Source organism: Arvicanthis niloticus, chromosome 3 (genome assembly GCF_011762505.2).
Source record: "Arvicanthis niloticus isolate mArvNil1 chromosome 3, mArvNil1.pat.X, whole genome shotgun sequence".
In the NCBI taxonomy this organism is placed as follows: domain Eukaryota; kingdom Metazoa; phylum Chordata; class Mammalia; order Rodentia; family Muridae; genus Arvicanthis; species Arvicanthis niloticus.
The window spans coordinates 99,897,512-100,185,869 of NC_047660.1; the positions used below are offsets into that span (position 1 = coordinate 99,897,512).

The 288,358-nt window shown below is 40.2% G+C and overlaps 1 non-coding gene across 1 annotated transcript; it reads right to left on the reverse strand.

The window, feature by feature from the left end:
• Window positions 1-49,546: 49,546 nt before the first annotated feature.
• LOC117706410 (small nucleolar RNA SNORA17) lies at window positions 49,547-49,678 on the reverse strand. Its single transcript, XR_004606518.1, has one exon. It is a non-coding gene; the product is annotated as a small nucleolar RNA SNORA17 (small nucleolar RNA).
• Window positions 49,679-288,358: the final 238,680 nt, after the last annotated feature.

Below are 288,358 nucleotides of genomic sequence, written 5' to 3' on the forward strand. Positions count from 1 at the left end.
TTTTCTTTTCTTTTTTTTTTTTTTTTTTTACAAGAAAAGACTTCAGTTTTAACAGAGGTCTTAGGTTTGAGTATGGGACTTGCCTTTGACTATAGGTTTGTATCCGTCTGTTCACAGACTGGCCAGTATGAAGAATTAGGCAGTCCATATTTGTTTACCACACTTAGGGTCTTGGAATGAGTCCTGTTTCCAATGTGAAAGCAGTAGCTTTCTCAACCAAGCCTCCCCATAAATTATCCACCTCTCCCCCGTGCACTGAATGTCCACATGTAATAACTTTTACTCAGTATGCTAATCATGACTAATTAAAGCCCAGACTTCCAGAAGTTCTTGGTTAACAGTTCACTGATTGATAAAGTAACCTTTTGTTTTAGAGCCACCTTTAATTAGACATCTACCATTTCCAAAGAAATGTCCTCGTGCTTACATCCACCCAGCCTTCTTCCCAGATCTACAGTTTCAGCACACAAGTTACCCTCTCCTCTTTTACGTTCTACAGATTTTAATTTTTGATTAAAGAACACTATAGTCCTTAGTCCTAGCTCACCCTTATCAGGCAAAAGAAAAAAGAAAAAACAAACCCCACATTTTATTCCTAAGACCGTTCTCTTACGTTACTGCTGTATTCATTATCCTAAGGGGAAATTTCCTTTTTTCCTACATTGCATTCTTTTTATTTTCACCAAAGATTTAATACCAGAATGTTTCAGTCACTTTTAAGTTTTCTTGGAGGAACATTTCTATTAGTCAGCTGTTAAAATAGAATCAGGAAAGTGAAATAGAATGGCAGTGTGTAAATGAGACATTCCAAAACAAACCCAGGGCCTTATCACTGATAAGGCCATGTATACTGTAATATCAGGATTCAACTGCTACTTTAATTAAAGTATCAGTACTGGACATTTATCTTAATAAAAAAAACTTTTCTAGAAAAATGTATTTTTAAAAAAATTAGAACTCTGGTCCTGGAGAGTTGGCTTGGGAATTAAGAGTGCTTGCTTGTTATTCTTGCAGAGGACCAGAGTCTGGTACCCAGCAACGACATCTGATAGCTCACAACAACCTGTAACTCCTGTGCCAAGGAATCATATTCCTTCTTCTTCTGGTCTCCACAGGGACTTGCATGAAAGTGAATGCTTAGTCACACACAGACATATCCACAAAAATGAAGTGAAAAACAACAAAACTGTAGGACTCTGAAATCCCTAATGTGTAAGAATCTCTCTCTTTTGTTGCATCAGAACAATGTTACTCATTTCATCCCTAATTCAGCTTTCTCAAAAGGTTTTCATTGCTGTTGTTCTACAAAACCCATTATCTATCTCAGGCCAAAAGAAAAAGTTTATGTTGTATACAAAGATGTAAAGTACAGAACAAGTTAGGATGTGAATTCCTAGCCTTCTAAGTCCCTGTGTGGAGAAAAATCAATGGGCAAGGCCCACAAGACTCCTGCTGGTGTCAGGCCACAGACTGTGGGGGTGGAGCATATAAGATTCTGATATATGCCAGTGAATGTGAATGCATTGGGGTGAAAAGGGGTCCAAACATCTGATGACAAATTAGAATCTGAGTTTGTGGGCTCTGGAAGTGATGCTTGATGTTAAATATGATGGCCCCCAAGGCAAGCTCCCTAAAAGTTGGCAACAGTTCATATTGAAGCCCACAATCTACCCCTTCATATACTTTGTATTTCTGTCAGTTCTGTGGCTGTGGGCCCTGGCTGTTCCTTGCTTTGTCAGATGGATGTCTTGGTTCCTTTGGAACTGCAGATATTGTTAACAGTCTGTGTTCTATGCTAAAGCCTGCTGGCTATCAGAAAACTCAGAAAATCCTCTAGGGCCCCAGGGACATCCAACATTAACTCACTCCATGTGTGCTGTGAGATGTGCTTGGCTCTTGTTGCAGGGGAAGATTAAAGACTAAAAATGTTCAGAAATTATTTGTTTTGCCCAGTGTCACCCACCATGTGGTTACCATGAACTTGGTGACTTCCCATGCTTGACTTTCAGAAATTAAAATGACAGCTGGCTCTATTTTCTGCCACACTCAATTTGTTCTTGCCAGATATCACACAAGTATCCAAACAGAATTGTATAACCTGATACAGGTGGGTAAATATTTGCTCACAACCAGCTGGACACAGCCAGATGAGTATGCTTGAGGTTGTTTAGAAGTGTCCAAACTATGAAAACATAGAATTCACTCTATTCTGTTGCATTCTAAATGTGTGTAACGCGCGCCCCCAAAATCCCTTTTCGCCCGCGAATAAGGACAGGAGGCGATACGGGTTTACTGCCACGAGGAACTTTTTACTACCGCACACGATAAAGCGGAAAGACCCAAGAAACCGGAAGAGGGTCCCTTAAATACACCCTAGAGTGACGTATTCACTTCTGAATGGCTGCTTGCTCACTACCCAGTATTACGCCTCGGGATAGGCCAGTGGTTTGGCGCTCTTTCTGCCTAGCAGCTGCGCAGAATGATTGTTTATTGCTGGGGAAACATGTGGCCAGCGCCATGTTGGAAAAACGCACGTGTGCAGCCACAGCGGCTCACTACATCTCTCCCTGTTTAAATTATTAATATGAAACAGCCTTTTGCCTATTAAATGTAGTACCAAATAAGATTCGAACTCAAACCCGATCAAGCAAACTCCATCTTGGGGGGGAGTAAGCGATCAAGAGCTTATAGCCCGAAGATTTTTTCCTTACCCTTCCAGGTGCCATGGAAACGAGTCCTCTGGGTGCATGGGCTAAGGAAATATAAAGAGAATTGACACCCATCCCTGTGCAATGGAGTATATATATAGCTCCCAGGAGTGCAAGGGCTGTCAACCTATTATCTGGTATCACAATTATTTAGGCAAGAGCTGACTGGACAAGACTTCTCATCTACCCAGTGCAAATGAGCCGAGCTCTTGGGGTGCATAGACTGAGAATGTCTCTGTCATAGGCTATTTCTAGCCTAGATCATCAAATTTCAGGGAGGATGCTTGCCCCAAGGCTGCGCGTGCTTAGGCTTAGAGCTACCTTGTCACGTTTTTGCTGGGCTTGAGCTTACAAACCATCCATCTATGAATACTAGTTCACATCCTAGAAGTGTATCACGCAGGCCTATTCCGGCTCTTTGGAAAGAAAGAAAGAAGGAAAGAAAAGGCAGAAGAAATTTATTTTTAAGAAGTAAAATCTCCACGGGCAGCAGGTTTCATCCGCTGGAAATCCGAGCTTGTAATCACGGCTGTATCTGGTCCAACTTCCCATTCCACTTTCCTTTTAAGTAAGCAGAAAGATTATGGCTTTAAATAAATGTATCATTCACAAATCTCAGAGGTGAAATACCTGGATATGGGGTCATTGAGACACAGCTCATTTGAGCCACATCTGCGAGCTGTATCAAATGTGCTTGGAGCGAATAAACTCTCTGATTGACCAACACATCCACTTTCTGTGGGAGGGTCAAAAGCCTCAGAGGTTTTTTCTGAAATTTGATTAGCAACAGTAGCTGCTGTGATTTGATTAACCATGTCTGAGTCAGCTGTTACAGCTGCAATTTGTAGGGATGGTAATAGCATCGATAAGGGCTGCAGTTATATTAGAATCTCCTTTCTTGTCAGGATAAAATCAAGGTCTCAGACGTCTGAACGGGGATAGGGATCAGAGTGGTAAACTGGCTATTAGACCTGCTTATAGAAAAGCAGACCAGCACTGTAATATAAAGCGAGTTACATTGGTACAAGTTAGCAGCAGCAACGCCTTTTAAGAAGGCAAGGGCATAGGTTTTTGAGAAGCAGATAGGTTAACCATCTAAATTTACTGTATATACTAGGAACCCGATTTTGGAGAGTCCAAATGGGAGCTGAGAGCGTCTGCAGATGAATCCTTCGGGGGGTCTTTTTCAGGAACCGCGAGTCGCCGCGTCAGTCGCTCTGGCAGCCAAAATGGATTGTCTTCCCCCTGTGGAAACACACAGACCGCTCCCCGGGATCTTATTAAAATAGGATCCGGGCCTTTCCATAGACCAGTCAAAACATCTTTCCATTTTACCATTTCTTTTGGCCTAGTTGGTTCCAGGCAATGTCGATCAGCCGCTGTATTGCCCTGACTGTCCAAATTCAGAAAGTTGAGGGTAAAAAGTGCCAGAGAAATAGTAGCTCGTGGCACCGTGGGCAGAGCTTCCTCAACTTCTCCCTTTTGTTTTATCAAATAAGTTTTAAGGGTGCGGTGAGCACGCTCAATGATGCCCTGTCCCTGGGGGTTATAAGGAAGACCCGTCAGGTGTGTCACTTCCATATGGCGACAAAATTGTTTAAATTTTTGAGAAGTGTAGGCTGGCCCATTGTCCGTTTTAAGGATTTTAGGCTTTCCCCAAGCACTCCAAGCTTCGAGGCAATGTTGAATAACATGGGCCGCCTTTTCTCCGGTCAAAGGAGAGGCAAATATAACTCCAGAACAAGTATCAATAGAAACATGCAAATATTGTAATTTACCAAAGGATGGGATGTGGGTAACATCCATTTGCCAGATTTGTAAGGGCCTGATTCCCCGAGGGTTAATTCCTGTATGGGGAACAGGTAGGAATAGACAGCAGTTTTGGCATTGAGTAACAATATCTCTGGCCTCCCTTCTAGAGATGTTAAATCGACATCTTAATGTCTCAGCTGTCACATGAAACCTTTTGTGAAAAGCTTTAGCCAAATCTAACTTTGGCGAAAGGGCAATTGCAATTAACCTTGTGGCTCGATCTGCCAGGTCATTGCCACGGGACATAGGTCCCGGTAAGCCTGAGTGAGCCCTAATATGAGTTATAAAGACCGGGGATCTACGCTTAGCCAGGGTAAGCTGAATCTTTTGAAAAACTTCCACAAGTCTGCTAGATGTCTTAATTAACCCAGCAACTTCCAATGCTTTTACTGCATTAACCACATAGAAGGAATCTGAAACAATATTTAAGGGACCTGGAAATATTTCCAGAACCTCTGACACCACTAAGCATTCCACCATTTGAGGTGAGGTTTCATGATATTGTTTGGATGTAACTTTATCATTAACCACATAGGCACCTATTCCTGTTTTTGACCCATCCGTATAAACTACCATTCCATCTGGGAGTGGCTCCTGAGCTGTAGAGCTCAGTCTGCATTGTCTTAATTCAAATGTAAATATTTTTAATCTCCCGCCTGTTCTCTGAGGCCTGAACTGCACATTTTTTTTTTTTTTAACTTTAAATTTAAACTTTAAATTTTAAAAGACACGTGTTGTATCTTTTTTCTATAAACATAGGCAAATCAAAAATTTTTAAACTCTCGGTTGAATTATCAACTGTAGCCAATGGAATATTGGCAGTTTAACTATGTTTTTAAGCCTCTTTTTTAATGTTAGAGTATAACCATATTTTTGAAAAACAAAACCAATCTTTAACGATGTAAGCAATTTATTTTCTTTAAAATCAACATCAAGTAAATTACCTTTATGCTATAAAGTTTTGCTGCCAGTTCTTATATGTAGATGCACGATAGTGCAGCTTTAAATATCTCACCAAAGAGACACTGTTCTTAAATCTTATCTTTACACACCTGGTTTTTGAATGACTCCAACCCTGAGTCACCAATCTTAAGCCAGCCTTTTTTATCAAGGTTGTAAACCTTTTTATCATATCCAATAACTTTAGGCCAATAATTTCTAAAAATCAGTTGGAAGCAAAAATGAAATGACAACACATCTTATATATTTAAACCAAACAAAATTTCTCGATTTCTCTAGCTGTAATTTTAAGATAAAAGCACCTTGTCACTTTGATTTTTCTAGGACAAACTCTTAACTTCCTTATTTAATCCAAAAACATGTTGGTCCCTAGAAAAGGCAGCCTTTCCAGCTGAGCTCAACTCTTTAGCCACTGCTCTGCATATTAAAACTGCCTTTGAAAACCAAGTTAGACTAGACCAAGTGTTGAATCAAGCAATTTTAACAATCTTTTAAACATTAAACATAGAACATGAAACATAGACGACCAATCATTCATACGAGACACGTGGACAGAAAATACAATGAGACACACGTGGACATTGGTGCACCAAGGACAGGACAATAAACAAAAAAAGCAGAACTAAGGATTTCTCTTAGTTTCTCTTATACTAAGGCATCTCCTGGAGTCATGGCGGCTGTAGCTAACCTCTCTACTTGGGCTACAGTAAAGTTAGCTCCAATTCCATATGCGCGCACTGCTTCCGCTAATTCTTTGACCTGTCTATAATCTACGGGAGCATAAACGCGGGCGCCTTCTGCCGCTTCAAAGACCGGAAATGCAAGCTGTAGCTGCCTCTGATCCGCCGGGCTGAGGAATGAGTTAGGGCCTCCGCCCGAATCGTAAGTTGGAGGCAAGAGTGGGGCTGAGGAATTCAAAGGCTTTCTTAGTCTTACTTTGGGACCTCCAGCCTTAGTAGAGGCCGCTGGTTCCTGCCCCAGGCCCTCTTCCTCTCCTTGTGTTAGATCTTCCTCGGAGCTGCTAAGGTGTATGGAAGCAGGCTCCTTAATTGGGTTCGGGGGTTCCCGCTTCTCTTCACCAGCCGGTGAAGGTTTCCTAGCTTTAACAGGCCCTGCAGTGGCCTGTATCCCTCCTGAACATTCTTTCCTATAACCAAACTCTCTGGCCAGTCTCTCTCCAGACTTCTTCGTCTGTTTCTCTTTTCCCAACCCTATGGCTGAGCACCTGTTGCCACATCCTGGTTCTGATAGCTTAGAGCAGACCTTTTTTGAAACCTCTCCACTCCTATTAGCTGTGCCTCGAGCTAGTTCCTCACAACAAAAATAGACTGCCAACGAAAACCACACAAGGCCAGCTACTACAGCAGCGGCAGTGAATGAAAATTCGGTCGCAACAAAGGTCTCCACGCCAAGCATACCTTCCAGGATGCACCTCGAGTTCCGCAGTTTGTAACCCGTCCCCAAGCTTGGGTGGTCTCCCGCAGCGCCTTAAAATTTCCCGGGTTAATCGGCACCAGATGTAACGCGCGCCCCCAAAATCCCTTTTCGCCCGCGAATAAGGACAGGAGGCGATACGGGTTTACTGCCACGAGGAACTTTTTACTACCGCACACGATAAAGCGGAAAGACCCAAGAAACCGGAAGAGGGTCCCTTAAATACACCCTAGAGTGACGTATTCACTTCTGAATGGCTGCTTGCTCACTACCCAGTATTACGCCTCGGGATAGGCCAGTGGTTTGGCGCTCTTTCTGCCTAGCAGCTGCGCAGAATGATTGTTTATTGCTGGGGAAACATGTGGCCAGCGCCATGTTGGAAAAACGCACGTGTGCAGCCACAGCGGCTCACTACAAATGTGTGCTGTTTTAAGACTATTGGAGTCATGCTGTCCTGAATGCATCCCTCAGTACACTAGGGCTGTCTATCTAAGTGCTGAGGATGGGGCAGACAGTGCTGAACTCCCTTCGCTCAACTCTAGATGACAGTATCAGTGACTTTTCTGTGGCTGTAATAAAACCATGAGGGACGCATCTCATAGAAGGGAGGACGTATTTGACTTACAGCTCCAGAGGGATGATGTCATGGTAGGAAAGCATGGCAGCAAACAGAGGACACAATGGCTGGAGAGGGAGAGGCATGCTGAGAACTCATGTCTACAAAGGCTACCAGAAAGCAGAGAAATGAACCTGAAATGGCTCACTAACCCAAGTGACAAGTATAGCAAATTTTTTAAATTAGGTGTGTTTCTGTTTCTGTTATAGCTTCAGATCTCAAAAACCACTCTTTTCACCTTTCTTCAACACATTTTTGTTCCCATTAGAGAAAGATAATGGGAAAAGGAAAACAAAACTCAGTAGAGATAGAAACATTCAAAAGTGGCATTTGGATTGCCTGGGGCGTTTTGAGAGTTTTATGTCCTTGGCCTCTGCATGAAAACAGAATTTGGTAATGCCAAGAAGTACACCTTGGTAAGTTGTTTGGTAGGCAGATTTTTAATGTCTGGTGTGGGCAACTACATTGGCTTCCAGAAGTGGTAATAGTCAGGCTCTTTAACCTGACTTTTCATTTAGCTATAACAACCAAAGAGAAAGCAAGCCACGTTGGTATCCTGCATTGTTTGAGGCAGAGCTGGTGCATTGCCCCATGACATGTACTGAGGTGTAGATTGCTGCTAGCAGACAACTCTTAGTTACATTCATACCTTCCCCTTACCGTGATGATTGACAGCTTCTCCAGCTGCTTCTCTCAGTTTTCTCTAGGCAGCTTTTCACACCCCCCTCTCCTTTCTTTTCTCTCTCTCTCTCTCTCTCTCTCTCTCTCTCTCTCTCTCTCTCTGTGTGTGTCTGTGTGTGTATTTACCTAAATTGTCTCACCAGTCTCTCATTAGTAATTTCTTAAATATCCATATATATATACATATATACACTCATATATATATATATATATATATATATATATATATATCTTATCTATAGCATTAATTTGTGATTCTTTCTTTTTTGTCTATTATATTTCTAACTAATGTTTGAACAGTGTTAGACATTTTCCATATACAAAACCATTTCAGGCTGATTTTTACACTTAAGGAATCAAGGAAGTTTGATTTATTTGTTTAATGCTTGAAGTCCTGCTTACAGGGTTACAGACACTTTCTACATTAAAATATGGAGGTTCTATCTTTTCTTAAACAGTCTCACCAGTGGCTCATTAGTGGTTTCTAAAATATCCCCTTAATAATCCACACATTGCTAAGAAGCCTTGGTCAGACACTTCCAATGAGTGTAACAACCTTCCTCACCTTGTTAAAGCATTTCTCAGAAAAAGAATTCTTTGTATAATTAAGAATGATTTTTAGTATTTCCAGATGAGATTTTCACTGGGAGAGAAAGCATTTGCAGACACACATAAGCTCTGGGTAGATGGACATGAGGCCAGAGAAAACTATTGAGCAAGAAACTAGACATGGGAAGAAGAGATAGAGGGCACAGGAGACAGATTTACTAGCTCATCAAGTGTCTGTGTGTTCTGAGTCACATGCATGATCTATTACAACATTCAATCTGTCTTTAGGGCAGAGTGATTAAGGTAAGAATTCTCATGTTAACTAGCATTTTGATAGACCTAGGTCAAGAAGGAACAAAGTGGTTCTGTGTTGTTTTTTAACAGTTGAGAAAAAGAACTATTGCTATAAAGGGGGAAACTCTTGGCTGCCAACAAAGATCGATGAGCCAACAAAGGAACAGAATGTTTTCCTCTAAACTTTCTAAGTTAGTGCTGTTCTCTAAGCCCGTCACAAAGTGCTGTCTAGACTAACAGTCTCTAGGCAGATGCTACAAAAGAAAATAAAACGATGAGATAGTCGTCTCCAAAGAGGTAGGTAAAGTCACTATGTCCGAGATAAAATGATCATGACGCTGGTGCCTAAGTGCTTTAAAATAATACAATTTGAATGTTAGCAAAAAAACCAACCAAACAAACAAACAAACAAAACCAAAACAAAACAAAAAACAAATATGAGCATATACTCTCCTCTTGCTTAGTGTGTAAATTTCTCCAATCTGAGCAATGTAGGGAGATGACAACCCACAGTGGCAGCCCACACAGTTTCCCACACTGGCAGGCCAAATGATGGTTGTGCTGTGCTCTTAAAATACCCAACAAACTGAATACAGCAAAAAAGGAACTATATCAAAATACAGTATCACCATGTACTAGGGTGTCTCTCATGCTGGATTCCACATTCTATTAATTTTACAAAGGCAACATTTGACATCTGTTACTGTTTAGATGATCTTTTTACAACAGAATAAAGTAGAACATTCAATAACATTTTATCAAGTTATGGTTTTTTTAAGGTGTGTGTGTGTGTGTGTGTGTGTGTGTGTGTGTGTGTGTGATGTAAGTTCATGTACCCAGGTGGGCATAAGAGGGCATCACATCTCTGAAGCAGGTGATACAGGCAGTCATGACCCACAAGATGATGCTGGCAATGAAATTTGAGGCCTCTGAAAGAGAAACAAGCACTCTTAACCATTAAGCACTCAACCTAAGTCTTCAAATGCTGGCCATAAGAAGTACTATACCTTTTATGGCATCAATCATACAGATTTGTAAATTTTCCAGGACTGAAACTAGAGGACAGTAGCTTTCTATCCAAAGAAGGAAGCCACGGAGTGGATAAGGAATCTGAGCTCACCTAGATCTGTAAGGAAAATACTGGCTCCTGCCAAGTATGAGCACCAGGGAGTTGCAAGGTCTCTTTGAGAATCAATTTCTTTTCATTTGACCAAAGGAAACCACTTTGCTTCTGTATGGAGCTGGTACAACTCCCAGTGAGGTAAAGCAGGTTAGCAGACATTGGAAAGTGTGAACTATTTGAAGGTAGAATCACGTGTAACACATTGCCTGCATAGGAATCATAGACAGCATTACTTCTAATGGAAGCTTCACTACATCAGCTTATACTACTCCTTTAGCAAAGCTGAAAATAGTCTCCTGCCTCAGAGTGCCCAACAGGTCTCAGCAGGACCTGGACACACTTCACAACAGCGCCTGCTCCATGTTTGGCTGTTGTCATTTTTTTTCCCTGACTACCATTTTGCTACCATTTTGAGAGAGTTGTCTTCCCAGATCACTGGTTCATACCATAGCAACTCCTTAGCTTTCAGAGCTAATATTTTACAATTCTAATTTACACAGATGGTGAAATTTTTCCAGCAATTGTTCCCTTTGCTACCTCTGGTCCACTGATTGTTAGAAAGCACTTTCCTAGCAGGCGTTCTAAAGCTCAGGTTAGTAGAGGGCAAAGTGTTCTTAATGGAATCAGTTCTCTTTTCTGTTCATTCTCTCTCTAGTAGATTTCCTTGTAAAGTCCTTGTCAGTGTCCCATGTCACCTTTACCCTCTTAGTCACACAGTGGTCTTCCACGTTTTTACAGGAGTGTGACCAAGTCTCAGATCCTGACTGGCTGTGCTCAGCTTTCTCTTAGGAAAAAAAAAAACTAAACAGTTTTCAGCCTGTAGGTGTAAAAGGATACACCTGGTTCTTAGCACTGAGTAGTGAAGCCAAGGTCATAAATGTGCTATGTAACGAAACACATAAGTGTAAAATGAAAGCTATATGTTCCTTAGGAAAATAAACCTATATGTGCCTTATACTTGGATACACACTGTGCTCCTATGTCCATATGTCTACTACAAACACACTAGTTCACATAAAAAAGAATAAAAGGAATAGTATCATAACTCAAAAAAAGTAGTTTTCAAGTTAAACACAAGGAGGCTTGTCTTTGTAGAAATTGATGGAGAGCGTTTTAAACCAGAATTTACACACTTGGACCAGAAAAGAGTCACATATGAAAGCATCTGACTGTCTCTTTATTCCTTCCAGAGACCTTCCATTTGGATTAGAAGTCAGGACAACATGGAGAAAGAGATGGGGATGACGGGGCTGGTGTCTACATTTTGCAAAAGTCAAGAACAAAAAGAATAATGGAGATGGAAAACTAAAACCTAAGGGAATAACAAAGTGTGGGGGTAGATAAGAAGAAAAGCTTAAATCCCACAGTAGATGGACATGTATACAAAGAGGCAGGATGTGTGTTGTTAGGAAAAAGAAAAAGAAAAACAGAAGGAAGTGGATTCACCTTCATACATTCAGTTCAGAACTCTGACAAACTGAGCCAAAATCACAGGGGGTAAAAGAGCTTGAAACTTCTCAAAGTGCTTCCCAGGAATGCAAACAAAGTGGCTTAAATAGAAATAATGAAGGTTCGTCTGAGCATGTGGTCTACACTGAAGGGACATTGTCTTCTGCTTTGACTGATGTTAGACTCGGGAATGCGAATCGATTCAGAGCAAGAAAAGGGGATGGAGGAAGCTGATCTAAATGTAGATACTAGAGGTGTGCAAACAGGGTAAACTTGACAACCTTGCAATCAGGTCATGAATAGAAAGAACTTACTATTCCTTATGCTTAAATGGATTATTGGCAAGGTTTCTAATAGATTACAAAGGGGTTAAGACAAAGACAGCTAGAGTCAGGATAAAGGGACTAAGATGCTCAGGTGCTCAATTTAGGGCCAGATGAGCACACTACCCAAGTAGTCAACTTCCTCCTCATCTGCTCCCTGAACCTGGTCAGATGCTGGCATGAGGCAGTAAAGAGTGTGATATTTATAAGAAGCTGAAAACCCAAAGGTCACTTCAACAGGAAACAGGCTGCATTGTCGGGGACAGAAACAATAACAGGAATGAAATGTGTCTATTGATCTGATATTAATATGTTAATAAGATTTACATATTAGGGCCAATCCTGCTTTGGAATTCAGGCAGCCAGACTACCTGACCTTTACTCTGCAGAAATCAGACTGAAAGAGCACACTGAGATAGGACCTGACACTTCACAAAGAAGAAAAAAGTCCAATTCCTTCTTGTCTAAAGCTCCATACATGGCCTAGAGAGGTTATCATTGCTCTAATGCAACTCAAGCATAGGCATAAAAACTCACTTCAGGGAAAGCTGCTGAGACATCTTCAGAAAGTCCCACCATCTCTTAGCGCCCCTGTTTTCTAGATGCAAATGATTTACCAAAGCTAAATCAAAATAAAGTAAATTAACTAAACAAACATATAACAACAACCAATGAGTTAGAAACAGTCATTTTTAAATCCCTCAACTACAAAAACACCAGGGACAGATGAACTCTATATGGAATTTTAGTAAGCCTTCAAGGAACTAACAGCAGTTATTCTGTAAAATAGAAAAAGAAAAAATACTTCTGGATTTTTTTTATGAGATCCAGATATTAAAACCAAATAAAAATCCAACAACAACAAAAACAAGAATCAACAAATCATATCTCAACAAAATAAAGGCAATATATAACAAGCCCACAGTCAACAACATTATAAAACCCTCAAAGCATTTCCACTAAACTCAGAGCAAACAAAGATATCCTCTCTCCTCATTCCTGATCAATATATAGCTTGAAGTCTTAGCTTGAAAATAAGAAAACTGAAGGAGACCATGTGATGTGTTTATAAAAAGATGAAGAGAGAAAGAATATGTTCTATGGAGGTGTCATGAGGTATGGAGAGAAAGCAGGTGCCAAGGCATCCCTTCCCCATGAGGACCAGCCACACAGGATAATATATTATAGAATAGAGTTTATTCAGGGCTTGGGGAGGAAAGTTAAGAGGGTAGTAGAAGCAGAGAAAGTGAGAGAGAGAGAGAGAGAGAGAGAGAGAGAGAGAGAGAGAGAGAGAGAGGTCATGGAGATAGAAGAACAGGGAATGGGGAGAGAGGGAAGGTAGGGAAGAGCAAGGGAGCAAGAGCCCAAGAGAGCAAGAGAGAAACAAGAGAGGGAGAAGAGAAGCAGCCCCTTTTATAGTAGGTCAGGCCTACCTGGCTGTTGCCAGGTAACTGTGGGGTGGAGTTTAGACAGACTGCTAACACCATGGGGATACAGATAGGTAATGAAAAAGTCCAAGTATTCTTACTTGAAGATAGCATGACTTTGTACATAAAATACACTAAAGACTTTACCAGAAAATTTCTACAACTGATAAACACATACAGTAAACTAGAATACACAATTAATACAAATAACTAGTATCTTCCCTATATGTTAACAGCAAACATACCAAGAATAAAATTAGGGGAAATCCCATTTACTATAGCCTCAAACAACATCTTGGAATAAATTTAACCAAAAAAAAATTGATATTTGTACAATGAAAACTTTAAATCATGGAAAGAAAAAAATTATAGAAAACACACAAAGATGAAAAGACCTCCCATGCTTGTGGATTGGGAAGATTAATATTTTATAAAATAGCAAACCTATTAAAAGCAATGCACATTTAGAAATACAAGACTCAGAATAGCGAACAGTTCTGAAGAGTGAAATGCTACTGGGTGCATCATCATCTCAGATATCAAGTTATACTACAAAGCTATAGTAATTAAAAAGTATGGCATTGACATAAAAACATACACGTTGACCAACGGAGCATAATTGAGAATAAATGTACAAGCCTATGCTCCTACAGCCACCTGATATTTTGAAGACAACAAATATGCACATTAGATAAAAGACAGAACCTTCAATAAATTGTTGTAGAGAAACTGGATAGCTGGTGTAGAAGAATGAAACTAGTTTCTTATTACTCACCATGCACAAAACTCAACTTGAAATGGATCAAGTAACTCAACAAAATTAACAATGGACAGAGTCTGATAGAAGACAATGTAGGAAATACACTGCAATGCATAAGTGCAAGAGATGAACTTATGGACAGGACTCTAGTAGCAAGTAAACACATTAAGGCTGACAATAATAATAATGAGAAGAATGAGACTAAAATGTTTCTATTTAAAAAAAAATGACACTGTAACCTAGGTGGCAGCTATAAAATGGGGAAGTTACCATCAGCTGAATATCTGACAAAGGGTTGGTATCTTGAAAAAAGAAAACTCAAAAGCAGGACTGGGTCTAAGCTTTGTATTCCTAAATGTGTTATACTGGTACAATGCCTATGAGAGTAACAATATTTGTCTCACTCTTATATCATTAAGAAGCTCATGCCAATGAAAACCTTAAAATTTGTAAACAAAGTAAATTGGTGCCATTTAAGAATTTATATCTTCATCTTGATATTAATTATACAGATTTCTACTAATAGGTTATGGCTATGCAATAAACCCTAGCTAATTCTCTCTATTCTGACAAAACCACTACTTTTCCCTAGAGAGACAGCCCAACATTTACCACCTTAGTCCCCTAGCCCAGGGAATAGGGGCGCTGACTCTTCATTAACTTCTTCAAGCTGATTATGGCCGTTGAGATATTAGAAGAGGAGTGGGGGGGAGAGCAAATTGACAATCCTCTGATGCTGTGTCTTCGCTGCCTCCAGATGGAATTCCCGGACCTCAGAGGTTTGAGCAGGTCTGCCCAGCTTGCTTGGTGAGTAGATACACTGATTTGAGATGGTCAGCCTGTGAGTTAAGGGACTATAGCAAATTCATGACTTGGAGTTTATTATAAGGGTATTCTCTATGTTTTATGTAGAAATAGCTGAGTGGAGTTAACAGGCAACAGTTCAGATTACCTTACATGGATAGCTGACTTTCAAAACATCAGAAATCCTTAGAATTGACATGACAAACATTTCAGTATTAATGTTCATTTTCATTAGAGACCTGTCTGCTCTGGACAGCTTCCTATGTTAAATTCTAAGAAGAAATTGAGCATCCTTGGAGTTACTCCAGTTGTGGTGAGACAGCCACTAGGCAAGAATTGCCACTTTCCTTCTACAGACAAATTACTGTCCAGAAAAGGACACACTTGCAGAATAGTCGACTGATTATATCTGCCTAGACAGAGTAATCAGCTCTTAATAATTCTGCAGCACTAAGGTCTGTCAGAAGATCCTGGACCAGAAGGCAGAAGAACAGATGTTCCAACGTTTTGAAGTAGAGCGAGTGTCCAGGTGGTCAGAGGTCTCTATAAATTGGCTAAGTTTTAGAAACTACGATTTGTGCTTCCCACAATTATAGTTAACTCAGTCATTCTGGATTTCTGATGGGGTTGAAAACATATAGCTATTGACCTTAAGCGAAAAGATTTGAGTGGATGGTCGTCAGCTGACATTCATCCTAAAGCCAGGTTCAGAACTAAATGTTCTAGTTAGAATAGATGACAGAGGAGCTGGTTAGTCAACAAAAGGATGGACTGGGTATTAGGACTATCCTGTACCTCACTGGTACAAATTGGCATAATTATGCTCTAATTGTATTTTGAGAGAAAAGTTTCATTTTAACAGGAAGGGTGGTGTGTAGGAGGAGATAAGGTAGGAGGAGTACTGAGAGGAAGAAAAGGAGTAAGAAGAGGAGAAGAAGAAGGAGAGGAGAAGCTAGGTGATGAAAGAGAGAAAGAGGGGGGAGACAGGGAGGCAGATATTCATGTATCTCCACCAGTCAAAGATAGTTGTTATATCTAAGTCGGTCAGTGGGTTACACCTCTGATTGAACAATTCCAAACTTATAAAGCCTATGATTAACATTCTTTTAAAAAAATGTATAAATGCAAAAAGGAAAAGGGGGCATGGGATATGGGTTTCCTAAGGGGGGTGGGGAGGGAATGAGGATAGGGGATGCCATCGGAAGTGTAAATAAAATATCTAATAAAAAAAGAGAAAAAAAAAGAAAACTCAAAAGCAAACAAACTAACTAACAAAGTAAATGCCAATAAACAGTCTCATTAAAAGTTGGTACAAGGAGTTAAGAAGTTCTCAAATGAAGAAATACAAGTGGCCAAGAAATACTAAAAACTATATTCAGCACAACTTTAGTCATCATGGAAATATAAATTAAAACTACTTTGAGATTTTATCCCACTGCAGTTTGAATGGTTAAGATGAAAAACTAACAAATAAATAAATGCATCACACACACACACACACACACACACACACACACAGAGAGAGAGAGAGAGAGAGAGAGAGAGAGAGGGGGAGAGGAAGAAAGAGAGAGAGACTAGAGATATAACTCATCAGTTAACAGTACTTACTGCTCTTGCAGATGGTCTAGATATTCAACAGCCAAATCAAAGCTCACAATTAAAAGTAATTCACAATTGCAGGGTATTAGACACCTTCCTCCAGTCCCTGGAGGAGACTCCAGCACACACATAATGTATATACATACACTGAAACACACACACACACACACACACAATATTTGAAAAATTTGAAAATGACAATAAATGACACTAGTTCCAAAGACACCACAGACTTAATAACAGGACATGGAGAAATTAAGCTGGTGCCTACTTGGAAGCTTCATCCTCCTATTGGCTTGCTTTATTGTGCTGGAAGGTCTATGCATTCTACCACAGGGAGAAAAAAAACCAAGCATGGATCTCACCTGCCTATGAACTCACATGGTACAGTAACCAGCCTTACAAGATATACCCACCAGTACAAGAGCAGAAATAATATTAGGAAGTAATTTATCACTTTCTTATTGGATTTAAATTCTACTCCACATGATTAACTCATGCTCGGTCCCATTAGCTGGGACCAAAGTCTGGGGTAAGTCATCATGGACCCTAGGTGAGAATGCAGCACTATTATTCTATTAAATGAACATAGTAATCAACTGCCCCTAAATTCTTATTTTTATGCCCATAGATTAGTATATCTCTCGAATCTTATCAGAGAATTTTTTTTTAGGAGACAGCAATTAGTACGAACCCACATTTGGACAATTTGCAAAGAATCAAAGACAACAGAGTGCCCAGCTTTAAATGGGACATTATGTCATAACCCCTAACCTGAAGTCTCAGAGATTATCACAGATGAGAGGGCAGAAAAATTGTAAGAGACAAAGGAAATACACACTTGAAGCAAAGTATTTGCATGGCATGACAATGCTATTAGACATATGAATTCATAGTTACTGGAATTGCAAGCCCAAGATCTGTATAAGAGAAAGCCAGTAAATCTCCCAGCATGGATGACAGAAGGGCTCAAGAAAGTCACAGACTTAGTGGACCAGTGACTGGTAATTTGATGGTGTCAGGGGTAGGAATAGTTTTCTTCAAGGATATAGGATCTGAAAGGATCCAGTAGACAGTCCCACATTCATACACATGTAGCTAACACTAAAATGGACTCAGTGAGTTTACACACACATAATGTTGGGTAGGAAACGTGGTGTGGGTAGGGGAAGAGTTGGAAAAGAGGAAATTAGAGTACATATGATCAAAATATTATATGTGCATATGTGAAATTCTCAAATAAGGAAACAAAGAGACCTGTTTTGATGGTGTATGCCCATGACCCCAGCAGTTGAGAGGCAAAGCCAGATTGCATATTTAGATACAATTTGTTCTCAGAGTTTACTCTGAAAAGATGGTCAAAATATGAGCATTGCTAGGTTTACCCAGAGCTGGGTGTATACTCAAACACATGTCTATTGCAAAGCAGCAAGTGTCTTAAGTTTCTACTAGTTTTTATATTACTTGTCTTTCCTTTTTCTCCCATGTAACTTGATAGAAAGAAATGATGACCAAGGATATGGGCACATATTAAACAGACACATGCATGAACATACAATAGTACATCAGGCATAAGAAACCAAAAAGTCTCTGCACCTGCACTCCAACACAGCTCAGAGCCTATGTGTCAGCACCTACCATGGGCCAGACACACTCAACACATAAGTCCTGTGAATGTGGGGTGTTCAAAGCATGTTGAAAATACATTATTTCCTCATGCTCTGTATTATAATGGCAAAGCTTTTAGTTATTGTGTACAATAATTAAAAGGACAATACTTAATCACCATTAGCTTATTTTCTTATATAACAGCCTAGAGGTACAATAAATTTCAAAACTTAATTTCTTTTTATACTTAACCTTTCTTTATCTTAAATATCACCAGTCTTTTGAATGTCTATTAGACTAATTTAAAAAATAAGATTTATTTATCTTTTAATTGATTATCCATGTATTTGTAAGTTTTAAGTACTAAGATTTCAGATCTTGTTTAGGAAGCATTAAAACACCTTAGACACTTGATGGAATGGGTTCCCTTAAACCTTTCAAACCACTCTTAGAGCTTAATACTTTCTGTTCTATCAAATGCCTGGTAGGAAAAACACCAGCAAGCAAAATTGAAGTACTTCAGGAAACCAAGATAAATCTAATATATCAGACGTATAAACACAAGAAGTAATTATCATCTGTATAAGAATCTGCATAAATCAAATGCAACAATCCTTAAAATCATAGGCAAAGTCATTGGAAACAGCACTTACAAAAGACGTTCTATTCTCTTTAGCATATTCTAAATCTCTGATAACATTGTTACAAATGTCACTAGAAAAGTTATGCAAGTATGAAGTGCTATCTTCCTACAGTCCCCTGGGGCAATCTAGCATCTGGCATGTTCTAGAAATTCATTTAAATTCAAGGCTCAGCGTAAAGAAAATGGCTTGGTGTTTAAAGTGCATTCTGTGCAAACATGAAGACCTGAGTTAAGATCTAAAACACCCACAGGGAGAAAAAAAATAGGTATGGTAGCATAGCTTTATAATTCCAGCAAGGAAGGGAAGGAGACAAGGGTAGATACAGGCAAATCTCAGGAGCTTTTTGGCCATGCTGTCTAGTCAAAGCAGCAAGGTCTCGATTCAGTGAGAGATCCTGTGTTAAAAATTATGTATAGGACAGTCAAAGAAGACTCCTGATATCAAACCAACCTCTGGCCTCCACATGCACATGTGCAAACCACCCCTCACATTCAACACTCACACACACACACACACACACACACACACACACACACACACACACACACACACACACACACGTTTGACCACAAATCTCTCCAGGGTGAAGTATTTATCAAATAAGAGAGTTTCATGCTTCCTTGGGGTGCTCCATCAGTAAATCTGAAGTTTATAGACAGAGATGGGCTGTCCCACCATCTGATTACTGCTTGCACAAGGCTTTTTTTTTTTTTTTTTTCAGTCCTCAGCTCATTACTAGAGCTGATTTCTAGAACAGCAGGCTTTTCACAGCCTGTTGCCCTTCTGTTTTGGTTGATTGGCAACAGAGTGAATTTTCTGTTGCTGCTTTTGTTAAAATCATAAACTTTTAAAAGAAATTGTTTGATGCCATTTTTACAAATTCTTCCTACCCAATTGAAATTGATAAAAATTTTGTGTGTGATTATGGATGTGTATGCAGGGACACACACACACACACACACACACACACACACACACACGTATAGATTGTAAGCTTTTTCCTTGCTCTGTGATGGGGACTTGTGCTTCCTAATACTTTACTGTCTTGTATTTCTCATTTGGCCATTTTATTAACCAGGGTATAAATAAATAAAATGTTAACTCTAAAGTAATGGGGTTGTGAAGAGGAGCCTATCATATCATGTAGATATGGCAACTGGGGAAGAAGAATGCTGGAAATCATCCTAAGCGGTCTACATAGCGCTATGAGTTTCCTATTGTCTTTATAACAAGTTCTCATATGCTCAGTGGTATAAAAAGACACGCAGTGTCACCTTACAGTTTTGAGGTCTAAAAATCAACATAGTATTATGGAATAAAAGTGAAGAGAAACTCAGTGTCTCTCTCTACAAGCTCAAGTAACTGCCCATAAAGTCTGAGCCTCACTCTCCAGTTCAAGAGGAATATCATGAGGCTGTCTGTGCCCAGCTACCTTGAAGGCTCAATGGAAAGTCATGGGGCCATGCACATTTGTCTGGTGGCCCTTACCACCATATTGAAAGGCAATAATGGTGGATGTTCACCTTTCTCTCAATGCCATCTCTTGTTACTTTGCTTCCTCTTTCTCTGTGTAGGGGCACAGTGGATCCAGGACAGAGCCTAAGGTGATATCTCTATCTGGAGGTCAGCTGATCTGTGTGTAGCACAGCACGGGCATATTCTCTGGGACTGGAAGTAATAAGAATGTCTTTAGGAGACCAGAACATAGGACAACAAAGTCTTATGAAAAGAGCTAATTACTACTGAACATAGAAAGGTAGCAGATGCAAAACTCAGAAAGCCAGGAAAGTGAAAGGCATGGCAAAGGTATGCTTCATCGCTTTTATGAAGTCATTTTCCTCAGCTAAGTCAAGCTGGAAGTTGAGAATGAATTTAGAATTTAAAATGGAAGTTTCAACGCCTCCATGCAACCAATGTCTAATGCCGTCTCAAGCATGGACTCAAGCTCTCCATATGAAGAAAGGCAATGTCCAGAAATGGCACATCTGAGGAACAGGAATTCTACAGAATAGCTCCTCCCCAAAAGTGAGCCCTTCACGTGACTTTTAGAAGTATGACCCAGTTAGTGCTGGAAAAGAACATGAATGGCTCATGAAAGATGCTTATATGTCTTGCAAAAGAGGTTGTTCTAGATGATAAAACCCACTATGCCAAGTAAGCTGCACTTACATCATACAAGGTTGAATTTTAGAAATTATTTCAGCCATTTTAAATATCAAGGCATGAGCTACTTGTTTGGATTTTAAAAGACCAGCAGAAAGCTTAAAATGAATTTGAAGAACTGTGTTTTTTTTTTTTTAAATCTACTACCAATAAACAATGAGTTAGCTGTTAAAACATGCACCCAACTCTTCCCATAATGAAGGACAATGATGCAGATAGGTAAGGACACAGACCCATGCTCCACCCTGGCATCCCTGGAATGGGCTAAGACAGAACCTTTTTCTTTCTGTATATATTCCTGGTGGTAGACACTTATCTTCCCAAGTATTATAATACCATTTTAATGTTATTATTTCTGAAACCAGATCTATGGTGAAGAGCATTTTTATGAAAGCAGCAACATGTAAAAAAAATCAAATATACTGTTAAGCACCATCATTTATCTAAATAAAGACTGAAGCTGTTAGGTAGAGATAGCGAGTAATGCTGAGACTCCAGAATAAAAGGCAGGAAAAGGTTTCAACAAACTCTGGATAGACTACAATTGCCATCTCCCAGTAAGACTCTCCTAAATTAAATGAAGCCTGTACCTATACAGGACAATGAAGACCTTTGAGAGACCTCTCTTAACATTTACTTTTTATGAATGTATGTGCATAGGCACTTGCAACTTTTTGTGTCCTAGCAAATTTGATTGCCCCTCTTCAAGACAATTTGCACTACTTATCTTTAGCTGATTATAGCACAAACACCTCTAAGGACCAAAAGCTGAGAGCTTGTGCTAGACTGTCAGAGAATCATTGCATTTCCTTCCAGAGTTTTGTTAATAAAGAAGGGAAAAAGTAAAGGAAGGGTATGTTGCTTTTCCAGGAAAGGGATGGGGTGTACATCCATGCATGTATGTGATTTCAGGTAGTTTGACTAACTCAAAGTTGGAGATAGAAAGGCCACCAGTTATATCTGTCCCCTGGGTTAGCACCTACCGCCATTTTCATCTTTGGAAAGTGTTGATCCTGATGTCACATGAAGGGGTTGGAAGGAGCTGGTCCCTGCTTAGATTCCTTTTGCCAGTTCCTCAAGGAATGCTTCACAGTGCAAAAGGAAACAAGCCAATCACCTGCCATCTTCCTATCCCTAAGATCTTATTTTGGACCCTTTCTGTAAGAGTCAAGGCCATTCAACTTACATGTGAAGAAGTTTCCTCTCTGGAAACCAGTGCCTTAATACATCTTGTTCTGTTTTCAAAAAAAGACTGTGAGGAAAAGTGTGTGGACAGCCGGAGCCTTTTTTTCTAACATGAGTAAAATGGAGCTGACGATGTCCTGAAATGTTAGTGCACAGTGCAAAAATAGATGCTACGCCTCTTCAGCAAGAGCTGGAAGACCAGTACAGGGAGAAAACTCAAGGGATGGTGTCATGCCTCTGCTCTCCCCTGGCAGCCAGCACCCCATTAAGTGATTTCTTAGATTTGATTCAAATTGCACTTTGCCTTCCTAGATGTACTAGTAGGCATATCTAAAAGCCTGAGAAAACAAACAAACAAACAAAACCAGGCTTTAATAATCCAAGTTATAAAGCATCAGAAACTCATTCTAGGATTTCAAATTCTTTACCTTTAAATCACTAATGTTTCTGAGTTTCAATTGGCTGCCAAGTCCCATTCCTTATTCAAATAACTAAGGACCTGTACACAAAGATGGAAATGCAATAGGTTGAGTTATCAATTTATAGGAACAGTTTTGTGTTCTAAAACATTTGTCAAGGGGAATAATCAAAACCCAAATCTTTTTTCTTCATAAAATTTAATGTGTAAATAATGGGTTTTCTTATACGAACACACACTTTTATAATTAAATAGAAATCAAAGTTGCTTTGATGGATGACAGTGCCATGACTTATGTATAACCCTATGCAAGGTAGGCACTCGATGAATAACAGCCTCCAGCCTTTGATTCCTTTAAAGCACTTTTGCACTTTGTTCTTGGTACATTCTAGAACAAGGATGCTTTTACTTGGAATATCATTGATTGAAAACAGTTACAAAAATATCTGCTACCTTAAAAATACATCAGCAGCCAGGATAAGTCTGCCCCTTGTGCAGGCCACACACATATCTGCCTTACTAAGAACTCAGGTTAAATGAAGGAATTAACCAATAGATTCTGTGCTTCTCTGCTTCCTTCTCAAACTCTTTACTGAGTGTGATGAGAAAGTTTACAACCTTTCCAGTGTGAGAAAGCAGTATTAATGATTCTGGGCTGGAAGCCCAGGCCACTTCTGGCTTTGTTTCCTTAGTGCCTGGGGTCCTTCCTCCTGCCTCCCTTTATCAAAGCTGAATTAGTAAAGATCTAAAAGCATGCTCCATATGTTTCAAGAATGACAGAGGATACAGAAACAGCTTCAAAGTGATCATTAAAAACACAGGAAGCAGAACATAAGGGGGAAAAAAAGAATAGCACATAGTGGGAAAAGACCAGAAAAACGAAAAAAACAAAACATACAACAAATGACTACCAGACTGTTTTTTAATTCAACATGTTCACTTTCTGTAGATTTCAAAGTGTGAGTCAGAGGTGATTCCAGCCATCTGCAGAAAGCACAGAGACAAGCAGGTGGTATGAATGCTTCTGCTGCAGGTAGAATGAGCCTCGCTTTTCTGACACGACAGGAATTGGTGACAGTGAAAACTCATCTTCAAAAGTCCCCAAGTTGGTGGTGGTCACTGCAATACAGAACATTCTGAAAAAATATATAACATATTTATCTAAAACTAGGAGGTGTGTTATCATATCACCTGAACCTCCACCTACCTATTGAAAAGTAGGTATGGATAGTACCTTATACAAAATTTCAGGAAAAAAAAAGAACTTGTTTTGCTTTGTTTGAAAATAAAACATACATTCAAGACAAGGACCACCAGCATCAACAGCCAGGGTCAGGGTCAGACACACAGACTCTGGGAAGAATTCCAGCTAATGAATCTGCTGGATCTGGCTACCTGTGTCTCAACCAGTCTGTAGCTTACTCTGTTACATGATGGAGTCTGAGAACCACTGATCTGTCTAAGCACTCAGTAATGGCCCTGCAATACAGAGCTGTTAGTGAGACACATACCTTCTTGTCAACCAACATTCTCTAAGAACCAAAGTCACATTATTCATTAGCAGGGATAAATCAGAAATGCACATACCTGCAGAGGTTGCCAGATGTGGCCAAGATCCTGTAGGGCAGAGATGAGGACTGACAGCCATAGTCCACGGAGGTCTGGAGGTCCGTGTGTTTGATGAGAGTTTGGGCTCAGCTACAGGTTCCACCAGGATTTGTCCTTTCCGTCTTGTTGCCACAAGAATACTGCAAACACGGTTTTAGTAGATTTTTCAATTTTCTTCTTTGTTAAAGATCAAATGTCCATAGTTGTGTGGGTTTAAAGTGGAGATTGAATGAGTATGTCTCTAAAGTTGAACAGCTAGTTTAATTTTTATACAAGAAATATCTGAGTAAAAAAGCACACAGCCTGGTCACGCCCTAAGTTAGATGATAGAGATACAGAGACTAGTGTGGGGAAGGAGAATAAAAATCATTATGCTTAAATTCTCCTCCAAATGTTTGTTTCCAAAATTACATTTCAACAGATATAGCAGCTGCCTCTGTGCTGTGATTTTCAATGCTGGGTCTACCATCTCCCAAGGAATGGCTGCACATCCATCTGCACAGGGGCTGGAATGCTGCCTCTTGGCATGAGTTCCAGTGGTTTTACTATTCATTCCACAAAGACTTTCTTCTCCTTCAGGCCATTGTTGATCAGTGGTCATAGGAACACAGCCTTTAGTGTCTTGTGACCTGGCTTTCAGTCATGGCTTTTCAGAACTGTACTTTCCTGAGTGTGTAACAGCGGTCTCTCTGAGCTCTAAGGGGTTTGGTTGTATTTCCAGGGTAAACAATAATACCTTCCCAGCAATAATCAATGAAAAATCTTCAACTAATTTTTTGATTCAACAGATAATATCTACTTTTTGTTCAGTCCTAGAAACAAAAGCCTCCCCATGAATGAATTCATTAGAATACATTCTTCTCCTCAGACAATAAAATGTATGAATGTTGAAAGAGAATATAACCTGTATTTGTCCATGTCCAGAATGCCCAGAAACTATGTCTGAAGGAGATCCGTTACAGGAGATGGCTTCCACTATGTATCATACTCTGAGCTGACCTTGACCCCAGCACCATTATAAGTGTAGAACTGCTAAAACATGTCAACAGTTCTCAGCCTACAGATTGGCATCAGAAATCCTTACTGAAGGATTTGTTTGGTCCACAACAGCCCTGAAAGGCAAAAGAAAACAGCAGCCACAAGCACAATTTCAGTAACCCTGGATAGTTTGAAAAGGTATGCTTGCCTGTGTCCAGGCGAATCTGCTCTAGCACTCTGCCATGCTTCTGTTAATAATTGAGAAGAGCAAAATCTGATGTGATAGGTTTCCAATTATGCTTCACATTCTTTTCATGGATTAATAATGAAGAACAAGAAGTTACCTGGCAGTGAAATATATTATATTATATGGCTCTATCCAGACATTTGTTTCTGAAAAATGGAATTTAGAGCCCTTTGGCTATTTCAAATGGAATATGGATAGGAAAATTGAAATGTCTAAATTTTCTTGATTTTTTACTCTGTCTTCTTGTTAGTTTGTTCTTAAGTTCAAAATGGTTCAATACGTAGAACATTTTTTTTTCTCTAAGTATGTGGCAAATTCTTACTTTAAAACTCTCTGATCACATTAGGAATTTATTAGTAGTACAGACATGATGATGGTCACGAGTCTCTGTGGCTTAGGTAAGAGTGCTAAGCACAAGGAGAAGAATGTCTCAGGGCATACCCAGCCATGTGTGGTAGCTTCTGAAATCTAAACTGGAGATCAACAAACATTCAGAAATGTCAGGCTGGGTCTCTACTATTTTCCTACACATGATAAACTTAGAGTCTTGATGGCTATACTTTCCTTCTCCTTCTCCTTCTCCTCCTCCTTCCTTCTTCTCCTTCTCCTTCTCCTTCTCCTTCTCCTTCTCCTTCTCCTTCTCCTTCTCCTTCTCCTTCTCCTTCTCCTTCTCCTTCTTCTCCTTCTCCTTCTTCTCCTTCTCCTTCTCATTTCTTCTTCTTCTTCTTCTTCTTCTTCTTCTTCTTCTTCTTCTTCTTCTTCTTCTTCTTCTTCTTCTTCTTCTCTTCTTCCCTTCTCCTTCTCTTCTCCTCCTTCTCCTTCTCCTTCTTCTCCTCCTCCTCCTCCTTCTTCTTCTCATCCTCCCCTCTTTCTTTTCCTCTTCCTCCTCTTTCTCATCTTCCTGCTCCTCCTCATCCTCCTCCTCTTCTTCCTTCTCCCTCTCATTCCCTTCATTCTTCTTTTAAATCATCATCTTTATCTTTTTGCTTAATCAAAATATATTTATTTTAGACACTATATTCACATCATTTTTTTCTTCCTTCCAAATCCTTCTGGGTTCCCCTCTCTTTTCACTTTAATTATTGTTACATGTAATTATATACTTATATATATTTAACACAACTGGCTGAGTTAATTTAGTGTTGCTCATGTGTGCATGAACAATAGGTATTTGATAACCAGATAGGGGCTCATACCTGAGGAAGTCTGACTCTCCCTTTCTCAGTAGTCAGTAATTTCCTATAGAGATCTTCATCTGGGCTGAGATCTCGTGAGGTTTCACCCAGGTGTGTTGGCATGTCCTGATGGTGATGTTTTTCAGATCTTGTTCAGGCAACCATATTATTGAGATTGCATTGGGTATCTCTTCCATTTCATATGCAAAAGTCTTGCAGCAGATATTTCAGATATCTGACTTCTCCAACCTTCCCTCCTCCTCTTCTAAGATGTTTCTTGAGCCTTAGATGTAGGATTTGTGTGGTAGGTGAACCGACTCGGACTGGGTACCAAACAGTCAGTTGTTCCCTGAAGTTGTCTCTTCCTAATAATCTCTATATACTTTAAAAAATGATTTTCTTCAATGGCGAATGAGAGTTACATTTACCAAACTAGAGCTGTGCATAGGCAGGGTGAGCTAAGTAAGCTAGGCCTGGGATTGGATGTGGTCCAGGTAGAATAGGGTCAGGCCAGAAAGAGCTGCAAAGAGGATGTTTGGATAGAGCCAAGCCTAGGAGATGACACAGTGCAGGAAGGATTAATTAGACTCTTGATGATTATAATGACTCTTGGAGGGGGGTTGCTTTGTTTTGCTGCAGAACAGCACTGGAGCTACTTTGAATGGGATTGAAAAAATGGGAGAAAAGAAACATTTGATAGACGTTAAAACAGAAACAGAAGGACAGGGATAGGTGGAAACAAGAAAGGTGGAATTTTCTTCTTTCTCCTTCTGTTCTGTCCCTTCCATGGGATGCAATAAACAACTAGATAATTTAGGAAAGTCAGTTTCATTATTGAGCTGTCTGTGCCCTTCTACAGGTTTTATAGAGAAGCTTGATGTAGGTAAGTTCGTATCTTTGTCAGGAAAGAGACTTAAAAATAAATAGATAAATAAATAAATAAATAAATACCCTCCCTGTAGAACATCCCAGTTTCAGTCCTGAATTAATATGTAATAATTTATTATAACTCATGTCTGCTACAACAAAGCTGGCCAAGAACTCCTGGCCAGCTGGATCAAATGGTAGTTTTATATTTAGTTTCTTGAGGAATTCACAGACTGACTTCCAGAGTGGCTGCCCAAGTTTCGACTCCATCCATAGTACATAAGGATTCCTCTTTCACACATCCTCAGCAGCGTGTGCCATTTATTTCCTTTTTAAAAATATTTGTTTATTATTTTTATTTTATGTACTTGGGTATTTTTCTTGTGTGTATACAAGTATATATATCACATGTGTGCCTGATGCCTACGAAGGGCAGAAGAGGACATCAGACCCACTAGGACTGGAGTTACAGCTATTATGAGCTGCCATGTGAGTGCTGGAAATTGAACCTAGGTCCTCTGGAAAAGCAATAGGTGCTCTTAACCCCTGAGCCACCTCTCTAGTCTATCTTCCATCTCTGTCATCACTGTGGCCACACATCTCATCTCGATCTCCAGCTTCTTCCCCAGCACATGATGAAGGTTGTAAAACTGTAGGTTATTGTAATGTACATTTTAAATAATGAGTACATGAGGTTAAGAGAGCCTGTCCCACCAATGCCAGGAAGAGACTGTGTTCATTGTTTCTGTTGCTCCTAGTGTGAGATAAACACACAGTGAGTGCTTTCAAAGGAGAAGGCAGAGTAGCAAGGGTGATGGCAGATGCAGTTCTTACTTCTTTTTGTAAGAAAATAGGTCTAACTTGATGACAGAAAATGGCAAACAAAGTATAAATCACAGTAGTAGTTTTTTGTTGCCATCTCCCTATCTCCCATCCCCACTCTAGTGTGGGGGAGAGGAAGAGGAGCTCTAGCAGGAATGCAAACGTATGCATATGCTCCTGGTGACCCATGAGCAGGAACACACTGGAGAATCTTTGCAGATCTGACTTCCATTTTGCCTCCAGCTGAGCTGTCATAGCACTAACTTAGCAACATGTACTTGAGATCCAGAAATGCTGACCTGAGACTTCTGAAAGTCTCCATTATAGCCTTCTGGCTAGAAAAGGATTTCTTTTCTAAAGCAAAATAAATCAGTAGCAATGTCTACAACAAACCCAGAAATCTGTATAGCTGCCAAGTACCTGTGCATCCCTAGGCCACAACACTTACATGGACTCTGAAATGTGCATCAGAGGCAACTCCCGGGCCTTCCCCCAGGCCTAGGGGTTTAGGAAATATTGAGTATCTGCTACAAAGAGCCTTAAGTTAAGCCAGTTTCCTTAACCCATGTTGGGAAAGGACTATGCTGGTTTGAATCTACTGCCTCCCAGCACCTTGTAGACAACTTCTCAGAAAAAGGCTGGAGAAGATTCCTCTGGTACAGTTGAGATGCATTGTTGCCTCAAAGGCAAATGGCTAAAAGTCTCTGATGGTCTACCATCAGACCTCTGTCACGTCCATCTGACTGCTCACTGGCGTGCCCCCAGCACACTGAGCTCTTGGCATGCAGACCTTGGTTACACATCCCCTGTGTATGGTTGTGACGAGGGTGTGCTCTGACAGGGCACAGTGAATCTGACAATCTGATGTTTGACACCTAATCCTTGTCACCTTACGATTTCATTGAGGGGATACACCAAGATGTGGATGCTTTTTAAAAGATTTAAAGGATGGAGCACTTGAATAAACTTTCATAAATGAACACAGCTATCAAACTTGTAATTTTCAATCTCCAGAGAGTATCCCACAGCACGGACTAGAATTGCAAATGGGCAAGTGTCTAGATGTCTGTGTTCAAGAACATCAAAGCTTGGCATCTTTGGCCTCAGAAATGGTAATATCTATCCAAGGGTGCACAGACAAGTTCTCTATTAGTAAGCAGTTGGCTTTTACACATTTCTCTCAGCCCTCATGAAGCTGTGAGTCGGGAACAAAAGTCAGGAAGCTGAATTTGTAAGTTCGTTTATGCCCAAGGTTGAGGCAAAAGTTGAAGTGTAGCAGGTCTTTCTCTACAATGAGATGGCTAAAACATCAAAGCAACAGGGTTTCTTTCAAAACCACCATGATGAGCCTGAGCTTACAGGATTGTGGACTCTAATACTATTCACACTTCTCTCCTCTCTCATAGTGAACTATGATTGATGAGTGAAATTGTGGACACGGGTTAGTTCTTCAAAGGGGAAAAGAACTTAAAATTCAGTGTGAGTTGGAAGGATAGCCCTGCCCTCGCTGCCTCCCTGTTTTCTCTTTATCATATACACATGTTTCTTCTTTCCTCCAAGCAGAGGATACTGAAGAGTAAATGAAGAGCATCCCGCACAGTGTCTCTGTGATGCATGGTCAGCATACCTCAGCTAGTTGCTCTTTTCTCCAGAAAGCCCTTAAAAAGCAAAGCTATTCTGAGCATAGACCAGTTGCTTTGCACAGTTCAATAAGGCAGGCTGGGCAGCTTGTTGAGAAGTGCAGGGGCTTGGGCTGTCTGTGCAGAATGTTTCTTCTAATTGGCACAATCTGCCAGCAACTTAGGTCTGCATGCCAGCCCATGACAGAAATCAAATAGTCCTTGCCCAAATCAATTGGACTGGCTCATCTTGACTGGGTATAGCTCCTAGTCGGCTCATGGAAATGATTTTTACCTCCTATGAGGTCCAAGAAATGTTTCGAGCAACAAGCCAATCATTTACAGAGGAAATCCATGTGTCAATAATGCCAAGGAATCCTTGAGCTTCCTCATGATAATGAACAGATTTAGTGCCCAAGCCAGTTATTTCCTATCTGCCTCCGAGTCCTATATTTAGCCAGCACAGGCTAGGGAGACAACAGACATCCTTGGAGCCCAGCTTATCTGAAGGAACAACATAACCTTTAGGTCTGATAAGCATGCCAAATATTGGATACTTAAAAGTAAATGTTATTCTAATTAACCACATTCACAAATGGCAACAGTTTCTCCTACAAATGCTGGCCTGAAGAATAACCCCAAACTCAAATCTGAATTAAAAAAAAAAGTGTATGAACTTAAAGCCAAACTTGAACAGCAAGCAGCCCATGACCTCCAAAAGTCAGCAGGCATTTGACCTAGTGCATTTTACAGACTTTTGCCAACAGGGAATGATACTTTGTCAAAGTCAACAACACCTCAAACTGATTAAGAGAAACTGGGAACAGGTCTGTGAGAAGGCAGAAGCAGAAAAATGACTGCCTGGGCTCTGCCAGGGAACACAGACTCCTGCTCTTCCTGAAGTGACTTTTGGAGACTTGGTGCTGTGGTTACTTCCTCATCAACGTTCTATTTCTTTTCTTTTATTAACACTCAGTCAAACGGATAATATAGTTTTTTTTTTTATTTTGTTGCAGAAAAACAGGAAAGCAACAATAAAAAAGATTGTTTAATTATATATACATACATAAAAATATTGATGCACTGAAAAACTGACTCTATATCACATACACACAGACACAGACTATATATATATATATATATATATATATATATATATATATATATATATATTTCCCTTGCATGCATGACAAATATAGTATGAATAATACATGAATTCTATACAGAATGATCTTCTGTAGTATTTTTAAAAACATTGTGTTTCTGTATAATTGAACACATGTCTACCTCATAACTTAATAAAGTGCTACAAAGATGAGGCATAAGTGCATGATTGTTTTAATGTCCCTTCTACTAAAGCCCCCTTTAGTTTGTCTTGTGGACACAGGTATAAAGGCTGCTAGCTCTTTCTATAACCCTCAAAGCTCATACTTCTGAAGAATTTCTGGACATCTCAGTGTAAGTTCTTAGAAAACTTTCTGCTTACTGAAGTTCTTATCGAAATGTTTGTCTTGGACAGTGTCCCCCTGTATCCACAGCCTGTGAATGGATGGATGTTCACACTTCTTAATGAGGTGTGCTGGCAGTCAGAGAAACTCCACAGCCTTCCAGGATATCTGAGTATTCCCCAAAGTTACCCAAATCTCACAGTTTTATAACACAGAAGTGGAGTTCTCAGAGTTTTTAATGTATTCTTTCATATCTGTGTGTCAGCTTTAAAATTTTTACCCAAAGCCACATACTTAATTGGCATTTTGTGTTTATACCAATGCATCACAAGTTTTCTGGAACATGGCTGTGAGTCTTGGGGCTGCATACCAACATCAGCAGCTGGGGACACAACTGGATTTGGAAGGAAACTTCAAGCCACAGCAAACCAACTGTGAGGGATCAGTGTCCATAGGGAGTTCAGTGAGGCAGCATTACCAATGCTGTGCAGTCTCACCCTGCTGTACTTTTTTCTCTTCTTATCTCAGCTGCTGACATGCCAGCTTGTGAAACACTGTCACCTCTGCTTCATGTGGAATGTTTCAGTGTCATTTGTCTTCCTGAGCTCTAAATTGGAAAAAAACAAAAACAAAAAGCGTTCCAAATTTTTAATTTAAGAGAACATGCCTCTTACTATCACACAGCTGTGAGCTCCCCTCCTATCTGACTGCATTTCACTGGCCCACACATCTCCCTGCAACAACCTGTAGACTACCTTCACCTGTCCATATCTTTCCCTAGCAATAGCCTATAGACATCCTCCTGTCTACAATGCTTCCTATCAACAACTCATATGCCACTTAACCTGTCCCCATATCTCCCCATCAACAAAGGGATCCTTCACCTGTTCACACCTCTCCCCACCAACAGTGTGACTACCTTCACCCATCCATACATCTCCCCACCAACAGTGTGACTGCCTTCATCTGTCCTCACCTCTTCCTATCAACAACGTGACCACTTCAACTGTCCACACTTTTCCCCACCAACAGTATATAGCCAGCTTTCACTTGTCCAGTGACTTAAGCCATACATTTGGAAGTAATTCTTTACATCCATGCTGTCCTCTCAGGGCATCTCTCTAAAGTAACCCTTCAATCTGGCTGTCTTTTTCTTCACAGGGCCTTAGATACTATCTTTTTACACGTCTCCTTTTCTTCACAAATAAAGGAACCCTAAGTCCTTTCTCAGAGGCAGCCTGCTCTCCAGCTCATCCTCCTTGTGATGCCAATGACTGCCATGAGAGTTGTCTCCCTGATTCTCACTCTTGTTTCCTAAAGAAGGAGTCACTTAGGATCCTTGGAAACACTGTGCTCTTTCTTTCAGAGCTTGCTTAGATGCTGGCGATGACTTATAGAAAAACATACCACAGCATCTAAGAAACATATTGCTGAAGATAAAGAAGATAGGGGATGCAAAGAAAAGTCTGAAGTGAGGGTGCATCCCACAGAAACTTGAACAATTGTTTGGGTTGGGGCCTAAGTGTCAACTGACTCGTACCATTGAAAACTAAGAAAGAAGCCTCCTTAGTACTTAACTTTACTAGTTTTGAGAGGTTAAAGCAAATTAAATATTAGTTCTGAGCTTGAGTGAAACGTGGTAGGTAGCCTAACATGGTGTTTGGGCCTCTGGATCAAAAATTCTACCTACCCATTAACACCCACGCCCTGTACAGAATCTTCGCTGATCCAACGTTTATGCTTTTCACCGAAGTCAGCAACTCAGTCTTCCTTCTACACACAGCCCCTTGTACTTGTCCCTCAGTTCCAGTAATTATGTTTTCTAAGTGCCAGGACCTGGGGTTCTCTGTCATCTAATTCAGGGAACACACACTTCTAAGCTCATTGTTGTACCCCATTAATAGCAGGACAAGTGAAAACATGTCTCCATGATATACAGTTGTCACCGAAATGTAAAAGAGTTGTATGTTAGCAACTCTTTTTGTTGTAAATAGGACAGAGACTGAGGCTGACTTTATGACCTAATCCTAATACTTTGATGTTTCCCAGCCAAGATGTGAGATGAATTGAATACAGCTCTCAATCATGTGCATCACAAAGCCAACCTAGTGCATTTGGGATTAATAGAAGAAGAGATAAATAGAGCTAGAAATACTTCTCCCAATACCCTGTTCCTGGTCCTCAGCACTCCACACATGCCAGGTTGCTTGCTGCTCTCAGGCTAAGAATGCTAGGAAAGCAGAACTTTCTCTGAATGAGCTCATTCTATGGCTGTAACTTACTTACATGGTAAACAAGTTTTGTCTATAAACAGAGCTCAGTCACAGCACTTTTCTTTCCTATTCATTTCTATTGGTTCCTCCACCCAAGACAGCGATCATGGAAAGTAACACATATCTTGCTGGTTTGTTTCCGTCCAAGTTCTTACCAAAAGCAATACAAATAAAGCAGATACTCCTCGCCAGTTTCTAGTGTTTTTCCTTCCCTGGATGAGCTCTCCTGCATCTTCCTTCATTCCAAGGATAGGCTATATAATTAGTTGCACATAATTCTTTGTACGTAATTCTTCCCCATTACAGTGGATATATGAATGAAAATTATAACCATGGAAAGATTAAAATGAAGAGGCTGCTTGAATAATCATTAAGATATGCAGAAGAGTTTGAAGGACATAGATAGACATCTGCTATATTAAAGCATGGACATTTTGTTTGTATTTATTTCTTTAGCATTACCTAACTTCTTCTGACTTATTGAGGGGACTTTGGACCACCATCACTGATTCAATCACTTTACTACTATACTTAGAAACATATGGAGTTATGCCTAAAGCTTTGCACATGCAATACAAACACTGTACTACTGAGCTACATCTAGCTACATCTCTAGCCCTTTATTGTGTGACACAGAATCTCACGATGTTTCCAAGGCTCATCTTGAACTCAAGATCCTCCTGCCTCTGTGTCTGGACTGCTGCATGTATATCACTGTGCTTGGCTTGCTGGCTTTTGACAGATGTAAAACTATCTTTTCAGCCAACATATACTATAGATAAAACCCTGCTTCATGATGAAAATCAATATTTTATCCACCAAGCCTTCAGCAAAGAAAAAAGCTAATTCTAATAATATATGAAATACTTTGGTGTTTCCCAGCCAACCTGTGAAGTTGAACTAAATTCGGCTTCATTTATCATCAAGGGCCATACATCACAGCTTGACTACACTTCCTAGTGGTTACATTTTGTTCTTGTCTCTACCTCCTTCCCTTTTCATAGACCATTTACTTAAAAGATTTATAAATTAATTCTGTTTCTCCTGTCTTATATATAAATCTTCTCTGCCCGATACAGGTTTCAAGCTCCAGAAGGGTCTCTCTCAAGGCCCTGGAGGTCATTTGATGAAATGCACTAAGTAAGGAAATTGGTTCTCCAGTACAAGTTTCAGTAAGAGGGAAGAGTCTTAACTGTAATCAACTAAACACCACTCAGCAGTCAGAAAGCTCGACTCCACTGACAACATGCCTCTATAGCTTCCCATAGGCTTCCAGTATATTAGGACTCTATTGAACTTACCTCATGCAGTGCAGACCATTCAATTTGCACTGTGAAGTTTTCTTTTCACAGCCCTCTAAAAGTTATATTGCCTTAGATGTTATAAAGGACTGAAAAAAAATTATCAGGTTTAGGCTGACAATCTAAGCTTAGGAGAAAGAAGGCTTGCTGGATAAATGCTTAATGCACAAGCTTGAGGATTGTTCTAGTTCTATTCCTGCCCCCAATCAAACACTCTGACCAAAGCAACCTGTAGAAAAAAAGGGTTTATTTGGTTTACACTTCAAGGTCTCAAGGTCATAATCAGTCACTGAGGGGTATCAGGCCAGGAACTGAAGGCAGGAGAAAAGATCCGTAGAGAGATGCTGTTTGTTGGTCCAAACAAATATTTGCTCCCAGGCTTGTACTTAACTGGCTTTCTTATAATTCAGGATCAAATACCTAGGGACCATGCCACCCAGAGTAGAATGGCTCTCCTGCCTCAATTATCAATCAAGTCAATGGGGAAGCCAATGTGATCTGGCCAATATCTCCAGAGTTACTCAGGTGAGTCTATGCTGTGGTAAGTTGAAAACTAAGGTAATTAGGGCAAAAGCTTAAGTCTAGATCCCCAGAACCTATACAAAATTCTATTTTGTCTGTGTGTAGTCTGCCTTAAAAAATAAGGTGGAGATTGATCAAGAAATTCACTTGTGTTGACCTCTGATATCCACAAGCATGTGTGTGTGTGTGTGTGAATGTATCTGCACACATGAATAACACACACATACACACACACAAAACCAATGAACCAATTTACCTTTTTATATTCTGTTGGCAGAATGGTCACAACAGTACAAAGGAGAAATCATAAAGAAAGTGAGTCTTCAGCCTAGTAACTTGCTGGAATGTCAACATTTTACACAGAATCACTTGGACAGTGAATGACTCAAAAATGAAAAGAAGGAGGGGGAAGACAAGAAGAAGAAGAGGAAGAAGAAGAAGAAGAAGAAGAAGAAGAAGAAGAAGAAGAAGAAGAGGAGGAGGAGGAGGAGGAGGAGGAGGAGGAGGAGGAGGAGGAGGAGGAGGAGGAGGAAGAGAAGGAGAGGGGGAGGGAAGAGAAGGAGAGGGGGAGGGGAAGGGGGAGAGGGAAAGGGGAGGGGAAGGGGGAGGGGGAGGGGGAAGGGGAGAGGGAGAGAGGGAGAGGGAAGAGAGGGAGAAGGAGAGGGAGAGGGAAGGGGGAGAGGGGGAGGTGGAGCAGGAAGGGGAGGGGAGGGGAGAGGGGGAGAGGGAGGGGGAAGAGGAGGGGAGAGGGAGAGGGAGAGGGAGAGGGAGAGGGAGAGGGAGAGGGAGAGGGAGAGGGAGAGGGAGAGGGAGAGGGAGAGGGAGAGGGAGAGGGAGAGGGAGAGGGAGAGGGAGAGGGAGAGGGAGAGGGAGAGGGAGAGGGAGAAGAGGAGGAGGAGGAGGAGGAGGAAGGTAAACACCTACCCATATGAAAATCAGCCTTGGTGTTTGCAGTAGAGACCAGAAGAGAGTAAAATTGTCATGAGTGTAGACAGCACAGGCATATAGTGACAGGTACCCACCAGCTTCCATTTGTGCATTTTCATTTTGCCTTTCACCATGACATTCTGTGTCCTATTAGGAATAAACACATCACAGGTCCTTGCTATTGGACCAATGTGGTACCCAGACACTCATGTATGTAAATGTTCTATCTGAAAATCCCAGCGGTCTCATTCAATACACTCAATATATGTCAGGTGCCATAGGACACGTGAAATGTGTCAAAAGGAACTGAGTGGCAGGATTCATGTTCAGTTTCCTTGTCATTCATTACTTCTCAAGGCCTGCTTCACACAAGTATGTACTCTTTCAACACTGTCTGCTGAGAGAAGTAGCCTGCCCATTATGATTTACTCATATTAATCTGAAAAGAAAAATAAAGAAGAAACCCCTCTTTTATGATGGCCCAAAAGTGACAGTCTCTTCAACAACTAAAGTAACTTACTTTTAACAAAGAGGCTCTTATGGCTGAGCACAACTTCAAGGCCTAGCATTGAGATTGCTTATAAAATTAATGCAAATATATAAGCATTCCCCACAGACTCTTTGAGAGTTCCAGTGTCTATACCCTGGAGTTAGAGAAGAGGATGCTGTTTGTAACACTTGCATTTGATTAATTCAACTTTCCTCAAAACTGCAGTTTCTCAGAACTAGCAAACCAGTAATTCTGTATTAGGGCTTCATGTAGTTCTGTGCATTCAGGTAAGGCAAACTAAGACTCACGATTCTGGAGTTGGAACAGTTAGCTTCCTATGACAGTTGCTAAAATATATGCAACATTTATCCTGTGACAGGCACAATTTTAGATATTGTTCATGTATTAGCTCATTTTTATCTCTTCCAAAATACTATATGGAACCCACTTTACAGATGGCTAGTTGAAGCCCAAAAGAAGTAGATTTCCTGAGAGTTCTTTGTTAGGAAAGGGGAGTATGATGTACCTCTCCTGAGCAATACTGTATCTCACACATAGCTCCACAGAGCCCTTTGTGTGAGAACTCACACATAAATCCCCATTTGGAGCACAGAAAACTGCTGTCCCAAAGAATGGATGTAGAAGTTGTTGAATGCAGTCTCACTCTTGAGTTTGTCTCTGGCCATGGTATCTCTTGTGACTAGATGAAAACAATTGCCCATAGCTTTTCATTATTTTCTCTTCCACCTGAAGCCAAGGTGGTACCCAGGTACTCAATGGATGTGTGAATATCGAGGCTGGGATGTGTTGATTAATATGACCCATCTTGAGTTCTGCCTCTTTCTTACAGTTTGTAAGTCTGTGATGGCATGGTGGTGGTGATGGGTGTTTCACAGAGGGTGACCACAGACAACCTGCTCCGAGATTTACCTCACCTTCTTTTCTACTCCCCCTGGTATACATGCCAAAGATCCATTCAGGTTGGCCCAATCCACAAAGGCAGTTTTCAAAATCCATAAAGTTGGGGAGCTGGAGGATCAGCCTATGCCTGGGGGGGGGGTAGGACTTGGAAGCTGAATATGGAATATTCAGACTACAAGAGAAAATCAAAACCCAGAGGCTACAGATGAGACATCAAAATCAGATCCCTTAGAAAATTCAATAGATAAAATGGGTTAATATTTTCCTATCAGAACTAAATATTTGCCGGGCGGTGGTGGCACACACCTTTAATCCCAGCACTTGGGAGGCAGAGGCAGGTGGTCTGAGTTCGCTTCTGAGTTCGAGGCTAGCCTGGTCTACAGAGTGAGTTCCAGGACAGCCAGAGCTACACAGAGAAACCCTGTCTATGAGCCAATATTATGCCATTCCATGTTACCACCGAAAACAAGTTATGTCACTTGAGTGTCCAAAATGTTGAAAAACTATACAATTGTATTACTGTAGTATTATACATACTTAAAATGCAATTTGTCTCTTGTTGATGTTACACAGAAGTAAAGATAGATAAGATAGATAGATAGATAGATAGATAGATAGATAGATAGATAGATAGATAGAGAGTGCTCTGGACTGGAGAATTTAAATACCTAGAGCAGGACACTTAAATGTGAACTGAATGTTCCTAACAAGCATACTAGTAGCTCCTGAAACACAGCCACATAAAGGAACTGTTAAAGTCATGCAGAAGTAGCTGGGAGAAACTGTTACTCTTCACATTTCAGTAATGAAGAAATTGAAGAGTAGAGTGGCTTCAGTATCTGGTCCAGGACTGTAGAGCCCACCGGCTGAGTACCAAGTCTGTAATTTTATCACACAGATACCCATGTCTGTAAAACCCTGTGTTGTTCATGCTTGGATAAATTCACCAACCTCTTCTTATCCCCACTTCCTCAGTTGCTAAGGATGTAAGTCAGTCCCAAACAATGAATGTAAAACACTTAGTTAATGTGTTAAGTCACAGAATGATGGGTGGAAGTCATTTATTTCTCTGTAAATGGTCCTGCAAAATGATTGATGTGTACTTGGCTGAGTACACATTGAGCAAAGACCTCACTTCCTTTCAATTGAGTGTTACATCAAACCTGAGTGCTCTTTCTCAGAGTTGAGGATGTGTCTATGAGTGCTCAAAATTTGTCCCATCAGTATGACTGCTAGAGAGACAGAGGGGATAAAAGCAATTGGTTTGACTAAGATAACCCAGAGAAGGTTATTTTAGTCATATGTAGGTATATATAGGAATAGATCTTCTGACTACAGTGCTGCTGCTTCTTTTGTGTCATGAATGCCTACTGTGCTTCCATTAACAGTACTATCTAGTCATTGTGAATAATGAGCACCCTGCAGTACATGGAATCCCACAGGTTTCTAGTTAGTCTACTATTTCACCCACATCTGTGAGATCTTTTGCTGCAACAGCAGTCTGTCTGCGAAATCTTTTTGTGTTAAGGGTAAGTACGTTGCTCATTCTCCAGTCCAGTCCAAGAGTTAGACATCATTTGGGCTGATGGTGCATTCCTGCTTCTCTGTCCCTTGCCCTAAAGACATGTTTTGGAGAGTTCCCACCCCTGGTCTGCACCCTAGAGTGTGAATCAAACCTGGATGCATGACTAAAAGAAACCACAGCAGAAGACCTGAAGCCATCAGGAAGAGAGCAAAGAATCCAAACACTTGCCGTGGAAAGACCACTGAGATGCTGGGGTTGCTTGCCATGGGCATCACTTATCTGAGATGCCTCAGTGCACCTTAAGATATAAAGCCACCCTCCATTACCTGACTGTCGTTTCTCCAGCTGCTAGCACTTTGGCTCTCCACTTGCTATCTCTTTATTTCTGCTACCCTTTTAGTCTGAAATGTCACCCATATTATCATCCAAGTAACTCTTCCTCTAGGGTGTCCTGGAGTCCTACATCAGCCCCTCCCAGGAAGTTCACTGTGACACTTTCTATAATAATTTGTTTTTCAAATATTCAATATTTATCAAATTACTGAACTATTTATGTCAGGGTTTAATATTAAATAATGATTACCCATCATAACAAACACTGGGGTGATTGTGATGAGGATAACAACATCATCCTTCTCCTGGTGGAGTTATGGTCCAACCAACAACTGCCAAACCCATGTGTTAGTCCCTGCCCCCTACTACACTCAGCAGCCAGCTTCTCAAGACACAGGTCATAGTTAGCACCTCCAAAAGACAGAATTGTCTTCTACAGAAGAAGTTCTCAATTTTACTTGTCAATTAATGAGGCAACAACTGAGTTCGTGCTCCTAAATTCTACCATAAATCAACCTTGACCTTTTGAGGAACATCAAAATATAACAACAGTACTTCCTTTCCTGGAATAAAAAATAGACACAGGTTACATAAATGCTGCTATTCACACATGTATTTTAGAGAAAGTCTTAGTGAGTCAGGTTTACCCCACAGCCGTTTTATCAGTGAGAAGGAACCAGGGAAAGCTTTCTTCTCTGCCTTCCTCAGGCCCCGGGGAGAGACAAATGCTGGCTTTACTGGGCCTTATCTCTGGTCTGATATTTCGACTCTGGTGACTGAGAAGAACTATCTTCTACCTTCAATGAAACCTTAAAGTTCACAGCCTGATCTATACACCCTTGCAGGGTTTTATGGTTTATTTATCACTGTCTGAAACAATTCATGGTTTCATTTCACTTTTTCTAGTTTCTCCATGGAATCTAAGGGGATAATTACTCCTGAACCCTCAGAGCCATAACAACCAACTGTGACTGGGCATGAGTCCAGATGTTTGTGCTATTTTGGTTAGTGAGTTGTTGTTTATGCCACTGGTCAATGAGCTGATGACGTTGACTAGAGATTTCTTAATTATTTGGGATTGTTTTTTCTTTAAAATAGTCCATAATGGTAAAACAATCTTATACTTACCATGTTGGTATAACCACTTCTTTCTTCCGACAGCTAGTTACTCTAGATAATTTATAGTTAAGATGTCTATGAGGAGTACGTAAATATAGTTGACAACCATCTAGTTCTCAGCAGAATATTCTTCCTTGTAAAAGCCTTCTGAGTTTAACCTAATAGCATTTGGATTTTGATGTAACCTAGCACTCACAACTATATGCCAACATGTGTGCACACATACCACACACATCCTTGCATACACATTCTTGAACATACCTCTACACACACCTATATACCTATATACACAGCTACACGCACCTATACTCACATCTATACACACACACACACACATATACACACCCTCACATATACCTGTACATAGCTGCACATGCACATCTACACATACATATACATATGCTTGCATACATCCACACACAGCTTTACTTTAGAGTGCTTGCTGAAGACAGCAGAGGCTAGAACTTTACCTTGTCACTTGGCAGATAAAATTTATCAAGATGAACTTGGCCTGTGGCAAGGAGTGATATATACATCACTAGAATATGCTCTGGAGTCTACACTATGCTCTTCTTTTTTTTTTTTTCCAGATATGGTATTCAACAGTAAAGCTCCAAGCTTCATTCACAATGATCAAAACATACAATTAGCTGATATGTCCATAGTTATTTACAAAAAATGGTTGTAACTGAAGATTGTCATAGTTAGCAATATAAGCCAGACCCAGAGAAAGAATTGTTATTTTTTTTAAGTGTGGGAATTTAGAAAAAGAAAAGGGACAGGAAGTAAAAGGGAGACTATCAGGGCTTTTGAAAAGGAAATGGCAAAGGGTGGGTAAGGAAGACCAATGAAGGATGTGAGGATGGAAATATCATAACAAACCCCCTCACTACTGTCTTCAAAAGAAACTAACATAGCTTGATCATAAGCCTGACTGGAAATCCCAAAATATTTAAATAGTATACGACTCAGCTAAGCAACATGGAGACAAAATGATATATACTGCTAATGCAGGAGGGGAAAGAAAGAGTTGGAGGATGTCTGCAATTCAGATAAGCTGGTCTGCCAACCCAGGTAGGTTGTGTTTGCCAACTCCTGAAGCAAGCAGATGAAACCGTGTAAAGGAACACTTGAGCTCTTCCACACACCCCTACAGGAATGATGTAGTTCTTCCATACATACCATAGAAAACCTTCTGGATTTTAAAGCTAAATTGCCAGTAAGAATTTAGTCTTGGAATAGTTTTAGCTCTTGGTGGGTGTAGCTACTTTTCTGATACCATGATAAAACACTATGGCCAAAAGCCATATAGGTAAGCAAAGGTTTGTTTTACTTTACAGTTTCAGAGGGGACATAGTCCATCATGGTAGAGCAGGCATGGCAGTAGGAGCCTGAAACTGGCCAATTATGTTTTGTCTGCACAGGAAGAAGAAAGAGAACAGGAAGTGATGTCAGGCTATAAACTCTCAAATCCTTCCAACCCTAGTAACAACTCCAGCAAAGCTCCTCTCCCCTGAGAGTTCATAATGTCCTTAAACAATGCAAGCAAGTAGAAACCAAGTATTCAGACACGTAAACATTTGAGAGAAATCTTGTATTCAAAAACCAATAGTGGGCTAGTTCAAGGAGAACTGGTGAAAATTTTCTTAAAATTTAAATCACAAAGTGGAAGATCTTGAAGGCCTTGTGTTGGATTTGGTTTTGTTCTTAGCTCCTTGTATGGCTTTATTGTGTTTGTTTGTTTGTTTTTTCTCCATAGACTAGATCTCTCCAGCAGTCTCAGTTCATATTCCTTAGAAACGTAAGGGCACTTTCACTGGAATTTTTCTGTGTTTACATTTAGAATGGGAAACACACATGAAGACAAAAGCCAAAGGGCTGTCAGTAGTTGTGAGCTATCATTCCCTAGCTAAAGTTCCAACACTTACAGAGAATGACAGATGAATGAAAACCTGAGGCCCATATCAATGCCCAGTCTGAAGACAAAAGGTTAGGGCAGAAAAAGGCTGACTTCAGTAAGGGAAACAATGCTGGGGAATCTCTGACAAGGCACAATTACTCACACCCAATATCATTCCCAGTCTAGAAATACGATGATTTTATTTTCTTTGTGGTAAATAGATGTTTAAAGACACTCAGAGAAGGTCAATCCAGCTGCACCAATTTTTGCATCTTCATTAGCTACATGTGGGGCCAAATCCTCCTGCTTCCTGAGTGCCTGCCTCCTTCCACCTCCACTTCAAGGAAACCTGAGACATGTAAACAAAGTACTATAAAAGTCTAGAGGGACTGGTTCTATGTGCAGATCAACTCCTGCCCGCCCAAAAGCAGAACTTAGTGCAATATGAAAATAGTCCCTCCCCAAAATGGTTTCTTGAAGAATCATCTGTGTTTGACTTTTTCTCTGTCCCTTCAATTGCCTAAATTTTATCACATCAACCTAGTCTCTCAGTCTTAATTTTGTTAAGCTTTTGGATTTGATTCGATTTTTACTGTGAAGTCATATCTTATAAAAGTGATTTAATCAGGAAAATGATAATTTTATGTAATTATGAATAGTATCAGAGTTTTCCTTTTCACATTATTTGTGTATTTGAGCACAAACAGCATGATTGTGAATATATTACATTTCTGAGCTTGTATATGTCCATGTTGTAGACATCACTTGATTCTTTTTAATGATCCAGTAACTTAAAAAAAATGTATTATGTTGTCAACAGGGGTGTGTTATTCTTTAAAAGGAAACCATAATAATCAGTATAAAATATTAGAACAGGATTCACAAGTCTACATTTACAGGAAAAAATGCAGGTAATAGAAAGGAAAAACATACTTGGCATCCAAGACATAGCACAGTGATGGGAACTGGCACAGGAACCTCTGGGAAGCTCCTCCTCTTCCTTAAGAACATGCAAACATCCTTACTGTCTTACCAAATGATATCTTATACCCATACCACCACCACCACCACCACCACCACCACCACCACCACCACCACCACTACCCCAAAGCTCAGTTACAGAAGAGGGGATGGGAAGATTGTTAGAGCCAAATTACAATGAAGAACTATGAAATACTATCTTGGGTGTGCTATAGCTTGTTTATGCTGCTGAGAGAAATTCTATGATTAAAAGGAATATTTGTGGAGGAAAGGGTTTATTTTGTCTTGTACTTTGAAATCCCAGTTCATCACTGAAGAATATCATGGCAGGAAATCATGGTAGGAATAGAAGCAGAAAACATCGAGGAACACTGTTTCCTGGCTTGCCCTTCAACTCACACTCAGCTAGCTTTCTTGTATAGCTTAGAATACCTGCCTAGGGATAGTGCCACATTGAACTGGGCTTTCTAGATCAATTAACAATCAGGAAAATGCCTCATAGATATATCTACAAACCAATCTGACCAAAACCATTCACCATTTGAGGTCTCTTCTTCTCAAGTGGGTCAGAATGACAATAAAATTAATCAGGATACGGATGTAGCATAGCCATGACATTCAAGAACTTATAGGTAATAGTTGCTTGCATAGAACCAACAAAATACTGCACCAGTAAATATTCAGCCATAGATGAGGAAACAATTCATAAGATTCCTTTCTTCTTCAGGGAGATAAAGACAGTGAAGGGCGGATGGAGGAGAAGAAATCACTGTCTTCAGTGATGTAGCTATTAGTCAGTTACTCATGGTCTAGTCACTACCTTCATTCCCATGGCTGTGTGGGTAGGCCTTGTCAATCCAGATAGGTCAGAAAGCAAACTCAGAAACAAAACAAAAGACATGAAAGTTTGAGACTTGTTAGGAGGAAGTAGAGTAGGGAGGAGAGAATAGTGTGACCAGAATGTCTTATACATGAATATTAAATTGCCCAAGACACGCTGGGCGGTGGTGGCACACGCCTTTAATATCCCAGCACTTGGGAGGCAGAGACAGGTGGATTTCTGAGTTCGAGGCCAGCCTGGTCTACAGAGTGAGTTCCAGGACAGCAGGACAGCCAGGGCTACACAGAGAAACCCTGTCTCGAAAAACCAAAAAAAAAAAAAAAAAAAAAAAAAAAAAATTGCCTAAGAACAAATTAGTAATAAAGAAATTGCCCAAGAACAAATTAGTAATGAAAACACTCCTGGGCCATAGATCAAACTGCTTTCTCTGGGCACTTGAGAGCTTCAGGAAGAGACACTCCTCACAGTAAGCAACAACTACCATCTAAAGCATGGGCCAGGCAGGAGGTCAGGACAACTGGGGTTTTTAGAAAGCATTCCAAGCCCTTTCAACATTTTGATGTTGAGGATACAAAGGTCAGTGATTCTACAGGGAAAGAGACAAACCCCAGGCATCCACATCAGCCACTGGTCTCTGAAACACTCACTCTCGAGGTGCGATGCATCCACATTTCTTCTTGTACTGCATGTATGGTGCTCTCAACATTACCATCCAAGTTTGTACAGAACAGCTCACCAAGCTATAAACAAGGATTCTCAAGTCTAAAGTTTCGAAGTCTTCTACAATTTTCCTCAAATCTCCAAACAGTAAGTTCTGTCAAAATAATACCCCACTCCTAGTACCAACTTGTCTTAGAATTTCTATTCCTGTGATGAAACACCAAAAACAAAAGCAAGTTAGGGAGGAAACAGCTCAGTTGGCTTCTATTTCCACATTATTGCCCATCACTGAAGGAAGACAGGATAAGAAACCAGGCATAGCAGGAACTTTGAGGCAAGAGCTGATGCAGAGGTCATGGAGGAGTTTTACTTATTGGGTTGTTCATCCTGGCTGCTTAAGCAGCTTTCATATAGAACCCAGGACCCTTAACCCCAGGGAAGGCACCACTCAAAATGGTCTGGGCCCTCCTCCATCAATTACTAATTAAGAAAATACCCTAAAGCCAGATTTTATGGATGCATTTTCGCAATCGAGATTTCTTCCTTTCAGATGACTTTAGCCTGTGACAATTTGACACAATAAAAATACCCAGGACAAACCCTGAAATTGGGTTGCTCACAGACAAGCTATTTTTTTTCCTCCCTTGTTGAGAGATGGCTCAGCGGATAAGAGCACTGACTGGTCTTCCAGAGGTCCTGAGTTCAATTCCAGCAACCACATGGTAGCTCACAACCATCTCTGTAATGGGATCTGATACATTCTTCTGGTGTGTGTCTAAAGACAGCTACAGTGTACTCACATAAATAAAAAATAATAATAAATCTTTAAAAAAAGTCAAGACAATTCTTCAAAGATAGGCCAACCTTATCTAGGTAATCTTTCATCCAGTCTCTTCTCTGAGAATATTCTAAGTTATGACAAATTTACATTTAAAAATAATCCCAACAGGTGGTGAGATGGAAGCCAATACAGACATGCATAACAATGCAACCTGACAACTTGTTCACTTCAAAGACTTCGAATTTTACTTATAAAGCACAGAATTCACAGGTCAGGAGCCACTGGAGTCCATGGGTAGTCAACTTCCCCTATTGCTGTTTGTCTGCAGGAGGAATGCAGAGTACAGGGCACATACCTGTAATACCAGCAACTGAGAGGTAGAGATGCGGGGGGTGGGGGGGGGATTATAAATTCAAGTACAGCCTGAACTATATAGCAAGACAGCAAAAGCTCCATCTCAAAATAAAAGTTTCAGGAACAATAGCAAATCCATGAGGGCCATTCATGTCAAAACGGGGCTCCTCCCACTTTTGTGCATGCTTTGACACGTGCAGGACAGATGTGTCTTTTCCTCCATGTTGGATTTCCTTCAGCAGATGCTTACACTAAAGATAGCAAAATATTAATATTCTTGCATTGGTATTGGGGAAAGCTCAGGGACACTGTATTATTTCCAGTATTTTCTGCAGCATTTGAAATATTTACTGTGTTCAGCATACCGTCCTTCTGCCAGGCAAGTCTGTTGTAGCTCTCCTGCCATGACAGCAGCCGTAAGTCTAGATGCTCCTGAAATTGAAATCATAGCTTCATTCTCTCTTCCCTAACCCTAAGTTCCTTGTGATTTGTGAACCAGTCCTAGCGGTATAAGGTTTATTGTAGGAGAAAAGTGGTAATATGTATTACTCAGCTACCATCTGGTTTAGTGCCCTTATATGGGAATCTCTTTGAATGAATAAGTTCAAGGTCTGGTTTGAAGAAGTAAGATTTCTCTATTCCTGTTAACTTTCTGGGAGGATGATGCAGTGCTGTGTAAGGAGAAGGATCTTGGCAGCATTGCTTATGCTGAGGATAATTAAGCTGTATAATTTTATGGTTTAATAAATGTTCAGTGAATTGAATTTTCAGTTGAAAGGATCATGGGACCTGTGCTCCTGGCCATGATGATTTAGTTTGCAATGGTAGATCACTCTCACAGAGAATAATAATATACATCTAAATATGGGAAGGGAAAGCTTGGAGGCATTTGGGAGCAAATAGGACTATCAGGACTCATGGAGCAAAGATGCTGAAGAAGAAAGCAGGGAAGGGGTCAGAAATGAGCCTTCCTTGAATGAATGCCTTCTACCTTGGCTCATGCTAGTTTTAGGCCCAGACTGAGCAATGGTGAACAGAAGCATGGCTAGAAGCATAGGATGTATCTAACAAGCACGGTAGTAGGGCCAGGATCTCTGAACCTGAGGACATGGTGAGGGATAAGGAGCAGTTTCTGTAGAGATAACATCCAAATGTCTTCAGATACTTATGGAGGACATTTTGCTATAACTTTTAAATTGTTTAAAATTCATATACCTAGCAAGTCTACCCTGAAAGAAAACGTAGATTCTTACAAATAAACCATAGAGACCTGTTAGCTTATTTCCAACAGCTATGACAAGCCTGAAAGACAATGGCCTTTTAAAATACTGCTGCAAAATCATCACTAGAAAATAATTTATGATATTAACTCTCACATGTTTAAATTTTTTCCTTTATAGGCTAATAAAGAACTATTTACATTTTCAGATGCCAAAAATTAAAATAATGTGTTGATTCTAAGATGGAGACCTGAACATACAAAACAGAAGAGTGAGGGAAAGTTACTGTGTAACACCAATTTTAGGTTTTTGTTTGTTTTGATTTGCTTTTTTGTTTGTTTATTTTTTGTTTTTAACTTTTTATTAGTTCATATTGGATTTCATACCATGTACTTCAATCTCAGTCATTTCTCTTTCCCCTCATACCCACCATCCACCCTTACAACCACCCAACCTGCCCCACAACAAAGAACAAAAAACCCTCATTGTGGAATCTGTAGTATGTCAGTGTCCCAGAGTGCCAGTACACCCTTTTGTCCATACTTCTTTACTTCCAAATGTTCATTGCGATGAGGTATTGTGCTCATTGCAATTGAGGCCTCTGCTTCTGCCACTCGATCAATACTGGAACCTCACTGGGACTCCTTTAGTATATCCAGTTGTCATTGTCCTGTGTTGTGGAGATCCTGTAGTTTGGGATCTGCAGAACAAGCACTTCAGCAGTTCATCCATGGTGTAGATGTTGGAGTGGGCCACCTCAAAGCCCTGAATCTGGGCCTGAGGGGTATCTGAGCTGGTTAGCCCACTGGCTCTTATGTTTTCAGGGCCTGCTCACCAGAAACTCCTGCAACTAGAAGCAGCTCTACCCTTCTGCCCAAGCATGGTGCAGGACCCACTTTCCTGAGTGTTTCAGCTGCTGAGGGATCAGAACATTTTTCCTGCTGTCATGACCCAGGGACCAGATCTCCTGCCTGCCATAGATGGCAAGTCATCAGTGAGAGGAGGAGGAGGGCATCTCTCCCTAGTCCATGCCACCACACAGCAGACAAGAGATGGGGCTCACCCTCCTGTGCTCACATTGTTAGGACAAGCTCATTTGCAATGCCCACATGCAGAGCCAGTTCTTCTGTGCTGTCCAGTTGAGGTTTATGGCCTGATCTCCCAAGTGCTGCAGATGAGGAACAGGGACATCTCTTCTGCTCTCCTGACCCCAGAACCAGGTCTCCCATCTGTGGAACATGGCAAGAAGGGAGGAGGGAGGAAGTTTTCTCTCCATCATTCATGGCACTGCACAGGAGATGAGTGGCAAGTCCAACTCTCCCATACTTATATTCTGGGGGACAGCTCACCCACAACTCTCGCAATGTTCAGGAACTGTCCTTCCAAATATTGTAGCTAGCTAGGGATGGCGTCAGCTCTTCTGCGTTCATGCTCCAGGGCCAGCTGTCCCATTATGCCCAAGTGAGGGGTGGGGCCAGTTCTGCTCAGCCCTCAGACATCAACATGTCGCTGGGCAGCAGCACAGACCAGAGATATCCACCTGGCCTTTAGAGATAATAGCACTGTTGCTGCAAGGCCACAGACCCACACATGGCTCAAGGTGGCAGCAAATGCCAGGAACCTACCATGACTCCAGCTGCCATTAGGCTGTTCCTCACTACCCTCAAGTTCTAGTTCCACCTCTCTTCTCTTCGTTATGCCAATGATCTTCTGTTTCTCTCTCTCTCTCTCTCTCTCTCTCTCTCATCATTTCCCCACCACTTACTCGCTTCTCTTAATTGTGCCCACAGTCTCTGGATGTCTGAAATGTCTGAGGTCATCTTAGAAGTGGCCTTAGGAGTGCAATGCCCTGCTAAGTGCATTTTGGCACCCAGGAGGGGTCATCTCAAACATGGTTTGTGGTCTGTACCCACCAGGCCTGTAAGGTGTCAGACCTGTGGTCATCTCAGGCTAGTTCCCTGTCTGATCCTCATGGCAATGGCATTGGTCAGGTGGTCATCTCAGGCTAATTCCCTGTCTGGTCCTCACGACACTGGCATTGATCTGGTGGTCTTCTCAGGCTCACTTTCTTCCAGGGAATGTTAGGCTACTCATCATTCAGATGTCCAAGTGTCAGAACACTAGTGGTACACATAGTGTCTCTTCTCTCTGTCACCTACTGATGTACATGTAACACAGCAGCCACATCTGCAATGCCTCTAGGAACAGTTGCTTTGTTTTGTTTTTAAAGTCATGATTTGCTTCATACCAAGAATAAATTGAAACCCTTGAGTCCATCTGACTGTATTATACAGCAGGTCTTCAAAAATAAGTCAATAATAAGTAGGAGCCAGATCAGTAACCCCTGCTCTGCACAAATGAAGGTGAAGCTGTTCTATGTGAGGAATCTACCTTCTCAAGCCTTTAGATTACACTTCTTCTTGTAAACTAACATTGATAACCACAGATGCATCTACCCATGCAACTTGAGGACAGCATATGCTACAAATATTCAAGAACATCCATGTGTTTTTGCAAACCCTGCAAAATAAATGAATCCAACTCAATGCCAAAAATATTAAAAAGAAAAAGCTAGATTATACAAACCCACGCTCATGATTAAAAGGATGATCTAAAGAATTTGGATGTCTCTAGATTGGCACATAGTTAAGTACAATCTCAGCTGATACCTGGTTGGATATTTCTTTTAACTTCTTAGAAATCTCATTCAAAGCTTACATATAAGAGTATAAATGTCAACATAACTAAAATGATCCTAGAGGGCAAAGAAAGCCAGAAGAGTCACACAAGGAGTTGTCAAGCCCTATTGAAACTATCTGAGAAGCTTCCTTCTCAAGGGGGAAAAAATCCCAAATACAGTGATGGAGCTCACACTTGTAAATTGCATATATAATTATAAATAACAAATCATGCATCATAACATTAACCACTATTCAAAAAGCACTACTAGACAGCTGGAAAGCCCACATGATGAGGATCAAGGGAGAGTGGACCTAGATGGGATTTCAAGACAATGGAGGAAGCAAAGCCATTTAATAAACCTGTGAAAATCTATAACTCAACAGAAACCATTATGAATTAAATATTAAAGCACAGAACTTCCTTTCATTAAAGATATCATTAAAAGTGTGAGAATCCAACCCTTTAAGGAAGGATAACATATTTAAAGTTAAATATCCAAGAGAGGGTTCATATAGAGAAGGGATATCTTTGAAATAAAAGAGAGAAAGTCTGGTTATTGATAAGAAAAGATTTGCAAAAAAAAAAAAAAAATGCTTAATAGTTCACCCCAGAAGATCCACAGCCCATAAACACACAAAGAGATGCTCAATCTCATTAACAATCATGAAGACAACCTTCCTGTTGCCTAAGTTGACTCATGATGTAAGTCATTAGCTCATGTGTACACATAAACACACACATAAAACTTAATTATATGTTCACAAATAAATGTGAACTTCTCAGATAGGAGCTCAATGAGGAAACAATTAGAGGACCACTGAATTTATTGGGCAAACTCACAGAAATATGGATGAGGGGTTATTTTCTGGAGCATGGGTGAATCCAAGGCAGCTGCATCACCAAAAAGCCCTCCCCAGCAAGGGGGAAAACTCAGGAAAGCTGGATCCCAAGTGTTGACTGTCTAGCTTTCAGGAAACTTGGCTGGTTGGAGATTCTCTTCTTCCTAGCAATTGTTACTGCTTATTTAACCTTGGAGAGAAGCCTTGTGAACCTTGTAAGTTTCAGGAGCCTCCTGAGATCTATGAGTTTCATTTATTTCTCCAGTATTAAGAAGATTTCTCTTTAGAAGATGATGTTCCAATTTGGAAGGCATAACTCTACCAGACACATGTACCAGAATATCCTAGTAGTGCTGTTTGTTGTGGCCACAAGAAATAATAATTTTAGAAAATCCAAAATGACTCAGGTGTTTAGCAAGAATAGGACGAATAAATTAATTGTATTTTTAATAAAATGTAACACATTCAGCAATGAAAATAACCCAATCAATGGAAACAAACGACATATAAAATTTTGAATAAGTTAAAACAGACAAAAGAGGGCACATTTTATAATTCAATTTATGTTTTTAAAAGTTGAAAGTGAATATGATCAGTGGTTGTAGAGGTGGAGACGGTGGTTACTGTCTGAGAGTCAGCAGTGCAAAGATTCAAGTGATTAGCACTGAGGGTCTTTGATTTGTTTTTCCTTACATATCAGAGGATTTCTTATTATTTGTTTTATGAAAATTCATCAAGCTATACACTTAGGAAATGAGCAATGTTAGAACCAACATTTTACTTCAGTGGAACTAAAAACAAATGAGTTTTGAGCCTGGCATAGTTCTGTGGGTAAGAGTGCTTGCCACCAAGACTGATGACCGGAGTTTAATCCCCAGATCCCACACCATGGAAGGAGAGAACCAGTTCTAATAGGTTGCCTTTTACGTCCACACATGAACTGTAGCACACATCCTTTCACACACTCATGTATGTGCACGCATGTGCACACACACACACACACACACACACACAAAGTACAATAAAGATATCCATGTTGAAGATGGAAGCTTCCTTTTTATCCATGGCAACTGAACACAATTAAGGGGAATATTTCTGTTGATAAAAGATTCTATGGACCATTAAAGGCAGGAAATAAATTAATAAAAAATGAGAGCAGGCAAATATGCTCCAATATTGAAGATTTATCTAAACTCTCCATACTCTGTAATCTCGGAATAGTCTACACTTTCATTATGACAAAATGCTGAAAGATGGCATGCACTTGGTTACAAATACTATTTAGCTTTGGTTCAACCTCAGCATTACCTTCTGTTAACTTCTATTTTGAGCCAAACAAAAACAAACAAACAAACAAATCTTCCTGGGACTCTCCCAGGTAGGAGAGGGATTGTGCTTGGAACTACAGAAGTCACAGCAGCCGATTCCAAAGTAAATTGGCCAGGATGCTATAAATATGGAAGCATGTTTAGATTTTGGGAAAGGGAATTCATGAACATTTTTATTATGGCTTCTAATTCAACTTGCATAGTGATTTCTACAAAGTGTTTCAATCACCAGGTAATTCAAGTCACTGAAGCTTGCCTATGTTGGTACATCCTCTGAACACAATGACATTTATCCAAATTCTTGCAGAAGAAGTAGGGGGAAGGTTTTCCAAATATATATTTCTGATACATAAATTAGACAGTTGCTTCTCCAAAGCAATCTAACATTTATAGGCACTTTGACACAGTATTGAATAGATAGGTTTGGATGGCTGGACAAGTATTCCTGCCAATGACAGGGCAGTGCAAAATGCTAAATTGTTCAGGAACAGCAGGCGTGCACACTTCCAATCGTGGCATCTGACCATCAAAAGGGTGAAAAGGTACACCACATGCCAAACAGGCTCCTGCTGCCCAAATGGCCTTTAGAAATCCCACTGCAGAATAAATTATTTAAGCATTCTCAAGCTGGCTGGCTGTTACAGTAATTACCAGGCACACACAGTATCTCGAATGCAACTTCAAAGTACTTTAGTTCATATTCTGTCATAGGGGGCTCTGTTATAGTGGCCTCCAGTGTTGACCAGAGAAGAATGACCTTTTGTGTTTTTCTACTGGGCAACTCTTTCCATAATGTTTATCACTTCAGTGGGATGAGTCAGACCTGGAGAAGGGGGTGACCATTTTTGATAGAACAAAAGGAAATGGAAGCGTAGCTCTTGGCTACTGAATGGTCACCTAATTGAAAAGACTTCCCGGTGATCGACAAATGTTTTACCCTCAAAATAACCTTCTAAAAGCATCATTAGAATACTAGTTGATAATTCCATATCAGATAATTTTTGTTGTTGTTTTAAGGTACTTATGAAGGTAACATTTTGAGCAAGGTTCACTTTTTCAGTAGATACCAGTTTCTGGAGAAACTTGTCTCATTGGTTTCTCTGTGCTGGAGCCATTTTCCTGAGTTGGCAACTAACAAGCATTTTATACAGTCCACTTGGTATGTTTAAATTACATTTACAACCTTGTTGTTTAATTCAAGTGAGTTGGGGATAGTTGAAGGAAGCCTACCATATGACACTGGAGAAAGACCTAAGCTTTGAAGAGTTCAGTAGTGTCCAATACCTGCCTCCAGCTGTGTATCCTTGGGAAGTCACTGTCTCAAGACCTAAAGGTTCAGCTGTGTGTATTGTCTATGCCTGGAATACTAGCACCTGAAAGAAAAATCCTTCAGAGTTCAAAAACATCCATAGATACACAGCATTTTCAACCTATGTTTATATCATTTTAACCTGGATTGTATAAGACGCTGTCTCAAAATAAATAAAAAATAACTAATTCATAAACTCTAAATGTCCATTTTTCCCTTTGCTAAATAAGAGGGCTGAACTCATTGCACAGGTTTGGAACTGCTTGTAATTATTTCGTGATCTAACCAGTGAGGGCTAAGGTGACCACACAGAGGATAATGTGAAGGAGTACAGCAATTCTCTTGGATCAGGGTAATGTGTGCAGATTGCTGAAACCTTCTCGTGAGTAGGGTCTTCTTTCCTTTCATCTTGTGCATGGCAATAAGTCACAGTGGCTGATCCTCTACGGTCTCTGACTGGGAATGCTCAGACAGGTCCTAGTCATTGACAGGACAGACAGAACAAGGCCATCTCTAAAACAATCAGAGGGGCATGTCCCTGCCTTAAGAAAAATGGTGGTCTTAGTTCAACCTCAGACTTGGGCATGTTATTCTCCTATATGGCCAAGCAAAAAAGACATCTTTTGGAAGAAATAGGACAGTTGAGTCAGCCTGGCTCAACACATGTGTGTCTTTGCTATTGGCCCACCATGGTATCACCTTTACCAAGCAGCCCTCTTTCCATCTTCACAGCACCCTCTGCTGTGAAATATCTTCTTTCCAGTTGCTTCTCAAGATCATTTTCCATATTGTGGCCAAATTTGGGACTATGAGGTTGGAGCACAATACAATTTGCTTCTTTTACCTGCCCAGATACAGTTGTGGGGGCCAAAGAGGAACTTGGAAAGATGCTGGACATCTTAGTGGGAATAATTCAGTTCCTGTTGAATTAAGCTCTCCTGTTTCCTGTTGATAGAGTTTTGTGCCAGATTACACAATAGAGGCTAGAAATAAGCCAAGTCAGATGAAAAAAAAAATAGAAGGGCTAGCAGAGATAAACCCAAATCATGGCAATTTGGTAATTAACTCACAAATCCCTTCTCTCAATTAACAGAATAAATCCAGAGTGTTTACAAGACATCTATTAGACTCCATGGATACAAATGTAAGCTATAACCTTTGCCATCAAGGACACGTTCATTTAAAAGAATGGCATGGTGTGTGAGTCTGTGTCTGTGTCTGTGTCTGTGTCTGTGTCTGTGTCTGTGTCTGTGTCTGTGTCTGTGTCTGTGTCTGTGTCTGTGTGTGCTCACATGTGCATGCACATGCATATGTATCATTCATTTTTTCTTCAACTGTTCAATGTAGAAGGCTAAACACCTGTACTTTCTTAGTTATCATACTGAGTATTTAGCAAAGATAAGCAGCTGTCCTCATAGTCTAACCAGCAGTAGCAAGATGAAGTATTTGGTTAGTAGATGGATGTCTAACACAGCTACAATGGTGAAAACTCTAAAACCATTAGCAACAGTGTGCTGGCCACTTGAAACATACTGGCAAACAAGACACACAAGAACAAAGCTTTCATGGAGTTCTCTCAGGGCTCAAATAAAGATGGAAAAATTATTATAGATGTTGGTAGTGCTGAAGTGAGCACCAATAAATATCATTAATGATGAGTGCCTAGCCTTGATGATTAGGTCATCACATGCCAAGCAGGGTGCTTTCTTGTTTTTTTGTTTGTTTGTTTTTTTTTTTTTTTTTGAATCTACAGAAACTAAGGAGCTTATTAATGTACCTGCTTTGTGAGAATAAAAAGATACAGAGATGGATGGATTCTCTCAAGAGTACACAACATGTGCTTGAACATCAGCAATCTGGACTTAGTACCTTGGCCCTCATCTCAGAGCTCCAACCACACACCATACAAAGTGCCATGCTTTCACAGACTGGCAGAAGAAGCATGGGTGTGAGGTTGGAGTGAGGATTGAAAACATTCTGTGTAGGATAGGTTTGGGGATCACTCTGGTAGGAGAGAAAACCTGGAATCTGTCTTAATGAGCAGCTGGAGGGGACTCACTTGGCAGAGCACAATTTCATGTTTGCCCATTGTCCATACTCAATAAGGAAGTGAGTAAGTTACATTTTCAGTGTTGATTTAGTCTATATTAAACTTGGAGTTTCTTGAACACTGCCACTGTCCTACTCCCAGGCCCAGTATAAAGAAAATAAAATGTAACCAGCTGGCTGTTTGACCAGTTTGTATCTAAATGAGAATAGAAGGTGGGAAGAATTTGTTCTGTGAAGTTGAACTGGAACCCAAGTTTCCCCCACCTTTTGAAATCCTACACGTACTGCACTCAGCTACTTTGAATAAAGTAGGAATCCCCACCAGCCAAGCTGTACATACACAGAGCACACAAGTCAGAAACATTCAGTAATGAAGGTCTTCTTCAGCACATTTGCTGAGTGTACACAGTAAAACAGACTCACGGGCTAGTGACCAGGAGGGAAACGGTGGAGAAACAAGGTCATGGAACTGTCTACCTCCTTGTTTGCTGAGTCTTCAGGAACTAAGAGAACTATAAAGATGGCTCCATCATGAAAGTGCAAGTGTAAGGACGTAAGTACAATACGCAGAACCCATGTGAAAAGGTCAGGCACTGGGCGGGCAACAGAGCTGAGCTGGTAAAAGTCCATGGCCACAAGCTTGCCAGCCTGAGCTTAATCCAGAAAGGCATGGTAGACAAAGAAAAACAACCGAAATTTGAGAAAGAGAGAGAGAGAGAGAGAGAGAGAGAGAGAGAGAGAGAGAGAGAGAGAGAGGAGAGATACAAATGTACAGGTTTTTAAATGCAGAATTGGCCCACCAGCCTAGCCTAGTTTGTGAGTTCTAACCAGTGAAAGACCCTGTCTAAGCCCTAAAAGAACACTACCAAAGAAGTGACATCACTGTTGTTCTCTGCCCTCCATACAAATGCAAGTACATGTGTACATATAACTATACACAAACATACATGAACTGTCACACATATGAACAAGCAGATGTACACATGTACACACACACACACACATGAAACAAGCAAGAGAAAGCTTGTTCAGGTCTTATTTGGGTAGCCATACTGTTGAGATATCATAGTTGAAGCTCCCCTGTCATTCATTTCTAGGAAACACAATCTCACTGCAGATTTTCGGTCCTCTGGATCTTACAATCCTTCTAATCCCTCTGCTGAGGTGTTCCCTGGTCCTTAGGTACAGGAGTTGTATGAAAGATGCATCCACTGGGCTGAGCATGCCATGGTTACTTATTCTCTACATTTTGACCTGTTATGGTTTTATGTAATAGCCTCTGATGGTAAGAGTGAGAAGTTTCTTTGCTGAGGGACAAGAGCTTAACTTGACAAGCACAGCACCAATAGAAATGTCATATGGAAGGGAGAAATATCAAAGCAACTGAAGAATGCCGAAAGAAAGAGACATAGGGAATACTCTTCACCAAGGATTAGCCCCCAATTAAATGCTCAGATATGAAATCATATGTATACAAGGGATGATAAAACTAATGATCAGGTTCTAGTTATATCTTCAAGAGCATATATGTATACATGTGTAACAATAACAACCAAAAAAAAAAAAAAAAAAAAAAAAAAGAGGCGGTAAATTCCAGAGGGAGCATGGGAAGAATACATGAGAGGGATTGGAGTGAGCAGAGATAGTAGATAAAAGATATGATATAATCATATCTTAATTTTTTAAAAAACATTTAAAAATTAAATGGTTACATATAATGTCTGAGCCGCACAAGGGTGACAAGCATACAATGTAAGATCAGGAGGTTGAGTATGTGTAGCCATCACTGTCAGTGTGATGAGATGAGATGAGATGAGATGAGATGAGATGAGATGAGATGAGATGAGATGAGATAGCAATTCACAGTACCAGAGGGGAGGCACTCCAGAACCGCGCCCCCAAACACTCCAGAAAACCCTCACCCAGAAGCACACCAGAAAATCTAACCCCAAGAAGCACTGGTGAATACTCAGTAGTCAGAGCACAGAGGTATTTTCTGGGGGTTTTGGCAAAGCAATGAAGTGTAAAAAGGTATCAACGCTTCAGATGATTTAGCTCAGTTGAGAGTAGGTTAAGAGAATGGAATTGGGGAAACAGCAAGCTGGAGGGGAGTTATGGGAAGATTTGGAAGCCATTAGCAGGAGTGATTTACAAGAAGCTGTATAAACATCTGGGTCATTGAAATGAAACAGAAGACTTACATCATTGATGCTTGGATATTCTCACATTCTTTCTACACATGACCTAAAGACTCCATTAGATCACATCAGAAATCTCTGGTAGAAACAGTTAAAATCAAAGTTGGAGCACAACTTTGAGAAAAATATTTGTTGTAGCCAGACATGGAGGTACAGTCTGTCAGATGGGCATGCGGGAGATTAAGGTAGTAGCAGAGGCGTGAGCTCAAATCTATCCTGAGCTATATGATGAGGTTGGAGCCAGCCTAGGCTACATGGTAACATTGGATCTGGAAAAAAAAAAAAAACAATAAAAAACAAAAGTACTTGTATTCACTGATCTAATCTTTACTCATTTTAATTTTAGATGGAACTTTGGCGAGCCAGACAGAAGGGTGAGGCAGAGGAAGGGAAGAATCCCAGCCCAGGAGCTTCCCAAACAAAGCACACACACTCTACAACTGAGCTGTATTCTTTATGGAAATACTGTTTGATAAAACTTGATTACATCCGTTTTATAAGAACATATTCAGCGAAAGCTAATGTCTGATTTAAACACTTTTCTAATCCAGCTAGATTAGGTCTCTGTAACAACACACCTCACAGTGTCTGCCAGCAGCACTTTGATGGGACAATTTTCTGTTTTCTCTATCTTCAAGTGTAAGTGCATACAGCAAGAACTGACTTTGGTGTGATTTTGTTTTTTTGACATGATGTCTTGACTGCCTTTCACTGCTTCTACTGTAGAGTGGATGGTTTTTCATGTGTGAATAGGATTCTGTGGTTGATCTATACGGCTACTGAAGGGACTCTAGCTAAACAGACCTTGCCCTTCTCCCCTATTCCCTCTCCCTTGCTAAGAAACATTAGGTCACATTTTTGAAGCTAGCTACCATGGTCTATTCCTTCATTTGGCTACTTCCTCCTTCTGGGGCAAATTTCCAAGGTGCGGCTATCAAAATATTGAAGTCCAGCAATCAAAAGCCCTCTTTGGTTCTCCTAATTAACATGCCCAATTAAAATGAAGCTAATACAGGGATTCCCATTTTACCTTTATAAACTGACATTTGCCTTTGGGCCACCTCCATCTCCTCTCTTTCCAGAGGCAGAACTATGTCCTCCAGTACAAATACCCCTCGCCCTTCTCCCTTGACCTTTTTTCCCCATCATCTTTGTTCCCTCCCTCTTCTTCTATTTCGTGCCTTTGTCTCTTATACCTGCCCTCTGTCCCTCTGAAGTGAATAACTTTTGTGCTGAGAACTTGTTCTTGGGGTGTCTTGAGTCAATTTGAGGTTACCTACAGTCTTTAAAAAAATGGGTTGATTCCAGCAGTGTACCAAATACACGCACTACTATAATTAACACCTTGCGCCTTGTCCTTGTGAGTATCTGGTGTCTCCAATGAAAGCTTCTAAGAAACATTATTACTGGATGAGAACTTATACCATCTGTAATTTTAGTTCACTTTTTTCTAGCTTCTTGTAAGTGGCAGACTGTTTGCAAGTATTCTGGCAGCACACAGGAGTCCTGTCCTGTGTGTAGGCTCTTTCTGATTCTTAAGGCTTAATCTAACACTGCTCCCTAGGACTCATCTGATAACTAATGAATCCTGCCTCGTGCTCTCCTTATTTTATATGATTTCATTTTCTCTCCCCAAATAGACTTCCAGCTCATCCTGAGCAGTAGCCTCATTCCCTTCGCGTTTGCATAGCCAAGTGCCTGCCTTACCGGAAATAGAAGCAACCCAGATGATATGGGATAAATCATGGAGGAAGAAATTAGTTTGACTTTCTGAGCCTTAGGAAGCATTACACAACTCAGAGTGCCTGTGGGCATCACAAAGCCTGGCCAGATATTGCTGCTTGCACATCTGAATGGACAAAAACTCATGGAAGTTCAATGGGAACAAATGAACCTTTGTCACTTCGCTAAGGGTTTTAGGTTATCACACTTGTTAATTTCAACTCCTCCCTCCTTGCTTCTTCCGATAAATACTGGAACAATATACCCAGGTTTTTAATGACTAGGCAAGTGTTAAGGCCCACACTGCCCCACACTCAGGGCTCTAAGTGCTCTGGTTGGAGGAGATCAGACAACAGGGTCTAGCAAGAGAGAGAGAGTGGGGATGGAGGGGCAAGAGACATGAATGGAGACAAGACAGAGGGTCTGATCAAGTCTCAAGTCTACAGTCTCATTTACTAAAAGGAAATCCTGGGTATTTATATGCTTTGCCACGTGCCTTGTAGGTGTGGATACTATGTGCGCCTTGCAGCTGGGGGCACTAAACAGATAAACAAAATATGTGGGGTAAACAAGATGTTTATCAGAGTGTGCTCAGCTGTTGTGGGCTGTTGAAAACAAGTCTCTTGTCAGGGTATATGGCTGGAGGTGGCTGCAAAGAAGATAGCCGCTTTCTGCCAGGAGTCGGCTCCCAACAGGCAAGTACACAATAATTAGCCTCATACAGTTGCCTGGTCTGTGGTCTGTAGTGATGGAACAACACCATTGGTTCACAAAGGGAAACAAGGTTTTCTTCTCTCCTAAATTTAAGTTCTCAAAACAGACTTCTGAGAATTGACCTGGAAGCTCACCCAGCTTCAAAACTATCTGGTAATCCCCTATGCTGTGAAGACTAGTCAATAACAGAGTAAGAACGTGGTAGCAACCTAAAAATTGCCTCACTTACAACCTTTTCCCAAGTCAGCAATCCCTCCTGTTAAAACACCAGACAACCAAGAAACAATATTAGCCATGTAAATCCAAAAACTCATCATGAGCACAGTTAATGGACCAGTTTAACTGCATTTCAAAGGGTCCACATGTAGTTGACTTTGTGGAGACTGACCCTCTTCTTCTCAAGCCCACTCTTGCTGAGTTGATTCAGGACCTGGCCTGGCCTGGTTGTTTTTTGGTTTTTGGTTTTTGGTTTTTGGGTTTTTTTTAATAATAGATCTTCCCTGCCATCCTCAAAACAATGAACCATTAGGAACTTTTGCCAGTTTTATACTTGGCAAAGCTGTGATCAGTAAATCTTTTTTTAATAATTCCAACCTGCCTTAGTTTTATGTACCAAGGGACCACTAAGAATTGTGATTAGGCTATCTAAAAGGCTACGAGCAAAAAGAATTGCAGAATTAACATGGATAATCTGTAAAAGTATCTAGATGGACAGGAAACAAACAAAGTCATAATTCAGAAACCTACCAAGGTCATCTTTTCTCTTTTATGATACCATCACACCCCTTGTCAATTGGAGAATGCAGCCTAAATTTCCCATTTTCCTACATGGCTCACTCAATGACCTTTTCACTGTTTCTATGAAAACTATTTATTAAATGATCATTACTGAATAAATAATGAAAATAATGGTTGTGTTGGTGAGCACGAGAGTGGAGTGGGTAAGAATTGGGATTTATGGATATGGTGTCCCAGTATTCCTCGCATGCATCAGCATGGACACAGAATTTCAGACAGCATTAGTTGTAATGTTAATGCCCTACAACCCAGCAAACCTGAGGACCTGTACCTTCCTAGGGAACATAGTCACACATTTAATAATGTGTGTTCTTTAGAGAAAACACAAGAAAAAATGCCTGCTCTGTGTACAGTTCTTACAATTATTAACACACACACACACCATCAAGGAAGTTAAAAATTTTATCACACGCTCTAACTGTCTTCTAAAATAGGAATGTTAATTAAAATATTTTCCTGGGTATAAAAGTGACAGTAATGTCTGCCATCTGAGTCAGCAGAAAAATCATCTTCCTTCTCCATCTCTTCATAATATCAATGTGGGATTCCCCTTTACTGGAGGATACTGCGAGTACTCAGTATTTGTAGATTAACTGTTTATTAAAATACATGTTTACTGTTGCCAGCTGTTATTGGTCAGCAACTATATCTATTAGTACCAGTTATCTTCATTTTGTACCATAATTCATTGAGAGCAACCACTTTAAACAGTTCTTAGCAACTTTCTAGTCACTGAGCTGTTGTCCCAGAGAGATAAAATGAGAAGCTGGTTTCATTATTCTGGCAAAGGATTTTAGAAATTTATATCCAAATTGAGACTAATAAGCTTTACATAAACCTCCCAAACAGTGTCAACCAATTGATTAAATACCCAAGATTATGAAAGATATTTGTCACTCAAACCACTATGGAGACATTTTTCACTCAAACCATCTCAACCCTCTTTTCCATTTAGTTGGGGAAAATTTTATTTCAGGATGTGATATTTATTGCACTGAACCCAAAGCCCAGCTGAGGATTATGCCAGTCAGAGATAACTGAAAAAATCATTTAGATGGCAAGCATGTGTACAAGCAATAAGATAAAATCTACTTAGCCCTTTAGCAAAGGCTTCCATAAAATAAAAGGATTTTTTTCTACTCAAAACTATAGCTCCAAACTTGGTATACGTGCAAAGAACATTATGAAGCTCTCCATTCTGATGAACTTTTGCCTGGAATGATGGTATTTCCAGTAGTTAGAATCTGCATGGATACATGTTTTATAATTATCTCGCATCACTGAAGCTATCTATAGGCATGGACAGTATAGTCCATGCATATCAAGTGTTTAAAGTCAGATTGCAACGAAAACATTGCCTCAAGAATCTCAGTGTGTGATTTACTCAATTAGAAAACCAAGTTTTCCCTCACAGATAATGCAAAACTGCATATTGAGCCAGGCTCTACTGGGACTATCACATGCAACAAGATACAAATTTATGACACTTTGCTTTAAAATACTAAGATGCTTTTCAGGGAAAGGCTCTAAGTAATGTTAGAGATGCCAGGCAACTAAAAAGCATTTAAAATTCATTCTCATTCTCTCTCTCTCTCTCTCTCTCTCTCTCTCTCTCTCTCTCTCTCAAGTCCTCAGTTACTTTAAAAAAAAATAATATTAGGCTCCTTAGTTTCTCACTGAGGAATTTTTATTATCAAATGATATTCAACCATTACTCATTTTTTTCATAGCATTATTTAAATGAAGCATATATATTTTCATGAACAGCCTAGGAGCTTCCCCATCTCTATATTAGAAATTCCACTGGTATGATTTACCTTTTTTATTCAGGGAAGCAACTGAAAGGTGATCCACATCTTCTATTCCTGCTGAAACATTTGTTTAATGTCATAGTCCATGTCCTTTATTCTTAAGGGCCACCGCAGCTCCATGCCTTGCTTCTCAGCCTTTTCAACAGGGTTCACACAGTCACACTTTCCACTGTTATACAGAGACTCTGGCCATGGATTGACAATCCCATGAGCTTCTCTGAATGTTTCCTATTCCTGCACACTCTCACCAAAGAGTCCTTCATTAGCCAAAGTATCCTCCATGTCTGTCTGGATTGATCAGCTTGAAAACCTTTCCTATAGTTTTAAATATCTTACACTAACATCAGTTGTAGCCTGAGAAATTATGTCCTTTTTTAAAGCCTTGAGGTTAGACTTCTAGAACAGAAGGCACCAGCTACTGTGTATCTTCATAGAAATCCATGCAAGAATGTAAAATAGACATCTTGCTTACAAGGATGAACCAGCAGCTTTAGTCATGCTGGTGAGACCAGCTTTGAACATGGCAGAATGACTGAGGTAGAGACTGGTCCACAGACACTGTTTTAGAATCAAGACAGAGACAGAAGTCACAGCTACTAGAGGAGTGCTAGCTTTTTTTCAGTGGGCTACTAGGAGGCCTTGGGCTGCTCAAGGATCATCCTGAACTCCCAAATGCATGTTCTAAATCCAAAGCCTTTCATCTGAGGCATCACCCACATGGTTCTGTTAATGAGTACAAAGCATCTTCTCTGTAATTATTAAGAACATTTCAGGCCAGGAAGAAAAGAGATGATGCTCTTCATTGCAAAAGAATGTCTATTCATGCTACCTCCACACTCTGTCTCAATGATAACAACAGGGAAAACATTCCCAAAATAGAAAAAGCAGTCTGAGATTTGTTTAGACTAATGCAAGCAGATCTTTCACAGAGGCTGATGTGTGGAAGCTACACATTTCGGAGGTTCATTAACAAACCTGTTACTTGTTCTTCTGCCCAGAGCAAATACCACCTGTCAGTGGCAGCAATAGCTTTTTTCTACACTACCCTGCAGTCATTGACACAGATCTGGCTGGCTTTTTGTGTGAGTTCAAAGAGCCCACTACAAAACAAACATGTGGATTAAAGTGCTTGCTTTAATCCAAAACTCTCAGAGCAAGGAGACTGAGAAATCTGAAACCTTTGAGAGAAAGACTGGTTCTAAAAACCATTATTGCAGTACTGTAGGGAAAACAGCAATTACAGTGCTACAGTATTTACGGGGTGCTTTGTTAAGTTCATGGCAGACAGAGATGGCTCTGAAGATGGGTGGTTAATTTAGTGCCTGGTACAAGTCCTTGAGTAAAGAGTATGACTAAGGGACAGGTGAATAAGAGGAAGCTTGGGTTAATCAGCTACTATTAACATGCCACCCAGATCACAACCAAGTGTGTCCAAGAATCACCCATTACTGTTGTCCCTGGCTCACAACCAAGTGTGTCCAAGAATCACCCATTACTGTTGTCCTTGCCCTCCACAGTGTGAGCTATCAGCTGCTGCTCTAGCCACCATGCCATCCCTCCAACAGCATGGGCTCTACATCTCTGGAACCATAACCCCAAAATGTCTTTCTTCTGTAAGATGCCTTGGTTATGGTGTTTTGTCACAATAGAAAAGTAACCACTACAGGGGCACAAGCTGACCAGAAAGCCACCATCTCCCTTCCTCTGGCCCATAACTACCTCCTCCATTCGAATCAGAAGTTTGCATAAGATGAAATCCACTGTTAAAATGAGAATATTATATCTAGACACATGGAGAGATGGATTTGTGCAGAGACCTATTGTTAGATGAGTATGTTATGTGTTAGCTAATTTTACATAGAGAATTAAGATTAGTGTGCTATATCTGCTTCATGGTCAGATGGCTTTGTGGGGACCTAGATGACATGGATATGTTAGATCTGGCCCACAGTAAACTGGCTTTTCACAAGGACCTGACTGACTTACTTTTTAGGTGAGTTATCAAAACAGTGTATGAAAGAATGGAAGTAGGATTGTGAGACTTGGCAGAAAGTATAAAGTAGGAAGGAATAAGAAATCAATGAGAAAATACTTCAAAAAAAATGCGGCCTTTTACCAAAACAATGGCACGGTTAGGTTAAACAGTCATCCCACACTTAGGGATTGCAAATTAAATCTGCTATCAGGTAGATTTATTGGCTTGCCACTCACACTGCACCACCCTGCCCCTAAAAACAATGACTTCATGAACTTCTTAGGCAAATAGAATTCTTAACCCAATCACAAAAGAACACACATGGTATGCACTCACTGATAAGAGGATATTAGCCCAAATGCTCAGAATACCCAAGATACAATTCACAGACCACATGAAGCTCAAGAAGAAAGAAGACCAAAGTGTGAGTGCTTACATTTTTCTTATTAAGAGGAACAAAATACTTATAGGATCAAGTATGGAGACAAAGTGTGGAGCAGAAACTGAAGGAAAGGTCATCCAAAAACTGTCCCACCTGGGGATCCATCCCATATACAGTCATCAAGCCCAGACACTACTGTGGATGCCAGGAAGTACATGCTGACAGTTACTTGATATAGCTGTCTCCTGAAAGGCTCTGCCAGAGCCTGACAAATACAGAAGCAGATGTTCACATCCAACCACTGAACTGAGCAAGGGGTCCTCAGTGGAGTCCCCAATGGAGGAGTTAGGGAAAGGACTGAAGGAGCTGAAGGGGTTTGCATCCCCATAGGAAGAACAATAATATCAACCAACCAGAACCTCCAGAACTCTCAGGGACTAAACCACCAGCCAAGGAGTATACATGGAGGGACCCATGGCTCCAGTTGCATATGTAACAGAGGATGGCCTTGTCTGGCATTAGTGAGGGGAGATGCCTTTGGTCCTGTGAAGGCTTAATTCCCCAGTGTAGGGGAATTTGAGGGCAGAGAGACAGGAGTGGATAGGTGGGTAGGGGAACACCCTCATAGAAGCAGGGGAAGGTGGATGGGGTAAGGAGTTCCAGGGGGGAAGCAGGAAGGGGGATTACATTTGAAATGTGAATAAAGAAAATATCTAATTTTTAAAAGAAGAGGAACCATCTGTTAAATATTAAAAGATGGAGAGGAAGTGGTGCAATATCTCAGTCAATATAATGTTTACCCTACAAACGTGAAAACCAGAGTTCAAATTCTGGAATGTGGTGACTGAAAAACATCCCCTAACATGTTTGAATGCTTGATCTCCATTCCATTCGGTGGTGCTATATCAGGGAAGAGAGTAAAATACTTAAGAGATATAGCATTGTTGGAGCAAGTGTGTCACTGGGTATGGATTTTTAGTGTTAAAGTATTATAATCTCACTGAAATAAGTCCGAATATACCTTAGAACAGACCACACCAGACCAAACGGTTCTAAGTGGGGTTTATTCAGGAGATAGGGCAAAGATGGGGGAAGGGAGAAGTAAAGGAAGAAGATGGAAGAAGAGAGCTAGGTCAGGGGGTTCTGCCTGTTTTATATGGGTGGTGACATAGCCTCTTCCAGGTACAGTATAAGGTAGCCAGGTGGACTCTGGGAAATGTATGGTGGTTGCCTTGGCAACGATGTGGGGGTCGCCTAGATATGATGTCACTGGGTTCGAAGCCTGATACCAACACTCATTATGTTCCCTGCTCTGTCTGCTTCCTGCATGGAGGTCAAATACAAGCAGTCAGTTTCTTGTTCCTACTGCCACCATGCTATGCCATGGCTTCCCCATCATGAAGACTCTGTTCTTCTGGAAGCATAAGCTAAACTAATGTTTAAGTTTCTCCTATTCATGGTATCTTAACATAGCAACAGAAAATTTACTAACATAGATTTCTAGCACCCACAAAAATCCCAACCACACTTGTAGGTGTCAATAACTTCACAAGGGAAGTAAAAGCAGATGCCTGGAGCTCATTGGCCAGTCAGCATATTCATTAAGAGACCCTGTGTCAAAACATAAGGTAAAGAGAGATTGAGAAAGATACCTGATGTTGACCTTTGTCTTCCATATGCAGGGTCACATATGCACATGTGCACTTGCTGACTGACACCACACATTGACACCATGAAAATACATGCATGTACCCCCAATGAACATAAGATGTGGAATATTAATCCAAGTAAATAGTTAAACATGTATAAAAGCCCAATACATCAAATTTAGAATGTAGGCACTTTAGGAGGCCATAGAACCAGTCCTGTAAGCCTGCCCATAGTGCATCCAAGGCAGGGGTTTTTGCCTTTCCCATAATCTCTCATGCCAAATAGTGCATTGCTGTTTGCAGGCAATCCCTAGTGAAGGGTGTCAAGGACTCAGCAGAAGGGACAGTAGTCTGCCCTCTGTGACCCCCCTCTGTATCCAAGTCTGATACAAGTGTGCCTGCTGTGCTCAAGTTATATGATGGAGTCCTCATTAAAAACTAGAATTAGGAGGCCAGAAATTCCACTTTTAGGTTACTACAATGACAACTGAGGTATGAAAGTTTCTGGTACCAGGTGTAGGAGGAGAACACACGGGGATAATAAAGAGGCAGGGTAAGAGGGACAGAGACAGATGACAGAAAAGAAGAAAAAAAAAAGGCAAACATCCACTGTTATTTTTCTACACAAAAACATTTCAACACGAAAACATCATAAAGAACGTCTAGCCGGGCGGTGGTGGCACAAGCCTTTAATCCCAGCACTTGGGAGGCAGAGGCAGGTGGATTTCTGAGTTCGAGGCCAGCCTGGTCTACAGAGTGAGTTCCAGGACAACCAAGGCTACACAGAGAAACCCTGTCTCAAAAAAACAAACAAACAAACAAACAAACAAACAAACAAAAAAAGAACGTCTAATATCCACCTTGGCAAGGAGCAAGCTGAGAAAAGCAGAGAGCATTCACAAGACAATGCTAGGATACTGTGTTCATGAGACAGCCTGGGAGCCAGCCCAGCTTAAGCGAGACAGGCTCACTAGGAGACTGTGTGCAAGAGGTGGAAAGAAAGAAACCTTGGAGGACAATTACAGTCCTCCAGTATCCCTGGAGTCCTCATTTCTGCCACCAAAGCCATATTTGCTCTCCCCTTGACTTCTCATCTCCTTGCCAGGCAATCTCAATTGGTATTAAAACAAATTGCTAAGTGCTGTTAACTCAGAGGGAGCACACTGCTGACATGGTGATGAATGAGTCCAAGCAGTCTTCAAAGCAATGCAGATTGCTCTCTCCTCTGCCTGCTACAGGAAGTAGTTTGTAGACCAATTTTCTATCCTCTTCAGAGGACAGACTCAAGATCTAAAAAGCTAAAATCCTTGTCCTCTGTGTTCTGCTAGATGAAGGCTTATCCAAAGGAATACTTCAGAGAGATTTGTTTGCTATTTTTTCATTAGTTCTGAACAAATAACATGTTGCTTTAGAACCAATACTTTCAAGTATGCTGCACCTTAAATTACTCAGAATAAAAGATCCAACTTTGTAAACATCCTTTACTTTTAGCAAGTTTTCTCTTCCAAAGTTTGTTCTCTTGTTGCTGCTGTACAGATTGTCCTAACTTGGCACTAGTGAGTTCAAAGACAAACTTGAATTAAGAAGCTGGTCATATCAAACTATTTCACAAAATAGATACAGAGGGAACACTGCCGAAGTCATTCTATAAAGCCACAATCACCATAATACCTAAACCACACAAAGAATTAACAAAGGAAGGGAATTTCAGACCAATTTCCTTTATGAACATTGATGCAAAAATACTAAATAAAATATTTGTGAACTGAGTCTAAGAGGCATGGCTTCATCCCAGGGATGCAGGGGTGGTTCAATATATGAAAATCTATCAATGTAATAATCCACCATATAAACAAACTGAAAAAAAAACCATGATTATCTCATTAGACTCTAAAAAAGCCTTCAACAAAATCTAGCACTTCTTCATCTTTAAAATCTTGGAGAGATCAGGAATTCAAGGCACATATCTAAACATAGTAAAAGCAATTTATAGCAAGCAAATACCAACATCAAATGAAATAGAGAGAAATTTAAACAATTCTATTAAAATCATGCGCAAGGCAAGGCTTCCTACTTTCTCTGTATCTATTCAGTATAGTGTTTTAAGTTCTAGCTAAAGAAATAAGACAACTATAGAAAATCAAAGAGATACAAATTGGGAAGGAAAAAGTCAAAGTATTGCTATTCTCAGATGATATGATTGTATACATATGTGACCACAAAAATTCTACCAGAGAACCTCTATGACTAATAAATACTTTCAGCACAATGCTGAATATAAAATTAGCAAAAATCCAAAATAGACCACATTTATAACAATGATAAAAAGACTAAGAAAAAAATTAGGGAAACAACACCCTTTACAGTAACTCCAGATAATATAAAATGTATTGTTATAACTCTAACCAAGCAAATAAAGGACCTGTATAACAAGAACTTTTAAGTCTCTGAAGAAAAAAAATTAGGAAGATATCAGAAGATGCAAAGATTTCTCATGTTAATGGATTGGCATAAATAACATATTAAAAATGGCAATCTTACGAAAATCAATTCACAGACTCAATGCAATTTCCATCAAAATTGCAACACAATTCTTTACAGACCTTGAAAGAGCAATTCTCAACTTCATATGAAGAAACAAAACAAAACAAAGCAAAAAATAAAAAAACAAAAATCAAACAAAACAACAACAACAAAAAACAAAACAGGAGAGCTAAAACAATCCTGTACCATAAAAGAAATTCTGTCACCATCACTGGTTTTAAGCTGAAGTCAGAGCAATAGTATTATATATATATATATATATATATATATATATATATATATATATATACACATACCTGGCATTGGCATAAAACTAGACAAGTTGATCATCAATGGAATAGAATCAAAGACTCAAAAATAAACCTACACATGTACAGACATTTAATTTTTGACAAAGAATGCAAAACCGTACAAGGGAAAAATGAAAGCATCTTCAACAAATGGTGCTGGTATAACTGGATATCTGCATGCAGAAAAATGAAAATAGATTCATTTTTATCACCCTGAACAAAACTCAGGGTGAATCAAAGACCTCAAAATAAAAACACTAAACCTAATTGAAGAGAAAGTAGGGTACAGCCTTGAACTCAGGGAGACTTAGGGAGGAATGGGAGAAGGATTGAGCGATCCAGAGGAGTCAAGGACTCTACAAGAAGACCTACAGTGCCAACTAACCTGAGCCATGCAGTCTCACAGATACTAAATCATCAACCAAAGCAAACAGGGATTGTACCTAGGCCCTCTACACATTTGTAGCAGATTGGCTGTTTCATCTTCATGTGAGTACCCTAACATTTGGAGCAGAAGCTGTATCTCACTCTATTACCTGCCTTTGGATCTCCTTCCACTAGCTGGACTGTTTTGTCAGGCCTCAGTGGAAGAGGATAAGCTTAGTCTTGCTGAGACTCGATGTCCTATGGTGGGGTGGTATTCAAGGTGTCTTTCTCTTGCCTGACAAGAAGAGGTCTTGTCTTATATTTTTCTTGACAATGTGTGAAAATGTTTCCTAGCTGTTCCTCAGAAAGACTTCCATAGACTCTTCTTAGTAATCAGACTTCATTGATGTACCTATTATGAACACCTCCATTGGTGTTCACCAAGTAGATAGTGACACCCTGGGGCACTTTGTGGTCAGGATGATTGAATGAATGCACTGGTATTTAAAGGAAACAGCTAAGCTGATATATGGCCACAATACCAGAGGAACAGAAATGGGACACCCCCTAGAATGGCACAAGACTCTAAAAGACATTGTCCTTATAACTAGAGAGATAGATCATCAATTATAATCACTCGCTGTTCTCCCAGAATGCTAGAGTTCAATATCCAGTACCCACATGTCAACTCATATCTGTCAATGAGTAGAGTTCCAAGGGACCCAGTTCATCTTTTGGGTTCTAATGGCAACTACACACACACACACACACACACACACACAGAGAGAGAGAGAGAGAGAGAGAGAGAGAGAGAGAGAGAGAGAGAGAGAGATATTTTATGTGCTTGGTAGAGACATACTACATGTATACTGCATGCACCTGAGGAGGCAAGAGGAGAAATTTCAGGAACCAGCTGTTTCCTTCCACCATGAGGACTCATGGATTGATCTCAAATTCAGGTAATCAGGGGGCTGTCAGTTAGTATCCTTACTCGCTAAGCTATCTCCCTGGTCATGAAATTATATGAATATGGAGCAAGACATTAGCAGAGGATATGTAGAGATATGAATGGTTTCTAGAGGATATATAGAGATATGAATGGTTTCTAGTGCTATATCAGATCAAAGGATCCCAAGAGTGTGTGGATTGAGACATTCAAAATTTATGAAGTTTACTTGCAAATAGCAGTTGACCCACTGCTTTCTAGTCACTTCTCAGAGCCCTGGTAAAGCAGCATTGGATCACTACTGCTACCTACCTTCAGCACCGATGTATCTGCCTGGCTCTACATCCCTTCTTTTAGATGGTACAGTCAGTGTTCCAAGCCAATTAACAATTTTACTTCTTCTTTTCAATTTTCCTCTTTCCCATAAAACCTCTGCTGCTCAGTCTCATGTGTACTTCCTAGATCCTGTCACCACTTCCAGAATGTAAACTTCTAATTTTCTTACAGTTTCAGCTCATTTATCTGCACTACCTTAAGAACTCAACTTTAGCCTGGCGTGGTGGTGCACGCCTTTAATCCCAGCACTTGGGAGGCAGAGGCAGGCGGATTTCTGAGTTCGAGGCCAGACTGGTCTACAGAGTGAGTTCCAGGACAGCCAGGACTACACAGAGAAACCCTGTCTCGAAAAACCAAACAACCAACCAACGAAACAAACAAACAAAAAACCTCAACTTTCCCAACTTCAACTTCAATAATATACTCAGGCCCTCATACCCAAAATTTTTTCAACTACCACTTCTTTCTTATCTAAAAGGGAAAGTGGTGCTCTATCACTAAAACTATCATTTCATAGACCAATTCTCTTGCATCTTCTGTATCACCATAAGTAATCAAAAATATTGGCCTGAATTTTGACTAAAAATGATGTTATATTGTTTCTGTGCTTACCACTAATCTTAACTGTTCTGAGATCTTAGTTTGATTAAGAATTAGATTCAATGAATTGCAGGATTCAATGAATGTTATCCACTGAGCTAGGGCACATGAGAAAAGAAGGTGTGTCAGGGACTGGTCTGATGCTACTGTGTATTGAAATGCTAAATACTGGCTTCCAAGAAATGGTTAACCTGAGGAGCAAATCCTCATATATATCAAGTGAAGCTATGTAATCCTTGCTCCCCAATTTAAAGCTATTGGTTAAATAAATGTGGCTATAGTCAATTACTGGGGAGAATTGAAGTAGACAGAGTTTCAGTTAAATGGCTGAGGGTTGCAGGTAGGGACCATGAGGAAGGAGGAAGGAGGAAGAGAGACAGGAGGAGACCATCATGAGAGGAGATATTCCAGGAGCACATGGTCAGAAGAAGTGAGCCCTGAGGACAGGCTGCTGGAGCAGAAATTGCCCAGAAGAGCCATAAACAGCTAGGGAAGTAAACAGACTAGCATTAGAAAAATAGACTAGGGGTAATGCCCCGAGCATTTGTGCTAAAGCTTAATAAACAAACCATAGTCTGAGTCTCATTCATCTGGAAGTTAAAGGAGGTAGAAATAATTTACTAATCTACAAAGGTAAATGGGGCTCATGACAACTCTATGCTTCATTAGAATTTCATTTGTCTTTGTGACATCCCTAGAGAAATGTGTTTTATATATATAGATAGATAGATAGATAGATAGATAGATAGATAGATAGATAGAGAGAGAGAGAGAGAGAAGCTATATATTAAAGTTGAGGGGAAGAGAAAGAAAGAAGGAGAAAATCAAGAATTGTTGGAGAAGACATTCTGAAGGCTTTGTGTGGAAGCCAGTTTTGTGATGGGACTGGAAGTCATCAAAGCCTTAGAGGTAGTGTTTTTGGTTTTGTGTCTGTTTGTTTTAGTTTAACTCTAAAAATTGCCCATTTAACAGCAGATGTCTATTAAAAAGCAGGCATAATCTTCTAGATGCTTTTCTAAGCCATTGGAACTCAAAGCAGCAGACAACGCAGAGTAAATAACCTTGACTTAATGAAGCTTGAGACAAGTTTGGAAGGGAGATTAAAAGCAATGATAAATTACTAAATTACACAGGATGTTAGCAGTCATTATGAACTGTATCAGAGAAAAACATGGAGAATAAGATAAGAACAAATACAGTTGTCATTAGTTACGGTGATCAAAGCTGGGTTATCATTAGAAAAATGATAGCGTGTGGTTTTGATCTCTAGGTGGAAGATAGCTCTAGGGGAATGGTAACACATGCAAACTCAGTTCTGGCTGGACTGTTTCTACAACATAGGGGCTGTTACTGTGCAAGGTGCTTAAGGCCATGGGGGACTGCTGACTTCAGGCTTGCAGAAGCAATCAGAGCAGCTGCTCTACAAAAGAACTGCAGATCTTGGGTACCTTAGGTGCATCATTGCACAGCATATAACCTTTAAATAAAGAACTGGTGCTGCAAAGTTGGCAGGAGTGTTGAATGCAGCAAGGTTTATTTTCTCTCCAATTGCTAGTAAACGCCTATCTTAGGGGAGGGAGGAAACACTACACAAAATATAAAGTGGGCTCAAACCCAGAATAACATACATTCCGATAGGATGTGCTCAGACAACTACCAGTTCACACAGAGCATGGACAGAGAGGAACATAAGACCATGGGCCAGTTTCCAGCTGCTAAGCACACCCTCCCTTTCACAAATACTATGTACACAGCAGCTCACTGAATTCCTGAAATGACTTGAGAACTGACCTGCTTACCCCATTTCCTGGATGGAGGAATTGAAGTCCCAGGGAGAGGAAGAAAGTTGCCTGCTCCTCCTTACAACACCACTGTTGGCATCTAGGTTTCAACTCTACCATGAACTATGTAACCTTAGGAGGCTGTGTTCTTCTTTGGGTCTCAGTTTTATGACTTTAAAGATTCTCTTCCGATGGTTCCAGGGTAGGCTGGATGCTGTGCAGCCTTAGCTTAGATGTTCTGATACCAGCTCTTGTGATCCTAGTGAGAGTAGTGTCTGACATGGTATCAGCATCAGCAGATGCTGAGTGACGATGGTGTGTTATGAGCCAAGGCTTTTGCACATATGCATCATTTGTTCTTTCTTGATAGTCAATGGTTGAAATATGGCAGAGACCGTTCTATCTACGTCTGGCCTCATTCTCTTCAAATGTTCCCCTTCTGGAATGAGAACTTTTGAAATGGTTCTTTTAGGAAGTCAGATGCCAAACAGGGAGCTATAGCAAGCATCCACATGGAAGACTAAAGGCTCCAGTAACCAGCTCCGAGTCTCCAGGATAGAATTCAAATGCTCCTGGCTCTGCCAGTTCCCGAGTGTACATCACAGGAGGGTGTGGGGATTCTTAATCCACAAAGCCATGTAATAAACCTTGTGTTCATGCAGCCTCCAGCTGACCATGTGCAGCAGTGGTCAAGGTCTCAAAGAAAAGAAAACAAAGCAGAGACTGGACTCAGACTCTAAAACATCAGCTTGAGGATGAAATCTAGGATGCTACCTTTTCTGAGGTAAAGGAAAAGTGAATGATTTTCCTCTAAGTATAATTAGTTTTTATATAGTATCCACTGGGATCTAATGATTCTTAAAGCTTATGGTATGCATTATTAAAAAAATATTCTTATAACACCAATGAACAAATGCCCAAAGTATTCAGTTCCCTAACAAACAGGTGCCATCTGGGGAGCACCTGGCAGGTCCTCACTGGAGTCCACTGCAGCCAGCAGTAGTGCTCCCCACTGTTATGTCTTCTGCAGTCATTTTATCAGTCTCTTATCAGAACTTCCTCATTCCATTTAGTTCAGTTCATTATCATCATTACGGAAGTTAACTAGGTGACTACTAAGAGACCCACTGGTCCCTCATTCAATAGTTGCTCCATGGTGTCCAGAAAACCTGTATTCAAACATTTTCTTGTTTCTCCTTTAAGTCATTTTATAGTTATTTTATCTGGAAGTATTTTCCTGCATGTGTGTTTGTATTTAGTGTTCAAGGTCAAAGAAGGCATCAGATCCCATAGGATTGGGCTTCCAGATGGTTGAGCCCGACTACGTGGATGCAGGGAACCAAAGCTGGGTCCTCTGCAAGATCAACAAGTGCTCTTAACTGCTCGGCCACTTCTCTAGTCCTTCCTGTTGTTTTTCAACAAACATCCCTCATTCTAGAGCTTCATATAACCGTTATGTTCTGTGTCTGTGTATGCACTGGGCATTTTAGGCTCTAAAACTTTAGCTCTAAAATTAGGGAGTCCTTACCTGTAAATGAATGTCATTCCATTCATTAACACCATGGTATCTCTGTTCATTCTTGGTTTGTGGCTTGCTGAGTATTTTCCTCGTTTTATGCAGTTTCCTTTTAAGCACTAACTGTTTTTTATAAGGGAGCCACAAAAAAAAATTATAATTTGCTTTGTGTGTTTTGTTTGTTTACACTAGAGAGAAAAATGAGGGAGAGAATGTATACATATGTGTTAAAGTGAAATTCACTTTTGTGTGTACAAATGTGTGTGTGGGAGGGGTGTATTTGTGTGACTTAGTTCTAACATACACATCACTATAGTTTCCAAGTTTACTTGGGCCAAGAGATGTGTTCTAATAGCTACATATGCTGGAGACTGCCAAGAAGAGGAAACGGTAGGCACTGTTTTCCCATTTTAAATTGTCATGGGGTTTTTTTTTGGAAAGCACTAGTTGAACAAAACATTGTAGCATTAAGTTCTCATGCAGTATACCACTGGGCTTCTGGCTTCATGTCTACATCCCGACCAGCTTCTCTGATCATTTCAAATCCCACTCTCAACTCTACCTCCCTTCCATGAGTACCCAGGGTCATTAAAGAGTTAAAGGGGTTTAGACGCATGTGTATAAATAATTCAACTTTCAGAGATGCTGTGAGCCAATCATCATTCATTAGCACACATTCCTCTAGCACTTGTAGTGTACAGGCTCCTGTAAGATGCTGACTGAGCTTTCTAACCAGTGGGGAAGCCAGTGCTGTAAAATAAACAAAACTTGGTGTCAGGCTGAGTACAATCCAGAGGTTTTGCCCAGTGATGTCAGAGTACCTGGGCTACTCACCTCTACCTGAAATCTCTGTTATTTAGTAATGTGCAGAACATTCTAATTTTTCAGGCCAAAATTTTGAGCAATAAAAACAAATGCTGGTAGTCTCTCATTTTTTGTGTGCTCTCAATATGTGCATGGTTTATGAATGATTTTTAAAAAAAGAAGCCATGGGAAGGAGGCTGTGCCCTGCCCCTAGATCAGCAGAGCCTTCCATTTGTCCTGAATTGACCAGGGTACTCTTGGTATGGGTGGCAAGGCTGCCAGAAGCTGCTAAGCAGAACAGCTCTGCTTGTGTTGGAACTCCCTACTGTAGACCAGTGATCCCCTTCAGTCACTTTCTGAGCACCCTGATGAGATAATTAGAGTGAACTGAGTGGCTGTCTTATGTGATTTCCTCCAGAGTTTGTGAAATGACAGATGCAGCATCAGAGTGTGAAAAAAAACTTCTTAGAGAGAGGGATTTGCTCTTCCAAAGGCTCTCCTCTGGCTTCTTCAGTCAGCAGTGACCTCAGAAAGCAAAAGTGATGATTTTGTTTCCCTGTTGGAACGTGTCCAAAATGAAATCACCCAGAAGAAGCTCTAAATGCCCTCACTCCCATGGCAATTCTGGGAAGGCCTCAGATGCCTTTAAAGCAATGGGACCTAGCTTTTCTGTCAGTCTGGAAGGATTCTAAATCTTCTTTCTTCCTTTCTCCCTTTCTTGCCTGGCTTTCTTCTTTCCTTGTGCTCTGTACACCAGCCAGTACACCACAAGTGTTTGGTGTGTTGTTAACCAAACATATCTTGCATTTTTCATACAAACTAAAAAATTAAAACCATATGGAAATGTTTGGTAGAAAGAAATAGACCTAGAAAATATAATAGCCACTGATGGGGAAATACAGCCAAGTCTGAGGGCCTCCACGAAGTCCTTGGGGCCCTGACTCCTTCTCAAAGAGACCTTTCCTTACCTTGGTAAATACCTATTTCTCATTCATCCCTGGGAATCTTTACATCACTGAGGCCCAAGGACTCTAGCACAGACAGACAGGAACACAACATCTGCCTTAAACCCATGTCTGCTTTAATCTCTGAAAGACACAGTGGGGATCACCAGGGACACTGAGGCACACTTCATCCCATAAGTCAGGTCTAATTCCCAGGAATGAATGTCTATTCCTCAGCCCTTCTGCTGCAGAAGAGAAAAATAAGGCAAGAGCACACAATACAACTTTCAGTGAGGGGCTGAACCAAATTTCTTCACTCAGGAATTGCTAATCTCTGCTTTACAGCACTGTAGAAAATGTTTCCTTTTGCAATACAAAAGCTCCACGTTTTGAAATTTAGTTTGTTGGACACATAAAAATACAGAAGTTACAGGTATTAATGGAGTGGCATTCAGTGCTTCCATACTCTTTCATACTGGACACTATTTAATCAGGTTCCACTTGTCTTTTTCCACAGAAATTGGCCATTTCTGTATATTAAAATTTGTCAAAATCTTTTTATCCAGATCTTTCCATTATACAGAACAGTGTCTGTGGTGAAGTGGCACCCCAGAGATTCCTGTTTGATTTAAAATCATTGCTTACCCCATTTGGTCCTCCTACCTCTGCGAGCCACCAGTCAACTCTCAGCATCTATGAGATCAACTTGTTTATATTCTTCAGAGCAGATTGTTAGAAAATATTCTGACAAAAGCAACTGAGAGCAGAGAGGGTTTATTATAGATCCAAGTTCCAGATTTCAGTCTACTGTGATGGGCAAGCCAGAGGTGAGGCAGCTTACAGCATCTGGTCACACTCTGAAGTCAGAAGAAGGCAATGCATCTTGGATCCCAGTCTGGGATTGGGACAATGCAGAGTGTGAATCTACCTCAGCTACCTTCGCCAAGGTCCCTGACAGGCATGCCTACACACCCATCTCCCAGGTGATCTAGATACTCTAAGCTGCCAATTAACATGAACACCTCAGAGGATGTGATTTGTTTTTCATGTCTGGCCTCTATATGCTCCCACACAAGTGACAAATGCATTTGCTCACACAGTGTACATGCTCATACACCTCACACACATATACACATATACTCACACTGATGCACACATACACTCACACACACACTCACACAAATTCACACTCACATACATACACTCATACACTCACTCTCTTACACACACAGCCACACACACACATACTCACACACACACACACACACTCACACAAACCTATATACATACTTATATACATACATTCATACATATACTCTCGCACATACATGCACATACATGCACACACACACACACACACACACACACACATGCACACATACAGCTTTGGAAGGAAATTAGTAAAAATAATGCCAAGGATCTTTTAACAAAACTAAAAGTTTGAAAGTAGTTAACTATAAAAAACTAAAGATAATAAATTAGTCTATATTAAATAGAGATTATCAAAGAACTGATGTTTGGAAAATAAAACGAAGAAGGCACTGTGTGACTATTAAGCTAAGAAACTAGTAAAACACTAACAAATAAGTACATTGGTATAAAATTCAAGAAAAATTAAATATTACATATGCTATATATATATTTAAAACCTCAGATGGCATAAAAACAAAACTTTGGACTTCCGTGGGAATCATCTATGCTTTGAACACTGGTTAGCCATTGCAGACTGACTTGGCCCTAGTGTAGACTCACCTTACCTACCTCCCTGAAGCAGTTCATGGAAACAAGGCCTCAGCCATTGAACTTAGAGGACAGAGCACAGTTGTGACTGTGACACCATTACAGAGTTTCAGTCAGGCCACTGGGATCCAAACACCGGAGAAAAGGGAACACTGAGGTGAGCTGATCTGCAGGGTGCTCTGTCTTGGAGTCACTGACCGATCTGTGGAACAGGGTACAGCCTGAATCCCAGGCACACGAGTGCCGCCATGGAAGAGGAACATCAGTGAACTGTGGAGATCCGTCAGTGTTGGAGAGAAAAGAAAAATAGAAGGCATCAGAAGTGGCCAGGCAGGCCATCTTGAAAGCGACAAGAGTCTGAGAAAGATGACTTGACACAAGAGTGTTTCCCCAAAACATTCACTTAATTCTCAGGCCTATGCCTATGAAAACTTGAGACTTAGCTCTAAGGGATTTCTATTTTTGTATCCTTAGGTGGAAAACAGGGAGGTGGGGTGGGGTAGAGGGGGACAATTCCCTAAATGTAAAGATGTCAAAAATAGGTTGAGCCTTTCAAACACCTAGGCCAGTCAGCTGTTTTCAGTGGCATCCAGAGTCTATACCATTTTTCATATGCAAATGATACCATTAAATAATAATAAAAGAGACAAGGAGTGTCTAGAAAAGACCTGGAGAAAAGACAGGAAGAATAGACCACATTTTCAGGTGTAATCCTAGTAATCAGGCACGTAGTTGAAAATTAATTCTGTTGAGTTTAATGAGACAAATGAAGTTGATTTCAATAAGTGCCTACATCTGGGCTTCTGATTGAAGTCACACTGGTCACATTGCTTATTTAAAATCTTTATTGTGCACATGTGAATATACCTTGTGAAACTCTAGCTACACTGCATCCATATAAATAGTTTAAAAATAAAGAAAATAAGTCACTTAGATGATCAGAAAACTAAAATGTGCATTTTTGCCCAATCATCCAGCTAACCCTGTAGTCATATACACAAACAGGAAGTCATAAAATCTATGCAGCAGATGATATAAGAGATTAAAACCACACAGGCAATCTGTGATCTATGTAGTTATACTCTCTGAATCTAACAAAAGCCATAACAATTTCTAAATGTAATTCTATGGAAACCAATGGGTCTGCATCTTCCTGGACCAGTAAACCGCTCCTGTTTCTCTTAATGTTAGTTTTATTATATTTTGTTTTACATGTTCCTGTTACCACAGCAGAAAGTTTCCATAGTAAACCCTACTTGCTTTGATTGAGTATCAATAAAATGAACTAAAACTAAACAAAAAACAACGCTGGTTCTTCGTTTGCTTCTCTATATAGTCTTTAAAGCTGCCCCCTCTACTGAAAAACCTTAATGGGACATTATTTGTATGTTATATTTAAAGCTATATTGAGAACAAGTCGATGAGACTTTGGGCCTCAGGATTCCTCTCAGATAATGAAAATTACATAGTTCGAGCCCCACCCCCATTATAGCTCTACTGGAAATTACTTCAAAATCCTAAGCTGGATTCTCCATAGTTGCAAAATAGAATTTTCACAGCCTTGTGGAACACAGCTGAATAGTTCACAATTCTTATTGAGGAGAAACATCCTCACATTAACAAAGCTCCAAATTCCTGAGGAGTTACAGGGCCTTATTGCTAAGCAGCCAGTGGCACTTCAGGTCCCCATTAACCTGGTGATAATACGGAGTTGAGAATGAACTAACCATTATATTTTCAAGAACTATTATTTTTAATAACAGCATAGGGCTAAAGAAAACCAAGCCCTCTTTGAGACAAGAATAAAGGTCAGAGGAAAAAAGCATTGTCTTTCACCGTTCAAAAAGCATGGCAAATCAGTTCAAAATAGTTCAAAAGACATACACTTACATTCTGCCATGTTGGATTGCCTGTGTTACTGAGCTGAAGATGCTGAGGTGAATACAGGTCATGTTCAAGGGAGAACTAATTATATGCAGGCTTTAATGGAAATGTCTACTGCTGGTGACACCGGCAGTGCTGATGACCATGGCATTGCAGCCTGAGCCTGGACCTACTTCCCTCCAACTTAGTGTATGTGACATGAACACAAAACCTCATGCTTAAGCCAATGCTGTATTTGCTTGATATGCACTGATGTTAATTCTAATTCACATATTGGTTTTACTCTTCTCAGAAAAGGTACAGATATGCCCAGCCACTCAGAAAACCAAAGTATAAAGACCTCACGTTCAAGGCCTGTCAAATTGATAGAGGGAATACCAGGCCAGCTCAAGCAATGAATTGAAATCTCAAAATAATCCTATGACAAAGAGCTGATGCTCCGGCAAGTAGAACAGGTGCTACTCTACTGTTGTGTGAAGCCCAGCTTTCCATCCCCCGTACCTATGAATAAAAGCCTGTTTGCTCATGTGCTAAGTTCTATGAATTTTGCATAGGTGAAGTTTTGTTCTGCTTTCTATGATTGCTTACATACATAGGTAATTTCATTAAAGGCCATCAACCAAGAACTAACTGGTTTAGTCACTTTCTATTGTACTGATAAAACATCATGACCAAGGCAACTTATAAAAGGAAGAGTTTATTGGAAGCTATAGTTTCAGAGGATTAGAGTCCATGACCATCATGGTGGGAAGCATGGTAGCAGGCCCATAGACATGGCACTGGCACAGTAGCTGAGAACTTACATCTTTTTCTGCAAGTAAGTAGCAGAGCGATAACTGTGAATACATGGGTTTTTGAAATCTCAAAACCCACTCTGAGTGACATGCCTTCTCAAAAAAACGACTATACTTTTTAAATCCTTCCCAAACAGTTCCAACTAGGGATTAAGCAATCCTAGATTCTTCAGTACATCCTGGACTGCCCAACGGTTCTAGACAGCCACTGCTGTTCCCTGTGACATCCCATTGCTAATTTTGGCTGCGTTTTCAACTTGGATATTTTCTACAGACCTATGACTAATGAAGTCTTAATGATAATCTAGGTTTTATTAATAGAACAAGTTAATCTGTTACATGTGCTTAAATTTGGAAAGACATAAACCATTAAAATCCTGACCCTTATGTACAGTCTATTTTGCTCTTTTAAAAAAGAAGTAAATGATACAGGCTTAGCTGTACACCCTGGTGAGAAATATTTGATGTAAAGTAGTTCCCCTGAGGGTCCAGCATCAGTGTCCTTTAACCTACAGATTCCCAGCACAGTTAATATTCTCCTTGGGTCCCATCTGTTCTTCTTGTAACTCACATCTTATTCTTTATCTCACTGGAAAAATCTTTCTTACAATCTGAAATTTGATACACTGTTCTTCAGACAGCTCCAGACAATATTCCTCACTGAAATTATAGAAACTCTGGAGCCAACCTACTTGTCAATACCCCAGCTCTGCCCCTTCCTTGGTATAGATGTTGCCTTGAATGAATTATGTGTCTCAAGTTCCTCATCTTGGAATCCTGAACATTATAGGAGGCTGTTGTTACAAGAGTGTGAGGAGTAGCTGGCTCAAGGTGGTACTCAGTCAGCAGAGACCCCTCCCACTGATCTGGAGAGAGGACATCTCAGTGACAGTGCAGGTCAGGAGGAGAGAACATGGGCACATAACACAATATATCACAGTTTATCCAGCTAAATGCTAAGAACCAGGAAGTAGGAAACAATTCTGTAGAATTGGGCAAAGAAACTTTGCCAGAGATCTGGTCGACACATCCATGCATGTTGTTCCTGTCAAGAAATGCATCATTGCTAATCCAAAGAGCTAGCATGGAAGGAGAAGAGGCATCATATTCTGGGGTGGTCCATGAACTGGTGAGAGAACATGGAGCACATGAACTGTTTTCTCTTATGGGTCAGTGGGCACAGTCCTTCCCCTTCCTCCTCCTCCTCCTCTTCCTGGGCTAGCTTTCTGAGCCTAGTAATTGATCACACTTGCCTACACCATGAAATGGTTCAATAACAAAACACTCTGAGAAGTGCTGGAACCAGCAGATTTAAATCTCAGAGGACCAATCCTGAACACAGATCCTGGTTCAGTGTGCCACTCCATCAGCTTGAAGTTGGGGATCAACTGAATATTTGTCTGGGAAAAAAAAGTAAACACTGCACACTGGGCTTTTTATTCTGGCTTGATTGGACTTGGTGTTAGGGAAAGTAGAAGAATGTTGGGCATGGGGACCACAGAGACCTCACTGAGTGAATGGTAACTGATGGGAGATAAATCACCATTTCAGCATCATTGAGGGAAGTTGGGAGCTGACTAACCCATCCCTCCCTGGTGCCTCCATTCACCCAGTGCCTTCTCATGGCTCTGAGCCTCAGTGCTGGTGAGTCCTGTGTCCGGGGAGCACCTCTTTGCTCTCCATTCCCCCTCAGCCTTCATTTACTTGGTGGACACATCACTTTCCTTGGGTATCCCACACAATGTAGAGCACACTGGTTCAGCCCACGCTGTACTGAAGCAATACCTCATCTCTAGGCCACAGGCAAATCTCAAAGACAGCTGTCTCTGCTGAGGAAAAGCAGCAGCTTCCTGAGAGCTGGTCCTTATTCTAGAATCCTGTTCCCAACCAGCACCCACAAGAAGCTGATTTCTCTCCTCTTTCTAACATGACTAAATGGTTTTTGGTCTCCCTTCTCCCCAGTTTTCTGGTATAGCATGGCACTCTTTGTTCTGGTGATGTCTTTGACCATTTCTAGACATTGTACAACCCATTCCCATTGTGATCTCAGTACACTGTCTTCACCTTTCCTACATTTTATTGAAGTCACGAATTCTCTTCAACCAACCAGGTAGACCTTCCTAACGCTGTGATCCTTTGACACAGTTCCTTGTGTTGTGGTGACCCCAACCATAAAATGATCTTTCTTGCTACTTCATAACTGTAATTTTGCTACTGTTATGAAGCATAATGCAAATATCTGGTATGCCCCGGGAAAGAATCATTTGGCCCCCAAAGGGATCTCCAACCACAGATTGAGAACCGCTGGTATAGACCAAAGGGTTTGAGACCAGGAACAGTGCCGTGTCTGTGCTTCTGGAAGCCTAGGCCACAATGTTCTCAGCGCTCTGCTTACAGCTTCAACTAAACAGAAGCACATGGGCCATTGTTGGGGTGGGAAGTCCCTAAACACAAAAACACAGCACTCACCGCTCCTCCGGGAACCCCTGCAGCTTCTTAAAGTGCAAAGAGTTCTTAGGTGCTTTCTGTTTCTACACTGCTGCACACCTGTCTACACCAGCGTTTCTCCTGCTTTTGGGTTAAGAACAGAGCTTGGTAGAATCGGACTTTACAGATCATCACCTGAAGAATCTGGCTTCCGCCTCTGTCTCTGTTGTTATGATCACTGTTACCGATCTGACTTTAAGTTGCCAGGAATCTGCTCTCCACACATGTCATTGGTAGGGCCTGAATATTTATAGGTTAAAAACAGAACAGGACGAGGTTGCTGGAATTACCCCAGTCAAAATAGAACAGGAAATTGTGTTTTGACCATAGTTCACAAATGCACAGCTCAGGAAAGAACCATAGTAAACAGGAAGGTTCTGCCCAGGTGCTTTATATTTATGGTATCAGAGAGTCCAAGGTAAATTGACACACTGATACAGGTACATCACTACATGTAGCAGTGACCCAGGTAACTGTGGTCTCCTGCTTATGCTTGATGGCCTCATTCTTGTGACATTCTCTCTCATTTTAAAGCACCCAACTGGATTGTACTTCCTTGGGAATTTTTATTCCTCAATCCACTCTGCTAAGCACTGCATGTTGACTATGATTCCCACACAGGCATTTATTTGATCTACTTTACTTCGGGAAGTACTTTATCTCCCACTGGCTCTCTGTGACCTTGCTCCCACTCCATCCAGTCCCTGTCACCTAAACGGTGAGCTGCTTTTTCTAATTTATTGTCAAGTCCAGCCTCTAACCTTCATTTCCTTTCAAACTTTGATGAATAAAATTAAAGACTAAATTTCTTCCTTTAGTTCAAAGAGTGTACACACACACACACACACACACACACACACTACTGGGGAGGAAAAACAGACTTTATACCAATAAATGTGTATCTCCTGCTGAATCTAGCTACTTCCTGAAGAAAAACACGTTTTGTTAGCAAAAATGAGTTCTTGCTTTTGTTTTGTTTTCATGTGGTTTTATTTTTTTTCTTTTTATTGCTAAAGTTGTCGTCTACAAAGTCCCTACAACCACAATAAGCAGTTTTAATGACTATTGATTGGGAAGTCCCAGCCTTCCGCCTGGCTGTCAGTTCCTTCTGGAGAGCTAGAAGCAATCAATAGCAAACACAGGGGTGGCTGCAAACACAGAGAACATCCACAGGGATTCCAAGGTGGCAAAGGTGGTCCTTTCAAGATGAGGAACAGGAACTGGATAGTTTTTAGAATGTGTTTGGGTTCCAGGCAGGTAAGATGTCGTCCCATAGAGATCTACCCAATGAAGACATAGTTGCCTTTCAAGATACCCTTAAAATGTGTCACAATGTCCAATGATCAGCATTGCTGCAACAGGCCAGAGTGGCCCAGTGTCCAGCCATGCTCTCCATTGCATTGTGTAGCAGGACATGACTACACTGATGTAGTTAGCTTTTATTTCCTAGTCCTTAAAATGCGTATTCACAGAGCCTTCTCAAGGAGGATGTGATCCCTGAGGAACACATACTGTACTTGGTGAACTCCAGCAATGTTAGATGCTGCTCTTGGTGCCACTCACAGTGACATGAGGCACAGGCAGCAGGGTCCCTGTGGCCAGCTATACACAGCAGACAAATCTGTTGTGTGTAGTCTATGGTTATATAGAAATTATAGTTGATAAAATATAGCCGATCATTTTTATTTGGTGTATATCAAACAACTGAGATCATAAATCTACATGACAGAAAATTTAACTCTGTTATTTTGTCTTGTTGGCCGTAGCTCATTATGGAAACTTAGACTTTTTAATCTGTTATACCTGATCCCTGCTGTCTCTCCTCCTTTACCTATATCAGTCTCAGATCTGTCCCCTGCCCCTGATAATCAGCTGACCTGAGGCCTCTGCATATATGTCTCACAGCTGGTAATCTGTACGTGGCCTGAATACAGCTGGTTACTAGTACTGTTGCTTAATCCAATGAAAACAAGGCCTTTCATTTTAAGCTGTTTAAATGTACTTCTCTTTTCTGAATTTTTGGATTAACTTTAGATTTATAGAGATGTTGAAACCAAGTCATTTTTTAGTTAGCTCTTGACCAAACCCTTGTCTTCAGCTCATATTTCTTCTTGGATTTGTATAGAAGATATGCATCTTTATAAACTTACCCTGGGCTCAACATTATGCCTAAACCCCATTCATGTCTGTGTAGGCCATATAAACAAGATTCCAAGTACAAGGGTTTTTACGTGACAGCCGTCCACCAGAACCAACTTAGCATTGACACTTGACCAGCCAAATGACACTTGAACCTCAGCCACTGGTTAGACTTCAAGTGAAGAGCCGAGACATACCATAAACCAAACCCCATCCTTATTTTGTATATAATGTATCTGCACATTAATGGAAAGACATCCCACAGAGTCCATCTCAGATCAACCAAGGCAAACCACCCACAAACTCAGGAAATAAATGCTTCTTGATATGAACCACCAAGTTTTAAGGTGATTTGTAATGTCACTTATTAATACTATACCTATGTTATAATACCATAAGCACTTAACAAAACCCTTCTAAAACATTGAGATACAGTTCTGCTAAAGGCCCCTGACTGGAAATCCACACAATGATGTGCAAGCTTACTTCTAATAGTGGTCATCTGAGACAGAGATTGCACCAGCTCCGCACATCCCATGATTTTCACTTAATTAACAGGTATGGCATCTAGGCATCAGCCTTTTCTAAAACTTCCTTGGATGGGACTGATGAACAACCACGGTGAAAAGTCATAGCTAGGATGGGTTCTTTGGAAACAAACCAGAATACACAGTCCAGATGAGGCCATGTGCACTGAAACACCATGTGTACTGGAATGCCATGTGTGTGCCAAGCAGAGGCACCTACAACATCCCAACTCCCCTGTCCCTCACTCAGTAGAGATAAACCCAAAGCTAAGTCTGGTGGCCAAGGCTGAGATGCTGAGCAACTTAATTGACTCCACTATAGGAAGGAAAATTCTGGGCTGCTATGGAAAAGAAATCTTTTTAGTCTAGATGATTTTTTTTTTTAAAGATTGTGCCCTGCATTGCATTTTAAATTAAACTACTATAACATTACAATCTGAGGGGTTTTTGTTTCCTTTTTGAATAAACAGCCCAGTTAACCAGCATCCAGCCCATTTTCAATGTCTCAAAGCCCATTTGACTTGTCAGTTTAGACTCCAAATAAATCTCTCTTGCCCGCCAAGTCATGTTGATTGAAAACATATAAAATCTGACATTAAGCATTGGCACACCTGATCATGTACCAGGAAAACTGATTAGAAACAGCTCCATCAGAAGGACCCTACTGTAAACTCAGGTCTGCTGCTCACAAGCTGCAAGATCGCCATTTTGTCTCCTTTCCCTCTGAGGTGACCCTAAGGTTCAGTTTTCTCACCAGGATTTTGTAAGAGTCGGGGAGGATGACTCTGCAGCAAACCTCCTTTATCCCAGAGAGTAGAGGCAGGTGAAGAAAAACTGAAATAGGCATCAGAAAAGAAAGAAATTTCAAAGAAAGCTGAGCTTATCCTTGGGTCTGGGAGATTGGAGTGGTCTACAAGTCTGAATGGGGTCAGCACCTGCAGTAGAGGGCAGAGTCAGAGAAGAGGAACAGTCTTGGTCTGTGAAGATGGAGGATCCCAGCATAAAGTTCCTTCCATGAGTCTTTGAAATCTCCAGCTAGTCAGTTTTTGGAGATGGCTTAGGTATCAGATTGGTGGGAGAATAGAAGTATGGTCATATGCTGGAAAGCATTCATCTCACAGCAGGGGAAGTATCCCACAAATTGATGTCCTAGATAGGTTGTCTTTTCATATTAAATATCCCAATGAATTTTCCTGTCTTTAGACAGCTAGTAGGCACTTATCTGTGTCCTGTTCTTGAAACATGGTTGGTGTGACAGGCAAAACAAGGAGGACATTAAATGTGCCTTGGAGACTGGAATCAGCCCTATTTTTGACTGCAGAGTTCAGCTAATGGAAATCCCAGGCACAGCTGACTGGTGAACACTGCATCCCTACAGCACACGGCACAGCTTGCAGGGTCCTTCCCCAAAGTCTTTCCTCAGCAATTATTCATTGCTTACCAAACGTCAGGCAGGGGCTTCGGTGAGTCTTAAAACATTCAGGTGGGTTTCATGAGCCTGTGCTCTCTTATTTAGGATGGGATGTTTCAACCACTGGGAAATAACTACAGAAGCGATTTATAAATGGAAAACCCACCAGAATACTTTCTAATCTTTGCCTTTTAGGAGCTCACACCTCATTGAAACTTGCAGTTTTTAGCTGTGAATCACGACTACCTGCCTACTTCTGCAACTGAGTGGAAGATTATAAGAATTTGGCTTGATTTGACCACATTTTATACAAAATTTTAAGAGTGCAAATCATGAATCATGTCAAATATATCTTAAAGGAAATATAATTTTGTGCATAAGTTAACGTTTCCTGAGATAGAGAGTTGGCTTAGCAGTTAAGAACATTTACTCTTCCTACAGAGAACAGGGTTCAGTACCACCATCAAGTAGCTAACAACCACCTGTAATTCCAGCTTCCAGGGATACAGCATCCAGTGTCCTTTTCTGGACTCTTTTGAGCATCTGAACTCACATGCGTGCACTGTGTAAACATACAGCATGTGAAATCAACCATTCACACAAAGATATAAACACACACACACAAATATACACACAGAGACTCAGAGAGACAAACATACCCAATTGCAGACACACAGACACACACAGATAAATACACACAGACACACAGGGAGACAAACATACACACATACAGATATACACACAGACACACACCAACACACATACCTACAAAACACACACATGGAAACAAACATACACAGACACACAATTAAAAATGAAATACGTCTTTTTTTTTAAAAAAAGAGATAACATTTTTGTTTGGAAAGACTGGATTATCTAGTCTGAATGCTGCTATGGATGCCCTTCATTATTCTAGACAATCTCAGATCTATTTTGTCCCATGCTAATTCCATCTCGACAGGAAGCTGAGGATATGAGCTCTGTTTATATTTCTATTATCTGCTTTCACGGTGTGTTTCTGTCTGGTCCTGTTCATTAGCCCTGTGAGTGCTTAAGAAAGTATTGAAGTGGCTGGGCTCATTAACAAACAAAAAATACAAGAAAGGTGGCTACCCAGACTGATGTAGACATATTTCAATATTTACCTTTTGCTTTCAAATGAACGTAATAAAGACAGAATCCTCTAATAACTGTAAAAAAATCAGCATTCTGCATAAATGTGGTTTTGTTTTTCAAAATAAAGTAATATTAATCAGAATTCAATCTAATCATTGACTCTTAGTGGATTGATCATTTTTATTTATTTTAATATGTAGATTCTTAGTCTACAGTTTATTGATTATTATCTTTCTACCCCTTAGGTAATCTAATCTACCATTCGTTCTTTGAATTTCTTCATATGAAAATACTTAAAAATTCACTACTATTAAATCACATTTTGTGCTGCATATGTTGAATCATTTTAATAAGATAGAGGAAAATTCCATGAACTTGGAACTATTCCACATCACAGATGGAATCAAATTAGTATATATATGAAGCTATTAAAACAGCTTCTCTTATGAAATATTATGTTTAGTCCGCTTGCTAGAAAATTTATTAGACATGGAGAGTGCTCCACAATTCTATAGCTCAGTGATTCTCCCACTAAAGAGAATTTTGTCCCCTGAAGATCATTTGAAAATTCCTGAGACTATTTGGGCCCAGCCCCTACTCTAGTGAGGTTGGGGGGAGAGTACAGAGTACCACTGTGGCTTTTCACAAGTAGGGGGCAGACATACTGCTGAACATTTGATTGGCCCAAAATATCAGCAATGTTGCTGCTAGGGAAACCACATTGTAGGTGTGGTCCTCAGAAATATCCACAGACACAGAATGTAATAGAACAGGTCCAGGCTAGGAAGTACTACAGCCAGGCTGGGTTTAGGAACTAGGCAGAGGCAGAAAGAGGACAGAGAGATAGAAGCATGGAGACAAAGTCCATCTGCAGGAAGATCTTGCCACCTAGATGATGTTTTCCTTTGGGAAGAGCAGCAATAGAATCTTTAAATAGATTTAAATAGATTAAATGGACTGGAGTGAAGAGAGCACACTGCATTGCTGGCATGGTCCTGGGTAGAAACTTCTGTAAACAGGAGGGGTATAGAACAGTCGATGAGAAGAGATAAACACAACTGGAAACAGTAGAGAACTTGGGCCTCAGTAAGTGTCTGACAGATCAAGGCCAGCAGAGAGGAGAAACTCCTTCAGTGCCTGCACCATCAGAACACCAGAAAAGGTCGTATAGAAGCCACCTCTGTAGTCTGTGGTTAAAACACCAAGGGTGGATCTCTTACAAGGTGGAGTGTATGCTCAGAGGAGCCACTGTGAGCCCAGATTATGCCTGGTCTATTCAAGAAACACTGAGAAACAAGGAACAAAGGCCATTGGTTCCAGGAGTTAGAAATAAGTATATATTATTTTCATGTAGCAGAATGTAAAATAAGACTGTAAAATAAGAAACTAGGTTACAATTAACATTTCTTTAGAAGCATACCAAGAATTGTGAAGTGTTGTAGTTAAATATTAAGCAGCTACTAAAACATTTAGGATGTAAGAATAAGTAATGATAAGAAACCCACGATACAGCAACTTTTATATGTATTTATTTGTATTGGCTTGATTTTAAGATGAAGTCTATGATGGTATCAACTGTTGCCTTCTCAGACTTTTGGTTTGATTTTAAGATGAAATCTATGATGGTATTAACTGTCACCTTCTCAGACACTCATCACCTGAAATCCAAACCTTTGTGTATGCTTGTGGGGCATTATCTTGACTGTGTCAACTGAGATAGGAAAGAAATCATGGGTAGCACCATTACCTGGTTGGGCTTGGAGCTGTGTTATTGCACCTTGCTCCTGATTCTGGATACAGTGCAGTCAGTTACTTAAAGCTGCTGTTGCCTTAACTTCCCATCATGATGGACTGTATTCTCTAACTCTTGCCAAAGTAAACCTGGTCTCCCTTAAGTTGTTTTTCTCAGGGTATTTAATCACAGCAGCAGCAAAAGAAGCTAAGACTACATCCCACTGTACTGCCCAGGCTCTACCCAAATTCCTGGCTCCGGGAATCCTCCTGCCTCAGGGTCCTGAGTAGTTGGCTACACAGTTGAAGGGTTTATGACCAGCTCTGCAGGTTGACTTTAAAACTCTAATAAAATCAACCCATGAAACAGGCACATAAACAAGGGAAAATATTGTTGGGATTGTCAAAACTTGAGAATTAAGTGCCCTTTCTAAGACAACTTAGTGTTGTTGTTGTTTTATCATATCAAAGAGTTCTTTCTCTTGGAAAAAGAATGTTTGGGTTTCAAACTTTACTAGTCTTACTCCCAATCTCCAGTGGCCAACAATCTGTTCACTACAGTCTCTTCTTGTCTCTTGCTGCTGCTACAGCCACACCTATTGCTATCTAGAGTCCCCAGTGCTGCTTCCAGAACCTCTGGTGCTCCAGAGATGCTTTTCCAGCACCTTCTACAGTACTGTCCACATGTCCCCTAGCTCAGCCAGCACCAGAACTTCTGCTCCAGGGCAAAGTTATGGCAGAATTACCGGCCGGAAAAAGCTATAAAAAGTGGTTAACATTAGTATCCTTTTACCATTTGCTTTAATTCCTTGCTCCAAAATGACATCCTTGCTATATAACTTTCAACTTGTCATGACTTCATATGAAAATCTTAACTTCAATTTCCATAGCTCCAACTGTAGGCCTCTACTCGCATTTCACAATTCTGTGTCAGAGAGCTGGCGAGATATACATTCGTACATACATACATCATATAAACATACATACATAAGGATGTGTGATGACTCACAGTGGTGTCCCGGGTTTTGTCATGTCACAGTCTTCATACAGACTTTGAAAACAACTAGTCTTTGGAAGGATTATGCAGCATACTATTGCTTGTATGAGTGTAGTCGGATAGCTATGGCTTTAATTTTAAGATGTTAGTATTTCTAGGGACTCTAAATATACACGTAGGTACCTAGTCATAAATGACTGCTACGCCCTGAGTCCAATTATGATAACATTTAGCAGACAGTTCTAATACTGATTGTTACAGAAAGCAGAGGTACTCTAAACGCTTGGAGCTTTCCCGTTAGCAGCAACGTGTTTTAAGTCTGCAGCCAAAGGTCCACGGGAGGCTCTTTCTTCAAGAACATTAATAACTCTGTTCCATTATAGAAAACCTCGGGTTTGAAGTTATTAGCTGTTAACCCTTCTCTATAATTAGATCGGCATACTGTTAGGAAAGCAACAGATCAATAAGTTAGCTGGAGGAAATATTTCCCTCGTCAGGCAACATATAATTAGCCTGTTAGCCTCAAATGTCTTTGAAGTAAATTGCTTGAAGTTTATTGTTAGATTTAAATTCATGAAATTTTTTAAGCATCTACTATAGATTTGTTTACACCGAGTACTAGAGAGCAATAGTAAATCCAGTATTTGTTTACACATATTTTTCCCTTGAAGTTCCTTTCCCCTTAAAACTAAGCCAAAAAAGAAAATAAATGCCCTCATTATAAACTAGAGGAACAAAGGCCTAGTCTGGAAGTCCGGTCACCGTCACCAGGTTAACCTGGCTCAAACAGTTTTTAATTATGTGTTTCACTGCATCGAGTTTACTTCCATAGCCTTTATCTGAAAGACACTTTAAAAGCACAGATAATATTAAAAATAAAACCATAATATCAGATATCACTGAGGAAAACTGTATGAAGACAAAAGACTTTGAAGCTAAAAGTTGAGATCTCATTTCAGTGTATGTTTCTCTGGGGGCAAACCTGGCTGCTGTCCACACAGCATCTTTACTTCCTAGACTGGTGCCTGGGGCAATCCAAGTGCTCAGAGAATATGTGTGCTATAACCCACTGCCTGTGTAATGGAAAGTGATGGCTACCTGAGGTATGAGCACCACAGTATGTGAAGGGGGATTTCTACAGAGAGCAGAAACAGCCTCTAAGCTCCAAGACTTAGAGACTTAGATGGTTTGTTCCATAGCATTACAGTCTATGTCAGTATTGTGCTCACTGAAAAACTGTCTTCTTGGTGGACTTGTGATGTCTGGAAGTGAATCCAGGCAAATGGAAACGAAATGTACTATTTATCAGAATTATGTATGGCCCCAATGCATTGACACCTTAGCACCAAGTTTCACAAGTACATCTCCCAGTGGGTTAGGAGTCAGAGTTCCCCCGTACCTTGCAAGTTCATGATCACTTTTGCCCCAAGTTTCCCAATCATTCAAGCTAAAAGTTAAACCTCACCTGGCTCCATCTAGAGACAGATACTCCATGAGAACCCTACCACAAACACCCAACAAAACAGTTCCCTTTAAAACAATGGGTAACGTCTGACATCAGCAGACGGTGGCCTACAGTCGCCAGGCAGAAGAAAGTTAGGCAGAGCTATCACTACATGTTCCAGTGGCAAATACTATAGTTTTGGGGAAAATCTGGATTTTTTTAAATAGCCACTGGCTCTTCATTAGTCAACAAAATTCCAAAACTCTAAGCTTGCTAAGTCTTGTTCGTAAGTAAAATATATAAAAAAAGCTACCTCATAGCAATTGGATTTGAGAATGACTACAATATTATTACATAACACAAGAGGCACAGCAAAATGTTTCCAAAGTAAATCTTTTTTCTAAGGCTTTCTAGTTAACTGAACCCAACACATCCCAAAATAAACATCTCTGTCCTCATCCCCTCTAAAGTTTCTGCTCATCTTCTCTGCTGATCCATTACATTCAACAATGTGTGCCATTGTTACACCATCTATTATGTTGAAATTCTCAAAAGTGTCTTCTATTCTTTCTTCCATTTATATACTAAATTCATTTGTCATGAAGTCCTATCAATTATTAAAATAGCTAATTTCCGCCCACCCTGGCCTGTCTCCTGTGGCATCCCAAATGAGGCTTTCCTGAAATGTGTCTGAGCGTGCAGCAGTAAGGCACCATTAGATCCTGTGGTACATCACTTTTATTTAATAGGTAAAGGTAACCCCCTCCTTTTATGACTTTTTACTTTTGTCTTTTTCTTTGGGATAGGGGTTAATAATCAGAAAATCAGAAGTAAGTTTCATTCAAGCAGAGGTAATACAGCCTGAGAGCCCTTTTGAGGGTTACTACAAAGTACTCTTTGTATCTTCCCAAATCTAAACTTTAATCTTTGTCAAGTGGAGATTCCTCTTCTGCTTTTCAAGCAGGAGCCAGAGGACAGTACACCAAGATCACTCACTCAAGTGGCTGTTGGAAAGAGGCCTCTGTGCTGGCCTAGGCTGAAGAGGAGGCCTGAGCTTCCTTATACAGTAGCAACTAACTTCCCCAGAAAGAAGAGCACAGGAATCTGTTGTTGAGCTCTAAATAGCATCACTTCTGTCTCACACCTAGCTTGACAGACAGGTCTGCCTCATTCATTCAGTGAATCTGTATGTCTCTGTGTATGTACCTCTGTGTCTGTGTATGTACCTGGTTCTGTACATCTATATGTGGACATGAAAGATTTCTGTTAGTCATGCTAATTAATGCTACGGTTTCCAAGATTACAGATGGTTTCTTGATTAGCAAAGTCACTCACAAATTTTAATTTATGAAGCTCTGAACCCAAAGCTGTGCACAGAGCCACAGCATAATTGGGGGATCTATATGATTACATTCAGGTAAGTTTAAGTAACCAATCTAAACAATTATCTACAACGACCTTTGATCCTGATGGTTCACTTTTATTTATGCTTATCTCTACTTTTGTTTCTTATTTCACAGAAGTTTGGGCCCTATAGTCTCACAATGATGACTGCTGGGTTGTTTTTTTCCCTTTTGAGCACAAAACCTAGAGACTCCACTTCAGCTGTAACAACCCCATCTTTATCACCTGTGATCCAAAGGCCTTCCACATCAACATCAAGTGGGAACTTGTTAAAATTGCAAATAGACCTTACTTCAGACCCAGTAGGCCAGGATCTATGCTCTCAAGAGCCCTGTCAATCGGTGGCACAGTGCTCCTCTGGGAGCTTACCTTCCAGACTGTGGAGGCTCCTGCTCTGCCACACACAAGAGAACACTATTGGAATTCACTGCACAGCATCTATTTCGAAACAGTAAGGACTAAGTAGACCCAGCATGTCCTCCTCTACAGCCTCTCTCTTAGATTTTTCTCAGGAAAAAAAAAAATGACTTATTTCAATTACCTCTGCAGTGTGAAGTAAATAGGAATCTGCACCTAAGCAAGTGGAATTCAGGGAACATTGCTCTTTTTTTGTAATTAGCTTTCTTGCATTTGTTATATAGAAAAGCACTGGGCTTGTCCTGAATGTCACTGCAGAAAGCTTGCAGCTTTTCGAAGGATAAAGTTGCAATTCTTATTGGTGATACAGTGACTCACAATGAACTTGAGCAGCTCATCATTTCCTTTCCCCAAGTCCCTGCTGTCTCACAAGTAAAATGCAAATAAAAATAATGAAGTCATTCTTTCTTTCATTTTTGCTTATTCATTGTCTTGAATGTATACATATCATGTGTACAGTCTTAGCTGGCACACAAGCTAACATGGAGTTTGTCCATCACCAATAATGTTCCCTTGCTTTACATGGTCAGTCCTATCTCTGGGAAGGGTGATTGGACAGATTTTCTAGATAATATTTGGGACTTAGTGCTAGTACTGCTCTTTGTTTTAGATTTTTTTTAAAAAAGCTGAAATTCACCCAGCATTTTAGGTTGGCAGCCAAACTGAAAGTTAACTCTTGAATTGCAACTCATAGCTCTGTTTTCTGCATGGCAAGTAGTGTGGAAGGGGGGATGTGTGTAGCTTTCATACCCATGTGGGAGAGGAGACATGCATCGCTTTTATCCCCATGAGAAAGAGTGGACACTCAGCATCTTATCCCCATGTGGGAAGGTGGACACATGCGGTTCTCATCTCCACATGGAAAAGTGAACATGCATGAACGTCACTGCTACATTGAACATTACACACATCTGTCTCCCATCACCATGTGGGAACGTGGACACATGTGGCTCTCATCTTCACACAGAAAAGTGAACATGCATGAGTGTCATCTCCACATTGAACACTATGCACATCTGTCTCCCATTGCCGTGTGGGAAAGTGGACACAGAGCTCCTGACCCATGTGGGAGTAGAAGGTGGATGTGCATGGCTTGCCTCAATTTCCCCATCAGTTGTTTGTGTGTTGTCAAGCTTTGTGTAAGTAGAACCACTCCAGATAAGGCAGTTTGTCTTTACCCTCTTTGCTCAACACTGGGGTCTCAGGTGTCCACTGTGTGTTCCTCATGTGAGTAGTTTTCATATGTTTTGTTGAAATTAAAATAATGTAAATATGAAAGCAAACACTTTTAGAGTATGGATGAATCAAAAGAGAGCAGTTGAAGGTTCTAAATTTTTTCTCTTTCCCAATACTACAAATGCAGGGGTTAAATAATTGTCTCCTATTGAATGGCCTGACTCTAAAGCTATGGTCTCCACTCTGATTTCAATCGTTCTATTAAGATACCAACAACAAATAGCACAGACCAGCTTTCCCGGAGTCAGACAGTTTTAGCTAATAATAATACCAATTTTTCTTTGGCCTGGAGAGGTACCCAGCATCCATGGTTATCATAGCTGATGAGAAGGTTCTTAGAAAGCAATAGAATCCCTGTACTGCCACTGTTTCTAGGCAACATGGAATAAACAGCTCCTGGAGAAGCCCTTCTACTCGTCAATGCAGCCAGACTATTTTAGAATCATTCATATTCAGTAGTCATGCTCAGCATAGACAGAAAGATGACTCAGGCATGGTGACAATGACAGTTTATTTCCAGTCTTAGCAACACTGGAGCATTGAGGTTATGACGATGGATCACAAAACAGTGACCCAGGACTGAAATGAAAATAATTGCCCTGGCCAAGATCCAACGGCCAGTATGAAACAGATAATTGAGACTGCTGTTTGGCAAATTCAGACACTAAACACAGCAGGGTAACAGACTAGTCAGTAGCAATGGTTTCCCCGCATATGATCACGATAATTATGCATCATAACCATGACACTTGACTGCTTTTCTGTGGCACTTCATTTCGGTTACATACGAATAAACATATTTTCTGATGCTTGTTCACATTAAATAGCCACTGCAGCTTCGGTTTCAGGGAGACCAAGGGACATGCCCAATATTATTTACATATATGTTATATTAAAATTCTGGTAGAAACTAAAAAAATCTGAGGAAAACTAATCTTTAACATTACGGCCAAGGCAAACACAATCAGAAGTAACTTCTTTTGGCTTTGGCACCCTGTTAATTCATATGGTAGAAGGTTAGCTGGGAGCTGGTCCTATGAGGTATCATGTATTATACTGAATAGTTAAGTGTCAAATTAAAATGCATTTCAAGTTTGTTGGCACCACTGACAATTTAGAGGTAGGGATTGCCAGGCCCTACTGCCTGCTTAAATCCATTGTTCAATGTACCATCCTAATTAGTCTCTTTCTTAAACATGTGTTTGTTTTCAGAAAGAACTTGTTTGTGTGGGAACAATGACAGCACTGGCATTTGCTTGCTTACACTTAGATGATCAGATCCAGAAGGACATGAAAAATCTACCTCCCATCACTATATATGTTTGTCCAAACACACCTAGTGTGAAACTCAACTTTACAAACTTATGTTAAAACAAAATGAAATTTAAAGTCACTGTGTTTTGTGGGAACATTATTTGAAAAACATAGAGAAATCCAAAAAGCATTTAATATATGTGCACATTCTATGGTTTTTTTTTTTTTGTTTAAATCATCCTTAAGCCTACCATAAAATAATGTATTTCCTAACAAGGAAGCAAGACTTAAAATAACAGTAAGTGGGAAACAAAATACAGTTCTATGCCACATAGCAGAAATCTTAGATTTAAGATTCCACTTTACACCAGTCAGAATGGCTAAGATCAAAAACTCAAGGTGACAGCAATGTTGGCAAGAATACGGAGAAAGAGGAACACTCCTCCATTATTGGTGAGATTGCAAACTGGTACAACCACTGTGGAAATCAATCTAGCTGTTCCTCAGAAAATTGGAGATAGATCTAGCAGAAGACCCAGCTATACCACTCCTGGGCTTATAGGCCAAAGATGCCCTGCCATGCCACAAGGGCACATGCTCCATTATGTTCATAGTGGCCTTATTTGTGATAGCCATAATCTGGAAACAACCCAAATGTCTCACAGTGGAAAAATGGACACAGAAAATGTGGTTCATTTATACAATGGAATACTATGAAGAATGAGGACATCATGAGTTTTGCAGGCAAATGGGTGGAACTAGAGAATATCATCCTGAATGAGGTATCTCAGACCCAAAAAGACATGCATTGTATGTACTCAGTAGTAATTGGATATTCGCCAAAAAAATTAGAATATTCAGAATACAATCCACAGAACTTAAGAAGATGAACAGGCCAAAGGGTCCAAGTGAGGAAGGATGCTTCAATCCTACTTGGGAGAGAGAAGAAAACAGAGGGCGGAGAGAGGGAGGGATCTGAGTGGGAGAGAGAGAGGGTGAGGGTAAAAGAGGAACATGATCAGGACCAGAAGTAAAGCCTCAAGGGCCAACAGAATGAATGAAAATGTATAATCTCAAGAAGTGGGTGGTGGGGGTACCTTCTAGAATGTACCAGAGACCTGGGAGGTAAGAGAATCTCAAGACTCAAAGGGAGGGACCTTAGACAAAATACCCAACAGTGGAGAGAGGAAACTTATAGAATCCACTTCCAGTAGAAAGACAGGGTATCAAGTGGACAGATTGGGTTGTCATCCCCCAGTCAAAAATTCTGACCCAGAATTGTTCTTGTTTAAAAGAACTGCAGGGACAAAAATGGAGAAGAAACGGATGGAAAGGAGGTTCAGTAACTGGCCCAAATTGGAACCCATCTCAAGGGGGAGGCTCCAAGGCCTGACAGTATTATTGAACCTATATTGTACTTAAAGACAGGAAGGAGTCTAGTTTGGCTGCCCTCTGAGAGGCCCAAAAAGCAGCTGACTGAGACAGAAGCAGATATTTGTACCCAACCAATGGTCTGAAGTCGAGGACCCCTGCGGTTGGATTAGGGAAAGGCTGGAAGGAGTTGAGGATGAAGGCTTCCCCATAGGAAGACCAGCAGTCTCAACAAACCTGGACCCCTGAGATCTCTCAGACACTGAGCTACCAACCGGGCAGCATACTAACTGGTCAGAGGCCCCTGACACATATACAGCAGAAGACTGCCTGGTCTGGCCTCAATGAGAGAAGATGCACCTAATTCTTGAGAGACTTGAGGCTCCAGGGATTGGAGGGGGGCTGGCAAGGTGTGGGGGGTGTTTCTGGTGTGGGGACATCCTCCTTGAGATGGGGGAGGAGGAATGGGATGAGAAACTGTTAGAGGGCAGAATGGGAGGAGAATAATGACTGGACTATAAAAAAAGATTAAAAATAGAAAAAAATTGTAACATGTATTTAATCAATATTGGTAGCATGTGCTACTGTATTGCCCAGCAGTTCTACCTATTCAAGAAAAATGAAACCTGGTACTCTCCTAGGAGAGCTGACAGAACTTTATAGAACAACAAATTAATAAGCACACAGTACAGCCACAAATAAAATATTACTCTGTGGTGTTAAGAACAACAGCCTAGCATAGATGACCATAAAAGCATTAGAGAAGAAACCAGGCATGAAACACAATGCACTCTTACCTTCCGTTTACAAGTTACTACAGAAACTGGAGAAGTCATGAACAGTCACAGAAACTGGCTCAATAACCGTCAGAACACAGTCCAAGAATGGAATTGTGCAAGGGGAATTCTGAGCGCTGTGAGAAAACTCCATGAAAACAAGTCAAGAGTTTTGCAACTTCAGTTCTTCAAAAACATCAAATTGTTCTTGGAATGTGCTTTTATGCTCCTACCAGGTGTAGTGGGTAGGAGTGAGTTTACTTCAGTTGCTGTCATTCATATGCCTCTGTGGAAAAACTTGGTTTTGACAAGAATGGCTTGTCCTTTCGACTGAACACCTTATTCAGACAATTCTTCTTAACCCTTGGAGTATAAATTGTCTGATTTTCTAAATAAAGTTGACTATAGTATGAGATTTTAATCTGCCTTAGGCCCATCTTTCCCAGGGTCATAGCACCAACTAGAGCAGTATACACAAAACTACATGAGTCAAGTAGAGGATTGATTTCAAAGGGAATGAGCTTGTGAAGTGGTAGCAATGTTCTGTGTCTTGAAGACTGAGTGCACAGAGACATACCTATGCAAACACTTACCAAGCAGTGCATTCAAAAGAGAGAATTTTATCTTATGTAAATTGCACCTCAATACGCTGATTAAAATCTAGCTAAAGGATGCTCATTAAAGTTATGGGCTAGTGTTAGCAGAGTAATCAAGGAGCTAGTATAAGATTTTATCATTAAGAATAGACATTGATTATAGAATGAGAGAGAGATTGTTAAATATACTGCTGTGGTGTAGGAAAAACCCAAGCACGATCCAAAAACATGCAGAGGCAATCTCAGCGAGAGTTCACCATGGCCACCATGACCACTTCTCATAGGAAAGTGAGTCCACATGTGTCACATGCAGAACTGACCATATGCTTGGTTTCCCCTATCTGCATATTGCTTGTAAAATTATCCATGCTATATTACTCTGATGTTAGATGACAGAGTAGCATCCCATTATGTGAATGTACCAAAAGTGACACAACTAGTCATCTGTTGGCACACAAATAAAGATGTTCAAACATTCTTGGACCAAATCCTTTATGAACACATGATTTCATTTCTCTCGAATATTCTCATAGACTACCAAATGACATATGGTTAAAAATAAAATTGAATATATCTGAAAAAAGAAAAAATAAATGACGTATTATAACAAGAACTATTATACAGAACGCTAAAATCCAAAACAAATACAGACATATAGGTAGAAGGTAGAGATTGATAATAAGTTGACAGATGAAACATGACAGGTATATGATGTGATAGACATAGATAAAAGGTAGATGACAGAGAGGTGATAATAGATGATAAATGATAGATGAGATAGATGATGTATACCAATATAAGATAAATCAATAGCAGATAATTAGATAGATCATATTACTTTGTCAAGAGCCTTGGCCATAAATAATCAGGTCATCCTACACACAGAAGTACCTGTAGGAGGTGATCTGCTGTATGGCATTACTTGATCAGAAAGGTAAGAAGGAGTTTACAATAGAATGATATCAGTAGCTTGATCTCAAGCATTTTTATAAATGAGACAGCTGATCCAAAGTCCAGTCGAGGCAAATAGAGAGAACTTTGAGAGCTCCAAGAATGAAAATATCATTTTCATTATTCTTTAACAATGATCTCTATAGCTTTTATATTCATATGCCATACTGTAATAATTACATCATGTCACAGTGAAATTGTGACTAAAAGCTTAAGCAGACTAAGATAATACGAGAAAGCATGATCTTGAAACTATAAATACAAGGAAGAATACTAAGCTTGCATGTTGGGTACCCTAGGTACCACCTTCTCTTTGGGTGCCCAGTTGAATACTCACATCTTGGGACCAATCAATGCTTGCCTCCTGAGCACCTCCACAGGCAACTGTGTGAACACTGGGGATCAGATGACTTATTCCATGGCTGCGGGTAAGAACACAGGCTTGGATAGAGTAGATTTGTTCTTCTGATGTAAAGACTAATTTAAAGGCTCAGAATTGATGGCTCAGAAGCTCTCATAGGCTTTAAGCATGCTCAAAAGGAACTGAATCCAGCCAAAGCAGCCGAGAGTCAAAATATAATAATGTGGGAAGTAGTCATGGTGGTCAGAAAGACAGCATGGGGGCAGAGAGATACTGGGCACTGGCAGAGCTGTGGCGATTGATGCTTTCACTTCAGTCATGGCAACCGGGAGAGCAGGCTGGCCCTTTGAAGCTCCCCGCAGCACTGGCGGTTCAGGCACACTGTGCTTTCCGTTGCCATACCACCCGTTCTTCTGGATCTATCAGAAGAACCTCACAGAAGTGCCAGAGCAGTGCTTCATGAGGATGGTATGAGACCTCCAGGAAACGAGAGCAAACTGGGACAGTGTAGCAATGTGGCTAAAAGTAACCCTGCTGTTTCTTTTTTCCAGTCATGATTTTTGCTCTTTGAACATTTCATACACATATATATTTATCCACTTCATTACCACTACTGGGACCACCAGCAACCTATCTCTCTCCCACCATCCCCTTTCTTTTATTATTGCTATTCTTAATGTCTCACTCAGTCCAATCAGTGCTGACTATATACACACAAAGGTGGGTCACCACCCACTGGGACATGGACAACCTACCATCAGACACAGCCCCAAGGGTCTGTCTCCTTTACCCAGCAGCCATCAACTGTCAGTAACCCCTCAGGTAAGGTGAGGCCTCAGGAGACTCTCTTCTATCCCAACATTTTGAAGCAATTGACATAAAGTCACATGTATTTTGATCATACCTAGCCCCTACTACTGCTTCATAATATCCCCGCCAGGACCACCGATCTGTCTCTCTCCCCAAATCTCCAAGTTAAGACTTCTAGGACAGGATTTTCCAGTTGCAAAAGCAAAACCAAGGAACAATATATAAAATACGATACCACTTCTAAAGAAAGTATACATTTTTAAAAATTCTCTACAGGCAGTTATGTAAGACTGTGCTTACATGTTAGGTAGCCACACAGGCCAAGAACTGAAGGAGCAAGGCAAAGTGTTCACAGTTACTTCCTGTGGAGAGGGGTCTAAACTAGCAGTAGCTCATGGAAAAGAGGTGTGTGTGTGTGTACGTGGGGGTGTACATGTCTGTAGGTGTGTGTATCTGTATGTGTGTGGGGTTGTGCATATATGTATATGTGTATATGTATGCGTCTGTTGTTTCACTTTTTTCACAAGAAAATGAGGGAAATATTTGTATAAACTCACGTTATTTGGTATTCTTTACTAAAGCTTGACAGAAAATATTTTTCCATGTAGCTGACCTTTTTATTCAAAGTGAAGAATACAGTCGGCAGAATTATCATTTTATGGGATGTTGTCTGGGTTTTTAAAATGGAAAGCATTTTAACATCTTTACACATAAAAATGAAAATTTTTGAAAAATATTTTGCTATAAAACCCTTGACATTTGCTGAGCGCCTTACAATACTGGTTATTTCCTGCCCAGAGACGATTAAACCACTTGAGAAATGTGCAAAGCTAGCTTTGCTTGGAAATTTTAGCCTTTCCCAGAAAAACATATCATGCCATGCTGAACTGTCTAAGGCATTTCTTTCCCAGCCCCTAGGATCCTGGCCTTTCTACTTCCATCTTAGTCTACACGATCAGTCTTTTGTGTGGTCGTTGGCTTCAAAGGTTCATTCTCCTACTGCAGTCAAGAACCTTCCATTTCCCCATGTCTATGCACACAGCATTTTCCCAGGAACATTCCCTTCCCTTTCATGAGCAGCTTTCCCTTCTCCACTCAATTATTATTCTGTTTGGTCATTTAAAAACACAGAGTCAGCATATTCCTCTTATTCCCTGGTTTCTCTGGCACCTTCCCTCCAGTGACCCGTATCTCTTATTGTTCCTCTGTAACACACCAAAGCTGTGTGGTATTGCCAGTACCCCTCTCAGTGCTCAAACCTGCCACCTGCAGTGGTGTTTAGCATGAGTTTCCACTTTCTCTCCAGAAAACATCGTCTTCACTAGGCTTCCAGAATACTCCCAAGTTTCCTTCTGCCTCTCTGGCAATTTTTTTTTCTCTTTTTCTGTTTTTTTTTTTTTTCCCCACTTTAGATGTGTTTTGGGGGCTTTTGGATGTTATATTCAATTATCCAGCTGACAACTACATTTGACTGTCTAAAATCAAAATCAAACTCAAAATATACGGAGATGGACTATTAGTGCTTCCACAGTTTCCTTCTTCACTCTTGAAAACAAAAGGATCTGGAGAGAAGGCTCAGTGCTTTAGACCACTTGCTGGTTTGCAGAGGACCCTGGTTCTATTTACAAGCATCTGTAACTCCAGTTCCAGAGGTTCCGATAGACTTTTCTTGCTTCCATGGGCACCAGGGATACATGTGCGGTACACATAAATTCATGAAGGGAAAACACTCATACCTATAAAAAAAAATCAGTCCATTAAATGAATAAGCCAAAACAACAACAAACTCTGCCCAGGTGAGACAGAATCTTAAAATAGCATTGATTTATGTTTCCACAATTAGCCGTTGAGGTGACTAATGAAAACTCTTTGTAGTATTAGCTCAGTGGTTGATTGGCAGGTTTGGTTTATTTGTTTGTTGTTTAATTATTCAGTTCTTCATTTACAGGTGATATTCCCATCTGAAGCACAGCTAGCAAAGCTCTTCCATCATACCAAGCTTGATGTTCCAGTTTCCTTTGCTATGTAGAAGCATTTTAGTTTCATTGCCTCCCATGTTTTAGTTCATGAGGCTGTTTCCTGGGCTCTTGGAGTCCTGCCCAGAAACTTTCTGCCCATACTTATATCCACATAGATTCCTTGCCTTTCCTCTAATAGTTTTAGTGTTTCAGTTCTTTGATCCTCTTCGGATTGCTTTTGTACTAAGTAAGAAATATGCATCTAATGTCGAACTTCTATGCTTAGATAGCCAGCTGCACCAATGCTATTTGTTGGTTATGCTGTCTCTGATTTTCACTGTAAGGTTTTCATACCTTTGTCAAAATTCAGGTAGCCAAAACTGTGTGGGTTTGTTCTTGGGTCTTTATTATATTCCATTGATCCAAACACCTATCTTTGTTCAAATACTGTGTGGTCTTGGTCACTACAGCTTGGTAGTACAATTTGAAGTCTAGTCTCGAGCTGTGTTCTCTCTACTAAGGATTTCTTTAACTATTAGTGGCCTTTTGTGTTTTTCATCTGGATTTTACAATTGATTTTTGTCTAGTTCTGTAGAGAATATCATCGGTATTTTAGTGTATATTACAGAATGGCTATCATGAAAATAAAAATAAATAAATAAATAAATAAACCAAATGCTAGCAAGGATTTGGGAAAACCAGAAGCTTTATTTGCTGCTGATGGGAATGTCAACCAGTAAAGACATGAAAATCAGCATGGAGTTTCTCAAAAGAAAATATAATGAATGTATGGCCCAGTTATACTACTTCTGGGCATGTACTCAATAAACTCTATATACTATCACATATTTGGATACCCCATGACTCTTGCCACTTTCTCTACATCCACTGCGAATAATTTCCCAACTGGAGCTATGGAGTAAAGGGGATGGGTTTACACTGCTGCTTAGCTACTGTCATATTGGAGCAGTATCCTCTAGTGACATGACAAATGTGAGAGTCAGAGCCAGCGGTGCTCAGGTTTATGGAGATGAAGGGACCAAGGCTGCTAGAATCTCACTTTTAATCCCTAGTTTGCAAAGTCTGCTTATATGTGGGCTGAATCTCATCTTCCTTTTTCTGTTAAGCCATGGGTAAAGGGAATAAGCCTGACATTGAAGGAGAGAAAGAACGGAGAGTCAAAGAGATCTGGGTAGGACAAGCCTTGAAGTAGTTGATTTTCTCATGTGCAAATCAGGGTGGTAATAAGTATATCAGAGTCTGCATGTAGAACTCTGGGCACAGTGCTGGGGACAAAAGGCAGCAATAAATTGAAATTGTAGCTTTTTTTTTTTTTCTAGTTTTATTTTAACAAGAAATTCTTGGAAGCCATTGTCTTGCCCCATTTTTTTAAAATAACCTTCCACATGTTTACCCCAGAAAATACTGACTATGTAAATGAAAAACTTACAAGTAAGCCACTTGTTAAGAACTGCCCAGTGCACATGTGAGCAGGTGGGTACAGGTCTTGCCTTTGTTAGTGTGCAGACCAAGCTCACTTGATCACTGTTTGTGGCTTAAGAGGATGGGTTGAAAGGGAAGTAGTAACAAAGCAGACAGGCCAATCTTCTGCTGGTGGGGTAGATGTAGTTTCTCACTCATCTTCCCTGGGGCTTGGAATTCACATTCTCAGCTAAGTGGTCCTGGATGGATTTTTGTGTGTGTACCCAGAAAATCAGCTCTGTAAACCTTTCTTAATCGCTTCAATTTGCATTTACCTTGTGTTCAGGGCCCATACTGGCTACAAATTAGGTTTAAAATCATTACAGAAAAATTATAACCAGACCCTGGGCTTTCTTACTGATGGCTTGCTTTATGCTGAAGTCACAGTCCACTGAGGCAAAGCAACATAGATAGGGGCCTGCCAGACTGAAAGTGTTCTTAGAGTCTCACACTGCAGTGCCCCTGGGATCCCTCCCATGGACTAGAAAGCAGAGCCATTTACAAAGGCAAAAGATGGGATAAAGTGTGGAGGTGAAATGTCTGCAGAGGAAGGGGACTGAAAAGCTAAACTACCTTGTTACCATGCACTCCCCTCTTGAGACCCCAGGGAAGACATCTATGCAGCTAAATGACCTTGACCTTGAGACTCACTCTGCATCTTCATTACAAGAGCTAATTGTTCTGTTACTACTCTGCCTTATCACTACAGTCTGTACACTGTTTCCTACAGTTCTCTCTCTTGGGGGTGATGGTTTCATTGTTTGTTAAAATTAGATTTAGTTAATTTGAGATCATTAAAATACTACATTTAAGAGCTAAGAACACTTTGGAGTTTGGGTTACTGAGAAATTAAGACTGTATGACATTAGAATTAAGAACAGTAATCTAAAAAATATCGTCTGAAACAAAACAAAGATAAGCCCCTCCCACTAGGGGGTTCCTGAGGCTTGGGGTATGGCATGCTCTCCTTTCAGATATACAGGCAATCAATAAACTCAAGATGTAGTTATATTTTCACTTAAACCAGACCTTAGAAGAAGTCTACTTCTTAGAGAGGAGCCTGATTCCTTCCAACGTGATAATATCCGGGAACCAGAAAACCAAGCCAATTTATGGAGGAGTTAAGACACAAGACATAAAGATGTATCCAAATACCAGTCCTTCTTGCAGCTCAGAGTCCAGTTTTGATTCACAGAAGCTATGCTGACACTCCCGACAGCTCACAGTGATCATGGTATTCGTAGTCAGGTTGATTAGTTCTAGAAACAAAGAGTTTGTGAGCTTAAAACAAATGAGCAAACAAACAACAAAATGTAGAGAATTCAACTTTCCTAAGATACCAAAAGCAAAGTATTTGTCTCTTTGACACTATGACAAAAGCACAAAAAGCCACAAGCTATGTTTTTGGTGGATAAGAACTTGTTTTCCTTTGTGACATCCCCAGGTAATCAAGTCAATCCTTGGTTGGATGGCATATGAACAGCTCTCTCTTGGCAGGGTATGGAACAAATTTGGAGAAATTCATAGAACGCTTGTCTACTGAGCAAGAGAAAGTATACTGAGTGACAACTCTTTCCAGGTGTTTTTCTCAGTTCTAAGAGAGCCATCCCATGTAAAGCATAAATGACCTCAAAGCTTCTTTCATCATTCTTCCATCAGTGTTACTTTGCTCCATTTGTAGCCAGGGAAAAGTCACTTCCAAGGATGGCCAAGGCCAGCACTCATCATAGCTCAGCGTGCAGGGATAACTCTAGTCATTTTAGCCCTAGGTTGAGGATCTTGAACTACTTTATACAGAACTACTTTTGTTTTTGTATCCCTAAAGAGTTTTTCTAATTAATTGGGGAAAGAGGTACTTCCAGTGATACAAATTGATATAAAAAAATTTTGGGGTCATCTTGATTCTCATGTCAGGAAAGATGGGCGGAGGCACAGTAACTAGGTCCCAAAATCAGGTCTTTCTGTTTTTCCATCTCAGTCCTACTAGAGGGACTGGTTCATGGTGCCTGAAGTGAGCTGACTCTGGCTCGAGGACCTGCTATATCATTGCTCCTGGTATTTACATTTTCTATGGTTTCTATTCCTGTACAGAGGTATAATGTTGCATAATGTGGGATTTTAAGTGTTTGATTTCCAAAAAGCTCTCAGGTTGAAAACTAACCCTCTCTCTGCTAGAAACTAGAGGGCAATTATTTTGTCAGAAGCAAAGCACGTTGCCTGTCTGATTTAGGCATCAGGGAAAGTAGTAACAAGCCTCAAGTCTCCAGAGACCAAGAGAAGCTGAACCCAGGCAATTAGCCTGGGTCTGCAGCAATGCAATGGCTAATTTCTAATTCCAAAAGAGTGAGGCAAAGATAGAGACATATCCAGTGCTCTCTGAGTTTTGTTAGAATTTGATAAAAGAGTGAGGAGCCAAAGAAAGGGATCTTCTCTAGGCTGGAAATGTAAAGGTCATTTATAGTAGTAAATAAACTTTAGTCAGGAATTGTTAAGTAGCAGGGTGACCTTTGAGAAGTTCTTGGGTTTTCTGAGTCTCTGTTCACTATGAACAAAACCAGACTCCGAATGTTGTAATTGCCACTATCACTACTAGTCCTTCAAGACCTGAAATTACTGGAGAAGACTGGAAACCCTGTCAGCTCGGATGATCTGGTTTGTAGTAGTGGGGCTTTGAGACCAGTCAGTGCTTTCAGAAAATTCCAGAAGCTGGGGGAGTAGTCATGATCAGAAATACCTTAAATCTAATGTTCAGTTTACTAAGTTCCATCTTTAGCTTGTCAGTGTCCTCTTTGCTCCCTAGCACTGTTCAGCTTGGCAGCAACAGGCTCAGAACCCACCTTTTGATTCTAGAAATGGAGTTTTCACAATTTGCTATCTTTGTGGCCACTGTGAAGGAATACAGTACAGAGGTGACCATCAATGCCAAACTTCGGCATTAACATGAGATTTATTTATTTTTAATATAGTTTAACAACCCATTCTTTCCTTTATTATGGCATTATGAGGACCCAGGAAGAAAGACCTTGGTGGTTAATGACACTTTTGTAAAATTATGATTGAGTAATCCCTTTCTGCTATGGTTGATTGCATAGAAATAAGGTTTAGTGAGCCAAACAAGTATCTGGAGATCAGTGTGCTTTGGTGACTGCTGAGTATAGGTGGTGTGATGGTTTGTATATGCTTGGCCCAGGGAGTGGCACTATTAGAAGGTGTGGTCCTGTTGGAATAGGTGTGTCACTATGGGCATGGGCTTTAAGACCTTCTTCCTAGTTGCCTGGAAGCCCTTCTTCTCCTAGTGGCCTGCAGATGAAGATTTAGAACTTTGAGGTTCTCCTGCACTATGCCTTCCCGGACACTGACATGCTCTTGCCTTGATGATAATGGACTGAACCTCTGAATCTGTAAGCCTCCCCCAATTAAATGCTGTCCTTATAATACTTGCCTTGGTCATAGTATCTGTTCACAGCAGTAAAAGCCTGCTACAATGCTTATATTCATGTGTGAAGCATGTCATTCAGAAGTTATGTTAATTTTTAGACTTTCTGTCTATCCATATGATGCTTTGTACTACTGAGTCACTATAGCACTTGCAAAACTACTTCAACAAGTGTCCAAGAAATACAGATGTATGTGTATCCTTCCACCAGCTCTTCCCATCTCTTGGCTTGTGTTTTTGCATGGCTTGGGTCTTGGAAACCAGGTGGTGATCGGGGAATGAAGACAAAGCACACACATGTACATAGTGACAGAAAAGCTGTGGTCAAGTGAGGTTGTAGATGAAGAAGCCACAAAACCCTGGAAGCTCAGTGGGCTTATTACATACATTTGAACAGAAAGCTGGAGTCACTGCAAACAGATGAACAAGTATGGGGTTATTACATACAAAGACGGGGAGACAAGGCTATCATACACTTCTTAACAAGGATGCAAATTTCGCTAATCTTGGTAGGAACAGTCTCTGGAGGGGAACAATCTTCATCTTCAAGCAGTAAACATGCAGGGGAGAAAGCTAAGGAGAAAATTTTCTGCACAAACTGTCGTCATTCAAAATCAGAGCAGAGGAAACATGGTAGCATTCCTCTAAGCCTCAGTCAGGGAAGGCTCTGCCATGGCCATGTGACTGAAGCATTGGTTCTTGACATGTCACTTTAAGGTGTATTGAAAACCAAGGTTGCTATTGCAATCATTATAAATTAAACCACTATGAGGGTTCCTCCCAAAATCCATTTTTCTCATCCTGTTGATATTTTTAGAGCACAATTTTACTGAATGGTTATTTATTCCTCCTATGCACCCGCAGCAGAAACCTGCCTATAATTCAGGCATCCTGTGTGAACTACCTGGCACACTGAACACATGATTTAAAAAAAAAAAAAAAAAAAAAAAACTCAGACTTCCTCTTTTCCTTTAAAATTCTGATCTTCCCTTAAGATATTGTTATTTCCCTTCAAAAAGCAGCTTGATAAAACAAAGAAAATTTTGGCTCTGTGGGGCTTTTGGGTGTTTCCTGAACCTGTGTCAAAGGCACATTCACAAAACAAGGAGTTGAATATTGGGACAACAGTCCCTGGGGATTATTAATGGCTCCATATACAGAAATTATTTTAAAATATCAAATCAAGTCTAAGGGTTATAGCTCAAGTATTTACTTCAGTCTTCTGGACCTCCTCAGCACTTACCAACCCTCAGAGACCCAAGACACCTATAATTTTAAAGCCACATGAGTAGTTTCATTGACTTTGCCCTCTGAGCAGTTCGTACTTAATTTTTCTTTTCTATTTGAAACAACCATCTAGTTTACCAAGCCAAGGTTCATAAATCATGAAAAAACATCTCAATTCCACTTAGCTCTCACACCATAGAGATCAAATTAGAATTAAAAAAGAATACTGGTTGGATAGTGTAATTAATTCACTTAAGCAAAATGGTTCTGCCTTCTCAATGTTACCATGCCTCTGACATTTGGACACCATTATTTCTCTTTCTTCTGTTTGTCCCATGGAGACAAGAGAAATTTGTCCTGAAAAAAATAGCCCTCCAAGACACAACCTTAGACCATGCTTCTTATAAAGAACACAAGATAATGTCTTGAAAACTGTAGACAGTATATTCAAAACAGCCCAGAAAATTTAACTCAATTTTTATTTCTTCTGTTATGGGTTAAAATATGTGTATTGATCACTTATTATCTATATCTATGTCTATATCTGTATTCACTAGAATGCTTACTGTCAACCAAATAGAAAAAAAACCAAAAGAGAGAGGTTGAGGTGTAACTCAGTGGTATGGTACTGGCCTAGTGTTCAACACACACACACACAGAGAGAGAGAGAGAGAGAGAGAGAGAGAGAGAGAGAGAGAGAGAGAAAGAAAGAATCACAGATATTAAAGGCACAAGAAATCCTCACTCGTAATTCAAGCCTCTTAATTATATTAAAGTCTAATTTTTGTGAACAGTTTTCTCGTGTCAGGGACTAGACCCTGAATTTTTAATGTGACTATTTTTATCCCTCTTTCTTCCTTCCTCTATAAATAGTGCTATTCACCTTGTCAACTTATTTTCTTAATAAGTGGCCTTAATTTTTATGCAACAAAGGCATGATAATGACCCAGAAGATTATGTCTGCCCACTGTATTCTTAGACACAGAATGACCATAGAATTATCTGTGACATAGAGACCAGAGCAGAAACTAAATAGGGTCCCTGCAAACATTCCAGTATTCAATCAGTACATTCCTGTCCAGACCTTTTATGTGCTTGACATCAAAGAAATAATAGTGAAAGAAAATAGCTAATCCTGTTCTTTTGGGGGTTACTGTGGAGTGGGTAAGTTGCAAGGGAGTAAAGGACTCAAATGCATAGGGACAGAAGTGAAGTCAACCTTGAGAAATCAAAGGCCACACAATGACAGGGGGGTGAGGAAATGTTCTCCTGAAAACACAAGGAGCTGAAATTCCAAGCTATGACCAGGAGCTAGCCAGGCTAAGGGTCAAGAAGAGGGACAGCCATATGAAGTTCTCAACCACTCCAGGAGGAAGCAGAGGGTGTAGCTAGAACTGGTTAGAGTTGTGATCATGAGCCCCAAGACTATGTTTCCACTTCTGCCAGCTAGGATCCACAGCCTCCCAAACAGTGTGGAGAGTGGATTGTCAGTCATACAAGCCTGTAAAGAGCAGCTCACATCTAAACCACAGCAGTAATGTTTGCAGGTTTGACAACCAGAAGCTGATTTCCCATTTGTCTGCAGGAGTCCACATCACTCATTGCAGCTGTCTCTCCTGCTCTCCGTCTTCCCTTAGTAGCTCGTTGCTCAGTCCAGGGTCAAACACAGAACATTCAAGGATACCTCCTGGGATGAAGTGCTGCTGCTCTGAGGAAACATGAAAATATGACAAGGAACTTGAAATAGGTGGCACAGAAGTTGTTTACATCACTGGCAGTGGGTGCAAGCTGGAGAGGAACTCAGTTGCGTCTTCTTATGGAATGGATGCTTTTAAAATTCAAGGAATGAGTTGAGGAGGGCCTAGGCTACCCATACTGGGGTCTGAAAGGTTAATAAAACATGATGTCTAAGTCTATCTTTGGATTCCATTTTAAGAGCTGAACTCAGTTACCTGCTTGGCGCTTTGGGGCTCATTCAATCTTTCTGATGCTTTCTCTGAACTTGGAAACTCCTCTGTGTCGCAGCCCAAAGGTGACATTTCACCCATCACAGCCCACTCAACTTTGATGTGAATATTTAGCAAAAATAGTTTCCCCATAGACGGTACCTGACTGGCCTCATTACCACTCCCTAGACATAGACACGGAATTTCAGAAACGAAAGTAGCTTGATCAGAAATGTCAAAGGATGGAGCTGAATCCTCTCCCCCTTTTTCTGTAGATTCTACTGTCCTGTCTTTATAGGAAGCATTTTGAACAAATAGAATCACAACAGGACAACCCCATTCAGTTCTCAGGCATCTTTGCTACATGTTGCTCTTGCAGTCCCAGTAGCCTTCCTCTTGGATACAAAAGATCACTGTTAACATCTCTATCAGCAGGATTCTCAGCCTGTGGTACAAAGCACACCTGTGATTCCCTGGCTGGAGCTCTGACAGAGAAAGCACAGTTATCTGCCATGTCTACAGTGCTCTTTTGGGTCAATCACATGTTAGGAGTTTTCTACATAGAGAAGTTCAACTTTCTTAACTAAAATTTAAAACCATGGACAAAGCAAGATTCAATAAATCATGTTGCAAACCAGTTGTGTTGGTGCGCAGAACCTAAGAACTAAGGCTTGAGATATATATATTCAGTGCCAGGCCAGTCCCAATAACACAATAAGACCTCCTCTCTTACTTGAAGGAATAAAAAGACTATTTTATCTCATGAAAATATGTATGTGAGGGCACAGAATACAACCTGGATATATTAGAGAATGGAGGCTAGGATTATAGGAGGATGCTTAAGGTCCTCACATAGTTCTTAGTGGGATATAAGGATACCAGGCTAAACCAGCCGTATTTTCCTCCACTAGCCAGTTCTCTGAGATTGAATCAAATTCCTTTGCAGGATCCTGTGCATGTTAGTTGGTGGAAATCCCTTTACTGCAGACATTGGGAACAGCCTGCATGAGTGACCACTACTGCCTCACCAACCTCCCATCAAGCTACACATTAGCTTATCACACACATTAGCTTACACATTAGAAAATCCTTAAATTTTCTCTGGTTAATTTTCATTTTTAAAGTCTCAATAGCATTCTTGAAAAGCAGTTTGTAGACAGTGTGAGCATAAAGTGGTATGTGGTCTCTCCTTCCCTAACACAAAGGGACAGAGAAGCAAGGTGATGCAGAAACATGATCAAGTAGAAGAGAGAAGCAGCTTCGGGGAGGGGGGTCTCAATAATTAGCAATTCTGATTTCTGCCCATTGTGCTTGGTGGCCACCTCTATTTGTCCAGGTGTTCTGGCCTGATCCAAAGGTTGAAATATCCTGGGTTCTATCAGTAGTTCTGCCCTGGCAGAAGGCCAAAAACACAAAAAAGTATATTGATGGTACTTTGGTGTCTTGAATTTAACTTTCTGATCCTTTAAGAACAGCAGCTAAAGCAGCCTGGAACCTGTAGATGATCAGATACTTTATTAACCCTTAAAGGTATGCCAGCAGCTCCAGTCCAGACACAGAGATGAAGAGTCACATGAAGACCTCATGTGTGGGACATTGTGACAATCCTCTTTTGGGATCATTTGCTAGTCTAAAGAATTTCTTCTTGCTTCATCTCTCATAAATTCTCAACTATAATAAACTTCCTTTTGCAAACTCATTCTTTGCTCCCACCTCATTGACTGTGAACTCAAGAGACAGATGACCCAGAAGCCACTGACCAGGGTGGCTTTGGTGACTGCTGATTTTCTTGGGTCCTAGAACCCTGAGGTATATATACTCTCCTGAGGCAAGAAAGCCTCCTTTGTACTCAAGAATGCTCCGTGCCTCTCTCACCTCCATTTGGTGAGAAGTAGTTGGCATAAATAAAAAGAAGAGCAAGCTGCTTGAACCTCATCTTTGGGAAAAAAATTTGCACACACTTGGATTTATAAGAACATACCTACTACTTTTACAGCTTTAACCACCATCAATCAGGTGCAGTTGGCAAGAGAACTTGGCCAACATCAGGAATGACATAGAGTTGAGTGAGATGAGACTGGAGATACCCTACACACTCTCCTCCTCCAGAACTCTTTTTTCCTGTGTAAACTGAATATTCCCTTTTAATGATTGGCAAGTCACAGAGTATTCACTGTGGCACAGTAGGAACATTGATATCTAGAGAGTTTGTCATTCACAGGCAAGGCAGAAGATCGTCATAGCACCATAGAGAGGAAGGTGGCCCTGGAAGGTGCTCATGAATATTGTGGTCAGATTGTCCTTGCATTTTTAGCATCTGTACTAAGAAGACTACAAGCCACCTGCAGTTTGATGGAGGGCTTTCTCATTCAAGACTGCATTTTTAAAAGAGTCTGTGAGTATTTTGAATAAAATAATTTAGATGAGTTTCTTTGGCTGGTGTTTTAAACTCTGAAATGCAATTTTGAATGAGTTTTCATGGAATGTTGTTGTGATGGTCTGGGAGTCATAGAATGTCTGCCATAAGTATTTTGGTCATAGCCCTTGACTCCTATGGACCCAGAGAAGATCAGTTAATCTGACTACAATAGTGTTTGCTGATAGCCAGTACTTACTAACCGGTGCTGAGTGGGTGGACCAACACAGGGAGGCATAGCACTGATTTGGTGTAAGGATGTGGAAGAACCTTTGTTTTGATTGTAGAGTTTGCCATCTCGAGAAGCATTAAACACAAAGCTAGCTGCCTTGAACTTTGGAGGTCAAGGAGGATTTGTAGAGAAAGAAACATCTGGCAGATGTCACCAAGAAAATGAAAAGATTCAGAGGAGAGAAAGCAGAAGCCAGAAAGACTTGTGAGACAATGAGCCATCCTGGCAGGCACTAAGAAATTCCCAAGAGAGACACTTGTGTCGGTTTTTTTGGTTATTACACTATCAGGAATAAAATAGAACCCAAGAAAGTGGATGTCACCAGAAATCATAATAGATAAATGGAAAAGTTGATGTTTATTGCCAGCCAGAAGGACTTGTTCTCCAGGAGATTTCACAGTGTGTGACTTGTCAGAACACAGAGGACAGACTTGAGGAGACACAATGGAGGGGGTGGTCAGTAAAAGGCAGAACCCCACCCAGGCTAGGACTGCATAGACATGCATACCTCTTGTCCTCTATTAAAACTAAGCTTTATAGAAGGACCCCAAAGTTGGACTTGAGTGGTCAGTTACAGGACCACTTTACTTGGGCCAGACAGAATAAGCCTCCTTTATCTTGCTTTCAGGATCACGTATTTGTCCTTTTTAATGGGTAACTTTAGAACAGGTGGTAAGTCTAGCTTGCTAAAACTGGAAGGACCAGGTTTGCCTCAACATCTCTTGGCTTTCCCACAAATCCTTTCTGTGATAGTCCATCTTCCTGGTTTCCAGATACCCCTCCCTACTTCCTTTACAACTGCTTCTCTCTCAACCCTTGCACTTTTCTATTTGTGTGGTCTTAATGTCCCATTATAAAAGAGCCTTTGGGAATATACTATGAGGAATCACCACTCACCCCTGACTCCCTGGCCTCTGATATCTGTTGCAAACATGCTTACATATATGAGCAAGACTCATGGCAACCATGCCCTACAGCATCTCCATAACCATATCAGAGCTGCCCCAAAGCCCAGTAGCTGTGTTGTCCCATCTGTAGGAGCAGCCAGTAGGGCTGGAAGGTTTACACCAAAAATAAATCCACTCATTGATGAACAACAGAACCCACAGGCATGAGATCCAGCAGCTTGTCCATAGGAGGCCCAGAGGGCCTACCATAGCTTAAGCCTGATTGCCACAGTGGTAATAGTGTCACGAAGACATTTGTCATTTATTACTGTTGCTTTTTTTGCCTTGTCCCCTCCCTAATTATCACATGAACCTAGAAATGACTTTTTATAGAGTGCACTGACTTCTTTGCTAATTCAAAGTTTTGTGAGCAACTGTTCTTCCAGTGAAGAAACTGCCATCTTGGGGCATTCATCAGTGTTCCCTTTAAAAAGATCAGCTTCTCTAGGTCTTTTGACTGCTTAGACTCTATCATAGAGGGGTGAAGAGTGTCCCAAGAGCCCAGCTCCTGCTCCCTATCATGGGATACATACAACTTTGCCTTAATTGAATGTGGTTTTGGAGAAGACTAAGGTAAAGAGCCTCTATCTATGTGGCCATAAGGAAACCCTCATCACTGTGGCCAGTTGAGAAGAGCACTCACATAAGTGGCCCCTCCTGTATCCTCTGCAGGGAAACCTGATAAACTCATTGGTTCTTCAAAGGGAAGTTGGCAGAACTATGGCTTGGTTTGTCCTAGGGACTTCAGGATAAGGAATGGACAATGTTTGCATATCTCCCAGGGAAGGAATTTGAGCAACAGGGAATAATAATAAGAGGCTGCATTTCTGCCTTAATTTTGTATCTATCTCCTCTCGTCACTTTACCGTGAGTGTCTACAATGTCCTGCTTTAGAAGGCACCTAAAGCAGCAACCCCCTCTGGTTCCTGGAAGAGAGGGGTTGAACAAAAACACCTCCATGACAAAGTAAAACAACTCCAAGTGACATCCAGTCCCCTATCCCTGCTCCCCCACACACACTCTGCCTGTGCTTTAGCCTAGTTCCCTGAGATTATCGTCCCCAATAAACTAGTTAAGACTTTGGTCTCAGGAGCCCACGGATGTAGCTCTCATGAGAAACATTCATAAGCATTCTTGTCTGAGGTACTAGATGGTATTTCAAAAAGAAGGGTCCTTAGCCACAGTTTGCAAGTAGCAGAACACCTAGTGCAAAGGTATCTGCAGCAGCGAAGATGAGGGTTGCTAACAATTGGAGTGATAAACTTACTTGTTAAAAGACTCTTGGTTTTGTGACCTTCATCTTATGTTTTCAGATGAGATGTACCTTGGGGCTGCTATAAATGTTCTACACAGTTCTATCTCAGTGCTATCAAAAAATGGGTCACACAGTATTAGAAAGCAATATATTAAAAAATACCTGCAAAAGGATTGCCCTGGGAGACACAATAAAATTCCAGGGACAGAAAGCCAAGAGTGTCCTCAGCTGGGGTTTGTGGTGTGGGTAATAGGAATAATGGCTCTCATGGTGTCTTCTATGAGCCACTCCAAGGTGATGTAAACCAGAAACCTGATTTTATAAATTCTATATGAGGTTTTTTTTTTTCATAAAAATACAGGCATTTAACAGCAGGCAAATTCCACAAATCCTTCAAGAGAATGATAGCTGAGGCTTTTAGCAGAGGGAAATGAACGGTCACCAAAATGAATATTTCATCATTTGCTTCCCAGGTGCAAGGGCTTCAGAATAGACAAGCCAGGCTGATGCTGGAGCTGTTTCCAGTTGCAAGGCAGGAAGCTTAGGGAAATGCTTGAAATTCCAACCACCATGCAATATGTCTGAAGACAACTGGATACCTTGATAGGCATTGCGGGGTCCTAAAATGCACTCTGAACCTCAGACAGATCACTGAAGATGCTGACAGAGGACCACTTCCTGCAACCTTTCAGCCTATATTCTGATGTGAATAGATTGACCTACTGGGAGCCTATAAAATCCTTCTCAGATCTTTCCCCTCCTACACAAAGGTAACAGATCACAAGGTAGATGAAACTAATAGTTGATGAAAATAGGGTTGGGCAGTGTCTTGGGGTTACTATTGCTGTGATGAAACACCACATCAACTTGGGAAGTAAAGATTTATTCAACTTATGCTTCCACATCACAGTTCACCATCACAGGAAATCAGAAAAGGGACTGAAGCAGAGAAGGAACGTGGAGGCAGAAGCTGATACAGAGGCCATGGAGGGGTGCTGCTTACTGGCTTGCTCCCCATGGCACAGCCTGCTTTCTTATAGAACCCAGGACCACCAGCCCAGAGGTGGCACCACTCACAATGCACATGATCCTCCTCCATCAATCACTAATTAGGAAAATGTCCTATGGACTTGCCTACAGCCTGATCTTAACAGAGTAATTTTCTTAATTGGGGCTCCCTCCTCTCAAATGGTGTTAGTTTGGATCAAGTTGACATAAAATTATTCAGTATAATTGACCTCTTATCAAGTTGACACACAAACACATTAGTGTTAAGCAACAACCTTTCCTTTCTTATACATCTTCATGTTCTCATATTAAAAACATAAATGTCTTAGTTAGGGTTTACTTCTATGAACAGACACCATGACCAAGGCAACTCTTATAAGGAAAACATTTAATTGGGGCTAGCTTACAGGTTCAGAAGTTCAGTCCATTATTATCAAGGCAGGAGTACGGCAGCATACAGGCAGACATGGTCCAGGAGGAGCTGAGAGTTCTACATCTTCATCTTCAGGCTGCTAGAAGAAGACTGGCTTCCAGTGAGCTAGGAAGAAGGTCTTAAAGACCATGCTCACAGTGACACACCTACTCCAACAGAGCCACACCTCCTAATAGTGCCACTCCCTGGACCAAGCATACACAAACCATCACAATAAATAATTTTAAAAGTCCCACATTTTTCACAAATTCAAACACATTAAAAGTTCAGTCCTAAACTGGATAGTGGTGATGTACACCATTAATCCCAGCACTTGTGAGGCAGAGGCAGGTGGCTCTCTGAGTTTGAGGACAGTCTGGTGTTCCAAGACAGCCTACAGAGTGAAATTCTGTAGTGAAAAAAATAAAACAAACAAATAAACAAACACAAACAAAAAGTAAGTCTTTAAAAAATATCCGGTCTCTTTAAAAATCCAAATTCTCTTCTTTGAAAGTTCAGTATCTCTCAACTGTGGGTTTCTATAAAACTCAAGATTATGTAAATACTTTCTTACTTCAAGGGGGTGGGGTGGAAACCCAGGGTACAGTCATAACCAGATCCAAGCAAAACCAAATTCCCAACTGTGAAAATGGCTAATATCTGTGATCCACTCATGGTCTTCTGGGATGCTCCAAAAGGCTTGGCTCGCTTCTCCAGCTCTACCCTCTGCAACAACATAGCTCATCTTCTCAGCTCTGTATGACTCCACTCCTTTGCTCTTGCTATTATTGGTGGTTATGCCATGGTACTGGCATCTCCAAAATTCTGGGCTACTCTGTTGGAACTGGACTGCACATTCACCAATAGCCTCGTATAGGCTCTCTTCATGGTGACAAGCCTCAACTTTTCAGCATGGCTCCTTCAATCCTGGGCTTTCAACTGCTACTGAGGGAGGCTGCACCTTCACCAACAGCCTTCCCTGGCCTCTCACAATGCTAAGCCTCAGCTGGTCTCCATGCTTTCAAATCTGGTACCTCCTGGATGACTTATACAAAGTTTGGCTGCCAGTGTGAGGTACAACCTTCTCTATTTCTGGAATGCACATTGTGTGCGCTGTCAGGAAACACTTCTCAGAAGATTTCACCCCAGTGATGCTGTTCTTTTCTTAACCACTAATTTCTCAACCCCAGTTCCACAGCACCAATTGCCCCAATAAGAAGAAAGGTTTTCTGTTAGTGACTCTGATCTCTTGTTAATATCAGTGAATTCTTCAGTTGACCACAGAGTCTTCCCATAACTAGCCTTGTAGAGTCTTTGCTTCTGAATCATTCCAAGCCAAGCCTTCATTATCTTCTTCTAAGCTCCAACAGAGTGGCTCACTGAGGTCTCAGAACTCAATGGCTCTTCTAGCCAAAAGTTCCAAAGTCCTTCCACAACCCTCCCCAAAACATGATCAGGTCTGTCTGTCACAGGCAGTCTTGACAGCTAATCGGTTCACTGTTCTCAAAACATCTGTTTCAACTGCTGTTCCTAGAGAGCTGTCTTGCATAGCTAACTTCTTCCAGGGGATGCCTTCTGATTCTAATATCAATCCTCTAAAGTTAAAAAAAAAATTGCAAGACAGATACCTGAGGACCCCAGAAGAACATGGGACCTGAGTGTCAAAGCCTCATTAGTGACCTGAGGCCAAAATGAAGTACTTTGCCTCAATTAGTGGCATGGGACTTGGCTTTTAGCTCTCTCCCCTGAGCTGTTTTTCCCAACCAGGGCAGATGAGTCTGTATCTGGACAGTTTCCCAGGTTTCATCTGTGACTGAAAACTGAGAGTTGCTTCATATTGTATTCTGAAAACCCTACATCACTGAGTACCAGCTCTGAGATTTACATGAATCTAGGGTCTTCTATATATGAGGTATTTGAGCTTTATGAAATAATTCAATTTGAAGCTGAGGCTATGTCGAACTCAAAAGCTTTTATACAACAAAGGAAGGAATCACCAAAATTAAAAGGCAGTTGTGGATTAGGGGAAAATGTTGGCATGCCTTATGTCTGATAAGGATTAACATTCAAATTATGTAAGAAACACACGATTCAATGACAAACAAACAATTGTGCTGTTCTTTTAAAATTAGCAAAGAACCTAAATAGACATTTTTGTAAATATTGGCCGTTGAGACTTGGAAGGTTATTCAACATCACCAAGCTCATGAAAAAAATGCAATTTAAAATCTTAATGAAACATTAACTCAGCCTGTTAAGATGAGAAGTAGGCAATGCCAGGTGTGGTGGCATAAGCCTATAATCCCAGTACTTGAGGGGTAGAAGCAGAGAGCTCAGAGGTTACAAAGTTCAAGGCCAGCAGGGGTTACAAAGCTAGTTTGATGCCAATTTGGACTATGTGAGACCCTGTCTCAAATTATCAATGTAAATAAAATAAAAATGACAAGACAAATTATCAAGGGTATAAGGAAAAGGAATTCATGTACAGAGATGGTGGAAAAGTAAGCTGGTGTAGTCCCCATAGGCTCATATATTTTAATAATTGGTTTCCAAAAGGTGGGACTGTTTGGGAAGGACCAGGATTGTGGTCTTGTTGAAGGAGGTGTGTTACTTGGGGATGGGCTTTGAGGTTTCAAAAACCTACTTCATTCCTGGTTAGCTCTCTCTACCTGGTCTTTGTGTTTCAGATATATGTTTTAAGCTACTGATCATGCCCCATGCCTGTCTTCCTGCTGCCATGCTTCACATCACTATAGTCCTGGACTCACCCTCTGAAACTGTAAGCTCTCAATAAACTCTTTATTGTGTAAGTTTATTTGGTCATGGTCTCTCATCACAATTATAGAAAAGTCACTAAGACTTTAGATAGGATTTTGTTGTTGTGGAGAGATACCATAACTAGGCTTACAGTTTTAGAGGTTCAGAAGTTCACTCAGTCCATTATCATCATCGTGGGTGTCATGGCAGTGTACAAGTATATGGTTCTGGAGAAGGAGCCATAAGTTTTACATCTTGATTCACACGAAGCACAGGACTGTCTTCCACACTGGGAAGAGTTTAAGTGTGTGAAACCTCAAACCAAACCCCACAGTGACACAGTTTTCTCAACAAGGTCACAGCTCCAAACAGTGCCACTCCCTATGGGCCAATTATTCACACTCTAGAGTCTATGGGGCCCATACCTACTCAAACCATCACAACAACAATTATGGAAATCCCTCATAAAGTTAAACAGGAAGTATCACATGACAGAGCGATCCACTTGCTAAGACTGTACTCAATGGGAATGAAACCAATACTTTGTAGAGACATTTGCACTTTCATTCTTAACAAGGCACTGTTTAGAACAAATGAGAAACTAGGTCACCATGAGTGTTCATCAATGGAATGTGGGTAAGAAAATGTTACACACAGACCCACAGGCACACAGACACACATGCTTTTTAAAAGGAGATACTGCATTTGAACCGAGGTAGGTGAACTTCCATGTAGTTTTGCTTACCAGGATATGCCAATGAAAAAAAAATATGGCACTATCTTAGTTATATGTAGAATGTTGAAAAATAGTTTTAAATTGGATACATAGAAGCAGAGAGTAGAGCAAGGGATTCTAGGGAAATAGTTTTAAATTGGACACATAGAAGCAGACAATAGAGGAAAGGGAACAGAAAGATGTAAGAGTTGTACTTAGAATAAGTAAATATAGAAATTTGGTGTGCAGTGGAGTGGTGATAGTTAACAGGGCTGTGCTGTGCACTAAAAATCTGCTAAGAGAATTGTTAGGATGATCTTACCACAGCAAAAATAGAAAGGTAACAATATCAGGGACAGACTTAATGTAATAGCAGTAATGGCTTTCTATGTACATGAAATCATCATACTCCATGGTGTTTTTTTTGTTTTGTTTTGTTTTGTTTTTGTTTTTGTTGTTGTTGTTTTTTTTTTTTTTTTTTTTTTTTTTTTTCGAGACAGGGTTTCTCTGTGTAGCCCTGGCTGTCCTGGAACTCACTCTGTAGACCAGGCTGGCCTCGAACTCAGAAATCTGCCTGCCTCTGCCTCCCAAGTGCTGGGATTAAAGGCGTGCGCCACCACCGCCTGGCCCATGTTTTTAATGTATGCAGAATTAAACAGTTGTAGCTCACCAGGACCAGGAAAGTAGCCTTGAAGAAGAGAGTAAAAATACAAGCAAATATCTCAACTCTGAGTGTAGAACTCAGCTGGGGTGCTTAAGGCTTAGTTATAATGGGAGTGTTGGAGGTGCTGATTGTAGTTATGAGCCAGTGAGGACAAGGCTAGGACAGACTTCATATGGGACTAATTCTACTTTAGCAGTATACAAGCCCTTTACACGTTTTTAATACCAGAGCGAAAAATAAAATAAAATAAAACAAAAATAAAAGAAGTTCCCTATATACAAATATCGAAGAAAGAGATTTCTAATGATGAAAAGAAGAGTCTCAGGGGAAGGCCATGCTAGCCAGAGAGGCAAGGAAAGTGGGCAATGGAGAAGAATCACATGGATAGATGTATGCATTGGGTAACTGATAAGTTCAGCTTCAGCAATATATTTATTGTATTATTATATTTTGAAGTAGAATAAGAGAGAAAAGACTAATTATTAGAGACCAATTTATTGATTAACTTAATGATTTACTTAAAGCACTGCTTGTACTGTCTTTTTGCAAGGCATGACTTCACTTGTACATGGAACAGAATGACCTGGAGGTAGACCTGATATAATGGGTTGCCACCTTTGACCTGCTGTCTGCTGTTGGCACTTCTTTAAAAATCTTGCTTGCTTGCCCACCTACCTTGTAGTCTTAAAGCATAAAATAAGAATCCAAACCGAACCTTGGATCAAAGCCTTTCGAAAGTGTCCTGGCTTTGTTCTACCTGTGACATCTCTCTTCCACTCCCACTGGTGTCTGTCTGAGTGCTTCTTTCAGAGAGAGTCCCACAACAATGTGAACACATGAATAAAACGTAGTCCCATAAAACTGGGTAAACAACAATGCTTTCATTATTTTATTTTATTTTATTTTATTTTATTTTATTTTCTCAAGCCAGGGTCTTTCTGTGTAGCCCAGGACAACCTCAAACTTGCAATACTGTCCTGCCTCTGCCTCCTGAGTTCTGGAATTCCTGGCATGCACCACCTCACCTTGCTCAAGGAATCTGATTCGTCAAATCTTTCAGGACCAAATTACCAAAACTAGAAGTAAAATGTAAAAACTCAGTTTAAAAAAAGCATAGATATAGGTATAGGTATAAATATAGATATATAGTTAGTTATAGTAATAGTTTTATAATTATAGTTATATATATGCCTGTGCCAGGATGTATAAATTTTATACACCCAGAAAGAATTTTTGCAATCAAATGGTTAAAAATCTCCAGAATCCTACTTAACTCTGTGTATGTTACTGCTCAGTGGGTGGTTACCTCACTGACATGGGGCACACCTAGACATCTGAGGGATGATATGACATAGAACACTCTTACACAGACTCAGAGGGACTTAGACATTGCTCAAACTTAGTCACACTTAAAAAAAAAAAATGACAAGAATCCGGTGAATCCCAGGGTGGTATATTTACTCTGAAGATCTGGTGATCTGGTGTACCTTTTAGTTCAGATACTCTTAGATCTGGAAACTTAATAATTTACACCTAACCTAAGGCAGCTACTGAAACAGAAACACTGGAGATAATATTTGCCAAGTTCCTAGAAGTGTGTCTGGCAAATAGCAAGGATGTATAAGTGTTTGTTAAACAAACAAACCTCCTTGGAAATTATGACTGCCTTTTCAATAAACTCTTATTTGATTTTTTAAAATTCTGTGGTTTATTTGTCATGAGACAAATTCTCTAAAGGCAGGTAAGGACAGTTTCTAGCTGGCACTCTCTGAAGCCAGTCAGCAAGGGTTTATCAGGCCAGCATTGCCAAGGCTAGAATATATCAGTGACAAGGCTGGACCTCACATAGAAAACCTGGCTGACTGGGACTCTTGCTGCCCTTAGATTAGATCATGCTTTCCTCTGAAGCCTTGTGTCAATAAACCATGAAAATAAATTATTTTGTTTGAAAAATAATTTTGTTTTTTTTTTCTTTTAGCTTTTATTAAATCTGTCCTTTGACAATTTTGTACGCAAGCATAATACATTTTAACTATTCTCACTTTTCAACTCTCTTTTACCTCACTGACATGGGGCACACCTAGACATCTGAGGGATGATATGACATCGAACACTCTTACACAGACTCAGAGGAACTTAGACATTGCTCAAACTTAGTCACACTTTAAAAAAAATAATGACAAGAATCCAGTGAATCCCAGGGTGGCATATTTACTCTGAAGATCTGGTGTACCTTTTAGTTCAGATACTCTTAGATCTGGAAACTTAATAATTTACACCTACCTTACCTACCTTCACCAAACCACCCTCCTAAGTCTCTATTTCATATTCTCGGACTTAGTTTTGTTCTATGATCCACTTAGATCAATGAGAGACATCTGTGTGACTGTAAGTTAGGGGCTATCCAAGGAAGCCTGGTAGGCTCACCAGTGGGCATTCATGTAAAGACAATCACCACTGGCCCCAGATCCATCAGTAGCCAATAGCTGAGCAGAGAGAGAGAAGAGGAGGCTCCATGACTGCTTTCAATCCATGACTGACTGTTGAGATGTCCAGTCTCATGCTTTTCCAGTACAGGCTGTTGAGTTCCTGTGGTCATGGTTGCATTGACTGTGCTAAGTCCAGAAGAAAATCTGTCATAGCTCTTTTCTCCATGTTCTGGCACTTACAGTTTTCCACCTTCTCTTCTCCTGAGCCATAGAACGGTTATATAAATGTCCTGTTCAGGCCTGAGCACACAGCCATCACTTATCCTCAGCACTGAAGAGCCCAAGGTAACTTCAACCATTGGTCTGCTGCCCCCATTTTACTACATGCCCTTTGCCCTGCATTATCTTCAGTTACAGGAAAAACTACCTGGCCTGCATCAGCCCCGTACAAGTTGAAAGAATACCACTGACTTGTCAGAATGGCCTTGAGCCTGTGCAGCCACATACTGGGACAGGTCATTACTCAAGGACTAACTCTCAATTCATGAATTCCTTCCTAACCATCCACCGAATATTTGTTTGTGTTCTTATAATTTGAAAGGAGCCTCTTCCCTCCCTTAAGGGCCACAGTTTCTGTGACCGAGTCGCGCTGCATCCTTAGCCACCTAGAAGTGCCTCCTTTGGTGAATAAAGTTGTTTCTGGTTCATTTCTGACTTTGGTGGTTCAATCCTCATTATTTGTGCAACCCCAGGCCCCAACAAGCCCCTTGACCATCTATGATTTCCAGCATTTATGGAATTCATCACAAGGAGAACCCTCACTGGCTAAGGCTGAGAGTTGTGTTTGTCTATGGTTATAAACATAAAATTTACAAGGAATTTGCTCCCATTTCAATTCAGCTAAACAACAGTAGCATGTTCATGCATAGGGCTTAAGACACCCCGGGCCACAGATTTTTGATCCAGGTTATAGTTACCATGCATAGATTCCCTCATGTGGACTGGGCTTCCAAACCAATTAGACAGTAGTTACAACTGTCTTAACAGTTGGGACACTATTGCTCCAGTGGGCACATCTTGCCTGCAAGGTCAATGTTTGTAGCATTCACAGCTGGATCAGACCACAGATGCCTTTTCTCCCCTAGCTGCCTGCACTGCACCTCCTGACACTATGAATGCTAGTCAGAGGGAGGAAGTTTCCAGCTCAGCTCAAATATGATCTCTCTATGCCTTATAATAGAGGTGTGTAGTATCTTCAGCAATCAGATCATATGAATTTGAAGCTGCATTGGTGGAAGGCCACTCTGGGGACCTTCCAAAGGGCCTTCATAAATTCAGCAGAAGGAACTCACATCTGACACTAACATTGTTTTTAACATTTCCTTCCTGGGGTAGGGGCATGCAGGTGACACAGCACACAGTGGAAGTAAGAAGACAACTTTCAATAGTCAGCTCTCTCCTTTTACCACATGGGTCCAGGGGATTGAACTCAGTATTTTAGGCTTGACAGCAAGCACTATCACCCACTGAACCACCTTTGAAGTCCATGGAGCTTCTATTAATAACCTATAAATAATAAAGACTTTCATTAATGACCACAGCATTTAGGAGCACCATTATCCAGACATTAAGGGGATTGGCCTTCTAACTCTTTTTCATTTGTTTTAGCATACTTATATTCAGTTGGTTCGCAAAATAATCAGTTTGATTAAAGCTTTTTCATGCACCATTCATTTTCTGTTAACCCTACTCTACTGTATCACCTTCTTTCCCAACCTCCTACTTCAAACCCTGCACTAACCTTTTACCACCAGTATCTGCCTTCCACTTCAATATCACCCATGTTCTAATGTCCCTTCTCCCTTAGGGTACCACCTACCCCAACAGCTACTTTAGAGTTTCCTGGCATCTACAGATATTTGAAATTAAACAGACAAATACAAAGATTTTAAGGTAGGCTCCACATATGAGAAAACGTGCAGCATTTGTTTGACCAGGCCTGGAAACCTCACTCAGTATTATATAAATATAAAATTTATTTGTATTTATTATATAATAATAAATTATTATGTAAATATAAAATCAGTATAATATATAAATATATACATAAAATACGTAATATTTATATATAATATATTATTTTTTATCATCTATGAGTTTATGAGAATCTAGGCTGCTTTTGTTACCTAGCTATTGTGTACAGAGCGGCAACATGCAGCATCATCAGTGACATCTCTGTGAACCATACAAAGTGGTCTTCTTTAAGACTTCTGGCCCATTTTGGTTCGAAGACTGTTTTGTCAGACATTAGAATAGTGAAGCCTGCTTCTCGTCTAATCTCATTTACTAGAAAAGCTTTTTTCTACTCTTTCATTCTGAGATGGGGTTTGTCTTTGAAATTCTTGTGGACAACAAAAACATGGATCTCAGTTTTCAATCCAATTGCCTACCCTGTATCTTTTGGGTGAGGAAATTAAGGCTAATAATACAAGAGTTGTTTTACTGATTCTGTGGCACTTGTTTTCTCAGTTATTATTTGCAAAACAACTATCCTAGCATTATTTATGTAATTCTCTGCAGCCTCTTAAGTATGCTTATCATTGACTTCAGTATGAAATTTTGCCTCTGTACTCTCTGAGTTGTGGTTGTGAATACTTTGGGCCTGTTTTGTGCTGTTGTTAATCATGGTGAATTTTTTCTTTCTCCTATTATGACAGACAGTATTCAGGGTTGTTGTCTATGATTGAGAACTGGAATTGTTTTTGCTTCAAACTTTTCTAATTTTAAAATTCCCAGTGAGAAATCATCAGCTATTCCAAGGGTCTTGCTGATATGAACACTTCAGTCCTGTAGTCTTTAATAGCCTTCCTTTGTTTTGCGCAGTGTGTTAACGGTAACATGACATGGTGGATTTCTTTTCTGATCCCATCTATTCTTTTTTTTTGTGGACTTCTTGTACCCAGATGCATATTTCTTCCCTTAAGTTTAGAACAGTCTCTTCTATTACTTTATTGAAGATATTTTCTATGCCTTTGACTTAGAATTCTTCCCCTCTGTGCCCATACGTTGTGGATTTAGTCGTTACTTGGTATCTCAAAGCTCCTGTAAATAAATGCTCATGTGCACTTTGTAAACCTGTCACTTTCCTCTGGTTGATCTAGTTCTTCCTCTCTCTCTTCAAGCCTACAGTTACTGATGTTATCTCTTATGCTGGGAAAGCTTGCCAGAGATTTTTCTTAGACTTCCTGAATTGCTCATTCCTACCTTCATTTTAGTTCACATTGGTTTGTTAATCTCTTTATTACATTCAATTTCATACCCCTAACTGACATCTTAGTTCATTGAGCCACTTATTTGTATTTGCTTGGACTTCAATCATGTCTTAAGTACATTTGGATGATAATTCATGTCCTGTCTGAATTCTTTAAACATGTTTATAACTGTTGTTTTGACTTCTCTGCCTGAGTTATTTTCTTTGAGAACATGTGTGTGGTGACTATGGGGATAAAAGTTACTATCCTGATTTTCATATTACTAGTATTTTTGTGATGTTTTCTGAGTATCTGGAACTAGGTAGTTGGTTATATTTTGGGGTTGAGATTTTTAGATCACAGGACAGAGTCCTAGGATACAAGGGTATACTGGTAGGCTGGATGGCTTAGAGAAGACAAGGTAGAAGGGGCTAAATCTGCCAGCAGATTAAGATTCTATAATTTGTTCTGGGGCCAATGAATCTTTTTTAGAGCACAAATATTCAGATATTGTAGACAGTAATATTAATTAAGTATAAATAATTTTTTATACAAGATAGCAAAGCTTCTTTCCAGTGTTTGTTCTCCGCTTCCCCAATGTATAGCAGTAGCACAATGCAGGGCAGGATGAATCTCAGTTGGTCCAAGCCAGCTAAGAAAATCCACCCATTCAGGTTATTAAATTGGGATAATTCATTCCAATAGAGAATCAGGATTGTTTTTATAATCAAAAAGCTGTGGGGAAGCTGCATATTTCCTCTTCCCGATACAAACACAGAAGAGTACACCCTGATGTCTCCCAAGTGAACATTTTACAGACATGGGAAGCTACTGGGAGATGAACTAACGCACAAAATAGGCAGAGCAAAGAGAGCTGTAAAGCCATATATCGAGATGCTGGGTGACGAATGCTCCACTACTGGATGTTAGAGTAACTAAACAAATACATAATTAATTTGTTTTTATTTATTTTATTTTAAAAATTACAATATAGTAACATGTTTTTCCCTTCCCTTTCCTTTTTTCAAATCTTCTCATATACCTTCATTGCTCTCTTTCTAAGTCTTGACCTCTTTTTTCATTAACTGTTATGATATATATTGGATATTGCTGTACATATGCATATATTATATATACAGTATATTACATTTATTATAGTATGTTGTATTTATGACTTCAGAAATTATAATTATATAATACATAGACATGGGCATGGACATAGCCTGCTCAGTCTGTATAATGTTATCTGTATATATATTTTTTTCAGGAATGATCATTTAATGTATATATTATGAATGTATGTATATGTTTTAATGCATGTATATGTGTGTGTTTAGATGTGCATGCACTTGTATGCACCTCCATGTACAAACCAAAAGTTGATGTGTGTATCTTCCTCAGTCACATTCTACCTTAATATTTGACACAATTTCCCTTAGTGATCCTGGAGCTCGCTGGTTCAACAAAACTAACTGTCCTGCAAGCACCAGGCATCCTCCTGTCTCTGCTTCCTCAGTGCTGAGATTATCAGCACACACTGCCATATTCTGCTTTTTACATGGACCTGGGCTTCTGAACTCAGCTCCTCATGCTTATGTAGTAAGCATTTGAACAAGAGAGCTGTCTCGCCATCCTCTAATATCTTAGAATCTATTAAAAATGAAGGCATTTTTTATCCTTCATATTTTGACAATAGACATGTAGAATTTGTTATGTTGTGGTAAATAAAAGCTTCTATTCTTAAATAGAAAATCAATAGTCCTTTTCAGTTAAATACTAAATATTCAGCCAATACTGAATAACAGAAAGCACATGCCATGAGGGAAGTCCTTGCCCATATCTCTGATAATTTCCTCATGACTTCATTCAAATGAACTTAGCAGGCCAACATGGAGGAAGCAATTGCTACTCACTTTACAAAAGCAAACATTCCTCACACTGGCTGTCTTTCTGAAAGAAAATGCAGATTTCTTATTACCAGAGGCTAGGTCAAACTGAATCCTGCATACTGGTTGAATCTGCACCATTTAAAAACTCACAAAAATGTCTTAGTAGTCAGCTTGTGGTATGTTACAGGTAGTGTTACACCATTTAGTTGTAATAGAAACCACTTAGTTTATAATAACTTATATTAAATTTCTGGGTTGACTGGGATGGCTCTACATCTAATCTTAATTGTCTAGAACCACAGGCCTGTGAGCTAAAGTTCTTCACATAGAGTTATCCGAGCTATGAAGGAGACTACCCAAAGGCACAGGGACATTCAAAGAATCACCCTGTGCTCTGTGATAGCTTTTCATCAGCTGAATCAAATGGTAGAACTACAAAGTTGTTGAGAAATGGTAAAAAAAAAAAAAAAAAAAAAAAAAAAAAAAAAAAAAAAAAAAAAAACATTCTCTAGATTCAATACAAGGATTGTGTTTCCTAGTCTGCAGCAACTATAGTTACCAGCACCAGACCCACGCAAGGCCAGCTCTATCCACAATCAATCAAGAAAGAAAAGTGGACCCTTATTTACCTCTGAACCACTGGCTACTGACAGATTCTGGGAAATGGGAAACCACTGTCTTCAGTTGTGTCGCCAGTGCTGATAGTAACAGGCTCCAACAGAGAGTCTAACCTCATCATCACACAAATCACTCTGGCCAGTCTCCATGGGTAACAAAACAAACTCAAGAGACATGAAAGTCAGAGAGATCTTTGTGGATGAGAAGTCGGACAGGAGTCACAGGGAAGGAGAAAGTGAGATTGGCCAGTAAACATTGCATATACGTGAGAACTTGTCTGAGGATGAAATTCATTCGAAAACACATAAACACAAGCAAATGAAACTTCTTGATAAATATTAAACCTAAATTCTGAATTTTCAAGTATGTATGTGATGACTTGACAAAATATTTTAATTGTATCCTACCAAAAATGTTCTGATAGATTTCATCTTCTGAGGTTTCTATTACAACAGCATTTTTTGTTGTTGTTGTTTAAAATGTAAAATGCAAAGCATGCTTTCTTAAAACAAAAATTGGGGACAATAATTCAACCTGCAAAACTAAGAACATGAAGTTTAAAAACTTCCTATATAAAGTCAAGAAAACAGGGAAGAGAGTGTTTTTGAGAAGAGAATGGCCCTAGTCATAAAACATCCTGAGAAGCCAGAACAGTACAAAAGCCTGTGAATTTATTTAGCCAGAGATCAGGACTGACACTACAGCATTCTTATTATCTCTTAAATCACAGGCCTCTCCTTCAGGCCAATTTGCCTAGGTAATGCTGATGCCAGTGACAGTTCATGCAGACTCAGGTGTGAAAGACAAAACAACAATAGCAAAAAATAAAACATGTCCAGTGATGTTTAAGCAGAACTCTTTGCTAAGCACAACTGCAAAACACTCCTTCTTGAATCTTGAAAAGCATATTGCAAGTGAATTTTCATATCTTCTCAAGAACTTGAAATTACATTTTATTTTTGCCCACATTTTTATGACAACATCCATTTCTGATACTTTTTTTAGAGCTCACACTGCAAGGTTTATGTAAAGGTGACGATTTGAACAAGAAATGACCAGACCACAAGCAACTCCAATCAGGTAAGAAGTCTAGGATGGCAAGCATACAGACATGTTAAGGGAATGGGGAATAGTAGGGCCACACCAGGCAATGTGAGAGCTACATGGGCAACAGAGGCTTTCCTGAGGTGGTCATTATTGCAGCAGTATGCTCAGAAGGTAACTGTTGTCACACTATTCAGTAGGAAGTCATAGCAGTAATCCCCGCAGAAAGAAGCAATGATCATATGCCAGTCTTCACACTATGACAAGCAAAGTGGAGTAAAGATAAGCCGATGGAAATAGCTAGCCTAGGAGAAAGCCTGAATCTATGCAGAACACAAGCCAGCACACACCACCCCTTCAGCTATTAGAATTTCTCAGGTCACTTTGATCAACCTATATAATTTCTGACAATTTGTTAACAGTAATGCCTTCTCTTCACCCTTAGTCACACAATTAGAATTTATGTCAGCTAAACTGTGGGCATTGTGTTTAAGAATGACAAAAGTTCACATCAGTACCTGTTGTCTATGAAATTTTATTTTCTCAGATTTTATCCCTTGGGAGAAGATAATAAATCTCTGCTGGAAACTCAGTGACATCATTCCCTGCTCCATTATATGTCTTTTCCCAGGTTTCCCTATCAATATACATCAAGTCTTAGAATAGTTAATAATGATTTTATAAGACTATACCCCCCCCCCAAATTTTTTAACAAATCGAAACATTGCACTCCTTATTTTGGTCATCTTTGATCACTGAAAATAATTTCAAACATCTGACCCAGCCACTGTGTGAAATCTATATTTTAATCACTGCTGGGCTATTCTGAGGCAGATAGTCTGTGTAAGAAAATGGAAACAAGATCTTCTGTGTCTAAAAAAAAACCAAGAAAATGGTTTAAAATATATCCATAGATCTTTACTGAACTATGTGGATTAGCATTGCTAAGGCGCTTAGAAGCACATTATGAATGAAGATGCTTAGGAGGAGATTTTCTCAGTTCTTCAAAGAATCTGGTCCAAGTGTTTCTTTGTGGTGGTCTGTAATACAGTGAAGTAGACAAACATAGTCTGGGACTGGTGATCACCAACAGAACATTGTTCTTGAAAAAATGAAAGGTGTTCCAGGAACACCCTCTCATAAAGGGACACCTCTTCTGTGATGGAAAAGACCAACCAGTGAGGTCCTCAGTGCAGTGGCCTTGTGATCAGAAATGGGAAGCTCAATGCTCATCACTGAGATTCCAAGTGACTTCATAGCTAGGCTGGAACAAGAACCACAGACTTCAAACGTGGTGATGGGTGCTTCACCATCTTTGTCTTCTCCTTTGTCTTCCAAGAGAAGGTCTCCTGTGTAGCCCAAGTCTGCCTCGAGTTCTTAAGCTCTGTAGGTGCTGAATCTATAGATATGTGCCTTTGTAACCTACTATGTTGCTTTTCCATTCTTTGAGCATGCCTGTGATATTCAGGCTTGCCATTTATTTCTGATACTTCCAGATCACTAACTCAGTATAGAGCAGAACTCTCTAGAAGCTTCACATATATTCCGAAAAGGATTTAAGAAATGCCTTCACTACCTCAGGCTATCTCATTGCAGGGTTTTCTTGGCTGTCGTTGGTGGATACAATGCCAGGATGTCAAGAAGACATCCTGTTCTAATAGACCCTGTCACTCATACCAAACTTGAGAGACAGCCACAATCAAGTCATCTACGCTAGTAAACAGCCTTTGCTGCTTCAATAACTGATCTGATTTCTCCATGTGCTGCCATTATAACTAAAGCAATATTTGAGCATTTTATGTATCATGATGATAAATTTGGATCATTGGTTTAATTTAGATTCCCATTTAAATAGAAAGCGTATAGCAAATGGTTTGAATAGCCAGATGGAACTAATTATTATTTAATGAATCAGTTTAGTAAAGAATCATTTAAAACACAAATCTGTGGTGACATTTCAAAACACTCATGAAATTACTGCATGGCATCAAGCTACCGCATGTTGCAAGTCACAATTTAGGTTACTGAAATGCAATTTAAAGTCTCCCCAAGCGAAAATTGTTTCAAAACAAGAGTAATGCACAACATTGCCTTTCAGGTGGAATTTGATTCCAAATTCAGAATGAAGAGGACATTATTTATTTTTAATTGGAAAAATCTGAATTTTGAAACACATTGCTTCACAACTTATATTAAATATATCTAGCCAGTCTAGAGGCATTTGACATTTAAATTCATCACAAAAGAATCACTATGGAAATAATGATTTGTGTGTGCTTATGGCCTCCCATGCCAGAGTACACAGCTTGTTAGAATGCCAGAACCACAGCAGACAAACAAACAACAAACCAAAAGCCACCTCACTCTTCTTTGCTATCTGGGGGAGGCAGGATGAAATGGGGTGGTTCATCTTTTATTCCAGCTAAAAGCTTTAGGCATCTCCTCTGGGTAGCCACCAGACTGGTCTCATCTTGCATCTTCACAGGATTCATAAAGAATCACTTGGTAAGAAACTGTGTTGCAGAAAGAAAAAGAGTAATAAAGAAGATGAAAAGAACTCTGACTGCCTGTCAAATGTGCATCAATAACTGTATATGATATAGAAATGAATGTTGCTATCAGTATGTGGAACTCCTTGAAGGCGCCTGTTACCCAGGAGAGTTGCTCAATTCTCTCTCATCGTATTGCTCAGAATTTTTAAAATCCACATTTTGATTTAAGTTTTGTACATATTGACATTTTTATTATTTCAAATACATTTTCATCATTTCTATTCCTTTAATCTCAGTTTCTGATCACACATGTCTTCCTTCCTTCCTCTGACTCAGTCTCAAATTCCAAACATACCTATCAGTAAGCAGCCAAGGAATATTCCTCCAACATATATCTCAAAATGCATCACAACCCAACTGTTTGAGACCAAAAAGGAAGAAGAGATGTGGTGGTCCCATGCCTGTGATGTTGTACACACTACGGTCAGAGGGCAAGCTAAAGTATCTCAGGATCTGCAGACATGGTAGCATGAAAATAAAATGTTCTTGGTGTCGCAACACACAAACAGATAGAAAGTAACCCAGAAAGGAATTTTAGTTTGAAAAAAATAAAGTGTGCTTCAAACAAACTAGGTTAGCAAGAAACACACATGGCCCAGGTGGGTCAGGGATGGAATGGGATGTGGGGTGGGGCAGGCTTAGATGCTCCTCATTGGTTGAAGATCAACTTCACAGTCTAGTCCTGATTGGTTAATATGAAAATGGCAAAAAGAAATGGGGAGGGACCCACCTCTCTAGGCCCCTAAGTTCTAAGAATGCAGCAAAGCCTTTGAATACAGTCAAACTTTGCCATATGAGAAAAATTAAAAGATTTTAATTCCTTTTCTTAAAAATATCACAAAGTAGGGAGATTATGGAATATTGGTCCTTGGCTGCCTAGGACTTTTAATAGAAAAACAAAACTCTAATATTACTCCTCCTGGTTCCAGTATGAAGTTAAAGCTTTGAGAGATGGAGGTGACCGAGGTAAGAGCTAATGGACACAGACATCGGAGCTGTTCGGTAACAAGCAACAAAAAGTATAACCTGATATAATTCAAGTAAAACCAGAAAGTGCATTTCTCCCAATAAACATACCCAAATTGAACAGAACTGGCTGGCTTTCTGAGTGGCTAGATCATGCCCTCAAGCAAGTCCCTTGCTTCCTCCACACACAGTGATCTCTCTGTGTGTGAAAGGCCTGGTCCCAAGGTATCACTCTCTGGATTACATTTCTGGAATACCAGCTCCTGCTGATGGAGTCTTTGGATCATAGTTTCTTAACAGTGCCTCACTGATGCTTTGATTAAAAGTTTTTTCTTGTAAGGCTCGCCCTGGTCATTACTGAATGTTCAGTCATAATATTGATTTCTCTATTGCACATCAATGGTATCCTCTTCATTGTAATAACAACATCGTCTACAGACTTCCCAAAGTCTTCCTCTTGTGGAGCCAACACTGTCCTAGGAAACCTTAGACTAATGTGACTTCATTCAAGTGTCTCCTTTCCACGGTCCTGCTGGTCAGAAAAAAAAATGGGGTTCTCTGAGAAAATGGTAACTATAATTTAGACCACTTGAGAGTGAGGCTGCCCAGTATGACAAAAAATTTTACTAGGAATGGCAGGAAGCCACATGGACAGGATCTCATGGAGACTGAGCTCTGTTTCAATTCAAATCAATTCCTTGTAGATCAGAGCCAGAAAGCTAAACAAATGAGCCTCTCTACCTGACTTAATGAAGTCCTGTGAATCTTTCATGGCTAAATGCCCACACCTGCCAGTGCATTCAATACGCGCTTCCCTGTTCCAACTGCTCTGATGGAAGAGCTAAATTATACTTCCTCTTTCTCCCCAAACCCAATGTTCCAAGAACGTTTCACTGACATACAGTAATTATACATATTTATGGGATACAGCATGATAATTTAACAGATATTTACAATTAAAATAATTAGCTTTTAATTTACTATTTATCATTTATGTATGCTGGTAACTTTCAAACTCTTCTAATTCTCTATAGAATGTGAAATAAGTCATTGTAAATTGTAATCATTCCATCTAAATACATTTCAAAGGTGTACGTAAGTCTCCTTGTTCCAAGTGTAACACAATAATAAGCACTTACTGAGCACTTGTTAAGTGCCTGGTACTGCTCTGAGCACTTATTACTCCTGTATGCAGTACTCACAGTGGCCTGAGAAGTAAGCTCTATAGTTGTCCCCATCTCACAGAAAAAAAATAAGAAAGGTTAAATGATTGGCTTTTTGCACTTACTCTTTTCCCCCTTACACACAAACACACACACACACACACACACACACACACACACACACAGAGAGAGAGAGAGAGAGAGAGAGAGAGAGACAGAGACAGAGAGAGACAGAGAGAGAGACAGAGAGAGACAGAGAGAGAGACAGAGAGACAGAGAGTCAGCTAACTGGGTTTTCAAAAATAGCCATCTAGCACTAAAGTAGATGCTCTTATCCATGAATAAATGTTACAAATCATTCTGCAAAAATCCAATTGAAGACCAAGGAAATGATAGAAGTAAACATGGTTCTTTTCTTCCTTTTCCAGGTATTTCTATTCTATTCATAACCTGCTACTCACACATACACACATACACTCACACATACAAACACACACCACATATATATTATATACATACACACACTACACAAACACACACCACACCACACACATATATAAACATGCATACTCACACACATACACACACACTATACAAACACAGCCACACCACACTCACACACAAACACACATCACAAACATACCCACACACACACACAGGCACACAGACACACACATTCACCACATACACACAAATACTACAAACACATACCCCACATGTACACACCACACATACATACATGTATATTACACATACACACTAAAAACAAATATACCACATATACACACCACACACACACAGGACACACATACATTATAAATACACAAATACTCAGGAGGACACACACATAAACAGACCATACAAACACACAACATACACACTACACACACATACATCACTCACATACAACATACAAGTATATCACACATACAACAAACAAATAAATCACACATTCACATGCAACACACACAGGCATCACACATGCACACACCACATAGACATATACACACACATACATGTACAGTATACACATACACACACTATATACATATATACAATACAAATACACACATGACACACAAACACCACACCAACACACACATGTGTGTGCCTCCCCCCACCCCACAGACACATAAATACACAGACACATACACACACACACCACTACTATCTACATCACCACCACCATTGCTGTCACTCACCATCCTTTTGGAATAAAGAAAGAGTCACTGACACACTTTCCAAAAGTAAATTGCTAGTAAGTAGAGACCACCAATTTACTGGAAACTAAACACTGAAGAGGCTAGTGAGGGTTAATAAGTTTCCATTCCTATTTAATTATGGCCCATTTCGGTTGATATTTCTGAAGCAGAAGGGCAAAGGGTGGGCTAGTTAATTGCTCTAAAATATACTGCCTGGGGCATCAGTATTACATCGGGGAGAATTTGTTCACCGGAAATTAGAAAAAGTAATTGCCTATCCTAAATATTTCAGACTGTTATAAGGAGAAATCTCAACAAAGAAGAATGTAGGTGTGTTCTACATCAGGGAGCCCAGAAAGTTAAGCCGCATGTAGTATCCATAAGAACTTTCCAACATTTGCAGAAAGCCCTGGAAACAAAGGAGAATCCAGAGAAACAGGGCAAATGGCTCCAAGCTCCTCCCACCAATCTGATTTCTCTTGTCCAGTCATCTCCTTCCTCTTACTCCTTTGGCCTCTCAGTTTAGTGATGTACCTTGCCTGCTGTGTTGGGAGACTGTATTGATGTTCAAGAAGATCCTTTAACATTGCTAAATCTAACCTGAGCAGCGATGGAGCACTTCTCTTGGCCATTCCAATTCAATCTTGTTGGGATAGTCTGCATGCTGCTCCACTATCTGCCTGGTGGGAAGATTCTGGGTACAACTTCCAACGGCCACATGCCTTCTTTCAGACTTTAAAATATTCTTGAAATGCTCTGCTGAAGTCCCATGTTTGCCTAGCTATCTTCTCATCCATCACTCTAGATATGAAAGTCAACATTGTGATCTTGAGTGGTGATCTTGGCCACATTGCATTCGCCGTCATTCTGTCACTTCTGCCACATGCCCCTCCTTTGCTGCCCTGCAGTCTTATCTGTTGAGAAGATGATCTTCCTGTAGCTACTGTTGGCCAGTACCAATTATTTTGAGGGTGTTTTCAGTTCTTAAAGCAAGAACATCAGAAGTATCCGGGTACAGAGCCCATGCAGCACACTCCCAGACTCACCCATGCCCCCAACAGCTAGACAATATGCAATAGCCCCTCTGGCAAGTACATTCCATTATGTCCCTTTCACTATGGCACTAATGGAAGGGAAAACACACAACACAAAACTGAGGAGATCAAGTAAAGACTAGATCATGATTAGACTTTCCAAAACAGTCCTTCATGAGGGGACAAAGTAGCTTCTGAATTTAGACCCATGACAATCCCATGGCATCACTTCCAGCAATAAACAGAGGAGTAGAAAGTCCTGCATCCCAGGATGATCAGTCAAACCCATGGCTCCCATGAGATCTGAAGGTAAAGCAATGCATGATGGGAAATGCCTGTGATTCTAGGTGGAACCCTGAGGTAATGTACCAGTGACTAAATCACTGTGACCGTGCCTTTACTGACACTTTTGCCTTTGAACTGTAGTGGTGATAGATTCTGAGATGCTTTTGTGGATGGTTGCAGGAACATATACACCTAACCTGAGGGGCTTCCTCACTCATGTAGCACATGCCTGCCGCATGCTCATGTAATACCAATCCTCATATGGGCTTCTCTAAGCTGGTCCTTGGGGAACACTTTCAGTGTCGGTTCACTAACCATGTCTTTTAAAATTCTTGCCACTCTATTTTGTACATTTGAAAAGAAATAAATGTGCTAACCCAGCTTGACGAGCCCTGTGTGGTTTTGGTTCTCTACATTGAGGGTTTTTTATTCCTTAAAATAAAAATGAGCCAGAAGATTTTACAGCCATTGAAACATTTGTTTGCTGTGCTGAGAACTTCAGAGGACATTCTAAAAGGGTTTTAAAAATGTTTTCCTGGTGATGACATCAGTTGATATGAGTTTACTGCCTCTCGGTGCAAACATCTTGAAAGCATTAGTGCTCGATTGCCAGCATAACACCTGGTCCAAGGCTTCTTTCTTTGTCTCTCACTGGGGCACAATTCTGGGTATTTTATTCATCCTCGGAATACTTAATTCCAGAAAGAGCTTAAAACACTGTATAATAAACAGTAAATTTTAGGAGCAGAAAAGAATGGAAATTTAGGAGAAACAACAAGGAGAAACTGTCAAAGCAGTATGGTGACCAAGGTGTGAACCAATGACCCACAGTGTGGCTCACAGCCAGTGGGAAAGAGAAGCCAGGTCATACAGCACAATGCTCATGAGAAAGGAAAAAGCCAGTTTCTGGGGAGGAATGATGTCACAACGAGTAGCAGTTACTCTTTTCTGCCACCCCAAGAAAGACCAGGCAAGTTTTCCTCAGGAAAAATAAAATGGTTCCCATCAGTTCTGTCCCAGTGACTGCGTGAGACCCCTGCTGCTGCACATCCTGTCAGTCCACAGGATGTGGCTGCATCCCCCACAGCTTTCCACAGGCAGAGGCTTTGAAACAGTAAACCTGGTTTTAGTAAAATATGGTTTCAAGTCCAGTTATGTGAATCTGTAACTACATCGGGAGCTGAGACAGGAGGGCCACTGTTTCAAGATAACTCCTTCAGCAAACACATGGATTCCTAAAGCCAACACAGCCAGCGGGGAAGGCTGCATGGGGAAACATGCCCCAACCAAACAGTCCTGAGCCTTACCGTTCTTGGCCTTTTAAACACAAGAACCATATCCTGGTCAGAACACTTCAGTTAACAAGAACAGTTAGCAAGAAGTGGAACTGCAGAAGCAAAAAGGCAAAGTTAGTACATTTAGGACTTTTCCGGCCACATCTCCACATCTCCGGACCATTGACTTAACCTTTGTACCTGTTTCAGCAGGTGGCCTAGGTCTATGTTCTTGTGTCAGAAGGTGTCCCTGCCTATGTGCTAGGTTCCAAGACCTGAATTGGCTTCTATCATTGCAATAGTTGTGCTAAGGTCTAGGAGCATGTTATACTACAAGAGTGAGGCCAGCCTGGAGTACATAGTTATAATCTGCCTCATGATATCAATTAATCTATCAATTAATAATTAATAATTCAATTAAAAATACCTAACTTTGGATAATACAAATATCACTAGAAAAAATAATTTGTAAATAAACCCCAAACTCATTTGATAGAGCCACTAGTGACCTGATAAAGAATAATTCAAATGTAAGCATTGTCATCCCCAAATATTTTTTTAATTATTTTTAATTTTTTCCCAATCTGCTTTTATACAATTTTACTTACATGCAAGTATTAAGATCAGTTCCAGATTGAGGAACTAGCAATACATTAAATGCAAATAGTCAAGGAACAAGCAAGGCAATAAACAAAGTCCTGTGATCACTCCAGTAATCATTGTTTCTAAGGGCTTATCAGGATGATGAAAATATCTGAGCCTACTTCCCTGTCCTAGACCAAAGTCATTTTCATGCCTGAAGCCTACTTCTTTGTTCTAGCCTAAGATTTAGATTTCTGCCTGAAATTACTCCTTTGTTCTAGCCTTAGATTTAGATTCCTGCCTGAAATTACTTCTTTGTTCTCGCCTAATGTCAGATCCCTGCCAGGTAGCCCAAAAGCTCTCCACATCTCCCCCTTTTTAATTTCATAAACAACACTGAGCCTGTCTTAGGTCATTCTGACAAGAATGCCTGCCTTACCCATCGTGGAATATGCATTATCAAAAACAATGCACTCTGTCTTAGGTTGGTAAGGCTCTGTGCAGAATCTTACCTGTCCTTGGTTTGCCAGCTTGTTAAATTAATGACTCTGTGTGGGGGTCCACTTTTAGTTTCAAGCCATGTGCTTTGGCTGCCAACATGTTGATGCTCTTAAAGACAAGTTTTTACACAATAGGCAGGAATAAAAGTATTCCCCAGACAAAAAGGAATAGCATAATCAAGCTATATGCCAGTTTCTCCTCCTCTCTGAGAGATATGAGGCTTATTACATCCCTCTGAAGATTTCAGCTATGTCACACATATATCAGAAAATGCTGGTCAAGTGTTATCTTTGCACAATGCACATGAGAACTAGAAACTGTAAGTTCTTCAACACAGTAATGTTTGAGCCAAGGTGGACAAAAAAAAGGATAATAAAAGGTATGATTAAATTAGCTCTCATGAAAGGATTCTAAAATTCATGTGCATTCTTTCTTTTTCTATTTGCTCTGTGGGGTCTAGAACTCTTTGTGTTCAGTCTTCTATTTGTTAATTGTAGTGACTTCCTACAAAGTGTTATTTTAGAAACTAGTTCATGATTCTTGGTAGTATGCACAGTTTGGATTCTGAGATTCTCCACTCTCTGTCTGAGAATGCTATGTTCCCATTCATTATGAGGAGGGGAATGCACGTGATCTGTCTTGGTAGCTGAAAGTTCTCTTGGCAGTGACAATATCCTGGTGATTCCTCTAAGCACAAGAAATCCCACTCACTGCATTGAGTGTATGGTTAGTGGGAAAGAGAGGGCCAGAGTCCTCTGGCCTCCCCTGTTGTGGCACCTAACATGGTGGGTCTTTCTCCATTGGCTATTCTGGTGCTGAGTCTTCTGGCTGATACTGATTTGTTCCAGAAAAATTATCTCATTCCCATTGTAGGATAAGGGTTTTTCAATTCTCTCCCATCTGGGGTGATGCCGAGTTTTTCCTGTGATATATTATCTGGCCACTGGAGAATTATCTGTGGTCTCCCTGTCCTGTTAAAATTTGATTTTGATTACTATGTCTTATGTCATTCCTAGCATCTGCAATGGAAATAACACACAGCTCACACTATGTGTTCAGCTTACTCTCTACAGCTGTATTGTAGGAACTGAAATCAGTATTCCAGAATGGCACAACAGATCACAGCAAGGAGTATTCACATCCTTATTGTACTGAGTTTTTTCTAATATGTAAGCAGATCTTCCTCTCCTTATATTTTCTCTTCACAATGTTGTAATTCTGTTCATGTCCATATTTGTCCATTTCTGTTGTCATAGCAAAATACCCAAGACTCGTGTTTTATGGAGAAAGGAGTTTATTTTTCTCATGGTTTTGGAAATTGAAAGTCAGAATCCTCCATCCCATTATGTTTGGTGTCTGAGGGCCTTCTTTTCTCAGTCCAGCTCTTTTATGGCACGACAAACAAAAAAGGAAAGTGCCACACAGAGATGGACCAAGTTTTGGAAAGTGGACATTCAAAAATAAAAATATATCCCTGAAGAAAAGAATTATTTTCCCTCAGAGACATAATCACCACCACTAGCTCTTCCTCTTCACTGTTCCCCAGTTCTCAGAATGGCCACACCAGAGTGTTCTAGCACAGGAACATTGTAGAAAAGTTTACACCACATCTTAGCCATAGGACCACAGGTCTTAAACATTACTTGCTATTTGTCCACAGCCAGTCAGTGCTTTTTGCTATGGCTGTGCGTGGGCTCCTCTACTGTTACAGTTTCCAACCAATTTCTGTCAGAATGTTAGGGAAGCTATTGATTCCAATGTATTCCCAGTGTAACTGAGCACCTGGGTCAGCACTCTTATTTTCCTCTAATAATTTTTCAATTAATTCTCCTAGAGTTGTCGGGGAGACAATCATGGAAGGCTACGCAACATGTAATGCTGTTTTCATCGAATGCTTGTAATCAGAAAAAAAAATGTAAAAAAAGAAAGAAAAGAAAAAAGAGAAAAGAAATGAGAAACAGTAGATATCTCTACAAATGGGAAAATATGAAATTATGTAAGTTAGGATGAACAGAAGTAAAGCACCCCAACATGTTAGCCTAATGTGACAACTCACAGTGGCTATGGTTCTCTGCAGGAGTCCTGGATAAGACTGGGCAATTAGAAATTTCAACATGGATGGGAGGAGCCAGCTATTAGAATATCGATGGATACTGGGGCATGGGAAGTCACTTATCCTTGGGACTGTTGCTACTGGGAAACTCCCCACTTCCCAGTGGCTAACAACACACCCATGGATATGAGCAGCATTACTTGGATTCTGCGGATTAAAAATTATAAACAAACCAATTTTAGGGGGATCTGGTTTGGGGGAATTGGTGGTGAGGGTGAGGGTAAAAATGATCAGGATATGGTATGCACATCTATGAACTTTTCTAAGAATGCATAATTTCAGAAGTACCTTACTGGTTATTGCGAATAGTCGGCTGAAGTAGGCAATTTGCCTAAAGTAGCTTCATAATCATACAGTCTATCAGAAAGTCAAAACTCTTGTCATGGCCAAAAAACTCAAAAACAAACAAAAACAAAAACAAAAACAAAACCTCCTTAAGAGGATTTAAAAAACATCTTCACAAAAGCTACAGAGCAGGGGTTGGGGAAAGGAGATCTCCCTGTGGGTTGCATTGTCAAAAGAGCCTTATAAGTAATACTTCATTGCATCTTTACTGCAGACTTGATAGGGAACACCTGTCTGCATCGCTATAGAAGGCCTTATAGAAAGCACTTCATTGCATCTTTACACCAGGTCTTTCTCCATCAAGCCAAGAAAAGACAACAGGTAACAAGAAAGAGAGTTCTGGGGATGGAAAGGGCTCTTCCACTGCACCTAGCTGATAGGAAGGAGTCCCTGTGTACCTTCTAACCTGTTGAAAATGAGGGCTTAACTAGTTCCTGCCCTAAAGCTACCAAAAGGGCTGCCTGATCCAAACCAGAAATTCAGGGACTGCACTCACAGCCTGGAGAAAACTTTGGACCAGTGAGAACTGGGAGATGGGAGGCAGCTGGGCAAATACATTTTTTCCTCAATTAGTACTCTCATGGACTTTTTAGAGGCACTGTATTCCCCCCCACAGACTGCCTAGAGACAGCCTTCGGGCGGAGTAAATGCACCAGCCAAGCATCCAGACTGCCTGTCTCCTCACAGGTCACAGGGTACTCCCACTGAGAAGTATCACAGCTTTTCTAAGGACTGCACCATCCAAGCAAAGCTTTGATGCTTCACTCTGTCCTCTGGCTCTGCCGTGGTAGAACCCAAGCTATGACTGGTAGAATCCAGGTAGAATCTAGTGAGGGATATGGGATATGATTTTCTCTAGGCCACCAGATGTCTGTTTAGTTTAAAATGCAGTGAGGACCATATTGGCTTCTCTCTCTCTCTCTCTGGCAAGGTCTGTTTGCATTATGCATTAAAAATAAGAACCCATTTTCAAATCATTTTTCAGGGAAGGTTTAATTTGGTCTAAGGACATACAAACAGCATAGTGTGTTAAACAAGGCTTGGGCATTTACTTTAAAAATTGTAAAACTACTCTGTACTATGTAAACATTATACAGCATAAAACAACTTCAAATCTAATGCAATAGCCAGGTCAAACAAACCACAGGAGAGGATACCTAATCTAATCAAATTTCAGAAGAGCTTTTCATCTCCAACAGTTCCTGATACTATCTGTCAGAGCTCAGTGACTGACTTTGACAGCATGTGACACAGAATTTTATAAGCTATGGAAGCTAACTAAAAGTGTACATTGGTCATAGGTCTGATTCATGACAAATCATAAAAGAATCATAAAAATGACAAGTCTGAGAGGATGTGACCAAGGTGGAACTTTAGAAACAGAGTGAACTTGGGGGAAATAATTTGAATTTCTTAGCAATAAAGGAATTTACCTGAATTATTAACCCAGAGCCAAGGCCCCCATGGCCTATTCAGCATTAAAGGCTTTCCATTCTGTTTTCCCATCTGCTAAAGCATGTTTCCCTTCCAATCTGTCTGGTGCTTGCTTCTGAGATCCTCTGATGTCTTTTTCCTGAGTCTTCCTCAGTGTATAGTACTCTGCATCCCATGGTTGGTACCCTGAATTCCATGGTTGGTACCCTACATCTAAAGGATGGTATCCAACATCCCATGGTTGGTTCCCTGTATTCTATGGTTGGTTCCCTAATTCCCATGGATCCTTTGCATCCTGTGGATGATATCCTGCATCCCATGGTTGATATCTGACATCCCACAGTTGGTGCCCTGCATCCAATGGTTGATATGCTGCATCCCATCGTGTTGGGACCCTTTATCTAAGGATAGTTTCCACTGATGGGTATCTTTATCAGTGATACCAAACTGCCATTCTCCAGTGCCACGTGTGGTGCTACAGACCTATAACAACAACACTCAGAGGCTCAAGTAGGAGAATGGCTAGTCTGAGATTAGCCTGAGCTTCATAGCAAGGTTGAAGCCATCCTGAACTATATACAAAATGCCTACAGCAGAGAAATAACAAGAGTTCCACTTTTCTAATTAGAAACACAGTTTTTCTAAAACTGTTTTCAGTAATTGTGCTAGCTGGTTTTATGTCAATTTGACACAATCCAGACTCATTTTAGAAGTAGGATCTTCAACAGATGAACTGGCCTGCGGTCAAGCCAGGGCATTCTTTATTGGTGATTGTGAGGGTTTGGATCACCATGGGTAGTACCATCCCTGGGCTTCTGAATATAAGTGCTGTATGAAAGTAGGCTGAGCAAGTCATGAAGTACAAACCAGTTCCTCCATGGCCTCTGTTTCAGTTTCCTCTTCCAAGTTGCTGTTGTTTGAATCCCTGCCCTTACTTCTCTCTGTGATGGACTACTACCTGGAAGTATAAGATAAAATAAAGCCTTTCTTTTGAAGGTTACTTTCAGTTGTTATACTTCTTCACAGCAATAGAAACCCTGACTAAGACAATAATCACTTACGCATAGAACCACATCCAATGTTTGTGGACATCTCCCCCCTGCTCTAAAATTATCAACATAGATCCTCAGTTTTGCCTGTGGCCTACAAGCCATTAAATACTATCCTGCCCTTTAAAGAGAATCTCCACATTGAAATGAAAGAATCCAAGATCCAAAGAGGGCAGGGACAGGCGACACTCACCTCCATGAAGCTGAAGTGCTAGCCCCCTCCCTCTAATGGACCATCCTCTTCCCCATCACAGCTCAGCATATGCTTGCTGGCAACTGAAAAAACAGGACTTTACAAGGAATGTGAGAGCCATACAACCTGCCATCACCATCAAATATGTCTTTCCTGTCTTTGTCCTTGTTGTTGTTCTTTAATGGAAGTCCAATTTGTATGAAATTGTATGAAATCCAAACCTCTCTGTCTGCAGCAAGGGCCCAAGGACACTGTGAGAAGCAGCTTTGAAGAGATAATGCAATCAGTTAAATGTGAGCAGGGTTGAAAACCTGAGAAGAATTCCATGGCCTAATAATAGCTTATTAAAAAGCTCTGGCAAGGTCTCTTCAGCTTGACAGCTGGCCCTCACCTTCTCATCCCTTTGCAAAAACTCAGTGAGCCAATCCATCTCCACCTTGAAGGCCAAGGCTGGCACAGTGCTGTGTCGGGAGCCCTGTGTACACAGGATCACAATTCACTATGTTTATACCAACATCAGACCAGCCATACAATGTGAATTTAGATTTTAGTTAGGTTTCCTGGCTTTTAAAAGTAGCCTTGAAAAAAAGTCTTCAGTCCATACTTAGAATGCAAGAGCCTTTGGTTCCCATGATTTGTATTTCAAAGGCCATGGACTTCATAGCAGGAATTGGAAATGGAAGTGCAAAGGGTAGAGGGTGGGCCTCCCAGGCAGCTTCACCTCCGTGCTCATGACTATCCAAGAGGACATTGGCTATAAGTTGTTCGAGAATTTCCACTGCTGTAGCAATTGTTTGGGGGGCATTAGGGTCCAAGTCCAGATGTTTTGATAAACCAGGTCAAGGACAGCCAGTGAGAAGAGACAGACAGGTGGCATGAGAGCCCATGTGGCGATGTGGAGTGGCAATGTGGGCCCATCTTAGTCTGGGGCACCAAGAAAGACCACACTATCAAGCAGTCTCCTCGATTCCATGCTATGCAGACCTCAGCTGAGGGCTCTTCATTTACCATCTTAGCTACACTCTTGTCATGTGTGTGTTGGAACTGAATTCTTGAGGATGAGGGCATGGTGGCCATTGTACTGGAATCATTCTTGAAGCAGCTTTTTCCCATCTGACACACGTGGGTAATATCTTCTCAGACCAGTGAGGCTTCTATAGACCACACAAACAGTGTTGCTGTGACTTTAGAACGTAAAAATTCCAAGATCTAAGAAGGTTTTTGACAGTTTAATAAATAGTGACATCCTGCTTCAGGAATGAGGGGAAATCTGCTTCCCTAACATCTACTAGGAAGGGTTGGGTGTGAGGAGAGAAAGACAAAACAAGAACTGTCTGTCCCATGTGTTACTTTCCTTTGGTTTCTGTAATATGGCTCACAGCGTTTCTTAGGCTTGGCATAATTCTTAGTGAACAAGGTGTAAGGCAGATGGACCAAGTCATCAGGATCCAACAAGGTTGACTTCAGCCGCACACTGCCCTCACACCATCATCTAACTCCTCACCTTCTTCCACTCATGTGAGGCCATTTTATAAGCAAGCCTTCCTTTGCTATTCGCTGTGAGGAGTCACCTGACTTGGTGTCCGCATTTGACAGGTCCTGTACAGCACAAAAGGGGATTGAGGTAAGTTCATTCTCCAAGGAACACACAATGCAGACTCTGGACCCCAAGGAGACACTCTCTTAACGCTCTAATTTTACTTGAAAGCTCGGGGCAGATGATTGGGCAGACAGCAGTGGCTCTCAAATGTGTCTTCACCCAGGAATCCTCTAAAGAAACTTCTATTTAAATTTTGAATTCTTGATTCTTGCCTCACACTATCAAGTTAGCTTCTCTGGGACAGGCCCTGGCAATAACAGTTCCAGGAGACTGAAGTCCCTGTGTAACTCCAGTAAGAAACTAAGTATGAGACTGTGATGTTTTAAACCTCCTCAGCCTGAAAAAGGAATCTCTTCTTTGTTATTTTTCTGGTTTTGTGTGTTTGTGTGTGATAGGCATGCTTCTGTTTGCAGATGTGTGGTGCAGGTGTATGGTTCAGGTTGTGGTGCAAGTGTGTGGTGCAGGTGTGTGGAACAGGTGTGCGGTGCAGGTGTATAGTGTATGGTGGGTGTGAGTTGCATGTGAAAGCCCAAGGCAGATGTCAGGGCTCATCCTTTAATACTCTTTCCCCTCGTGTATTGAGGCTGGTGTTTTATGAGCTGTCTTGCTAACCACTTGCTATGGAGATCCTGTCTCTACCTTGTGAGCAATGGATCTAGGTGAGTTCACTGTACCCACTTGGCATTTGTGTGAGTTTCTAGGGAGATGAACTCCATTCCTATGCTTAAACACTTAAGGCTTGAGTTGCTGAGTCATTTCCTCAGGAATCCCCCTTCACCTTCCTCCAGATGCTACCCTGCCCTCAAACAGCCTTAGCTGTGCCATGTCATTTCAGCATCAGACAGGAGCCTTCCATGAAAGGCAAAAACCTTGTAATTCCCACACCCCAATACTTAGCACAGAACAACCTACCTGTATCAATAACTTTGCTGTCACTGATGTGATAAAAATGTCTGACGAAGGAAACTTATAGAAGGAGAGATTTTTCAGCCTCCCAGATTGAGAGTACAGTCCACCAGGACAGGGAAGGCATGGCTGTAGGAGGTGAGGCAGGAAGAGTAGTTGGGAACTGGTCCTATTACATCTGTAGTCAGGAAGCAAACAAAGATGGATGCTGGTAGTCAGATTACTATCTGCTTTTCATTTGGTCCAGAATCCCAGCCCATGGGCATTTAGGATGGATCTTCTTATGTTAATTAACTTCATCTAGAAAATCCCCTCTGACAAACTGGATGTCTGTTTCTATCGTGAATCTAACTAAGTCTCAGCAGGTTGATGATCAAGGGTAACACACTGTCTTATCTAATAACTTCTGAAACTCGAAGAGTTGGAGTCTTCAGGACTGTTAGACATCTAATGTTTCCCCCAGGTTCCTTCAAAAATTTCTCCTGGAACATGGTCTACAAACCACATCACAATCAATCTCATCTTGATAGAATCAAAGTTCAGTTTTTCTCCATAAAAGATCATTCCAGAATACAGTCAAATTCTTGGAGTGGCCCACTTAACAACACAAGTGCTTGTTTTCTTAGGTTACTGACTAAACAGAATGATGCCTTATTACTTCAGATGTTTTCCTTTGGGACTGTGCTAAAATTGGGACCTTGTGCACACCAGGCAAGCACTCTACCACTAAGCTGCACCCCAGCACTGGATTTCTGTCTTTTCAGAGCATCTAACATTGTTCAGCTTGGCCTGGCACAGTCACAGAAGTTTTCCAGAAACAGCTGCCAATTCGAGTTGTACTTGTTTTTCATATGTGTGTTCAGCTTTTGTGGACAACATTAGAACCAGATACTCTTTCTTACAATTTTCCACTGGAAGACTTTAAGTCATCATTGAAATTCATGCAGATATCACACCAATTTAATTGTAGGCACTGGCTTTACTAATCTCATTAGATCAGTGCCTTAAAAAGTGTTTTCTAAGACCAATGGTGAGGTCTGAGGAACTCCATAAAAGACCTCTACCCATATGAGCAAATATGCACATCCATCACTGGTGTCACTGTGGGAGTTTTGCTAACTTCAGTCAGCGTTCTAACTGTAAAGTTCTCTGATGGGCTGCCTAGCACTCTATACAGAAACCAAGGTCAACTTCAGGTCTCTTTGTTTTAATGAAGGCAGGCAGGTGGCTGTCGGTCTTACCTTTTCCAGGGTGATCTAAAGAGATTGATGGTCTATTTAGAACTTTGTATAGTTCTAAATGTCAAGCCAGAAGCTCATATCAAACTGAAGCTACCTTTGTGACTTTTAGGAAATGCTTTGACTATCTCCATCATTCTGGAAACTCTTTCTGAGTCCTCAGAGCTTGCTAATGATGGTGCACACTTGGAAATCACATCCAAGTTTTTGTAGTATTTGAAAGTCATGGTTCCTTTATCCCCAGGTTTTGAATTATTTCAACTCTAGCAGATCTTCTTTTACAAATGATGTATCTTTTCCATTAGGCCCATCTATTTCTATTTTTAGATTATTTTCTTTTTATTGAAAAATGTTTTTTTTTTCTTTTATAGACGATGAAAACAAAACAGGAATACTGACCTCCCACCTCCCTGCCAGATTAGCTCGTGCCATAGGCTTGACTGTCTTCGTTGCCATGTTAACTCATACACTTTGCTTAGCATTAGGCTTGGTTTCTCCCTCTATGCAGCTTCATGATATCCTATGTGAGAAAGATACCTAGGATGGTCTATTGCACCATAGAAACCCCTTCACAATGACTGTGCTGAGCCTCTGCTCAAGTTCAGCTTTGGGCATTTGACATTACTAAGTAATTAATTCTCTGTATGTTTAGCAGCCTATAGCTTCTGCCCTCCAGAAACCAGGAGCAAATATTCTCATCTCTACTCCAGCTTGTGAGCATCTAACTCTGTGGTACCCAGTCTCCATATCTATAGAACTCAACAACTGTTTTTCTGGCTCTGACATCTCCTGATGCCATCTGCCAGTCCACCATTTTTAATACACCAAAGAAAACCTGGACAAAGTATATCAGATTCCAAGATTAATAGCCACACAGAGAAATCACATGGCAGTCCTCAGAAGGTTTTAATGCAACTAGTTCCAACAGCCAGGCTTTCTGGCCAAGGAGGGCACTAGCTGAGCTGTCGTGGGCTGTTCCTTGTGCCTGTTCTCTAAGAGGCACTGACTTTAGCTGGAACAGTTTTATTTTACTTCTGTGGTTTATTTCTAGTTGCTTTTCTGACACAGATCTTCCTTTCCTCCTCAACAGGAACATCACTCGATGCATTTTTCAGTGGGGCGTCCTTGTGATAAAGTCAACTGAGCAAAACCCAGAGGGGAGGATCCTTTCAGATGCCTTTTGGAAAGAAAGAAAACAATCCACACAGAGCAGAGCAACAATGTTCTTTTAGAAATAGCCCTCTGTGGTAAAACTGATTACACAGGAAAGGACAATTCTGTGATTCAACCTGAGTACAAAAGCCAGAATTTCTGCCAACACAGGATGGGGGAGAGAAGGCCTGGCTGTCAACACATAAAGAACCTGTCTCCTCTCACCCAAGAGAGGAGACTTTGTCATTTCCCCACCTTGGTTCAACGGAGACTCTTTCCTTTTTATAGCTCCCTATCCCAATCTCTCTGAAATGCCCAACACTAATCTTCCCAAGATAGTTCTCAGAAAGTGTGTTGGGACAACCTGCCAGTAACTACAGGATCAGTGCTTCCTGGTCTGAGAATCAGCATGCAAGGATACTTAAATGTAGATTCCTGGGGCCCCCACCCTTTCTCCCCAACCCCCCCGCACTCTGGTTGTGTTCTATGTGGATTACAGCTGAATAATCACAGTTTGAAGTGGCAGTGTTTGCAATTCTGTTGCATTGTTGAGAAACACCAACACCGATGTCCCAGGATGAAGCTGAGGCATCCTTGAGACTGGGGCCTGGTTCTTTGCCTCAACACTGATTATATAATGGAATGTAGTACTTCTGTCTCCATGAACAGATTTGGAATTTGGATCGTTATACAACCCCTTGTAAATGACAGACAAAAAAGAGATTGACTGCTCATAAGAAAATTTATATTTTAGCATGAACATGCTATGGAACTATCAAGGTTCAACCTGCATACCTTTAATGATTTTTTCCTTAAAAATAAAACTGACCAGATATGACAGAGGATGGGAATTAAGAAAGGAGAATGTATGTGGGGACACTATAGTTTCATTATATTTTTTTACAATTAATTTAATTAATTTTGCTATACCTCTAGAACATAAACTTTATTTTAAAAATATGACCACAAGTATGTATCTTGAATGCTGTCTTAGTTAGGATTCTACAGCTGTGAAGAGACACCGTGACCATGGAAACTCTTATAAAGGAAAACATTTAATTGAGGTTGGCTTACAATTTCAGAGATTTAGTCCATTATCATCATGGCAGGAAGCATGTCATACAGGCAGATGTGGTGCTGGAGGACCTGAGAGTTCTTATCTTCATCCTCAGGCAGCAGAAGTGGCTACTAGGCCTAGCTTGAGCATCTGAGACCTCAGAGCCCACTCCCAGAGTATCATGCTTCCTATAAAAAGGCTACACCTCCTCCAACAAGGCCACACCTCCTAATAGTTTCACTCCCTATGGGTCAAGCAGTTAAATACTGCTTTTTTTTTTTTCAAACCATCACAAATAACCTAACAAACCATGAGATCTGACTATCTAAACATACAAGCAGATAGATCTTGCTCACATTTTCCTTAAATGTTGTTACCTGCAAGCCCTTTGACATAGCCACACCCCTGCTAAGGACCAAGCTCTGTTATTGGAAGACCACGTCTTCAGAGCATTTCACAGGAAAGAGTTCTGAACACTTCTGATTACATGGTCTATGTATTGGCAGGACACATTCTCGGTTGTCGACCTCAAGCAGTGAGTTTCATTTCTCTAAGCCTTGCTTCTAAATCCTGGGAACAGACTACTCTCACTACTGAGGATTGGGGGCACACATCCAAGAGAAACCATCATAATTTCACCCTTCTGTTTCCCAGTCTGTTACTGTATTTACATATTTTTAAAGTAAGTATTTTATTTTATTAATGGTTTCAATTTAAGACTATTTATTATAGAAAATCTCAAATATATATGAAATAAGCAGATAATAGAAATAATATTATAAATCTTCTCTCACTGAATTGAAATAATGATAAACAATTGTTTTATCTATAGCTCCATTTTTGTCCTTTCCACTTGAGATAAACCCCATATTTTTCTTATGCACATGTACCTAAGTTTTCATCTCTGCTGGAGCTCATTTTTAACACTGCCTCAGTGTCACTAACAGACCAAACCAATGTAGATGATTTATTGATATCATCTAGTAGCCATTGTTCAAGTTTCTAATTTTCACATATAAGGCACAATTTCATAGCTTGTCTGAGTTATAATATCAGCACATTTTATTGGTAATGACACCTTAAAATAATTTCCCTTTAGATCCCCCCATCTACTGTTTCTGCTGCTGTTGAAGTGAAGCTTTGGGTCTCACAAACATTCCAGTAATCCCCGTAGTCCAGATTTTGTTGATCATATCTTCAAGGTACAGTCTAGCTTGCTTCTTGATCTCATTTCCTACAAATAGAAACTTAGATATACTCAGATTCTTGCTTTTACTTTTGTCCTACAAAAATAAATCAGAGAGTACAAAAATGATCTTATTTCATGATAAGTATATTTACCCAAAATTATACCCAAAGTATAATTTATATTGTATATAAACAAAAATATATAAGTGGTAATGAAACAGCTGGATGAGTTTTCCCAAAGCTGAATGGACCCACTTAACCAACACCCAGGAGAGGACTCCAAATACCACATTATCCAACCCAGAAACCTCCTCCAATATTTTTATGTACTGAGCTCCCCAGAGTGAGAAAGCAGGAACACAATGTTGACTTTCAACCCTGTGCAAACAAAATAATAGAAGTGGACTCTTCTGTGGCTCCTTCAGAACGGAAGTACTACAACTATATCCTGTGAGTAACCATATACTTCCTCTGATCACCACAATATGGATATTAAATCAAACAATAAAATGTGCTCAGTAAAACAGAGCAAATGATCTGTCACCCAAAAAGCTACAAAAGCGACCAATAGCCTGGAATGGTCAGATCCTCTCTGTAAAATGCACATCTGCTTTTCCAACAGGTGATAAGACGACCATGATGCTTCCCAAGTGTCAGAGGTCACCTGCCTCAACTCAGTAAGTCCTACAGGATAGAAAAGACCTCCTCAACACTTAAGAGGTACTGAGAATGCACCTGGAGTGATCAATACACACAATAACATAAATGTGTGTAGGTGTGTGTATGTGGTATGTGTGTGTGTTCGTATTACCACACCTTGTGGCCCACACAATCAAAGAAAAGTACCAGAAGTTACTTTTGATGTGCTTGATTACAGATTAGCTATAAGCTGAGTTATGGAGAAAGGGGCCAGATGCAGATGTGTTATCAAAGAAAATCTTTAAGAAAGATGGTAGCATGTCCTGTATCTCAATGTACATTACTCGAAGTTGTAGGCTAGGTGTTGACTGTTTGAAAGAATGGACACATAGATGGGTGATACAACCCCAAAGTAAGTCCTTTAACAGAGTCACAGTAGACATACATCAGTATTTGAAATTTCCTATGGAGTCAGATGCTTATACAGAAATATCTCCATGGCTCCTGTCTTGGGGATAACACAGACAAATCTTGTTCTACAACATACAAAAAGAGCTCTGGGAGCTGGTCCAAGTCAAAAAGAAAATATTATTGATTGGATAGCTAGAACCTTTTTAGGCATTTATGTGAGGCAGATTCTGTTCCCTGTGTACAAGATAAATGTATAAAAGTTAATACTCAGAAAAATAACCATATATCCTTGGATTGGAGATATGGTTCAGTAAAGAGTTAAGAGCACTTGCTGCTCTTATAGAGGACCAATGTTCAGATTCTACAACCTATACCTACCTGTGACAATAGCAGGGTACCATTTTCTGGCCTCCATGGATACTGAATTCACATGAAAAATCCCATAAAGAGACACAAAACATAGAGGAGGCAGAGGCATACTCATCTCTGTTAGTTGGAGGCCAACCTGGTCTACACAGAGGAACTCTCTCTGGAAAAACTAAACTAATAAAATAAATCTTTAAAAACTAAACAAATATTAAAAAAAAAAGATAACAACCCAGAAATGTACATATGATATATGAAACAACACAATTCATCTTGAGAGTAGGGCATGCACAAAGCCGCAGCACTTGAGAAGTCAAGGTAGAAGAATCAGTTCAAGGCCAGTCTCTGTTTCATAGTAATTTTGAGGATTGTGTAAGTACCTATCTAAGAAAACCAAGAGAAGAGAAGAGGAGAGAAGAGGAGAAGACAGGAGAGGAGAGGACAGAAGAGGAGAGAAGGGGAGGGGATAGAGGAGAGGAGGGGAGGGGAGAGGAGAGAGAAGAGATATAAAAGGCCGAGGAGGTGGTCTTTCTAGAGGTTTCTATAAGTGAGCTGATGTTGATCAGTATGGCTCAATATAATGGACATTTGCGTGCTGCTTTATAACCCCAGTTTTTCCATTGTAATTACTCTTGGAAACCTTGCAAACTGACTGACCTCCTTTGGGCTTTCACAGTGGATGGTCATGCTGAGTAAGCAAGGACTGCTTGGCAGAGTCACAGAGAACGTGACCAAGCTTGTCAGTGGGAATCTACAACTTAAGGCCACATGATCTGAGTCCATGGCTGGCATGGCTTCCATCGAGCAGAGGGGCATCAGTTTAATGTTTCTGTGTCAGTGTGGAAGATGGGAGAGAAAATGATACTTGAGTTATGTGTGAAATGAAAATGTGAGCAATCGCCACCGACAAAGCACTGTTAGAACCCAGCTGCTCAGAAAGCTCCTCTTCAAAGAGACCTCTGAGAAAACAACTCAAATAGACCTCGCAATTATTTATTTCAGCCAAATCCCAGCCCTGTTCAGCAGCATGGAAATTTCTACACAAATGGCTTTGCTTGCATCTGTTGGAGAATATGAGAAGCAGAGGGAGGTTAAACATGCAAATGACACTGCAAAATTCATTACCGGAGGCTGCTGAGTTCCCAGCCCCCTACTTTAGGGAGCCCTGCCTGCCTAGGATAAAAGAGAATAAACATGAAAAACCCTGGCAGGCTGTCCCAGCCTCAGGCTTCCTGCCTGAGAATCAGGTGCTGCCACAAGACTGCAAATGCTCAGCTGATGACCTAGCCCGGAAAAGGGCTCTTCAGCCTTTCTGGCGTGAGGGAAATACATAGATAGAACACGGGTGCTAATCAAACGTTACTGCTGGTAAATCATCAAGAAACTTAAACCAATGCTCAGGTGTACATACAATTCTACCATTTACTCAAGACAAAAGCAAACTCACATACTAAGGAGATGAACGTGCTTGTTTGCTTTTACATAAAGACTTAAATTCCCACGGAATCTGTTTGATGCCTCAAGACAGAGAGTGTCCCACTGCCTTTTAGAGTTCGTGGCTATTTTGATTTGATGCCCATTTCAGAAACTGTTGGGAGTCTGTTCTCAAACCCAAAATTTATTTAATTATTTTTTTTTATAAAACTCAAATCAGTAACCCCAAGTATAATTTTTAAAATCAAAGATTCTACGCAATACAACACAATGATATTGTTGATTTGATATTTACATGTTAAAGATGGATGATTTTAAATGTTTAAAAGCCTTTCTTTCTAATAATCAAAATACTGTTTCTATAAGAGTAGAAACATACTGCAGTTTATAATGTGCGATGGTTCCGGATTGGAGGCAAGCAGTTTCTAGTGTTTGTTCAGGCTGTACCGCGTGATGGCATGCACAGTGCACAGTACACTTAAGCATAGTCTGTTAGGGTCATATGGTATGATTACATTCACAATGTAAAGTACACTTATATGTTCTGAACCCAGGCTGCACTGAGGCCGTGTGATACCGCATGGGTGAGCCCTGATGGAAAGTCTTTAAGTCATTTCACGGTTCATTTTGAATTAAGTTTTGGTTGTTGCACACTCAGAAACCTTTTACTGTTATGGAATTTTTTTATGAGCCCCGTATACAGTCATTTGACCTGATACAGAGTCAGGACCCACAGTTTAAGGAGCTGTGGTATGGACAAAACCTAAATTGACCATCCTAACCAAGATTCTACAGTTTAATGAATGAAGATCTAAAGAGAGGAGCTCTGAGTCAATGAGCCCCTACCTCAGCGAGCCTCCGGCACAGCTTTGAGGGCAAATGTTAATAAAATCAAATAAACTCGGTTTAAGAGTTCTGCTGCTCTCACCTTCTCAGATGACATCATGTACTTGCTGGAGGAGTCCCTGTTGTTTTAGACAACATCAGACCCACCCTGGTTCCCTGGGATACCTTTTTACCACTCTGATTTATGTCTCTCCTTTCAGTATTATTCATATTCAGTTGTGTTAGATACCAAGAGCAGGCATATTTTTTGCAGGACTGAGACAGACTTCTGGGAGGGAGAATAAGAGACTGAGCAGGATGCTCATAAAGATACGGAGGCTTCTTGGGAGATCTTAACCAATGACAGACGGACTCAGATTATGGAAGCTCCACCTCTTGCCTTAGCCAGAACACAAGTCTGTGTGCCTAGACTCCAACGAGATTTTCATTAAAAATTTCCTGAGGCCAGCTTGTATCATCCTTGTAAACCAGGAAGCCAATGAAAAGGACAAGCTATTGTCCGTACCTGACATTTTTTTCTTCACAGAAGCCTGGAAGGAAGGTGCCCCCACACACCCACCTTCTGCAATAACAGATAGGCAGTCCACAGCACATTAGCAGACTCAGGGAAAGGGAACTGGAATGTGGGCCACCCTGGTGATCTTTAAGCTTTCCAGTCAAAATGTTTCCTTACAGATGGAATGTGTGGAGAGGAATATCAATGACCAGCTCAACAGAAATAATAACCATTTGTGCTTGTGGAGAGAAAACGTGCAAGCAGATTTGTACATGCAGGGACCGGGCAGCAGAAGGCCAAAGAAACGTGTGATTAAGGCACAAAATGAGGCCAAAAGGTCAAGAGACAGACTGCATCATTCAATAGCCATGGTGTTTAAATGTGGTCTACTGGCCAGACAGCAGCCTCACTTGAAAGCTCATTAGAAATGCAAATCCTCCTGCTATCCTCACAGCTCTTAGAATGAGTTCAGCAACCTTGTGGGTGTTTCTGATGAACACTGCAGTTTGACTCACTAGTCTCATCTATAAATCTCATGGAAACAGCCACTATCAAATGAGTAGCTGTTACAGTCGTGTAAATACTAGGTGCTGTGGGGATAAACGGCTCAGACTTCACAGAGATGGTATTGATCTGTTTGGGTTTTCGGGTTTTATTATTGAGCTTTAAGGTCTTAAAAAGAAATGTTAAGGTCCCTATCTCAGCAACAACACTCCCCAGTGTGAGGGACATACTGGTCCCAATCTGCAGTGGCTGTCTGGGCTTCCCCTGGTCTATGAACAAAATACCACACATCTACCAAAGCCTTCAAAGATGAAATGCTTCCAGTTTGAAATTAAAGCATCTTCAATCCACCACAGCTTCTGTCCCCGTTTGTTGATCATCCTCGCACTGGGGGCGAGGGGGTGGTTTCAGAGAAGGGATAGCTGGAGAGCAGACAGATGTGGGTGTATACTGGACTCCAGGGGAGACTCATTACCAACCATAGAGACTGGAGTAAGGCAGGAAATACCAGAAAGAACCACATTCATCCAGATCACAAAACCGGCAATCACTCTGGCAGGTCCTGAAGAAACTACAGCAGAGCCCAAGGGCAGAAGTAATCTACCCAGAGGCACCCATGCGCCCCCACCACAGCAGTGTGCAAAGCAATAAAGAGAGTATGAACAAAAATAAAAATGTCTAAAAAAGGCAAATGTCTGCAGCATTGTGCGCCAGGAAAACGCACCCTGAAGACTCAGACCCACAAGAAATCAATCAAGCGACTTCTGGGGCCAACTTGAGCTCCCTAACTCTCTATGTCCCTCCTGTAGCTTGGTTTGGATGTGTCTTCACTGCTCTGCGTACACATAGTTCTAATCCCTACTTCAACATTTCTCTTGGTATCACATTTCCTATTGACTTGCATGGATTACAGAGATCTTTGTTTTAAGTCTGAACTGGTTGTGGAGTTAATTTCTGCAAAGATTATAACATATTAGCAACTTTTAGTGGTTCATTTAAACAATGGGAGGAAGAAGAGGGAAATTAATAAATATGAAGGCAGAAATAGATGGGGCTCAGTAAAGACTGGGAAAAGAATTCTCCCTAATCTTCAAATGTATTATGTCTATTTTATCTTTTACGCTTGGCTTTCTTCTCTCTGTTTATTAAACTCTTACATTCTCCTCATTTTCTTATACGAATAAATGTTTATAACAATCAACCCTAAAGGTAGGCATTGTTATTATTGCCAGCTTTTGTTAAAGAACCTAGGTTTAAGGACAGTGACACTCTCAAAGTGCTACAGGAAGTTAATGGCTGAACAGACCTTGGAGAAAGCTAAGTTCAGATGCTTTAGGGATCCTTAGGAAAGGCTCATCCATTTCTTAAAGTTGGCATCAGTAGATTGTCACATTTCCCTGAGGCTAATGGAAATTACCCAACAGCTAATTTAAAGAGCATTCCTTGTATGCAACAGAGGAATGGGGGTGGGGGTGGGAAATCAAGATAGGCTTCATCAGAGCCTGTCTTCACAGGCTGCCTGTGAGGTACCTGGCCTTAGATAGGATTCCTCCCTAAGGACAGCAACCTTTGACTTTTCTTTTTTTTAGAATTTTTTTCATACAATATATTGATCATGTTTCCTCTCCTCTAACCCCTCATACCACTCAACCCATTCCTTCCTTCTCTCTCTCTCTCTCTCTCTCTCTCTCTCTCTCTCTCTGTCTCTCTCTCTCTCTGTCTCTCTCTCTCTCTCTCTCTTTCTCTCTCTCTCTCTCTCTTTCTTGCTCTCTCCTCTGTCTCTCCCTCCATTCCTCCCTCCTTTTCTCTCCCTCCCTCTTTCTTGTCACATTTTTTTCTCTGAAAAGCAAACAGGCAAACAAATAAACAAACAAGCAATAATTTAAAAAAACAAGAAACACATGTACACAAAACCCATCAAAACACAAAATTAGAAATCAGTATACAAGCAAAAAATTCCCAAGCAATCTCAGACAAAACACCTACAAAAATACCACTGAGTTCATGTTGTGTCAGCCTCCGTCACTGCTGGGTGTGGGCTTTCCCTGAAGAGTGGTAACAGTACACATTGGGACTCCATCACAAAATACTAATTTTTCCTTTGCAAGCAGATGTCAGTCTCAGATAGTGTCTTATATCCACTTTTCCCTCTTCGAGCTGGGACCATATCTGGCTTGAACGAGCACAGACATTGTGGGTGTTGCCAGTGCCTGTGAGTTTGTTTATGTATTGGCCCTATTGTGTCTAAAAGGTATTGTTTCCTTGAATACATGCACATCTTTGGCTCTTATAATCTTTCTGCCTTCTCTCCTGCATATGTCCTGAGCCCTGAGAGGAGGGGTTTGATGAAGACCTCCCATTTAAGACAGTCTTCCAAAAACTGCCTGCCATTCTCTGTACAATATGCAGTTGTGGGTCTCTATGTTATCTCCCATTTACTGCAAGAAGAAGTTTCCTTTATGATGCCTGAGAGAAATGCTGATCTATGGGTATAGCAGAATATTGTTAGGAGTCCCATTATTGATATGTTCCTTTAGGAGACAGCAGTAATTTTAAAAAGAAAAAAAAAACTTTATCTTTTTATTTGTTACTGAATTCCAAGGGATGTCTCATTTATAATCTCTGTGCCTTTAGATGCACACAACAAACTGCAGTAAAGTTGTGTCCTGGAAATTAAGTTTTCCTACGGCTATGACCTCTGTGAGCTTCAGGTTTCTACAGCTGTATGCCATAAACACGTTACTGGACTTGATTCTTTTTTCTTTTGTGCCATCTCCTACGAGGGACAAAACTGTAAAATGACACAGTTGGCTGAACAGTCCTGGAGCAAAGAGCATCTATTTTGATGTGAGGTGGTCACCTTGTTCCTATTGTACCGTCCACCCTTAGCATGCCTTATTTTGCTTTGAGTCCTGACGGAGAGGACTCAATCTCTGTTCTTCATCAGTGCAGAAGCAGTTGCAACCAGAGGGTGCCACCTTCATCCTCTCTTCCCAGGACAGCTGGGCTGACTCTCACTGCTTTATGACCGTGTTTCCTTCTTGCTTCCTTCTTGTATTTTTAGATGTGGATTGAAAGGGTGGTAAGGAGGCAAATCAGACTTTCCTGGGTTTGAACTGTGACAGGAGAGAACACTATAGCGTTGATAGAGCCGCTGAGAAGAAATTGCTCTTCATAATTTTAAAAACACGTTCAAAGGTGTAAACAGAGCACACATAAGTTCGTCTCTGCTCGTCATTGCTACTGAACCTTCCCCACAGGACACAATGCTCATACTCACTTTGGTTGTCCTGTGCCACCAAGATCTATAACCAGGGAGAAAGACAGTCATGATGAGCAGCCATGGAGATGACCCGTTAGCAGGGTTTTTGACTCTTGTACCTGAGACCTACACTTAGTCATGGAGCTAGAGAAAATCTCCCAGGGTATCCTGGGATACCTCAGATCAGCCCAAGCCAAGTTCAAACCACAGAGAACAATGAGGTGGCAACACAAAGACTTGTTCTCTTCTGGCAGGCAGTGCTCGCTCATGGGCTAATACAGGAAAATCAATCAATTATGCTCTTTCTTAAAGAGAAAGTGTAAAAGAAATGGTTTAATTATCTGATTTTTAATGTAATTTAAGGCATAAAGTAAAAATTGCACATTGATCTATTAAGATTTCTTCAAAGAATACCTTGAAAAGAAATTGCTGACAGGAAATGTCCCCATCTCTAAAATAAGAGTAACGTTGGCATGGACAGACAGCCGTATCCAGAATGACAAACTCACACTGCCAGGGATGCACTAAAATAACTTCGCACATTAACAAAGAGAACTTCAAAATTAACTTATATATTGTGTTATTCGGGAATCTTATTTGCAAGCATCACACTGGCTGATTTAATCAGAAAATGAATGAATTGAAATTATATCAGCTGCTTGCAGAGCTGAGTCATTTTGAAGGCTGGGAAATGGGCAGGAACAGAAAGATGAGAGAACACCCTGGCTAGAGACACCATCTTTCCACAAGACTCCTGGGGTGAGGACTCTGAGCCTGGAGTCCTAGATATCTAGACACAGGCATGCACAGTGACTTCTCCCAGTGACCCAATGCAAACAACGGCTCCTGGCTTCCTCCATTGCTACTTCCAGAGAGAAGAAAGCTACCCATTGCTCTCACCTTGAATCCCCAATGCATGACTTGTGTGCTTTGGTGGCTCTATTGCCAGTACCTGGTCAACTTCAGACATCATGCCTCCAAAGGAGGCTGTGAAAGCAGCTAGCTGCTCTTATATGTCTATAAGATGAGAGGGCATCTGTTTCCACTCAGACGCACAGCTGTAGAAATGAGCAGGACAGCTCCTGTCACACTCAAATAACAGTGAACCTCCAAAATTTGGTGGCTTAACAAAAATTGTTTTGATATTTGATTCCATTGTTTCTCTCATGAATTGCATACCCATGTATGATGAGTGATTTGTTCTTCTGTCCATCTTGTATCATTTTCTCTCTCCCTCATCCAAGAACACTGGATGAAAATGGTCTCAGGATGGAAAACTAAAGGCCATCACGACAAAGACAGAGAGCATAATGGGAACATATTGGTGCTTAAATCTTCTAACTTGAAGTGACATTCATCACTTCTACATATACTTTAGTCGCTAAAGTAAACTACTATGCCAAACTCAGAGTGGTTCAGAGAAGCATAATCCAGTCATACTCTCTAATATTAAAAAAATTGGGAAATACCATTAATGCACTGCATGTGGGGTTTTCAAAGTTATGAACAAAACTCGGACATTAGGCAGTCCAAACTTGACATACACATTACTCATGAATTACAGATCCTATTGAATGATGAAAACATGCCAGACACTGATGCTCTTGACTGTTTTGCATACAGTGTCCAGTGAACTTACTTGGAGACCCTGCTTCTACTAGCATCTCCATTTAGATGAGGACGTTGATGCTTACAGCGATTATGAGACATGCACATCAACTCACACCAGGGAAGGGGAGAGCTAAGATTGCAACTCATAGATAATGAGACACACATAAACTAAAGACAAAAGTAAAATCCAAGTTTTTCCTTGATACACTGTAGTTTCAAAGTTAGGTTAAGCGTTGACTGAGTGCTCACTCAGAAAAGACACTTCTCTGCATCTCATCTCTGTCCCCCGTCCCTCTACATCACCTCAATTTGTATTCCTTTCTCTCACTCTTCTATGTTCCTGGCCCAAGACTCTTTCATTAAGGCTCAAAAATAGATTGTGCAGTGAACTGCAACTAGATCAGAACACTTAGGATCTTTCATTAGTCTTCAGATGTAAGCAGTTCCAGACACCCTGAGTCTGACTTCCTAGATAGAGTGTGGTTAAAATAATTGCAAGATATGGAATTCAAATACCAACAAAATATGTTACAAAGATACTTTACATCTCACATACAGAAAATATTTTATAAAAAATATTAAATAAGGAATTCTTTTGGGGGCTGGGGAAATAGTTCAGTGGTTAAGAGCACTTGCAACTTTTGCAGAGACCAGGATTTGGATTCTAGCACCAACACTGGGTAGTTCATAGGTTCTAATATCCCCAGTTCCAGGTTTGGTGCTTTTTCTGGTCTCCACAGAAAGTGCATACATGTTGCACACACACACACACACACACACACACACACACAAATAAATCCTTAAAAATAAATATCAGCATCTATCTGAAAAGAAGCATGAGAAACATTATTGAAATTTATAATCCAAAGGACAAAGCAGATCAAGGATTCCTAACTAGTAGGGAAATATTAAGAGGATTATCCTTTCCATGTTTCCTCTAAAATAATACCAGATAGGCCAAAGATTAACTGTCATGACAGTCTTGCCCCTCTGCTGCCCCTTATAAACTTATAGACTTATCTTCACAGCGTCACCTCTTCTAAACAATTTGTAATCCCTCAATCATTTCCTTCTAAGATTCTCAGTGTAGTTCAGAAAATAGTGACATCATAACCACAGGATATCATATTCATGGAGCTGAAAGAAAGCAATGATCACACATGCCTTCCAGACAGTAAGTACCCTGATGCTGTTAACTCTGAGGGTGTCATCATGATGTTCAGATTTCTAAATTCTTATATTTTATTATTTATGTAGACTGTGAGTTCAGTTTAGAATGGAAGAAGAGCTGGATGTGGAGGAAAACAATTCATAATGATTGAAAAAATACCAATGCCAAGTAAAGTTTGCAGTAAATAATTCTCATGACATCTGGTCACAGATGCCCTGGCCTCAAGTGCTATGATAATTCCACTAATTAATGTATTTTTTCATTGTGTCAATATATGTAGAATCAATTGATTATAAACACACCTCTGGCACATCTGGATTAGTGATGTGCTGCAGTTTTTGCCAAAGTCTGCTTTGTGTACAGCCAACTCAGTGGTGACAGGGGAGAGATTTTGAAGCTAAAAGAGCTGTATGCTTTAAGAAACAGTGCATATTCTGATGAATATAAAAAAGGAATGTGGAACTGTGGAACTGGCTCAGTCAATAAAACACTTGCAGCATGAACCTGAGGAGCCAACTTTAGTCTCCAGGAATCTATGTAAAAAGTACATCTCTCAAATCTTAGTCCAGGAGAAGTGGAGACAGGAGAGTCTCTACGGTTATTGGACTAGCCAGTCTAAATAGTGAGCTCTGAGACAATGATAGCCCTATCTCAAACTTGACCTACACACATACATATACACATGCACACACATGCTTACACATCATACATACACACATACACACACACACACACACACACATACACACACACACAAACACACAAACACACACACACACACACACACGTATTTAGTTTTCTGCCATATACCTGAAAACTAACATAAATATTAGAGAAAGTAGAAAATTAAAGGGCAAGAGAAAGATCCTTAATAATGCTCAGGAACCATTGGCTAATGTCTCTGCTCGGATTTCTTTAGGTGGGACATGTTGAAATGACATTTTTCTGGAATGCTGGAGGCTCTTCAGTGTCATGTCATTTTTTCCAGAACACTTTACTCATGTTATAGGCAAAACAACCATTCCGTCTTGTTAACCATAAGCAGTGTTTCCTACTCCAGTTCTCTGTACATAAGGCTGGAGCACCGTCCCATGCTTTGTAAGTAACTCTATGGTTTGGGTTGGTATTTCTGGTCTTCAAAAGTGAAATATTACTCCGGTTCTTCCGGACTCCACGACCTATCAGCCCTTGTTGCTTATAATTTCTCCTTTAACCTTGTCGGTTTAAATTATTAGAGATACCACTTGCTTCTTATTGATGAAGTTCATGTCAAAGAGCTGATGGGGGAAAGGTGTTATTTTAATAAAAGCTACTTTCTCTAGCTTCAAATTAATATCTGCGAAAAGGAGACCATGAAAGTTGACGCCTTGGGGCCCATGTTTTGGAACACTGCAAAACCCACCCAGATAGAACTCAACTCTCAACTGGAATATGCTGGAGAGCTAGCTGATGCCGTAGACAATTCTCTGTGGACAGTCACTATGGCATATCCCTCAGCACACACACCTGCTCTGCAGCCCATCTTTTCTGCTGCTCTGGGCCTGTGTGTCCCTGATGGAAACTCTTCTTTTCAACCTTCCTCTCAGTGTCAGTTTGCTTGCTTGACATCAACTCCCACTTCTGCAGCTGCTTAGAAATGAGAGCTCTATGTCTTACACTTCTCGTGACTGTTTCTGACTCTTGGTTTGAAATGTGAAGATCAATGTAGATTTCTCTTCAACCAATACAAGACCATCATCCCCCCTTATAAGATGCTTCATGATTTCTTTCTCAAGGACTTTCATAATAAAAAGCAGCAAGAATATAATGCTCCTTCTGAGCTCCCTGTGAGACAGTTTCTGTGTAGTCAGAGCGCTGCCTGACCTAAGCAGCTAGGCTGTGCTGAGAAAAGCTGGAAACGGAGCCATTTACACAAATTTGGTTGATTGAAATGTAGGGGTTTCTATTTTCTGGTCTACAGAACTCTCTTTACTTTTTTTTTTTTTTTTTTTTTTTTTTTTGCACCTTCAGCATGTAATTTCTTCTGAATACTTCATTTCAGTGATTTAGATAAAGCAATAATGCAAAACTTCTTTTAAACATTTCTGGCTCCTGCCCCCAAGGCAAATGTAAGACTAAAGGGGGCAACTTGAGTTCTACTGAACCTGCTGTATTGGGGAAGACGAACTGGATCAACTTCTCCTTAAAGAAACTTGTAGGGATTGTGGTGGTGTGAGTGAGAAGTGTCTCCATAAACTCACTTTGAATGTCACCGTTGACTCGAAGAGGTACAACTTTGCTGGAGGAAACACGTCACTAGAGTGTGTGGGCTTCAATAGTACATAGTCTCATCTTTCTCCCAGACTTCTCTCTGTAATTTATGTTTAAGCTTAAAAATGTGATCTCTGAGCTTCCTGCTTCAGCCACCTACTGTATGCCTTTCCCACTATTAGAGGCTCCCCATCAAAACTCTTAAACTAAAGATGCTGTTTTCTGTAAGATGCTTTTAGTCATGGTGTTTTATGACAACAGGAAAGTAACTAATACAGAGGTCAACACTGGATCCAATAGTGGTTTATCATCCTTATATATTTTTGGAGCAGAAAGTAAGGACACCCAAAAAGAGGTTTTAAAGCCAGCATTTGGTTAGTGGTGGGGTAAGGCATTCTACCAGGACTAAAGAACCCTCTGGAGCTTTCTTTGTTTTTCTTATGAGGGATAATTTGATTTTTGTTCAAGCTAATTCAAATATGGGGTTACTGTTGCATTCAGTAGCCTCCAGATGCATGACCTCAGACTATACATTGCAAACAATAGACTTGATTCCAGTCACTTACAAAAAGGAAACATATTAAGCAGGTATCTGGGGGGAAATAGGACCAATGATTGGCACTTGGGTGATCAAACAGAAATCTGGAAATAAGAGAAGTGATATAGACAGAGGTAAGAATGCTACCCTCTCATCTCATGTAAATGCTCTCTCTGCATCCTTCTGAGCTGCACAGGATTACCAACCACCTGGCTTCACGTAGCCCACAGGCATGCCACTGAAGTGCTCTAGGCCTGGAAGAATAGAGAAATCTTCCTGGAAAAAAGCAGCCTCAGTCAAAAAGCTGAAAGATAGGTAAACTCCCAGAGAAGGGTGTAGCTGGACATTTTACAATGACCTCAGTAACATGGGAGGAGTCAGGAGGAGAGGAAGAGGAGAAGAAAGAGGAGGAACTAAGAGCAGGAGACTGGGAGAGATGTAGGAGCCATGGAGAACCACATGTGCGTCCATGACTGTCTTGGGTAACGATTTATATTTAATGATAGATATTGGGAAACACTTCAAATTGTGTGGGCATCTTGTTAATTGAACATTACCAAATATATGAAGCTATTGGATAATCTTTAAGCATTAGAGTCTCATTTCTACCAAGTACTGGGTGGATGGCAGGACTGTCTGGGCTCAGCCAAGCATTGTGGAGATGGCGTGGTAGACTGGCAGAGCTACCTCCCATGTTGGATCTCATGGGTGCCAGGGCTGGTGTTTCTGGCTGACCATTTCTAGCTGTGGCACATGCATAGCCTCTGGCCAGGGAACACAGCGGCAGAGCTAAGCAGAGCTGCCGCCGTTTAGATAGTCTGCCCAAGAAATAGCCTTTTTAAAATATTACTTTAACAGAAGGGAAATTATTCAGAGAACTGGGGTGAATCTTGGTAAATTAAAGTAACAAATGACCTTACAAAAGAGCACACAGGCTGTAAAGTCAGACAGGCTCATTTACTAAACACATGACTTTGGACAAATTACTTTCTCTCTCCAAGTTTCAGTTTTTAAATCTATAAAATGATAATGATTTTAGTGATGAAAATGACTTTCAGCTTTGTAGAATTTCTCTAAAAACCAAATAAAGTTTTAGAACTCATTGGCCTAGGAACCATCACAAAGCAGACATAATCCATCTACCATTACTGCTGCATGCTTAGCATCCCCAATTTCCAGAAGAGACAGGATATAGATGTTGACTCAACCTCCTTCTTCACCATCAGATGCCCTTATAAAGCAATTACTTCAATAGCATCATCCTGGAGGATGCTCTGTGTAAAACGTCAACCACAGGCTTCCAGTAGCCCTCATCTCAGTACCAGTTGTAGGATAAAGGGTTTCCGGAGGGATATCTGGAAAGGGAATAACATTTGAAATATAGATTAAAAAATATTCAATAAGATTTTTTTTTTAAAGTGAAGTTCTGGGCCGGGCGGTGGTGGCGTAAGCCTTTAATCCCAGCACTTGGGAGGCAGAGGCAGGTGGATTTCTGAGTTAGAGGCCAGCCTGGTCTACAGAGTGAGTTCCAGGACAGCCAGAGCTACACAGAGAAACCCTGTCTTGAAAAAAAACAAACAAACAAAACAAACAAAAAAAAAAAAAAAAAACAAAAAAAACCCAAACAAACAAAAAAAGTGAAGTTCCCTGTACTTTGAAGCCAAGAAGCAAACCATCTCTGGGCACAGGCATTCCCAGGAGAAGCAAGTTGTGCATGTTGGATCCATGAAAAATTGAAGTTCTGCTAGTGTGTCCAGACCACATCTGAAAGTTCAGAACCAAAAATCAGCTCAGTGACTCCCACTCTCAAACATTGTGGCTTCTAATTTCTGCGAGATGATATTAAAAATCTCAGAGTGCTAAGGCAACTTCTCTGTCTTTCTATGTGCTATGGACCTCAGACAAGACTTCTGGGCTTTTACTGGTTCCTCACAAGGGACCAGGTGGGCAGGGAAAGGGCTTATATGTCATTAGATAGAGCACCATCATCCTCCAGCCAGAAGCATGCACGCAGGTGAGGTGCTGGAGAAAGAACGCCTGAAGTGCTTGTTCTACCCAACCAACACCCAACTCTGCACACTTATATGTTGGAGAAGTGAACATATTTTATTTGTTTGTTTTCTCTATGTATTCGTTTTAATTATTTTATGAGGCTTTTGTAACTGAAGGCATTCTAAAGTTGTGTTCATATTATACTTTTAGAACTAACACCTTCTCTCCTCTCTCTTTCTCTCTCTTTTTCCCCTACATCCCTCTGTGTGTGTGTGTGTGTGTGTGTGTGTGTGTGTGTCTGTATGTGTGTTCTTTTTTAGGGACACAGTTGTTGTATAGCCCAGAGTGGACTCAAGTTCTTCCTGACTCAGCTTCCCAGAACCAGTATCACAGGCATCTACCACTCAATATTTCTATATTTTAGCCAATAGAATTTAACTATGTGATCTTCTGAGTATAATAATTTATTCAGCCTTTTACTTAGCAATGGAAACTTACGATTTTCAAGTTTTTGTCATTTTAGCTGAGTATGTGTAGTAAATAACTTTGGAAGTGACTGCATTTCTTATACTTTTATAATATTTTGGTGAATACACTTGTTTTAATATACACTTGCTTCATCTAATGTCTTGCGCATTTGCAATGTGATGTCTAAATTGGAGTCTACTTAGATTTCAGTCAGAATGAGGTGAAGTCTTGTTTATCCACTGTGTCCCTCTTCTGATGCATCAGCTCAGCATTTATCTCTGCCTGGGCTCTCTACGGTGATTATATTTAAGCCCATGGACTGTTTTGATTGGCTTTAGAAGACACATGGCAGCTGGTGCCTAGTGTAGCTCCCTGCAGAAATCAAATCATGTATCTTAAGAAACTGCTCTTGACACTAACTGACTTAATAGAAAGGTTGCTTTCTGTATTGTAAATTCAGGGGAAAAAAGCATAACAAAAGTAGCTTCAGAAAACTACCACCACCTTGAGAAAACACCTGGTCCCAGAGTCTTGGAGTTCATTATGACACAAGAAACGTTCCACACTGCAGCTAACAGCTATAGACCAAGGAAGCATCATGGTAGATATTTTGTATACATGCTTGAGAGAATAGCTTCAAGGAAAAGAAATAGCTTGGTTCATGACTTCGAATGTCTTCCGTTCTTGTTGCTCAACCTCATTCACTTGAGCAGACCACTATGGCAGTCAGAAGCACTGTCACTCTTGGTGACAAGAAAGTATAGAGAGAAGGGGACAGGAGATTACGTATAACCTTCATAGGCTGACCCCAGTAAACTACTTCCCAGACCTGAGTCCTAAAGTTTCTACCATCTTTCAAAAAAATCATACTGCTTACCTGGAACCAAACATTGGACACAGAAACTTGTGAGAGACATATTTTATGCCATATATATGGCTATATATATATATATATATATATATATATATATATATGGCATAAAAATCATATATATATATATATGATTTTTTAAATTCACACACACATACACACACAATTTTAAAATGGTGCTACAAAAAATTGTATATCTACCAGCAAAAGAATAAAATTAGAGCCATATCTCTTACCTTGCATACAAATCAATTCAAACTCGATCAAAAACCTTAACTAAAACTCCTAAACACTGAAATTTCCAAAGGAAAACTTAAGGAGACACTTCAAGGTATAGTATAGTCAAGAACTCTCTGAACAGACCTCTCAAAGCAAAAGGATAGCCCAAGAATTGGACAATGGGATTACGTGAAATTCTAATATTCCTACAAGTCAAAAGAAGCTATCAACAGGGAAAACTGACAGCCCACAGTCTAAAGCTTAGCCTGCTATTCTTTAGTCAAGGGGCTAATAAATAGGATACATAAAGAACAGCAACAAAATAAAACTGCCAATCAGTAAGTGATTCAGTGAACTAAACAGTTCTAAAAGAAAGAAAGCTAATGGACAATAAATATTTTCTTAAAACTGTTGAACACCCTTAGTAATGAAGGAAATGCAAATTGAAAGTACTTCAAGTTTTCGTCTTATTCCATTCAGAATGGCTCCCAAAAAAAATCAAAACAAAAAAGGTGATAACAAATGCTGTGAAAGGCACAAAAGGCCTTTGTACCTGAACATGTAGGGGAAGGGGAACTTGTGACCTGGGAGCTGGAGAGCAGACTAGGACAAGGAACCAGGTGACCTCAGTTCTAACTTTGAGCAACTACCAACTCATTTAGACCCCTGTAATTATGGAGGGGCTTCTGACACTCTACTTCACTGTAAACAGTCAGTGAGCATGAATCCAGGGAGACAAGGACATCTGTGGAACAGTCAGACTGGACACTGGAGAAAATAAAACTATGATCTCACCAAGCTTGTACTGGGGGTAACTGAAGCCGTCCAAATACCCTTAGAAAGGAGAGGCCAAACTGCAGCTTCAGACTTGCTGTGAGTGGCAGGTTTGCTGCACATGGTTAACGGTGCTGACATCACCATGTTGAACATCAGGAACCTTGTAGGAAAGAAACATATTCTATAGACAGTTGATAAATGAACTTGGGACACAGAGAGTTTAGGCTACATATATTTTTCCATTGGGGCTTATTTCAAGCATGCCCATTTAACCTGTGTTCATGGCAGAGAGGCCTGAATACAGGAATCCAGGATCTAGCCTAGCAATGGCTTCCTGTCACAGGTTGGTGAACATTGCTCTACAGATGGCACTCGAAGAAGAGAGGGAATGGTTGATTCTCAGTAGCCAGCTCAAAATCTGCTAATGTTTAAAAACATTTTTAAACCCTTGCAAAAGAACAAGATGTGGACTGTCAATAAATCTATAGCTGCATTCATTTATACTTATTACAATATAAAGTACCAGCCAGCATGCCAACTCTGGGTTACCTCTCTTCTCTATCCAATAACCAAGTGCCCCATTTTCTTAAATATGCTGGTTAGCGTCTTCAGTATTTGTGCTTAAAGAAGAAATTGTTCAAATCTGAGCCTCCAGCCAGTGTGGTCTGTATTTTTAGACCATCTACTGGGAAAGTTAAGGAAAGAAAATGGTAGGAAGGGCTGGCAAGGAGACACTGCGATATGGCAAGCTTTAGAAGTCATTAACTCGGAAGGGCCAAGGTTATCACATGGAACAGTCTGCAGAGTCTTGAGGTGAGAGGGAAAAGCCATTGTTTCTTGTGGGAACCTGTAGTGTTTTACCAAATAATAAGTATTGTTTCATATACAAGAAATACAATGGCCTTTTTAAGCCCTGCTGCAGGCTAATTTAATGCTCTTAAAATGGTCTTAGTTGAAAATGGCTTTTTTTTTTGTTTACCTAAATTAATTGCTATCTTCACTATTCTATATCCATTCCGCTAAAAGATTTCTCTTGAATGCACCTGGGAACAATATCAAAACCTATTTTAAAGGAAAGCTATCCTATATGAGAAATGGTAACTTTTCTGCCATTTAGGACTTGATTAAAAACATCTGTCTATGGGGAGAAATTTCCTTTGTCTTTGACTTTCTGGGGGCATAAGAAAGATTTGCTTTAATGCCCTGTGCATACAGGCATCTCACCAGAGGTGCACAAGCAAACTTATAAATTGGATCAGGGTCACTGCAACCTATTTCTGTGGTAATTCCTGGAGGACACAATGTCCAATTAACACTGGCAAGTTTCACAAACAGAAAGGAACATTCCCTCCCATAGCAAGTACCACCCTTTCAAGGTGCTCTTTGACCAGTCTGTGCCCTATCTACTCTGCTCCATGCATCTGGGGATTTCTGATCACTAGACTTTCTTGGAAGCCTGCTCACCTCTCCAGGTCCACTCATTACTGCAACAGTGTTGTATGGTCTGTACTGTTGATGAGCTTGCTGTAAGCTTCTGTGCATATCTGGCCACCTATAGAACCACCATTAACTCGTTCATCAGCTTAGCTATCCCCCAAAAATGCATACACTGCCAGGCAAATATTGCCATCTTCTCACAGTATCTTTGTGCATGTCAGGGACTTAATAAACACTGCATGAGATAATAATTCTCCACCCCATTGCTTGCTAGGGGTGTGATTCTACATGAGTTAGATCATTTCTCTGTGTCTCAGTTTCTTCAGAATACAACTACAAATATAATATATACTAGGTTCGGGACAGGGTTAAATGAAGAGACCATGAAAAGTGCTTATTTAATAGTCCGTGGCCACTGGAAGAAGATGATGTCTGCTTCCCCTAAAGCATCACTTCCTGTGAATGATGCTGAATATGACCTGGCAAGAATGAGGAAATCCATTCCCCACATCCTGGCAGACATATATGTCATAGTGGCTGATTTGCATGTGAGTTTAAGACTTAGTCTCAGTAAACAAACATGGGGAGTTTTGTTGAAACATTCTTGAATTTTGTTCTCTGGGGGAGAGGAAAAGAGAGAAAGGGAGAGAAAAAGAGAGAGAGAGAGAGAGAGAGAGAGAGAGAGAGAGAGAGAGAGAGAGCAAAAAGCAAAGACTGCCCTGCCCCCGGGCCCCTTGATATCCACAGACATTGTTTTATGAGCTGTGGCCTCCATCTGGCTTCCAGGAGGAAAGCTAAGATTTTTGCAGAGAAGCCATACCAAGGAACATGACATCTTTGAGTTGCAGTGTTGGCCAATACAGAAACCACCTTCCTGTAGACATTTCAGTATATGAAAAACTTAAATGACCTATCATTATGTCATTCTAGTCAACTCTTCAGCTGTTTGAAAGGGAAATACCCCAAGCAAGAGGATAATCAAGATGCTATCTATGTATTAATAGTCTTTGTTTTCATTATTTATTATTAATGATTTCGGCCAATATCAACACTATTAGACCAATCATAAGGAAGTCGGGCCATGCCTGAAATTATCTCTTTTTGTCCTGATGCTATCTACAAAACAGAAAGTCCAGAAGCCCTTTCTTTCCTGGTTAGGAAATAGGCAAAGAAGGTAACTGGTGTTCATAAAAGCATGCATTTCCTCCCTGGGTCTCTATGCTACAAGGAAAGCAGCACAAAGAAGTTATAAATCTGGCTTGTAAAGTCTTCAGCCTGACAACTTGGAATACTGAGGCAAGTACTGTGCCAAGCCCACCTCAGAGACGTTGAATTTGGTCGAGTGAACTCATTGAACAAACTCCTCTGTTGGCCTTGGCTCCCCTCCGTTCTCCTACCAGGGTGAGCTGATACCTGATTTCTGTAGGGATGTCAAGTCCTTATATCTTCCTATGTGTCCATGGACGTTTGTTGTTTTTCCATCCTCTGGTCATACTGTCAAGGTTTCAGAGTTCTATAGCCCTTCTGGACTTTTAGATACCTACTACTCACCATGTTAAGAATACTTGTCTTCACAGCAGACCTACCACAGTTCACAAAGGACTCTCAGTATGAACAAAATATGCATATGTATTAGGTATACTTATCACTGTACATAACAAAAGGGAACGGACTGGGATGGAGCATATATTCTTTCTTAAAACTTTAGGAGAAAGAATCAGCATTCTTCTCGCTATGTAGATATCCTAAGGATGTGTCACATTTCCTTAGAAAACAAATCACAGAGTCAAAACTAAAGAACAAATACAGTAATGTGGGCAGAATTTAAAAGAGACCATGCTTTACAGAAACTTTCATTTCATCCAAGCCAAGGCAACTTTTATTTTTACAGTTCATATGTATTTTCTTGGTACTGAGGACCACAGCTAGGGCATCACAAATGCTAAGTAAACTATTTTCAAAGTCTATAATATCTCAGTCACATTTTCCTTTACTTTCTCTAATTGTAGACAGACACTTTGTCTGACCAAGTTCAATAAGAATATAGAGGAGAGAGAAAAGCTTTTGTAAACCGCACACTATGTGGTATACATTGGACAAGTCATCCTGCAATGACTAATTGTTAATGTTTTTCCATCAGTACCAAGAAAAGATTTCCATGAAGTCAAGATACTCTATTTCTTTTTCAAATTATTAAATTTTGTTTATTCTTCTCTCATATATTATATCCTAATGATAGTATCCCCTCCTTCCTTCCTTTCAGTCCTTTCCCCCATCTGTCCCCTCCCCACTCCTCCTTCAGAAAAGGAAAGGACTCATGGCATATCAAGTTACAGTAAGATTAGGCATCTTCCTTCATAAAAAGTCTGGAGGAGGCAACTCAATAGGAAGAAAAGAGTCCCAAAAGCAGGAAAAGGAGTTGGAGATAACTCCAGTACCCACTCTTGATATCTGTTCACTCTCTGTGAGCCCCTGTGAACACAGGTTAGTTGATTCTGTGGGATCTCTTGTAGTGTCCTTGACCCTTTTGGCTTCTGCAATCCTTTTTCCCCATCTTGCACAAGATTCCCTGAACTCTATCTAATATTTGGGTGTAGGTCTCTGCATCTGTTTCCATCAGATGCTGGATGAAGACTCTCTAATGACAATTGGTATGGGCACCAAACTATGAGGATAGAGGAATATCATTAGGGATTATTTCATTGACTTTGTTTTTTTTTTTTTTTTTTTTTTTTTTTTTGCATCTGTGTTTGGTTTTATTCTGGAGCTCTTGCTTATTCTTTGGGTCCTGGCTCTCCAGGCAGTGTCAGGATAGGCTCCCTCTGATAATTGGTTGGCAACTGCCACAATTTCTGTGTTACCGTTATCCCAACCCATCTTGTAGGCAGGAAAAAATTGTAGGTCTAAGGTTTTGTTACTGGTCTGGTATCCCAATCCTTCCACTGGGAGTCTTGCCTGGTGACAGGAGATGGCCAGTTTAGTTTCCATATCCCCTACTAGTAGAAGTCTTAACTAGGGTCACCCTTATACATTCTTGGGAGTGTCAATTTTACTAAGGTTCTAATCCTCAATTTTAGTTGTCTTTCTAGTACTCTCTCTCTTCCTCCTCCCCACACTTGATCCTTCCTGTACCCATAGCCACCCCCACAGTCCACCTACAATATTTATTCTATTTTCCACTCCTAGGGAGATTCATGTGTTCACACACACACACACACACACACACACACACACACACACACAGACACACGAGCTTTCTTTGTTAATTAGTTTCTCTGTGTCTGTGAATTGCAGCATTGTTATTCTTTATTTTATTTTTTCATATTTTTTATTGGATATTTTATTTACATTTCAGATTTTATTCCCTTACCCCATAACCCCCCACCCAGAAACCTCCTATCCCATCCCCCATCCTCCTGCTTCCATGAGGATGTACCACCACCTACCTCCCCACTCCCACCTCCCCCTCGAATTCCTCTACACTTGGTGTCTAGCCTTCATGGGACCTTCATGGGGATCTCTTCTCCCACCTATGCCTGACAAGGCCAGCCTCCTCTACATATACAGCTGGAGCCATGGGTCCCTTCCTATGAGCTCCTAGGCTGGTGGTTTAGACCCTGGGGAGCTCTGGTTGATTGGTATTTTTGCTCTCCTCATGGGGCCACAAACCCTTTCAGCTCCTTCAGTCTTCTCTCTAACTCCTCCATTGGGAACCTCTTGATCAGTTCAATGGTTAGCTGTGAGCATCCACCTCTATATATGTCAGACTCTGGCAGACCTCTAAGGAGACAGCTATATCAGGCTCCTGTCAGCATGCACTTCCTGACATCCACATCAGTGTCTGCCTTTGGAAGCTGCACATGGGATGGATACCCAGGTGTAATGGTCTCTAGATGGCCCCTTCTTCAGTTTCTGTTCCATGTTTTGTCTCCATATTTGCTCCCTTGAGTATTTTGTTACTCCTTCTAAGAAGGAGCAAGGCACCCACACTTGGTCTTCCTTCTTCATGAGCTTCATGTGGTCTGTGAGTTGAATCCTGGGTATTTCAAGCTTTTGGGCTAATATCCACTTATCAGTGAATAAATACCATGTGTGTTCTTTTGAGATTGGGTTACCTCACTCAGGATGATATTTTCTAGTTCCATCCATTTACCTAAGAATTTCTCGAATTCATTGTTTTTAATAGCTGAGTAATATTCCATTGTGTAAATGTACCACATTTTTTGTATCCCTTCCTCTGTTGAAGGACATCTGGGTTCTTTCCAGCTTCTGGCTATTATAAATAAGGCTGCTATGAACATAGTGGAGCATGTGTCCTTGTTATATGTTGGAGCATCTTCTGTTTATTTTATAGCTAATATCCTTTTATAAGTGAGTACATGCCATGTTTGTCTTTATGTGTCTGGATTACCTCACTCAGGATGATGCTTATTTTTACTTCCATTCATTTGCTGCGAATTTTATTTTTTAACAGTTGAATAATGCTCCATTGTATAAATGTACCATATTGTCTTTATCCATTCCTCAGTTGAAGGGCATCTAGTTTGCTTGCAGTTTCTGACTATTACAAACAAAGCATCTATGAACATAGTTGAGCAAGTGTCCTTGTAGTAGGATGAAGTATCCTTTGGTTATATGCTCAGGTGTAGAATAGCCGGATATTGAGGTAGATCAGTTCGAAATTTTCTGAGACTCTGCCATAGTCATCTCCAAAGTGGTTGTACAAGTTTACACTCCCACCAACAATGGAGGAGTATTCCCCCTTGTTAGACATCCTCATCAACATGAGCTGTCACTTGCATTTTTGATCTTAGCCATGCTAACAGATGTAAGATGGAATCTCAAAGTCATTTTGATTTGCATTTACTTACTGGCTAAGGATGTTGACCATTTCTTTAAGTGGTTTTGGCTATTTGAGATCCCTCTGTTGAGAATTCACTGTTTACATCTGTACCTCAATTTTTAATTGCATGATGTGGTTTATTGGTGTCTACTTTCTTGACTTTTTTATGTATTTTGGAAATTAGCTCTCTGTCAGAAGTGGGTTTGGTGATATTTTTTTTTAATATCAAGGCTGCCTTTTTTAGTATTGATGATGTCCTGTGACTTACAAAGCTTTTATGAGGTCCCATTTATTTATTATCAATCTTAGTGCCTACACTATTGGTTTTTGGTTCAGGAAATTGTCTCCTTTGCCAATGTGTCCAATGTCTATCTTTCTCTTCTATCAGGTTCAGTATATCTTGTTTTATTTTAAGATCTTTAATCCACTTAAACTTGAGTTTTGTGCGGGGTGAGAGATATGGATTTATTTGTATTCTTCTACATGCAGACATCCAGCTACACCAGCATCATTTGTTGAAGATGCTTTCTTTCATCTATTGAATATTTCTTGCTTCTTTACTGACAATCAGGTGTTCATAGGTCGGTGGATTTACATATGGGTCTTGTGTGTGAATTCCATTTATCAATGTATCTGTTTCTATACCAAAAGCATGTGTTTTTTTTACTACTATGGCTCTGTAGTAGAGCTTAAAAACAGGTATGGGGATACTTCTGGAAGCTCTTTTAGAATTCAGAATTATTTTAGCTATGCTACTTTGTTTATTTGCTTGCTTGCTTTTTCCATACAAACATACAAAGGTAAGTGTTGTTCTTGCAAGGTCTGTAAAGAATTGTGTTCAAATTTTGATTGGGATTGCCTTGAATCTGTAGATTGTGTTTGATAAGATGGCCAGTTTTACTATGTTAGTCCTACTGATCTATGAGCATGGGGGATTTTTCTATCTTCTGATACCATCTCCAGTTTCTTTCTTCAAGACTTGAAATTTTTGTCATGTAGGTCTTTTACTTGTGTAGTTAGAGTTACACCAAGATAGATTAGTGGCTATTATTGAAGAGTGATACTTCCTTATTTCTTTCTCAGCCCACTTATTATTCATATATAGGAAGGCTACTGATTTTTTTAAATTAATCTTTTATGCAGCCACTTTGCTAAAGTGGCTTATAGTTTATCAGCTATAGGAGTTCTCTGGTAGAATTTTTTGGGTTGCTTATATATTTTTTCATACCATTGGCAAACAGCAACAGCTTTAATTCTTTCTTTTCATTTGTATCCTGTTTGTCTCCTTTAGTTGTTATTCTCCTTTAGAATTTCAAGTACTGTATGGAATAAATATATAGAGAGTAAAGAACCTTGTCCTGTTGCTGGTTTTAGTGGAAATGCCTTGAGTTTCTCTCCACTTAATTTGATGTTGTCTACAGACTTGCTGCAAATTGCCTTTATTATATTTAGGTATGAGCCTTATATCCCTGATCTCTCCAAGACTTTTACCATGAGCAGGTGTTAGATTTTGTCAAAGGCTTTTTCAGTATCTAATGAGATGATCATGTGATTTGGGGGGGGGGGTTCTTTCAGTTTTATTTACATAGTGGATTACATTGACAGATTTTCATGTATTTAATCATCTCTGTATCTCTTGGATGAAGCCTACCTACTTAATGGCACCTGGTCCACCTTGTTCCTGAACAGCTGCCATTTTCCTGTGGCTCCAGCTCTGGACCTTGGCTCTGGCTATCTAGAAACACTGGCCCTGGCACCCAGGAGACACCAGCATGGGGGATGGCTCTGCCAATCTCCCACCGTTGTCTCCATAAAGCTCGACTGAACCCCAGACAATATCTGCCATGCCTGCGGTATCCCGTAGAATGAAAACTCTTAATGCTTAAAGATTATCCAATATTTATATATTTGGAAATGCTCAATTAACAAGACGCCCACACAATTAGAATTGTAAACCAAATTACCTAACCTTGATGTTAATAACTACCTCTGTTAGAGACATTAAGACATCTGCCACCATCTTCTTTCCTCCTGCTCTCTCTCCCCTTCTCTCCTCCTCCTCTTCTTTCTCCTTCCCACTCTTCACTCCTCCCACATTAGCTCCTCCCAAATTACCAAGCTTTATTACAAATATAGCAGGGAAGAGGGGGATATCCTTCTATAGGATGATCTTTTTGATGTGTTCTTAGATTCAGTTTGTATTTTTTTCAAGTATCTTTGCCTCAGTGTTCATGGGAGAAACTGATCTATAATTCTTTCTCTTTGTTCAATCTTTGTGTAGTTTAGGTATCAGAGTGACTGTGGCCTTATAAAATGAATTTAGTAATGTTCCTTCTGTTTCTATTTTTTGGAATAATTTGAGGAGTATTGGCATTAACTCCTCTTTGAGCGTTTGCCAGAATCCTTTGCTAAAAACCATCTGGCCCTGGGCTTCCTTTGTTTGTTTGTTTGTTTGTTTGTTTGACAGACTTTTAATGACTGTTTCTATTTCCTTAGGAGTTATAGGTCTACAGATTTTGATTTAACTTTGGTAAGTAATATCTAGAAAAAATTGTTCATTTCTTTTAGATTTTCTAATTTTGTGGAGTACAGATTTTTGAAATATGACCTAATAATTCTTTGGATTTCCTGAGTGTGTGTTGTTATGTTCCCCTTTTCATTTCTAATTTTGTTAATTTTGATATTTTCTCTGCCTTTTAGTTAGTTTGGATAAGGGCAAGATACTGTATTTCCTAATGATTGTAAAACAAGACAAAGAAGAATGAGAAAAATTCTTGTAAAAAATCTGATTTTTGTCTATAAAATGGGGAGTTTTACTGAGATCTCTGCTTAGTGACTGAATAACAGGGGTCCATCAGTGATTTCTGTAACCTCAAAGGTAGAGAAATGAAGAATATCTTTTCCTTATTGAAAATGTAATTAAATTAATTTTAAAAAAGAAAGAACCCACAGGTCATAGAGACTTTGGTGACGAAGTCCATAGATATAAGACTGGGGAACAAAAACACAATGAAAGGGAAAAATGAGACATCTGGAGAGAAATCTCAGATCCACTCTCTGACTTTTATGGGAAGAAAACCTGGAGCTACTTGGCTTTCTGGCAAGTGTGCTCCATATTGCAAAGCTGTCAAGATCAGAAGTAAACCCACAGCCTTCCATTTATATTTCCTTCACTCTCAAGTCTCCCCAAACTTCAGACCAATCACTGGAAATCTGGGACATCAGCAGATATCTTTGCTAAAAAGAGGTATAGAAAGGCAAAGGCTGGCACAGAGAAGGGAGATAATGAAAGTGAGAAGTCATTTCCTCACCATCTTTAAAGGATTGACTCTAGATCCAGGTTATTAGGGTTCTACCTCAAATATTCACTACAGAGATGAGGTTTGAAACTCATCTCCCAGCTCATGGAGCCATCTGGGGGAGATTCTTGAAACTTTGTATGGTTATTCTTAGATGGTAGGTAAAGGCAGTGCTTTTTGAGTGTTATACCCAGGCCCTAGTTTCCTACCTTGCTCCATGCTTTCTGGTCTTCCATGATGTGAGGGACTACAGTTCCTATGCCCACATGATGCCTTATCAACATGGTGGGCTGAAACCCTTTGACACTGTGAGTCAATATATGTGTTTCCTAACTGTTACTTCTTTCTTGTACTAACAGCAAAGCAAAGTAACTAATATATTGAGAAAACTACAAAGAATTCAGGTGAACCTCTTGCTTGGTACTTGAACATACACTAAGTGCAAGTAACTACAGAGATAATTGACTTATACGCATATTACCAGGTATTGTCATATTGTTTCTAACAAAATGAAATATTTCTTCTCAGTTTCAAGTGCTTTTATAGACTCCTCACAAATGAAACTTAATTAGTGTTTTCCACCTTTGGGTATAAGTGAGTTTTAGTACTTAAACTGTTGGACTGCATTTTTATGTTCTCAATTGTGCTTTACTTAATCCAACAAGCCCATATTTGTTAAATATGAACATAGCAGATACTTTTCTACAGATGTAATAAAGTAGCATGACTAAGACATGTATAGAAGAAGAGGTTCATCTAGGCTTAAATTCCAGAGGGGTAAAAGTCCATGATGGTGGAGTGAAGGCAGCAAGTAGCAGGCGTGGTGGCTGAAGCTGTTTACATCTTGAATCATGAGTGGGAAGCAGAGAGAACAATCTCAAATGGCAGCAGAAATCTTGCTTTCTTAAAGCCCTCCTCTAGTGGCATACTTCCTCCATCCAGGCTTCACCTCCTAAATTCCCCAACAGCACTCTCAGCTGGGGATTGACTGTTCAAACATCCGACCCTGCGAAAGACATTCTTGTTCAAACCACCAGAAGGATGCATGACCTGCAGAGTGCCTGTCCTGTTGGACAACATGTGTCTTGGTTTCTATAAGGCAACTGGAACAGTGTAGACTTGTGTCTTCAGAAGTCTCCCAAACAGTTCCTGAAGACTCACATTACTATCTCAACAAAGCCCTTACCTCCTTATGAACTGGGTTAGTTCTTCTGTCAATGCACAGTGTAATTCCATTCTCCTGAAAAATGAGTGTGACTTTTGTAATTTTTAACATGATTAAGAGAATGCAGTAGAAATGATACTTACAAATTTCTGAGGTCAAACCATAGGAAACATTTCAGTTGGCACCTAGTTTCTTGGCATGCTTGATCTGGAAAAGCCAGACACCATGTAATAAGATGTATAGTTTCACTGAAAGAAGATTTAAAGAAGGCTAAGCTGAAAATATTTTAGGCTAGATAGAGGCTGACCTTCCACTTCTGTTTCTGCTGTTCTAGTGAGAGCACCAGACATTTTTGGTTGAATGAGACACCTGAGACATTCTTCAGATGTAGGACAGAATATCCACAGCACAAGTTCTAGCTTCCATGTAGCTTCAGTAATACCAATGACCCCAGCACAGCCACCTAGCTGAGCCAGGTAACCATAGAATCCAAAAAAGATATCATTTTAAATAATAGAGTTTCAGATATTTTTATAAAGCAAAAAAATTAGAATTATAGTATATACAATTTTTTCATGTTCAGTAGTGCTTCTCAATTGTTTTTCCAAATGGCTTTAACTGTTGGTCTCTTGCTGTAACTGTGTGAAAAGTCTTATGTTTCTGAACCCATTTAATGCTAATTATGTTTGTGACATATTTTCCTGCTGATATTTTTACTTTGTTTCTGAAATAAAAGAAACATTTGTGGTTTCCACTTGCAAGGGGAAGTTGTATCTATTGAAGTCAGTACACAGGATTGCATTCCTAAATAAGTGAAAGATGTTCACAGTTTGGCAAGACTGATGATCAATGTCCTCATGTTTTCTCACTACAATGGTCAGAAGCAATCTTAGAGAAACGATCCAACTGTGTTCTAGGAGTCAGTGCAAAGTGAACCTGAAGGTCTCTCATGCAGAGAGATAGTTCTTCTCAAGTTGTGTATGTTCTAAATATAAAGCTATGTTTCTTTGATCTCTCTGATCCAGTCAAACATGAACAAACTCAACTGCTGTCAGAAATGAGTACAGTGAATCAGATAATTGAAATTCTGTGGGGATTCTTTGGGAACACACAGATGGCCAATCCAGTAACATTTAGTAACTTGAAAGATGACAGGACTCTACTTTGATTCCCATCACTGAATAAGTTCTTGGCCAAGCACACAGAATAAGAAGGTGTCCAAACTTAACCCTAAGCAGGAAAACTTGCCCTTGCCAAGTCACCAATGTTTGTGCAGTTTAGGAATCTACATTGCTTTCTACGGCCGGCAAGCATTAACTCACATAAGCATAATGCATGACTGGTGCACACAATGTAGAGGTATGCATGCCTCAAACATCTCCATCTGGTCTACCCTGGCCCAGTCATAACATGTGAAAGCAGAAAGGTGTTTTCAGACATATCCTTTCTGCATTCTCACAACTCCCAACACTATGGCTTGAAGGTATCAGTACCTTTCTATGTGACAGCATTATATGCATTGTGCAAACATGGGATCATAATTCATAAATCATACTTGCCTTCATGTCTCAGTTACATATTGTGAAATTTTCCATACATACTAATGTTTCTAGATACTTTGTCTTTTCCAGACAGCTGCATAGGGTTCTAACACTTCATTCTTTCTGGGGAGGAATGAAGAAAAGTTGCTAGAGAAAAGTAGGATGGCTTTTTACTTCAGTAGTGAACCCAAAATGTGATTAGTAACAAATTCAAATCAAAGAAGACCAATGAAAATGGAAAAATTAAGGAATGTAAAACATCTAAAGGTTGGATGCTGTGTGGTTTACGTTAGATGCTGTACAGATCCTGTATTGAAAGCATGCCTCCTGTGTGTATCCTATTGTTGCTGTATGGATTCTGTATTGAAGGCACATACTCACTGTAAACTCTTTCAGATGCTGGGTGAAGCCTGTGTTAGAGGCAAACATGCTATATAAAACCTGTGTTAGATGCTGGGTGACTCGTGTTGGATGCATACATCCTATATGACTACCCCATGGATGCTGTGTGAACCTTGCAGGTTCTGTGCAGATTCCACAGGTGCTATATGAATTTCTGCAGTTATTTGTGCAATATATGATTGCTCATTAGTGTTACCTTGCCATGCCTAGTTGAAGCTAAGAATGCATAGAGACTAAAAATATGTTATTTAAATGAATATGGTAGAGTCAATAAAGCCCGGGAAGGTCTTTTGTGTTCAAATGCACTGATTTGTTCTCCAAAGTAGAAATTTGTTTCCTGTCAGTCAGTCCTCACTGGACAGCTGCTTACTTCCCACTGACAGTGACTTTATTAAAACACCCAAAACATCTAAGTTTACCTTCCTCCAGAAAGTCTTTTACTCTCTGAATGACTTTTATTTAATGCAGCTAGCATTAGTAGTGAAACAGCAAACTACTCTGTGTTTGAAATAATGGCCTTTGTCCCAACAAGCAGGGCTGTGAATCTATGGTTGGCATTTTCTAAGTATCATGAAGGAAGCAACATATTATATATTAGAGCCACCAGTTATCTCAGAATCGCCCATGGGTTTTAACCTTGCAAAGGAAACAATTTAATATCAAAAGTAAAATGGTGACATTGAAAACTATTTTGTCCTTTATGTCAAATTAATGCTAAAACTAAGCAGAGGAAATGGGAGTCACAGTGGCCTGCATATGCTGCACAACTACAAAACATTCCTTTATCCTGCTTCCAAATAAACATGGATATGGAAAAGAAGCACATTAGAACATCATGCATGGGATTGCCTTGTCATAGTACATTTTTCTGAAAACTTACGTACCCACTGCACATGCAAATAAGCACAGACACACACACATGCATGCATGCACACAGAATTTAATATTTATATGAGGATTCTAAATTATGTTTCATAACTCTCTGCTTTCTAATATATATTGTAGAAAAATACCTGCAAATAATTTTCCACGCTGGGGCTGTTTGCTCCTATACTGAGTGTCTCTATGCTGCTAGGATCAGTGTTTTCCCTCGTGAAACAAGCTTTTCAAACTAGCGCCACAGGAAAGGTTTCAGTAAGCTGTAGTGTTTACGGCTAGGAATGGGGTAGCTGCAAGTTTTAGAAGCTATGCTTAGTGCTTCCCATAATTTCAGTTAACTCAGTCATTCTGGATTTCTGATGGGGTTGAAGACCTATAGTCTCATAGCCAATCCTGGCTATTTACTTTGAGAGAAAAGATCTGAGTGGATGGTTTTCAGCTGACATTCATTCTAAAGCCAAGAAAAAAGCCAGGTTCAAAACTAAGAGTTTTAGTTAGGAGAGATGACAGAGGTTCTGGTTAGTCAACAAAATGATGGACTGGGTATTAGGACTATCTTGTACCTCACTGGTACAATTAGGAATAATTATGCTCTAATTGTATTTTGAGAGAAAAGTTTTATTTTCACAGGAAGGGTGATATGTAGGAGGAGCTAAGGGGGAAGAAGTACCGAGAGGAAGAGAAGGAGTAAGGAGAGGAGGAGAAGAAGGAGAGGAGAAGCTAGGTGATGAGAGAGAGAAAGAGAGAGAAAGAGAGGGGAGGGCATGAAGGCAGATGTTCAGGTATCTCCACCAGTCAAAGATAATTGATATATCTAGGTTGGGTATTGGGTTACACTTCTGATTGAGCATTATGAAACCTATAAAGCCTTTGATTAACATTTAAAAAATTGTATAAAAGCAAAAAAGGAAAAGAGGGCATGGGATAGGGGTTTTCTACGGAGGGGAAATGGAGAAAGGGGATGGCATCTGAAATCTAAATAAAATATTCAATAAAAAAAGGAATGGGCTAGCTGTTGTGAATGCTCATAGTTTCTCACCTCTCTCTCTCTCTCTCTCTCTCTCTCTCTCTCTCTCTCTCTCTCACACACACACACACACACACACACACACACACAGTGGCAATTATTACATGAATGACAGAGGGACCGAGTCTGCTGGTAACACACAGTGTCTTCTCTTTCCTAGAAGTCCCTAAGTCCCTGTTGTAGAGAATGTCCACATTTCACAGACTTTCCCTTTAACAAATTAAATGCGGGCCCTGCCTACTGGTCCTGGTAACATGTGTGCAGGAGTGAGTAAAGACATCAAAGACTCATGAAGGAGAGCTGGCTTAGGCTGCTCCATTGGGAAGGGAGGAAGCTCAGGTTTCCTGTGGCTGGTTTGCTTGACACAGAAGGAGAAGGAAGTGAGGATGGGTAAGACAAAGACAGTATACAGAATAAGAGCTTCCACACTGCATTCCAAAAAACGTCTGGACTCAGAAGATTCCTTCAGGGAGCACTTCATGGGAAGAGCAAGAAACTCACCAGGCCTCCACACACCCTCAGCCACTAAGCCAAAGTCATCCTGTTCTCCACCACATATGATGGGCTATAAATTACACTTTAAACAGGGGGCTCTACAAACATTAACATTTCAAAATCATTAACTATGAAGTAAATACAATAAAAACCATCAGCATTTTACAACCAGACAATAAATGAGGTGGCTAGCATGACTTATGAACATTTAAAAGACATTATCATAGTGTGTCTATTAGATATGAATATTTAGAGCCAGAATTTAGATTTGTGGGTGGACTGGGTAGATTCCTATTTTATTGATTGTAATGACAGTGCAAGTTGGAGAACAGAAACAAGATTGAACAAAATAGCTAAAAGAAGAATAAGGACTAGAGAAACTAGTCACTGTTTGCAAAGTGCTTTCAGTTCACACTGTGGGGCTCAAAACCACCAAGAACTCTAGCTCCTGGAGATCCAATTTCTGGTTTTTGTGAGCATCGTATTCACACCTTCAGCCATACACACATACATAAATAAAAATAAAATAAATCTTGTTTATAAAAAAAATGAAGACTTGAATTAATAGTGGTAGCCAAATTATGTTGAGAAATGTATTTACTAAGTCTGAGATCCAAGACAACGTAGATAAAAGACAATATTGTCGGTCCAACTTCTACACTCTGAGATGTTCTGTGATTCCACTCAGCTAGAGCATCTTCAACTCTTCTGTCTACTCACACAGGAAGAGGTGTGACCAGACATGTCACTGATAGGACAATCTTCCCTATTGTAAGACTGTGGAGTTTTCTCAATTCCTAAAAACATCCTATAATAAACACACAAACACACACACACACACACACACACAGAGAGAGAGAGAGAGAGAGAGAGAGAGACAGAGACAGAGACAGAGACAGAGACAGAGACAGAGACAGAGAGACAGAGAGACAGAGACAGAGAGACAGACAGAGAGACAGAGAGACAGAGACAGAGACAGATAGACAGACAGACACACATTTTAAGAGATACAGAGAAAGACAGAGAAATCAGTGGATCAAAATCAGTGAGTTATTAGAAAATTGCAGGACCATAGTTTATGAAAAAACTTGACAATGTAAACACATGCTAAGCCTTCAGTGGCCTGACTGTGTGCAAACAGCACCTGGCACTGAGACACAGAGACTGTCCAAACAGAGTAAAGCTGATGTTCAAGGGCAAGAAACAATACAAGCCCCAGAAATCATACGGAGTTCTAAATGTTCTAAACATTGTGCTAAGGAAAAATGATAGGTCAAGAGATGTAGCAAATTAACAGCCACATGTTTCTGTCCCCTAACAATCCCAGAGCCATGTTGTTTCCATGTACGGTTGTATGAATCTGATCCACTCTGCTTTATCTTTCACTAGATGCTGCATCTGTGCTGACAACTATGTCAAGAAGTGTAAGAGGAGGTTCTGATACTAAGATCTAGTTCCTTAATTGGTTCTTGATTTGTCAATTAAGGCAGGGAGCCAATTGTTGGGCAGAAGGTACAGGTGGCACTTCTGGATCCCAATAGGGAAAGGAGATGCAGGGAAGGAGAAGAGGGACTTTTCTGCCATTTTTTGGAGGAAAAGTAACACAACAACCATGTAAGACCTCAGGGGCAGCTAGGGCCTACTGCCTCCACTTCAGATGGGTTGCCAAAAATGGGCTGATTGGAAGAAGCCACTAAGATTAGAGCAGAAGGAGAGGTGAGGGTAATAAAATGGTAAGGGTAAGCATTTCCAGGTGGGAGGTGTTTGCACCCAGCAATTGTACCTAGCAGGCAAGTTCCAAAGTAATAAAACTGTCATTCTGGTTTTTATCTGTGGATCCAAAAGGGAGCCAGGTTAGGGCTGGTTGTGTCTGAGCTAAGCTGGATGGAAAAAAAAGGAAGCCAGGAGGGGCTAGTGGGTAGTCCGAAGTCGCAGATAAAGGCAGTACTGAGTTGTTGTTTTTTTTTTTGTTTTTTTTTTTTTTTTTTTTTTTTTTTTTTTTTTTTTTTTTTTTTTTTTTTTTTTTTACATACAATAAAGAAGGTGCAATAAGATGACCTTTAAAACTTTGTCTTTGCCAGGGTTGGTGGCACATATCTTTGATCCCAGCACTCAGGATGCAGACAGAAGCAGGCAGATCTCTGTGGGTTCTTGCTTTCACAGCTGAAACACCAGCCTAAGTAGACTTCCTCCCTGTGTTTAGAGGATTGGAGATAAAGAGCATCCTGCTCATATTGTGTCACTGTTCAGGACACTTGTCCTTCATGGATGGACTCTAGTTTTATTTACTTTGCTCTGTTTACTTGCCTTTGTGAATTGTAATTATCATACAAATATTTTTGCACAAGATATTGAGTGCAGTTTTCTCTGAAAAACAAGTGCCCACCTGTGGAGAGTCACAGAATAAACACTGAGACCATGAGACTGTGACCCATTGCCTATGGGATTCTTTGAATATCTTTATTTAGTTCACTGAAGAGGCAGATAAGGCAGAGTTGTATTTTATCACTAAGGCACTACCCTCAGCTTCCTCACATTTCCATGTCTGCAAACGAAGGCCTTAAGGAATCAGTTTTAAGAAAGAAAGCAGAGTGGCAGCAGCCATAATCAAGCCCACTGGGATAGAAAGTGGATTTACCAAAGGGGGAGCTCCAAAGACCTAAAACTTTGGACTCTAAAATTGGCAGTATGTTGAATGGAGAGACCGACTATAGCTAACTTCATCATGATTGTATCCCTAGAACAATGTCCAGTAAAGTACATAATACTCAACAAACTCTGAGTATATTTATGAGCTATAAAAACACAGAGTTAATTGAAATAAAAACATCCTAGTTATTTTGGCATGAGACTTGAAAATAGTATCAATCTCAAGCCAAAAAAGCACAATTTATTTAGTGTACTTCTGAAATATCAACTGACATCCTGGTTATATTTTCTATTGTGGTGATTAATACCATGACCGAAAGAAACCTGGGAGGAGGACTTATTTCACTTTACATCTTACAGTCCCTCATGAAAGTATGTCAGAGCAGGAGCGCAAGGCAGGAACCTGGAAGCAGGAACTCAAGAAAAATCATGGAGGAACATGGTTTTCTGTTTCATGTTCTCTGTCATGGCTTTCTCAGCTTGCTTTTTCTTTTCTTTTCTTTTCTTTTCTTTTCTTTTCTTTTCTTTTCTTTTTCTCTTTTCTTGGATATTTTCTTTATTTACTTTTCAAGTGTTGTCCCCTTTCCCAGTCTCCAGCCAAAACCCTTATCTTATCTCCTCCTGCTTCTATAAGAGTGTTCCCCCACCCACCTGCTCCTGCCTCCTTGTCCTGGTATTCCCATACATGGGGGTATGGAGCCTTCACAGGACCAAGGCCCTCCCTCTCCTCCCATTGATACCTGACAAAGCCATCCTTTGCTACATATGGGGCTGGAGCCATGGGTCCCTCCATGTGTACTCTTTGGATGGTGGTTTAGTCCCTGGGAGCTCTGAGGGGAGGTCTTGTTGTTGTTCCTATGGGGTTGCAAACCCCTTCAGCTCCTTCAGTCCTTTCCACCATTGAGGACCCTGTGCTCAGTCTAATGTTTGGCTGTAAGCATTCACCTCTGTATTTGTCAGGCTCTAGTAGAGCCTCTCAAGAGACAGCTATATCAGGTTCCTGTCAGCATGCACTTCTTGGCATCTGTACTAGTGTTTGTGTTTGGTGTCTATATATGAGATGGATCCCCAGGTGGGCCAATCTCTGGATGGCCTTTCCTTCACACTTTCTCTGCTCCATACTTTTTCTCCATATTTCCTCCCATATTTTGTTCCCGCTTCTAAGAAAGACAGAAGCATCCACACTTTAGTCTTCCTTCTTCTTGAGCTTCATGTGATCTGTGAATTGTATCTTAGGTATTCTGAGCTTTTGGTCTAATATCCACTTATCAGCGAGTGCATACCATGTGTGGTTTTTTTGTGATTGGGTTACCTCACTCAGGATGATATTTTCTAGATCCATCCATTTGTCTAAGAATTTCATGAAGTCATTGTTTTTAATAGCTGAGTAGTACTTCATTGTGTAAATGTATCACATTTTCTGTATTCATTTCTCTGTTGAGGGACATCTGGGTTTTTTCCAGCTTCTGGCTATTATAAATGAGGTTGCTATGAACATAGTGGAGCATATGTCCTTGTTGTATGTTGGGCAATCTTTTGTGTATATGCCTAGGAATGGTATCAGTTTGCTTTTTTATGCAACCCAGCATGACCTGCCAGGGGATTGCACCACACACAGTAGAATAGATCCTTCTAGTCATCAATCAAAAAATGCCCCTACCTCATAGACTTGCATAAAGGCCAATCTGATGTAGGCAATTTCTCAATCAAGATGTCTTCTCAGACATGTCTAGTTTTGTTTCAAGTTGACAAAAACTATTCAGCAAAATGGTAGTTATGAGAAATAAAAACTTGAGGATAACTAGTGCAAGGACAGAGCATACTTTTAGAGAAGGGCATCTGCCATGACCTTCTGCCTCTAAACAAATGATGAGAAAGAATGGGCCATGAGGAAGGGGTGACAGGAGGAGAGGACATGAGCCTAGAGTACTGGGAAAGTCACTGGGGAGCACAGTAGAAGCCTCAGTTGGAAAGAAGATCTGAGGCCTGTGTGCTTTGTTCACTGGCAGCTACATATCTGTGGTATAGAGGCTCATAGGCAAGTTAAGCAGATAGCACATCTGAGGTTGTGAAGAAGCAAGACCAGCCTAGTAGAGAGATGCATGGACTGGGGAGAATACACCTTTGAGAAACAGAGACACTGGGCTCAGAGCACAGCAAGGACTTCTGTATACTCACTCAATGTATTCATACTGGGGAAGAGGCTTCTGAGAAATTCCAATTAAACAAATTCATTAAAATATCAAAGTTTCTTACTTCAGTGCCACTAGGAACTGACCCTATAAAATCAGGTTGTCAAAAAGTTTGCCTGCCAGTCTATGGATCGCAGTACTCATTACACAGTGATGAAATTGATTTTAAAAAGTCATTCAGCCTTAAAATATAATGTAGGGCTTGAAGGTGACATAGTATCAGAGTGCTTGTCTAGGTCCTATGTTCTAACTCCAGCACCACCACTTTAATAAACACACACATACACACACAAACACACACACACACACACACACACACACATATATATATATATATGAAATATATATACATATATATAGTTCTTTATTTAGTACCAGTAGGGTTCACCCAGTGATATGTGTGTGCACTACTGTATCCAGCAAAACTCTCCATTACCATAGATGTAGAAAACAAGATATTTCAAGACAATTCAAATTCAACCAATATGTATTCATATAGTCAGCCCTACAGAAAATACTAGAAGGAAAACTCTAACCTAAGGACAATAAATACTTCCAAATAATCCCACAGGAAATAATTCCATACCAGCAAAATCAAGAGAAACACACACACACACACACACACATGTGCACACACACACACACACACACACACACAAATGCTGACAACATAAAAATAACAAGAAATAACAATCATTGCTCACTGGTATCTCTCAACATTAGTGGAATCACTTACCCAATAAAAAGACACATGCTAACAGAATGGATGTGAAAACAGTATTTGTCATTCTGCTGCATACAAGAAACACACCTCAGCAATAATGATAGAGATTACCTCAAAGCAAAAAAAGTTTTCCAAGCAAGTGGACTCAGGAAACAGGCTGGAATAGCCATTCTAATATCTAATAAAATAAAATTTCAACCAAAACTACTCAGAAAAGACAGGGAAGGACACATCATTCTGATCAAAGAAAAATATATATGTAGAGATAAATTCCCCAAACACAAGGGCACCTACATTTGTAAAAGAAACATTGTTAAAGCTTAAATCACACATTGAACCACACATATTAATAGTGAGAGACATCAAAACCCCATTCTCACCAATTGAAAAGTCATCAAGGCAGAAACTAAACAGAAATAATGAAACTAAAAGACATTATTAATTCAATGGACATAATCGACATCTTCAGAATATTTCAACCAACCACAAAAGAATACATCTTCTCAGCACCTCATGGATCCTCCTCCAAAATTGGCCATATAGTCCATCACAAAGCTACTCACAACAGGTACATGAAAATTAAAATAATGCCTTATATCTTATTAGACCATGATTATTAAACTGGACTTCCACAACAACAGAAACACCAGAATGCTTACACACACATGGAAACTGAAGAATTTTCTACTCAATCTCTGGATCATGGAAAAAATAAAAGACTTTCTAGATTCAATGAATATAATGGCACAACATACCCAAATTTACAGGACTCACTGAAAGCAGTGTTAAGAGAAAAGTTCATAGCTTAGTAATTAATGTGCCTCCATAAACAACTTAGAAAGTTCTCATACTAGAAATTTAAAAATACACCTGAAAGCTATTTAAAAAAAGAAGAAGGGAAAGGGGAAGAAGGGGAAGGGAAAGGGGAAGAAGGGGAAGGGGAAGGGGAAGGGGAAGGGGAAGGGGAAGGGGAAGGGGAAGGGGAAGGGGAAGGGGAAGGGGAAGGGGAAGGGGAAGGGGAAGGGGAAGGGGAAGGGGAAGGGGAAGGGGAAGGGGAAGGGGAAGGGGAAGGGGAAGGGGAAGGGGAAGGGGAAGGGGAAGAAGCAAACACAGCAAATAGGAGGAAAAGGCAGAAAGGAATCCAAATCAAATCAGGGCTGGAAATAATCAGTTAGAAACAAAGAAACCAATACAAAGAATCAACAACCCCCAGTGCTGGTTCTTTGAGAAAATTAATGAGATACACAAACACTCTCAAACATATCCACACTCTCCCAAAGACAGAAAGACAGTACAAATAAAAATAAAAAAATAAACAGAAATGAAAGGGGATACATAACAGCAGTCACTGAGGAAATTAAAAAAAAATCATTAGGTCTCTTTTCAAAAGCCTGTACCCCACAAATTGGAAAATCTTAGTGATGTGGATGATTTTCTAGAAAATATTACTTGCCAAAGTTAAATCAACATCGTGTAAAACTATTTACACAGCCCTGATAACTCCTAAGGTTATACCTTAGCAGTCATTAAAAGTCTTTCAACCACAAAAAGCCCAGGGCCAGAAAGAAGAACTAATACCAATACTCCTTAAACTATTCCATAAAATATAAATAGAAGGAACCCTGTCAAACTCATTATATGAAGCCACAGTCACCCTGGTACATAAACCACACAAAGACTCAAAAAACAAGTAGAATTTCAGACTGATTTCTCTTATGAAATTGATGTAAAAATATTCAATAAAATATTTGCAAAAGGAATTCAGGAATGTATAAAAAACAGCATCCATTGGTATCAAGTAGGCTTTATCCCAGACATGCAGGGATAGTTCATTAAGAAAATTCATCAATATAAACTACCACATAAACAACTAAAAAAAAAAATCGCATGATCATCTTATTAGATGATGAAAAAGCCTTTGACAAAATCTAACACCCTTTCATGTTAAAAGTATTAGACAGAGCAGAAATACAAGACACATATCTAAATGTAATCAAAACAGTATACACCAACCCAGTAGCCATCATCAAACTAAATGGAGAGAAAATTAACACAGTTCCATTAAATTCAGGGACAAAACAAGGCTACCCACTGTCTCCCTATCTATTCAATATAATACTTGAGTCCTGCTTAGAGCAAAAAGACAACTAAAGGAGATGAAGAGGATAAAAAATGGGAAAAAAAGAAATCAAAGTATTTCTACTTGCAAATGATATAATAGTATACATAAACAACCCCAAAAATTGTACCAGAGAACTCCTACAGCTGAAGAACACCTTCAGCTAAATGGAAGGATACAAATTTCATTCAAAGAAACTAGTAGCCCTTCTTAATACAGATGATAAAGGGGCCAAGAAAGAAATTAGGGAAACAACACCTTTAAGATAGCCAGGAATAATATAAAGATCTTGGCAGAACTCTAACCAAGCAAGTGAAAGAACTGTGTGATGACAAATTCAAGTCCCTGACGAAAGAAATTGAAGAAAATATCAAAAGATGGAAAGATCAGCCAATTGCATGGGTAGGTATGATTAACATAGTGAAAACGGTCACTTTACCAAAAGCAATCTACAGATTCAATGCAATCCCCATCAAAATTCTAAGACAATTTTTATAGATATTGAGAGAGCAATTCTCAACTTCATATGGAAAAACAAAAAATGCAGGATAGCCAAGACAATCCAGAACAATAAAAGAACTTTGAGAAGCATCACCATCCCTGACCTCAAACTATACTACAGAGCAGTAGTGATAAAAACTGCATGGCATTGGTACAGAAACAGACACATTGATCAGTGGAATCAATTCAATAGAATCAATATGGGCACTTGATCTTTGTTTGATAAAGAAGCCAAAACAGTACAATGAAAAAAGAAAAGTATCTTAAACAAATGGTGCTGAGCGAACTGGTAGTCTACATGTAGAAGAATAGAAATAGATCCATATTTATCGTTATATTTATCAAGTCCAAGTAGATGTGGAACCTCAACAAAACCAGATACACTAAGTATCATAGATGAGATAGTGGGAAATACCTGAGTACACTGGTAGAGAAAACAATTTCCTGAGCATCAACAGCTCAGGATCTAAGATCAACAATTGAAAATTGGGAATCCTGAAACTGCAAAGCTTCAGTAAGGCAAAGTACAATGTCAATAAAAGAAAATGGCAGCCTACAGTTTGCGAACAAATCTTCACCAACCCCTATATCTCACAAAGGGCCAATATTCAAAGTTTATAAGGAAGTCAAGGAGTTGGACATCAATAACCCAAATAACCCAATTAAGAATGGGGTACAAAGCTAAACAGAGGAATTACGAATGGCTGAGAAGCACTTAAAGAAATGGTCAAAGTCCTTAGTCATCAGAGAAATGCAGGTCAAAAGAAATCTGTTATTTCATCTTATACTCATCACAATGGCTAAGATTAAAAACCACAAGAGATAGCACATGCTGGCAAGGATGTGGAGCAAGGGGAACACTCCTTCATTACTGGTGGAAGTACACACTTGTACAATCACTTTGGAAATCAATTTGTCAGTTTCTCAGAAAACCCTCAATACCTAGATATAACATTCCTGGGAATATACCCAAAAGATGCTCCAACATCCCATAAGGACACTTGTTCAACTATGTTCATAGCAGTTTTATTCATTATAGCCAAAAAACTGGAAACTAATTAGATGTCCCTCAACTGAAGAATGAATAAAGAAAATGTGGTACATCTACACAATGAATACTATTCAACTATTAAAAACAAAGACATTATGAATTTTGCAGGCAAATGTATGTAGCATGTAGTTTTTACTACCCTACTTCTAAGTTCCAGGCAGACCATGCTACCAGCCCCACCCAGGTTCCCTTGGCTCCACAGATGAAAGGCGCATACACACACACACACACACACACACACATTTATTTTTGATATGCATAAGCTCAACGACTGGGCTCTTCTAAGCCTTCCTTAGCTGGCACACCCTTCTGTTCACTCCTAGCTCAGCACTCTAAATGTGCACTCAACTTTAGTTGCTCAGTTACCTTTACTCCTAGGTCAGCACCCTAAATCTGCCCTCATCTCAGTTGATCTCCACTCTCTTCCTGTCTGCTACCCCAGGCCCAGTTGAAGAAGTGGTCAAAGGCCACTCCACCCTAGATCTCACATGGCTGGTGACTGCTTCTCCCTTTGAAGCATGGAAAATATCTTTCTTCTCCTTTCTCACATCTGCTAGCCTGACTGATGGAAAACTAAAAGTCCTGCCTATTCTTCCTAGCTCATTGGCCACTAGCATCCTTGTTGATGGATCAAGAACCAACTGGGCAATAGGACCTTCAGGATTCACACACAAATTGCTGACCAGAGAGCATCCTATAAATGGATGGAATTTGAGAAGATGACTCTGAGTGAGGTAACCCAGTCCTCAAAGGACATACATGGTATGTACTTACTTTACAGAGAAATTAGCCATAAAATATACCATACCCATGCTACATTGCATAGAAACAAAGAATCTAAACAAGAAGGAAGGTATAAGTGAGGATGCTTGAATCTCACTTACAAGGGAGAATAACATAGTCATAGAAGGCAGGTGGAGGAAGGGTACTGGGTGGGAGAGGGGATGGGGAGTGGAAAGGGGGGTCCGTGATCAAGTCTTGGAAGTCACAGGAGAGATGGGCAGATGACCATGAGAATGAATGGAAATCAGCAGCTGATGGTGGTGGGGAGGTAGGGAGCATCTCCAGGACAGGACAGAGACCTGGGATAAGAGAGGCACCCAAGAATCAATAGACGTGACCTTAGGTGTGACTCACAGCATTGGAGACATGGAACCTGAAGAGGCCACCTCCAGGCATGAATCCCAGTGGAGTGATTGGGACACCAACCCACCCACAAAACTATCAAACCAATATTTATCCTATCTACAAGAAATGCAGGGATGGGATTTGGAGCAGTGACTGAAGGATTGGCCAACCAAAATTTTGCCCAACTTAGGACCCATCCCATGGGCAAGCAGTAATCCCTAACACTACTAGTGAAACTCTGTTATGCTTATAGATAGGATCATGTTGTCCTCATGGAGGCTCCACCCAGCAGCTGACTCAGACAGATACAGAAACTCACATCCAAACATTGGATGGAGCTTGAGGAATCTTATGGAAGAATAGGAGAAAAGATTGTAGGTTCTAGAGGGAACAGGAACTTCACAGGAAGGCCCACAGAGTCAACAAATCTGGACTCTTAGGGCTTTCAGAGTATGAACACCAACTAAAGAACATGCACGGGTTGGACTTAAGCCTCCCCACACATTTGTCACAGATGTGCAGCTTGGTCTTTATGTGAGTCCTAAACAACTAAAACAGAGGCTATCCCAACTGCCATTGCTTGTCCATGGGATATGTTCTTCTAGATGTGCTGTCTTGTCTGGCCTCAGTGAGAGAGGATAAGCTTAGCTCCACAGGGACTTGAAGTGCCAGGCTGGGAGGATACGCAGGGGTGATTCCACTGGGTCAGAGGAGAATGGGAGGGGAGAGCAGGATAGGATTGTAGGAGGGGTTGGCTGAGTGTGGAGGCTGTAAGCAGGATGTAAAGTGAATAAGTAAAAAATAACTATAAATAAATAAATAAATAAATAAATAAATAAATTATAAAAATATGAGAACTTCAATGTCAACTTAAGAGGATTTCAACATGTAAGAATTTATAATTACAAATGTGACTTGCAAGAAGTCTTAGAATATTTTACAGCTATGGTTCTGACTGCACTAATAGACCAATGGAGATGTGGCAATCTCAGGAAACACTGATATTTGCTGTAGTGGCTGAGAGCTGACATGGGGGTGATGAAGTCCTCCACATCACAGGTCCTCATCGAAAGCATCATTTAAACTGTGAAACCTAGATAGAATACAGCGGGATTTGGAAAGTTGCCTTTAGACATCTGTGATCAGAATCTGCTTTCTAATGTGAATCAAAGCAGCTGATTTCACAGCTGCTCTCACTCTGACTGTAGCCCATCTTTCTAGTGTTTATGTTTTTACAAGATCTCGTTTTCTCTGTGGAAGTCATGAGAAAGAAAATGAGCTTTCCAGTAAAGTATGTGTTAACTAAGGAAAGACCCATGGCACTTCTTGGCTTATAGTTATAAGATTGTATACCACTGAAAAATTGAGATTTATCAAGGACAAAAGTCACTGCATAAATCAATAATCCCCATAGTTTAAGAGAAAAACGTTCAGCTCTGCTTGAGTATTTTATTTTTCTTGTAAGAGTCACGATCATTTGCTATATTGGTGAGCCAATGAAGAGCGGGGGTGGGGGTGGGGGGGGAATGCTATTGTATCAACAAGAGTCAAGGAATTTCCTAGCTGGCTCAAACAGCACAGACATGTACAGCAGGTAGACACAGAGGACAAAAGATCTCCAAAGTTACCCACCAGTACTCAAATGCACTCGCTTAAAAATGTCTTTCTGTTCTTAAAAACCTGTTGTTAATTCTGAGAGGAAAACTGATTTTTCTCTCTTAGCATTTTATGCTCATTTTTAGTTGCATAAAAATTAGTATGTGGCCTGTTAATTCCAGCTTGAGTATACATGTAAGTACCACAGTGGACTTTACATCCATTTGCAGACACATGGTGTGCATGCATAAACATGTATATTGATTGACAGGCTACCACCAGCGGTCCACTATCCTGTTCAATTTCAAAAGAGATCTTTAGATTTAATTCTTATTTTGGCTATGTGAACACCACTGAAAAACTTAATTATCGTTTAACTGCAGTCATCATCGGATGTGTGTTTAAAATACAAACTTTGTTCTCTTCATTACTTAAGATTTTCAAATCTATTCTTTTATAAAAAGACTACTGGCCATCTCTACTTGGGTAAAGTTACTGGTAAAAATCAGTTGTAATATTGACACAGAGCATGGTGTAGAAGATAGGAGGAGGTTTCTAAAAGGGAAAGTAGAAATCCCCAAAGGTCTAAGCACAGACAGAGGCCAAGGGATCACTGTGGAGAAAACTCTGAGGGTGCAAATAAACACAGGCAGGAGAGCCACAGTCAAGCCGCATGCTAATGTACCCCCACCGCTATTTGTCAAACATTTTGGTAAGCTACAAGTACAGAAATCTTTCCCTATTTTCCAATAAATCAACTTTCGGAAAACAAGAAATACTTCTCCCTGAGATGAAGAGGTGAACAGGTTTTCTTCTGTTTCTCCAAGCCCACATTAGAATAAGGGGTCTGTCCCCTGGTTTGTTTTAGCCGAAGCAGCACATAGCCAAACCACCAGGGCAGGCTACAGTAAATGTCCCTGACTCTGTTGCCTGCCTGTGGATTCCATCCCCCTAATTTAGCCTCGTTGTCTGGCCACAGTAGGAGAAGATGAGCCTCCTCCTGAAGTGACTCACTGTGCCTGGAGTAGGGTGATACCCTGCAGGTGCTCTCCCTTCGCACAGGAGAAGGGGAAGGAGAGATGGGGGAGGGGTTATGTGTGGGAGGACAGTGGAGAGGGGACTGGGATCCAGATATAAAGTGAATAAATAAATTAATTAATGGGGAACAAAAGAGTCCTTGGGTCTCAGACTGAGATTTTGAAATGCTGATGATAAGGGATGATGCCTCCCTCTCTGGTGACCTGCAAGCTTGCCTGTGACTGCCTGACTGCTCCTTTGTCCCTATGAACTTCACTCAGTTTCCCTGTAATTGATTTTCATGTACAGAATGCTTCAGTAACATAATGAATACTGGCCTGATGTTTTCAAGTAAACAATTGTACTCCATTTAACATTTGTACCAATAAGTAATTCAGAAATAATCAGTATTCTTATGCAAATTCATGTAAATTAGCGCATGCAGATTACTAAATCCCGTAGGCTCAAGAACCAAAGGAAACTGTGTACAACTTAAGCAATATCAGCAAAAATTGAAATTAAAACCCAAAGCAATGGCACTGTAATTCCCTAGTGCTTCTAATATCTGCACCCGTAGGACACATCACAGCCATGAGAACGTAGGTCAATGTGTCAAGATTGTGCTGCTCCCCCTGCAATACAACAGAGTCTGAGTATTTGAAAGCTTGTATATGGAATAGATTCTTATCAGTTCAACTGCCAGAGTACAGCACTACCTCAATTAGCAAAAACACAGAAGTTGCAAGTGTTTTTTAGCGGATGTACTAAGTATGCAGACTAACTGCAACCAGAATAACAATGAGCTGCCTCTGAGGAGCCACAAAGGAGACCTTTAATGACTAGGAGAGAAAGATTTTTTTTCAATTAGCATATTCATTATTTTTATGCAAATTGAAACACTAACAGCTACTAATCGGTGTTAAGAAGCAATTTGTTCTATTAAGAAATTTTAAACATTCTCCTTAAAACCTTGTTTACCTGATTAAGTTGTTGAACAATGTCTTTCCTCAAAGTCTGAGACAAAGGAAGATTCAGACTGGCTACACACTCTTGTTTCTCCTCCTGCAGTTCTTTGTTTTGTTTTCTCTGGGTTTTTGTTTGTGACAGAGACAGAGAGATAGAGACAGAGAGGCAGGGACAGAGAGACAGAGAGGCCATGAAGTTGGATAAGTAGGAAAGTGGGAGAGATCTGGGAGGACTTGAGGAAGGACAAAAAATATGATTAACATATATTGTATTTTGTAATAATAAAAATGTAATTTTAAAGGGGAAGGGCACACACTTTGATGTTAGTATTTTAGTAACTTTCTCTAATTTTTTTTTAAATCAAGTATTACAATATACAGTAGTATCACTCTTGGAAGTGACTGTGTGTATGTGTGTGCGTGCGCGTGTGCACACGTGTGTGTGTTTGTGTGTGTGTGTGTATGTAAATATAATTGTATGTTTATGGGCATGAACATGTCTTGAGTTCTTTTCAAATAACAAACAAAAAACCAGGGCAAACCAGCTGGCACCTGTCAGTACACAAACCAGCATCAGATCCAACCTCCTTCTACACTCATTCTCAGCACCTCTATCCATCATCCAGACCGGGTGTGTTTTCACTTCAGTATACACACAGAGCACCCACAGCATCTTCCCAAGCTTGGATTCTAAAGCACAGTCATGAGTAAGACATGAAATCCTGTATCACAAGTTCCCAGGCATTTCTGCTGTCGACAGACCCCATTAAACAGCAAAAGGGTGAAAATTTAATCATAAGTCTCTGGTTTTACTTTGTGGATGGATCATGGTGATGGTGATGATGATGGTGATGATGATGATGATGACAATGACAACAACTATAATGACATGATACTGGCAGCTAATATTTTCATATATGCATCATTTAATCAGTTGTGATTTTTCTCCTCTAGTGTTGTAGTTTGGAAATGAAAAGTCGCAATGCTGATGAGTTTGAATGTGGCTGGGGACATGGGTTCAGAAAATTATGAAACCGTTGAGCCCCCCTATTCTGCTACCAGAATCAAGTCTCTCACAACTTAGAGTCACTCCTGGTTTCTGCTTGCTAGCCTGGCCTCAGCACTGGTCATAAACTGCCTCCCACTCTCCTCACTACAGTTGTTCCAGTTGCTCTTCTGGTGCCTGCTTCAGGGGGCTGGGTCCTCTAAAACCATGAGCTAGAATGAACCTTCCTCCCTTCAGTCAGATATTTTGTAACAATGATAAGCCAAGTAAAAGTACAAATGTGGAAACTGGGGCAGATGAAGAGATCACATAGCCAAAAACACGCAGCTAGAGAGTCAAGAATCAACTTCAAGTATTTCAACCCCAGCATAGTGCTGCGTGCTGAGGGCACAACAGACATCCAGGGTAAATAGACATGTTAATTACACAGGATTGTCTCTTCAACAGAAGAGATGAAATAAAATACCCCCTTTCCATCCAGAAAGCTGACAGTGGTCACCTGGTTGATGAGCTTTCTGCTATCTGTGGAGGCAGATCTCACCTCATAATGACTATACCAAGCTCCCCCTTCCTAGACCTTTATGTTTAGCTCTCAGAGTTAATAGAACCTATCCTCAGGGGACATAGCATATGCATTTTCTGGCCTGCTGACCTTTATCCTATCCTGGTCAGAGACCACACTAGATTCTCAGCCTTTTAGCTATAGATCCCAGCCCAATGGTCATTAAGTACTTTGTACAGGAGTTTCTATGAAATCTCACCTTAAGCTTTATTGAGCACCTGGAATTGGAATGCTCATTGCCTGGGAACTTTTTCTCAAATTGTAATGTTTTAAATATGCTGACAGTGAGCCACCTGGCATTAGACTCCCCCAAAGTCTGATCCAGGTTGACAAAATCAATGTGCACCAGGTTCATTCTCATCTCTTTGCATAGTTTGCTTTCCTGAATGGCACCTGCAGAGACCTCCTCAGCTGCCAGGACATAAATTTGAGGTTCAAGCAAACTGTGAGACTGATACCTTACAACATATGGTTTCATTTAGTGGAGGTGGTGGTGGTGGTGGTGGAGGTGGAGGTGGAGGTGGAGGTGGAGGTGGTAGTGGAGGTGGAGGTGGAGGTGGAGGTGGTGGTGGTGGTGGTGGAGGTGGAGGTGGAGGTGGAGGTGGAGGTGGAGGTGGAGGTGGAGGTGGAGGTGGAGGTGGTGGAGGTGGAGGTGGTGGTGGTGGTGGTGGTGGTGGTGGTGGTGGTACTATTTCCTATGAATTTAAAGGGTTTTGGACTTAGCACCTCACAGTTATATAGTTAGAAAAAACTCAATTCATGCTTCTACACTCACCCCACTGGCTTCTGAAAAGGGATAGAGAAATACCAAAGGCGAGGTTCAAAGTCCCTTCACTCGTAATGGGACAGGTTGCAAACTTTTAGGATTTCTGGACATTTAATTACAATTGGAGACCTAAGTTACAAAACATAATCAACAGCCTTCTATACTAAAACCACCAACTCTGTGGCTTACTGTAAACCAGAGACATCTCAGTATGTCCAGCTCTGATAGGATCCTTTAACTCCCGAGAATTGCAATAGCACAGGAGAAGACTAGCATGTCACTGGCTACCTACACTGTGGTGGTGGAAAAGGCCAAGGACATGATCTTTGATAGATAAAAAATGACTGAACACAAACGTAGGAGAAACTGGCCAGTACTCATGGGGCCTAACAAGTGTTCATGCTCCACATTCTGCCCCTGTGCCTATAGACTGACACCACCTTCTGACAACTGCACTATTAAAAAAAATAAAACTAAGGGCTTGTGGCTCCTCCCCCACAAGGTAACTAACTCATCATTGTGAATCTTCTTGTGGGAAAAGGTAACTAAGGAGGGAATCCCTTGCTTGGACTATCTGGACAACATACATGCTCTGAGTATTGGACTATCCCAAAAGTCATTCACAAGACCTCCTGTGCAAGACACAAGTCTCTCACTTCAGTGTAAGAATATTACCTACCATATCATCTGGATTACGTCACTACAGGGATCTTCTCTAACATCATGATTGTAATGGATTGCATTTGCTTTTTCTACTAGTTTCTAGTTTCTCTAGTCTATAACCAAAGTATCCCTTCTCTTGGAAACTGAATTTGGACCAAGTGTCTCAACTGCTGTTTGAAAAACGGTATTGTATTGTACCACACGCTCAAAGCCTCTCGGCTTTCCCATCTGAAATGCTACTACCCCTTAAACATCCTCCTGCTTTACAGGCTTCTTTAAAAGGATCCCCATGTTAACAATGAGTTTTGATGAGATCCTGAGTTTGCGAGCATCAGGGGATATGCTTAAGGAAAGATTAGTCTTGCCACAATGTTTAAGAACAAGAAAGAAGCAAGTAGGCCAGGAAGGAGGGAAAAGAGAGGAAGGAGAAGATAGATTTTAGATTTTACTCCTGTTGCCAAATACAACTTGCCTGCTTAGTAAATAAATATTTATTGGGTTTCTTTTATGTGCAGGTCACTGTTTGAAAACTCCAAGGATATTACAGTGACTGAGACATGAGCAAGGTGGTCCTTGTCATTTTGAAAATGCACAGATTAATACTTTGTTCATTCTCTCTTAATCATCTGATGACACCGAATCTACACAGTTTGTTGTCCTGGAATTTTTCATTCTGCCATCCATTTTTTCTGAACTTTACTTATACTTCTTACTAACATGAGTCTATCCCAGGCAGTGTGTCTGTACCAGAGTGTTATGGTTTGGCTCCACTATGCTGGACAACCACAGAGAAGTAGGTTAGAAGCCTCCACATTGCTAACATAGACTCAGACAGTAAAATTGAAAACAGAATGAAGCAAGACAATATACTCTTAAGAATTTATCAATAAGAACATTGTTTTAGTGATTAGTATATCATTCTCATGGTTTTTAGCTCCCACAAAAATTTCTTTTACAGATTCAGTCATTTCAGTTAATATAAAAATGATATTCAAAGACAGGATTATCTAAGAAAATAGAACAGAAAATCAAGACTGACTTGAAACCCGTTGTGACCCCTTTTCTTCTTTGTCAACTTGACTGTACCTGGAATTAACTAAAACCCAACCTGTAAGAGATTCTCGTTAATTAAATCAGTTAATTAAATTAAAGCAGGAAGATCCACCTTTAATCCATATCTTCTGAAGTAGGAAGATTTACCTTTAATATGGACCAAATCTTTTGCTGGCAGCCTATACAAAGGACATGGGAAAAGAAGATTGTTCTCTTTGCCTGCTTGCTCTCACTCTCCCTGGTAAGTCTATTCCTTCACTGGCATTAGATTCTACTTCTTCAGGATTCTGGAGTATACCGAAAACCAGTTTAGTCATCTAACATCATGGACTGAGCAACTACTGGGTTCTTGAGTCTTCTGTTGGTAAATAGCTGTTATGAAACTATCTGGACCACAGTCTGTGAGGCATTATAATAAATTCCACATCCATTCTATCAGTTCTTTTCCTCATAGAGAGCCCTGACTAATACAGCAATAAAGTCTAATCAAAGGTCCATTGTATTCTCTTAGAGTAGGAACTATAGTAAGAAAAAGTAGACCGGAATCCAAAGTTATCTATGTTGGTTTAAGTGCCAAGTTCAGATGCAGTTGAAAATACTAAACTAAAGGCAAACCCAAAATTGTAGGTAATGGAGGCTGGCAAGGATATGAGTAGCATGTTCAAGCTGTCTTAGTTACTTGATTCTGTTGTTAGAATAAAACACCATAACTATGTCAATTTATAGAAGAGTTTGTGTTTCTGGTTCCAGAGGATAGAGCCCATAATGACAAGGACAGTACAGTAAATTACTGAGCTCTTTATAGGTAACAATGAGTTTGGAAGTGGAAGTCATCTTTGGAAGGAATTAGGAACATATATAAGATTCAGAGATCTCAAAGATAAACTCTGTAGAGAGACTTTTCAGTTTTGATGTATAATAATTTCATCTTCAGCTCATGTGCTTCTCTATGCAGCTTCCTGAAGACTAGTCTTTTTAGCAGCCTTGGCTTGTTTCCAGCTAGCCTCAGACCTTTCCTGCTCCTTGCTTGTCTTGTGTGGAGTGGTTATAAGATGTTCTGTTGCAGGCAGCAAGCATCTTGTCACCTCCTCATCCACCACATAGGTGAGCAGTATGGGCAGGAAGATGTTGGTCAAACCATTTTGCTTCTTGTGGTGTTGACAGAATCACTTGATGATGCTTAGTGGATCTATAGATTCTGAGATGCCCTCTCATGTATGGTCCATGCCTTGGCAAGGTCAGAGGCAGCTTTAGCTGTTTATAGAACCACATGATATGCCTTTCCTAGTATAGAAAGCTCAATGTGGTCATACAATCAGCCTAACTTCCTCTACAGCATCAATCCAGGAGACTGCAGCAGAGCCTACATGACCTGTGAGTCTTTCTTCTAGCTATGGAAGTCACAGTGTCACTTCTCCTATCAATATCAATATAAAGTCACTATCAATATAAAATCATAATCTGTTTACAACTCAAGAGTAAAAGACTCAGGCACAGGTAACATTAGTATGTACTCCCCCCCAAAAGAGTTCATATTGGAGATATGTCAGTTCAAGTCCTTCTTCTTTTCCTCTGAATTATGGCACTCATCATAAATGATATATCTCATGAAGACTATTTCTTTTTCTATGAAATGAAGTTTTAAATGCTACTTCTAATATTAAATTTTAAGATACACATTGGTTCAATATATACATATGTTCTTTTCCCCTGTCCCCTTACCAGCAATCATGCAAAACACAATTCTCATAGGACAGATATTGCCCTGCACCTCTGACTGCTGTTCCCTTATTAGGTTCCCGTCTTTATATGTCCCATTTGTCCACATCTCCTTCAGCACCCTATCACAGGAAATGGAGTTAGCTATGTGAGCCCATGCATCCTCAAAATACTATAAAGTTGAGTCTGTGAGAAAAGACTCAAAGACTCACTAACTAGGATAGTGGCCGGATTTCAGCATCTAAGAACAAATTAGAGAATCTGTTTCCCAGTGGAGAACAAAAGAGAAGGCCAGGCCAGGCAATGCTCACTGTAAGTATTAAATATATAGGTGCATATTCCAAAAGTGTGCATGATGATGTTATATATGATAAAAGAACATAAGGCATTCTACCTTAAATACCACATGCAATTATCACATGATAACACCAATTTTTATATGAAAGTGTAAATCCAGGAATAGGATGTAGGGGCAGTAAACCTATTAGGGTAGATTTGTGAGCTCTGTATGACAATATGCCATGCATATTTGTTTTTTACCATGCAGTGACAAGGTACTCTCCTTTCTTCTTTTCTTCCTACCTGCATTTCTTTTCTCCTATCTTCTTTTGTTGTCTTTGCTCCTATATTTATAGTCACTCTTTCTGTAAAATTTATGAAACTATGATGAAATACAGAATCTGGGCCAGCTCAGTGTGGAGCAATCCTAGGGTAGGTTTGCGTTATTTCAACAAATGACTAAAGGAAGAGTGATGGAGGTGGGGTTCCAGCAGGCTAGCTCTGGATGTTCTACAGCATGGTGGGAGGCCCAAGTGACTTGGGGAGGATCAGTGAATCTGTTTTCTTTCGACAGTGTGGAGACTCTGCTTGCTGTTATCCATGAAACATCTTGACTGACGAATCTTTTTGCTGAAGGCATAAAATGACAATATTCCTTTGAAGAAACCAGAGAAAGACTGTCAAAGACAGTGGCTCTGGACACTTTCTTCACAAAACAGTGAGGGTCCAGAACAGCAATCAGATCAAAGGCCAACTTTACATCTGTAGCATCTCAAGCCCACAAATGTTCAATGCAATCAAGAGCTTACCCAGCAGTGGCCACTGAACCAGGCCAGTAACAGTCCTGTGAACATGCAGAGGCTGTCATCTTTGTGTTTTCTTCTAATAAATGTAAAGTCAGACTTCCCTCAATGTCCTGTTTTTTTCTTGTCTCATTAAAGGTGATAGCCATTCTATCTGATCAGTCTTCCTTTGGCCTCAGATACATCACAGATATTTACCACAGAAATATTAATAGTTTTTGAAATCCCAGTGAGTGTTTTAGAGAGAGAACAGGAGAAGGGGTCTCCAGAGCAGACAGGCAACAATGGTGACCATACCTGTCCCTGCATCAGGAGCTACCACCATTAACTCTCTCATATCAGTCCATTCAGGGTTGCTATAACACAATGGCCCCGACTAGATGGTTAATAAATAACAGACTGTGTCTCAGAGTTCAGGAAGGAAAGCAGTCTAAGATTGATACCCCACTATCTGTCTCTAACCTCCTTTCAAGACAGAGACATGTGAAATCTCACTCAGGCCTTTTTAATGAGAGCACTAATTCTCTTCATAAGGCTCTGCCTTCATGGTGCAATTGCCTCCCACCTCACAGTGCCACTTCCTAATACCTTGAACATAAGAATCCTGCACAGGAATCTTGGAGGAAAATATACATCCAGAAGCTAGCATCGCCCCCATCAGTCCTCAGTCTTCCAAATTGATTAATATTGTTTCTTAAAATAACTTTATAAGCCTTGTCCATATTTCAGGTACCTACCTTGATATTTTAATGTCTGTATGTGCTGTGAAAGGGTCACTGTAACCAAGCTGATTAGCATATCCAACACTCCACTGCATTACTGTTCCCTCCCTCTCAACGTGTGCGTGTGCGTGTGTGTGCGAGCATGTGTGTAACACACAGCTCTGATTGAGCAAATCTCAGGTTCTATTTGTTCCTCTTGCATCTGAAATTCTGAACCTTTTAAGCAATATCACCCCATTGCTCCTGTCCTCAGTGTCCGAAAACCACCATTCACAGCTGGTGGAGGAGGCTTTCCCCTCAATCTTGTCTTCTCCAAGGAAAGAATCCACACAAGAGACACAGTGTAAGCAGAAGTTTATTTAGCAATGATAGACTACTCAGGAGAGATTAGACTAAGGCCATTAGAGTTTGTGTTTTTCATCTTTGAAAAGGTTTAATACTAAGAAGCTGGATGGCATAGCCATCAGGTATGGTAACACTTTCTTTTATCAAATCATGAAGGGTTGGATTTTCACTTTAGGGCATTAACTGCCATGAACTTCTTGAAAAACCCAAAGGGGTGGGGTTAAGCCCATAATGCAAATAATATTATAATGAAGTGGGTCTTTTGAGGACACAGACTCTTCTTAGTGTGCAGATGCCCCACTAAGTTCCTTGACACCTTATTTTCTGGAATGGACCATTCTAATTGCCAGGAGACACATATGCAATTTTTCTTAGACATCTTTTAACTACCTTCTTGCATACCTGGTCTCATTTCTATGCCTCTGCTTCTATGAGATCCCCTGTTGTGGATTTCACAATTGAGGTCATGCAATATTTATTTTTTCTGGCCTCGTTTACTTTACTGATCATTGCATCTTCTATGTTCATCCATGTTGCCTCAAATAACAAGATTTCCTTCCTTTATAGGGCTGAATAAAATTCTCTCTGTGTGCAAACACACACACATACACACAAAATGGATGTGTATATATATATATTCTTATATACGTATCACACTACATTATCCATTTGTGAAGAGTAATTTTGATCATCAACTTGATTAGAGTGAGACATGCCTAGTGGATGAATAAGGTACACCCTTGGGTTTGATCTGATGGTATTAGAATTCAGCCTGTATTAGTTTAACATTCCCTTTACCAGTATTCCACACCCTTATAATTAATTCTCACACATATTTCCCTGACCTTGGGAAACACAAGCAATCTTATTAGTGATATTCTATAAAAATTTTATGTTTCTGAAAAAATAAACAGAAATATAATGCTGTGGTCACTTGTTGTCTTAGTTAGGGTTTCATTGCTGTAAAGAGACAACATGACCAAGGCAATTCTTAAAAAACAACATTTTATTAGGGCTGGCTTCTGGTTCTGAATTTCAGTCCATTATCATCAAGGTGAGAGCATGACAGCATCAACAGGCATGGGACAGAGCAGCTGAAAGTTCTACATCTTGATCCAAAAGAAAGGCAGTCGGGAGAACATTATCTCTTGGGCAGCTAGGAAGAAGCTCTCAAAGCCCACCCACACAGTTGCTTTGGTCACGGTGTCTCTTTGCAGCAATGGAAACCCTAAGGAAGAAATAAAGAGATCTCTGAGTTCAAAGTCAGCCTGGTACAGAGAAAGCTCCAGGTAAAGAAAGGGTTAGGTCTCTACGTGGTAGTTCATGCCTTTTATCTCAAAACTTAGAAGACTGAGGCATGAAGATCTCTGAGTTCAGGGTCAACCCAGTCTACAGAGCAAGTTCCAGAATAGCCAATCATATTTAAACCACCACATGGTCTTAAGTATTTTAAAATAAAGTACAAAGGAAAAGACTGAGATCAGATGAAATTTCCAAACTTCAAAAGAGGCTTTCATGTGTGTCCTGAAAGAGAATTTTCTCTTAGCAGCCATAGGCCTAAGGATGCTAAAAACCAATCCTAAGCTTTAAGAGATATAATAGCCTAGGGAATATCTAGCTATACTTCTGCACAGCCCATCTCTGTAATGCTTTAAATATAGTATCAAAATGCTAACAAGACTCCTTCTCCATCTTTTTACACTACAAACAAGGGCATACCCTGGAGTGCCTCCAAATCATATATTCCTTATATAGTAAATGTCACACATTGCCTTAGAGCAGTCACCTGCCTCTTTGAGATCATAGTGCTCCCACTACATAGGTCACTTCCTCACCTCAAGGGACCTGTTGAACTTGTGTTTGGTTATATGTCCAGAAGCAGAGATTAATGGTAAGGCTATGCCCTGGAAGGTATTAGCAGCAGATGCTCCTAAGAGTAAGCTCCATGTATGCTTTCTTATGTGTAATGTACCTATCAAAATCTAAGAGCTAAAGCTTTCAGTCCTGCCAGTATCATCTTGTTATAAATGTATAGCTGATTCCTGAGGTGCTTCCTGAAGTCCCAGGTTCTTGTGTCCCGGGACAAAGAATTAGAACATAGTTAGAAATAGAAATAAACACTATTAATAAAGAAAGAAAAACATGGCGGAGAGTGAGAGTGGCTGGTGTGCTGAATAGGGACTCACATTTTGAAAATGCTGGACCACAAGTCTCATGACCCTTTGTAGCTCATTGCCTCACCCACAGTTCTATATCATGACAATGTTTTTCAGGGTTTGGGGAACAGGGAGATGGGAATTCTCCATTTGCTGTACATCAGCTGGTGAATCTTCTGTATGACACATGTGATAATGGTTCCACAGGACGGCGCTGCCATGACTTACACTGGGAGGGCTATATTTAATAGCATCACCGACACAGACAGCCATGATGAGATCCTGAACAGAAGAGCATTAAGTTCTAAAAGAAAGCTTCATTAGAAGAAATAGCCCCTGTGGAGACCATGACAGGATTCCCTAAGGAAGAGATGGATTCTTCAGTTCCATTCAGCTCCCTGGAAATAGTTTCTGCTACAGATTGCAATGATAGTCTTGTAGATATCCCATGCTATCTCATTCAAAATTCCTATCTTTTTGACAATTTAATTATAATGTATAATAGTGGCATTGTTTTCATGTTCATACTACTTGGGATTATATCGGCTTATGTCCAAGTTTTTAAAATTATTTTTATTGTGTGTTTGCATGTGTGGTACACCTGTACATATGCTTGATGTATAAATACCATAGCACATGTGTGTGATAGGTAAGATGACAATTGAGGAGTCAGTTCTCACCTTCCACAGTGGGATCTGGGGATAGAACTAAGGTGCCAGGCTTGTACAGCATGCCTTTTTGCCTGCCATCTTAGCATCCCTGTTTAGGCTTCATTATCCTGGATATCTATTTCCTTAACTGACATGGGAGTTTCCTGCCCATTATTCCTTTAAGGATTTTGCCTCTTTCTCTTTCTTCTTCTTCCAGTTCTTTCACAGCACATAACCTCCTAGGAGGAAGCAGTATTATTGGCTGTTGAAGAACAGAGTAACACAGCACCAGGTAGAACTCCAGGAGCAGAGCCAGCAAAACCTGCAAGAGTCATGGACGAAAGAAGTCACAGGATCCCAGATTGTGGGGTCATCTATGTAAAGGTCTTTGGGGTATCTTTCTGCTTTCTTTTTCTGACCCAGAACAATTCTCTGTGCAGAGCTCTGCTAGCCAGAAAAGTGAGGTGACTCCAATAAATCTAAACTCATCCTTTACCCTTTTCTGTGTTTTTATAAAGATAGCTGTTCTTTTATAAAGATAGGGAAAGCTATCTTTATATTTCACTTCCTGCTCCAAATATCTCTGGAATAATATATATATCTTGAAAAGCTCACCTGACAATGCAGGAAAGACTTTATAGGATGCAAAGTAACACCAGAGCAATGTCATCAACCACCAAGGAAGTTCTGTGAAGTCACACAAGATCAATGAGGGATAATTACGCAACACCCAATTCCCTATGCCCATAGTCACCTAATACCCAACTCTCCATCCCCATAGTTACCCAACGCCCAACTCCTTATTCTTATAATCACCCAACACTCAACTTGTCATCCCATCCAGAGAACAAACAACAGCCTCCTGAAAAACTGCAAAAGCTTCCTGTCCTGATGCCATTCTTCCAAGTCAGACAGTTCAGGTACAGGCAGAATAGAGGGACTTTCCTGATGAAATTAAAGATATTCAGTTTGTCTTCATTTAAAAACAAAATAAGGGGCTGGAGAGATGGTTTAGTGGTTAAGAACACTGACTGCACTAACACAGCTCCTGAGCAATTCCCAGCAAGCACATGGTGACTCACAACCATCTATAATGGGATCTGATGCCCCATTCTGGTGTGTCCGAAGATATTGAGATTAGACTCATATATAAAATATATAAATTAAAATAACAACAAAAATAAACTTACCAAAATCTCTAAGGTAAATTTCTATGTAGTTGCGTAACAGTATGTGTCAGATTTGTGTCATATTGCTGTACCAATTGAATGGTTACATCCTAATAGCTTTGAAACTTAGCAACCCTGTATAGATGGACACTGTGACTCCCATAAGATCTCTCTTTGAGTTATTCAGTTTAAGCAGTAATTAGCTCTTCTTCTAGCAATGTATAATACAGAACCACAGTGAAAGGAAAAAAGTGTTCTTATCGTCATAGTGTATTTCTTTAGTCATACACGACATCATGTAGACTGCTGTTTTATCACTCTTCCAAAAGAGTCTCAGTTATTTAAAGCAAACAAGCATACAAACAAGCGAACAGTGAGCTAATATTAGGCATACCTAACTATTCAAAGCTAAAACAGATCCCTTTCCTTGCTACCTTTAATTTTCCATCATAACCCCTGGCCCTTGCCTACCTCTGTCCCTTATTCTCATGAGTGTTATTTTCTCCGTTTGACAAAATATCCCAAGTAGATTAATAGGGAAGGCATAGTAATAGTGTCTCCACGATGACGACGATGATGATGATATGACAATGATGATAATGATGACAATGATGATGATGTTGACAATGATGATGATGATGATGGGGTTTAACTAAACCTTGGGGGGCCTTACTTCCTTATATCTCAGTGTAACAAGAAATAGAGCCCATACAGGAAGCAAGACTATGCAGTATCCCTCCAAGTCCATTCCCAAGAGATTTGCTTTCTCCAGCTGGACCTACTCCCAAAAGTTCCGTAATGTGCTAAAATAGCACTACTGCCTGTGAGCTACCTATGGGTGATATGCCAGACCCAAACATGACTCATTTGCTTGCTGTTTGAAGACCTGCCAGTGTCATGTGTCTTTCCTGGGCACATCCTCTGGCATCTACATCTCAAATACTCGCTCCCGCAGAAAAGCTGTCGCTGGTATTATAGTCACATTTCATCCTCCAGACCACAGCCTTGGTTTATGCCTTCATAAAAATTGTCGTCTTCAAACGCTATAAAATAAGCCTTGCCTATTTAGCTTATTGGGTAAACACAACATCCAAAACAGTGTTTTCCACACATACTAGAAGCTCCATAAATAAACACTGAATGAACACATAGCTTCATTCTCAGGCATAACTATGTCTGGCATTTTCCTAGATACAATCCTAGTTATGTCTTGGCAAAAGATGGACAAATAACAAATTAATATCTATTAAGTCCTATAAGTAACATATCACAAATACAAGTTCATTACTGTATCATACTGTAAATGTATGGTTTTTGTAATGATATAAATCTGGGGGGAAGGCATAGGGGACGATTCTGAGTGTCCCATTTCACATATCTTTCTATCACAGTTAGTATTCTATAAGCCATTAACTTCTGTAATGATATTTACCATGAGGCAGGAGGTAAAACTGAAAAGGGAGAGAGAATAAATTGCCCAATTGTGATGGCTACTTTTATATCAACTTGACATATATTTGAGTCATTTGGGAAGAGGGAACCTCAATTGAAAAAAATGTTCCTACCACGCTGGCCTGTGAGCAAACCTGCGATGCAGTTTCTTGATTAATGATTAACTAGGGGACCCCAGTTGACTATGTGTGACACTACCCCTGGGCCAGTGGTTCTGAGTTTCAAAAGAAAGAAAGATAAGCACGCCACGAGGACCAGGCCAAAAAGCCTGAGTCAGACTTCATCAGTTTTTGCCTCCGGGTTTCTGCCTTGAGTTCCTGACATGTGTCCTCCAATAATGGATTATGAAATTGAACTGTAAGCTGAAACAAACCCTTTCCTCCCCAACTTGCTTTTGGCCATGATGTTTATCACAGCAATAGAAGTCCTAACCAAGACAGCCATACTGGCTGATTCTTTAGATTATCCTGTGATACTTGTAGGGGGGAAAAAAAAAACCCTGCGTCATTAGGAGAAGGCATTTTTCACCACCACCAGCATCACCCCCAAACACCTACCCAACAATTACACAGCTTCTGTAGCCTCTCTGACAAGCAATAAAAGCTATGGTCCTGTAATCTACCCAGTTTGGTAAACTATCTTCCTCATACTGCAGCAGAATGTGTAAGAAGTCCCGTTAAGCTCACACATGCACTTTCTCATTATCTTAAAATACCTCTCAAATCCTTTCTAGGGCTTTCCTTCTTACCACAAAATGGTATTAACATCTACTCACCTTCGACAAATATTTGTAATGCACAATGAATCAAAAGAGCTGAAAAATTGCATACACATGTTATAATGGAAATGTCTAAAATGATTAAGAAGGAATTCATCCCAGCTTCACAAATCTTCTCAGCTTTCCCACACCACAGAAAAGCTAGCAAAAAATAAAATACTTCATGACATTTTCTCAGAAACAAAGAGAAAAGAATGTAAATTTCAAAGAAATAAGTGTCACCAAGAGAAACGGGTGCAAAAGGATTAAAATAGAACTCCTGAAACCCTCAGAGCTGTGATGAGCACATTCAAAACAATGAGTAACGGAGCCACTCAAACACCGAACCTAGTGGGCTGATAGAAAGGCACACCCCCGAAGTCTCACTGCCTCAGTGCCATCCTTGGGAACCACAGGGTAGAAGTAGAGAGTCAGCTCCCACTTGATGTCTTCTGACCTTCACCTGCAGGCTGACCCATACAGGTGCCACCACCCTCAATGAATGAATGAATGAATGAATGAATGAGTAAACAAATGTAAAACCTTGTTTTAAAAAGAATGCACCAAGCAAGACATTCATGGGTAAGGTCACATCTACATAGAGATACTCTGGTAAGAAAGTTTCTATTATGATTGTAAGCTCTGTGAAATATTGCTGCTATTATTTGTTTTTAAACAGGAGTTTTAATTCATATTTTATTTTATGTCTGTGGCTGCTTCACCTACAGGTATGTGTATATACCATGGATCTGCCTGGTGTCCCTGGAGGCCAGAAGAGAGTGTTAAGATTCTCTGGAACTCGGAGTTACAGACAGTTGTGAGCTGCCCTGTGGGGGCTGAGAATGGAGTGTGGGTTCTCTGGAAGGGTAGCAACTGCTTCTAGTTGCTGATCCACCTCGAGCTCCCTACAGTTGTGTTCAGTTTGTTTGTCTCTCTGTCTATTTCTTGTTTTCCTTTTGAGCTAATACCTCATTGTGTATATTCCCAAGCTACCCTCAACCCCACCGTCCTCCTACGTTTTCTTACCTAATTCTTTTTAAGGATACAGTCAGAAGACAAAAGGATCTCACACGTGAGCTAAGTGTTCTATCATTGCTGTTCTCCTTTATTATTGTTCTTAATGTTATTTATTATGAATATTAAAAAATGAAATAATATACTATTAGCTTAAACTTTTTTTTCAACTGGCCCTAATCAAATTTACTCTAATCATAGAGGGAGAGTTTAATTTCTAAGATATTGACCTGTTGTCTTTGTGAACTGGTCTATTATCTTTGTGAAAGCTTTTTAGTCTTGGCTTTGGGTTCTTTGCAGATTTGCCATTGTTGGACAATAGGCCATGTAGGATGATCGTCTGCTTCTGATTTGCTAAATAAACAGGTTATCAAAGTGCCCCAAAGTACATATATTTATACTTGTGGCTAAGAACCTCCCTAGGCTTCATTCAGAGAGGCCTCGCCTTACTAGAGAGTACTTCATACAGAGACTCATAAAGGTGTTGAAAATAAGTGTCTGTTGAGTACTCAGCCCTCAAAAGCACATATCACTCTCCTCCTGGGATCAGGAAACATTGCAGAAGAGGGAGCAGAAAGAATGTATGAATCAGATGATGGGAGAAAAGTGCTGAATGGAAAGAAACAAAGAACTCCACAATATATCAAAGTCATTTGGTTAATCTGAGGCATAAGCTAACACCATAAGCTAGTGAGGGAAATGGCTTGCGGTAGAAGCTACAAGTAGCTCATAAGAGAAGAGGCTGGAAAAAAGGTTATGGGTCTAAATATCAGAGCCTAAAATGCCAAGGAAAATGACTAAGAGGACCTGTAGCTGGGTGTGTGGCGGTTGTCAAGCTACAAAGGTAAAAGAGAACAAGGTTTTGCTTTGGGGACAAGCAGCTGGTCCCCCCATAAGGCCTTTGAGGAGGTACCACACTATTGTCCTTTTCTCCATTCAATGTAGCTAGTCGTAACAGAATAAACTCTAAGGAGGTATCTACCAAGTTTGTGTGCACTTCTGCAAAAAGACCCAGATCACTCCACAGACAGGCTAGGCGAAAATGAATGTAGTGGAGGAGTTACATCTGCAATAGTGAAACTACAAACCAATCATGCAAATTTGAGAACAAGAACAACTTAACAGAGCTGACAACACTTGGGATAATGTGAGGTTGAAGATAGCATCGCTGGCCAAGTGACTAACAGCTTGAAGCCTGTCAAGGTCAAGATGAACAAGAGTGTAAGATGAACAAAGGCAGCATCAGTTATCTGGATGAGCTCTACAAAAAGGGGCATCAGCTACCTGAGTGGGCTCTACAGGAGCAGTGAATGTCCGTACCTGATGGGACCAGGAGGACACACATGGAGCATGTGAGCCCTCACTGATGAGCTCAGTTTATGATAACCTGGAGAGGTAATCATCAATCAATCAATAGTGACTGCCTCAACATTGTCTTGAAAGACCCTAGACAAAGGAAATTCAACAGCTCCCAACCCCAAGAAATGAGTCTTGGAAAATTTTCTCACTTTACAATGATAACTCCTAATAACACATACTTCTACTTTGAATGTGACTCTCACAAGGGTCCATCATTGATTTTTTTTTAGCACATTACAACAAACCCAAAGCCTGTCCTAGTCTTATCTTTGGTGAACAAGGACTGTCTGGTATTTTATATCCTGAGGTATAGCAAAACTGGTGTCATACTCAAAATTCATGCATCATGTCCTCTGAGAAATACATAGAGCTTACATATATATATATATATGACAAACCTGAAAATCAAAGATCTGTACTTCTACCTAGCAGCAGCAGTTAAGGAACAAACTAACCTAAGAGTAAACCGAAGAGTGGAACTAAGGAAGACCAGAGGAGTAGTGACGTACTACACAAAAACAATGAGAAAAAAATCTATAAACTTGAAGTTATGGCTGTGACAAGATTAACAAAACTGGAAATCTTTAAGTGAGCTAACCAAGGAAGAAGACTGTGCAAACACAGTTTAAAAGTCCAGAAATAAAAGCAAGTATTCATTGCTACATTAAATAGAAATTGACTTTTACATGTGTGTGAGTGTGTGGGTGTGTGTGTCAGTGTCTCTGTGTCTGTGTGTACGTGTAGTTGCACCATGTGCTTACAGAAGCCTGTGGACAGATAACAGGATGTCCATGCCCTGGGACTAGAGCTACAGATATGTAAGTCACAATGATGGAGCTGGGAGTTAACCGTGGGTCTCTTGCAAGAGCCGCCAGTGCTTTTCATTGTTGATTCAGCTCTCCAGACTCATCCACCCACTTAAAGAGACATTTAAAAGATTATAACATCCATCCAAAATATCAAATAAATAAACCATAAATGAATAGACTACTAAAAAATAATGGTCTAATAATGCAAAAAAAAAAAAATGAAGAAGCTGAACCATTCATATGAAAACATCTAGTACTGCTAGTCATTTAGGAAACAGAAATTGAAATCATAAGATACCACTGAGCATACACACATACTAAGGATGATAATCAAACAGTAAGATACTCTAGTATCTAAACAAACGTGTAGAAGATCTGGATTAAAATCCTAGCACTTGGGGGGCAGAGGCAGGCGGAACTATGAGAGTTCAAGGCCAGCCTGATCTGCAGAGTAAGTTCCAAGACTGCCTGGGCTACACAGAGAAACCCTGTCTCAAAATAACTCCAGAACCCTCACTTATCACTGGTGGGAAGGCAACATGACACTGTAGATTTGCAAAATAGTTTGGCTGTTCCTTAAGAAGTTAAACTAAAACACCTATTACATGATCCAGCAATTTTCCTCCTTGGAACCCAAGTGAAATGAATATACTTTTCTACACATTTGTAAGTGAATAGTCACAACTGTATCATTTCAAATAGCCAAACACTGGAAAGCATTCCAAAAAATATTATTCCATAAAATAATAAATTAATAAGCAGAGCTTGGTGAACTAGTATACACTGAGCATACACACATCCTAATGATGATAAGCAAACAGAAAGATACTCTAGTATGCATACAAATGTGGAAGACCTAGAACCTTCAGCCAGACCGTGGTGGCATTCAGCTTTAATCTTAGCACTTGGGAGGCAGAGGCAGTAGCAGGTGGATCTATGTGAGTTCAAGGCCAGCCTGGTCTACAGAGTAAGTTCCAATGAGGAGGATGGGCTGATGGAGAGCAGTGTGGCTGCAGTTCAGAAACGTGCATGCAAGAGACCTAATCCAAAGCTACACACCAGACACTTGCTCTTTACAGAATAGCCACTCAAGGTAAATTTATAGTGATGACACAAGCAGAGAAGAAGGTTCCTAGGACTAAGGGTGGCATAGGAAATATCAAAATTGGTGGAAGATCACTACACAACTATGGATTTGCTTTTAGAAAATGATCAAGTAGAAGTATATATACAGTATGTGGCATTTATATCATATAAGCTATATATCAATAAAGATTGGAGATTAATATGAAGATGAAATCTAAGTGCTTCATTTAAAATGTCTGATTTCCTATAAAAAGAAAAACTCAAGTTAAAAGTGTACGCACAGCTCTTACAACTCAGGTTTGCTGAAAATAGAAAGGCTGACTTGCACCCAGTTTATAATGATATAAGCACAAGCAACTTTATTCATGACTGGAGCAAAATATAATTTAATATTTTCTTGTTTGAAGAAATTTAGTTTATATATTGAAAACGAAATTACATGTTTCTTGACTTATTAATTATAGTCTTATGTTTACTGTCACCAAATGATGAGTTTACATTATATTGACTATAAGCAAAAACATGTAGAGTAGCCAAAGGTCATCAAAAGACGAGAAAGGTATCAGGATACAACCCTCTTGCCATTGTGACAGTGTGTTCACACTAAAGGCATGCGCCACCATGTCCGAGTCTCACAACATGATTTTGTATGTACAGTATTTGAGTATTTTGTTAGAAATGATAAAGTCAGTAAAGAGGTAGGATCCAAGGTCAACACACACACACACACACACACACACACACACACACACACAATAGTTGCCTTTCTTTATTAAAAAAAAAAAAACTCCAGCAAAATGGCAAGATAAAAAATTAGCATAGGAAAATTAGTAGAACTCTTATCTACCAAGAACAAATGTGCTGAAGAACCATCTTATTAGCAACTGCCTCACAAAATGAAAGGTAAAGATTCCCTGGAATAAGCCTAAAAAGGAAAAAAAAAAAAAAAAAAAAAAAAAAAAAAAAAAAAAAAAAAAAAAAAAACCTTCTACAACAGAACCCTGAACATGCTGAAGAAAGAAGCTGAAGAAGGTTCTCCAAGTTATTAGGATTTCTCAGGAAGTAGGATAGATGGTGTGACAGTGTCCTACAAAAACATTCAAGAGACTCAACAAAACTCCAATTATATTCCCCACAAAAAAATAGAAAAAAAAATGTATGTAGAAGAGCCACAAATAGCCAGAGTAATCCTGGGAAGAAAAACAGCATTGTAAATGTCATCACACCATTTCACCTTGTACTGGAGGAGCCATAGGGACAAAGCAGAGAGACACAGGCACATGAGTAGACCCTCAGGTCAGTGGAGAAAACACATGGCCCAAATATAGATCCGCCTGATGTTTTACAAAGATGCCCAAAATATAAAACCATGCCTGGTCTCAATTCATGAGTGCTGGGATGTGGATATGCACCTCCACGCCCAGTCTGCCACCTCCCCTTTGATTAGTATCTATCGCTCAACAGCAGTTTTCAAAGACTTCATGGAACATATTTTATAAATACCAAGTGGACTGCAAATTCCACAGGCAAAGAGTCTGTGACTCTGTCACAGGCAGAGTCACCTATGAGCTTCTGCTCTTTATCTGGTGGGTTGCTCACTGTAAACCAGCGTTCACACTGGAGCCAAGTATGCTCTGTATCTTGACTTAAAGCACTGACTGACTTGTATAAGCTCTGAATTTGTAATCTTTGTGAAGTTGGGTGTGATCTAATATTAGGATGCTGAGCTGATCCATAGGTGGGCCCACACTCAAGATTACCTATACAGACACTCTTTTTTTTTTTTTTTTTTTTTTTTTTTTTGCCTGTTTTCAGCCTTTTATATGGCTGAACATAAAGGATCAATGTACATCATACTGATGTTATTGGTCTGATCCAACCACAAAAGTCATTCCAGGCTGCACACTAAGGTAAGCTACAAACACAAATTAAGCATTGTGGCAGTTCAAATGAGGGGTTCAGGTGGCCCCATGAAGAACCTGGGAGCTGTAAAGGAGGTTAGAATTGTCCTAGCCATGAAAAAACCTGTGTCAACTCTACTGGTCAAGGATGAATGAATGACGCCTTTTCCCCCAAACAAGAGGAAGCGGGAGCATAAGTTCTTCACTACTGAAGGGATCTGAGCCAGAGCAAAGGGGCCAGTCAAAACCCTTCTTTCCCAGATTTGTCATTTCTCCTTTGCACTTGTCCCCTAATTCAGCTGTTCCTTCTCTTCTGACTGTAAACTTGGCAGCTTCCCCTCACTGTTCATGTGCCTTGATTGACATCTGGTAGACTTTGCTCACCAATCAAGCTTTGCCATCACTGGTCGCCCCCTCCCCCCCCCCCACGAAAAAAACTAGGGAAAGAAGACTGTAAACTATGTCAGTTAAACTCTTAAAGGGACAAGACCTCCTCCATGAAGAAAGTAATTCTGTCATCTGCTGGAAATGAATTACTCTTGTATTTTCTTTAAGGATTAACATAAGAAAAGTGAATAAAATTTGCTTACAAGTTTGCAGAGTTCTTGATACACAGCTTATACTACATACATACTTATATTTACACAGTGTGCAGTTTGGGGACTCTGAATATCAATATCCCAAAAGTAAAGAAAAACTTAGGGTTGTATTCACATATAAAATTTGAAGGGGATGAACCTCTAAAAACCTAGTCAATGAATGCCTTGAGAAGTAATTCTTTCTTAGAGTTCATTTGCAACTCTGTTCCCACTTAGCCTTGTATTGACTGACAGGCCTCAGTGTCACCACAAATGATACTGATCACAAGACTCATAACCCACCACTGTCCAGAAGAGCTGAGTATCTGCTCAATCCCCAACCCAATGCTGGGTTGGGGTGGTGGTACTGTTATCAAGATATGGGTATGAAGCTGGTTGCACCACTCACATTAAAATGCAGTGCACTGGAGTCTATTATATAACATAAACATTTCACCAGCAATGAGAATATCCAAGGAAACACTGGAAATCATGACAACAATTCTATACTCCGACTTGCAGTTTGAAATAGGAAAAAATGAAAATTTTAATCTTTATTTAGAGGGAATCAAGTAAAACAGAATTCAAAACATAATAGGAGCCTTGAATAAATGGAAAACTGGATTACAGAATGAGACCAAATGCAGAATGCCATAAGTGAGCTGAACTATGTGTCAGTTACTGCAGAGATGATGTAGTTTGGATCTTGAGTGTCCCAGTATTGTGTTGCTTTGACTGGAGACATTTTCTTCTGGAGGGAGGAAGGAGGGTCACAAGACTCAGAGAGGACATTCAGGAAGAACAAGTAACTACATGCTTTCTGTACAAGCCTGATGATCAGAACCCAGGGTAGAAGGAGAGAACCAACTTCCAGAAGTTGTCCTTTTACCCCTTTTGACCAAGGTTTCAGAAAGCTCAGAAAGTTACAAGATTTACAATTCCCTCCCTAAAATTACAGAAGTAGTAAGAAGTTGTTGGGATGTTAGGATAGAGGAGACTCTTCAGTGGAGCTGCCTACAAGTTGTCCACTGAGCTCCACGGCTTCAGTTTCCATGGCTCACTTTATGGGTGGTTTTTGAGGCAAATATGGTCCTGGCATTGTTTTTCGGTTTACTGTCAAACCCTATTTGGGTTGAAAGGGTTGTTGTTCCTGTCTTCTTTGCTCTGGAAGGTCCAGAAAGAAAGATGGCACTTCTGGATACCTGTCCCTAAACTTCCCTTTGTCCCAAGGTTCTATCTATCTATCTATCTATCTATCTATCTATCTATCTATCTCTATCTATCTATCTATCTATCTATCTATCTATCTATCTATCTATCTGAGGACTAGCTGCTCCTGCATTGGTTAGTGTTATTTGTCAATTTGACTAAATCTAGAGTCACTGGGGAGATGAACTTAGCATCCTGTGCTAATTGACAGAGAAAAACCTGTCTGAATTGACTGCTACCATTTCCTGGGCAGGTAACCCTGAACTATACAGTGGGAAACGTAAACTGAGCTTATATTTTACTGTTCTCTATTTCTGACTGTGGATGTGATGTAATGCTGCTTCAAGCTTCTGCTGCTGCTGGGATTCCTTCTATGATGGAGTGTACCTTATACTATGAGCTAAAGTGAGCACCTTCTCTCGTATTCACCTGTGACAGTGTTTGATCCCAGCAACAGGAAAAGAACCAAAGTCATTACTATCTCTTTAAATTCCTATAGATTATTGATTCACTGTGCTATCTGTTGAGTTGAAAAATGTCCTCGATATGATATTTTACAACACAAAAAAGTGGAGACCTGGAACCAAAGAGCTGGCTCAGGAGCCAAAAGCACTTAATGCTCTCACAAAAGACCCAGTTTCAGTTCCCAACACCCATATCTAGTGCCTTACAACTTCTAATAACTCCAGATCCAGAATATCCAGTGCTCTCCTCTGGCCTTTTCTGGCACTGCACACATATGGAACACATAGAGATAAATGGATATACACATATATATTAAAAGTAAATAAAAAAAGAAATTTTAGACACTAACAATCCAAATAACCCAATTAAACAATGGGGTACAGAACTAAACAGACAAATCTCAACAGGGAAATCTCAAATAGTCAAGAAGTATCTAAAATGTTCAAAGTTCTTAGTCATCAGGGAAATCCAAATCAAAACAACTCTGAGGTTCCATATTATACCCATCAGAATGGCTAAGATCAAAAACTCAAGTGATAGCACATGTTGGCAAGGATGTAGAGCAAAGGGATCACTTCTTCATTGCTGGTGGGAGTGCAAACTTGTACAACCACTTTGGAAATCAATTTGGCAGTTTCTCAGAAAACTGGGAATAGGTTTCCCTCAAGACCCAGCTATACAACTCCTGGGCATATACCCAAAAGATGCTCCAACATCCCACAAAGACACTTTATCAACTATGTTCATAGCAGTTTTATTCATAATAGCCAGAAACTGAAAACAATCTAGATGTTCCTCAACTGAAGAATGGATAAAGAAAATGTGGTACATCTACACAATGAAATACTTCTCAGCTATTAAAACTAAGACATCATGAATTTTGCAGACAAATGGATAGAACTTGAAAATATCATTCTGAGTGAGGACCCAGACCCAGAAGGAATCTATGGTATGTACTCACTTATATGTAGCCATTAGCCATAAAATAGAGGTACCATGCTACACTTCACTGACCCAAATAAGATAAACAAGAAGGAAAGAAAGGAAACTTGAATCTCATTTAGAAGAGGGGATAAAATACTCATAAGAGGCAGATGGAGGGAGAGAACTGTAGGAGGGGACAGGAAGGAATATGGGGGTTAGTTTGGGATCAGGTTTGGGGAAGAACAGGATAGATGGCTAGATAGCCATGAAATTGAAAAGGAATTTGCAACTAATAGGGGTGATGAGGTGGGGGTGGGGGGCATGACAGAGACCTGGGATAAGGGAGGCACCCAAGAATCAATGGGGGTGACATTAGCTGTGACTCGGTACATTGGGGATATGGAACCTGAAGTGGCCACCTTCTATAGCCAGGCAGGAACCCCAGTGTAGCGGTAGATACAACCCACCCCAAAAAACTTTCAGCCCCAAATTTATCCTGTCTATAAGAAATGTAGGCATGGGGGATGGATCAGAGGTTAAGGAAATGGTCAACTAATAACTGGCCCAACTTGAGACCCATCCCATGGGCAAGCACCATTCCCTAACACTGCTACTCTGTTATGCTTGCAGACAGGAGTATATTGTCTTCTAAGAGGCTCCACCCTGAAGCTGACTAAGACAGATACAGACACCCACAGCCAAACAGTGAATGGAGCTTGGGGACTCTCATGGAAGAACAGGAGGAAGGATTGCCACCCCAAAAGGGATAGGAACTCTACAAGACTAACAGAGTCAACTAACCAGGACTCTTGGGGTTCTCAAAATCTAAACACCAGACAAAGAACATATATGGGTTGGACCTAGGCCTCCCTGCATATATGCACAGATGGGTAGCTTGACCTTCATGTGGGTCCTAAACAATTAAAATGGGGGCTATCCCAAAAGCTGTTGCCTGTCCATGGGATATGTTCTTCTAGCTGGGCTGCCTTGTCTGGTTCTCAGTGGGTGAGGAAGTGCCTAGCCTCAAAGAGACTTGAAGTGCTAGGGTGGGAGGATACTTGGGTGTGGAGCACCCACTTAGAGGATAAGGGGAGGTGGAATGGGAGAAGGAACGGGTTATTAGGAGGGTCCAGTGAACAAGATATGAAGTAAATAAGTAAAAAATAATTAAATTAGATCAGATTATTTTTAAAAAGTAAATAAATAAAAAGTGAAGAGATGATATATCTCACCTTTCCTACCAAGGACTACTTTACCAGTTGTTTTGCAGCTTCCTCCACAAATATAAACTGGATGATGCCCAGTAAATTAGCAGTACCCCAGGAGAAATGTGGTGCTGAATTATCACAAAAGCAGTGCATTTGTACCAATAAAGTGAAAATGATAATTGCATAATTTTCATGGAGACTAAATTAGACTAAAGATGGCATTAAGAACTAAGTGCTTGGAACAGAATAGTAATTGTGAAATACATTTCCGTTATTATCACACTTTCCACAACTTAGCCATCTCCATGTGTGTGTGCATGAAGAAAACTGGGCTCTGAATGCTAGCACAGAGTTAACAGGGAGAAAAGGATGGAGACAGCATTTCTACTGAGAACACTTGGAGTTCATAAGAGATTCAAGCAATGTGGCACGACCCAATTCTGCTGACCTGGCTTTAGCAGGACTGAGAACATTTTCTCACTACTCTCACATCTATAGAAACCATAGTGACCTAAACTGCCTCTGTTTTCCTGTCCCACCGAGCTGCTCATGATGATACATCAGGAAATCCAAGGATGCTGCCCTTTAAATTAACCCACTGCTCAGAAGAAGTGAGCTCTCCTGTTCAGGTTTGGTTCATATGCTATGTATTATAAGGCTAAATTCTGTTCCCCCGAGTATAGTTGCTTCAAGATACAAATTTTCATGTATGTCAGCTTTTGTCGTGGAAGTCTTGCTCGTTAATTTAAAACTACTGGTTAAAAAAAAGATACCTTCAACTTGTAGCTGAGCAGAAGAGAGGTAGGCAGGACTTTGGTTTCTGGGATGGGGGTCAGAGGCAGATACTATAAGGAAGGGAAGAGGAAGAAGGAAGAAGACAGCATGGGGTAGGTGGATCATGAGCACATGGCCATAGGGCTGGCCTGTTGGAGTAGGAGCTGCCCAGGCAGAATATGGCAAGTTATATCTCAGGGTTATTGACAGGGAAGTAGACAAAATGGCATAGAGGGTTGATATCTGCCCAGTTCTAGTGCTTTAAGCTTATTATAAACATAAAGGTCTTGTGTCATTTACATGGAAACTAAATGATCTAAGGTGGGGCAGAAACCTCAGTTAATATTTACCACAACGCTCTTATGCCTTCATTAGACTGCAGCCTCCACACCTTGGTCGCTTTGACTTCCACAGCTGCACCTTCTTAGCAGTCTATCTGACCACGGTGAGCCATTGCTTTATATTATTATTTTAAAAATAAATCTGCAAAGCTAGATAGACCGTTTGTCATAGTAAACTTCAGAATTATCGTAGTTGGAACCAGAAAGGACCACACATGTCTGTCTGTGTGGCCCATTGTGAGGGCTGGGCTTCTCTCTTTCTGTAGCCATGGTGGCCCTAATAGGATGCTTGTCAGAGTGAGCATTTGCAGGCCAAAAACCATACATAAAGGGTTTCCAAACAGCAGCCACAGCATAATCTAGAGCAGACTACTCTGTACCTGATTCATTAATGCAGAAACAATGTATCAACAGCTATTCTCTACTTCCTATAGTCCACTCCTAGCACAGTGCCAAAGGGAAGTCTTGAGAGAGACCCAAATGGACATTAGTGAACTGTCTTCAGAAAGTGTACAATACAATACTCAGACCCGATATCCAAATCCACATCCCCTGTCCTGCCAAACGGTACCCCTCCACACATGCCAGCACCTGCTATTCATTTCTTCTTGGAGCCAAAAAGACACAATTACAGTTGGCTACTTCTCCAGAGAAGGAGCTCCGGGAAGACAAAGAAGAAAAGGTACAGTCCAAAAGCCCTGCCATGACAAAAAGAACATCGCTGTGCTGAAGGCCTCTACCTGGGATGACCTGTGTCTTGGTCCACGTCAATGGACCATCTTCAGGATGCCTCATAACTCCCAAGTGTTCAGAGGTTCTGGTGGATGTGAAGTCCAGGGGGATTACCATTAAGTGAGGTACGGAGTAGAGACCCAGATTGCTGGAGTGAAATGCACCTCTGTGTTCCCTGGCAACAAGAATTTGTCTCTGCTGCTCTCTAGGCATGCTTGCAATGTTCAGCACAGAGTCCTCATGATAAATTAATGAATGGTAGAAACTATTCGTGCCGAGGAAGCAAGATGATTTTAATATACTGGGCAGTTGCTCAGGAGTGTCACCACTGAGGCTTTCTGAGTGGTTCTTTGTCATTGCCAGCTGCTCTGCCTGGCTGATGCTCACAAATTCCCAGTTATGACAACCAAAAAGTCATCTCACCTTTCCAGATGCCCCCTGGCATACAGAAACTTTTCTTAGTTGAAAATCACTGGTCTAAAGGAACAGAAAAGAAGATCCAGGCACATCTTCAATATCAACAAATTCTGACAAAAGAATTCCAGACAGAGTGCTAAAACTTAGGTACAATATCCCCCCAAAAGGAAGAACACTCCCATCAGGATTCCACTAGTCAAACACTGGCCTAAATCAAAGTAATATGGAAAGTGAAAGAGTGTCCAGCACATAAATAAACAGCACCCAAGAAGTTTGGAGATGCAAGCTTCAAGCTCCTTCACCTAGCGTGTTATAGGAACTTAACCCTGTCATCAGGACTCAGTTTCTCTTCAGTTGGACTCCACTCTGCTGCATGATGGCTCCTCCTAGTGGTGGCAAAACATTCACCACTCTAAGTCTACCTCCCATTGGCTCAGCCAACCAGACAGGACAGACCATCTCTCAGAATTCTAAAGAAGTGGATTCCCATTGTGGAGTTTCTTTGGACCACCCTGGAGTACACGTCCACTCCCAGTGCAGCAGAGCTGAGGGGCCACCCAGCAATGAAGCACTGAGTGAGCGTGTCTAATGAAATATGGAAACTGGAATAGGCCAGTCCTACCCACAAAACTCAGATTAAAGTTGTGGCCCTGAGGGTATCTAAAACTTGACAACGATACTATGGCCCCTTAAGAAAGGGGCCATAACAGTGCAAGCTAGCAGCCTGTGCCTGGAGAAGGCAAGCACCCAGGACAAAGCCAGAGCCTAGTGCTGCTTCCAGGATGTCAGCTGCTCATAGGGGATTCTGCTTAGAGCTGCTTTATTTAAATCCTCCTTTCCCAGATCTATGAGTACTTATTAAACATGAAGAGGTTTATGCATTCAAATAGCAGCACTAATCTTCGGCCTGCCTGTCTCTATTTGCATACCTTGGCTTTCCTTATGCCCTTTCTGAAGATACTCTCTGGTAAACTTGGACTTAGAACAGCCCTCCCAGCTCAAAAACAGACACTTCTTATTTTCTCCTGCCCACAGCCAATGACCTATGGGTCACAGAGTGGGATCTGCTGACCACCAGAACCAGGCTAAGAACAGAAGAGGGAGACTAGTACCATCTGACCCTGGTGATAGAACAGGATTTCAGCCTTACATAGCTAATGAACAGTCCATGCCCAAGAAGAAAATTTATTCAAACCCAGTAATGTGTATAAGCTGAGGTGTCCCTGCCCAGGTCATACTGTTGAACCTTCCTATAAATATGCTGTGTGTTTCTCTGTAGTCTGTCTTATCCCATCAGTCCCAGCTCTGTTAGGAAACTTCTGCCTCTGGTGATTTGGTACACCAAATGCATGAGTTATACAAAGAATGAAGTGAGTCTGTCAGTGTTCATAAGTTTCAGGTTGTTTGTCACAGTTCCTTAAGAACAGTGACTTTTGTTTGTTTGAGGCAACCCCAATCAGCAGGGAAGTCTGCATCCAAGTCACTGACCTCAGGGTTCTGATGGCTTTTGGCAGTAGGCTATTGGGTCCCCTAATAAAATGACACCAGTAACATCAAATATGCACATCCTTGAATGACAAAATAGTCATTCATTTCCAAACATAAGGATGACTGTCAGTGAGTCCCAACACACAGTGAGGTTGCCCCGCATGGAAGGTGTCTGTCTTTATTGCTGTCATTTTCTGTTGATTCTTCAATGCACAGACTTGCCACCCCTCTTCAGTGTATTAAACAGAGCCTCACCTCCACCTATGGCCTGCACACAGCATACTGAAAATTTCAGATCTGTGTGCTCACAGCCCTAGCTATGCCTCCTACCAGTCATGACCCCAAGTCAGTTTCATATCTCTTTGCCATCCCTAAAATGGGAACATGCCAGTCAGATTTTACTGTCATTTACCAATGAGGCCTATGTGATATGTGGCTCTGTTAGTAGGCGATGCTGCATTGTTAGCAGGTCAGTCTCTATTATCTGAAAACCATCCTTGGTTTCTGCATCTGCCACCATCTCACGTCATTTTCCAATGTAGTCTTTGCAGAAGCTTTGTGAGACCAACGCTCACAGCAGAAAGCTGCCTGGCTGCTTCGTGCACTAGGTGGGGAGTGAGTGGGGTTCCAGTTTGGGCTTTAGGCTTGTCCAGGATGGGTGCCTCCATGTTTGTGTTGTCACCCCAGCAGTATAGTACTGCTGTTGCCCCTGGCACTGTGGCTTGACCCTGTGTGCCCCGGCAGCTTCAACTATGTTAACTGCTTTATGTGACATCAACTGTGTGTGTGTGTGTGTGTGTGTGTGTGTGTGTGTGTGTGTGTGTGTACAGCATAGTACAACAATATTGCTATTTTACAGTACACAATATTTACACACATATGTGCTAAGAACACACACAGAGACTTTAGAACAGATGTTTTTCTGAAAAAGGGCAGTCTCCGCTTGGAATGAGCTCAATTTAATTCAAAACATCCCTCTCTTCTGAAAACATACTGTGGTGACCTCACCCACTTCTTTTCCTTATTTTATTAGTCCTTTACCCACAAGCTAAGAAAATTCTGTTTACCCTCCCTAAATAAATAGAGTTAGCTCAAAAACATATGGCCTATAGAAGGGACGTAGACAACCCCTCCAGTTATTTAGAGGATATCTTCACAGTGCCTTTAGAAGTATATTTAGAACATTTAGCATCTGAAGATCTGGCTTGTTTTGTGGGTTTCCAATGTCATATTTTATGACTATATTCAATTTTCATCCCACTTCTCAGGGGTTCATCCCACATAAAACATCTCATCTGAGTAGATTTCTTAAAAATTCATTATTTTAATAGTCAATATTAGGTGCGGCGTTTACTACACTAAGAGTTTAAGGTAAGTATATAAATGAGTCATAGCTGAGACATAGAAGAGCTAATATAATAAGTATCTGAGCTGTAAGCTCATAAGTTCATGAGCTATAAGTCCATAGTAAGTGAGCTCTAAGCTCTGCGACATATGCATCTAGCCAGAAGCTGAGCTTTCTGGGCCCCTTATCATCATTAACACTAATGCAAACACAGATGCCCTGCTGTAGGCAAATAAGACTTTATAGGCAAAATATCCTGCTGGTCCTGGTGGCCAGATCAGGAAACGGGGCGTATGTTCTCAAGGATTCAGCTGTCAAATGAACACAAAGGATCATCACATAGGAGCACAGGGTTGGTGACATACTTCACTCATCCAGAGTTCAGTTTCAAGGCTGCCACAGATGTTCTTCATATGTGAAAGGATTTCTGACTGCTGCATTTGTGACACTCTGAGAGAACTCCCCGAGAGTCAGCCACAGAGGCAGAGAGTGTGCTGCATCCCTCTGCCATCCCTTCCCACTGTTCACCACACACCACAGCCATCCTTGATATAATGGAGATTATTTTTATGAAGAGCAATTTTCTGAGAGAATAAGCATTTTGCAACAACGTATTTACTGAGAGCTAACTGAAAGCGATGGAGGAATTGGAAAAAGAATTATCTTTCACAAAGTCCATGTTTAAGAATCCTTAGGTGGGTAGGTATGTAGGGTATCCAGAGGCTTACCACATGAAGCCAGGGTCTTTTAACTGATAAAGAGGACATAATTTTATGTCTGCCATGACTATTTCTATAAGCATGCTAAAGCTTATATAGCATAAGCATGGACTTCATGCTATGTGTCACTGTGCTTAGTGGAAGCCTGCAATAGTTCTAATCTGAACTCAGAAGCTGGTGCATCCCTCCGGTCAACCTTAGGTCTATCTTTTTCATATTCAGTGTGGAATAGAAATAAATGTTGTACTTCTGCTTATCTCTAAAATGTGCTAATTGTCATCCACTGACCCCAGTCACTGCTCCAACTAAAGTCTAGAAGGTGATACTTTACTGTGCTGTCTTACCATTTAAGCTACTCAGTGACTCATTATATTCGTTTGGGTTTGATGAGAAACATACCTCCTCAGGACAAGGGTGAACAGCACATCTAACTTATGAGATGCAGGGACACCCAGAGGAGTAGGAGCTAGCCAACAAGAGTGGTTTATGTAGCCAGACAGCCAGGTGGGCACATGCTGCATAATCCTGTGCAAACATTGGATTCCCTAGCTCTAAATGTTATGAATTAACTACCTCCCCCAAAAGATATGCCAAGTCCTAACCTTGGTGTATTGGCCTGCAACCAATTGATTGATGCAAAGTAGAAAGGCCCTGTGATGATGGAGGGGGAGCTCAGTGGACATCAAGGATTGGGAGCTAGCCCATAAACTAGAAAAAGGCAGGGAAGGGCTAACCATAATCTCAGAGCCCAGCATCACTGTAGCCCTCAGAACTTCAAAACAGTAATGTAAATGAATTTTAATAAACTCTATTACTTATTAATATGACCCAGACAGCCCCCAATAATCGAAGCAGAGTCCTATGGATATTTTTAAAATCAGCTTTAGCACAATTATTTGGTGAATTGCCCCAATCTATTTATTTTACACTAGACTGTTAATTCCTAGCTGTGCTTCCCAAGTACTTTCTGTTTGAGTCTCACTGGGGTTATTTCTGCTCCATCAGTCTGTCCTCAGGGGGCATTTCACTCAGCCATGTGCTCCTGGTCCATCATGTCTAATGGAGGCCTCCTGTTTCCTTTTTCTTTCTCCTCTTCCCTCCTTCTCCATTCCTTTCTTTTCCCCCTCATGGTCCCTACTTGAGACCCCCAGCGAGGTAACCAAAACCCCATCTACCTCTATTCTCCCCAGTAATTGATGTAGCCCCTTTTATTTAACCAATAGCTTTAAATTGGTGAGCAAGGTTTACACAGCATCTTTTCATGTGAGAATCTGCTTGTCTGTGGCTACCAGAACTTGGGGTTCAGAATTTAGCATTTGCATACACAGCACCAGACTAACCCCCAACAGAGTACATTTCTGTTTTCTGTGGTGTTTTATTCAATATTTTAATTGGTTTTGACAAATTCATACATGTGTACAATGTATCCTGGTCATTCCCATTGCCAACTTTCCAGGCTCAGCTCTCTCCCAATCTTGGAATCATTGTATCCAGCCACCTTCAAGCCACCCCTTCTTCTGTAACCAGTTGAATCTATTCAGTACCATCTGCTGGAATTTTGTTGTAGTGACTTTGTGTGGGTTTCTGCAGGCAAACATAGCCGCACTGAGTTCATGAATACAAGAGCCAGGGCATATCTACTCCTTTCCTAGCACTCCTCCCCATCCTTACAGTACTCCTCCCCATCCTCAGAGTACTCTTCCCCATCCTTCAACACTACTCCCCACCCTCACAGAACTCCTTCCTATCCTCACAGAACTCCTCCCCATCCTTACAGAACTCCTCCCCATCCTCACAGAACTCCTCCCCATCCTCACAGAACTCCTCCCCATCTTCACAGAACTCTTCCTCATCCTCAGAGTACTCCTTCCCACTCCCACAGAACTCCTCCCCATCTTCCAACACTCCTCCCCATCCTCAAGCTCTTATATTCTCTCTGTTCCATTCTCACCATGTATTTCTATTATTTGAAGTCTTCAAATTTGCATTACATTTTATAATGTATGTTACAGAAGTTTTAAAAAACTAACACAGGGAAGGTACTGCCTATCTGTCATCCTCTGGCCAAGACCTGATCCCAGTGAGGGTTAACTCCTCCATACCTTCCTGACTGTCATATATACTAAGAATAAGATTTTGAGTTTTCAGAAATGTCCTAAGACATTCAGATGTAGGTCCTGACAGTTGGGTCTCCTTGAGCACAGAACCACAGTCTAGGACAGGCGCTGGTGTTCTAGCTATGTTTCCTGTTGTTGTGCTGAAACACTAACCAAAAGCAACTTGGGGAAGGACAGGGTTTGTTTAGATAATAGTCCATTGTTGAGGGAACCTCAACTCAGTGGGAACCTGGATGAAAAAACTGAATCAGAGACCACGGAATATGCTGGTTATTTATAGAGATTCTTCCTCTGACTTCCTCAACTACCTTTCTAAAACAGCCCAGGCCTGCCTGCCTGCCCAGAAATGGTTCCACACACAGTGAACTAGGCCATAACCCATCAATTAATAATTAAGAATCATGCCTACAGCCCAGGCTGATAGAGGCAAGTTCTTAACTGAGATTGCTTCCCTCAAGAGTGTACTAGCTTTTTTCCATCCTACTTCCTATTTCACTTCCTAGTTGAGTAGTCCAACTCTCCAGGGTGAGATTCGTGATGGCTCACATAGAGTCTCATTCTAACTTTTCAAAAATATCACCTCCACTCTTCTTTTCCCTTTAGTTTGCTTTATATGTTAATTTTTGTATTCCTTTGTAGTTCCTTTTTTTTTCTAAAGTTACGTTCACCTGAACTTATCTTCCATGGTGTGTATCTATGTTCTTACCCCTAAAACTCAAAGACACTGTATTTTCTCTCTTTCACTGTTGCTGGAAACTCTCTGAGTTCATGGCAGTGAGCAAATGCACACCTTGCCTTATGTCTCATTATCTAAGCTTCATCTGTTTCTAAGGAAGGCTAGAAATGACCTGCTGAGAGGACCCTAAAATCCTGCTGCCCCTTTACTCATTCCAGCTTTTCAGCTATTTGATGCTGGATCAGCCTATAGTGTGTCATTTGTAAGTACAGCTTCCAAAATTTCATACAAGACTCCCTCTCCTAACTCCCAGCCCATGTGTCTGAGCTTGAAATTATGACCTGCAAAAAATGGTTTCAACTTGAGCTCAAAATAGGTTTGAATAACTCCCCAAAGCCTCCAGATTGCTACCGGCCAAACCAAAATTTTGGCTTCATCCGTTCAAAGCCTTAAATGCAAAGAAGGCAGCCAGGCTTGCTGGAATTTCCACACTGAAGAATGTAAGATGAGTGTTGTTTTAAATGCCAAGTTCATGTTGAATGTCACCCAGTAAAAGAAAATTAATAGTAACAGATCGATAGGATATGCCAGAAGCATCACTGTGGTGTCTATGGATTTCACTCAAATAGAGATGCCATACTGAAGGAGAGGGAAGAGAAAGATAATGAAGAGAAAGATGAGAAGAGGAGGAAGAAGAGAAGTAAGGGGGAGGGGAGGAGGAAAAGGAGGAGGAAGAAGAAGAGGTAAGGACTTCGGTCTGTTACACAGAGTGTTTGCTTCCTGGATGGAGCAAGGGAGAACTATAGATTCTGAAGGGTACAGAGAGAAACTTTTCCCAGGCTGCTTTGTGGTAGGACTAATTCTCATACTCACTAGCCTGCAATTACAGGAAAGCATCTGGTTCAATAGTGATGGTCCTGGACACTCCATGTCAGCTGACTTGTAGCTAGAAGCGTCCACATGGGTTTCTTGTCTGCATCATGTGGAGATCTTTTTGTGTGTCCAGTCAATCTGTGGAATCTGAGAAGTAGATATATTTTATTTAAAAATTTATACAATAAACATTGATCATGTTTTCCTTTTGCTTGACTCCTCACAGATCCTCTTTGCCTTCCCACCCACCCAATTTTATGGTCTTTTCCTCTTTCTAGTACATAAAAAAGAAAAAAAAAAAAGAAAGAAAGAAAGAAAGAAAGGCCCACAAAAATGACAGCAAACTAAACAAGCAAAAGGCCCACAAGTAAAACAAAGAATTTGAGTTGTATTAGCTAATTACTTCTAGACATGGGGCTTATTCAAGAGTGTGGTTAATATAGCCAATGACACACTGAACTCAGAGAGCACTTTGTAAGAAGGAGACAGGTAGTTATTTAAGGGCAGTGTTTAGTGCAGCATAGACAATGGAGTAAGGCTTCATTGGTCTCTGCGGGACTCTGCTATGTGGCCTCTGCTCCCACAGCAACCTGACAAGTTATTCCCAACTTGCAAATTAGGAAAGAGCTTCAGAGAATCTGGGCAGCTAAGGTCTGTTCACCACCAATGTATACAATATTTCTATTTCTTCCTCTATATGGTGAAACTAAACTCAAATCTCTGCTTTTCACAGTCATTTCCAAGTTTATGTCTTGAAAAAGAAATTTCTCAATAGCCACTAATACAGGCTGACAGTGTTGAAAAGGTACTTTACCACGGTAAGATTTAGACAGGCATGCCCCCAAATGCTGACCTTGCTTGGTCACCCCCATTACATTTAGACACACATGTCCCACAAAGTGCTAGCCTTGCTGGGTCACTGCTGTAAGATTTAGACAGACATGTCCCCCAAATACTGACCTTGCCAGGAAAGCAGTTGGGAGAAGATGCCCCATGGAGAAGTAAGCATCCACCTACTACTAGCCATATGTCAAGCAGTAACAAGTCAGCTTTTTTTCCAAGAGGTAAGCATTCTCAGAATTGTCACCTGTGAGCATATGGCCATTGGGAATGAAGAAAAGACCTCACTGTTGTGTCAAACGTTAAATACCACTTGCTAAATATATATGCTGTTCTTGTCAGCTTCCAGTTTGTAGAAGAAGGCAGGGGGGGTTGTTTTATTTTTCCAATGCAGCTTTATCATACTCCATAAAGGGAGCCACTTTGCCTAGAAATGTGTATGACCCAGCAACAGGGGGATCTAAGAGGATGAGCACTCCTCTCAGGCAGTGGCCCAGATTATAGTCAGTGTGTAATACCACAGGGACACCTCACAAAAGAAGGTATCTGCCTGACCAGAAAACACAGTAAAAGGTGTTTGACTTCACTAAACCTCAGGGAGAGCAACTGAAACCTTCCTGACACATCACTGGAGCTCGCTGAGCAAAACCGAAATGAGAACGAGCATCAACTGTGCAAAAGGAGAGTGCTGGCCCTGCCACACCCCACAATTGGAAGAAGCTTCAGTCAGCAATCTCCAAGGGCTTTGGCCGAGCCAACTGCTTTCATTATGTGGCCTGATGGTTCCATCTTCAGTCTACCCAACAGAGATGGCTGCCCATGTTCATCAAAGCACCACAAAAAAAAGAGTTCAAACCTTCTTCTAGCCACACAGTGACATGTGATGGTAAACACTTCATACATATCCACTAAACCATGGCTCCCAGGGCCAGCTGTGCTGTGACACACTAGGCAGTGTAGTGTACAAAAAGCCCCAGATAACAGCTAAGGTCATCAGGCAGGGGATCTGAAACTGATTTTACTGCTTTTCTGAGTAGACAAGCCACCTAAGCATAGGTCTTCATGTCTAACATGAAGCTCATACCATTTCCTGACATATTCCATATAAATGAGGTGACAACGTTCCCCATCGTGCTGCTCAGGATCAAACTCAGGACAACAGGAATGCTCGGCAGGCACTTTGCTGCTAAGACACCCACTCAGCTTTTACTGTGTTTTCCAAGGAACAAAATTTTAAAACTGTAAACCTGGGCTTTAAAGATGAAGCTGGCTTTCATCCATGACTGCTGAAGCAGACAGCATCCTGCTGATCTGAGCAGAGACGGAGGGATTTGCAGGTAGAAAGGGCAGAAAAGGCAGACATGAAGAGTGAACACTTGACTGGCCATTCATTTCTTAGTCACTCTCTTTGTGGCCAAAGCAGAGGGGATATTTGCCATGGTGTCTCAGGCTGATAGGGCCACTGCTGGTCAGCTGTTATAATCCTATTTGTGTAAACATCGGCCTTTATCTTCATCCTGACTCCTCAGAGGCAGATGCTACTTGAAGGCAGGTACAGTTTTGACACAGTGACACTGAAGGCTGCCATATTGAATTGTTCAGCTTGGGCTCAGGCTGATGCAGCAGAGACCTATGGCATTTGTCCAGCCAGTTACTCAATTGAGGCAGTTAGAGAACAGTGTCAGGCATGAATAAGGTCAGTGTTTCCCAGTGCAGTTGCCTACCCAATCTTCCCTCCCTTCATAGTCACACACCTCTGGACTCAGGTATGTTCCAGTGATACTCAGTCAAGGTGAATTCTGTATATGAGAATCTCAAGTCGATGGAAAGAATGCATTCAAGGAAAGGGTGAAAATCAAATCCACTGCCTTACAAACATTAACAGGTAGTAGAGACAACCCTCTAAGGACTGATGTCATGGACTGTTTCATAGCAGGGATATATTCTCAGAACTTAATCAGGAGGCCTCGTACTGTAAAAGTCCTAGGTTCACAAACCTCGACAGATGCTCTCCACCCAGACTGGGTGCTGTAGTTGGCAACTCCTAGGCTACAACCTACGCTCCGTGTTATTGTACTATCTAAGGCAGATAACATTGTGTCACAGTGACAAGCATTTGTGAAGAAAAGACACAGTCAAAAGATGGAATTTGAGGTAGAGAATGGCAGTCCTGAGTGGAGACCTTGCCTTAGCTGGGGCCTCTAGAACTATAGATCTAGCTGTGCCCAAGTGGTGGTGAACAAGAAGGCTTCAGACTTGAATGTACCCTGCTGAACACTAAGAAGAAGCTTCACCTAGAGTATGCTAACTTTGAAAATGGCATTTTTTCCCTAACTAATAATTAATTTTATTTCACTGAAACCTTTACTTTATAAAGGTTTTTTATAAAGTAAAACCTTTTTTACTTTATAAATTTTACTTTCTTTTAGTTTTTGACTTTACTAACATAGTTCGATGCACAGATGCATCTTATAGCTATATAAAACCTTTATTTCTCCTGCGTATTTCCTCTATAAGATTTTCCTATCTTTAATTAGTTTGCTTTTAAACATTTTTTAAACTAAGACACATTAACCACAGTTCCGTAGTACAAAGATGCCAATATCACTGTCCTCTGACTCAACTTCTCAACCCATAGAAGATCTCCAGGGGTTACAAAAGTAGAACTGCCACCTGCTGTGACATCAAAATCTTCTCGATCATTCTTGAGGAACCTTCCTGAGGCTGTCCTCAGGGAAGCATAGTCTTTCAGATATGTGTCTCTAGAGGCAGCTTGGGTTTGTTCCTTTGCTCATCCTGGCTTTGCTGATGATGACCTGCACCTGACCTCTGCTCTAGTATCAGGTCTCTCAGTGCTGGGTTCCCATTTCTGGTGTTCAAGAGAAGCTCCCTGAGCTCAGTCCATGCCCCACTGAACCTTCACGAGGAGTCGTTCCTTCCTTCTCCTCTACTTACCTTTCTCTTGCTTCTTTTCAGTTTTGTCCTTCTACTCAGGCTGCATAGTCCTTAATTAGTGATCCTCAGGGTGTGTCTCTAAACGCCTCAGAGCCATCCCCATCCTGTACCCAGATCTGAAGGGTAAAGGCATTGACATCTCAACCACAAGCTCACTGATTTTTGCAAGCTCCCCATCAATCCTTTAAGCCATGGATGAGCCTCTCAGATGTCTTTAGATGCCATGGATGAACTCCTCGATGACATCATGCAAAGGTCAAACAAACAATGTTCATGTTGCAGCCACAGAGTGTGTGGTCCTTTTATTGTTCTTTCAATATCTTCTATACAGCTGTAGCCTGGACAAAGACCGTGTCAGCGGTAAGCCACAAACACTGCTGGTACCTCAGAATTAAAGATGTGATGCTTGAAAGCAAGGATCACCCCTCTGGTAGAGGTATAAACAACATGAAAGGAGAATGTGAGAGTGTAATTGGCAGTAAACAAAGCCTTGAAAATGGCCTTATTTGGAACTGGGCTCCATTTCCCTAGCCCAGCAGTTCATACATCTCAGAAAGCCCTGGGACGTTATTGCTCCTATGGTGCACTGGCAGTGTGTAATAACTGGCATGTTGGCAGGTTCTTATCATGCCAGGTCCCGAAAGGGTTTCAATCTGTCACTGACTGAAAAACTATTACTCAGCATGAGATTGAATACATTTCTGAATACCTCTCTTTCTAATTTGTCTAAATTAAATTTGGAATGTTGATAATGTGCTTAGTTAAGCAAGTCCTTTTTTTAAAATTCAATATAGTAGATAAATTATTAACTGTATACACATCTGAACATTTGTTTAGTCAAGCTTTTTATTTATTTTGAGCTTGGCTAATCTAGTGAAAGGTTAAAAAGCTACTTTATAAGAAACTAAATGATTGTAGAAAAGGAAGAGTCATGAATGTTTTGATCATATCTCCAGAGTCATGGCTGAAGCTGCTGAAGCAAAAGGAACAAGAAACATGTCATAAATGTATCGAACTGAAGTTTCACATGCTATGCAGCCTGAAGCATCTGTTTCACTGTGTGTCTGATGGAGGAAGTGGGTAGCCGTGGAGAACAGCTAGAAGATCAAGAGTATAAACTAATGAGAACGACATGGAGCCCTCAGCTAGGTTGGTTGTTCACAGTCCTTGTCTCTCTGCACATCCCTTTCCCTGCAAATGGAATCCCTTATCGCAAGGATCTCAAAGAAGAAAAAGGGTAAGTTCAGACACTGACCTTCCTCGGTTTTATGGCTTCATTTAGGAAGAAAAATATCAGTCTTTTGTGAGTGTAGAGCTGGGAGCTGACAAAAGGACCATGTGTGTGCTAGAAGAATGTTCTACCTCTGAGCTACATTCTAAGATCAAAATCCATTTTTTTTTTTTCATTTGAGGGAGAAAGGAGTTAGAGAGATTGCCTGCCTGCCTGCCTGCTTGCTGGTTTTCAGTTAACTTTCATGCTTTCCTTCAGCTCAAAAAGAACCAACTATCTCAAGAGATCACATGTAAGGCTGTCTTATTCTTGGCCTTAATACTGCAGTTTCCCAGTGAGTAACAAAGAGTCTTGTATTTAAAACTCATCCCCCCAACAAAACCCCTGGTAGCTCTTTCCAAATCGAGACAGAACAGATTTTTATAGATTCCATTTGAACCTTTCAAAGTAATTTGAATATTTTTCCTTCTTGGAAATCCTGGCATTGAGATTTGGATGCTCTGAGTCATAGCTACATGTCGGCCACAGGAACTTTATGAGCTAGGCAAAGCAGGGGGATGAGAATCTACTGGGAACTTTCCCTGGAACGTTTGAAGCTGATGGATGCTCAGGTGCTGGATTCTGTTGAGAACTTGACAACTCCAGGCAGAGAACTAAGGCTGGGAGTAGAAAGTTAGTGTCAGATAAATAGTAAACAAAGCAACATGAAAGATGGAGAAATTACTAAAACTCTAGGGGAAGCATGTGGCTTATAAAAAAGAAATGCTGCCATATTGCGAAAGTTTGCTCAGCTAAAAATATTTCCATGGCCACGATCGTGAAAACAGGACAAGATGTGACAGAGTATGACAGCTATACCGTGTAAAAGAACAGGAAAACAGAAAGATATACACATGCTTTGGGTCTTGGTGAAGAAAAATGATCAAAGACAGCAAGCTATTTACCATGTCTATTTACCATGGAGATGGAGATTTAGCTAAAACCTAAAAAAAATTAATCTGCTAAGATTATCCCTGCACTCAGTAGCTGTAGAAAGTGTATCTCTGTGAGTTCAAGGCCAGCCTGGTCTACAGAGAGAGTCCAGGACAGCCAGGGCTCAGTACACAGAGAAACCCTGTATGGGAAAACAAACAACAAACAAACAAACACAACAACAAAAAGCAGAAGAAGAGGAAGAAAAAGAAGAAGAAGAAGAAGAAGAAGAGGAAGAGGAAGAGGAAGAGGAAGAGGAAGAGGAAAGAGGAGAAAGAAGAGGAGGAGGATAAAAAGGAAAGGAGGAAAGATGAAAAATAAGAATGAGAGTACTGGAAAGGATACCATTTTCATTATTAGCCTTGAAATATAATTTTACTGTACACATATATTATTCTAATTAAAATATTAAATTGAAAACAGGTTCAAATTGACCTTGCTGAGTTTTGATACTGAAAGGGGGGGCACAGAATGGCTGATGGCATTTTCATGAATGCAATGTGTTGACATTTTATGGATAACCATTTGGGTCCTCTGGATAGTTTACATTCTGTCCCTAAAAACATGCTCACCAAACCCACTCCCCGGTAACCTGAAGCATGCCTAACTTAGGACACTACAAGAGGGGTACAGAGTCTTTTAAAGTTATGCTTTTTTGTTCAAGAACAAACACTGTATAATTTCTAAGAATATAACTGACAATGCCATAGCCAGATGGGGTTGTTGCACCCCTCTGCTTTCCTAGAGCATCGTCAAGAGTTCTTGTCCACTGGAAGCTGCTTCACTTGATTTGTAACATTCTGTGAAAGAAGCTCACTGCCCCAGACACTGTGAAGTTCTAGGTGTTCTAGTCTACCTGCAGCTCTTTGGTCCTGCTAATGAAGTGTCTTTGGCTAGGAAAGAGAGAACTAGTTCTTTGAGGATGACAAGCTGCTAGGATAATATCATTACACTTCCTTTCACTTTGCTGGTAGGTGCAAAGAGGCGTGGAAAGAAAGACTATGAGAACTGATTTCTTCTTCCCATTTCATTCCATCTGCACTCGCTTGATTGGAAGAGATAAATCTTCTTTTGACAAAAAGTAGGCACAGAGGTGATAACCAAAATGAAAAGGGAGCAGCCATGCCTTTAGGTTACCATAATTGGAATAAAGAAATCCAAGCCAGAACACTCATCCATTGCTGCAAACTTACATCGTCACTATGGAAATCAATGTAGTGGTTCCTCAAAAAGATAGGAATCAGTCTACCCCCAAGATCCAGATTTTCCACTCCTGGGCATATATCGAAAAGATTCCTCACCCTAACACGAAGATATGTGTTCAGTCATGTTCACTGATGCTCTTTTCATATATTTAATAGCCATACAATGAAAGTGACCTAGACGTGCCTCAACAGAATAATAGATAAGAAAAATTGCTACAATTACACAATAAATTATTACTTAGCCATTAAAAAATGAGATCATAAAATTTGCAGGTAAATAAATGGAACTAGAAAAAAAGTCATCCCAAGTGAGGTGTCGCAGACCCAGAAAAACATAAATTGTATATATTCACTTATACCACTTATATGTAGATATCAGCTGTTAAGTCAATGATAAACAAGCTACAATCAATAGAACCAGGGGAATTAGTTATAGAGTAAGCGTCTGGAGGATGGGGGGATGCATCTCATTAAGAAAAGTAAATGGAATAGATACTTATGGAAGAATGGGGGATGACACAGGAAGATTAAATGACTGAGAATGGAGAGAGGTCAAGGGAGAGAACATAGGGAGAGGCAGCTAAAATCAAGGGCCATTTGAGGGTAATATGTAAAACAAATACAATAGAAGCTCCCTAAAATGTGCATGTATATGAAGGCAATATAAAAGAAATACCCAAATAATGATGGAGAAAGAGTCACTAACTGGCCGTGTCTTGTCATCAAATTAAGCTTACAGTATCAGGCTTGAGTTAACATGTAATTGAGTTGTTTGCCAAAGGGGTCTCCTGTGAATCTCCAAACAACCCAGGTTGTTACCAAGTCTATAGGTTGTTCTGCAAAAACTGATGGCTAAAAACAACACCTGCTCAACTCATTGAACGAGGAGAAATCACGCTGGTGTCGACATAGAGCATTCAACCCTATATTCTAGAGTCTGTGCTGCAGAAAGGTACTCTGCATGCTACCAAAAGAGAAACATTAACACTAACCCGGCCACAAACCGTTTGATCTACAATCACATCTTGTCTGCAAGATATGTTAGGGTAATGGTGGGGGGACAAAGCTTAGGAGAGTAACCAAACAGTATCTGATTTGACTTATGGCCCACTCTTCGAGATGGAATCCATACCCAAAACTGCTTGGGTGACCAAGAATCAAAGACTAGACAACCCAGGAACCTAGTGTAAAACCAAATACTACCCTTCTTGTAAAAAATGGCAATAAAATGACTCTTAATGACATTATGCTACAATCATAAATCTGTGCCTTGCTCAGCTATTATCAGCGAGGCTTCTTGCTGTAATAGATGGGAACAAATACAGAGACCCAAAGCCAGACATTATGTAGACACCTTGGAACACTCAGCTCCAAATGAGATATCTCTGTAAGGTCCTTTTCTTCAGAGCTCAGGGAATCCCAGGGTAAAGGAGTTGCAAAGAATGTAAGAGCCAGAGCGGAAAGAGGACACCAAGAAAAGACCTTCTAAATCAACCTGATCAATGCACATGTGAACTCACAGAGACTGAGGCAGCATGCACAGGCCTGTATGGGTCTGCACCAGGTCCTATAGGAATGTATTAGGGCTACCAGTTTAGTGTTTTTATAGGGCAACTGAGTGTCCTGATTCTCCTGCCTTCTCTAACGCTCCTTTCCATCTGTTGGTTCTTCTTGTCCAACTCCAATGTGTTACGTTGTTGATTTTGTTAGATTAAATCTTAGTTCATTTTATTTATTATTACACCTTAGAAACCTGCTTATTTTCTAGTAAGAAACAGAAAGGGAGTGATCCAGACAGAAGAGAGACAGGGAGGAAACAGGAAGAGTAGAGGGAGAGGAAACTGTAATTAAGATAAATTATGTGAGGAAAAAAAAAAACCCAACAACTATTTTCAATAATAGAAAAAAAAAAAAAGAAAGAAAAAATCTAAGCCAGAATACTGTTTATACATCCTAGATGCCAGGACAGGAAATTTAAAGCAAGGAAATTAGAGAAAGAAGTAAGAGGTTACTTACATGGGAGGAAACACCAGAGGGAAATCGCCCATTGGACAGAGCATGCTGTACTCAGCACCCTAAGGCTTCTGCTACCTCTCAGCCGCAGCTTGACTACAGGAATAGTTTAGCCAAAAACAGGCATGAAAACTTCAGCTTTTCAATGTCACTTTGCAGGTCATCAACCCTGGGTTTTCTTACCTCACAAGAAAGATTCACTTTTTGATGTTGGTGTCAAGCATCCTGAAGGTGCTCTCTGACAAACTTCCAGGGCTTGGATGACCTGGACTGACCCTTCACTGCCCTTGCTGGAAACTTACTACACATCTTTTGCTCATACATATGTTTCTCACTGTTAAAGGTTGCTCTCTGAAACCTAGAACTAAAATAACACAACTGGTACAAACAAGAATAAAATTAATGGAAGTTCCTTAGAAAAAAACCAGTTATGCAGAAACTTGATTCTTTATTAGAACTTATTACTTAAGTAAACATTTAGGTTATTAATGAGTGTTATTGATAAGTATGAGACAGAGGATCTGAGAAAAATTATTCAAGATGTAAAACCTAGCCAAATTCTAGAAGCTGACAAACGGTAATTAAACCACTAGGTTATAATGTTCAGCTTCAGAAATGAGGAACTAGTGAATAGGAAAATATTTTAATCATACAATTAGTGACAAGCCTTGGTACCTTCCTGAAGGCAAAAGGAAGCAGTTTTAGGAATTCTGATGTTCCTCTATTCTTTACAGAAGTATAATAAAGATTGGAATCATATTGAAACAAGGGTTCATGACAGAGACACAGAAGAACACATTTTTGCTCAGTGAATTGCCTGCCTTCCTGAACAGACTTGTTAGGCCAGAACTTTTCTGATATAGAGAAACAAAGAACAGACCACCTTTGCTTAAACAAGGGGCTAGACAATATTTTAAGTATCATGGAAAAAGAATGATGATTGTAAGTCAATTATAAAAGAAATACAGAGGAAGAAAAGGAAGAATTAAATAAGGGTCAGAGAGATTAAATTTAGTAGAAAGCCAAGTTTGATTTAATAGGTAGTAGGAAATAACATTTGATCTATTAATTCTGTGTCAAACTGAAACAGAATCAAATTCAAATAGTCATTCTGGCTAGCATCTCTGTAACCACAAGGATTTACGACACCAATATGAAGGAAAAAGATACTGAGTTAAAAGAAAATTTATTTTATCATAATCTTAATTTTTAGTTTTCATAAAATTGCTGTTTGCCCGCTTAGTTCCCTTTTTCAGTATTCTTATGTAATCAAGGAAGACTTTAGAAGAAAACGTATTTTGAAAAGCTTTGTAATCAATGAATAAAGTTTCTGAGGAAACAATTTTATGTATAAATAAAGCCTGTGAGATACAGAGGTTGTCAGAGTAGGTCAAGCCATACAGACATGTGCTTCCTCTCTGTCCTTTCTCTCTTGAAAGTAAACTGGATGATGTCCTATGTCTGATTCTTCCCTCTGGCCTTTGCATCCACCTGCTCCAAGCCATAACTTCAGCTAGGCCTGGTCCTTGGCATCTGGTGCCTGCACAACAGGGACAGGACTTTGAGTTAGTGTAAGTTTCCCCCTGGCTGTCAGTATTAGAAGGATCTCACCAGGTCTCTGAAGCCTCTGCTCCCCCATCACCACTGGGTATAAGCTAAGGCTAGGGAAGAAAATGAGAATTTGAGTAAACATAGAACAGACTAACTCCTCTGAGAAACATGTGTACAGATATCCTTAATAGTTCCATTAAGAAACAAGGAATCAAGGTTCAAGATAGTAGCTTGTCCGAAATTTTACAGTTTGTTCATTAGATTGGTTTCCAGATTATGGAACTTTAGATTTAGAAATTTGAAAAAATATGTATGATGTTTGCATGACTTAGAAGACAAAGCTGAAAAGTATTTTAAGGAGGCTTGGCCTCCAATTTATAGTGGGCAGGCCTTGTTGAACCCACTACAAGTCCTTGGAATAATCTGATTTTTTATTACTAAGAAAAAAATCAGGAAAATGGACATTGTTACAGGACCTCAGAAAAAATTAATTAAAGTATGGCAACCATGGGAGCCCTTCAGCCTGGTCTCCCTTTGCCCGCTATGATCCCCAAAGAGTATAATGTCATAGCTATAGATCTGCAAGGCTGCCTTTTCTCTATTCCTCTTGCCCCAACTGAGAGAATAAGATTTGCTTTCTCTCTGTAAATTTGAAATGGCCATATAGACGTTTTCACTGGAAAGTCCTTCCTCGGGGAATGGAAAATAGTCCTACATTATGTCAAAACTATGTCGATCTGGCCTTTACAAAAGTCAGACTGTGTTGTCCAGATGTGCATTTAGTCCATTACACAGATGATATTCTCTTGACTCACCAGATCGAGCCTTTACAAGGTGTTTTACAGGTCATCGTTGCTCAACTTGCTAACTTTGGCCTGATGGTTGCTCCTCCATAGATCCAGGCGGGGAGCTATCTCTCTTTTATCTAGGGAGTGATTTATTCAGATACTATGTTCCATTGACCAAAAACCTTGGTATAAGCAAATTAACTACATTAAATGACTTCAAAAAATTTTAGGGGAAAGTAATCGGATTCATCCTTTTCTTAAATTAACTACTGAGGAGCTTAAGCCTTTGCTTGACATCCTTCATCTCCAAGATGCTTAACTGAAGCAAAAAATGCACTAACAATTGTGGAGCAGGCTATTGATAAACAACAGTTACAGAGGGTAAAGTTTGATGAACCATGGGACCCTATAGTACTGCGTACTCTCCATACACCTACAGGTGTGTTACGGAAAGATGGGCCCTTGGAGTGGATCCATCTGCCTGTCACTCCTCGAAAAATTGTTACTTCCCATGTAACTAAATGATAAGACTGTTCCTTTAAACTCTACTCTGATTCACAATAGGTGGTTCAACTGTTCCCAGCTACTGAAACTTCTATTCTGGATCTAAATAAATCTACCATGTCTTCACTTTTATCTAAATTACAACTTTTGTTACAAGAATTCCCCATATTTTGAAACAGAAATTCCCCATATTTTGTAAGTCATCTACAAGCACATACTAATCTGCCTGGGCCCTTGATAGAGGGTAATCAGCTAGCTGATCTTGCGACAGGACTCTGTGTTTGCTCAGCTCTAGAGCCAGCAGTACCTCGTCATAAAATTCACCATCAGAACTCCCCTGCTTCATACAACCAATTTGGTTTAACAAGAGAGGCTACCAGGCAAGTTGTTCTTCAATATGCCATTTGTCTGGAAAATCCTTATTGTCTGCCCATGGGAGTAAATTTGGAGAACTCCATTTTCCACACCCTATTCTGCAACATGCCCTCAGAAGGAGGTGAGAATCTCTCCCAAGTTCAAACACTGGGAATTGAGTCTCCTGCTTCCTCAAAACCTTTGGATAAATGATGTGATTTTCTTACAGGGACTTAATAAGGTCCTCATATGTTGTTAATCTTGGAAGGTAGATATGCTTGTGTGTTTCCATAGAATGCAGCCTCTGCCATCTGGATCCCAGAACAGCTCATCTATCTAGCCCTACCACAGAACTGCCCCTGATCAGCCTCAGCTACACTTGCAGTGTCAAACAACAAACAGCCTTCTCTGTGGAGACTTCAGCTTGTGCTCAAACAGACAAGCCTTCACCTCCTCCCTATGAGGTTGATTCACTGGTTCCTGCTTTAAAAAGACTTCACCGCCCTGGTCACAAACAGCAATAGCATGCTTCCAGGTCCACTCGTCAACAACCAGTACCAACTTTGGGCCAACTAAAGTCACTCAGTAATCCTGCTGAAAATTTAATTAAGGCTCAGGCATTGCCACATTCACCAGACAATCTGCTTCTTGCAATGGTGTCTTTAATCACAACTGAGGTATTGTTCCTTTTTATTCCTAGTTGTGCTGCAGCCGCATATTGGACATACTTCTCTGATTCTACCATGTTTCATCTTGCTACCTGGGATTTTGTTCCTGTTAAAGTTACAACTGATGCTGTGCATTTTATGGGGGGGGGAGAAAGTAATGAGTATTTTTTATATAAGGAGCATAACAACAGTACTACTCCATTGTATGATCATTGTGAACTATAAGTTCTGAATCAAATCTCTTCTGCTCTCTCACCCTAAGCACTTTGTTGCTGCCTTGATTTTTGCGATTACAGCCCTTATAGCTTCTAGCTAGTTTTACAGTCTCTACAATTGCTTTGGTTCAATGTATTCACACTGCAATTCACATCAATCAGCTCTGTTTCTGTGGCACTTATACTACAGGAGCAAATTGATAGAGGCCTTCGTGGTAACATCAATGCTTTGGAAGAAGCTGTTTTGTTTTTTTTTTTTTTTTTTTTTTTTTTTTTTTTTTTTTTTTTTTTTTGGTTTTTCAAGACAGGGTTTCTCTGTGTATCCCTGGCTGTCCTGGAACTCACTCTGTAGACAAGGCTGGCCTCAAACCCAGAAATCCGCCTGCCTCTGCCTCTGCCTCTGCCTCCCAAGTGCTGGGATTAAAGGTGTGCGCCACCACTGCCCGGCTGAAGCTGTCCTTTTAATAGGAAATCAGTTAAACAATATCAAGTTTAGACTTAGTGTACATTGTCACTCTACCTTTAGACAGATTTGTGTGACCCCTCTCCCATATAATAATACAGAGCAAGATTGGGATCAAGTTCAGGCACATTGGCAAGGTATTTGGAACAATCCTGCTCTATCTTTGAATATGGCCTCCCTTCACCAGAAGGTTTCTGACGTGGTCCATACTCTGATCATTTCTTATACGTTGGAAGAGATGATTCTTTTCTGCTGGCTGTTCACTACTATGCAAGACATACTATTCTTGGTTGATATACATATATATATATATATATATATATATATATATATATATATATATATGTATTAGTATTTTTATAATTTTGTTTTCTGTTTTCTTATTCCCAGTCATCATCAGACAACAAGACAAAGGTTTGTGGGCCTTGACAGTTGAATTCCGTGCTTCACAACTTAAAAGGAAAGGGGGAGATGGTCATGCCAATCATCCTAAAAAAGATTCTTTAACAAAATTCCAGGGCTTGGGTGACCTGGACTGACCCTTCACTGCCCTTGCTGCAAATTCACTACACACCTTTTGCTTATATTTGATGTTTCTCACTGTTAAAGGCCTTTCTCTGAAACCTAGAGCTGAGATAACAAAAGCTGGTACAAACAAGAATAAAATTAATAGATGTTCCTTAGGAAAACAGTTATTCAGAAAATTGAGTGTTTCATAGCATCGATTGCTGAAATAAACATTTAGATCATTAATGAGTGTCGTTAAGAAGTATAAGACAAAATCTGAGAAAAAATATTAGAGAAGAAAAACTTAGGGAAATTCTAGAAGCTAACAAATTGTAATTAAATCACTAGGTTACAATGTGCAGCTTCAGAAATGAGGAACTAGTGAATAGAAAAGGTTTTTGATCATATAGTTAATGACAAGTCTTGGTATCTTCCTGAAAGCAAAAGGAAGCAGTTTTAGGAATTCTGATGTTCCTCTATTTATTACAGAAGTATAATAAAGATTGGAATCATAGTAAAACAAGGGTTTATGACAGAGACATGGAGGAACACATTTTGGCTCAGTGAATTGCCTGCCTTCCTGAACAGACTTATCAGGTCAGAATTTTCTGATAATATAGAAAAAGAAAGAACAGACTACCTTGGCTAAGTAAGCAAGGGGCTAGACAGTATTTTAAGACTCAAAAAAGAATGGTGGTCTTATGTCAATCATAAAAGAAATACAGAGGAAGGAAAGAAAGAATAAAATATGGGTCAGATTGAACTTTAGAAGAAAGCCAAGTTTGATATAACAGGTAATAAGAAATAACATTTGATCTATTAATTCTGTGCAAAATGAAACAGAATCAAATTCAAATAGTCATCCTGGCTAGCATTTCTGTAACCACAAAGCTTTTTGACACAAATCTTTAGGAAGAAAATATTGAGTTAAAAGAAAATTAATTTTTATCTTAATGTTAGTTTTTAGTTCTCAAAAAAGTTGTTGTTTGCCTGCTTTGTTCCTCTTTTCAATATTCTTATGTAATCAGGGAAGACTTTAGAAGAAAATATATTTAGAAGCTTTGTAGTCAATGAATAACGTTTCTGAGAAAATGATTTTATATATAAATAAAGCCTGTGAGATACAGAGGTTGTCTGAGGAGCTCAAGCCATACAAACATGTGTTTTCTCTCTGCCCCTTCTCTCCTGAAAGTAAATTGGATGATGCCCTGTGTCTGATTCTTCCTTTTAGACCCTTACATCCACCTGCTCCCAGCTTTGTCTTCAGCTAGAGTTGATTCCCAGCAATCTGATGGTTTAATCAAGCCTGGTACTCAAAAAATTTGGCCCTTATTTTTGGGAAAGTGTATGGTCATAGTTAGTTCTTGTGCTAAGAGGGGTAGAAATCTAACAGAAATTAAAATGAAAGTGCTCACAGAGAAAGAAACGAGAATCCAGAGTAAACTCTGAAAACCATGCCTGAGGCCCTGGTCTTTTTGACAGGCATCAATAAATCCTCTTTGTTGATGGAGCTGGTTGATTCCCTTTTTTATCCTATAATGAAAAGTCTATGGAAGTGCACCTGAATAAATTGGGTGCATGGAGAAGTCAAAAGCTGATGGAATTTGGGGCAGCAGAATGGAGGACTCAGTGTCTGAAAATAATCTCCTTTGAGCAGAGTCCAGAAGAAAATGAAGAAAACGTCCAGTGCTGGAAATGAGGAGATAATTGCCTAATCAAGGTTTGGGCACAGCATGCAGGAAGGGCGATGCTTCATCCCAGTAGGGTTGTAGAGAAGAAAATTATTCATTGTCTAAGTTAGTAAAAGCTGAAATCCCTCATCTATGTGTTATTGTTTTCTGTGATGACTCCATAACATTTTGTTAATTTGAAAAGAAACAAATTTTTCTACCAACCTAGAGAAGATGAGTTAGGATGGTAAGGAAATGAAGAGCTGCACTTTAATGAAAGAAATGCAAAACATGTTCATTCATAAACCATCCGGGTGGGGCAGATGCTGTGTTTCTCAATCATTGAACTACTTTATTTTCATTCATTTACTCTCTCTCTCTCTCTCTCTCTCTCTCTCTCTCTCTCTCTCTCTCTCTCTCTCTCTGTGTGTGTGTGTGTGTGTGTGTGTGTGTGCATGAATGCAGGGATACATTGTCATGGTGTTCCTGTGTAGGTCAGAGGAACAACCTGCGTGAGTCCCCTTGTACCACACGGGTCAGGTCATCAGGCTTGTTGGCAAGCACCTTAATCTACTTAGCCATCTGGCCTGCCCTTTCATAGTTATTTTAAGTACTAGAGTCTGGACTCCTGGATAAAGTGATACAACTTAAGCAGCTCCTGGATGCTGTAGGCCAGAAGCCCCCAACTTCATTCCCACCTCAGTATCTCGTGAGGTTTCTGCAGAAAACCAAAACCAATGTAATTTTTGTTGGATCAGAACTAGGCTTGAACCTGTGCCTGAGCCTTTGCCCTCAGCCTTTGCTGGCAGCGTTGTAACTCATTTGCTTGCAGGCTAATTTATTCTATGGTAAGAAGCTCTTGATTTGTATATTGAAATTTCAACCACTTACTTGCTGGTTGCTTCTAATTTGCAATTCAATACCAAATTCTCCATTTCCTCATCTGCAGATTCCTGAATCACTGCCTGTATAAAGAAGGCAGAGACTTCCCCAGGCTGCTATACTGAATCATTCCTGTGACCCCTGAGTTGGAAGCCATTGCAGGATCAGGAGTTTACCATGTCCTGGTTGGTTTTTCATCAACTTGCCACACTCTAATACTCATCTGAGAAGAGAGAACCTCAATTAAGAAAATGCCCTCACTCAATTGGCCTGTGGGCCAGGCTATGGAGCATTTCTCTTGTTTAATGATTGATATAGGATGGCCCAATCCATTGAAATGGCCCTACGCTTAGGGAGGTGGTCCTGAGATGTATAAAAAGCAGGCTGAGCGAACCATGAGGAGCAAGCCAGTAGACAGAGTTCGTCCATGACTTCTGCTTCAGTTCCTAACTTCGGGTTTCTTCCCTGACTTCCTTCAGTGATGAACAGAGATGTGGAACTATAAGCTATAAAGTTCAACTATAAACGCTTTCTTCCCCAAGCTGCTTTTGATCACACAGCCAAGGAAATCCTCAGACACAAAATCATCCTTGACTGCAAAAGGAATTAAAGGCAAACCTGAACAACATGAGATCCCATCTCAAAACAAACAAATATCTTTTCTACAATTACCACAACAAAACAGCACAGACTCAATGGCTTACACCATTCAAATTGATTTCCCCACAATGCTAAGCTCTGAAAGTCTAAGATCAAGGTGCTTACAGGACTAATATCTTCTGAGGCTTCTTTGCTTGTCTTATATGTATTAAATATTAGTGAGGCACTTCGCCCTTTCCTTTTAGTGTGCCCAAATTTCTTCTTACACTTACTCTGTTTGGATTGGACTAAGCTCATTTCAAGAATCTCACTTAGGTCAGTCATTTTCATAAAGGCCATCTTCAAACAGAGATACAATACGTCAGACTGGGAATACAATATGTCATCCTTTTGGTTGGGAGACATAACTCAGCACCTAAAACCAGTTGTTGCCTAAAAGCCATCAATGGTGGTCTGTGAAAATCATGAGAGCACCAGGAAGAGCTCAAAGAATCAAAGCACACTGAGGAAGGTTGCTTACTAATTCTGGGCCAAAAGCAATGCTGGAGCTACCACAATAACCAGTCTCAAATTATACCACAGAGCCAGATGGGAATTCTGTGAATGGTACTGACAAAAAATCAGACATATAGATCAATAGAGGAAAATAGAAGACTAGAAGTCAGCCCACACAGCTTCAGGCTACAATCACCAGTTTCGACAAAAATGCCAACATTATTCACTGGAGTAAACACAGAATCTTTAGCAAATGGTACTGGGGAAACTGGAGTCACATGTAGAAAAATGAAACTAGACTCTGTCTCTCACACTGCACAAAAATCATCTCAAAATCAAAGACTTTGATATAAGCCCCAAATGCCAAAATTGCTACAGAAGGGCATAAGGAAAATGGATCAAGATATAGTCAGAGGCAAGGGCTTTCTGAAAAGGACTAACATAGCATAGGAAATAACAGAAAAAAAAATGATTGATGGGACTGCATCAAATGGTAAAGCTTCTGCACAGAAAAAGGCACAAGAGAAGTGAGCAGAGATTTACAGAATGAGAAAATCTTTGCTGATGATACTTGTGACAGATTAATATATAAAACTAAGACTTCAAAAATTACATACAAAATATCATATCATCTAATCTATTTGTGGGTAACTGAACTGAACTCACAGTTCTCAAAACAAGAAATGTAATAGCTGGTAGGTATTTAAAAGGTCAACATCCTCAGCAAAGAAATGCAAATTACTTTTACATCTCCTAGCAATCATAAAAAAAAAATAAATAAATGCTAACAAGGATGTGAAGACACAGGGGACCTTACACTGCTGGTAGAAGTATAAACCAGTACAGCAATATGAAAATCAGTGTGGAAATGCTTCAGGAAACTAAAGCTAGAGGAACCATATGACCCAGCTGTATCATTTCTAGCTAGATAACTTAGAGGGATCTGAGTCAATATACCACAGAGATATCCACACATCCATGGTTGGTGGGTGCTGAACTTCTTACAATATCCAGGATATGGAATCAGCATAACTGTCCAGCAATGCATGGTATATATATATATATATATATATATATATATATATATATATATATATAAAATATTTGTGTATTATATAAATATTATATATTATATTTGTGTATGTATAATACATATATATGTATGTTTGTGTGCATATAAATATTTATGTGTATAATTTTATAATAATACATATTATGTACTGAAATAACATTTTGTTCTGACACAAAGAATAAAATTATGTCATTTGCAGAGAAGTGGATGGAACTGTAGATTATTCTGTTAAGTAAAATAAGCCAGACCCAATGGGACAAATGCCTCATGTTTTTGCTCTTGTATAGAGTACCTATATTTATATATAAAATGTACATATTTGTATGTGTGTATATACATATATACATACATGCATACATACATGCATGCATGCATGTGCATACAAACATACATAGCATGGAAACAGAAGAGTCATTATGAACGTGAAAGGGGATTTACAGGATGAGACTATCAGCAGGGTTGAAGAGAGAAAAATGTCGACTGTCTCTGTCATATGTGGAGTCTAAATTTAAATGTGAGTATGATATGAAAACAGAAAAGAGCTGTTTAGAAGAAGAAGAGACCACTGAGGAGAGGAGAGGTGGAGGGACCTAGAAGATCAGTGATGGGGAGAAATGCACAAGACTCAATGTGACTAGAACAATCAAAAGTTCTATAATGAAGCCCATCACTTTCTATATTAAAGCTTTTTTCAAATGGCATAAAAAATCTATAAAATTTTGGGAAAGATTCACTCTACCTTCACAGCACAGGAACAAGGAATAGTGGGGAATTCTAGGATGCATCACCACTTTAGTAATTTAGTTGTTTGTTTGTTTGTTTGTTTGTTTGTTTGTTTTTATCAGTGATAAATGGTATTGTACCAGATGGAATGGGTATTGTACATTCATGGACGCCTGTCCAGGTCATTCACCTCTTCCATCTCAGACTCAAGCCAACTCGACATACTTTGTATTGCCAAAGGTAAGGTGTGGAGACTGCATCTCCCATTTCCCTGCTCATGCTGTGTAAGCTTTGCTGACTAGAATTCCAACTGAGAACCTGGATGGCAGAAAGGGAAGGGAAGGGCCTTGTTCCCTTTGCCCCCTGGACCTGTTAGAATCTTGAAGCGAATAGGAGACTGTTGTGTCTCCAGCTTCCAGATTCAGGTGGAAGTTCCAGAGCCATCTACACAGCATGCTTCTACAGAAAGATAGACACCCATGCCCACACATATTTCACTGGACTTCCCCTGAGCATAGAACGCCAGGGACACAGGATCAAACTTCCACCATCCTGGCTCTATATTCTCTTATTCCCTACTATGGTGCTTCATAATCATTACCATATGCAGGGCATCTCACCATCCATTTTTTCTACAGTTGACCTTGCAACATCTCTCACTGGCCTATATGCAACAGTCTCATTTTGTGATTGCCTAGCATAGTTTGTTTTTGCATATGGATGGACCCTCTAACTAATGCAGTGCCTTAAAATAAGTTAAATAGAGCACTCCAACGAGAGTTAAGAACCTGTGTACATTGGATAAAGAATTTCTTCTCCTTCAGTTAGATATTTTACCTCAATTATCCACATCTTTAGTTTCGAGCTTGAGAATAGTTATTCTGGGTTTGTTTTGTTTTTTTTTTTTTAACTTTTTAATTTCAAAGTAGCAGAATTGTGTCTATGTTACCTATATTATCTGTTTTTATATTATCTATATTATCTGTGAGTCTTCTAATACTCTCATTCCTGAGAGCATTAACTATAAAGAAATTATAAGCCAGGGAATATGCTAACACGCCTCCTGCCTGTAAAGTGTTTTTGAACTGTATAGTCGTCTATTGAAGAAAAGTCTTGATAGTAAAAGAGTAAAATTTAAAATGCCTGGATTAAAATGTTCCTGTCCAAATGAATTATCTATAGCAAACTCATTGCCAATGAGGAAGGAAAAGTTCCTGAACTTTATTTTCAAACAGGTGAGTTCTGGGATTTGTTCTCCAGAAATCTCTGCACTTTATCTCTAAAAGCATTTTTCCTAGACCTTAGGTCAGCCAGTTCACACTCTGAAGTCCCTAGGTCTCTCTGTCACCTCTGATCAGTCAGTTCACACTCTGACTTCTCTGGGCCTCTATGACCTTAGGTCAGATAAGAAAGCTCACCTCTCTGCATATCTAAATTTCTGTGACCATAGGCCACCCAATTCACACTCTGACTTCTTTCGACGTTTGTGATTGTCAGTCACTAATTCACTCCTCTGGTGTCCATAAACCTCTGTGACCTTCAGATCAGCTCACATAACGCTCAAAATCTTCGGTGTTTAAATTTTCCTATTAACAGTATATTTAGGTTTGGATTCCTCCATATTCTTTAATCATAGTCATATAATTTTCAATTGACTTTTAGATTTCGTTTTGTATTTTTAAACATACTCCAGCTTGTTCATTATTATGTTCATCAGCCTCTTCAAGTCTTCCAAGTTTGGAAATGCTGGCTTGGCAATCCTCTGGCATTCTTAACTCAGCTCTATCCTCCCATGCAAATTCTATACTCTACGTCAGAGAAATAGCTGCTTTAGCCAGGATTGTCATTAAATGTGCACGACAAGCACCAATATACAGTAGAACCAAATGAGCATTCTCATCTCTTTCCTTCAAATTTAGTTTGCTGGTCTGTCTCACAAAGTATATGGACATTAAGTGACTACAAGATATCACTTGCAAGACTGAATAAAGTATGCAAATATAAAGTGTAACGTTTTTCTGTTTTCTTACATCAGAGTACAAAGCATTAGTTTTCATTATGGCAGTTTCAAGTATGATCTGTTTCAGTCTGTCCTCTACACTCTCTTTCCTCCCCACCCCCATTTCTTTGCCCCCTTAATGTCTCTCCCAGTCCTCTTCCTGCATTCATATCACGTGTGCCCTATAGGTCCGCCCCCTTCCTTAAACTGTCCTTTTCTTTTTCCATGGTCTCCTTTCAAGTTTCATAGCCAATACTCACATTCACATGCACTTTTATATTTTTGGTTGAGCGTTGCCTTTAATAGTTCAGCCGTCTCTCCTCACATGCACTTTTATATAAACGTCTATACATTAAATGGAAGGATCTGTGTATGAGAGAGAACACATGATGTTTGACTTTCTGAGTGGGTCACTCTATTCACTTTAACATTTTCCAGTTCCATCCAGTTTCCTACAAATTTCAATTCTCTTTATAGCTGATTGAAATTCTATTGTATATGAACCACATTTTTGTTACCCATTCATGTGTTGAAGGTCATCTAGACTGTCCCATTTCTTAACGTTTGTGAATTCAGCAGCAATAAAAATGGATAGGCAAGTATCCCTGTGAAAGGATATGGAGTTCTTTGGATATATGCCCAGGAGTGGTATAGCTGGTTTATACAGAATGTCTGTATTTAATTTTTGGAAGAACCTCCACACTGGTTTCCACAAGGGTAGACTAGTTTATACTCCCCTTAGCAGAGAATAAGAGTTCCTGAGTCCTTTCATCCTTTCCACAATTTGTGGTAAGAGATTTCTTGAAGATCGCCATTCTGACTGGGGTGAGATGTAGCCTCGATGCAGCTTTTAGTTTGCAGTTTTCTGATGCCTAGAGATGCTGACTTTGGAAAACAATTCTTGTATATTTGTGTTTCTGCTTTGGACAGCCAACTGACTACTCATTTCATTAGTATATTTTTAACTGGTGCTATTTTGGTGTTTAAGTTTCCCATTTCTTTATAAATTCTAGACACTAGAACTCCAGAATATAATTGAAAAGATTTCTCCATCCTGTAGATGGTCTCTGTTTATGCTTCATGATCATTTTCTTCTCTAAACAGAAATGTTTTCATTTCACGGTCTCATTTGTTAACTCTTGGAATTTGTGCGGTTGTTTCTTGATTTTTGGGGTCCTATTCAGAAGTTCTCACCCATCCCTATATCTTTAAATGCATTCTGTATGTTTTCCATTAGAAATTTCAATGTTTCAGGTTTTAAATAAAAGATCTTTGATCCATTTCCAACTTATTTGTGTACACTGTGAAATGTACAGATTTAATTTCATTCTTCTGCAGATGGGTATCCAGCCTTGTCAGCACCAAATGTTGATTAGACAGCCTTTTTCTACTCTATGCTTTTTACACTATTAGCAAAATAGAGTGGGCATACCATATTCTTGGGTTCTCTGCTCTATTCCACTTTTCAGTCTCTAAGAATTGATGTCATTTCTGAGGTCTCATTTGCCGGTGATGTCTAACTTTACTCCACTGTGATCTGAAAGGATTCAAGAAGTAGCCTTGAACTCATTGGGACCTGAGAAGACTTTCTGAACAGAACAGCATTAGCACAGGCACTAAGGTCATCAATTAATAAATGGGATCTAATGAAACAGAAAATTTTCTATAAGGCAAAGGACACAACCATTTGAACAAAGCTGCAGCCTACAGAATTAGAAAAGATTTTTATCAACTCCACATCTGATAGGTAACTAATATAAAAATACATAGAGAACTCAAGGAACTACATATAAAAAAAACCACACACAAATAATTAATTAAAATGAGGATGTAGATCTAGACAAAGAATTCATCAAACCACTCTGAGATTCCATCTTACACCTGTCAGAATGGCTAAGATCAATAAGAGAATTAACAGTTCATGCTGGTGAGGATGTAGAATAATAGGAACATCCCTCCATTGCTGGTGGGAGTGTAAACATGTACAGCCACTGTGGGAATCAATATGTCAGTTCCTTAGAAAGTTTGGAATTGATCTACCTCAAGATCTAGCTATATCATTCTTAGGCATATACCTAAAGCATGCCTCATTTTACCACAAGAGGTCTTCATAATATATGTTCATTAGAGCTTTATCAGTAACCAGAAACTGGAACATCCTAGATGTCCCTCAACTGAAGAATGGATAAAAAAAAAAGTGATACATTTGCACAATGAAGCATTATTCTGCTGTTAAACATTATGTCACGCAATTTTCAAGCAAATAAATGGAATTAGAAAAATTCATTCAGAGGGAGGTAACTCAGATTCAGAGAAATAAATATGATATGTATCCACTTGTATCTGGACATTGTTATCACCGAGATACAATCTATAGACCCACAGAGGTTAGGTATACAGGAAGGGACTGGGGGGAACACATTGATCTCCCCAGGAAGGGAAAATAAAATAGATTTTATGGGTGGACTGGGAGTGGGGAGGACAGAAATTGGAGGATGAGATGGGAATGGGAGAGTAGATAGTGTTAAGTGAGGAAATGCTAGAAAAAGCAACTGGAATTAAGGAACATTTGGGGGATAACATGAAAACCGAATGCAGTGGAAACTTCCTAAAATACACAAAGGCAATCATAATGAAGTCTCCTAATGGAGGATTCAGTCCCTAAGGTCTCTTTCTTGTCATTACATGAGGCTTCCAGTACCAGGAATGAGTTACATCTAATTGAGTTGTTGGTCAAAGGAATTCCATGGAAACCCTCAAACAACCTAGGCTGTTGCTAAGACAATAGTTTGCTTTCTGCAAACTGACAAGGCTCCATTGCTCAAGACAACACTCAAATATCTTACTGAAGGGGGAAAAGCAGGTGCTTTGTGTTCTAGAGTCTTTGGTGTCGGAAAGTACTCTACAGGCTACCAAAAGAGAAACATAAATACCAACTCAGCCACAAAACCTTTGAACTACAATCTGTCTTGCCTATAAGATATGCTAAAAAATGGTGGCACAAAACCTGTGGGAGTAGCCAACCAATGTCTGATTTGACTTAAAGCTCACTCTACAAGACAGAACTTATAACCTACACTGCTTAGGTGACCAAGAACCAAAGACTAGATAAGCTAGGGACCTAGGATGAAATCAAACACTACTAGTCTAAAATAATATATTAATAAAATAACTCCTAAAGATATACTGCTGTACTGCTGATCTCAGTGTCATCTTCAGCCAGCATCAGAGAAGTTTCCTCCTGCAACAGATGGGAACAGATGCAGAGCCCCACAGCCAGACGTTATGCAGAAAGAAACCCTGGAACACAAAGCTCTAAATGGGATGTCTCCATCAAATCCCTCCCTTCAGAGCTCAGGGAACTCCATGAAAGAATAAGCAGAAAGAGTATAAGAGCCAAAGAGGATGGGAGGACACCAGGAGAATAAAGCCCTCAAATCAACTGAGCAAAGCTCATATGAGCTCACAAAGAATGCAGCAAGTGCACAGGTCTGCTTCAGGTCCTCTGTGTATATATTATAGTGTTCAGTTTAGTATTTTTATAGGATACCTGAGTGTGTGAAGAAGTGGGACTCTGATTCTTGTGTCCACTCTTGGGGCTCTTTGCCTTCTGTTGGGTTGCCTTGTTCTGCCTCCATGCAATGGCTTTTGCTTTATCTTATTGTATTTCAATAGGTAATATTTAGTTGTTACTTGTTAGTCATCTGCTTTTTTCCAGTGAAAGACAGACAGGGAGTTGATCCACAGGGAAGGGGAAGTGGAGAAAAACTGGGAAGAGTAGAAAGAGGAGAAACTCTCAGAATATAGTGTATGAGCAAAGAATTTAGTTTCAATAAAAGAAAAAAATAAAAGTATTTAAAAGGAAAAATATCTAAATATTTAGTATTTGTTAAGGTTTTCTTTGAGGCCTTAACTGTGATCAATTTTGGAGTCGGTCTCGTGTGCACCTGAGTACAGTGTGCAATCCCTACCAGCTGAGTTGAACATTCTGTATATATCTGTTGAATCCACTTGATCTGTGTGTAGTATAATGTCGCTCTGAACTATCTTCACAGATTTTCAGTTAGGAAAACCGACTCAAACATGAGAGCATAGAATTGAAATCTCGCCGGGTGCCAGGGAAGCCTTGTGCAAATGTGTAATGGGCGGATGCGGCCATGAGAGGATGCATATTGTTTGACCAGTGTATACAAAATCTAACAACCACAGATGTCCCCCCAGATGTGTAAAGCAGGAGACTGCTCACCTGCAAAGACGAGCAAACTCCTCCTGCTGTTCTGTACATGATAAATGAGCTTCCAGGATGTGGTATAGCTGGCATCACTCCATCAGTGTATGTGTGACCCATCTGACCCCAGCTTTTCTGTACGTATGTCTGTCCTTTATTCATTCCCTCCCTTTCCCTAGCAGGTCAAGTCTCAGTCCTATAGTCTCTGTTATTGGACCTACGTATGATTTTATCCTCATTTATGCTTCATGAGATTGGAAGCTTCAATATTTTCTGCACAATGCTTCTGTTTTCCTGGTGGTTTCTTATGACTAGTTTTGGTCTGAAGTTCACTTTATCAGATATAAAAATGTCTCTGTCTGTTTCTTTGAGGCTTCTATTTACTTGCTAGATTCATTTGATGTTCAGCCTCTGAAATTTAGTTTTTAGCTGATTTTTTCTAATTATATTTCTTCATAAGAAACAATAGACAATGAGTTCTTGTACCTCTCTGCTCAGGAAAAGTTTGGGTTTTAGATTCCCTGCTACAGTCTTCATTACTCCACGGGCCTTTAGTTGTGAAGATGGCCCCCATTGCTCAGTTGACTTCTGGGAACTACACCTTTTCTGTCTGAGCACTTGCAGGACACACATGGGTTCATGTCCTCAGTGATCCTCATCCAAATCTCATGGTCATCATTAAAACTGCACACAGTTGCAAGTATCCAGGGCTGTGTCCTACTGTTTGTATTGCAATGGCAGATCAGTACAATATGCTTCTTGAGACTATCCACACTGCTTTAATAATAGCTTTGGAAGTTAATGCACTCTCAAGCCTACAAGGGTATATCTTGAGAAAGTCACTCCAGAAGGGATAAGCAGGCTCTTCCCCCAGGGAGAAGCAAAGCATAGTGACCTGAAAAGATTTTGCCTGCTCTGAGGTCCTTGTGGAAGCCACTAGCTTTGGTTATGGGGACCCTCAGCACAGTGGTCAAAGCTACCATGTTGCAGAATGTCACCTGCTGTACTGCAAGTCCCAATATGTTAGCCTTCTCTACAGCACGCTACCAGAGACACATCCAAACAGAGTTAGGCTGACTCCCTGGCTTGAATCATAGTGTATACCACTAGGGAGTACATCCGTGTCACATGTGGTTCTTGATATTTAAGTCAGTTACTTTTTATTGGTGAGTTAAAGTCATTTATACTTAAAGTTATTATTGAAAGACACTTGTTATCTCCTAAATTTTGCTAAATGATTCTGGTAAACTATACTATGGGCATTTCTTTTGGGGGATTTTATTGTATTATATAGGACTGATTCATTCACAATTCTTTGTTCTTCAATTCATCCTTCTCATGGAGGAGTCTATCTTCTTCCACTGTATGTACTTTTCCTTTAAGAATTTTCTGCAACGCTGGCTTATATGTTATAATTTACCTTAATTCGTGTTTGTCTTGAAATAGCCATCAATTTTGAAAGACAACTTCACTTGCCATGACAATTCTGTCAACTTGTTTTAGGATAATAAGTAAACAAATCTTTAGTTTTGTCTGTGGAAGAGTATATTATTTAAATGGGGAAGATCCACATAAATGTAGGTGGTACCATTTTATGGTGATATCTGAGACTTAACAAAAAAGGAAAAAGCATCTTTCATCAATCTCTGCTTGCTGACTAAGGATGTAGAACAGCCAGTTTTCCTGAGCTTCTGTCATTGTGAGGTGCCTCATGATGGGATGCACCTTGGAGCTGTGATAAACCCTTTTGTTATTAACATGTGGGTGCCTCCATAATAGAGAAGGAATACACCATTTGTGTAATTCTTCATGGTGGTAACTTGGTTTTAGGGCTAAAGCTATATCTTTCAAATGCTAGTCTTGCTTTAAGGATGCCAGGAAAAGATCTGAAGTTACTCTGGTAGTCCTACATCTTTGTGTGTGTTGGAATGGTTTTGTTTCTTTGTTGTTTATTACAGCATTCAGTAATATTTCTTTGCTTTTTGTGTTTGACATCTTGATACAGATAATGGAAAGTATATTCTCTTGGCTGGCTTATTTGCTGTTCCAAATGTCTCTTGTCTTTGAATACCAACATCTTTCTCAGGTTCGGGATACTTTTTGTTAAATCTTTATTAAGTATTTGTCTATTGTTCTTTAATTTCATACCTGCTCAGTCTTTCACCCCATCATTTGTTGGGTTATATCCTAAGCTTCTTTGTGGTATTGGTAATATTCATTATTAATTTTTTATGTGTTTACAAAATATATTGTTGTCTTATTTTTGCCTTTCATCAGTGAAAAGCAATCCCTTCTTCTGCATGGTCGTATCTACTAGTGGTGCTTTCCAGCAAGATTGATTCATTGTTTCTATCTTTATTTCTATGTTTCTTTTTTCTATGTTTATTTCTATTTGTTTTTTTTTCAGTGTTTCAATTTCTTTACCTGATTTTTCATTCATATTTATGATTTTCTCCTCCAATTTACTGCTTTGTTCATTCTTGACACCATCTGGTCCAACATTTTCTTAGCTCTATTTTAATGTGAGCTTTCTTTATGGTTGTTAATTCTTTTTAAATGTAGGATTCTGGATTATTTCTCAAACAGTTCCACTACCACAATGGTTTTGCTTTCCAGCATAGAGGTGTTGGAAGGTCAGGAGTGAGTTGTGCTGGGCTGGTGTGTCAAAGTCTTTGTGTTCCTCTGCAGAGCTGTGGAGACTATCTTTCAGTTTTAACTCTCCTTTTACTTCTCCTTTGTCTGTTTGTGTGTGGTATGTGTGTGTGTGTGTGTGTGTGTGTGTGTGTGTGTATGTGTGTGGGGGGGGAAGAGAGAGAATTTCTTTTAATAATTTTTAACAGTTCTGGTTTTGCCCAACTGTAGGAGACTGCAGCAGAGCATGAATGGTCCATAGAGGAAAGCCATGGGTGAGGTGACAGTTGAGAGGTCAACTGAGCGTCCTCAGGATAATTCCCAGAGCAATCTCAGAACAAAGATGACATCAGACTTTTATAGCCAGTTAGGGAATGCTGGGAAGTTTTATACCACAAGATTTAGTTCAACTTAGCATATTTGACACAGACCATGAAAGTGTACTGGCTTGGGCCATAAATTAGAGGTTGCTGTTAAGCTGTACAGATAGCTTTTTAATTCTCTGTGCCAGGATGAGATCATTAGGAGGCATAGCCTGATATCCTCAAGCTGTGAGATCTGACCTCTTAATGAAGAGGTCAGCTTAGGGTTGTTGGAAAATTCCACCAGGCTCCCTCCCTTCCCAGAAGGGAGAGGTCATTGGAGCACATAGGCACCCCTCCCTTCCTAGGAGGGAGAGGCTATTTACATTCCTTGGGAAAACCACAGGTCAGACCAACCATTGGCCACCTGCAGATACAGAAAGCTCTTACTACCTCATTCCCTAAGGATCAATCAGTTTAAAAGTCACACTGGTCCACCAATCATATTGTGCCTAGATGCTGTTGCTCCATTCTGCCCATGGAAACTGTATAAAAACTCATTGAATGAGCTGCTCCGTGGTAGCCCCTCCTTTGGATGCAGGATGACCCCAGCACGCTGGAACAATAAACTCTTGTTGCTTTTGCTTCAATCTCCAGCTCCAGTTCACTTGGCAGGAGGGGTCCCCAGTAGCTAAGGCTTGTCAAGGTCTTACATTAAGAGTGACTGTGATCCTCCCTGGCCCTGGGGATCATCCACTGGTATCAGTTCACAAGGGCAAATAGAGCAGAGATGACAGGCAGGGAATTTGAAAGCTTCCTAAACATTTATGGTAATGACAACACATGGGGACTAGCTGCAGGGAGATGGATCAGTTTTGCTTGGGGTGATTTAAGGGTTATGATGGTTTTGGGAATGTGGGGGTAAGAATATCCAGGATAGGCAAAAGTCATTGGCTGAATGCTATGGTACCTCATTAACATGGGGAAGCATTCCAGGAATCTCGGGTACTAGCTGAATAGATTCTTATCAAGAGAAGAAAGTTGAACCTGTAATCTTAACCAAGACTATGTGACATTCTACAGGTAGAGGTGTGTGTGTGGGGGGGTGAACTCCCCAGACAAGGAAGGAGCTCTGCTGGTAAAGGGAGTCTGACACTTTGTGCTGAGCCCAGAAGACTGTCTGGACAATGGTAGACTTCGACCTTAATTAGCTGGGCAACAAGTGGCCACTGTCTTAAATACTTCTAGTACTTTCACCATTCCAGTATACACTCTATGCTTAATCTTTGCTACTTGGGCTCTTCTGAAAGTCTTGGAGCCTCATTTTCATGAGGTTGACTCTTGAATCCAATAATGAGGTCCGCAGGTTAGGATGGTGCAGTTGATATAATCGTAGACAGGACCAAGGTGTCAAGATCAATGGTTCCTTAAGATGGCTATGGCACAGTAAACAGACACAGAGGCAGTGTTGCCAGGTTTGTTGTTGTTGTTGTTGTTGTTGTTGTTTTGTTTTGTTTTGTTTTGTTTTGTTTTTGGTTAAAAGTCACTGGTGATGTTGCTTCTGTAGGCAATTCACGGGGGACATTTGAAGCTAGTCTGCTAATACCCTGGCTTCTGTATCCCAAAAGAGATGTCAGGTTATTACCCTATAGGGTGTGGAATTCCATCACAAAGCAAACGTGTTTGTTGATCTATCAGTCATGAAGATAATAGTGAACCTGGCTGAGTGACAGAGCTTCCCTGATACTTCTTTTTCTGTAACTATAATTCTGTACTCCCTCAAACATAGTTTCTGCTCCACTGTCTTTACTGCATGCTAATCTTCACTTGTCAACTATATGGAATTTCCAATTTCTTCCCTTTTTTGCCTCCAACTGCATTTTTCTATCAAATTGCTAAGGCCCACGAGTGTTCTCATTGTGATAAAGAGTGTTATCTTAGCTCCAGAGGCTCTGGAGCACCTTGTGAAGCTGAGTTGGCCTGGTACATGTGAAGATAAGGTTTTTAGATTTCATAATTTATATAGTCACAGTATTAAAAGGAATCTCAATTAATTAATCCCAATGGACTATTAATATCAAGTCTTTCCTTACCATGCCTCTGGCTAACAATTGCTTAAGCCATGCTTGAATAAATTAAATTAATAGTGGTGTTCATTATTCAGCTATGCAGACAACTGTGCCCCAATCATTTCCAGTGCCTGAGACCTAGGGTGGGTGTCCATCTCTGACTTCATCAGTGGCACAGATAACACAGTCATTAAATGCTATCTACAGCTTCCAGAAGCTCAGCTCTACTCTCTGGAGCTAACCCTCTGGTTTTGCTTTCATTCCTTTGCATGAGATGGAAATCATTGCACCCCTTGTTTATCTGCTTAGGGCCAGGAAATGAGACTGAGCAGCAATCTAGTTAATCCAGGACAATGGGAAATTGTGGTCATTGAGGTGAAAAGAAATCCAGGGACTCTAAACCATCTAGACCGGCATTTATTTTGGCTAAATTGAAATAGCTGCTCAATCTTCAGACATGCAGTGTCACCCCCATAGGCCTCACTCATTGCAAGGAACATTCCTTCAGCTGGTTTTCCTTGTTTTCAACTTGCATATTTAGAAAGGATTTGTATCACACATTATCCAACTAATTATTCATTCCTAGCAGACTTGTTGATGTTCTTAATTAAATATTGCTAACAAATAATTTTAAAGCTGTGTAGTCATTTGTCTCCACCCAGTTAATTAACCATTTCATATTTTATTCTGTGCATCCCCACACCTTAAATGAACTGTGCATGCAACACTTCTGATTTCCCTGCTATCATCTTGGTCCCAATTTTCCCAGAAATGTTATTTTGGCACACTGTTATTCATTGAGAACAGGAAGGCTCACCGGCATCTTACTGGGGATGATAAATAGGGAACCATACAAGCCAGACCACTGTGGAACCCTCACAGAAGAGAAACATGACTTTCAAAGATATCTTAAATTATCTTGTGCAAGTGAATTTTTTTGCAATGAATATTACATGTTAAGATTTTTGTATCTCAACATGGTGCTGTGAAACTGAATACTTTTAACAGTTAAAATAAATTGTCTCTCTCTTATCAGATATTTTTATATGTCCAAAAGCCATTTTTTAAGCTAGCAATTTTTTTCTCATGTAACATTTCTTTTAAATTATTTTGCTTCGATTTCACAAATAAAATCTAATGTGACCCCTTCTTACTGACCTATGGTGGTGACCATCATAAACCTATACTGTGCCTGTCCCACCTTGTGGATCTCAAATGTCAGTGATGTGGATGATGGAGAAGGCTTGGCTAGCATGCAAATCACAGCAAAGTCACTCTACCTTTCTATATCATGGGGTTTTTCCACTCAAAAATGGTTTTCAAGCTGACAGACACAAGATATGTCATTTCAATTTGGGGTCCTGGCCACCTCAGACAGGCTGTCCTGCAGGAGTTCTCTGAAAAGAGGCCTGCCCTGGTCCTGACCTTAATCCTGCCTGGGATTTCTGTACTGCCTTGTAACATTGTCTCTGGAACAACAGTAGCTGCTGCTTCCTGGAGCTGCCGCTTTGATGGCCTCCTACCAGTTTCACCACCCAGCTAAATCATGTCTTGTTCTAACCCATCTCTGATTGACTGATGACTGGTTGGTTTTCTGTAAGAGTATGCATGCACAGAAGCCAGCTCTTAACCCTAGATGATGTTCTGTGGACAAAGAGCCCTAGGGATATATCTGCCTGTCTCAGTCTTCCTGCCACTGGAACTATAAGGGGCTGCTCTAAGAACGGCTTTTATATATGGCACCAGGAGTTGAATTCATAATCTCATGCTTGCACAGCAAGTACTTTAGTAGCTGAGTCATCTTCCCAGCCAGTCCCTTCTGTTAAAATATGTAGAGTGAAGTTTTTCTTGTCTGACTCCAACTGACTGCAATTTTCTCATGGTATGATCAAGAGATTTAAACAGTCAAGGTTTTAAAAACTCCAGGGATAGCACTTTAAAGTAGAAAGATACAAGTGACTATGAAATTTTTTTTTTTTTACATATTTTGTTCTCTTAAATATGTAGACATTCTGTGGCTCTTACACATCCAGAGATATAGGTAAGCTTACTTTCATCCTTAAATTCTACAATCTTCATTGTTTTGCCTGTGGGACTCAGAACCTCAGTGGCTGACACCTTCAGAGTCAGCGCCGAAAGTGTTTCATGTACCAACTCCAGGATTAGTATGTGAGGTCCCCAGCTTGACATGCTGGCTAACATGGAGATTGTAGTAGCTCCACAAGGCTGAGATAACTCTCTGTCACAAGCTCAATGAAGTCATGGATAGTCTTTCCCCACAGTTCTAGAAATTCAGAGTTTAACAGGCCTATGTTGGCAGATCCCTGCTCCCTCTAAAACCTGTGAGGATGATGAATCTACTCTTGCCTCTCTGAGCCTCCTGTTACTGTCAGAGCCCTTCGGCAGCCATTACGTCAAAGCTACATCTCTTGGGTCTCCGTTCTCCTAGCCTTCCTCACTACACACATCCTATCCCCTCTCTAACTAGAAGGACACTAGTCACTGGAATAGGGTTTACCTAATCTTAACTGAAGTGACCATAATGTTGCATTCACATTCACAGGGGTTGGGACTCAACATATTTGCTTGGGTGTAAAGCTCATGGATTTTCTTTAGATGAGTATCTTCCCTGTGTGGTACTAAGTTATCCCAAGGTGAACTCAAAGCAGGTTTCCTGGATCCTGGCCTGATGTCTCTCAACTTTTATTACTTGAATTCAATGAAAACAACTACGTTTAGGAGTTTCTAAATATTTAAGGACACAACTTGTATTTGGGGATAGAGTTACTGAATATTCCATCTCACACAAGTCCGCATTATAGTTACAATTAGGCAGCCAGGTGAGAGTAGGGAAGGGAATTACATCCTGTATAAGCTAGCTGTTGCTGTACAGCAACTACAAGTATAGTGCACGAACCTGGTACAAACTGAATGTCCACTGTGATTGGACTCACTCTCTTTTCAGGAATCTGTAGTCTGTCCTCAGCTGGACTCAACTGACTCAGTTCACCATTATTCAGCGAATCCTTCCTGCTGCCTTTGAGGCCAATAAGCTAGCCTAGGCTTGTGTTCAAGGTGATGGTGGAGGTAAAAGTGAGAAGTCAATCTGTATGTGATATGAAAGTCTGTTACACCCTGTCTGTTTGTATTTACTGCTAATATCCCATATTCTAAAGCAACTTGCACAGCTGGAATGTCACAATGCTCACCTTGGGAGACATCTGAAAATTAGCATGATAAAGGTAGATGTGGAGAGAAGATTGAGGAACTTGGATCTCCTTACAATGTTTGATACCTTAATGAATAATTTCCTTTCCCCAGCAAGCTGTGAGCCTTTGTGTGTGATTGTGTGTGTGTGATTGTATGTGTGTGTGTGTGTGACAGAGAGAGACAGAGAGAGAGAGAGAGAGAGAGAGAGAGAGAGAGAGAGAGAGAGAGAGAGAGAATGTGCCTGTGTGTCTGTCTATTGTTGAAGAATATAACTGGGGGCCTTGTATTTCTTGAGCCAGCCTCCTATCTTTGAAGAACATACTGAGCCTTCTAGCCAGGTTTGAGCTTCCAAAATTCTAGTGATATCAGAAGAAGGATCATAGAACCATTGAAAATGATATTCACCCCTCTTCTTTTCAACCATATGAGCTCTCTGCAGTCCCACAATAAATTTTGAAACTTCTTGTAATTCTGCCACAGGCTTTCACATAAGGCTTAAGTCTGCTCAGAATGAAAGGGTCATCATTCTAGAAATACAGCAGTACTTGTGAAATGGAGAAATATATAAAATTTACTACAGCAGATGGAATCATTTACATTGAGCCATATTTTTCATTCTTTCCCCAAGTTCCAATATTTTTCATGTGGTAGCAGAAATATTAATTTTTAACTGTGATTCAATGTCATCAATAGTTTATATTTTTAAAGAACTACTTTGGAACCCCCAGTAAGGATGTTCTTTTTAATATAAAGCCCTAGTAAGGATGTTCTTTCTATTTAAATAAGAAGATATTAATTATTTTCCAAATAGACTATTTTTGTTTGTTCTCAATATTGTCTAAAGATTTTACTTATATTAATGCAGAGTCACTAAATTTTTCACATTTGGGTTATATAATGGGTTCTCAATAAATTTTTGTTGAAAAGTAAGTTACTGGGTATATCCATTAATTCTGAATCAATAAAGCCCAAGTCATGAAAGCAGGTTGTCCTCTCCCACACTGACCCTGAACCTGGCCTTGTGACTTGCTCCTGGTGGAAGTACCAGCTCTAAGCATCTGAGACATTTTCACAGTGCTCCTTGCTCTCCTGCATCCATGAACACACCATAGACAACAAGTCTATGCTAACATATTGTTGGATAAAAGGAGTCACATGGTTAGAGCTGACTGATAACTTAAAAACAGACAAAGTGAGGGATGAGCTGGAGTGGTGAGGACCAGCTCAGATCAGCTAAACCACCAACTGGGCCATAGTCTGGATAGAAATACTGAGTAGTCACTATTCAAAAACACTTAAATTTATTTCATGGCAGCAGCTCTATGCCAAGGATGTTTGTGGCTATATTACAGACAGCAAATGAGAATGTTATTCTACATGAAAATGGAGAAATCACTATAGAGCTTGCATGCTCACAGTAGTGAACATCTGAAGCTCCTGTCACATAGTACAGATGACTCTTCTTAAAGTGTGATTCTGGTTTGCTGATTGAATCTGACCTTCCCCCAGCATATTTGATCTCAAATGCCCCTACAGTCTGGTGCTATGCATGCTGAGTCCCCAGTAAGTAGCACTGTGTTGGAAGATTGTGAACTTTTATCGGGTGGGACTAGCTGAAGGAAGTAGGTCTCCAGAGATGTGCCTTGGAAGTCAGCAGCTCAACCTCTGATTCCAATTGCTTTCTGTTTTCTGGTCTGCTCTGAGGTAAGAAGTCTCTGCCACATGACCTCACCATGCTTTCCTCACCATGACAGACTGAAATGCCCAGGAACCATGAGCCCAAACCAACCTACTATCCCCCTTTAAACTGTTAAGTGCCTCTTACTCAGAAGTCAACCTCCATCACTGGGAGTGCATATGGTTACAGAAATGCCAAATCTTGCATATGAAAATTCTTTCTTGCTACTTTTTAAATTTGATATTCTATTTATTTACATTTCAGATGTTATCCCCTTTCCTCATCCCCCATTAGCCCCCTATTTCATCCCTCCTCCTCCTTTTTTGATTTTATATCATTTAAATTACATGCAAGTATTAAGGTCAGTTCTAAGGTGAGGAATTAGCAATACAATAGATGCAATTAGTCAAGGAACAAGCAAGAAGATAAACCCAAGTAGTCAAAGAACAAGCAGGACAATAAACAGAGTCCCATAATCACTCCCATGATGACAATTTCTAAGGGCTTATCAGGATGACCAAAATATCTGAGCCTACTTTTCTGTCCTAGCCCAAACTCATTTTCATGCCTGAAGCCTACTTCTTTGTTCTAGCTTAAGATTTAGACTCCAGCTTGTAATTACTCCTTTGTTCTAGCCTAGTATTTAGATTCTTGCCTGAAATTACTTCTTTGTTCTAGCCTAATGCCAGATTCTTGCCTGCAGTCCATTTCCTTGTTCTTAGCCAGTGTCAGCTTCCTTCCAAGCAACCTATTTCCTTGTCCTTGTCCAATGTCAGATTCCTGCCAGGCAGCCCCAAAAGCTCTCCACATCTCCCCCCTTTTTTATCATATAAACCAGACTGAACCTGTCTTAGGTGGTTCTGACAAGAATGCTTTCCTTACCCATTGTGGAATATGCATTTTTATAAGCAATGCACTTCTGTCTTAGGTTGTTAAGGCTTTGTGCAGAATCTTACCTGTCCTTGGCTTGCCAGCCTGTTAAATTAATAACTCTGTCTGGGGGTCCATTTTCAGTTTCAAGTCATGTACTTTGGCTGCCAACATGTTGATGTTGCTAGAGACAAGCTTTAACATGATGGGCAGGAATAAAAGTATTCCCAGGACAAAAGAGAGCTATCTAGCATGATCAAGCTATATATGCCATTCCTGAGATTTGACCAAAATTGAAATACTGACCTCAAGCAATGGATAATTTTATCAGCATTATCTGCAGCATCAAAGCTCAGCATAAAAGCATTCTATAAATTCATAATCTCACTATGCAAAGTTAAAACATTGAGAGAGGTGTTAGAATTATTCCAAATACCCTACAAGTGTCTTTAAACTTTTTCTAATTATAATGACTATCATTGTAAATTTTAGAGGTAACACAACTCCAATGGTATTTGTCATGACACTCAAGAGGGCTCCTAACTCTTAAACCCTGAACCTCCATCCAATAATTTGAATAGGATATAGAGCATCAATTCGTTGTTCCAAATGCCTATATAAATCCTCTTGTATACAGAACACATTAGTAACATTTTTTGTTAAATGATTAACAAAAGTAGCTGTCTTAACTTCTTGTGTCAAAGCTATTGAAGAAGCAGTGATGCTAGCAACTAATGTAATTAAAGCTGTTAAACCAGCAATAATCAAGCCCACTACCCTCTTGCTTCTGCTTTAAGCCTAACTTACTTCTTCCAGCACTTACAAGCTTTTTTTCAGAAAATCAAGGTTTTCTAATACTCAGCACAGTAACACAAAAGCTAGTTGATAGATCTCCATAGCAGACATGCTAGGTATCACACTAACACAATTAGAAAATATACAGTCAATGCAAATTACAATAAATACTGTAAAAGAGACAAGAGTAATTTGACAATTAAAAGAGTCTTAACACATTCGATAATACTTGTTTGAAATCCATATCCTGTCCCAACTTTATCTCTTGCTATCATAATATCATAGAGAACTGCAGCTAACTTCCAACTATGTCTCTGAAAATGACCAGATCCAGCCTTCCAAATGAAGATTTTTATTTCCAATATTGGATTGATTTCTAGATCAGTACATGATTGAGTCCAAATAGCTGGTACCTTTAAGAAAAATACAAGAGTCATTGTAACTTCTCTTTTTGATTCTCTGTCCCACAAGGTCTAAAAACTTAAGGCAAGGCAGCTTGTCCCATCTGGGATATAGGCAAACAAAGGTGGGTCAAGAACATATGTCCAATACAGCTTCCCAGTCACCTTTGTCAGGGCACTCAGCAAGCTCACAGGTCAGCATCATTCTTTGTCTCAGCAACAGCAAGTCTCACCAATCATTCTGGCAGCCACCATATTCCTATAGCATCCTGCAGAAAAATCACAAACATGCCCTCTTCCCCATATTAGATACCTGGTCAGAATCATGCCATATGCAAGTAAATGGATCCTTCCTTTTCACCTAGGCATAAGTATGCCTAGTTATAGGGTACCATAGGCACTCAGAAAAAAGTTCCTTGGCATCGATTTTTTTAAAATTTAAAATAAAAAGAGCATAATTTAAATAATTTTGTGGTGTATGAGGATATACCTGCCCCTTTTTTAGTTTATGAAGATATTGCTTGAATGTTCCAAAGGCCTCTTCCATAGTACCTTGTCCTTGATGATTGTAAGGACTCCCTGTAATAAATTGTTGACAAAAGTCTTAACTGCTCAACTACAATTGCCAGTTCCATTATCTGCTTTTTTGTTTCATTTTGTTTTGTTTGGATATTTTATTTATCTTCCAAATGTTATCTTCTTTTCCCATTCCCCCCAAAACCCTTTATTCCATTCCCCCTCCTTCTACTTATATGAGGGGGGATGGATACTTATATCCATCCACCCTTTCCTGCTTCCCTGCTCTCAAATTCTGCAAAACTAAGTCATCCAGCCTTCCAGGGACCAAGGCCCTCTTCTCCCACTGATGCCTGACAAGGCCATCCTCAACAACATATACAGGTAGAACCATGGATCCTTCCCTTTGTGTTCCCAGGCTGGAGGTTTAGACCCTGGAAGCTCTGGTTGGTTGGTATTTTTGCTCTTCCCATGGGGCTGCCAGCCCCTTCAGCTCCCTCAGTCTTCTTTCTAACTCCTCCATTGGAGACCATGTGATCAGTTCAATGGTCAGCTGTGAGTATCTACCTCTGTTTATGTCAGGCACTGGGAGTGCCTCTCAGGAGTCAGGTATGTCAGGCTCCTGTCAGCACGCACTTCCTGGCATCCACAACAGTGTCTTCATTTGGTGGCTGCACATGGGATGGATCCCGAGGTGCGGCCATTTCCAGATAGTCCGTCCTCCATTCTCTCCTCCATACTTTGTCTCCATACTTGTTCCCATGAGTATTTTGTTACTCTTTCTAAGAACCAAAACAACCACACTTTGGTCTTCCTTCTTCTTGAGCTTCATGTGGTCTGTGAGTTGTATCTTGGGTATTGAGAGTTTCTGTAATAATATCCACTTATCAGTGAGTGCATACCATGTGTGCTCTTTTGTAATTGGGTTACCTCACTCAGGATGATATTTTCCAGTTCCATCCATTTACCTAAGAATTTCATGAATTCATTGTTTTTAATAGCTGAGTAGTACTGACACTGTATAAATGTACCACATTTTCTGTATCCATTCCTCTGTTGAAGGACATCTGGTTTCTTTCCAGCTTCTGGCTATTATAAATAAGGCTGCTATGAACATAGAGAAAAAAAATGTGTCCTTGTTATATGTTGCAGCATCTTTTGGATATATGCCCAGGAGTGGTATAGCTGGGTCCTCAGGTAATACTACAGTCAATTTTCTCAGGAAACACCAGACTGATTTCCATAGTGGTTGTACCAGCTTACAATCCTACCAATAATGGAGGAGTTTTCCTCTTTCTCCACATTCTCGCCAGCATGTACTATCACCTGAGTTTTTGATCTTAGCCATTCTGACTGGTGTGAGATGGAATCTCAGGGTTGTTTTGATTTGCATTTCCCTAATGACTAAGGATGTTGAACAATTCTTTAGGGGCTTCTCAAGCATTCGAGTTTCCTCAGTTGAGAATTCTTTGTTTAGCTCTGTACCCCATTTTTTAATCAGGTTATTTGATTGTATAGAGTCTATTTTTTTTTCAGTTCTTTGTAGACATTGAATATTAGCCCTCTATCATATGTAGGATAGGAAAAGATCTTTTCCCAATCTGTTGGTTGCCACTTTATCTTATTGACGGAAGCCTTGCAATTTTATGAGGTCCCATTTGTCAGTTCTTGATCTTAGAGCATAAGCCATTGGTATTCTGTTCAGAAACTTTTCCACTGTGCCCATGTTTTTGAGGCTTTTCCCTATTTCCTCTTCTATTGTTTCAGTGTATCTGGTTTTATGTGGATGTCCTTGATCCACTTGGATTTGAGCTTTGTATCAGGAGATAAGAATAGGTCATTTTATATTCTTCTACTTGCTGACTTCCAGGTAAACCAGCACCATTTGTTGAAAATTCTGTCTTTTTTCCACTGTATGGTTTTCACTCCTTTGTCAAAGACCATATGACCATAGGTATGTGGGTTCATTTCTGTGTCTTCAATTCTATTCCATTGATATTTCTGCCTGTCTTTGTACCAGTACCGTGCAGGTTGGTTGTTTTTTTTTTTTTTTTTTTTTTTTTTTTTTTTTTTTTTTCACTATTGCTCTGTAGTACAGCTTGAGGTCGAGGATGGTGATTCCCCCTGAATTTCTTTTATTGTTGAGAATAGTTTTTGCTATCCTGGGTTTTTTGTTATTCCAAATGAATTTGCAAATTGTTCTTTCTAACTCAATGAGGAATTGAGTTGGAACTGTGATGGAGATTTCACTGAATCTATAGATTGCTGTCAGCAAGATGGCCATTTTTAGTATATTAATCCTGCCAATTCATGAGCATGGGAGATCTTTCCATCTTCTGAGATCTCTTCAGTTTCATTCTTCAGGGACTTGAAATTCTTGTCATCAGATCTTTTATTTGCTTGGTTAGATTTACACAAAGGTATTTCATATTATTTGTGACTATTGTGAAAGGTGTCATTTCCCTAATTTCTTTCTCAGCCTGTTTATCATTTGAGTAGAGGAAGGCTACTAATTTGTGTGAGTTAATTTTGTATCCCTTTGACTGCCTTTTGCTGCTTAATTGCTCTGGCTAGGACTTTGAGTACTATATTGAATAGGCAAAGAGAGAGTCAGCAGCCTTGTCTAGTCCCTGATTTTAGTGAGATTGCTTCAAGTTTCTCTCTATTTAGTTTGATGTTGGCTACTGGCTTGCTGTATATTGCTTTTACAATGTTTAGGTATGGGCCTTGATTCCTGATCTTTCAGAGACTTTTACCATGAAGGTGTGTTGAATTTTGTCAAATGTTTTCTCAGAATCTAGTGATATGATCATGTGGTTTTTTTTCTTTGAGTTTGTTTATATAGTAGATTACATTGATGGATTTCATATATTGAACCATTCCTGCATTCCTGGGATAAAACATACTTGATCATGATTGATAATTGTTTTGATATGTTCTTGGATTCTGTTTGCAAACATTTCATTGAGTATTTTTGCATCCATATCCAGTAAGGGATATTGGTCTGAAGTTCTCTTTCTTTGTTGGGTGTTTGTGTGATTTAGGTATGAGCATAATTGTGGCTTCATAGAATGAATTGGGTATGTTCCTTCTGTTTCTATGCTGTGGAGTAATTTAAAGAGAATTGGTATTAGGTCTTCTTTGAAGGTCTGATAGAACTAAAACCATCTAGTCCTGGGCTTTTTTTGGTGGGGAGACTTTTAATGACTGCTGCTATTTTTTTTAGGGGTTATGGGACTGTTTAGATGAATTATCTCCTTCTGATTTAACTTTGGTGCCTGGTATCTGTCTAGAAAATTGTGCATTTCATCCAGATTTTCCAGTTTTGTTGAGTATAGGCTTTTGTAGTAGGATGTAATGATTTTTTTTGAATTTCCTCTGTTTCTATTGTTATGTCTCCCTTTTCGGTTCTAATTTTAATAATTTGGATACTGTCTCTATGTCTTATGGTTAGTCTAAGGATTTATCTATCTTGTTGATTTTTCAAAGAGCCAGCTCCTGGTTTTATTGATGCTTTGTATAGTTCTTTTTGTTTCTACTTGCTTGATTTCAACCCCGAGTTTGATTATTTCCAGCCTTCTACTCTTGCGTGTGTTTGCTTCTTTTTGTTCTAGAGTTTTCAGGTGTGTTGTCAAACTGCTAGTGTGTGCTCTCTCCAACTTCTTTTTGTAGGCACGTTAGCACTGCTTTCATTGTGTCCCATAAGTTTTGGTATGATGTGTCTTGATTTTCATTAAATTTTAAAAAGTCTTTCATTTCTTTCTTTATTTCTTTCCTGACCAAGTTATCACTGAGTAGAGTGTTGTTCAGTTTCCACGTATATGTGGGCTTTCCATTGTTTTTGTGGTTATTGAAGACCAGTCTTAGTCCATGGTGATCTGATAGGATGCATGTGGTTATTTCAATTTTCTTGTATCTGTTGAGGCCTGTTTTGTGACAAGTTATATGCTCCATCTTGGAGAAGGTACCATGAGGTGCTGAGAAAAAGTTATATTCTTTTGTTTTGGAATGAAATGTTCTATAGATATCTGTTAAATCCATTTGGTTCATAACTTCTCTTAGTTTCACTGTGTCTCTGTTTAGTTTTTGGTGTGACCAATCTCCTGAGATCCAGTGATCCAATGTTCCTATGTTGCTCCTGGGAGTCCAGCCCCCGCTGGGTTTTGTGGGTTTGGGTGCAGAGCTGATGCTCAAGATCTGCTCAGTACTCAAGTACAGACCAAAAGAAACTGGTGCTCCTGGCCAGGAGTGAGTTCCTGGGTCCCAGTGGCTCCCAGCTACTGCCTGTTTAGGGCAAATTTTGTTCCTTTCTTACCAAAATCCTAACAGGTTAGAGCCCAGCCTCCTCTGGGTTTTGTGGGATTGGGTGCAGAGCTGAAGCTCAAGATCTGCTCATTGCTCAGGCACAGACCAGAAGCCTCTTGCCACTTTTGATAGTTCTGCTCTGCTTTCCTTAACTGTTGTTACGAGTATACCAACTGTGCCAAATAAATAACTAGGGAAAAGTATTTCATCTTAGTCATTGCTTTCCTAAGCTATTCTATGATTCCATGTTTCAAGTGGAAGAACTGGAATATCCCCTCATGGCCAAGCCTTTAATCATCTATAGGCCACAGAATTTAGGCTCCCCAGCCTTGTCCATATAAATGTGATAGTGAATTTTTCCATTTCAGAAGCATTAGTGTTTCATTTCATCATTTGTTATTTTAAGGAAATCAATACATTTATGTTCACTTAGATTTCTCTTCATCTTTTTTCATGTAATTTAATTTTATTCATTCATTTTAATTTTTTCTTTGTCATTTTTTAAAGCACAGATTTTGTCAGGTGAAAGTTTGATTCCATTCTTCTACTTAGCTTCAGCTCTCAGCATGTTATCTGAAAGGGTATCAACTGGAAAAATTGTCTTGATCATACTGGCTTAGAGGCAGGTTTGTGGGATATTGTTTTGATCATTAATTAACTAACATAGGGGTCCCATCCTACTGTAAGCAATGCTATTCTTAGTCAGGGGGTCCCGTGATGTATAAGAAAGCTAGCTGAGCTAAATGAAGAGAATAAGTCAGTAAGCAATATTCTTCCATGGTTTCTGCTTCAATTGCTACCTTGAATTCCTGCCCCAATATCCCTCAGTGATGAACTATGATATGAAAGTGAAAACTGAAATAAACCCTTTCCTGCTAACGTTGCTTTTGGCCATGATGTTTATCACATCAACAGAAAGCAGAACAGAGCAACCATGGATAAGTCAAGTGGTTCCACTTTTTGATCAGAACAAGGGCTGAAACCTCTTTTTAGAGACATAATGACACACATCATCTGTATTAATCAGGTTTCTCTAGAGTAACAAAACCTATAGAATGAATATTTATATATATATATATATTGAATATATATACTTTAAATTATACAAAAATCTATCACAGGTATATTCTGCCATTTTGGGGATTTAAGTTAATTCCAGATGTGGTCAAGTTGAAAGTCATGAGTAGCCATCATACCAACTCTAGTGGTTTTCAGAGCTTCAGATTAAAATTTATTCAAGATCCCTCAGTATGTTAGGGCCTTTTACAATCCAGTTGTTCATGAGTCAAGGCCCTAGAGTGCCAGATACTCATGGTTACTAAAGACTTATCTGAGACAGTGGTTCATGTAAATAAAGATTAAAGATCCAGACACTCATTGGCATACTCAAATTAGAAACAAGCTTAAATAAGAAATATTTTTAAAAAGAAAATGAGAAATTGAGGAAAAGTGAAAGAGGTCTCAAGAGAGGAGTTCTCAAGAGAATAAAAAGGTATCAAACTCATCTTTATGGGGTTTTTATATGAGTATGGCAGAGATTTGAAGAAGGTTAAGAAAACTGCTCAGTAAGTTTTAGAAGGTATGCTTTGTGCTTCCCATAATTTTAGTTAACTCAGCCATTCTGAATTTCTGACGGGGTTAAAAACTTATAGTCTCATAGCCAGTCCTGGCTATTTACTTTGAGAGAAAAGATTTGAGTGGATGGTTTTCAGCTGACATTCATTCTAAACCCAAGGAAAAAGCCAGGTTCAGAACTAAGTGTTTTAATTAGGAGAGATGACAGAGGTTCTGGTTAGTCAACAAAATGATGGTCTGGGTGTTAGGACTATCTTGTACCTCACTGGTACAAATTGACATAATTATGCTCTAATTGTATTTTGAGAAAAAAGTTTTCTTTTAACAGGAAGGGTGATATGTAGGAGGAGCTAAGATGGGAGGAGTACCAAGAGGAAGAGAAGGAGTAAGGAGAGGAGGAGATGAAGGAGAGGAGAAGCTAGGTGATGAGAAAGAGAGAGAAAGAGGGGGGGATATGGAGGCAGATGTTCACGTGTCTCCACCAGTCAAAGATAGTTGATATATCTAGGTTGGGTAGTGGGTTATACTTCTGATTGTGCACCACCAAACTTATAAAGCCTTTGATTAACATTTTTTTAAAAGTGTATAAAAGCAAAAAGGGAAAGGGGGCATGGGATAGGGGTTTTCGGGGGGGGGGGGATGGGGAAAGGGAATGGCATCTGAAATGTAAATAAAATATCCAGTAAAAAGAAAAGAAAACTGCTCAGATGTTAATTAGCTCTTGGAGCTAATATGGATCATGTTAGTGTAAGGCTCATAGGCTCTAGGCTCTATATTCATGACTCCTTGACTCAAACAGAAAGGTGATCATTTAGTTTGAAGCCCCATATTTTATGTGTCTGACTTACGTTTGGTTAGTTACTGACCCTGACTGGTATTGCTGCTTTGGTCTTTCAGGTATCTTATGTACCGTTGTTTAACTAAGTTCTCTTTGTTCTCACATGTACATGATCAGCTTTACTATGACAAAGTTAACTCTCTCACAGCCACCAAGATGTAACTTCAGTCCTTCTTGGTTACCTCATGTTTAGCTCCTTGTCTAAGGAGTTGTCTTGGTGGTCCCCTAGTTAGATGCTTTTCATTAGAAGACATCTTACAATTTAACCTATTGCACTTAGCTATATTAGAAGTGATATTGCATGAATGATCAGCAGTGTCTTCAATATCGTCATCAAGTGTTGGGGTCCACACTAGCCCCACGTTCAGGCGGCCAAAAAATGTCGAGACCCAAGCAAAATGTTGAGGCCCGGGCCGACCCACGTTTGGGTGGCCACTGTATCCCAGCCCAAGCTGCCGCTCCGGTCCGAGGGTCGGGGTTCAGCAAGAGTGAGAGTGAGGACGGACTTGAAGAATGCAGACCAGACAGAGTGTAATTCAATCCCGTTTATTCTTCAGTCTAAGTCCTAAGTCTTGAGTTCGTAGTGCCTAGTCCCTAGCTCCTAGTCCCTCCAAGTTCCAAGTTACTTCTTCCGAGTTCTCTTCCAAGTGCCTGCTACCTGTCTTCTCTCTGCTGTGTCTGGTTCTGTCTGATTCTCTGATCTGTTCTGTCTCTGCCTTTTATATGTTTTCTAAGCCATGCCTCTAAGTCACACCTTTAATCATGCCCTTAGGTCTTGTCTCTAAATCTGATCTCTACACTTCTAAGTCACTCTTAAATTACACACCTTTAATCTCACACACCTTTAATCTCACACATCCAAGGTATCTAAACCAAGATTATCAGAGTGTGCTCAGCTGTTGTAGGCTATTGTAATCCAAGTCTCATGTCAGGGTCTATGGCTCAAGATGGCTGCAAAGCTGATAGCCACTTTCTGCTAAAAGTCGGGCCGCCAACAATCAAGGGTTTCTTGGGAGGTGGCAGCTGGCTTAATGCCACTGACATGGACTCTGCCCCTCCTCTTCACTGTTTAGCTTGTCGGTTTTATACCAAGATACAAGTGTCTATTGATCTTCCTTAGTGCTTCAGACTCTGGTTTTAGCACTTCATTGTCTTCTGCACAGCCTGTTTTCACTGTAGCAAATGTGAATAACTTGCACTTTTCCCATGAACCTCTAGCTCTTACTGTTTGCCATGCCCTAGCTCTCACCTCAAACCATTCCAACATGCTGAGATTTTATAACCTCTAACTTAAATCTAGACCACTATTCTACTGCCCTACTTCTCATGACCCTCTTTCTTTTGTTATATTAGTATTAGAAATAGCAAATGCAACCAGACTATTAAATAGATGGTATCTAAAGTAGAGCAGATGAGCATTTAAATTATTTATATTCAGAAAATAATAGGGTTTGTTTTTAAATTTCTGGACAAGAAAACATTTGTTCTGTTCTAACACCAGCCTCTGTTCTCTCCTTACCTCCTGTGCAACCCTGAGCCGAAGGGAAGAAAGAGCCATACTAGAAGACATGACATACACAACTGTGTTTTCTTATCTACCAGAGGACTAAAGAGCATGCTGTGAAAGATAAAAGAGACCCCAGAAATCATCAGCCCTGTCAGAAAACACTATGTTTGTCAAGGTGAGCACAGAACTTTAAAAAGTGCAAAGTACTTTCTTATAAGGAACTTAAAACAGAACTCATATGAAATGTTTTATTTTTATGACTACCCTCACACCTTAATATATCTTGTAATGTTTCCCTAATGCACTGCTTCACAATAACAATCTAGATTTTCTTTGTCTTGGGAATTAAAAAGTGTATTATGACTCTTCACAGAAGAGAAATGGGAAATACCATTCATTAACCTTGACCTTGAGTTCCAGGATTCTTTTTCTCTTTCTCTCTCTTTTCCCCCCTTGCTCAAGAATAATTCTTGTTAGAGTTTTAAAAATAGCATAGAGCAGATTGGCTTTAAATCTCTGAAGATACCTGGAGGAGGAGAATAGAGCAGAAAAGGCAAATAGCATGCCACAGTTTGACCAAAATGGTCAACCCATGGCCACAGTGGAAAAGGGGAGCTTTAGAGAAAGAATGGGGAAGCTCTGTGTATTAGGGATAGGAAAAGCATACTTAGAAAACAGAAAGACAGGGAGAAGGTATGAAGATTCTCCTTTAGTAGTGACAATTAGGCCAGAAAGACATATACGCTGGATTTCCCAAACACCTACTATTGGTCAGTAATATACACTCTGAACCAAGATCAGAGTACAAACCTAAGCCTGATGATCCAGCTTCTTTAGACATAATGACTAAGCCCCATTATCAAGATCCAGTTGCAAAAGAGTAGAGAGTTTCTGTGCCCCATAATTATATTCAACTTCTTATTGGTACAACATGAGTAGACATTGAGTTAAGAGAAACATTAGGGTTAAAGCAATGAAGGCTGGGAGTTATAAAAATGGCTCAGTCAATAAATGTGCTATCTGTGCAATCCTGACACCAGACTTTGATTTGGAAGCAAGCAGATCCCCCGCCCCCAGACTTGTGGCCAACCAGCCTAGTCTAAACTATGAGTTTCCCATTCAGTGAGAGATCCCGTCTAGACAATAAAGCAGAGAGTTATGGAAGACACAGGCAGCCTGTTCTTGTTGCTATATGCACAGAAACGGGCATGTACATCACACATTTATCAATTTACCAAATTTATCATTTACCAAACCCCACAGAAGTCCCAGAGGAGTGACACCTGTAAGGATATAGAATAGCACAACTATTCTACTAGGAATAACATCCACTGGATGAGCCGAGGTCAACAGCTATCAAGGCAGAAGTCAGAGATGAACACAGGCAGGCTCGCGCCACCCCTCAGTAAACAACCTGAGAACATCATTTGATCAGCTCAGCGGTTAGGGAAGAAGAGAACGCACGCAATGTGTCACCCTCTGTCTTGGTTCCCAATACACTCAGAGAATTAACTGATCTCAATAGAAATTACCTCAGTCTTTGACCTGTTTCTGCCTTAAGTCCTAGTTTAAAAAAAAAAAAAAAAAAACCTAGGCAAATACATTAATAATTTTTTTCATCTTTTGAGACCCCTCTCTACTCTCTGCACAGTGGACAACCCACTAGTTCCCTCTTCCATACTCTGTACAATGCACCAAAGATAGAAAAAGATAGGTTAATAAGGTAAAATATGTTCTTCAATGTAAAGCCACTATTATGACAAATGTTGGGTTTGTTTTGAGGGTTTCTGTGTATGTCTTTTTAGAGAGCTACTAGGCCTGTGGTAGTGGCACAAATCTTTAATCTCAGCACTCAGAAGGCAGAGGCAGGCAGATCTCTGAGTTCAAGGCCAGCGTTATCTACAAAGTAAATTCTGGGATAGCTGGGGGTATGCAGAGAATCTCTGTTTCTAAAAATAATTTTTAAAAAGATATCTTGTTTAAGAATGTAAGATGAAAGCTAGGAAGGTGTTATTTGTTTGAAGATTGGCTTTTTACTTTATATTCTTTATCTATTGTTATTTGGGGGGGGTTGGTTTTGGGGGTAGGTTGTTTGTTTTTACCATTTTAGAAATTCAATTTTGTTATTATTTGTTGTGGCCCAAGCTGCCCCACGTTGGGCCCAAAAATGTCGAGAACCGTACTACCCCACGTTTGGGGGCCAAAATGTCCGGAACCACTCTATCCAATGTTGGAACCCACACTGCCAAGCCTTGGGGGCTAAATTGTTAGAGCCCGCACTGCCCCAAGCAGCTCCAGTCCACGGGTCAGGGTTCAGCAAGAGAGAGAGTAAGGATGGACTTGAGGAATGAAGACCAGACAGAGTGTGATTCAATCCTGTTTATTCTTCAGTCTCTCTTTGTAGTCCAAGTCACACGTCTTGAATTCCTAGTCCCTAATTCCTAGTCCCTAGTGCCTCCAAGTTCCAAGTTTCCAGTTCCAAGTACAAGTATCTAATTCCTAATTCTCTTTCCAAGCCTCAAGTGTCTAATGCCTACTGTCTAATCCCAAGTTCTTCCTCCAAGTGCCAAGTGCCTAATACCTAATAATTTCTTCTGTCTTCCCCTCGCCTTTTATATGTCTCACTTTTTAAGCCATGCTTCTAAGTTACACCCTTAAGTCACACCCTTAGGTCTTATCTCTAAAACACACCTTAAGTCAGTCTCACACAGCCCAGGGAAGATCCTGGGTATCTAAAACAAGATGTTATCAGAGTGTGCTCAGCTGTTGTAGGTTATTGTAATCAAGTCTCTTGTCAGGGTATATGGCTCAAGATGGCTGCAAGGATGATAGCTGCCTTCTTTCTGCCCTCCACAATTATTCACTGAATAAATGTCAACAGTGACTACTTTATTCAAGTATGGATTGTCTCATCCAGGAAAGTCTCAGGTACTTTCTAGTCAGTACTTTCATTCTGGATCTTGTGTCTAAGAAAGCTCAGATGAGAGTTTTAGGGTAAACGAAGGTAAATTTCAAAAACTAGAGAACAGTACATTCTAAATAACATAACTCAGAACATCCTGCAAACATATAAATGTGATAAATACAATAGTTTTAATGTATGTCATATGTACTATAAAGTCTCTTTTACCAACGCGTAGAGATATAATGTGATTTCAGAGACTGAGATTCTCACACAAGAATTGGATTTAGCTATGAACTTTTCTTTTTTGTTTTATTGGATATTTTATTTACACTTCAGATGCCATCCCCTTTCCCCATCTCCCCCCCCCCTTAGAAAACTCCTATCCCATGCCCCCTTTTCCTTTTTGCATTTATACATTTTTTTAAAAAATGTTAATCAAAGGCTTTATAAGTTTGGTAATGCTCAATCAGAGGTGTAACCCACTATCCACTATGAACTTTTCAAATGGAATGTTATGTCTGAATAACCAGAGATTTTATTCATTATAATAAGTGTTTCATATATAGACATAAACTCTTTAAGTTCTTTGATCATTTTATTTATTAACTGCAGCTCAACTATTCCCACTAATGAAAACAGGGAATGCTAGGGAGGGAAAATTCATTCATAACCCACGCGTCTAAATTTAGCTGAAATTACATCGCCACCAGCACTTCACTAAAGCTGAATATGGGGGCGAGGCATGAATACACAATCTGCTTTGCTTTGATTTCCATGATTGTGAAAATACTTCAGTGTGAAACATGGCCTAGAGGCAGACAAGAAAACAAGAGAAGAAAATCTTTGCATTAATGCACTGAATGAAGAACCAAAATGGAGATTAGGATCCATCCTGTCATCCCAGGCTTCAATACCATTGTTTCACCATGGATGCTGGAGTTCCCAAAGGTGAGCAGGACTGCTGAGACAGAAGAACAAAAACAACAAAAAGAAAAAACCTCAGTCCTCCTAACAACCCTAGCTCAAAACACACACACACATACACATACACACACACATACACACACACACACACATACACACACACACACACACACACATACACACACACACAAACAAATACACACATCTAAATATCTTAGAGAAATATATACCTGTCCACATAAAGAAAATGTAACAGCAGAGCAAATCTGAATAAAAATAATGTGTTTGGTGCTACATTTCTTATGTTTCTCCAACTTCTCCTTATATTTAGAATTTTTCAAGCTAGAAAGTATAACAGAAAAATGGCACTCTGTCCTCCAACATTGTGAGAAGTAGAAATACACAGTGAGATATAAATTGAAACAGAGAAATTAATGGTAAGATATACCTCTATGTGTTGTTGAAAGGTGGTGAGGAAAGCAAAGTTGGCAACAAATTCTGCTTTGAAGACTTCGCAAAGGAAGTGTAAGCCCTTAGAAATGAAATACTTATATTTTTGTTTGTAACTCTAGCCTGTAATGGCTGAGCCACAAAACTTCATTAGTGGGAGATATGGATACTGAAGTGGCCACCTCCTATTACCAGGAAGGACTTCCAGTGGAGGGAGGAGAACATCACCCAACCCACAAAACCTTCAACCTAAAATTTGACTGTCAACAAGATGTGCAGGAATAAAGCAGGAGCAGAGATTGAAGGAACAGCCAACCAGTGACTGGCTCAACTCAAAACATATCCCATGTAAAAGAACTCATCCCTGACACTATTAATGATATATTTACACATACAAACACACACACACACACACACTTACACAAACACACAATACCCCTCTCCTGCTCCAAGCAAACCAGATAGCATGTGCCTTGTCTTTTGTTTGCAGTCCCTTAGGCAATTCTAAGGACAGTAAGAAAGAGGAGATCAGAAGTTCCAAAAAGAGATGGGCATAAGGGAGGATCCATGAGCAACTGGGTATTCAGAGATGGTAGAGCCTTGGGGGAATAGGCTAAGCTTTAGGATCTGGCTTAGTTAGCATTTCTATTGCTGTGAAGAGACAACGTGGCCACAGCAACACTTATAAAGGAAAATATTTAATTGGGACTGACTCACAATTTTAGCGGTTTAGCCCATTACTGCCATGGCTAGAAACATGGCATCATGCAGGCGTACATGTGCTTGAGAAGGATTTGAGAGCTCTCCATCTTGAGACTTCAAAGCCTGCCCCCACAGTCACACACTTTCTCCAATAAGGCCGCATCTCCTAATAGTGCCACTCCCCATGAGCCTATAGGGGCCATTTTTATTCAAACCACCACAGTGTATAGCAAGCACTGTCACAAATTTCACTGTCACTAAAAACAGAGTGATATAAGAGACACTCGGCCTTTTAGAGTCTTGAGAATATGAGATGTTATACATGTATGCTGTCACACCTGAGAGCTCAACATGTAAACGTATGGATTGAGACTCGTGCATTACACTTAGAATCTCTTTTCAGTGGAAATGGTTCTAAACCCTCATAACATTTGCTGAGTAAAGATACCAGGAAGCTAAAATATAGTGTTTGTTCATCTTGCTTTCTCTTCCCAGAATACTTAGGTGGCACAGGAGAGAGAAAGGAGAAAGAAAGGGATGGAAAAGCAAGCCCTATCCGAGAGAACTGCTGTGCTGGTTTAGAATTGAGGAAAAGCACTGGAACACTGTAGACTGTTCTGTCGATGCTGAGGACTGCATTGCTAAGGAGTCCACTGAGCTCTGAGGATCACTGTGCTTTGAACACTGAAACTACTGAGTCGAGACTCATCATCAAATTTCCTACGCCTATTCTCTGGCAGAAGTGTCATACCTATATTAAACACAAAAACTTAGAAATTGCAGCAGCCAGAACTAAGTACAAATTCGGTAAACTGCGCATGGCTGGATGCCATCTCAACTTTCGGATAAAGAGAGTGGAGCCATGGCTTCACCACCATTGTGATTAAGTACAGTCACATGACTGGCAGCCATCTTTGTTATGGGGAAGTCATGCCTTCCCCGTGACTTCAATTTCATCCCTCTAAGTTTTGTCTGTCTGTTTCAAATGTATGAATGTGAAACAGTCATTGCATGCTTGTTTCTAGCTTAAATGAATGGAAAAGCATGTTGTTTTTTCCTGCCACTAGCTGCTTAGACTCAGAATTTATCTTTGGGCTTTCTAGCTTATTATATTCATTTAATGAAATATACAAAACACACCTCCATGCGTTCACGCCAAATAAAAATAAATAAGGTATATTTAATAATCAAGGTATATGTTTTCAAGGTTAAGCCTAGGAGGAGTAACAAATCAAGCTAAGTTTGTCTATTGAAACATACTATACATAGAGAGATGGCCCTCAAACTCCCACACAGGAGCTGGTGAAATGGCCTTTAAAGTCTTTAACATCCAGCAGTAGGAGCTGATAGACTCGGCTACAGCAGAAGGCTATGCTCCAAGCCCAAGCCATGGCAGCTGCCCTGAGGCCAATGACATCCCTGCAAAGGGAATAAGGGAAGTCTTCCATGCCTCATCCTGCCAGGATCCAACCTAAGTCAGCTCTGTCGGGGACATATTTCAAATGCAACCAAGAAAGACATTGGTCCTGCTGTTGCCTCATAGTGAGGCAGGCCATGTCCTGCCTGTCATCAGCCTGGCCGCTGAGTGTTAATTGCCCCCATCCTGGCTTGCCTTCTGTACCCAGCCATAGAGGCCTAGCCCCAGCAGCACAGGCACACACCCTTACAGTCTTAGAGCTCCTTAGGCTGGCAGACTACTGATGGC